This window comes from Sturnus vulgaris, chromosome 3 (assembly GCF_052056855.1).
Source record: "Sturnus vulgaris isolate bStuVul1 chromosome 3, bStuVul1.hap1, whole genome shotgun sequence".
Lineage (NCBI taxonomy): Eukaryota > Metazoa > Chordata > Aves > Passeriformes > Sturnidae > Sturnus > Sturnus vulgaris.
Window position 1 is genome coordinate 31,494,157 of NC_142245.1, and position 288,358 is coordinate 31,782,514.

General features: G+C 46.1%; 1 protein-coding gene and 2 long non-coding RNA genes across 4 annotated transcripts; 1 reads left to right on the forward strand and 2 right to left on the reverse strand.

Annotated features, from left to right (window-relative positions):
• Nucleotides 1–44,916: 44,916 nt before the first annotated feature.
• On the reverse strand, nt 44,917–51,153 carry LOC148224264 (uncharacterized). The gene is made up of 3 exons (XR_015802254.1): nt 50,651–51,153; nt 49,373–49,472; nt 44,917–47,403 (listed from the first exon to the last, which is right to left on the reverse strand). It is a non-coding gene; the product is annotated as an uncharacterized LOC148224264 (long non-coding RNA).
• Nucleotides 51,154–55,989: 4,836 nt separating this feature from the next.
• Nucleotides 55,990–59,560, reverse strand: LOC148224265 (uncharacterized). Its single transcript, XR_015802253.1, has 2 exons — nt 59,106–59,560; nt 55,990–56,671 (listed from the first exon to the last, which is right to left on the reverse strand). It is a non-coding gene; the product is annotated as an uncharacterized LOC148224265 (long non-coding RNA).
• Nucleotides 59,561–60,791: 1,231 nt separating this feature from the next.
• MDGA1 (MAM domain containing glycosylphosphatidylinositol anchor 1) lies at nt 60,792–208,435 on the forward strand. Of its 2 annotated transcripts, none has more exons than XM_014878053.2 (17): nt 60,792–60,968; nt 107,856–107,995; nt 110,721–110,895; nt 115,272–115,468; nt 118,280–118,412; nt 123,093–123,362; nt 123,755–124,084; nt 127,338–127,631; nt 153,178–153,447; nt 156,771–156,922; nt 173,706–173,883; nt 174,938–174,961; nt 182,316–182,468; nt 183,622–183,756; nt 197,120–197,250; nt 198,210–198,318; nt 199,455–208,435. In XM_014878053.2, exons 1-17 carry the CDS (start codon nt 60,842–60,844, stop codon nt 199,544–199,546), a joined length of 2,910 nt encoding a protein of 969 aa, XP_014733539.2. In that variant the 5' UTR covers nt 60,792–60,841; the 3' UTR covers nt 199,547–208,435. The 2 variants fall into 2 exon arrangements, with proteins under 2 accessions (XP_014733539.2, XP_088017416.1); XM_088161290.1 differs by having other exon boundaries at nt 110,721–110,835.
• Nucleotides 208,436–288,358: the final 79,923 nt, after the last annotated feature.

Below are 288,358 nucleotides of genomic sequence, written 5' to 3' on the forward strand. Positions count from 1 at the left end.
AATGTGGCAAGGAGTACAAGCAGGAGCCCCAACACTTTAGCCTGGGTACCAAAACCTGGCTGTTGGGCATAAGATGAAAGCCTGGGGTCCCTGGAAATACATCATGCATTACAGAGCACAGGACCTGTCATGTTAAATTACACAAATGGTTCGTCTATCTCAGAGCTAGACTGCCTGGCAGTGGTCAGTAGCACAAATTCTGCCTGCAGAAATGGCCAGAACAAAGTGCTAGGCCAGGATCCAGAGCTGGGCAGGGATTTGATTTTCAGTTTCTGAATATTTGGTTGATATTCTGACGTCATATATATAGTTTAAAAAGCTCTTCCTTATTCTCATCTCTATAGAGTCTACCATTCCTTCTCCTCCATTTTACTGAGACATCAGCAATTATAAGAAAATGACGACACCTGAAGGCTGCATCAGAAGAAAGAGTCAAGTGGCTGATAACCCTTTCTGCCTAGGGAGTGGTGTTTGGTCCCAGCTTTTACCTGATACGTGGCAGAACTGACTTCCCTTACTATCCAGATTAGGGAAATTTAGAGACTGGGTTTAATCTCTGATCTCTTTTTCCTATAACACACAAGATCAGAGGTAAAACATTTCCCTGGATATCTAAGCATCCTTCCTGCCCCACCCTGAATCTCTGGCTGGACAGTAATTCTTACAAGGAGCTGCTCTCAGCATTTCTTCAATGATGGGCTCCTCCCTTCCCTTTCAAAGTTTACAAAGTATTTGAGCCTGCACCTGTTAATTTTCCATCCAGAGCATAACCCTTCCCACTTTCCGGGATGGAACATAAACATTACAAATGAAATCTCCAATGGGTAAAGAAGGAACAATCTCTTTCTTAATTTTTTTTTAAAGGCACTTTAGGGCTTTTATCAGCAAAGCATTGTGTCCATTAAGAAACAAATTAAGTAATTCTACAGGCAAGCTAAGTACTGTTCCCATGCCAGAATTAATACTGCTTCTTTCCACCAGGAATGTTTAAGGGTCCCTCCCCCATGCCCTAGGATTAAAGCTGCTTTTAGTTCATAGATGGAGGATTAATCAGTGAAGCTCCTTTGCAGAACTCCTGAAATAGAAATCACAAATCAGGGAGACTGGGAAGAAGTCTGGGAAGTGACAAATTGAAATTATGTTGCACTTTGTCTGGCATCTGTGCAGGGAAGATGACTGTGGTGACTTAGAGGTGCTTACCTGATGTGGGATGCCTCTAGTTGCTTTGGAAGGAGACCTGGAGTTTGGGAGATGGAAAAGCAGGCTGGGGAGGCTGGGGGGATGGCTGCAAACTTCAGTATCCAAACAAGGAGTTGTGAGACTTGACAGAACCATGTGTAGGAGAAGATAATGAGAGGCAGTAATTGAAACCAACACGTTGTTGTCTGCCATCAGGAGTGGAGATTCGGATTCATGCTGGTGTGACACCGGAAGCTTTTCCCCATTATTTTGGGACTTTATTGCCAGAGCATCCCAAATCAGAGTTTTCTAGATTCCTTTTCCTCAAACCCACAGATGCTGACAGATGCTGACTCTCAGTCTGTCCCACTAAGTGCCAGACCAGAGTGTGAGGTGGTCTGCCTTGTTAGTATCACCTGCTATTCCTGAACACATTTAATTTGTCGAGAGGGTTTCAGTATTTCATCCCCAGTTCATCCCCTTGTGATGTTGCAGCTGCATGCGATACAGGTGTGCAGAGAAGGAAAAATTAATGCAGTTAATTTTCATGTAAACAGTACCATTATAAGTAAGTCCCTTTATACCAGTTAAAGTGTGACTGTGGAGGAGGAGGGAATACTACTTTAATTACATTGGCTTTGAAGCTAATATCTCTAAGTCAGAATGAAAAATTATGCACAGATTATTCCTAAGGGTCTAAATTGAAACAATTCCTATTGAAGAGAAATTCTAATGGAGAAAATCATTGACAGAATGGTGTAAAAGGATAAACCTTCTCTCAGCTTCACACTCAACTTCAAAATGGTGCATTTTGCCCAACTTAAACTGCTGTGTGTGGCTATGTTGTGGAGCTGAACTCTGATAGCTTAGCTGAAGGGAACACAACTTGACAGAGCCTATCTTGGACCTTTATTTTGATTCCCCTGGGGTATTACTTAGAGAAGGATGAGATGAAAGCTTGACCCCCTAATAAAAAAGATGCACTACTACAAAGATGCCTGAGGATGCTAATTGGGACTCATGATACTGTCAAAAAAGTCAAACAACTGCTGCTCTTGATCTCTACCTGACCCTGTGTTGGGCCCCAGCATTTGTCCTCTTGGAGCATCAGAGGAATTTTGCATTACCTGTTGGGTTTCCCCAACAAACTTCATAGCATCATAGTATGATTCTGGTTGGAAGGGACCTTAAAGATCATCTAGTTCCAACACCCCCTGCCATGAACAGGGACACCTCCCACAAGACCAGGTTGCTCAACCCCATCCAACCTGGCCTTGAACACTGCCAGAGATTAAACATCCACCACTTATTCCAGTGCCTCGCCAACTTAAAAACTTTTCTCAGAAAATCCAATAATGAAAATTTTCCAAAATTGTTCTCAGTCCTCAGGTTTTTTTCAGTGCAAAGAAGAATAAAGAAAATTGGTGGGAATTGCCCTCATTTTCTAAGAGTCTAAACTGCTTATGTCAATAGATGCATTAATATAACCCCTTGTCTGGGGCAAGAAGGTATGTTTGAAACATCTCCTTTCCCCCAGAAATGGTCTAGGCACAGAACCAAAACACCTCAGTGTGTGTGCTGATGGCCAAGCACAATTCCATCCTGGGTCTAAGTGCAGATGCCCTACCTAGCCTGGACCGCCCAGAAACTGGAGGTATCATGATGTGCTCTGTCACACATGGACACACATGTGTCCATGCTGGGTCAAGACAGGAGGCTGCAGCAGTCCCTATCACCCCCCTTTCCCTGCAAATGACAGTGGAATCCAGCTAGCAATGTCCAGTTTTGCATGGGGTATGATGGCCTGTCTCTTTCTTCTCCCCAGAACCTCCCCTTTTAAGAGCAGGTATGAGACAGGGGCACATGTGACCCCCTAATACAGACTTTCTAGCACAAAACTAAAAATGGCAAAAATGTGAAAGTTTTATTATTTTCCATGGGCTGACCCTCTTTAAGGCAGCTGAGAGGGTTTTTTTGAACCATGCACATTCAGGCCAGTAACTTCAGCACATCACTTCAGGGAGACCTGAGTGCACCATGCCCCAGAGCTGCCTTGCTTTCGACCATGTTTTCCTTGCTGTGAGAGATGTTCTTCTGCAAGAGGAGCTTCAAAAAACATTTTCTTCTCTCTCTGAAGCAGTCAAATATAGGGTCAGGAGGGGAGAGCTTACTTTCTAGCCTATATGTGAAGATATTAAGCAGTGGGCTGTTCTGCTGCCAGACCCACATGACTGTCCTCTTAGACTTTTTTAAAAATCTGTTAGACATCTGCCATCCAACTCAGACCCCAAATACTTACCTTACTTCCGAGATGTCATCCTCAAAACAATCTGTTGTACTGACATTAGCACTAGGGAAAACAGCCCCATACTGACATCAGACACCAAATTCTCCCACCCCAGCAAGCCAGCAACAGCGTTTGACCTTTGAAGATTTGTTTCTTTTCTTCTTTGCAGCTGAGGAGAAAGGCGTGAGAAGTGAAAGGGGGGCAGGGGAGTGGTGCTAGAGCTCAGCTCAGCTGGCTGCTCTGTGGAGCTGCTTTTATTTCGGAGCCCTGAATACAGTTTTTACTACTTCCTGCCCTCTCTGGTGTGGGAATGTCCACCTGCCTTTGTAAATAGCTGAAGGAACAGTAAATATTTTTATTTGTTTTCTGTGCTGTCTAAGAATAGGAAAAAAATCTAGATTGTTGTTCACTTCTTAAGAGGGTCTTGTGGAAGGACCCCTGTGGAAGTCAAACATAGAAAACATGAATTTCTATATGGGAAACTGAGGTCAAACATCAGATTGTACAGACAAGAGGTGGCTTATATGGTATGGAAGAGAGGTAAAGGGGTAAAGGAGGTGAAGTCTGTCTTACACAGATCACTAAGATCCCCATTATCTCCAGCTGAGCACCTGGCACTGTCTGCAGAGAAGGAAATGACCACACAGAGAGAAGAAAGGAGCACCTCTGAAACACAGCTGCTTTAAGAGCATGGGCAGTGGCTGGCACCCCAGTGGCTGGCATTGCCCAGAGGTAAATAGCCACAGAGCATATTACCTTCATACAGCACAGACACCAAGCTGGGCACTGCCCAGCTCTTTCCAGAACACTCCCCAAACTTTATCACAGAACTACAGCCTCCACGCCAGCCTGACCATGTTGAGTATTGAATTTCAGGTGAAGGCTTAGTAACGCTTCCCATGTCTGACTCTGCTTTCTGACAAGTTTGTATTACCTCCTCTTCTTCCCCCATTCCTTCCCCATGTCCCTCTTCGTAGTGTTGGGGGGGGAGCTACTGTGAGTGGAGAGCTCCTTGGTGCTGCTATTCCTGCCTACTGGAAAAGAGAGGAAAATCCCAGGAGAGAATTGTTTCTGAGGCCACAAGAAGCAGCCTGTCCTTGTTGGCTCCCCAGCTGCAGCAATGAAGCATACCTGGGAGCACAAGGCACGTTTATTACCCACTGTATGCACCACCTGGGAGGTTTGCTCATGCCAAAACAAAAAGTGGGGTCAGGCCCAAGAGAATGGGAGCTGTGATCTATGGATGCATGCCCAGCTTCTGGGATTAAAGGTGCCTTGTCCTAAGCAACTCTGAGCAAAGTCTTCAAAGGCAGAGACAGGTGAGGCACTAAAGCAACTGGCTTCAGTTTGGCTGACCCTGCAGAGAGTTTAAGAAGTCTCCTATCCATATGGGCCAGGACAAAGGACCTGGGTTGGCTTGACCCTTGATTGGAGTGAACTGGTTGTCGTAAAAAGACTATTTTAATTTTTATAATGCTATAAATGTACATGATGCAATGGTATTAAAAAATGTGGTTGAAAGTTCACAGAGTTTGAAGCAAAGGTTTCCAGGAACAGATCCCTGTTGTACAAATGCTGATCCTCAACGTCCAAAGTGAGTATGGCATAGGCTATGCTTGACAGCTTCCCAGGAGGGAAGGTTATGCTTTGTAAGTAATATCTGTGATTTTTAAAGGAGCATTTGTTTGAAGACCAGCTGTACTGTGAATTAAAGTTGGAAAGAAGCAACATAGCAGCTGCAGTCTTGTGAAAGCAGTGCAGGCAAATACAGTGTTAAGCGAGGTTTATAGACCCAAGTTCTGGCTTGGTGATTCAGTGGTGGCCCCCAGGAGCTTTAAGAAGCCCAGGCACCTAGCAACCTCCACAGTCTTACAAAGCCTTGGCTAGGTAAAGGGACCTCATCAGCTCATTGTGCTGCTGGTTTTTTTTGCATTGCAGGAGCACTGAAAGACTACGTTAAGTAGTACAATTCCCTGGTACTAAAACTTATGTGGCTCACTAATGGTGTTTTATTGTAATGAAAATTGGTCGTTAGTTCCTCTTGATTTTCTTTTGCTTTGCAGTTTTGTTCTAGTTTATGATGGTTTTTTGCCTTTGGCTACTTAATTTATGCAATTCTGTCTTAAAAACTACTTTGTCAAAAGTTCTGTAGGAATTCAGTAGCCTGTAGCAACCAATTCTCCATTGCCTTTTTATCCAAAGTCCAATCAAACAATGAAACATGATTTCACTGTGTCGAAAATTTGCTTGTTAGACCTTAACGTATCTCAATCAGTGGCACTGTAATTATGTTTTAAATTTTCATTGCAAAACTTGTTTATCAGAGTAAGATGTATTGATTTGCATGGGATGAATAACCCTAGTGTTTCTGAAAATGGTAGACTTGGTGTTTGCTGTCTTTCAGCTAACTAATTTTATTGAGAGATTATGTATTTTCCTCCAAAGTTTCTTTCTTAGACCTTCAGAATTTTTTAACCTGGGCCATCAGAGAGTGGTGATTTATAACTCTTAAATGTAGTGCATTTATTCTAACATTTTTTCTTTTGACACATCAGTTCCTGACAGTGTCTCATCTTTACGTGCAGGTTGTTAGACCCACATATAATTAAGCTTGTCCAGCACTTCCCATCATAAGATCTTACTTTTCTATATGTAAGAGAATTTCCGGGCAGAGATTTTTCATGGTTACTCAGTCTTCCTTTTTGGGATACATACATTTGTTACATCCAAAATGATGTAACAGTTTTCAAGAATGAAGCCTGAAAAAAATTATGCCTTTGTGCATATTAAAAAATAAAGGTGACCTTTTCCTTTAAATGTTCTGTGTCCAGCATGCTATGGAAATAAGACTTGAAATTGAGCACTTGGGTAGTCTCTGAGTTAGGAATGCTCCCTTTGTCTCTCTATGAACCTGCCCCAAATGGGGTCCCCAAAAACTGTGATTTGCACATGACTACTGGGAATTACTTGGATTTTAGAAGCATCATTCCCCCAAGAATCCGTCTGTCCTGGGCATGTTTGATGCCTCAGGCTATGCAGAATTTGCTGTTCAAGGTCTGTAGCCATGTGGAGCCGCTTTTAGTGGCTGCTGGGGCTGCAGATTTTCACAGGAGCCTGGTGAGGTTTGGAGCTTCACCTGGGAGCTGGGAAAAGCAAGAGGGAGAGAGGGAGACCAGGCTGGGATTTGGAGAAGGGTGAAAGACTGAAACACAACAAGCAAAGGGACTGGGCCTGGAAAATTATCTGGGTGAGGGAAGTGGGATCAGGGAGTCAGACTGAGATTACGGAGGCTGAGACCACGTCTAGGTGACTGTGTGATCTCCCCCTCCTGGCCACCCGTGTGGCATTGGATTTGCACAGCTTTGCAAGCTCTATTTCTGTTTACAGCCAGTGGCACTCCTAGGGAACATTTCGACTGACCTATATTAAGTGCCTGCTTAGGGATGAATCATGCCCCAGGACCGCTGTGTTTTCTCTGCCTTGACGACAAAAGACTCATCCGATGATGAGCTCAGACAAACACCTCTGTGTCTGATCAGATGGGGCTTGGGCTCACAGCCTGCAGGAGGGACATCAGCTGCTGAGACCTCCAGGTGATTTAAACCCTCCGAGGCTGATGAGAATTGGGGATCTGCCTGTATTGCAGATCCCTGGTACCAGGCTGGCACGAAAACCCTCTGCAGGATCTCTCCATGTGACAGTCCAACCCCTGCAGCCCCTGGAGGCAGTGCTGACTCCTTGGTCCTTCCCCTGGGGTTGATGGGGATGGGATGGGCAAGGGTCGTATGGGAGGCCAGTCCTCAGTGACCAAGGTTGTGTGGGTGGGGAGATAATGGTGGGACCCTGCAGAGACAGCAGCAACCCTTGGAAAGGAGTTGAAGAGGATGGAGGGGAGCAGAGACAAATGTGACAGGATGTGTTGGAGGCACTGATGGGAAAGGGCAGCAAGGCTTGGTGTTGTGCTTGTGGAGGGGCTCTGAACTGGAACACCAGCAAGGGAGGGGAATATGACTGGGAGCACAGGGACTGAGAAAGCAGAAAGGGGCACAGGAGATGAGGAACTCAACCGTGAAGGCAGTAGAGCAAACACCAAGGAGAAAGGAAATACTGAAATGCTATTTATTAAGTTTGTGCTACCTACCTTGTGCAGTGAATGAAACAGGGCCCTGCGGGGAAAACACTGTGTAGCCACATAGTTAATGCATAAGGGAGCAAACTAATGGTTGCCTGAAGATCCCTGCCTTTTCCTAATTTTTCAGTGTTTGACTTTGTACTGTCATTTTAATAAGTTTTGTTATGTGTCAGATGTACATACTCTGCTATAATGTTTCTGGAATGAGTGATGTGCGTCCTCATTTTCACCCTGTTGCATCTCACAGTGTTTCTCTGTTTAATGCTTGGTCCAAAAAGCAACTTACCCCTCCAGCCTTTTCCTGCTTTCCTACTAGCAGGTATGAGCTTGAAGGAAAATACAGACCTTCAGTGCTGCTGCCTAAAGGCAGGAACATTGCCCACTGAATTTCACTGTCATTTAATGCCTTATCCTGGATGCAAATGCTCACGTGCTTTACACTAGAGCAATAAAAAACAGGCAAGGAAATCAAAGACATAGATCTGTTCTGTTTTTGTATTACCAGTTGTGTTTAATGCAGTGCACTTAAAGTGCCTCTAGAGCACATTAGAGTGGTTTTGATGGTAAATTTAACTGCCAAACTATTGCCTGCCTCACTGGGATTCCTTCCCATCTTCAAATCCATATACTCCATGTCTCACTTCACCACTAATGGGAGAAGGGTGACATGTGCTGCCAGCCTAGCAAGAGCAAAGCCTGAGGAGTTTGGAATCGTTCCTGGGTTGTTCAATATCACCCAGGAGACAAGGCTCATGCCTGTGCAACGAACATCGCCAGGTTAACGCAGAAGGACTGACACTGACCTATTATTTTCTTCCTTGGCAGATCTCTCTGAATCACAAGGCACAGAGGTTCATCTGGTGATTTGAGAATTAGCTGCCATGATGATAAGCATGGCTGACCAAAAATGGAGATAAGAGGGTGTTGATATCTCTTCTTCCCTTCATGCACACAGAAAGCCTGTGATGGATCTTTCAGATTCAGTAACTGTGGCCCAGGGCCCACCATTTTGAGGGAAGCTTCAAGGCTAGGGCTAAACCCTCAGTCCAGCTTTTGCTTGCCCCATAAATACCACAGACCAACAAAAATATCACATAGCAATTCATTAAAAACTTTTCATGAAAGAAATGTTCTTAAAAACAAGGAAAAATCCGCTTTTGGAACTCGCAACACAAATGTTACTCTGTTAGCGCACAAAATTCAGAGTAAACCTGACTAGAAACTGAAGTGGAAGCCAGATGTCTGTTTCCATTGTCCATCAGAGAGAAATGCCAAGGAACAAGGAAACAACAGAATGTGAAAAACAAATTGGATTTTAGAAAGCCTTGCAAGGATAAGCTTTTGAGGGATCCTCTATAAATCTGAGTAGGCAATGTTTAGCATGCCAGCATCCATTCAGGTTAATTGGACTGGAGTCCTGTGCCACAACCTGTATGAATAACCTAAAATCACAACAAATGAGTGAGTGGCACCCACATGTCATAGGAGAAAAAAGTACAAATGTGCGTGCAATGGGGCTGGTAGGGTTTGCACCTTCACAGAAAATAAGGATGATAGCTACATGCAGTGGTCACTTGATTGTGGAGAAAATGTTTTCTCCATGCACAGAACTTCTAGGAGTCCCAGAGACCAACCGTTCAGCCTGTACTGGTCATTTTTTGTCTGTATTATTAACAGATGCATTAGGAGGATTGCATCTGTTTGCAATCTGTTTCCAGATTGTGGTAATGCAGAAAGGAGGGTGTAATGTAATGCCTCTCACAGTGCCAGAGAGAGCTGAGCAGTGTCAGAACTGGATACCTGGTCTTGAGGACTCTGCTGGGCTGCCCAGAGATCTGAGGTGGCAGACTGGGTCTACCACAGGAGAGGGGAAATCACATAACCCAAGGATCTTCAGAAACAATTGTATTTTGGCTAGAAATGAGGAAAGGAATAACATTTAAAGAAGATACTGCCTTCTTACAGTAAACAGAGTTTTAATCATCGTGGAAATAAGGTGGACAAAAGGACTGGATAGCTCAAGGAAATAGCCTGAATTGAGTCAAGCTCAGCCATGATTAAAAGCTGCTACCACTTACAGCAGTTCAGGGGATATTTGAGATGAGCCGATAGATGTCACACCACAGGCATTCACATCTTTGCAGCACCACCTAATTGGCTCCCATGTTGGCAGTCTCAGCAGTGATGCCGTAGTTTAAAGGGGTTGTGGGGAGTAAATCCACTGCTCTGGGTGGGGAACAACCTGGGGTGCTCTGGCAAAGCAGAGGATGGAGGCATAGGTAAGCTTGTCATGCCAGTGGCTTTATTTTTATTGCTTTGAGGAGAAATAAAAGCTCCCAGCAATTTCAGCCATCAGCCTAGCACTGCTCTGAGAACTGAGATCTTTCCAATAAAGCAAGCCAACAGCAAGGCAAGAATTTGTAGCCCTGCTCCTCTAATTGCAAGGCTCTTCCCCAGCCCCATTAATTTCCTGTGAAACTGAGAAGTTTAGTCAGCATTAAATCTGGGAATGTTGCCTTCCACTGGGGCTCTCTGTTACACAGCAGACAGGCTTACATTTTTGCTGTGACAAATATTTTATTGACATTGATACAATATATACATTGCAAAAGAACATTCAGGATAAAGTATTTCTCTATTTCAGTGGGGAGACACGTTTCGTATACAGATGGCTGGAGTAAATCTGGCCTCACAATTAAAATCTGTTTAGAGTTTGTAGCAAAGTGACTGATGGATTGGGCTTAGTGCTCCATCAATCCCCCCTCCCCATGCCTCTCTGTAGAACAACATTGATGGCAGGTCATAAATAGCCATTTGTACAAAGTGCAGGAACTCTTTAAGTATCATTTTATAGCTAGTATATATATTCCAAGTGGCTGGCAAAATGCAAAGTGCCTGGGGTCTTTAAGTAGCAAAGGCAACAGACCATGGGTGGACAGCAATACCTTTCTATTTGGACCAAGGGTGCCTATTTGAACCTTATATTTGTACCCAGTATAGGAATGGGGATGTTGTTAAGATTCTGGTAAATTCTTTATTTGTTGCATGCACAAAATTCAGGTCCTTTTTTAAAGAGAGAGAGGCACTAAACAGGCTTTTCCTGGCCACTTCGATGCCTGTCTCTCCCCAGCACTTCAGGTTAGTGCAGATTTTTACTTTGCTTTTTGTCCTGTATTGTTGCATAATTTTGGTGGACACCACCAAACAACCACTTTTTTTCTTCTCCACAAGTTTTTTGTCTCAAGGCTGGAGGAAACTCAGACTCTGTTGGAAGGTTCTACCAATTATGAATTATTTCAGTGGTGCTTAATACTGTGATGGAAGGGGCCAGTTGATCATCAAGCAGTGTTAAAACTAAAAATGTAAAATACTAAGGTAAAAGCTCTCTGCAGTAACAGTAGCCACATGCCGTGGACAGGGGGGTAGCAGAGGCATGGAGCAGAATTGTGATGCATCCCTTTGTCTCACCAAGCGTCTTGAGCAGCCCTGAGCAGGGAGAGACAGCCTGGGCACCTCCCTTGCTTCAGCAGGACTGCTGTGTGTCCTCACAGGTACCCCTGTAATTAACCTGTTCCTAAAGGCAATTTTGGCCAAGAGGACATCTTGGCAGTGCCCCCATAGTATAGCACTGCAAGCACATGACCCTGGGCTACTGCTGTGCTACAGATGGGTGTTAGCAGTGAGTGTGCCTCCCCTGGTGGGACACAAGCCAGGTTTCTGTGCTGCACATCTTCTGTCCTGCTGCACAGAGAGTGCATGGAGAGTGCCCTCGGCTGCCAGAAAGAAGCCTGCAACAGAGGAGGTCGAGTGCTGTGGAACCCTCTTTTCAGGGTTTGCTGTGCGGGAGCAATGCTCACATTGCTAGGAAATGTCCTTGCACTCATCTGAGATATAAAACAAAGAGTAAATTTCTGGTGGTCAGAGCCTGAACAGCAAGGTGAGGAGCTTTTCAATAGTACCTGTGAAGGAAGAGGGCTGTGGGTACCAGGAGGTCCTGTTGCCAGCACGATAGAGGAAAGGAGAGCTTCAGAAGGGGGTTAAGGTTTGGATCTCGTGGCTTTGGTGAGGCAATGATGTTCAATGATCAATGATGAACACCCCCTAACTCACTAATTGCCCCATACTTCCCCATGGAAACTTATAGGCTCAGCTCACAAGCTCAGTGCTTCCAGGCACATTGTCCCTGCATTTGCCCAGAAATCCAACTGCGACCTTAACAGCTCCCCCAGTTGAGTAACTAGTGTGGGGTCTGAGGTGGGAGAAAATTCCAAGTTTTAAAGTAGGAAGTTATAAAGATTTTCATGTTTTTGTGAAGTAGCAATGATAGTCCAACCACTTGTAGTTAAGAGACAGAAATTAAAAAATACTAAATTAAAAAGAGGGGGGCACATCATTTTCCTGGAGGAAAAGGAGTCCTGCCATTTATTAATTTTCTCTAACTGTGAGCAGTATTTTCTTCGAGGCAGAGAGAGCAATTTTCCTTCCTGACCTGTTATGGCCTGACAACAGCAGCAAACCTTAGCTGAGGAATAAACAAGGAATTATTTATTTGTTCTTGGCTCAATTAATTCCTGGCTTGGAATCTCAGCAAAGAAATCAGGCTATTTTCACATGTCCATTGTAGTAAAATGGTGTCAGGCTGAGCCATTCCTGGCAGTACCTCATGCCTGAGAATTAGGAGGGAACCACTATATTTGGAAATAGACAGAATCCTGTTATGGCACTGCAAAATATTCCCCTTACAACAGGATGCAGTAGACTCCAACAGTCAAAAGCCTAGGAAACCTGATGCCAGGAAAACCCATCTGCTTTCCTAGGATGCCAGTCCAAGGCATAATCATGGTTGATGTTAAAAACATATCTGCAGAAAAACATGGAAACTGAGTTTTAGGTCCTATCACTTAATAATCACTGCTCAGAAACACCCTGAAATCTGTCTCCTACAAATGTGTCTCTTTTTAATCTGAATATTTTTATTTTAAAATGATCATTCATTTTGTTGTTGGATGAACAATTCAAACACAGGCGTGGCTGACTTCCTCCTTACACACTTTGTGTCAGGGAAGGCTGTAGAGATGACACTCGTGTGTGCCAAAGTCTGCTGGCAAATAACAGGTAAGAGAAAAGGTAAAAGAAAGATATTTACCTTTCTTGCATGAAGGAGGAGGATGGGGAGCAGAGGGCTCCAATGTTCCAGTGATGGCTTTCAATCACTGGTGCTTTTGCACCCAGAATCTGGGTTTACTGCTTTTCCTTGATGTGAGAATGAAAATGAGATTGCTGTGTTGCCTTTTTGTTGTACTAGAGTCAGCTACATTCTAGTAAAAGGAAGAAGTAGGGAAAAAGAAGGCAGGTCATGAAGGGACCAGGTATGAGGAAGGACTTGTACAAGGACAGCTTGAGAAGCCTTCCATGTAAAAGTACAGATGTATAGGATGCACATTCACCTGCTGCTTTGGTTAACAGGCAGAAAACACTTAGTCAGATGTTGGTCACTTTAATGCTGCTCCCAAACCATATAGCAAAGGTTATGTGACACTGACCTGAGGATTCCCAGCTATTGTAGAGAACTGGTCTTAATGGGACCCCGTACACAAATGGTCTCAAACACAACTAAAGGTTTTGGAAGCTCACATAAAAAACAAGCATCCAAAAAAGCCTCCTAGGTTCATATTTGCTAAAAAGAAAAAAATATTAAAAATGTTGGCAACTCTCTGGATATGTGCATTTTGGATGGGTCACCTGTCCATTGCTGTCACTGAAGTAGCCAAACCAGTCTTAGAAACCAGTGGCAAGTTTGGGCCAAAAAGGCTTTGGACAGTATTTGCTACCAGGTATGTTGGTTCATTTTTTTCAGCTGATAGACACTGAAGGGGCCAGGGCAAGGCTCACAATGGCATGTTGCTGCTGCTGCTGTTCATTTCAGGCTATTAGCATGAACAGAAACAGCCATTTCATGCTGGTGCCACAAGATTTTCAGCCATCTGTAACATTTAAGCCTTTCTCAATCCACTATGAAAAATAGCTCAGGGAAGACAGGTAGGGGAACAAATCCTTCGGCTCATCATAACAGCTAGGAAAAGATGATAAGGCTTGGAAGGAAGGATTGCAAATGCTCTTCTCTCCTGTAATGCTTCACCTCCACCAACCCAGTGGGGCAGAAATCCAACTGAAAACCCCTCTAACATCCACAGTTGTTAGTGAAAAGGTAATCTTTCCAGCTTGCCAATTCCCAAGAGCCAGAGCTCCAAGGGATGAAGGACTCTTCATTCCGTCTGCTCAGGTAGAGGAGGAAATGACTCTGACTATTTCCATTTTTATGGATTCTCTACTCATAGTGCTCTTTGTGACAAAGCAATAAACCACTATTACCTGGGATTTCAGATTTGTAAGATAAAAAAGTATTGATTTTCAGTTGCAGAAAACGTTTGTGTTTGGGGGCAACAATTAACTGCCCACTCACCATGTCTCCCTGGATGCAGGTAACAGGATAGAACTGCTTCTAACTTAGAGCATTTTGTGTTTACTCATGTCTTGCTCCTCACCTGGGAGTACCAAACCTTTGATTTCATCGATCTCAGTCCTTGCTTGGCTAAGCACTTTTAGCTTTCATCCTCTAAGTTTTTGCTGCAGAAGATATAAATCAAGGAATTCAGAGAGCAAACAGAGATGGAAATCTTGACAATGACAGCTGTTACAGACTATAAGGTGAAAGTTGATGGTCAAGACATTCTTAAAGCAGAAATTACTCTGGGAAATCCTCTTTGTATGAATGCTAATTGAGGTGAATAATTAGCTGGATTAGCTTTCAGACAGCAAAGGCAGGATATTCTGTGGGAACCTGAGCTGGTATGCCTAGTCATGAGTGGAGTTTGGGAGATGAGTGTCCAGAAGCCCTGAGGACATGCTCATCAGTGTACAATAAAGTAATTGAGGAGTTGACTCTGTCATTAGGGATCCTGGAAAACTGGGGATTTAAGTCTCTGCTGGCACTAGTACTCTGGACTTTCATCAGATTGTGAATGTGTTCTTTCTCTAAGGAAGATTTTTGCCCTTGAAAAGCTAATGTCAAGAGTCAACACCTTTAGCTTTATGATCACCAGGATTGCAGTGAAAAACTGGCTTCTTTTGGAGGTGCAGATTCACCACCAGAAGGAGGAGGAGGGCCTGGTGCCAGGCAAGCACTGGCCGGCAGCAATGGTTTCCTCCTTTAGCAAAAGATTCCAGAAGGTGTGACATGAGGAGGTTTTGTCTGGCCTCCAGGGCTGAAATTCTGGCCAGTCTCTCAACACTTGATATTACGCATGGTCGGAAAATACCATTGAAAATGTAGGAAACCTTGCTTTTTATAACCCTGCTGCTTTTGGTAACAACTGTGCAGAAGCCCTGGACAGAGACATATGGTTTATAATAGAATATCCATCTACATAGATCTTTTTTCCATGGTTGTTTATCATATTTGTCCTTTTTTAGCAGCACAACAATCAGTTATAAGCAATGTAAAGGAGCAGGTAATAAAGTGCCAAGTGCTATGGTCTTGTCTTGCCAGCATCAGGACTGCTAATGGGACCATCTGGCTCCAGGGCCCTGTTTATTGCACTAGACACAAAGGGACACCTCAGGATGAAGGTTAAAATCCCCAGTAATGACAACTGTGAAACAGCAAGGCCAAGGCAGGATGGTGGCATTTCTGCCCCAAGCCCTCCAGGCTCAGGAGTGTGATATTACAGATGTTACTGATATGTTCTACCCTTCTGCCCTTCAAAAACTTCAACACAGCATCTCTAAAGGTTGATATCAACCACAATTCTGATAGTTTATCATTCAGACACTGCACACTGCCTTTAGAAATCTCAAGGCACGGTATCTCAAAACAAGCCTGGCTTTTCCATCTTCTGCTGCATATCTAGTAGTTCTTCTATCACAGTTTTAAAAGGCCACATGACCTTTCTGCTTCTTCTCCACCATTGTCCAATGCTTCACTGAGGAGGTCTCTTCCATTCATCCCACACTCTACTGGTCAGCAGACAAGCTTCATGGCTCTCAAGTCTTAATTCCATGACTCATCAGGTCACAGGCAAACATCTCTGCTATTCTCATAACTGTCTGTTTCCTCCTGGAAACTAACAGCATTTCTAGGAGTCTGATTTTCATGCATGAAGATAAAGAGAAAAGGAAAGAAAGAGCATCTCAGTCTTTGTGTGACAGAGAAAAGCTAGTGGTACTTTTCAGGGCTGTAATACCAAAAACAAAATAAAAAAGTTATATCCATATTTAGTTTGTTCTTTATTTTTTCCAGGTTTCTTGGGAGACTGCCTGTAGGTATACCATGATCCTGGTGACTTCTGGATTTTGGTACCATTAACATCTGTTGTTCTCAGAGCTCTTCTGGTGTCCTTTCTTGTGTGTCCCCACCTAGACTTTCCTACTCATCCTCCAGTCAGACTAGTCTCACTGCCACAGTTCTCTACACTGCAACCACTACACAGTTTTCCCTCCAGCATCACCAGGGCATGTCCTGTTATTCATCTTGTTATTCATGTCCTGTTATTCATGTCCTGAGGCAACTTCAGTCAGTGGTACAGAACTTTCTACCACTTCAGTCTGTGACTTCCAGGCTTTTCTGCAGATGCATCCTTGCATTTTGACTGTCATGATCCTCTGCTGTTCAGCCCTGAATCTTTCTAAAGCAGAGATTGCCATGATGGTTTATCTGGTATCCATCAGCAGTGGTCAAGGTGAGGTCTGGCTCTGGCCAGGACCCACGTATGCAGAGGCAAAAGTCATTAAACTCTCCTGGCCACGAGTTGATTCTCATTTCAGGCTTGGTTAAAGTTACTACAATGTCGGTAGGTGAGCTGCCAGTTTGCTTCCCAGCTTCCTCTTGATCTCCAGCTGCAATTTACTGTTTATTTGGAAGGACAGAAGGAACCAATAAACAGATGGATATGAGAAGAGGCAAGACCCCAAAACACTATACAGCCTGCCTGAAAATAAAATTGGGGGTAATTAAATTGGGCTCTGGGAGAAACACTGGGACACAAGATGAAAAAATAAAACCAACTGAAAAGGAAGGCAGAAGACGGCAGGAAACATTTAGGTAATAGGGGTAAAAAAACCCTACACAAACCAAAACGAACCCTGGAAGCTAGAAAGGAAGGGAGAGTGCAAACTCTTTGATTCTGAAAGTCTTCTGAAGACAAGGCTTGTATTTGCTGTGCTTGTAAGGTCACTTTCCAGCTTTCTTTCTAAGCATTCTGTTTTGTCCATTGATGTTTCTCTGAGGAACATCAGTTGCGAGAACAAGAGGAACATTTGATCATAGTTGTGGTGTTGGTTTTGCAAGCATAAGTGACAGAGTATCTCCAGGAAATTTGGGAGAATTGCACTGGCTTTACATCCTTACAAGTAAGGGTAAAATCTTGCAGATGGAGACTTCGTACAACAAATGGTTCCATCTGTGAGTCAGATGCTAGGCAGGAGGCAGGTGTGACATACATCTGAACAGTGGCAGACAGCCAGTCTTTAGGGGGAGAGGATTTATCTGCCAACAAGGCAAGAGAGAAGACCAGAGTTCATTTTAGAGAGCTAAGAAATTTCTGGGAATGGGGATGAGCTGGGGTAAGCTCCAAAACAGAGCCTGAGAGAGAGAAGGAAGAGAAAAAAGTCAGTCCTGGAAATCTGGATGGGAGAGTACTGAGAGAAATTGAGTCTAGGAAAACAATATTTTTATGATATTTTAGTTACCCTTAATCTGTATCCCAAAAATCTATTGGAAAGCACCATGTTGTGACATCCCTTGTGCAGTATCACAAGAATGCACTTTTGTTTCCTAATTGGGCTGAGTCATACGTAGGTCTAGACTTGCACCAAGCTGAAGGATATTTAGCTGACAGTGTCTGATTTAGCTTCAGATGGAGGTAAGGGAGGAAGACATTCACCACTGTACCTATTGCTCCTTGAGGAAGTGAATGAAGTCCTGGAAGTTTGGCTGCTAAAAGACCTGTGTACTTTTTTTCTGTAGAGAAAACCTTGTTGGACAGCACTGGTGGGAGGAAACCACTCTTGACTAGGCTTTCCTTCAGGGTAGTAAAGTGAGCTGTTTGTTAAGCTGGAACTTTGGTTTTCCTCCTCCTGAGAGTCTCCTCTCCTCCATGCAATACTGGTATGGGAGGAAGCTGTTTTGTCATTTGAAAGAAAGAAACAGATGGAATATGTGGCACTGTTAAAAAGCTCCAGCTTGTTGCCACGGTAACTGAGGGAGATTTATTTTATAATTATTATTTAAAATTCTTCATTGTCTTCATTAAAGGTAACAACGATAGCAGAGAATAAACAAAGTGATGCCCTGCTGTGCAAATCAGTCCCTCAATAAATAAAATTAAAGGAGTGCTTTGCATTGCAAATGCTGATACAGTCACCAGAAGGGTGGAAGGACTGCAGGTTATCGGAAGATGATGAATTATGCATGCCGGCACATTAAGGACACAGCAGGGTCATTTGGTACCTCTACCCTTTAACTTCTGTTGTGTGGGTTTGGACAAGTCTTCTGGAGAACTGGACAAAGACTCAGCCAGCTTTCATCATGGAATTGTCTGATCAGCGTGAGGAACCCCCCAGACATTTATCATATTGTCCCAGCAAACAGATGCAGTAGCTGTAAGGTCCTTGTGAGCCCTTCAGCTCTGGCACTGTGGGATGGAGGATGTCTGACATCCTGAATTGATTGTCTAAGGAGTTGTGTCTCGGTGAATGATGAGTGAGTATCTTCCACTCAAGATATCTAATGAACTTACCAACTTATTACCTGTATTGAGGTAGCACTCTGCCCTGCACTGCAGCCTAGTCACAGCCCTGCTGTGAGCTGCAGCAGATGCCTTTCAGTTACACATCAGTCAAGAGTGTGAAGGAAAGAGTTACTCTTGGCCATCTAAGACCATAGGATAAATCTAGGATGGACTGCAACTCTTCTGACTTGGTATTTGGTTTAGGCACAGAAGCAACAAGATAGTAATCAGACTCAACTGTGGTTTTTATGGGACATCTCAGGTTAAAAGACAACGTCTCATGTTGCTTTGACCTTACTTGTTGACTCAGAGAGAGTAAGGCTTCAACAGATTAAAGAGGTAGTTACAAGGGCAAAGTGTTTAGGTGGCTGATTAAAGGACACAGCTGTGACAGGCCACCTTTGGAAGAAAATATTTTTCTCTTGATGAGCCCAAGGTCAGTAAAGAGAATGTGTGAACACAGCTCTAATTTGAGAGATTACATTTCATGATAACAAGTTCATACACAGCAAAATCCCTGTTATTACTTCTTCTGACTGTGTTTGTTATTGCTGATGGAACAGATTAAAAATATATCCAAGCCTGCAGAGATTCTCCCTGGGAATGAGATTGCACAGGGGTCCTTCAGCTTTCCTGCCTTTGCCCCCAGTTCTTTTCCAGATTTTCTGTGTGCTCAAGCATCCAAGCGTGAGAGAGACAGCTCAGATGTGGAATTCGGGCCATAGGCAGCTGCTCACTCTTCCTTCAGACAGCAGGAATGAACGTCTAAATTTAACACTGCTTCTGCTCCCTGCATTTGCAGTGAAGTCTGAGTCTCCTGGGGCTGTGAAGTTGCCACCAGCAGGGACAGGACAGCAACCTTAGCTCTCCCCAGTCTGGGTTTGCCCGGCAGCTCCAGGCAGAAATTCCCTTAGTTAAATAAATGGACAAGGGAGGCCATGACCTTCTGTATTTGCATCCCCACTGGGATGAGAGTGAGTGAACATCAGTGAATTATCTTCTTTCCCCTCTGCAGATATCTGTATACTGGCAGGACCAGGTCAATTATTAAGGCATAAACACTCTTTGGGACATGATAGCTATTTCTGAAATACTAAAACCAAGAATGAATCTCATAGTTTTTATTGACTTTACTAGTAAGTGACCTGGCTCTTCCAAGTACAGGAATGAGAAAGATGTCCAAGTGTCCTCTCCAGTCACTGTCTGGATCCTACTGCATCCACCCCTATAAGTGGCCACTACCCATTAGGCAGACAAAAGCAGCTCTAAGCTGCTCTTCATCCTCCAGAGACAGAAATAAGGAGGGATCTGTCTGCTCTGTTTCTCATGAGTACAAATGCATCAGCCAACCAGACCATATCACTCTGGGAGTCTTCCTGTCGCAAGGGGAATAGTATTATCCATTTTGATAGCTGTTCACATGTCATTTAATCCTGACTCTTTTAGGAAGTCTAAGTATAGTATTAAGCATAAGAGAAAGTAGGAAATATTATACAATAATCATTAGGAATGGAATATGATAGGAGTATAGGTAGTAGTTTTGCACATATGAGTACCCATTACCAAGACAGCTTTTGTCAGCTCAGCATTAGGCAGGCTAAGTGGAAGTTAAATGTCCAGGAAATATTGGAGGTGCAAGACAAATGATTTGAGGCTTTCCACAAGCGAAAGGTCAGAAGGAATGGCCTCATTGCCAAGAAGCAATTTTTCACTAAAGTTATAACATAATTGAGGACAAAGCTTAGATAAAGGTAAGATGGTCTGATTGTAATTCTGTCGCACTCTTCCTGATTTACTTGTGGTATCACATTGTAAGATTGGTAAATATATTTCTTCACAAAAATTACAGGAAATCCTGGTTTCATAGAGGAGTCTCTTTCACCCCTTTGCTATGGATGTCTGTGGGGTCACACAATGTACCTGAGTCCAACTCTTTTGAATGATGCAGTGTCTGTCCTCACACACAATCTGCTGCTCTTCTTCTCTTCTCTTCTCTTCTCTTCTCTTCTCTTCTCTTCTCTTCTCTTCTCTTCTCTTCTCTTCTCTTCTCTTCTCTTCTCTTCTCTTCTTCTCTTCTCTTCTCTCTCCTTATAGCTTGTGGTTTTTTTGAGAACTGGCTCAAGGAGAGGATTCATCTTGTATCTGTGATGATCAAGTCACTGTTGCTGACAAGTCACTGTTGGGCTCTTCCCACAGCTACTGATGTGCCCATTGAAGATGTTACAGCTTCTGGAGGCAGGTGGTCCAGCTGTCAGGAAATAGGACCTCATCCTCCCAGCATCTTCAGGGTTTTGGAAATAGCCCTTCTTCATGGGAGAAAAAGAACAAAAAGGAAAAGTCCCATTCTACCAAGTTTTTTTGTGAGTGGTGACAGACTGGGAGTGGATACTCAAAATTGCTCATGTGCAAGACATGACCAGTGATGAGTAAAACACAGGTCCAGGTTTTCAAAGTCAATTGGAAAAGCCATGGTTTTGACAGCTGGGCCCTCCCCATTGAGCATTGTCTTGTGTTGAGCATTCTGAGCATTGCATATATTCACTTGTACTGTTCCTCTCACAGAAGTCTTCCTCTTGGAAATATTCAATTTAGAAATCACACCCAGGAGCCAAGAGACTGCTTCTGAGCCTGGGATGTTCTTCTGGAGAGATTCAGTTTTTCAGAATTAATAATCTCTTACAAAAAAATTTTGGAGTTGTACTATTCATGCCTCCAAAGGCATGATTTGAACTTCGATACTGCTTTAGGAATTGATCTAACTCCTGCAGGGTGGAAAAGATGACATCTTTTTCTTTCTCTGAAGTTAGTTTTATCGTTTATCTTATGCATGCATGGTTTTTATGTCTAAGACATATGAAACATACATTATACAAAAATAGAGTATCTATCTAAAAAAGAAAACCAAACAAACCTGTTTATATGCATGTACTGTAAATATGTATAAATACACAGAGTCCACACTGAGAATGCCCTTCCCTGAGATCAGCATATGGTCCTCTGCTTCAGCATTCCCCTGGAGCAGTGGAATAAGCTCTAGGGACAGAGATGGATTAGTCTTGGTATAAATGTTTTTCCTGGTCCTCATTTCCTGGAAGGCCCATCCTGTGCCTCCATCTGCCCTGTGAGCTTGAAATTTTCCATGTGGATTCATTCCCCAGGTTCTTCCAGAATGGTGCTTACAGGGAAGTGAAATGAATGAGCTGAGAGAAGAGAATGCATTTTTGATCTCTTTTTTCCCCGGCCAATTTCAATGAAAGAGCAGTTTTTGGAGGGTGGAGCATCTGACCTGTCTAATTTTATCTATAGGGATGCAGATCTATCTTTTCAAAGCTGTTTTCAAAGTGACTCTGATAACAGGACTGCCTACAGATAGGGCTGCAATGATTATTCAGAACATTAATCAGGGGAAAAAAATTATGCCAGTTACTGATTAACTAATTACTGCAATCAAATATTCTCTTCTCTCTTTGGAACGTTGGGCACGGCACTGGGAAAAGGTGACAACAACAACAAAATCTCTCAACACAGAAAATAGTTTCTTTATTCTTTTGTGAACTGGGGGAGAGTTCCAGCTGGAGGAGACAGTGATGTCCCAAAAGACCCCAGAAGGGCCCAGCTGGGGCCCCTCTTTCCCTGTTTTCATTCCAGTTCATCTTTGCCTGCTCCAGCTTGTGATTTAATGAAACACCAGGAAGGAACAGCCAGCGTTTCATTAAGGGAGAAGCAATTGAAAGTGACCTCTGATAATGGCCGTGAATTAAGATTCAGCAACACCACTCAGCTCCCTGCTTCTGCCCCTTGGAAACCACAGCAGAGGCTGCATCCTCCCCCTGCACTTGCAGGGAGGAAACTTTCCAGGAATCTTCTCCTGTCCAGATTTCCTGTTGTGCCTGCTGGAGAAAAGCAGGAATAGAGGGTAAAGGATAACTGACTGGAGTCTGTGTCACACTCTGAAGGCATTGCCAACACCCCAGCTTGCTTCAGAGGAGGTTTGGAAAGTACACTTGGAGAGGTAATATATGAAAGAGGGGCAGACTGTGGTTTCATCTAACAGGCTGTACCTGGTCTTGGTCAATTTGCACCACTTGTAAGATAATCCTTGGTAAGGTTAATGCATTTCAGGATCAAGTGGGCTGTTGTACTGCTTCCTCTTCAGGAGCAAAACTTCCATCAGTCCTCCAGCAATAGCACTTTTTATTAAACAGAGGTTAATAGTGAAGTGTTTTGTCTATTCCAAAGCTTTCATATCTTGCTGAATGCCAGTCCAACAGCTGCTCTGCAGGCGGTGTATCCGTTCCACATACATCACTGCAACAGTTTTCAGTCTGAGCTCTGCAGATTCCTGGAAGTCCACAGACTGCTCCCACAGGATGATAACAAAGAAACATGAATGCAGTCTCACATTTGTTCTACAGGAAATAAATAACACTTACACTGGAATTTTTTTAAAAGAAGCTCATAAGCTGAAAAGACTGGTTTAATTCATTGATGTGAATGTTTCATCTCATGTTCAAGCCTTTTTTTCTAATTGTAGATGTTAGACATAGTGACTGGAGACATTAAGGGAAGAAGATGGGTCAGAAAGGATTTTCTAGTGAAAGGAAAATACACCACCTGAGAATTAGAGCTCTTTTCTTTGATAACTACATTTTCATTAGTTTTCCATGTTATGTCTGCTACATCACTGTCACAGACCTGGAAGGGTGACCTGAAGCTCCAGCTCTCCATATTTCATCTCCACACTGCATTTTCACACTTTCCAGTGTTGGTGGGGACATCCCACATCCATTGCTTCAGGCACAATTTGGAGACTTAGCATATGCTCTTGTATCCCTGTCAGTGAACCACAGAAAGGAGAGTTGTTCAGATGCCACTGACAGTAGAACATGGTCTGCAAAACTTTTCCACGGGTCTAATTATACAAACAAGAGGGGAAAAAAGTCAAAACTTGACAGTGAGGCACTAGAATGAAAAGCTGAAATACAAATCAGCTTCAAAGTCAGTATGAAATTCGCAGGCATTTGACACTACAATAAATGACAACCCACAAGTGGTCAGTGCTTGTCAGTCCAGGAAGATAAAGCAAAATCTCAAAGTTGGATAATGTGCTTTGGATTCTTTTTTTTTTCATTAGTGGTGATGTAGTGATCTTGACATTCCCTTCAGAGGTATTTGAATTTCAGAATGGCTGAAGTTAGTCTGTTATCCAAAAGTTCAGGGGCAAAAAAAAAGAAATTAAAAGAAATAGAAAAGCCTTAGATGTTAATTGCTATTTATTCAAAATGTAATAGCTGCAGAGCCTGAAATTCATACCAGATTCAGAAATGAGAACATGCTTCATAATAATCACTATTTCATACTGCTTGATCCTTAATGTTTTTTATTTTAAAAAGTAGTCAGAATTCCTTTCTAGTGTTACTGAGACCCACTCAGCCACCTACTCACATCCCACAAGCATACACACAAAATTTTAAATTTTACTGGACATTTAAAAGCTCTTCCCTTTTTGTAGCTTTCAAATATTAATTATTTCAAGTTTTAAATTTTTTTTGTATTGAAGGAAATTTTGTCTGATGCTCAGCAGTAAGTTTTTCCTTTTCTACCATGTATGCAGTGCATAAAGCAGAGGTCACATCCATGGTGTGCATTTATTAGGGGCAGATCTGGAAAGCTGAGCTATAAAATTGGGATAAGGGATTAGCCCCTCTGTTTGGCACTCATGAGGACATACCTAGTGTGCAGTGTCCAGTATGAGATTGCTCTATAAAAGGAGGAGCTTGGCAAACTGGAGGGAGCCCAGTGCAGGGTTACCAGAGTGGTTGGAAGCTGCAGCACACAGTGCAGAGAGAGAGGCCGAGGGAAACTCCGTTTAGTCTTAAGCAGGGAAGGCAGACAGGACATCTAACTGCCTAAAAGCATTGATAGTGAAAATCCTCTTCCCAGAGGTCAAAAGGCACAAGGCAGTCATCACACATGAATTGCAGCACACAGAATTCCAGCTGAAAATAAATTTTTCCCAGGAGGGCGATCATGAGAGAGGTGCCCAGCGAGGTTGTGGGAACCCCATCCTTGAAGATGTTCAAAATTCACCTGCACAAGGCCTTGTATAACCCAACTCAGCTTTGAAGTTAGCAGGAGTTAGAAGGTCACTTCCCACCTAGATTATTCAGGAATTCTGGTTTTTGTTCCTTTCTCCACCCAAGGTTGCCACTACACAGTGCTGCACTCATGGTTACATGGGAACTACTGAAAAAATGCTTTTCTGAAATGCCATCCTGTCTTCATCTTGTATAAAACCAGATTAAGAACACCTTACAAAGCAGGTGCTTTCTCCATATGCATGGTTGATTTTGCAGAAAATTGAAAAGGGTTATGTAATCCAGAGAACTTGTGAAGGGAATGTGGTTCCTTTGTCCAAGTCTCTGGAAGCTAACACAATCCCCAGTAAGCCTATTAGATCCCAGAGTGAGCTTTATCTGGATCCATCCTTTGCAATTGGGATTTCTTTTTTCCCAAATACACTCAAGTATTCTCAGAAGCAGACATGCAGCATGTTGGTAACTTCTTCCCTCTCCCTCCAGTTGCTTGCAGCTAGCCTTGGACTACTAAGAAGGAAACTGGACCAAGTTTGCTTTTAGAGAGGGGAGAAGGCAGCAGATGCTCTGCAGGTGGCCCATTCCCTGATATATATATATATATATATATATATATATATCAGGGAATGTGTGTCACCTTTTGTTCACAGATATTACCTACCCAGTAGGAGCATGGCTTGTTAATTTTGTTAATTCTGATTATAATGACAACTGCTCATCATACAAATGGAGAAAGGTTTGAAAATCCAGGTTGACTGTTGAAATCCTCCCCTTTCTCAACACATAAATGAAAAATGTTCCCACTCCAAAATATCCAGCACATATCCCAGGTGCGGCTACAGCATCCTCCACAGCTCCTCTGCCTGTCCTTTCCTCTCTCTGGGAAGAGAGAATCCAATCCTCCAGCAATCTGTCTGTCCTTTCCCACTGTCCTCAATTCCCCTTGACCCAGCCTGGACATCAGTATTTGTCTTACCAGCACTGGTATGTGCTGGGAATTCCTGAGTGGAGCCTGGCACCTAAAAATGCCTGGGCAATAGGAGGACAAAGAAATTGTCTGTGTCATGCAGAAGTTTCTGGAAGGGAAGCTATGATCAGTGCTCCCTCTCCCCTCAAGAAGAGTAACTTGCTGAGCTGCCAGACAGACTGGAACACAGACTGTGTTGCAAAAAGTGTGAACTGGTTTTATTCAATTTTGAACAGAGCATTACTGCATTCTAAATCCATAATCTCAGCATGATCCTGCCTGTGCAGTCAAGGGGAGTAAGAATAGGAAATATAGCCCAAGCTATGGCTTAAGCAGAATATATCCTTCCAACAGAGCTCCTTGGAGTTACAGCTGTGGCTGCCACTGACAGGACTCCCTCGTGTCCTGGCTCTAGCACCACACTCCCCATCCCACTGGGGAAGAGGGAGGATCTGGGCCTGTCAGAGCCACTTTTTGCATCTGCCCTTTATGCACTGCTCCCTTTTGAAAGGCGCTGTAGGAACATTAGGGATCATTAGAGAGGATGAAACTGCATGAGGGAGTATTAAATATTTATTCCCTTGTATTCTTCATTTGGATTATTTGAAAATTCTTTCCTTAATTTTCTGATTCTGCTCCCAAATGTAGGGCTATGGTGCTGGCTGTGGCTCCCACTCTTTACTGTTATTCCTCCTGATCTCTCCTGTAGAGCAAGGCCTTGGTCACAGCTGGGGCAGATTGCACAGGAGACCATGTAGATATAAATAAGACACTGTCCTTTTGCTGCTAGAAATTCAGACTATAAAAACAAACAGATGGAGCATGGCAAAAGGGGTCACAACGTACAATCAAAGTGATCAGAGCTGTTGCTGGCAGCCACAGGGGTAGCATAATCATAGGCTCTTTTTGCCTTCTTTTCCCCCTAAAGATATATTTCGATTGCCCACCATTTGGAGTGTTTGCCTGTATTGGTCAGAGACGGAGAAGGATGTGCAGGGACACTTGGAAAGACAACAGCAGAGGGAGGAGATGGCAGGAGCAGGGAGCAATGGTCAGGATCAGGTAACCAGCCAAGGAGAAATAAGGGCATGTTCCAGCTGCCAAGATGAGTAAGGCTGCTGAGGGAGTGGCACTGCTGGGCCTGCAAAAGGCTGAGAGAAGCTGCCAGGTTCAGTACTGCTCATTCTACTGGACTTCAAAATCCTGGAGCCTCCATTTCATGGTCCAAAGCTGCTTTTGGGCAGAAAAAAGCACAAATGTGTAAGTGTTCTATAAGACAATTACCTGCAAACAGTTTCTTCCTTGACTCCTGACCCAAGGTTACAAAACATGGTGGTAAAAGCCCCTGAACATCCTCCAGTTGTGTTGGAATGTGCAAGAGCACCAGAGTCTTCAAGCACAGTGCTGTGCATGGGACAAACATGGACCCAGGGGGATGAAATAGAAGGGAGTAAGGAAGGAATAAAATGGAGATTAACTCAGGTGAAAGGGAGCATCTGAAGTAAGGAGGTAACAGGACATGGAGAAATATCACACTGAGGTGAATGGGAGGGCTCTGCACTCTCCACCCAGCTGGGAAAGGCTGGCAAAGTCCAGTGGCCAGGAACTGAAAGGGACAGTGAGTGGAAAGCATGGAAAGAGCTGGAGAGGCAAAAGCTTACTGTGGTAATAAAGAGGAAAATGACAGATGAAAAATAAAGCCCTAGAGAGGGATGAAACAAGTTCTTTAAACTAATCAGCTTGTCCAGATGAGCAGGAGGGTTAATCCAGCTATGACGGAGTGAAAAGGCTAAATACACGGGGCAGGGCCAGCCTGGCTGGAGAAGCACTGTCTAATTCCCCTCCAAGGGAGAAGACAGTGGGGAAGGCAGAGCCAGGGCAGGGCTGTGAATGCTCAAAGACCCAGAAGCTGAGGGTCTTCTCCTGCTCTCTGAGGAGCATGTGGCTGCACAGTCAGTATATGGTTATGCTCCCTCTGCCTGAGCAGCAGCCAGTGCAGAACTTTGCAGCTGGGAGAAGATGTTTCTCTTCAGGGCTCTCTTGAATCTGCCTCTCTGTGTTTGCTCTTGGGCAAAAGAGAAGTTACACCTTGTAAAATCCACCTCCTGCATTATAGGGTAAATGATGCATTTGCCCAGGGTATCTGGGCAGTGCAGCTGACAGAGTCCTTAATTCTCTGTGGTAGCTGGAGGTAGCTGCCCATGGGCTGGGCTACTGCCCCAGGTGCTCCTACAGACATGGCATGTGCTCAGGTAACTCCAGGACATCTCAGCTTGGGGTGGCTTCTCATTTCAAGCTATATTTGTGCCCTAAGACATGTAACCTGGCAGATGGGGGAAAGGAGGGATAGGTTAGAGTAGTTCACAGTGGATATGATAAGAATTGTTCTCATAAGTGATAATGGCTTTGGTTTGGTTATTCTCTTTTACATAGTTCCCCTTCATTTCCCCAGAGAAAAGTTCAAGGACATAGCCCCAAGCTGCACCAGGGGAGGTTCAGACTGGACGTCAGCAGGAATTTCTTCACAGAAAAGGTTGTTAAGCATTGGAAGGGACTGCCCTGGGACCTGGTGGAATCACCATCTCAGGGGTGTTTAAGGAAAGTCTGGATGTAGAATGCAGTGCTCTAGTTGACAAGGACATAGCTTGATCATAGGTTGGACTCAATGATTTCTGAGGTATTTTCCAACTGAAATGATTCTGTGATTCTGTGAAGCTATAAGAGTCTTATATCAATCACCCTGATGTCACTTTAGATTGACTTCAGATTGGCATGAAGACTTGTCTGCTTCTGCCAAGCAGGACAAAAACCAGAGGTGAGGTCACAGGAAGGAGCAGTCTCACAAGACAGAAAGAAGTAGGTAAAAGACTGCGTTTGGAAGCCAGTTGCCAAAGTAAAAAATCTGACAGTCAGTCTGCTATTTCTCTGGCTCTGCAACAACCAAAGGGAAGAAATCCTCCAGTAGGGAATAGGAGAAGGAACGATTATCACTTTGTTGCTCTTTTGTTTTTTTATTTTTTCTCTGATACTTATTATCAGCTGTGTTGAAAAGGCAAAATTTATAATCCTGACTCAGGATATGGGCAGCATCCAGGTCCATAACTATTCCTAATGCTGAAAGGTAAGACGTAGGAGATATAATTATTTTGTAATATAGTAGTATTTTGCGTTTGCTGCAGGAGATATGTCAGAGAACTGGAAGGCTGCATTCTGCTTTCCCCCTCCCCTGGAATATATCCATCAATTGCCAGCAAGACTGCTGCCCATCTGCACCATGGTTAGCAGGAGCAGCTCTTTGGTACACAGCATTATGGCTGCAATGAGATGGCAGAAGGACACAGTGAAGGAGAGGAAACGTGGTCTGCAGCACCTCGAAACAAAGTGCTGGATCTTAGTGACCAGAGGTTGCACCCCCTGTGTGCACAGGGGACAGGGCCCTCTGGGTGACTTTTACCATGCAAGTCACTCATCAGTAGGTAATGCACAATTTTCTAATAATGGAGGCAGAAGCCATCCACTGGAAATGTTTCTGAGCACAAAGGCATGCTTCTGTAGTTGCAGCCCAGGAGGCAAGAAGCAGTGAATGAGGATGAGAACCTCAGCAAGAAATTCTCTCTCTGGGAGGCAGGCTGCAAGAGAGGCAGCTCCTCTTATTGCTGTTATTATGGCCTCTGAAAGGTTAGCAGACCTTCTCCATCCTGTTGTCCTGCCAGAGGGGATGGGTACCTGACTGCTGAGGGGTTCCTCACACTCAGCTGGCACAGGTCTCGTGTGTTAAGTCATTATCCCCAGACAATCCATGGCACTGAGCACATGGGGAGTATGGGAAAAGTGGGAAATCATTGTGCTTTCACTGTCCCCTGCAGGTGGATAATCCCTAAGGGGTTACATAAATTTGCCATTGTTGGTGATCCCCAGAATTAATTTTCTCTGCTCCAGGACCTACAACTAGTGAAAAATTGGTTAGAGAATTGCTATGGTTTAGCCTCTTCCTTCACTGTCTGAGTTGTCAGAGCTCATCTGCAAACCTGGGACAATCTGTCCCTCCTTCAAAGTCTCTGCAGAGACAGTACAAGCGATGTAATCTTTTTCTTACAACAGGAAAAACAAAGGGCACGCACTGTGTTTTTGTCTGGTGTCAGCTGGGAAGTTGGTGACAGGGCAAAAAACAAATTTTGCAGTCTGGATACAACTTCACCATCCTCATGACATGGTCTTTGCACTTCAATTAGAAGTGGCAGACAGTAGGTAAGAGGAATGAAAGCCACAGGGATTTCAAAGGGAAAGCTCCCTGTCTTTATGCTTGGTCTTCAAGACTTTTGTGACAGTAAAGAGCAACACTGAGGCAAAAATGCCTGGACGAGCAGGGCCGTGCTGCACGTGGATCTCTGTCGGTTTTGTAGGCATGAAGAGGTTTAGAAGAGTACAAGTATGGGATGGCAGGAGATGGGTCACAGGTTGCCACTGGAAGCTGCATGGCTACAAACCACTCAGCAGCAGCCAGTTAAGAAATGCAGCTGGACAGCTGTTCTGGAGCTGTCCAAAACCAGTAATCTTGGGTAACTAAGAGAACAAGGAACAAGTAGCTATCCATAATAATACATTTGGATGTGATGTGGGGTGGCAGACCGATGAAAAAAAAGCAAGGTGTAGAAACAGATATATAAAATAGACCCCAACAGGACCCTAGGGTGAGGAAGAAGGAACCATCAACATTAACATCATATTTTTCTGGTGAAGGACTCCAGATGTTGAGGACACACTATGACAAACCCTATTGCCTTCCACCAGAGATAAACCACCACCATCAAGACCCAGAAGAACACTGGAAAGGGGAGCATAGGAGCAGGAAAAGGGGTGCCAACTGAGAAGTTTTAAAGTGCATTATTACTATTATAGAGGGATTTTTTCTGTACAGAAGTATGCTTCCTTTTTGTGTTACAGTCAGATCTAGAGTGTTATTCTTGGATTACACCGTTAAGACTTCGATTATACTAGCAATGGATTCTTGGGTTTAAATACATATATAAAAATATATGTACATGTGCTCGCATTTCCGTTGTGCCTATAAACAAGAACTTGCATGTAATATTTGATTTAAACTTCCTGCAGATGGAAGATTTTTCTGTAATTTAAATTTAGTCTGTTTGCTACGGTCTAACTAATGCATTCAACCCACAGAAAAATCCAAAGAGGTATTACATCACTAAGAGAAGAAAACTGGAAACTGGAAAAAATTTAAAAGGCAAACTTTATCTGCTCCTTTTTAAAAGAGAATTGAATAGAAAGTGTGTTTCAGAGTGACCCCTGACTTTTTCTGAAAAAACATGTCTAGATCTAGGTGAACAAGAGCAAAAATCATTTGCATAAGAGCTTAAATGTAACAGTCCTCAGCCTTGTGCAAATTGAAACATATGTCATTTAGCCAAAATAAATTCCCTAATACTCCTTAGTTATTTTGACATTTAAATCCTCTATCACATGCTTCTGAGAGTTCTTCTGTCTGGTGCTGGGACGCCTAAGTACATTTGAGCAAAATATACCAGAGTCTGCAGTGGATTTTTCAGTACAAAAATGACTTATATAAAGATTTTGCTCTGTTTCATTTCAGTGACTGAGAAGGGGTCTATTTTCGAATAAAGGAGGCATCCTTTACCAACACATCTGAACACCAGTGCTTCATTTAAGATTGTTCTTCCAGATTACCTCACGGGCACATCCTTATTGCCCTGCAGGAGGCTACTCCCTAACTCTAACAGCTCCCATCACAATCTCCATTGCTCATGAAGTCTGGGTGAGTTTCAGCGCTGTGTAAACTGACTACAGTGAAGGCAGGGACTCAGGGCTGGTGCACTTTTTCTAAGCACCCTCCCTCCTTCTTGAACTGACTGCCCAGGAGGCAAATGGCCGTGGGGGTAATGAGATCTGTCTGCTCTCCATCCTCTGCTCTGGTCCTCCTTGCTCTTTCCCTGGTTGTGCCGCTGATGCTGGGATGCTGCGTGGGGCAGGCTGCAGCGCTGTGCGTGTGAGGAGGTTCCTGGGGATTGCTGTGCGTGCTGGGTGCCTGCTCTGCTGCTCTGCTCTCCCTCCTGGAAGCAGCAAGGCAGATGGCCCAGCCTCTCCCGCCTCGTGAGCAGCCACCCGAGCATTCCAACTGTGCACCCTGGCACTGTAGCTGTGTGTGGGAGCGGGGGAGAGGCAGGAAACATAATGTTTGAGCTTATCAGAGAGGCTCGGTCTGATAGCAGTTGAAATGGACAACGTTTGTACACAGAACGAGCAGGCACATGTTACGCTGCATGCATTAACCATGAGGTGGGGAGCGGGGGGATCCCAGGGGCTGCAGATACTGGCTTGCTCGGCTGGAGAGCTGCTTCGGCTCTTCCTTTTGAAGTGTATGATGCGAGGCTGTGATGCTTGGTGGCCAACAGAGCCAGGCAGCAGCGGAGAGAGTCAGACTCTACCCTCTAGCCCTGCTGCTGACTTGCTGAGTGACTTCACACACACCTGGCCAAGACCTTCTATTAATCATCCAACTGCATCATTTTTGGGGGGCTGCCTATATAGAACCATGATGCTTGCTGGGTGTCCTTCCTTTCACACTGCAGCAGAAAACCAGGGCTTTTAAAACAAACCATTCTCTGTGTGCCACAAGGTACCACTTGTCAGCCAACTTGAGAGGGAATGAGCACTTGTCAGCACTCAGGGCCTTCCTGGCAGCTTGAGTGCATGTGTACACGTGCCCAGGAAGAGCTGCTAGGCAGTAGCTTACACTTCTCAAAAGAGAAGCCATGAGCTATCTCAGAAAGGTCTCCTTAAATCTCTAGGTAAATAAAGACTCTAATGTCTGTTATCTGACTTCACAGCCTTTCAGTTTCATTAAGTTAATAGCCTCCATCAAGGGGCCAGCCCGGATGCTTGCAGTTGATTTAAAATGTGTGAATTCATCAATCTTAAATTGCACTTCAAGCAAAGTCAGTATACTACACCCTGGGGACACATGGAAACCCTAATGCTCAGCGCAGGACTTTGATACCAGCACAAGAGGGACCAGATAACCACGGTCCTTTGTGCAATCCTTATCTGGGCTTTTTCAGCTGAGAACTTCCCTTGCTGTGCTGCTTGGCCACGTTTCCCTGGTAGACAGGGAATGGGGCATGTTTTGTCTTTGCAGGAAACCTGCTAAGCAGACACTCATGGCAGGGCTTGGAGACAACTACTTAGGGAAGCATGAGCAGAGATGGACAGGTCTGGAAGATGGGTCAGATAAGCATTTTCTGGCTCAGTTTTTTAGTTTAGGCCTGTCCAAATTAGCTTTGTCTCTGACAAAGAGAATGTTTTCTTCTCTCACCACATGAAGAAGGCTAAGGCATCTTTGTATTCTGTACTGGCTGTGAGAAATTATTCTCGTACAGATAGCAGTGTGACTCCCTGTCATAGCACTTCTGTGGAGATGCAGTTGCTGGGATCTTGGACAAGGGACAACAAGGATCCTAGAGAAACCTTGGAAAGACTATTATTCCTAATTTAGCCAGGCATACCAACAACACAATCTACATGCCCTTTGGATAGGCTTAGGCTAATGTACTTTTAGATCTGCACCAGTAGGTGAGGCCTCAGCTGGCTTGTGGTGACATAGAGACACTGACATCTTGTCAGTCAGGACATCACAGAAACAACTGGCATTACAAATGGACTTTTAGAAGAGAAGCCAAGTTTATGCATGGTTACATAGGGTAAAACATAAATTATAATTCACCCTATTTATTTCAGTTCAATGAAGAGGACAGGTTTCTGCTGACAAACCTTGTCCTAACTTGACTGAGACTTACCATTTTTCACCCTTTCACTTCCGTATGCATGCATGTCCTTCTGACCAACTGGATGATTGAGACCTAGAAGAGAAGTCACTGCAATCTTGCAGAGGTTCCCCCTGTTGGCACGGAGGTATTTTGGTACTTGTACATGAAGCTCGTACTGCCACTATCAATACTAGGACTATAAAAGTAATCATTTTCTTGTTCAGATCCTTTCGGGATCTATCTCTTTTGTAGAAATTCTCTGCCTTCAGTCCCACTTCACTGCATGGATTCAGAGGCTCAGTCTGGGTGCACTGCAGAAAAAAAGTCAAACTGCAGACAGAGAACAAGCTCTGGAGTGACTTCAGTCCTGGGTCTCTCGGGCTATTGGTATTGCATCTTTCAACAGGAACAGTGAAACAAAATCTGAATTGAAAGAAGAAAGAGAGGGAGAAAGGGAGGGAAGAGGTGAGAGGCAGCCAACTCCATATCAACCCATATGCAAAGCTCATTATGGAGCTCCAGACAGTTTCTGAAAATGTCCTGACAGGGGAGGAAGAAGGAGTGGTATGTGCCTATGTTTTTAGCCCAGCTTTTTCTAATTTGTTGTTTGTAATATCTTTTTTATTCTTGGATGCTTTTCCTCCTTCTGGAGTCCTTGGTATTGCCTGCATTTCATAGCAAGGTCCTCATCACATCAAGAATTCATAATCATCTAAAAATATTCAATAGGAATATAAAATATTTACATGTGAAAGACTGTAAGACAGAATGAATCACTTGTGTTACTCTTTTGGAAATTGTTCACTTAGAGAGGTCATGAATTTTGCCAGGCCACAAGGTAGTGTGATTCTGGGTGAGCACTGTGGCTAAGGAGTGGATGAGACCCCAGAGTGGTCCTCGTAGCTCCAGTCCTTGGCTGCTCTGTGGTGTGTGAGGGTGGCTGGGAGCCAGGCCCAGCATCTCTTCCAGGATCGGGCAGGCTCCAGGTGTCTCAGCACAGCGAGCCAGACCTTGTTCTGCTGAGCACAAAGTAACGATATTAGACAGAAGGAGGCCAGGTGGCCAGGCTTGATTCAGATATCTGACACAACCCCTATTTGCCACTTAGATTCTCACTTTCTTTAAAGTGCCTTGCTGATTCTTTTTCAGAATAGGTTCACTTCCAGTACCCTTTATTTCTTTGCTGACTCTGGCCCATGCATGTACATTTCTCCTGCAGAGTGAAATCCCAACAGAGGCTGTCCTGTTTTAGTCTCTTTTCTAAGCTCTACTCATGCTCTGACTCTCTTGAGCCAGCCCTTTTCTTGTACAGGCTCCTCAAGACTGCTGCATCCTCTTGTAATCACCCTCTTTTTTGATAACCACATCTGGGTGCTGCACTGTTGTCATGGCATGAGCTGGGAGGAATAAAATTACTTTGGCAAGTGACCTGAGGGCACGTCCACACTGCAGAGTGCACTGCTGTGCTGAAGCACTGAGTGAGCCCAGCAGCAGGGAGTGGCATGGAAACATTAAGTCAGGTCATGGAAGTGGCATAGCAATGCCAGCAGAATGCTCCCAGCAGGACCAGCTCCCTGGAGCCAGCACCACACAGTGAAGCTCCAGTGCCTTTGAAACCAAAGTGAAATCATGACGTGCAAACCTGGAAATTTCTGCATGAGATGCACTGCATGATGGACACATGCTCTGTAGTGGGAGAGCAGAAGATGCCCTCTGTTTTTGGGCACGCAGTCTAGGATCCATCCATGTGCACTATCACAGTAATAAATAAATCAGTTGTAATTCCCTGACACTTGGTTACTGCTTGACTCTGGCCAGCTAAGATCCTTTTATAAACCAAATGTATAAAATTAAATGGCAAGAACCCGAATGCTAATCAAACTGGATCATGTCTGGGACAGTAGTCTCGGCCATTTTATATACTGGTAATGCTCTTTTGAAGCTAAGAGTGTTCAGAGTGCCTCTCTGGAGGAAGTTATCTAGCACAGGACTGCTCCATTACAAGGACTGGTAGCATGAAAGAATCTGATAAGAAAGGGTGTATGGTAATTGCTGAAGACTATTGGAATTATTTGTAAATACATTACTTCAAAACAGAAAGAAAATGTATCTCTATAAACTGGTCATGTCTTGTGTAGTTCCTGCTCCCACTCCCATTCATGTACTAAATAGTGTGAGGGTGGTGAGACAGCAAAACAGGTTGCCCAGGGAAGCTGTGGATGCCCCAACCCTGGAAGTGTTCAAGGCCAGGTTGGATGGGGCTCTGAGCAATCTGTTCTAGTGGAAGGGTGCCCATGACACAGAGGTTGGAACTAGATTGTCTTTAAGGTCCCTTCCAACCCAAGCCATTCTGTGAGCCAATGACGTACAAACAAAAAAAGCTGTCACAGTTCTTCTTATGAGGCTGTGCAGGCTCCTGATTTCATCTGTTGGTTTGACTTTGACAGAGAGAAGGACATATTCTGGAAGAGATACCCTCATGTTACAATATGGAGGCAATAAATCCTGTCAATATGCAAGGGGAGAAGGGGCTAAGAGGAGATCAGAATTCCCAGAAATCCATGCTATGTGGGATTTGAAGGACTCCTCTGTTCCTCCTGCATTGGTATGGGACCAGCATCCTGTCATGGACAAAGATTTATCAGTAGTTGAATTTTACTCAACCAGTCCCAGGGAGGATTTAAGGGTTTGGTCTAGAAGGGAGGAGATTCATTTCATCCACTGTAAGCTTGGGCAAGTCACTTAATCTCCCTGTACCTCAATTCTCTCTGTTTCAACAAATGCAAAGTTGCTATGATAAGTTCTAAGAGTGCTCTGCTGGTAAAAAGGTGGTGATCATTCAGACAATATCTGTAGTGCATTAGCACCAGAGCAAGGAAAAGAACATTGTTTTTCAGGACGCTTCTAGGAAGAAAATCATTGTTCCACAGAAATTGCTATCTGATATTTTCTCAGCATCTTCCCTGCAGATCTCAAACTTTCTTGTTGCCCGTTCTCTAATGAAGTCTGGGAGCCTGGAAGATGCACATGCATATCTTCACTCTCACACAGACAGGATTTTTTCTACAATGTCAGTAAAGAGGAGACTGTGCAGCAAAATGGAAAAGACCTAGGGATTTATATTTAAGAGCAGGAGGAGAATAGGGGCAGTGGAAATCGCTCAAGAATGTATTATAACGAACAATCCTGTGTTGACAGAGGGATGAACTAGGTGACCTAATAAAAACTGTTGCTACAGATTTTTTCACTTCTGTCACATAATAGAGGACTTCAGCCTCCACAGCTGTCAATCCAACGGCTTTCACTGGCAGAAGTATTCACTCAAAAATAATCCTGGTGAAAGGAGAGAACCTCAGTTAACTGCTTGCCTGGGGCAGATAGAATGCAGCCAGCAGGCTTGTTCGGCAAGTAATTATAAATGCACTTTTGCTGCCCAGGTGCAGGAAGCACAGCTTAAGCTTTTACTCATTAACATCATTAAAATTTCCATTTCAGCTGTTGCTCTGGCATTGACAGTGTTTGCAAAATTGTGACCAGGTCAAGTCAAAATTGGCAGTGAGGCTGATGCTGGGCGCCATGAGTTCAATTGCTTAAAAGAGCCAAAAAACCACGGATAGAAATGTTAAATGATTCAACTGTACCTCCATGCACTTTAGATGACAGTAAGGTTGGCCTTGATGACAGAAAGAAATAGAGGAAAAGAAGGTTCAAGTACACAGGAAATGCCACGTCTGATCTGGGCAATTATTCATTTTTTTTGGTATTTTGTCTTTGATATTGATGGGTAACAGAAGTTTCAAAGGAAGGCTCACAGAATCTCATGCTGAACAGTTAAGGATAACCATTGCTTAGGGAAATAGCTTCCCTAGCACCCTCATTAGTGGTTGGTTGACATGCTGTAGTGTGAAGCTGTGAAGCTTTTATATTCATAATTTATATCTTAACTTCTTCTATTGTAAATCTGGAAAATTTCAATATCCACAAATATCTCTTTCCTATTTGAATCCTTCCACACCCTGCACCTCAGAGATATCTTGTAGAAGAGATTTCCACAGGTGAATAAGGACGCCTGAGGAAAAGTATTCCCTTTGATGGAATACTTTCCCTATCTCTCAGTTTAATGAGATGTGCCTTTGGTGCTAGAGTGTGAAAGACAAGGTAAATAGGAACACTGAATCTTATTTTCTACATAATTTATTCTAACTATTTTGAATGCCTATTTTATTCATATGATTTTTTAAATAAATACACCTGCCATTTAATTTGTTTCCTACATGGAAGTCATGCTATTCTTCGAAACAATTGTGTGGGCTATTTCTGGACCCTGTTGATTTCTGCTATAATTTTCTTTGAATACAGAACTGCACACAGCATTCTGGACATAATGCTCTTTCGTACTGATCTCACACCATTTTTGGTAAGAAATTCCACCTTATTCCCTATGCATGCACTGTTTGACCCTGGAGGAGCATGATGCTACAAGGATGTAGACTGCAGCCTCAGAGGACTTCAGATCCTTCTGATTTTGACCCTAGGAACAGATATGTATACTTCAAATGATTTCTTCCAATGTACATTTATTACCAGGGAACTTTGCACCATTATGTGGTTGATTACTCACATATTTCTCTAGGTTTGACAAAGAATATTTACCATTTGCAAATACCTCCACCTTACTGACTATTTGTCATTACAATATTGTCCATTAATCTACAAACCAACAGAGATATCTATCGGAGGTAGATGCACACTGCTACTAGTATTTTCTGCATTGGAAATGTCAGACTTGATGCTAAATTATATAGTTGTTTTTTGGATGCTTAGCCAGCTTGTCTGTTTCCACAGCATGATGTTCTCATTAATAGAGTACCTGATTGCCTACTCTCTTGTTTGGATCCTGTCGAGAATGCTTTGAAAATCCAAGTGAAAACAGGCAGACAATTTTCATTTGTCCCATGTTTGCTGACACACTCAAAGAGTGCTAATAGATTGAAGTGGTTTTTGCAAATGCCCTTCCAGAGTCCCTGTTATATCTGCAACTTTCAGATATTTTGTCATTCCACTCTTGTTTTCATCACAGACAACTAACACTTCCTGTTCTGCTTTCCCAAACACCTATTGCAGAGGGCTGCTGCAACATCTGCCACCCTCTGATTCTCCTTAAAGCTGATATCAGCCAGGCTGCATACTTTCTGCAGCAACTTAGCAACTTCCTTCTTAAATTCATTCAGACCATTGGATGTACTGCATGACTTTTGTCAAATTGCTTAACGACTCTGTCTTGCTCTTTTCCCCTCCTTCTCCTTTGTATAACAAGGCACAACAAGTTATCTCCCTCACAGTGGGTTGGGGAAAGTTGCTTCATTCATTTTTTAAAATTCTTTGAGTTCTTCAGAGGGAAGTTACCGCAATAGTGCAAAGTACTATTATCCAAAGACTTACACAGTATTCCTAAAAATATGTATTTATGTATATATACTGAAAAATTTCAGTCCACCTTTAAAAATGTGAGTGAGTTCTACATGAAATGATTCTGTGATCAGCTCTGTTTCCAATGCATTTGCATGATGCTATGCTTAGGAAAGAATTGCCTCTATTTGGATGGATGTTCTAGATTAATTGTTTTATCCAATCCTTTCCCTGCAAACATCCCTTACATATTAATATGTAATAACAAAGGGATTATGATCCCAGGCCAACAGCAACCTCTGGTTTCAATTTTTTTTTCATATAATCTTTTCCTGTTGTTTGGGGGGTTTTGTTTGTTTGTTTGGGTTTTTTTAATTCCATTTTTAATGCCTTTCCTTTCCCTTTTCTGTTATTTTCTGCTGCTGGGTAGATTATGCGTTTTCCCCCCTGAATTTCCAGTGAAGATGAAACAAGAATATGATTTTTGCATTTGCTTATGCCTATACTCTCCCAGCAGCATCCATGACAGTGTTCAGGGGACAGTGTTTACTCTGCCACAGTACATACCGGTTCCTGAAAGTTACTCTAGCCCTAATCAACATCCCTCATACAGAACCTCCTCACATTATTCTTCTGTTGCTAATGGCATGTTCCAATAATCCCTCCTTTGTATTTACACATTGCCAAACAAACACTTTTTAACTCTAGGAGAAATTTCTTTTCTGTAGTCATCTCTACCTCTCTGAAAATTGCTGTGGCAGTTTTTCCTGAGACACCTTCTCGCTGTGTAGTAGAGACACTGATGACCATGGGGTGAGATCCCTGAGGACATACAGCTCATTAATCAGATGAATCGGTCTGTTGCCATTCATCAGACAGATGTCAGTATTCATGATCCATCCAGGTACACCCATCTCTAGGGCTTCTTCCAGAAGTAATTTCTCAGTTGATGGCTCTTAAAACTGGAAAATAACTGCCTTGTTTGCCCTGAAATCCACCCACTCTGGGCTATTGCCCCCATCACCACAATCAACTGTGATTAACAAATCAATATTTCATTGCACAGCACTGCCCAAGACCAGAGTGCAGGTTAAGAAGTTTGTTCCACCCTCAAGGCTTGGCCTGGCTCTTCCTCCACAATAGCTTAGTGCCTTGAATTTCCTCCAGTGCTCTGCAGCATACCACATGCTTTTTCCTGTTGCTTGAGAGGGGAAGTTCTAGTTGTTGCATCGAGGGCTTATTGATGTGCTCAGATGCTCTGGGTTGGCTACAGGGAGACCCTCTGCTCCCAAGGTCCCTCTGCCACATGCTCTCCTTCTCACAAGCCACATAGTCCTCAGAGACTGGCCAGCATTAGCTCAGCAGTTGCCTTTTATAGCTTTTTTGTGGTAACTCAGTTAATGATATCCTGATCCAAGCTCCTTGAAGAAATGTTTTCTGATCTGTCCATGCCTCTCACAAGTGGGATAGATAGAAGCAGGAAAAGCCAGGTGCCTGTGCCACCACGAGGCAATTTGTGAACTGTATCTTATCTGTTTACTTGAAAGCACAAAATTTGTCACTTGTGTGAGTAATTTACTGCTAATCATGAGTTTACAATCTGCAGATAGAAAAATCAGAGCCAATGAGCATTTTCAGAGGAAAAGGAAAATTACCCCAAGTATTATGTAATTATGCACTAAGCTGGGACTTGCTCCTGAGCCTTTGTAGAACATTGGTTTTCAACCTGAGCAAAGTTTACATATAATTGCATTAACATGTGTGTGAGAAGGGAGGGTAGCATATGCCAGAGAGAAAAAACACAGAAGACTAATGGCAGAAAACCCAGAAAGATGGAACCCAAGGTGGTAAGCAGCTAAAATTTCCTTCTCAAAGCCCAGCAGAGTGGTAATTCTTGGCTGAGACTGAGCACCACTGTGCCCCACTGCTGTACATCCTCTAACCCATTCACCTTTTGCTATTCCAGCCCCTAACTCCTCATTGCACAAGTCTTCCCTCTCCTCTGGCTCATATCACAGCCTGCTTCTTCCCATCCCAAGCTCATGAATGCACTCTGCTAAACTCAGCCCCATATGTTGTACCTAGCCAGTGAACACAAACAATGGGAAGTAAAACCTCATTTTCATTCCTGCATTCATTTAATGCAGCACTGAACTGGGGTCATCAGAGCTGACAGACCAGTGGGCTAATCTCCTGCAGCACACAACTGCAGGCAGCAGCTGGGCTTGGGTAATGCCCTACACTACAGCTTCATTTTGTGTATCCTTTGCAAGAAAGAGAGAATGCAAAATATTTCTGTGGATTAAGTCACACACCTACTGAGTTAATAGTCTAAAGGGTGAAGAAGTGGGAGCCAGAGAGGTGAGAGATGTTGTCAGCTGAGATTTGAAATGGGATGAAGAGTCAGTGAGGCAGGGAGCTACAGGAAGGAAAATGTTAAATACTTAATAGAATTTGTGTGAGTGATTCCTTAATGATAAACTAGGGATAGGTAAAGCAGAGAAATTAGAGATGGAAAAGACTTACTAGGTCCTCCAACCCCATAAAAGAGTTCAGATAAAATAACAGTTTTTCCTGCTCACGCATACCCCCCACTCTCATTCATTTGCCTACATATATGGATACCTTAGATTTCCCTTGCATTTCAAACCTAATGGAAATATTTTCAGAAGTTTTTATTATTTATAGTTTTTCTTTAAATGAAGAGAATGTGGTGCAGAATTAATTAGCATCCTTGGAGACAGGTGTTTTTTGCTTATTCCTACTACCAGAGCAGAAACAGCATGTATTTGTGCCTCCTTGGCTGTCTGTCCCTTCCATTGAAAACAGCTTTCCCTGGATATGGAGTGGAGACCGAGCTGAGCAGGAGCCTTGAGGCTGCCTGTTGAGATCCCTGGCTTGGCAGGCATCTCGGTGCCAAGCAGGGCTTCTGTTTTTGCTACGCAGACATTTATCTACCTGGAAATGGGCAGACAACCCAGACAAAAATCATTAGGCACAGGCCTCTAAGAGCCATAAAGTAATCAGGATTAAGGCTTCCTGCTGAGTCAGTCACAGGAATGGTTTCTGGGCACCAGAGCTCTTTTGTTACGCAGGGATCATCATCCCTAGACCCACGCAGAGCTCTTGCCAACGCCTCCAGCCACTCGGAGAAATCTGGTTAACTTTTGCAGAGGTTTTATTTGGGAGCCTGTGAGAAGGTCTGTGCCAATTCTCCTGGGCATCTTTCATGAGCCAAAGTCTGTCTGGGAGGCTCTGGGTCTGCACAGCAGAGCACATATGTTTGGGCACTTAGCAGAATCTACAGGGATATCTTTGTTTTTCCCAAGACAATAATCAGCCTCTGGATAAAGCATCATCTGTCAGGTTTCACTGCAGAAATATGAATGGCTTAACCAATTCTCCTTCCCACTCATCAGTAGGATAGTTTGGAACAATGCCAGCTTCACTGGGGACAAGCTAACACAATAAACTAATTTTTCATTAAAAATGGTCTAAAATTTTTAATGAATCTGCTTCATTCATGTTCAGTTCAGTGTTGCCTTCTACTTTGTACCCATACAGGATAACTGGGGTGAGCTGCCAGGTCTACCTGGGCAAGAAGAAATTTTAAGCAATTATTGCAGGAGAATGATGAGATATTAAATTTAGATTCATAGAAAAAGTACTTGGGGAACTACTCTGGGATCAGAAGCCCACTGGGAGATGACCTCCCCATCCAAACCTGCTTCCATTTTGTGCAGTGTCTCCTTTCAAAAAATTGGCCATGCAAGGGGACCATGGATCAGATTTATTCCAGTAACTTCAGACTGGAAGTGCATTTGCGAAAAGAACAATCTGCCCATTAATGGCCTGAAAGAAAGGACAAATTAATTGAATGAATGATTGATTATGAATTATTCTCCCAGTCCTTCAAATCTCCAAATGCAGTGTAAGTCCTTTCTAACCCAATCTCCTCCTCAAATCTTCTCCCCTTTAAAAAGCTGTTGTATTATTTGCCTAAATTATTCATGTGTTGAAATAAACGTGTCGGTTATGGAGTTGTCCCATCTCCCTTTCCTCCTGCTGAAAATATTTTTTAACTTTAGGGTGACAGTTATATAATTTAACCCCTGCCTTTCATTATTAATGAATTTTAACATGAAATATGTAGGCTTTTTCCCTATTCTGCCATACAGAACACTGGCCATAATTATGTCAGACGGAATTTTTTTCTCGAGAAAGTACCTAGTAGAAACTGTCCTCCATGGTGCTGACAGAGGAAGTTTAAATGCAAGAGTTATTCTGCCTCCTTATTTTTAGCCTTCTTGTTGGCCGTTTTCAATAGCAGACCTTCCCAGTGCCTTATGGCCTGTTGGCTTGAATCCTACTGCTCTTTCTGGGGTGATGGATCTCTGCCCCTGCAAGCAATTCTGATAGAATCAACAGACACAATAGTGGAGGTGAGTTTGGCTGGACCCTTTCCTGAGTTGCCTCATGAATTTTCTAACTTGAGACAAGGCTATAGTCCACGTTTTACGTGTGTGAAACAGAGCATGGGAAAGTGACATGCCCACTCACAGTGCTGGCAACAGCACCTAAGATCTCTTGTGACCAGGCCCCCCTCTTCTCATGAGACCATTTTCCTTTTCACAGCTGTCAGTCCCCCCAAGACCTGGAACTTCCCCCACTGATTGTCCTTTCTACCCCTGGTGCCTGTGTGCTGCCACAGTCTTTTCCTCTGCTTTCTAATGTGATTATTCTCACTCCTGTTTGCACACACAGATGGAGCTCAATGGATCCCTAATAGCGTCATTTAGTTAATTAACATGCAATTAGCTTAATGAATATTTTAACCTCATTATGTAGTTACTCATTTTTATCTGTTGAGGGTAAGTCTGGTGCCCAGCTCTGGACTGTTTATAAAGACAAGCTAAATTAGTCCAGTTCTCCAATTATGTTCAAGGGGCCTCTTTATACAGTCCTTTATCCCTCCCTTTACATGTCACATCTATGATGGAAGGGCTGTTGTTTATGGAAGAAGAACATGTCTTTTTCTTCATCTTCCCCTGAAGACATTTCCTTAGAGATGAGACAGACAGAAGCAGAGGGTGGTGATATTGAATCCTTGTGGGTGGGTACACGGTGTTTCTGTGACTGGGTCAGGATGAAAGCTCTACCTATGGGGCAGGCTTTCCTGGCAGAGACATCTCTCAGTTGTGTGTCTTTCTTGTTTTCAGCCTGCTGTATGGTGTAGTGCTGTGGTGCTCACTTCACAGTTGAGAAATGCCCTTCTCCATCACGTTCCTCACACTCAGGATTTGTGCCTTGGCAGAAGCATTGCCTATGCCATGCAGCCATGGGATGGTTGCCTATCAAGCCACTGACCAGCATGTGGAAAAGTGTCTGAGGCTGGCAAGGAAGCCACAGTCCTTTGTGCTCAGATGAGAGAGGAGATAGACTCCTGCCCAGAAGTTCTGTAGCAGGAACGGAGCAAGGAAGGGTGTCTGCCTTACCTCAAGTGATTTTGTTGGCACATTTCACCCTCTTCTTCCAGGCAGGTATCTTGGCAAAGCTTGACAGGAGCCTGACTTAATGTGAAGTTCCCATCACTTCCTTCTCCAGACAATCAGTTTGTAACTGCAGCTAGGGGTGAGGGGCAACAGGTGTGGGTGGGGAAATAAAATTTGCTTGAGTTTAGAGTGACCTTTTGAGTTGACTACAAAGCAATACGAAAAATAAACTTTCTCAGTCTTACTAGATGGAGAGACAAATCCTAATATTTAAAAATATAAATTATAAAAATAAGAAAAATCCTAATAGATGATGTTGTCATTTTTTAACTGGGATGTGTGAGGGAAGATCTCACTCCCACCATCTTCTGGGAAGAAAACAAAACACATCTCTGTTTTCATTTGTTTAGTGCTGTCATCTCAGCAGCCCCCTCACTGACTCTTCCTTCTTGTTATCTTGTTATTCTTGTTATCACCTGGGGAAGGCAGCCATGCCTCCTACCCCATGGAGGCCTGGGGAAGCAGGCTGGGAAGTCATTTGGTCTCAGTGGGAATCCACGCAGAAAGAGAGGGATGGACTTCAAAGATCAAAAAGAAAATATCTCTGGGAAAATGCCATTGGAAAGTTAAGAAAGCACTGAGCACTATTTCCTTCAGGCTATGCTTTTTGTTGTTTTGAGTCAGCAAGGTTAACCAGAGAAATAGAGCAGAAAGTTGAGATTTTTGGGAACTGCTACAGTTGGGTTTTCAAAGCCTTCCCACATCCTTTAAAGAAAAACAACAAGCTTTATTTACACAATGCATATTCTTCCTTTCTTAACCCAAAACTGGCTGTGCAGAGAAGAAGTGAAATGCTAAGTGGATGATAGCAAAGAACAAGAACAGAAATAAGGAGGGATGTCTTAATGAGCTCCTCCACAACACCAAGGGTCCTGTCCATCAGGGCTGTCATGTGTTCTTCTCGAGGCTGCATCTTTTGACAGGATCCACCTTCCTGCCAGGGCAGGCCCTGAGCTCTCAGTCAGCTCTTTCCATGTCTGACTCGGCATGTCATGTTCGAATTCTGTCGAGGTGTCACCAGGCTCCTGTCCTCACAGAGCAGCAGCCGTGTTCAATGAGGTAATGAGCTGAGAAGATTTGTGGGTGTGCATATTGCAGCGGGTTCAGCCCATGCAATCCATGTAAAGAGCACTAAGTCTGCATTATTTGTCTTAATCTGGTGCTCTTACAGAAGCAGCTGCTACTGGGCCTGAATATTTTATCAGGACAGGACAAACAGAGCTAGAACAGGCATCCATCCCAAAGTCAAGTGGACAGACTCCTATTGCTCAGTGCTGTGATTGCTGAAGCCTAAGAATCAGGTTAACATCCATTTGTCCTCATCCTTTGGTTTGACTGAAGCAGCCTTATGTTGCAGGATTGATTCAGCCCCCACTTCATCCTGTAGCTACTGTGAATAGTTCCCTGTTCTTCCCCAGAATTAGGGAGGGGAAGGCACTCTGTGCCCTCACTCAAGGTGAAAGAAAAGTATCTTTCCAGAGACAGAAGAGGTAAATGGTAAGATCCATGTGTTGCAAAACTTGAAGGCCATGATCTCTGCTTGTCATTGATTCCTGCATGGGGCTCCCAAAAATGTTCCTGTTAATGTGGTATACCTGAGACAAATTCCCAGCCAGGGTAAACTGAAGTAGAGCAGTCAAGTCACTGACTCCAGTGGACTTGAAACACTTTAGTTCCAGGCAAATATTTTAAATTTAAGACACAAGGCAAGACACCCTGCTAACAGTCAGAAAAAGGACTAAGTGTATTTGTACATGTGCCAAAGGGAGCAAATACCTCCGCTCCTCCAAGTCAAGAGTGTAAAGGCCTGCATTTTGGGTGTGAAGATCCCACCATGCAAACTGTTTCATGATCCTTGGGTGTGACTCCAGCTAGGTGCTGGAACCCTTTGTGTGTGTAGCACATGTGAATCTGACCCAACAGACTTGCTGCCTTTTTAAGTGATTTTAGGCTGTCTTTGCAGAAAGTTCACAGGGATTCCATATTCATAGCTCTGCTATACATCCACTGGCTGGCTCAAAAGATGCTGAGAGCTGGCATCCTCACTGCTGGCCCTGGCTGGGGAATAATGGCAGAGCCCTGCGTGAGAAGCTGTTCTTCTCCTACCCTCTTGATAGAGAGATGATGAGATGATTTTATTCACCGGGGTTGTCAATCTAACACCTTTCAGCAGCAAGAATTCTGTTTAGAATAAAACAATAGACCCAAAGTTGATAATCAGATGCAAATTATGTATCAGTATGCAGAAGATAAAGATAAGATTTGCATAAAATGTTTGTGTGACAGCAGCTAAGTATCCCTAATTTTTTCCCAGAAGGTATCAAAGAACAGAAAACAATAATTCCTCACCCAGTTCATCTCCCCTCCTTTACTACAGCCCTCAGCCTGCAGTCCTGTATTGGAAGGCAGACACCTTTATCAGAGAAGTGCCTCCTTCCTTCCCACCTGCTGAAGGGAGCAGCCTGCTGCAAGGAAGCTCAGGTCAGGTCAGGCTTGGTGGCAGACACTGTTTGTATCTTTCCTCAGGAATCTCTTTTCCAGAAGGGAAGCCATTAGCTAAGAAGGTAAAATGAATTTGCTACTGCTCTTCTGTATTTACAGAGCTTGTTCAACAACTGCTCTCTGTGGAGCTTAAAATAGTCTCTTGAGGATAGGAAACATCTCAGCTTCAATCCAACATCTACTTCTTCTGTAAAAAAAGCAATCTAGGGTGCCAGTGCTGGCATGGTTTCTCTTTTGCAAGCAGGCAAGAGCTTCTCACGCTGTGGATGCTCTGGATGTGTACTTTGGCCAGTCTCCAGCTCAAAGCACTCTCCTTCTGCTTCCACTGTTTTGTTGGAGTTTCGGGCCAGTGTTGCTCAGGGGCTGTGGTGTCTCCCAGAGCAAAGGGGACTATTCACCAGTGCTAACAGGTAACCTGCAGGTTTAAGTGTGTTAGCCAAATCCTGATGCTCTGCAGTGTGGCTGCTGCACATCCTTGGGTGCAGGTCTTCCCAAGGAGTGCAAGCAAGATGGCTTCAACAACGTGAGTGTCCTCAATGACTCCTTCTCTGCATCTCAGCATCAGCTGAGGACTTTTGGTGCACCACTCAGAGGACGCCAGTATCACCCTTGCTTGGAGACTGTAGAGATCCCTCCTACACGATGCCAGCCAGCCACGCTGTGCTGGTCAGGGTTAGCCACATCTTGGACACTGGGAAAAATAAGTGCAAGAGGAAAGAGTGTTCTTAGGATGCAGGGGCTGTGTGACTCTTTTCAAACCCTGAAGCAGTGTCACACAAACTAAAGGGAAAGCCTGGGGTTCTCCAGAGATGCCTGTACACACAGGAGTCTGACTCATCTGTGGCTGCCCAGGGGCCCCTCTGTCAGATGGAGAAGAGCTGAGCCGTGGCAGTTGCAGCAGCGGCTGCAGCAGCAGCAGTGCCCTATTCTCATAATTCATCGCCATCTGCTTCTCCCAGTCAGACTCTATAGCTATTTTCCCCCCACCAGACTGTTAAAAACATGCTTTGATTTTTGTCTTCCATGCAGTATTTTATTTATGATAGTTCTGGACCAATCTTAATTACAGTGCACCAAGGGAACTGTAGAACAGTCCCACCTTCTCCAAGTCTAGTTCCACATATTAGCTATTTTCTTCCAACAGTTATAGATATGTGTAGATGTAGTCTCTCTCTTCCCCTCCCTTTCTTTTTTTTTCTTTCTCTCTTTCCCACTGGATGTATGTATATATGTGAACCAGAGAAAGAAACAAAAAAGTGAATGCTTGAAACAAATTAGTTTGCATTACACAGCTGACCGGCTTTCTTAGAGAAGGCTGGATACTGGGAATTCGGCATTTCCCCTTTGATTGATTGTCTCTGTGTCTTGGGAGATTAGAATTTGGCATTTTGAGTCACACATGACAAGTCTAAAAGTAACAAAAATGCACCTGTGACATAAAATCAGGCCTAAGATATCTTATCCTTTCCTTCCTTGGCTTCATAAATGTGCGTCTTTCATTTGCATTACTGTTTACTTATTTAGGACAGACAGGGATAGCAGCATTTTTCATCACAAAGCATTTGATAAAGTACTTTACAAGAGGTAATACAGCGGCTGCCCAGGATGGATAGTGTGCCCAAGACTACAAAACTTCCATTAACTGACACTGTCTTCCAACAACTCCACTGACAATGATTTTGTATTCTTTCTGCCATACAAAATATTTTTAGATTGGAATTAACCTCTCTCTGTGTTTGTGTGGGTGGATGCATGTGTGTGTGTATATTATTACCCTTGGTATTAACAACTGCAATATGTACCTGCTCGTTTTGCTTTATAAACAAGCAGAATGTACTGAATATCAGTGAGCTTTGTGCTGAAAGCAGGACAAGCTCTGTACCTATGAGGAATGAAGAATCCCAACCATGAGGAATGTGTAATCATGCATTCATGTTATTGCTTTTAAAATGTAAGAATGAGGTTACAATCTCTTTCTCTTTTAAAGGCCCCTTTCAGTTCCTCTACAATTTTATCTCATGAAATGTGTTTGGCTTGAAGAAGACCAGGCTGGCTCTGAAAGCAAGCGAGAATATTTGTGCAACATCTGAAGGAGAGCTTATCAAACAATAGTGTAGTTTATTAAAGATTTAACCCCTTTGACATTTTCATTTTTGTTTACTGTTTGTTCACATCCCGCTAGCTCAAGGATATACTGTTTATTGTCCTTCAGATTTTCTGTATCATTAATTCTGACTGGAGGCTCCAGCAACAGCTGTATTTGAAGAAACTAGAATATAATTGGAAGAAATTATCAATGATTTTGTTGATGCCCTCTTACTTTCTTATTGATTTCACTGGAAATCATCAGCTTGATTGTATTCCCACAGAGCTCAAATGGAAAGGGGTGATATGTGTGACTGTCACGATCTCCTGGAGTTTAGCTGTGTGTGCCAAGGGCACAAAAGTCCTCTCCTGCTTGGGGTGAGTAAGCCACCCCCATTCCCAAGACTCCCCTTTCCACCCTGGCAGCCTTTCCCCTCCAAGCTGGGTGCTATAAAGAGGATAGAAAAGAAAAAGCACATCCAGGGAGGGACTCACCCTGCTGCTGCCACAGAGTAGAGTTGCTTGCCCAAGGGTGAAGTGAAAATCTTTGGGCTGCAAAATTAAATTTTACCTACCCTGATGATAAGCCTTGAGGGAACTCTGATTAAAGAGGTATCTTCACCTTCTTCTATTTTGACTACAAAGAGAGGCTTATTGAAAGGTTGATTCTGATCCCTGCTAAGAAAAAAAGTAAAGGAGAAAGACAACAAAATTCTTCTCGCTTCAAGATTTTAGAGTTAGGTCTTACTGACAATACAATATTTTCTGAAAGTGTTACTTGAGGAGGAATATTTTGAATCTAAAATCATTTATATTACCTCCACTGCAATATGTTTGCCACTTTTTCATGAGCCTCTCTGAGTCCAACATAAACACATTATCCTGCAAAATCTTAAATAAAGGTAGGTTAGACATTGCTTCCGCAACAGGCAATTTGCTAAATCAGGGATGATAAATGTAGAACTGTGGATTGAAAATGAAATGAGATCCTCTAGCCAGACAAACAAGGGGGGAAATGTGCTCATATGAGAAATTTTTATTGGTAATTTCTTGATTAACCAATGCTCATTTTCCAGAGAGAAAGGCATCTCTTGGTTCCTGCAAAATATTTTTTCTCAGGCATCTTTTATATATCTGCTGTTTTATATCTGTTATTATATATCTGCTTTTATGTATCTGCTATTTTCAGAAACTGAGAGGTACACGGGGATTACAGAAAAGTATTTAACATGAGACATGTCACACAGGATGTTTGGAGCAGGGATGAGCTCATGCCCTGTCAGCTGCAATGACTCAGATCCATGTTACTCCCAAGACCAGGTGTGCCCAGGGCAGCTGGACTGGATCTTCAGGCACAAGGAAACACTTTTTGCCTTATTCTTCCCTGACTCCCTCTTCATATCAGCCCTTCCAACTCCACTGGCTTCATTGCAAGGGCGGGACTGTAAGGGAATTAAGGAAGGGTGTGAGGCAAGTGAGAGGGTGCACAGAGGTGGGATGGAGAAAAATAAGGGCTAGCTGGCCAGAAAGAAGGGACAGAGCTGCCAGAGCATGGGGACCCTGCCCAGCCTCCCCCCAACAAGCCTCCCCTTGCCACACCCACTTCCCAGGACCACATTTCAGCCCAATCAGGGCCACCAGACCCTGCTCCAGCAAGCAGTGCCTTCTTCATCCCGGTTTGCCCCAAGCTTCAGATGTCTACTTGCTCCCAGCACCTTTCCCATGCTTCAAGCTGCTCCAGTGTCCCTCTTTCGTCCCTCCCCCAGGCCATTTTCCAGCCTCTCCTTTCTCTGCCCACCCTATTAACTCCTGAGTCAGTGCTACCTGACTCCCCACTAGCTCCTTCCTCTCACCTGGATCTTGATGGTTCCCCCAGTCCTCTCTGAAGCTGGGTGGAGAGGTGGCACCTGTCTCCCTCATTCTTCATGCCAAAGACCAGGAGAAATCAGAGTGGGGAAAGCAGAGACATCTATTCCTCAGTGTCAGCATCACATGCCATGAAACCTTCCAGCAAGTCAGATATTGTGGTCTACCTGCAAATCTGAGGGCTGCTGAAGAGCTGTAAATCTGATTCCAAATGGTTTTTGTTCCTTCAGAATACTGGTTTGTGCATCCTGATGGAATATGGCACTGCTCTTTGTGAAATAGAAATGAATGGTTTATTATTGGCTTATCAGAAATCAGTACTGGAGGTTGTTCCTCACAATGCACTTTGATTAGAACAGGAGATCAGGCCAGCAGTGTTTCCTTCTGTCTCTGTAATCAGAATGATTTGGTCCATCTGAAAATTATGCTATTTCCCACTAATTTTACTGATTGACATAGCTAATAGGGAAGTCTGCTTCTGCTCAGAGCCCTTGACTGATCTGCCTGGGGAAGTTTGGGTGCAGGAGCTGGTTTAGCAAGGAGAAGCGCCTCGCCCTTCAGTGGAGGGCAGCCACCTGGGGAGCTGCATGGACAGACTTCTTTGGAAACCCACAGGGTGAGTGTGCAACACTTCAGACATGAATTGATATGCCTTGAAACACTGCAGTGACTGGTGAGCCCCTAGAGGGAGGTTGCAACAGAGGGGATTACGTTTTTAAGCTTTAGGAAAGGGCCACCTGAACAAGAGGTAAGTCAATCCCTACCTTGGCTCCTGTGGCCCTGTATTTGTCTTTACCTCAGGCTGACACTCCCTATCATAGTCCTCTCCACCTGTGAGGCACCAAACAGTGGTGTGTGGTAAAGCTGGTTGCTCCCAACATCTTCAAGGCTCAGTACAGACCACCCGTGTGCCCGGCACATCACTCTGGAAGCAGCAATAGCAACAGCCATCAAAGTCCCTGACTTTAGTATCAGGCTAGCATGATTAGCTCTTTTTCTCTTTCTTCTGAGGACTAGATGTGACTGAGAAATCAATCAAACTTCAACTTCTGCCAGCCTGTGAAGGGTGGAGAAGGTGGAGGCTCCTAGCAGGTTGTATGATCTGTCATTTCTCTGGTCTGAAAGGCAGAAGAGGAGAAATGTCTTTGTTCCACATTCTGGATAACTTTCTTGGCATAATGAGCTAGCTAGCTAATAAGCAAGTAATTATACATTGGAATACACAGTTCAGTGGCAATGCTGTCTGTCTGCAGCCATGCTGAGAAATGAGGCAAGAAAGTACTCTGTTCCAGCTCTGCTCATCTCCCTGCCTTGCTGTCTGAGTTTGGGTGAGTCACACCTCAGCTCTGTGTTTCAGCCCCCTCCTCACACAGGGGAGTGCTCCTTCCTGCTCGCTTTTGATCAGGAGTGCAGCTCCTGGCTGAGACAGCCCTGCCAGCAGAGCCCCTCTGTGTGAGTGCAGATTCACTTGTGTTGATTGGAAGCAGGGAGGAGATGGGTGATCCTGGCCAGAGCAGCTCTGCTGGTGAACTGTCCCCTCAGGAGCAGTGTTTCAATGCTACACAGAACTCACACACTTGTGTCCCCAGGTAGCTCCAGCCCCAGTTTCTCTAAAATGATCAGAGCAACTCCAATGAAAAATATGTTGGTAAATGGGGTTGGTTTTTCTACAGTTTCCTCCCAGTAGGGTTTTTTTGTTAATTTCTTGTATGTAGCACCTAGTGTTACTTAGTTTTACAGTAATGGTTCTTCTAACTCTAAATTGCTGTACAATTGTGTTATAAATAGTCACGTTGAGTTGAAACAGAGTATTTCACCATGGATTTTCCAAAATGGATCAATTTACAGAGAAAAACCAATGATACTGCTGTGCCTTAAGGATGTGAGAATATTTAAGCATAGAGGTGACATGGAATTGTGTTTCAGACTCACCCTAAAGGAAAAGAGGGAGCAGCAATCCTTGGTGCTTGTGTGTGTGTGTGTGCATGTTGTGTTTTCCATCCTTTCAGCAGGCACAGTTCTGAACATTTTCTCTTCTTTCAACATTTCTTTTGCAACTTCTGGATTTGTGCAGTGATTTTCTGAGATATTTTCACTTCAACAGGCGGTTTGTTAAAAATGTAGCTGCAGTGTATCACCAGTCAGAAAGAAAAAGGATGTGTTTGTGTGTGTGTGTCTGTGTCTGTGTACAGACACAGATTAACACAAAAATAAAATCACTGGATCCTTGAGTCAAGAACTGCAGCAGTGGCAAATAACACCTGAAAATGAAGAGGCAATAACAACTTTTAAGGGTAGCTCATAGACTGTATATAATACCCAACAAGGAAACTACTTCTGCACAAGTTAACTGAAAGGGCTTTATTCTCAAATTCACTTAAAGCAGCTGAGCCTTGTGTGCTACTTTTGCACCATGGGTGCAAAATAGATCTGGGTCATGAGAAGGGAGTGGCTTTTAGATTTAGTCGGAGGGGCCAACTACCCATGACTTTCTTTGCGTGCCATATTTCTCAAAGCACTTGGACTTCAGGCATCCACATTTTCTTAATGTAATACAGGATCAAAACAGTGAGATGAAATAATGTTTTTATACAAGTGGTGTGTGTGCAGAGACTGCTGAGGAACACAAATGAGAGCTGAGAGACCCAGTCCTTGCAGATGAGCTCAGAGCATCCTCCCTCATGGAAGTAAGATTTGCAGCACTCTATCCCTCCAGACCTCATCAGCTTACAGAGCCAAAGCAAGGAAGTTCAGTGGCACTGAGACATGCATTGCCCAATAAGGTAGCTCTTTGCATTTTCTCCTTGAGCCTAGAAACCCTCTGATGTATTCACCTGCCACCCTGAGCTATAGGTACGAGCAGAGGAAGGAATGACAGTGAAACAGGCCATATAAGTCATTTTGAATTAAAACATTAAGTGTCCACATCCATCTCTGAGTGCCTCTGGAAGAGATAAGTACACTGGGGCCACTATATTTCCAAGAAGAACTCTGGCCTCAGGATTTCCAAAACTCAGGTCAAAGCCACGTTTATTTATAACTCTCCTGGAAGGAGTCTGGGCAGAGGGAAGATGGGTCAGGCTTGGAGAGTGGATTTGTAGTAGTGAAGGAAAATAGCAATAGGCTGGGGAGCTGCCAAAAAGAGTTGGAGGAAGCCTCCACCAGGCACTGGGCTGACTCAGGTATCTCCAGTCAAAACAGCCAGTGATGGTCAGGTGAGCTGGGGACTGCACACCCACTCTCCTGGGTGGAACAAAGCCCATCCCTGTGAAGGTCCGACTGCCCAAGCTGTTCGGGCTGTGGCAGTGCACATTGGCTTTGACAGCTACCAATTTCAATTCTATTTTCATTGTTGTATTGCAGTGAGAGACTGGTTGAGAGCTGCACAGCAGGGTATGGTTCCCCAGGAAGCAGTGGGACTCCTTCAGGCATTGAATGGGATGTTCTTCTCAGCAGCCTGCCTGGCACAATGTTGGATCTTTCTGCAACAAGCTCTGCCAGCTCTTGTGGTCTGGGATGGATAGTGAAGAGAGATTCTGGCAGGAAAATAGTTTACTCTGCAGCTACCTTTTAATATACAAAACACAAATGCTCAACCTCTTGAAGTGAGGGTGGCTCTCTCTAAGGATAAAAAGGGACTGAGGAACTTCTTGTGTGTAATTTTAAGTCACTGTATGCTGATAGAATCAGCTTCCCAAAAACTAGTGTGGCCACTGTGCAACTGAAGTGAGAACACCAGCTGAAGTGTTTTCTCACCAACCAGAGGTGTCAGGATATGTAAGCCACAGCCTCACCTGAGTGCTTCCACAGAAATGACTCTGCAGGATGGCTTCCTCCTCTCCTCAGGGAGACACGATGTACTGTGGCCAAAGGCTGCCTCCACCAAGGCCTCAGGAAGGTCCCAACTAAGAGTTGGATGAGCCAATAAACCATCCCCATGCTGTGAGCCGCGTTTAAAACCCCTTAAGGGAAACTCAAGTAGCACTTTCTCCTGGGAGTGCTGACAATTGGTTCAAACACAGCCCTCCGGCTGAAGGCATCTACTTCAGGAGTAGCTCCTTTACTGTCACCTCCACCACCACCACCTCCACCTCGGGGCAGGGATCACATGTTTTAGATCAGCTGCCGGGCACTGACAAAAGCTGTAATCGATGCACCTTTTGCTTGCAGTGGCAGAGGGCATGAACGGGGGAAAATCATGCCCGAACCCTTTGTATCTGTTCTTTGTGAAAAAGTATCCCTCTCCTCTCCAGCGCAGTCTGGGAGACGTGGGCTAGGAGAGGGCACCGAGGCAATAAAAGGAAGTGGAAGAAAGGAAGAACAAGTTCCTTTGACCAGCACCAGCTTGACATTTTCTCAACTCACTTTTAACACATGAAAGGGAGGGTGGGAAAGAAGAAGAAAGCATGAATGTAGAAGGAGAAGCAGGCAGAAGAGAAAAAAGATCAAAGAAAAGGTGAAACAAAAAGAAGATGTTCCTAGTGATGCTGAGACGCTTGTCTGCACCCCTATACCAGCCCAAATCTGTCCTAAAGCATAAGAGCAAAAAAAAAAAAAAAAACCAAAAAAACCCAGCAGGATCTCAGTCAAACTAGATATATAGGCTAAGAAGCAGAGAGATTGATAGAAAATATTGTGTTAAAAGCCTGTGGGTTTAGTGCACAAGCAGGGAGGGGGAAGTGGGGAGGGCACGGGGTGAGCACTTGAGCTAGGGAAAGAAGAGTGGCCACACATTGAGATCACAGGGCAAGGGATTGCAGTGGCTTTCAAATAAGCCTTAACCAGGAAACAGAAGTTTGCCAAAGTATAGTTGAGTAAAGGCAGGAGGCAGGAATAGCAGAATCCGATACAATAGGAACCAGCTGTCAGAAATCCCAGCACAGCCCTGTGACAAACAGCATCTGGGAAGTGCAGGGAGGAAGGGTGGTAAAGCTCAGGTAGGATGAATACCTTGGATGAACAATAGAGATGGACTCCCTCTCCATCACTCCTTTCAGTACCAAACACTATCTGTGATGAGAAGAGGTAATCAAAAATGCAGAGAATACACAAGAGGCTCAGAGGTACCACTAGTGGTGTAAAATTCATCTGGGAAGAAAGTGAGCACAGCACAGGTCTATTCCCTGGAGTGGAGATGAGGAAAACTGAGGACAGCAAAGCAGAACCCTTGGGATTTATAGCCCTATCTTAGCACGCTTCATACTGAAAGCAGGAGATACCCAGGAGAATCTAGGACTGCAGCAGTACCAGCCTGGTGTTATGAATGATGGGAAACACTGCTCTAGGCCTGGGGATTTTTTTTGCACAGAAATTCTGATTCCAGCACTTCAAAATAGCAAACTAGGATTTTTTAATGTATTTTTTTTACAGTTTTCCTGGGAAGACAAATTAAACAGAAAGAAAACAGACAGCAGGCAGTTCAGCTGCATCCTGTCACTGTAGCTTTGGCCATCTTCTCATCTTCCAGGAGTTTGTAGGTTGCAGAGTACCTGGTGCTGTAGTGTCCAGTTTGTTTGTAGCAGTTCAAGGGAAGGGGCTCCCCTTCCTCACACACACTGGCTTTCCCTTGCCTTTACCAGTTCCCGTTCTGGCTCCTTTGCTGCCCAATTTCACTGTCTCAGGTCAGAGAGTTGCCACACTGCTGCAGAACCTGCTCCAGCTCAGAAGCAGCACAGGAACAACCCTGTATGCTCAGCTGCTTGATGCAGACCTATGATGCAGTTGGAATTCCCTTGTTTTCCCATCTCTGCTGCAGTGCTACAGAGTCTTCCAGCTTTCCCCTTCCCAACTCTCATTTCTCCTGCAGCATTTGGAGTCACTCTGGCTTTGCCCATTGCCTTCAAGATGCTCCATTATGTTTCTTTTCTATTCCTACTTTCTATTTCTACTCCCTTTCAGTAGGTATAGCAAGAAAAATGTTGCTGTAAAGCTTCCCTATATGTGTGGAAGGAGGGAGGGGAGGAAGAGATCGAACTTCATAGATCCTGGTGACATTCTTGGATGGGTTGCTGAGAAGAAAACGAACAGGAAAGAGGTGATAGAAATGTCAGGCCACAAGCTGAAGAGATCACCAGGGCCCAGAGATAGTTGCATCATCCCTGGAAAGAATGAAATGACTGACTGCACCAGAGTATAGCATGAAAACATTGACACGGGGATAATTAATGTTCCTGCAACTGGACCTTGGCCTCACACAGTCCTTCAATCGCTTCTTGCCTGGTGTCATGTTTTATATGATTTGCTCTCTTTGAACACAGCAGCTGTCCCAGAGACTGTCTACCTCTTAACAGAGCTGTGAAATATAGGTGATGGAGTATGTATAAATATTTCAGAGACAGGACTCATTTGACAAGTGGGGTCTTGAGAAGTGGCCAGAGACACTGACTCCCAGACGGAAAGGTGGGACAAATATGTTCTGTGGAAACAGTCGGGGGGGAGGAAAGGCATCCTTCATCTTTGCTTTCTGACAAGTAGAATCACTACAGGTTATGGTTTCCCTGTAACAAGTGGCTTGCTTAGCAAGTGTGCATGGGAGTGCTGCCTCGCTGTCACCCATTGGAAACTCCATAATTATGAATGCTATGATTTATTAGGCCTCAAGCAATAATTATTAATTACCTTATTTAGCAAATGCAGTTATGTTCTTGGGTTTCGGCAGTATTTTTTCCTACTCAGAATACACTTTGGCAGTTTACTTTGAAATTCATCTTTCATAAGGATTTGTGCCAGTGAAACATGAGCTTGTGCATTGAATACTAACACAAAAAAGGGGTGTGAAGCATGCATTTTTTGGAAATTCTTTTGGCTCATTAGCCAGATACGTAATTCATACTCATTCAAACACCGAGGCACTACTCCATAATTTAATGAGAAACCCTGAAAGAAAATAATGGAAAGGCTACAAAATGCCACATAAATATCCTTATTTCAAAATTATGCATAGAAAAGGAACAAGACTCATATCTCCACGGTTTTATTTTATCACCACAAAGCTTCCTGGATCTGCAAACATCTCTTCATCTCGTTTTCCTTGGGTTGCCTTCAGCCTGTTTGTGGAGGTGTAGACAATTTTACTTTGTCTCATTATCATCAGCTCCTGCTTCTCCTCATACCCTGGCAAAGGACTTGATCCACCTTTCGTCCTGGTGCTGGCTGCGTCCTTCTACCTATGCACCCTTTATTAACGTTGCAACCACCCACTGCGGGAAGGATTAAATCCTCGTCAGATAAGGGTTTATTGTATTAAAGAATAAATTTGCTCACATCAGGGGCTTTCACAGGTGCCCCGCTCTATGCCATCAGCTATGGAAAAGGCATTATAAGAGTGTGAAAACCACAGCTTCTCGGCAAATTTTACCTTAGTTATAGCAAAAAGAAATACAAAGGAAAAAAAATCCTAAACCACCACAAAAACAAACAAGGTAGTTTTATACTGGTGGTATCCTGATAAGTGATAGAATAGAGTCCAGTGGGAAATTTCCTGCCATGCCTCCCACATGCGTGGCACTGGGGTGATGCTGTCCTGTCTGTATCCCTGCTCTCTTCCTGGTGCATCCTACCGCTTTTCTCTTTCTGACTGAGCACCGTTTACAATAGGAATAACTACTTGCTAATTAGGGGCTATATCTATTAATTGCTTGTTTGTTAGAGCACGACTGAGCTGCCAGCCGCTCTTTGGGCCGTATCTTTTGATTATTATTCTTTTTTAAATTACATTTTTATCCAGGCAGTGACTTGTTCACATGACAGCTCAGTGCCTGCCGGGTCCCGCGGGGAGCGGGTGTGGATGCAGGGCCGGGAGCCCCGGGGGCTGCGCGCCAAGCCCACGCGTGGCCGAGTCGGGGGATGCGCAGGGGCCATCCCCGAGGAAGAGCCGGAGAGGAGCCGCTGTCGCTAAGGGACACCCCCATCCCGTCCCCGGGAGCCCCGGCTAGGCCAGCGTTGGGAAGAGGCGAGCCGGAGCCCGGCTCCCGGGAGCCGAGCGCGCCGCAAAGAGGGGTTTCCACGGCGCTGGCTCCGCTTTACGGTCTGCTCATTGCTATGGACCCGGGCCAGGCACGGGTGGGCTCGCCTGCTCGGGGGCGAGCAGCTCTAGGCTTCCCAGAAGCAGCGTTTTATCTCCCTAGCAAAGGGATGGCAAAGCAGGGCCCCTGTAGCCCCCGCTGCCGGTGGTGAAGCTCGGGGCTGGCGCAGCATCCTCTTCCTCCTCCCGGCCTCTCGCCCGGGCCCTACGCGGGGGTCACGGGGAATGCACAGTTTCCCCGCTCCGGGTTTCATGTAGGAGCATCACCACGGTCCGGGCGGGCAGTCCGGCGAGCACGGCGGCCCCCGCAGCCACGCACCGGGCTGGGGACCCGCACAGCACCCCCGCCCCGCAGGAGCGCCGCGCCTCGCCGCTCCCTAGCAGCATGCACAAGGCAGCCCCGCCAGCCTGCAACCTACCTGGGGGGCCCCAAAAAACTTTGCTGGCACCAGCGTGCGCCAGCACGGGAGACGGCCCGGAAACCTGAGCTGTCCCCCATCACTTGGCATCTCAGGTCCCAGCCGGGAGAAGCCGACCTTGTCGCGAGGGTCCTGAGGATGAGAGTACCCCAGACTGACAAACCGGTCTCCCGCCCGAAGCAAGTCCCTTTTTCTCCCACCCCTGCGGTCTTGTCTATAATTGGGCCGGGAAAGGCGTGGGGAGGTTCGCAGTATTGGGCAAGAGGCAGGGCTCTCCCCAGCACGCCCGCTTTAATTGGCTCGCTTTTTTTTCTTTTTTTTCTTTTTTTTTTTTTTTTTTTTTAAGCGAAGGGGAATGAAATGGTGAAGAGGGTACGGGGGAAACCTGGAAAGCCAATAGAGCAGAAAACAAGGCGCGGCTGGCAGAGCCGGCAGGCAGGGAGGTGCGAGGCGCCCTCGGGGCGGCCCCGCTGGCGGGCGCGGGGAGCCCCGGACGCCCCGTCGGGGAGCGGCGGAGCGGAGCGCCCCGGGGCCGGCTGGGGAGCGGTGACGTTCCTGGCAACTTTGGCAGGAGATTCTGGCGCTTCAGGAAAAAGCGGTGGGGTAGAGACCTCCCAAGCGGTTTCCAGCTGGCGTCTGGCAGGAGTAGCTCAACTTTGTCCATCTTCTTGTCCCTCATTGTCGGCTACCTTCCAGTTGCAGCCCGTTAGTTCCCACTAGGAGCTCCGGCAGCCGTCGAGAAAGAGAGACACGGGCCCCCGTACAGCTGCAAATCCTCTGCGAGGCAGGCGAAGCAGGCAAGCACGGAGGCGACGCACCCACACGAGACTGGCACACAACATCAGGAAAAGTTTTGAAGGGCGAAGGACCTGGCAGATTGGGGAGGAGGCGAGCAGAGCCGGGCTGAGCTGCAGGCGCAGCGAGGGTGCGTGGTCTGCCTGCTCCTCGGTTGTTTCTCCCTTCAGGCTGGTTGGGGCGGTGCAGTGCAGCTGGGGGAGCTCTTGGGAGCCGCTTTAAAAAAAAAAAAAAAATCCTTCCTGGATTTGATTAATTACAACAATCTCCACCTCAGAAGATCTGGAAAAAAGGAACGAGAATCACCTATCCCTTCCTCCGCCTTTCAGCAGCTGGCTCCTACCCCCCACCCTCTCTTCCCCCCTTTTTCTCCACCTCCTTCTCCTTCTCCCCGTCCGCTCCAGGGGCTGCGGCCAGAGCCTCGTCAGGAGGAGGGAGGGTGAGGACTCACTCAAGTTGGCCCCAGTTGGCAGCACTTAGGGCAGCGCGGGACTTGGGGCAGCGCTCGGCAGCTCCCGCTGAACAAAGGAGCCTGTTTCCCGCAGAGATCGGGGGATAGCGCCGGGCTGGCCCGGGCCCTGCCCCTGCCCTAGCCCGGTGCCGGCCCGGTGCCCCCGGGCTGGCCTTTCTCCGTACCCCGAGTGCGGGCGCGGCTGCCTGTTCGCCTGGAGATCCTCGAGCAACCTGGCGAGGGAAAGCGGGAAGCGGCACTCTGCGTTTCTGCCCTCCCTGCCTCCTTCTCACTCTCTTCCTCCTTTCTTTCTTTCTCTCTTTCTTTCTTTTATTCTTTTTTTTCCCCCTAAATTTTAAATTTTACCCCCGGGCGGCCCCTGTGCGGGGGGTCCCTTCCTCCGCCCGAGGGGCGCCGGTGCCCGGCGCGGAGCGGGGCGCATGGGGCGGCGTTTCAGGAGGCTTTCGGCTGCTCCTTGCTCCCCCGCCGGATGCTGCCTGAGCTGTTTTGGCTGTTTTTCTTCGCCGGCGATGAAGGCTCTGCCTTGAAGATGGACATGATCTGTTTTTTATTGCTGTCTCTGGTGCCGGTGTACAGCAGGGGACAAGGAGTGTACGGTAAGAGACGCTGTCGCTGTTTGCGAAGGAGGGATGAGGGGTGGGGGGCGAGGGTGAAGACGGCGGCGGTGGGATCAAAGTTAAAAAGCACCTGCAGGAGAAAGTAAATGATGCCGCCGAACCTCGTCTCAGCCTGAGCGGAGAGACTGACGCAGCAATAGGGCTTCCAGCGCCTGTAGCTACTTCATAATTCCTCGCCGTAACCTCTGGCCGCCTCCCATGTACGAGTCCGCCGAGATGGCACGCAGGGAGCGCCGGCGGGACTGCCGCCGGGGGAGCGACTGGAGCCCCGGCCCTGCCTCCCCGCTCCCCACCCGCCTGGCGTGGGGACGCCACGCTGATGCCGGCGGGGGCGGCTCCGGGAGCACCTCCGAGTTGCATTTTCTTTGGGGCAGGGGGAGGACGGAGGATCCCTTCCCGGCGATGCGCTTGCTGGTTTCCTTGGTCTCAGGACCACCGGCACCGGGAAGCAGGGAGAAGGGCGGCCAGGCTGCCCGGTCTCGCTCCGTGGGTGCCGGGGGCTGCCCGCTCCCGCCACCGGCACGGCTCCCCCCGGCTCGGCGGGGCCGGCTCCCCGCTGCTCCCCACGGTCAGCCCCGCCGGGCTCCCCGGGAGGGCGAGGCGAGGCTGGTTTTGCACCCTGTGGAACTTTGCTGCTGGTTTTCTTCTTAAGGTGATAGAGATGGGTGGGTGGTGGTCTGTGGCAGAGATGATGCCGAGCTGCTTGATTTTTTTTTCCTTTTTACTATTATTAATTTTTTTTTACATTTACGGAGCTTCCTCTCCTTGCTTGCAGGCAGGGTGGCAAATGGCGAGCTCGGGTGGTCTTCTCATGAGAGGTTTGGCTTCTGCAGCCCCTCAGTGCGAGGGTAGAGGAGGGGAATGACACCCCGTGCTGCCGAGCACAAGCCCCAGGCTGAGAGAACACCCGGGATTTACTTTAGCCAGACGTGCAGCCCCCCTCTCCCTCTCCCAGCTCTCTCTGAATTCTTGCTTTACAAGATCTGCATTTCCAATACACTGGGAAAAAATAAATAAAAGCAACCCACAAGACTTGTCTCTCATAACAAGCCGGCTTTATCTTAGCTTACAACTCAGTTGTGCGTTGCTGTTAAGTCCTTCTGGAAGGCATGCCACTGCCTCTAACAAGCCAAGCTCTCTGAGCTCACAAGAGAGACCCCAGTGAGAGAATCCAGCCCCCCCGCTCCCTCTTTTTTAACAGCACGCAGCCAGTCTCTTGTGTGAGCTCTGGCAAAGATCAGTTCAGTCTCACTGACTATGGGTAAGTCTTTGTAGGTCACTTTTTAATGATGTATTTCTTTAATGGAAACAATTCCTCCTTTCTCCTTGAGGACTGGGATGTTAATTTGAGTTTGGGTCTGTTTTGCAAAATAACCGTTTTAAACAGAGGGTGTTTAGCTTCCTTGATTTTTTTATTTCTTCTTCTCAGTATATGTGTTTTCTCCCAGTCTGTATATCCAGATGAAAATTGTATGACCCTTGAAAGGCTGGAAAAATGAGGAGTAGAATGACTTTGTGGTACAGAAACCTGGTCAGGGCATATAATTTAATCCTTTAAAACACGTAATCTGCTTCCAGCTGAACTTTTATTATTTCACTTCAGTGTGTTTGCTGCTGAATAGCTGTCAGTTGCTGTAGAATGGACTTACTGCTGCTTAGGATTGTAGCAAGAGGGACAGAGCTTAAAACCAGGTTTGCTTAAATGTGCTTTAGAGGGCTGCCCGTTGTATTTTTTCATACACTTCAGTGAACTTGCATTTGACAGAGCTGCTGCTATTAGATCTTCAGAATAACTTACTGATGTTTTTGTCTTTTTCTCTCAGAGAGAGATTGAAGAAGCTGTGTACAAAAGAAAGCACAGATGCAGACATACACTAAGATGAAGGCATCCTTTTAAGCCAGAATGGTCCACTACTCCTATCTGTTCTCTTACTTAGCTACACAAAGGGGAAACCTAGTGTCTTCCTTCTTCTTCCCACCCCTACCTCTTCAAACTATCGAACAACAAGAGCCTTAATACGCAGTTGCCACTGAGTGCAGCCCAGAGCAGTGTCTCGTGGAATCAGCACACTGCAAACTTGGACGGTGACTAATAGTTTTCATATTGTCCTTACCAATTCTGCCCTCAGTCCACTACCCTGGGCTGATTTTGTGCCTTCTGCAGCCAGCACTATTTCTTTGGATGTGAGATGGCTGTTACTGATGGCTCAAGCAGAGCTGGATTAATATTGTTATATGTGCAAGGATAAATAAAAAGCAGGATTAGAAATTAGTCCCACTGCCCCCCCTGCACTTGGGTTTTTCCTCTATATTGGTCTCCTGCCATAGCTTTAAGCTGTACTTCAGCATTCTGTGGTGTGAATGTCGATCTCATGTGGCACCTAATGTAAAAATTATGGGAACTCAAGTGTCACGGTTCAGATCTCTTTTCCTGCTTTTGCATATTGGCAGTGGAGACTAGGGGAGACAGCTATATGGGTCTATAAATATATTTTACTTTAGTAAATCTCCTGAGATTAAATCAGATTAAACAAGATAAAGTATCCATGTGTTGTACCCTTTAAATAATACACCCACATGGATGCACACAAAAGACCTCTGTCTGGGAGAGCAGAGTTGTTGGAGAGGTTTATTGAGATGAATGGTATAAATAAAATGTGTATAAGGGGGGCTCTGGGAAAGAAGCATTTGCAATCGAGGTGCAATTTAATTAGGAGTCAAGGTGCTTTTTGCCTGCTACCTGAAGAGGCTTGTTATATAAATTGGCATTTGTTGTAATGACTGAAGTGTGTCTGAAACCCTCTTCTCATTAGCTGATCCCATTCTTTCAGCCTTGTTTGTTGCAGTAAGACAAGGCTGGCCTGATGGGGAAGGCAATTCAGCAGGCTGCCAAGAGGCAACTTTTACCAGTCTTTTGTGGTAGCCTATTTCCCAGACTGCATGTGCTTTTCAGTCCTGGTGTGTTAATACAGCTGGTCAAGATGAGAAGCCAACTGTAATAGATCTCTAGAAAATATCATAATTGAGGAGGAGGAAGGAAGAGGTAAGGAGACAGGGGACTTGCCCTTCACAGCTTGGAGTTATCAACACTTAAAGACTGTAAGTCAGACTGAGGGGAGGATTAGGGTGTGGTGGTGGCATTCAAAGGGAAAAGTATGCCTCTAGCCTCCCACTCTGCCTTCTAGATTCCAGAACTTGGGTAGCTCTAGTTTGGTGTGCACAGTGCTGCTGCTGTGCTTGCTCCATGTGCAGTGTATAATTAACATTTCTGGGTTGTCTTGCAATTAGCACAGTCCCACTGATCAGCAGCAGCCTTTCAGGCAAAATAAGAAAGTGAGATGTTTTGTCCCCTGCCTCTCCTAATTCAGCTGCAGAAAAGGCATTGCAGGAATGGGCATCACGGTGTGTGGTGAGGGGCTACATACAGCAAGGTGATGGAAAGGGAATAAAAGGAAATGTTTAGGCTGGGCAGCAAGGAAAGCTGCCTGGCACCATAAGCAGAGGGACTGGATGGACTATGCTTGAAACTGGTGGGGTGAAGCACTTGGAGTGTCAAGTGCTGCCCTGGCCTCAGATGTGGGGAATAAATGACCTGTGAAGGCTTTGTTTTAAGAGACACCATCACATTGAATCGGCCCTGAGATGCCACTACAGACAGAAAAAAACCAACAAACAAACCCCCAAACTAGTGTCTGCGATGGAGGAGTGTCATAGTAAAACATATCCAGTGTTTAGGCCATAAACATCTACACTTTTAAAGTTCATGTACACATGAAGTGATTTGTTTCCTGCTCCTTTTAATGGTTTGTTTGGGTTTTTGTTTTAGTTTTTTAAAGTGAAAACACTTTTCCTAGAGCTTTTTTAATGTAAGCTGCCTCACACCCTCTTGCAACATGTCTTTTGCTGAGAGTTTCTGGGGCACAGGCACTCTAATGTCATCTGGAGCCTGCTGATCTGAATCCATCCCTCTCATGTGCCTCTGCCTAGGGCTGTTTTGCCAGGAGTAACAGGGGGCCAAGACATGGAGCTCTTCAGCTACCTTGCTGTCATCTCAGTGCACCCTGTGTCCTCAGAAATGGCTGAAGAGATGGAGCTGGCTAAAGGAATGATGGAGCTGGCCTCTGTGAGCCACTTCTTGGCTGATTGTGTTGGGAAAATGCAATGTTTGAGCACAGTGGCCCTCCAAACTAAATATATGTGTGTGTATACATACATACATGGATGTACACACATCCTTTGTGCTCAGTCATATTTCTCTGTTGTCCAGCTCTTAAATCTGTGTTGGCCTAGGCTCTATACAGTCTTTTGAGGAATGAGTTTTCTAACTGGAGTGCCATAGGACTAGTTTCACTAATGGACTGGGTTGGTCCAAGATTTGCATAGCTCTTGATCAGCTCTTTAAGGTCAAGGCATTAAATCTACCCAACTCAGTGCTCAGAATGCCTTGCTGTTCTTCAGTTGTAATATGTCAGATTCACTCTTCTGTGACACTAGAGCCTCTGGTTTTAGGTCAGGTCAGTAGCTTCACACACCAGATAAGTCCTCAATTGACTTGAATATGCAGTACTAGAAAACTGACATTATCCTCTTGACAGGTTGTTTGCAACTTGCTGGATGAAGTCAAAATATTTCACTATAGGTGTCATCAGAAACCACCATCCTATGCTAATTTTTGTGGGAACATGAAGACAGATGTTGAATAATTTGACATGAGCAGCACAGCTTTTAAAATTATCACCGTGTCAGGTTCATACTGAAGTTTCTGAAATATATATGTATGATTTCAGATGAGTTTGAAAGAGGGGAAGATAGGTGTAGTAAGTGACTCCCAATAAGTGGAAGATGCAGCAGAAGGTGGCTCTGGAGGTTCAAGACAGTAATTCAGTAGTGGCAGTAAGGGGTGCTGTGCTGCTGAGGCTGCTGTTCTTATTTTAAAGTAAAGATAAAAATGATTTCCATGCTGGTAACTCAGGGATCTTGTGACACTTCCCATCAACCAGAAGCCCTACTGTTTTGCCTGTGTTTTGATGAGTTACTGCTATTCTGCTTGCTTGAATAGAGCGGTTTCAGGCTTCCAGTCCCTCCCTCCATACACACTGTGCTCTCTTGGTTCATTAAGCATAGTCTATTAGCATTAAGCTAAGAACCATGCCTGCATGGCTATGGCTTGTTATCAGAAGGGCAGAGGTGGGGGAGGTGGAGGAAAATTGCCTTCTGCCCAGTGCCAGTGTGCTGATAAAAGCAATAGGGAGAGATGAATTCTACAAGTGAAAGACAGCTTGGGGTGGAAGGTGTTTCTTACTCTGTTCATGGAAATGTCCCAAACCCTACCTACAAAAGGCTTCTTCAGGTGGCATAAGCTAAGTTCACAGGCAACTAGTTTGCTTGTGCAGCTCTGGAGAGACAGTTCATTGGTGAAGTTCTCACCAGGTGAGATGTTGGTATCTTTTGTGCAGGAGGGTTGCTGTGTTGTCGTCAGAAGGGGCTGTGTTTTGCTGTGGGGAAGATGAGCTCTCTAGACAAGAGACAGTGGATAATGTTGGTTTGTTCTTGGAAAGGCTGTGAGTACCCACATCTGGTGATACAACATGTGTTTCTTTAGGCCATACCTGGTAGCCCAGATCTTAGGTACGCTGAAACTGTTAAGAAAATTTTGACACCATTTCTACTCTCAAGCAGTCAAGGTGAGCACACCCAGTGCTTGTGTCCCAGACACTTTCTGCTGATCATCATCCTCTGGTGTGGTACAGATTAAAATTCAAAAGGGTAAAATATGCCAGTGTCCCCTGGGCTTGTGGAGGAAAGGGGAGAGCTATGGCATTGACAACACACAGCAGAAGGTCTGATCTGGGAAGGTCTTCATGATCCACGAGAGAGAGTGATGTGTTGAGAAGTGGAAAAGGAAAATTTATGTGTTTTGTGTCTCTGTGCCCATGTTTAACTGGTGAGATTTTTACTCTGGTGGGATTCAAAGTACTTGGATTTGAAAAGAAAAAAAGAGCTTTCATCTGCCCCTCATTTGTGAAGGTGATTGAAGAAACAACAAAAGTTTGTTTCTTATAGCTAAGCACTTGCCTACTGTTTAAAAAGAAGAAATTAAATGTGTGACAATACATTTGAGCTGAGGCTCAAAAGTGGTGCTTTAAAGACCTAGGAAAGAGCTCGGGAAGTGGAACAGGAAAAGGAGATCTTGGGCTACAGCCGATCTTGTCTCAAGGAAATTCAAGCGGGAGAAGGGCTGTTACCACCAGGTTAGCGGGGACAGCGCACGATGGGAGGCAGAGCGCCTCGGTGCCAGCGTTAGGTGTTTCTCGGAACGAGGGGTTAGACTCCCGCTTCTGTTCCCTAACTTCTGCCTGGGCAGAAAGCGCGGCCGCAGGCGGCTCCTGCTTCCCCTGCCACCCGAGGAAAAGGCTGCCCGTCCTTCCCCGTCCTGCCGGCGGGCTCCTCTCCAGCTGTGGCAGCGGAGCACATCTGGCCGCGCCTCCGCCGCTGCCCGGCAGAGGGAGGCGTTGCGCGGCCCCGGCGGGGCTGCCCGCCGAGCGCCCCTTTCCCGGGATACAGACCCCGGGATTTCCTCGGGACACTCCCGCTGCGGCAGCCGCCTCCCGGCCGGACACGCGTGGGGCGGGTTTCCCGTGGAGCAGGGAACGCCTGCAGGAGGGTCGTTCTTCCCGCGGCCACCTTGGCGGACTTCGGGCGGGACCCCGCTGTCCATCTTGCTGGCATCTGCCGGGAGGCTGTGCGGGAGCGAGCGCCCGAGATGGAGCTGCCGCCTCCGGGTTTTGGCGCTGGCAGCCTGTGCGTGGCTTTGCACCTGTCCCGGGTTTGTTTTAGGATCTGGAGCTCTGTCAAATTGTACCCAAGCATCACATAACCAACCCTCCCTCCCCGTTGTTTTGTTTTGTTTTACCATTTCCCCTTTTCTATTTGTTTTCCTCTCTTTCCTTCCTCTCTCACTCTCTCCTGGATTATGAGCATGCTATTCTTCCACTCCTTCTTGTCCATTTCCGAACAAAGACTATATAAAAAAGTGAGTGCAGGCCTCTTAAATCCTTCTTTAGGTTTTCCCTCATTTTTTTCTCTTCTTTCTCCTTTTTTTTTCTTCTTAACATATCTGTATAGTTGTGATTTGGGGATTTTTGTTTTGTTTGTTTAGGCTTTTGTTTGGTCGGATTTGATTCTTGAAAAGGTCGGATTAAAGCAATCTGAATGGATATGAGGAAAGAGGGATGGCATGCATGGCCTTGCTCTGGGAGAGGAAGGAAAGACAGCAAGGTGATGTCTGACTATTGGGCTTTAAACTTCTCGGTTGAGGTCATTAATGTGATACATTTATAGTTTCGATTCTGTGATGCAGCAGAGCTGATTGGCCCACATCAGAGGTACAGGATTGATGCTGGTGCTTTGGCCCTTGGAAAACATGGCTTAGGGACCCTATCCTAGAGCAACAGCATCTTCTGAGCATTGTGGCTGCCTGCAGGGTGTTCTTTGCACCACTGTATTTGCCATGCTGTATCCAAGGTCAGCTTCTGACTACTAAAGCTTTCGTTTTAATGCCCAAATACCGTGGCCCGTGGCTGGCAGAAGACACCTAAAGTTAACCAGGGAAGTGGAGAGGCAGCTGAATATAAATGATTAGTTCTTTAAATTTTCCACTTGTTCCTCTAGAGTAGGCAATATGGTTACTCTAGTGTGTGCTTGTGACTGTATTCCCAAAATGAACAGAGAGCTTTATGGTTCTAGTAATGCTTGAACTCCTCTGAGAAGGATGCTCCTTTTGTGAAGCACTCGGTGTTCTCAGTATTGTGCTAGCAAGGAACAGCTGTGTGGACACAGTTTTATATTTCAGTGGTTGTGAATAGGGCAGGACAGCCCACTGGGGACAGCCATGGTGCTGGAGTGGCCTGGGGATGTGAAGTCACCAGCACTGCTCTGTGAGCAGGTCATGGCTCTGTGCTGGGCTGCAGACCTCCAGGGAAATGGTGCACCGAGGTGGCAAGCAAGGACCTCAAGCAGCTTTTATTGCTCTGGCCAGCCTCTTGCTTTCTTGTGGCTCCTTTTTCTCTCGTGCTGCAAATCACTCATGGCTGTTACCCTTTGCTTTAGCTTGCACAGGGGAGACACGCCAATGTAACTAAAAATCCTCCTGGCTGTGATCTGCTGGCTTGTGGTTTCCCTCCACTGTGAGCTGTAGTGTAGGACAAATGGCATCCAGATACTTTTTCTGGGTTCGTGTAAATGGAAATGGCAGGGTGAGGATGGCAATTGACAAAGGTGCAGTAAGAACAGCAGTTTCTGAAGACAAATTAGCAAATGTTGCCTAAAGAAGAACTGACAAAACATTGAAAGCTAAAGTCAAGCTGTGAGAAAAGCTTTAGGATGTCTGCAGGTGGACATTTAATACAAGAGTAACTGCTTGCTATTGCAGCTCCTGTTTCAGAAGGAAATGGTCCTTCACTAATTAGTGTAAATTGTTTTAAAATAAATGTGGATGGGAATCTTGTGCATCTCTTGTGTGCCTTTGTGATGAAATAAAAAGGAAAAACAAAGATGTGATTCAGACAGATGTTTGAGAAACGTGTCAAAATGGGTTTTGCTTACAAATACTGTTTCACCTTCTGGTGCTTGTTGCATGGCAGAAAAAGGCATTCATAGATTTAGAGTGAAGAATGAGTGTCTTTTCTTAAGTTTAATAAATGGATTATTCCGACTTGAAGCATTCCTCAAAACAGCAAAAAAGTGAGAAGTTGAGGCTCATAAAAGGAACCTGAGCAGCAAGAGCCAGCTGGGGATGGGAGACTGAATTCCCCTGTCAAGTGAATACAGCTGGGGTTTTAAGAATATTTAACTGGTAGGGGCATCTGCAGTTGATAGACCCTGAAAATTCCTCTCACAATGTACATGTAAGATTTCTTGTGGGCTTATGTGTCTCCCATCCCTTTAATATCTATGAACTTCCACCTTTACAATGCTTCTGTTGCCTGGTTATTCCACTCTGCGTGTGGTGAAATGAGATGGAGATTAAGTGATTTGCCCATGGCAGAATGGAGAATCGAACATCAACAAAGTTTTAACCATCCTTTTCTCTCTGGTAAAGTGCAGCTGGTATTAAGTGCAATCCCTGTGGCTGACAGATCCAAGTAAATACGTCCTCAATAAGAAGGCATAAGCCATTGAAAATAGGCTCTGATCCAGTTATAGCTGAATCAAGCTTTTTTAGTAAGAAAACAAAACCATGTTTTGTCATTCACTACTAATTTAGCTCATCTTTGACACAGGTTAGGATTTTTTTAGGACACCCTTTGGAGGTCTTCTAGAAATTGAGCCTTACTCTACAGCACCAGGAGAGACAGAAATCTTTCAGTTGTGGGTACACACATGACTTTGCTGTGCTTGGATCTGCAGAAAGATCAGTTTTGGAAACTGTTGACTTGCTGCAACAATTTAAATTATTTTGCAGTTGATTAAAGAAGCAGTATTTCTTCCTATGGAAAACTTCTGTAATGAATGGAGGAGGTTAAATGACTATTGATGGTATCCAGTGGAAAGACAGAAAGGCTGTGTTTGCCATGAAGGAGCAAAGATTTGGGATGGGAAGAAGAGCAGGTACAGGGTTAGGGACAGTGCCTAGAACAAAGGAGAAAATGTGATATCAAGTGCTATGAATCTAAAATATGGCTGAGTGCCAGAGCAGAGCACAGCTTTTGAAGAAGCAAAAGGGATACATGAATATTCCAACACATTTTGTCATTTCAAGTATGTGCTAAACCATATTCTTAGTTTTCTTACAAGTATGAAGACAGAGAGAAGTTTCTAGTGTTTGTTTCCCAAATGCTAATGAAGACCAAAAGGACTTGGTGTCAGTGGTATTTATTTGGCAATTTGACTTATGGTGCACACACACTACGCCTACGCAGAAGTAGGACTGACACTTGTGGGTGCACTCTTGAGCTCGCTTTAGATTAGCAGTTTTGGTTACTGATTGCAGTGCTGCAGCAACAGCGTGGAGCTCAGCCTGGCCTGTCCTCTGGTGCTCCAGCCACTTGTGCAACATCCTGAGTGAGCCCTGTGGTGTGTGCTGAGCCCTCTGTGCCTGGGATCACCCGGCAGCGACACACTGCGCTTGACCCCTTGATAAATAAACTGTGGGGCACCTACACCAGGTTCATGCTTCCTTTTGGGTTGCAGCACAAACAAGTACAGTCGACTCAACTCCTGCCTGTGCCACTGTGGGGATCCTGTAAATCCAACTAGCTGGCTTATTGTGGTGTGCAGTTTGAAGTTTGATGGCTGCAGCAGCTTAGCAAGACACCCTAGCAAGACAAATGCCAGGGTTCTTGCTTTGTCTTTCAAGCAAGCATAGATGCAGGAGTGTAAACTGGCTTAATGCCGTTTGCTGTGGTGAAAGAGAACCTCTGAACAACAGGTCTGGAATTAATCTTGAATTTTGAAAAGCTGTTTCTGAATAACTCCTTGCATAGACAAGCCCTGTGTTTAGCTGTGATTAAGTTTCTAAATTGTTTTTTCAAAATAGGATAGTCAAGCTCCTGTACCATGTAGCTACATATGAAGATGTTACTCATGGAAACTAAGCCCCGGCTTTGATTAAAATAGCACAATAATAGTTTGTGTTCTGGCTGGTCAAATGATAGGCAGCTCAGCACTTTCATCCTTATTTCAGCAGAAAAATGCAATTGACAGTAGAGAATGACTGTTTACTATGATGTGCATGATTAATACCATAAATCTTTCATGTTGGGATGTTGGGTGAGAGGCTTGAATATCACCACAACAAATTGAAAGAAGCAATTTGTTACATATTTGTGGTTGGTAATCAAGCTTGGAACTCCATGTAGAAGGAGAAATTAGCCAAAGTGAATGTTAGTTACTGAAACCAGAAACCACTCTGGCATTTGCTAAGCCTTGGCAAAGATGTCATGCTGATTTTTGCAGATCACAATGAGCATATGTACCTACTTGTGGCTGATGGTTATTCCAAGTGGCCAGCAGTAGTGCGTGTGCTATTTGACAAACAGTTCTGCTTCTTGGATTATTATGGAGGCATTTCAAAGTATGTTTGCAGCATATGGCTTGCTTTAGGAGATGGTTTTAGATTGGAGACGTTGGGCAAAAAGCAGTAGATCAGCTGCTTATCACTCTGCTTCAGTTGGGTCAGCAGGGCATTTTGTACAGACACTTAAAAGAGCAGTAGAGAAAAATGAGGAATCAGCATCATGGCATCACAAACTTTGTTTCCTTGCATAGAACAGTGCCATAAAGCTCCAGTAGAACCGATACTTTATAGACAGAGTTTAATTTAAGAATTACATTTGATTGTCTCAAAGCAAGTCTAGAGGAAGCAGTAAGTGAGGATGTTGGGGGAAGGAAGCCATGCTTATGAGCTTTTTGCTTGCTAGCCCTAAATCAAAACTTTGGAGAAGGAGGGAACAGGAGAAAATGCCAAAGAGTACTAGGATCTCTGATGTGCTTGGTGAGGCAAACAGGAAAATGAGAAGGAAATGTTTCTAGCTATTGCTGGATTAAGAAAAAAGAAAGGGGGAGAGAGAAAAAAACCAACCAAACAAAAAAAGGATGCTGTTGTCGGTGTGTAAGTTTGAGGAATGAGAATATTTCTTTCTTTCATTGATCTCACGGTAATACCCATGACATTGTTGCTGTTGAAAATGAAGGATTGGAAGAGCAAGTGAGAACTGCCATTCCCATCAGGCAGAAGCCTTCCCTGAGTAGGATTGCACATCTGCCAGAAAGCAATAGCAGTAAGTTCAGGGTCATGTAAAAAGGGTCTTGGGGTTTTGTCTTAGCACCACCATTGCAGGAAAGAGAGAGATAAATGTAGCATTTGTGTATGTATTTCTAGATGCTTTTTTTTTTTTTAGGGTCCCAGTTGTTTTGTGAACATTGCTGATGTCTGTGGGTGAACAAATGTTGGTGAGACCAACGCTGGAGCTCAAACCCCAGGGTGTCAAATGGGTGATAGTTTGTAATTAAGGGGATCAGTTGCTGAACTAACTGATTTTTCCTGCATTGTATTTCTCCCTCTTTGTCTGATCCAGTGAGTCATTGTAGTTAGCTTTGGAGGCATGTTTGGCTGATTGGATTTTTGTTGATACTTTAGCTCTCATATGTGCTTTGTCACACCTGCTCACCTTGATGACACGGATGACTTTTTATTCATTAGCCCAGAAGAAGTGATGCTGCTACGGGGGTGTGAGCAGGCAGCCCTTGTGCCTGTGATCTGTGAGCAAAAGCTGCTGGCCAAACTCTGACTCAAGCCTCTGCTACTGCCTGACCAGGAGAAATGCTTGAGTTTCCTCAGATCCTCAGGGAAAAAAGAAGTTAGAAGCAGGGTGGAGGAAATCTTAGAGGCTTCACTTTCCTGATACAATCTTTGGTTCTGCTGTGCTAACTCCTATAGATAGCATTTTAATTCTAAGACAAGGGAGTTAAATCCAACTGAGCTGTTGTTCTTATAAAAATGCTGGCCTAAAATGCTGAACATAATGACTTGGTTCCTGTTGCTGTCAGCCTTTCTTTATGATGTTTTTATTTTAAAGACTTCAGTGTAAGCCAAATAGAAAAAAACCCCAAAACATAAAAACCAGCAACAAATAAACTCACTTTAAATCACAAAAAAAGTTCAAATCTGGGTTTTTTCTGCCTTTCTGCTTGTGTGAATGGAAGGTAGTGCCATTTGTCTGCCTCAGACAGAGGCTTTGGAGATGAAGTTGGTGATTTCAGTGAGGTGATTTCATCAGGATGTGAAGGGAGGGAGCATAGACAGGGCAGCCACAGATTTTGTGTAGTGTCTTGCCGTAGCAGTTTACAGTTTTCATGGACATCTGATTTTTTTACCCCCACCCCATCATGGTTAAATTTTCCCTCAAGACATTTTTAGCTTTAAACTTCAGTTTAGTTTCCACTTGGCTGCATTGGTGAGCATCTTTTCATCACTGCCTGGTTGCCGTGGTCACTGCTCTGCTGCCACTCTCAGGCACTCCCTGAGCTGCCTTTGGTGAGCTGCTGCTGGAGAACGTGACAGCACATCTGTCATCAGAGCACAGAACATCCTGGAGTGTGAACCCTCCCCAGAAAGTGTGCTGGCTTAGTCTAACCAGAGTGCAGTGCCTCGAGACTTATCTTGCCAGGTAATGTGCTGCCAGAGAGGCCAAGAACTGCAGTCACTGGTTTTTGGATCTGCCTTCTGGGATGGTCATTTCTGTAGGGGAATTTCTTGTTTCTCTCAGCTTGAAAAGTGTATGGGCACTTGGATTTCAAATACCACTACTCTGGAGGACTTGGATTGTGCTTGTGATTATTCCAGAATGGGATAATTCTTGTACTTGAACTACAGACCTTAACTCTCTGCAAATCATGCCCCCACTACCATTGGTCAGTCTGGAATAACTGGAAAAGCAGTCTTTCCTACCCCAAAAGTTCTTTGGCTCTTCTATCTGATATGTGATACCACTGAAATATCCTTTTCTAGTGACTGGAGGCCTGTCTCTCCTTGCTCTCTTGAAGTAAATTGGAGATAGCTGGCAAGAATTATTTGTATTTCTTTTTTATTTTCTCCATCCTTTGCTTTCCCACAGGATTGTTATGCCAGAATAAGAGGGATTTTTCCTTTCTGTTTCTTAATTGCAGTACAGTTGTTGAAGTTTTTTCTCCTTGCCTTTGTCACCTGTGTTTGTCCCCTAACTTTTCTGGTGTCCTTAAAAAGTGCAGCTAGAAGGAAGGGACATAAATAGAGCTAGTGTTCAGGATCTCACTTGGTTTTGGAGATAAGGGCCTGCTGGGGAGGGGAGTCTTTATCCCATTGTCACCACCTTCTTCCCATGTACCTTCTCTCTTTCCTCAGTTCCTGTCGCTTCACCTTCAGAATTCTTCCTGAATTCACTGTGCTTAAAATAATACTTTTTTGAACAATAAAAGCTATATTAAAGGGGTGCATTATTTTAAATACACATATTGCTTCTGTGAGAGAGGGGCTTGCAAAGGAAGGGACTGTATGCTTTCACACATAAAGTGAGTATGTCAACAAAATCCTGTAAGAGGTCTGCAACTGAAGAAAGCCTTTCTCCCCTTCTTCCTGCATGCTAATTCCAGATACAATGGAAATTCCTACAGCTAAAGCAGCAGCAAAGAAAACCCAAGTGATGCCTTTATACTGAGTTGCAACACTGAAGGCAAACAGCAGCTGGAAGCTTGGTTTGATCTTTTTGTATGAATAAGATTAAATAGCAGGCACAGTGCTCATGAGGGGTATTTTCCTGACCCTCTTCCACAAAGCTTTTGAACACTTGTGAAGAAGCACAGAGTGTTTTCAGCACCTGCTGAAGGAATGGTGACTGGAGAGCTCAGCACAGCAGAGAAACAGCTGAGAAAGACCTGGGTATAATGTGGTTAGTTTGCCCTGCTGACCAGAGTGGATGGACATCTCCTCAGTGTCCACGTCTCTTTTTCCTTTCTGTTAATGTTTTTGTATTTATTTGTACAGTTTTGACTTTATTGTATCATCTCACTGGGGTGAGAACCTGGCCTGGTGGTGGTTGCTGGAGCTGGGGGTCTGGGCTTAAGGGCCAGCTCCTGGGTCTCTTGGGGACTGTGTTTGAGATCAGATGTGATCTGAGGCAGGGCTGAAGTTTTCCAGGGCTGCTTCTGCAGCCACAGCAGCAATCTCTACTGTAGTGTTTGCTGGTGTGAGCTTCCATCACTGCTTCCATTTTAGAGCAAGAGTGAGAGAGCAAACTTATTGTCAGCTGCTTTGCTTTCTTTTTTCTGTCAAATAGCTTTTCAGACTCCAGTGCTCCCTTTTCCTGCCTTTCTTCCTAGAGACTTCTTTCCAGCTTCACTGTCTTCCTTGTTCTACTGAATGTGTTGATTTACACACACAAACTCAGTTCATTATATTCCTAACACAGGTATTACTGCTGTTGTTGCCTTTATTTTATTTTTCAAACGTTTTTATTGCCTCTTTCTTGGGCAGATACATTCCCAGATCACTTGTCCATCATCTCATCACCCTCCAAGAAGTGTGGGCTCTAGGTCTGTGAGTGTTTCTGGAGCTGGTGTGTCTCCATAGCACTGCCCTGCCTGGTGGGGCTCAGCTGGGCCAGGCTACCTCTCAGCCCAGTGCTGATGCTGCAACAAAGCCAAAGCTCAACTTCCACATGTTCCAGGACAGAATAACCCCCAGACACTACATTTCCCTAGGTGGAGAAAGAAGATGTCTCCTCAAGATGCTTTTGTGCTTGTAATGTTTGTTGCTGCTGGATCAATGTATTGCTGTTTCTTGGGTAACCAATGAGTAATAGATCCAAATCTGCAGTTCTTCTGCATCAGCTGGGGATGGTTAGGTTGAGTTGAGGTAAGTGCAGACCTTTTCACTGAAGAAAAGAATTGCAGGAGGCTCTCACCTACTTAAATCATAGAATGACCTTCCTTTTTTATCTTTCAGGAGTCTCAGGAATGTGACTCTTCTCCTTTCATAGTTGGTCTGTTCTTCCTCCCCAGTATTTGGAGGCTCTCCCCCGGGAATGTGCAGCCCCTTGGATGGCAGCAGCCAGGTGCCTTAGAGGAGCAGTGCAGTTGTAGGCACTGCGGCAAAGGCATCACTCATCCATTTGGGAACAACTGCTTTTGTCTCTGATAATCTGCTGGATTTCTCCAGAATCCCTGCCTGGGGAAAGCTGTGACATTTTGTGTTGTGTTGGGAGCTCTGTGGCCACCTTCCCAGAAGCTCTTTCTGGGTTTTATGGTCCTCAAGGAGGGATGTGGTACAGTAACTTTCTACTGGGGAAAATCAGCACTGTAAACAAAGCAGAAAGGGAAGTGTGTGTTTGTTTTTAAAGGAAAAAAAAGTTCTGTTTCATCGGGACTCAGCTTGCAGCTAGTCTGTGGTAACTTTCCATTCCTCTACATTTTTCTGGGAGATAGCAAGGTCTAGAGATGTAAGTCTCCACCAAAGTAATGGTAATTGAGGGCTCAGTCTGAATCTCAGGGAAAGGAATGACAAAAATTCCTGGATTGCAGCCTGGTTTAGAGGCCCTAAATCATAAAAACCCTTGTTAATCTCTGATAGCATCTGCAATAATGGAACACATCTTAAAAATCAACCAAACCAAGTAAGTTGGAAGAAGAATATATGCTAACATGTCTGATGTCCATGATAATCCTCCTTTGTGGTTTTGGTGTTTACTTTTTTTATACACCTCCAAGTTTAAACCTGTTTAGTGTGTGGTTACTTCATGGAATGATTGAGGTTGGAAGGGACCTCTGAAAGTCACTTGGTCCAGCCCTCTGCTCAAAGCTGAGCTACTTTGATGTTAGAAGTTAAGGCAGGATGTTAATACCTCATCCACATGAACTTTGATCCTCCCTGAGGATGGAGGGTCCACAGCTTTCTGGGCCCCTCTGCTGGTGTCTGACCAACTTTATGGTGAAATAGATTCTGTCTTTAGAAATGCAAATTTCCTGGGTTGTGTCTGATGAGTTTTGCCCTTCTTTTACCGTGCACGACTGAGGAGAGTCTGACTCTGCGTCCATCTTCCCTTCATCCACCCCTTCCCAAGTAAGCAATGCCAGTAAGATCTGCCTTGTCTTGTTTTAAGACTTAGGAAAAAGCCCAAACCAACCAACCAAAGAAACCCACCCATATTTTTCTCAGCTTTTCTTCATATACCATATGCTCCACCTGCCTGGCCATTTTGGTTGTCCTTCACTGGACTGGATCCAGTATCACATACTGTAAGTACTGCTTTCTGAAAAAATGTCTCTTCTATTTTCTTTCGTTCAGGTTGTCTTTGCTACAAAGTATTCATCGCCTATCCTCCTCTTTAAAATTCCTTGATTAACATGCTATAATTAGCAAACTCCTGGTGTAGTCTGCCACAGACAAAGAGGGAAACTGAAGATGTGCTGGTAGACATTTGTACACATTCCAGCATACTCCATTATGTGCAGCATAATGTGTGCTGACAATTATACTTAGTAGCCTTCCATGAGTCTAACATAAAGATTAAACAAAGATGGGGTTAGAGACAGTGGGAAAGAGTATTAAAACTCCTTGACCACGTATCACAGGGAGTAAAATAGCTGTGTGTGTGTGTGTGTGTGTGTGTGTGTGTGTGTGTGTGTGTGTGTGTGTGTATATGTGCTCACATGTGTATTTGCATGTATATGTAATATATATATATTTATTGGACACACAAGTGATTTTGCAGGGCTGCCCTTGGGATACCCAGTCTGTTTCTTTGAATAGAAAGCAGGGAATGTCCAGCAGATGCCCTGTGCTGTGTGCCAAGGCAAAAGAAGAGGATCCTGTCCCCAGTGAGTAGCAGTAAGTGACTGGGCAGGAAGGAAGACATGCAGTTTCTCAGGGAAGCTTCATAAAGAGGATGGTGTGAGGTTCTGCTCAGGCTGTTTAGCTCAAAGCCACTTATGGTGTGGTAATGTGACAGGGGGACCTCATCTCACGTTAAATGCTCCAGGGCTTCTTTATGCTTCGAGTTCTCCATGGGCGCCCAGCTGGTGGCTTTGCTTCACAGCATGATGTGCAGGAGCAGGAAGCTGAAGATTGAGTCGAGCTTTCTCTCTTCATTTGACACAGTTGTAGGTGGCATGAAGAGTGAGATGCAGGGGTAGGAAGTGGCAGGAATTATTTTGCTCCCACTGAATTTTATCTGGGCAACATGCCCTATCTGAACAGTTGGTTTGGCAGCTTTTTTTCTTTAACGTGCTTAGTATCTGTGATCTATTTCTCTGTCTCTCCCCTTCTTGTAGGGCCATTCCCAGATTAAAATGAAATAGGCTCTAAACCAGAAGAAAGGATTAGGAAGTTGGGATGGTTCATGTGTTCAGCTGTCAGAAACACAGCACTCTGAATCTCTGTGAAGGGCAGCATTTTGCTTGTCCCTTTACTGGTGAAGTCTTTCAAAGAACAGGATGGCTTCTGGTGTCTGTGTAGCCCTCTGCATCTGAAATGTAGCCCAGGTGTGGTTACACATTCCCGTTGCTACCAACACCAAATGAAAGGACTGAGCTGTTGTTGCTATTGTTGTTGTTACTATTATTATATTAAATTCCTGATATTGAAACCTGGTTACTGACCTCTTGGGTTTTCTGAGAGGGAGTGTGCAGCTGAGTCTCCATCTTCCTGTGAATATTTTTTTTTTATTTGTTTGCATATGGCTTTTTTGAGGGGGATGTAAGGAAATCTTGCTGTTGCTCCTGAACTATCTCTTCTGAGGGAGTGGTAGCACTGCAGTGTCACTAGAAAATATTAATGCATGTAAACATTTTTCAAAAGGCATTACATCTTCCTGCACGTACTTTATTATATTCCCACAAATCTGACTAGATTTGATAGATAGGTAACCAGGGAGCAAGGATGGGGGAAGCATGCTAGAGAGGGAAGGAGGAAAAAAGGAGTGAAATAAACACAAACCTGCTGTAATTCAAAACAAGGTAAAATCAGATTGTGTGCTTTGGCTAATTTTCTTATTCAGGTATCGATCCAGTGGCTGCTCCAGAGTCTATTAGCAGTCAGCCAGTGAAAATATTTCCCATCGGGGGCTCTGACCTGAGACGGGGGTGAATCTATAGCAATTTGTTCAAACAGAAGAAAGCTTTTTCCTCTGATTTGTATTCCAATTTGCACAGCCTACAGAGGGGGGCCCCTTCGTGGGGGTTTGCAGGGTGGTGCTTCTCAAGTGGGAATCAAGCTTGAGCCAGGTAAGTGGCTGAAAAAAAAGCCTGATTAAACTCGGAGCTGGGCACCCTCCATGTGCCTCCCTGGGCTGTCTGGGCACTGCAGCAGGCTTGCCTGAGAGGGCAGTGGGAAAGCTGGCAGCATGGAGGACACAGGCCTGGCATGTCAAAGCTGCCCCAGAAAGGAGAAAGCTGCTCTTCCTGAAGCCTTTTAAAGAGATGGAGAAAGAGGGCAAAAGTGGTTTCTGCCTCAGGACCATTCTTTCCCTCCACATGTGGCCAGGAACAGGTTTCCTGCAAGGATGGCTCTCTCCATGGCTGGGTTTCAGCCTGGTTCAGCTGTGCTCCATAACTGGTTTGATCCCAGTTTGCTCCTGCTGGAGAGGTCCAGTGTGGCTGGTGCTTCTCAAGTTAAGAGCCTGCTACAGGGGTTTCTGGATCCCAGTGCTTTCTTGGAGTCTGACAGAAGCTGCCTGATAACAAGAAGCTTGAGGCCCCAGCTTTCACCCAAAGCTGTGCTGAAGGTGCTGCAGTCATGGAGCTCCCCTTCTCACTCCTCCCTGTTGGCTGCTTGTTCCATGATTGCTTTAGAAGTAATCCAGACAAAGAAACAGTCTCATTATTCCTTAAATCCAGATGCTGCAGCTGTCAAGAGCTTCCAGAAATCTTGGTGGTGAAAAATCTGATGAGGTTAGCAAAACTCATGGCTTCCAGTGCCTTTTGGGTCTGCAGCAGGTCTGATGCCAACTGCTTCCTGCTAACCCCATGCCAGCTTGGAGATCTCCAGGCTTTGAGTTTAGCCTTTCTGTTATGGCAATGAGAAAATCGTAAAGTTGCAGTTGGAGAGATGTGCAAGTGTTTTGGAAAGACCTTTTATGTGCATACAGGCATGCACTCTGCCTCTGAGAAGGCCAGAAACATCAGAGTTGTGTCTTGAAATATGTAAGAAGTGTTTTTCACTTCTAAACTTAGCTCTCTGACCAAGCTCCTGTTCCTTAAGTCTATATTGGGCTTCCACATTAATGAGTGACACTGCTTGTTTTCCATTAATTGCCCGAATGTGGGAGCATGAGTTGGAAAATCTGTTTAGTAAAGATGGGAAGAGGGGGAAACCATCCTTTGTATAAAATACAAGGATAAGAGTAGGAGGGAATAATAGGGTGGGAGAGATGCTGCTTTTAGCTTTCAAAATTAACTGGAATTCTCCTCAGCCTTGTTTATACTTGCTTTAATTTAGTGTTGGTTACAGAAACACTTAGAGGGAGGAAGGAGGCAGGAAGGCAGAAATAAATAATGACTTTAAATCTCAAATCTGTGCAATTTTTAAACCACAGGTTTATTTTTGACTTGGCCATAACTTTCAGGGAACCAGCCTGAGTACCAGGGAGAGAGTAACTCCAGCTTTGAGAGAGTGGGCAAGTTTATGGGATTTTAAAGCAGTCAGGTACAGGTCCCTGCAGCTGATGGCATGAGGGGAATGTGTATGGCTACAATGACAGCAGCATTTTGTAATATTTAGGAGAGTATTTAACAGTATTTGGGCTGTGGAATGAACTGATTCTGCTTAGCAGAAGGCTTGTTACAGTGCTGGAGGGGAGGGCTGGCAGAGAACAGCCTCCTCTGCCCAGCTGGCAAGGGTGCTGGCTGCTGCAGAAGGGCTGCTGGCCACATTCCCAAGGGAAGGAGAAGGAAGGAGAATTCCCATTCCTCCAGCTTGTATCATGGCTTTATGGACAACAGGCAGAGCAACTGCCGTGCCAGGCTTTCTGAGCAGGCTAGAGGGAGACAATTAAAATCCAAGGTACCACTTGCTTGACATGCACCAGTGATTGGCTCCCATTAGGTGCTGGATTTTAAGCCTTTCATGCCGGCTAATTGGTCCAGTGCCTGCCCTAAGCATGACCAGTACCCCGGGCTTCAGCAGAAAGGAGAATGACTCATGAAACAGAGCTGTCAAACTGCAGGTGCTTGGCCTTGCTTTGAACGTGTTGCCCTTTCATTCCACTGCCGCCTTCCTCCTGGGCTGTGGCACAAGCTGTAGGAGGGAACTGAACTGTCTCTGTTAACAGTTAATTTTGCAGTTTTGGTTCCTGTAGCAAAGCAAACAAGCTGTGCTTTGGTAGTGTGCTGAGGAGATGGAACTCAGCTGGTATCAGGTCATCTGCTTGCTCCCATGAGGGGATGTGGTGCACAGCACCAAGCAGCAACCTGACAGGAGAGGACTGTTGGATAGCACCAGGCAGGAAGGCAGCTGGGGTCTGCCTTGCCTTGATTGTAGGAAGAAAATGCTGGGAGTGGCCCTTGCTGAGGGAAGGGGGAGTAAGGAGGGATAGTGCTCACAAGTTATCATAAGGACTTAAGGAAACTGTTTTCTCCAATTGACATTTAAAGTTTTGTAGCATATATTGTGGAGTATGGCTTGGAAATGACTACTGGGAAAGTGAAACGGTGCATATAGAAGCCAAGCATGTCCCTGGGATGCACAGCACAGTTTGTGACAAGCCCTCAGAATAACACCCTCTTGTGTTCCTGCTGTTGTGCAAGACAGATTCATCATGTTTCTCCTGGAAAGGATATTGGGCTCTGTCTGGTTCAGGACTACAGCAAACAGCACCTGCTTTCTCCACCACCCCTGCAGATGCGTATTCATGTGTTCCTAATGTCTTGTATGGTATATTTCTTTTTTAGGAGGTGACACCACTGGCAGGGTTATTTCCCCAGCAGTATGGGAGGAAGTCTTCCTTGCAGGCTGCACTTGCAGTCTGCCTATTTACGTGCTTGCCTGCCCACGTTGCTGGGAGATTGGTGCGACTCAGGGGGAGGGCACTGCTCAGCTCAAAGTCTCTCTTCCAGTTCTGAGTCTCACGCTCCACAATGTGTGTATGCACATGTGGGGCTGCATCTCCTCCTTGCCTGGGTCTGATGCCATGATACCAGAGTGATCAGCTGCCTCCAATGGCCCTTGCTCCTGACCCTGTGCCATGGTTTAGCCCCAGCCAACAACTAAGCACCACAAAATCACTCACTCATTCCTGCCGTGTAGGGAGGTGGAGAGAACTGGAAGAACAAAGGAGAGGAAACTCATGGATTGAGTTAAAGGCAGTTTAATAAGGACAGTAAAAGTCGTGCATGCAAGCAAAGCAAAACAAGGAATTAATTCACTGCTTCCCATGGGCAGGCTGGTGCTCAGCCATCCCCAGGAAAGCAGGGCTCCATCATGGGTAATGGTGCCTTGGGAAGGTAAAACACAGCAACTCCAAATGTGCCCACTTCCTCCTTCTTCCCCCAGCTTTACATACTGATCAGGATGCTGTATGGTGTGGAATGTCCCTTTGGTCTGTTGGGGTCAGCTGTCCTGGTTGTGTCCCTGTCCAACTTCGTGTGCATCTCTAGACCCATTGTTGCTGAGAAGCAGGAAGGAGCTTGATGCAGTGTACTGATCAGCAATGAAGAAAACATCCCTGTATTATCAACACTGTTTCCAGCACAAACCCAAAACAGATCATACTAGCTGTTACGAAGATAATTAACTCTATCCCAGCCAAACCCAGCACATTCTTCATCCTTTAAAGACACTGTTTGTCGTGCTCAGGTCCATACTTTCCAGTGCACCTCCCCTTCCTACCCTTTGGTATAATTCACAATTACCATTCCCATAGCTGATGGTCCAGCCCTGTGAAAGGTCTGCATAATGTCCATAGATGTCTACAAAATGTCCATCGAGTTCATTCAGTCCATGACTTCTGGCTCCATCTGTTACATTGGGCACTTTGGACAGGAGATGTGCTGTGCTGGGCACCAAAACCAGCTCAGGTCATGATATTGTTTCATTTGCATTGCTCCTCGAAAGGCTTGTCTTCCTTTGGTTCAGGTGGTTCCTGCTATAGTAACTCCTTAGCATGCAGCTAGAATCATGCTTACCTTTAAATCACTGTAACCCATTGTATTTCCATTAGAATCTCCATCAGAGCTTTTGGCTCCCAGCTTGGATGCTTCCTGCTTCTTCACCAGCCTTGTATCTGCATAAGAGGCATGATTTTAGTTATGGAAGGGATTGTGGGCATGGAGGGAAGAAAAAGGTTGAGAAATGTAATCCAAAGAAACTTAAGGCAATTCTCATGCTACAGGATGAGACTTGCTCTTTATACCGTATCTATTCTTGTCTTAGATACAGAGCAGAGAACTGAGTTTTAACTATCCTGTCTTTCAACAAAATATCATCCCCCAGGTGAGCAGAGACTTGCCTTTCCCCAGGCAGGTCTGATGCTGCTCCCTATTGTTCTCTCTCTGAGAGTAACCTTAATTCTCTCCAAACAGCTGAAGCAGGCTATTCCTTTTTTTCCCCTACTCTCTGCCAGAACTACCCACTCATTTTCCAGCCTCATTTGGGCTTGGCAGCAGCAGCATTAGGCAGGAAGGTATTAGAAGGAAAGCAGCATGTATACCTTCAGCCAGATGAACCTGGAATTTCTACTTGTCATGGTGCCCTGGGAAATCCATTTGCAGACCTGGCTGGTTCCAGTGGCCTCCTGAGGCGAGTCCTTCCCAGAGCACTCACACACCCCAGGAGAATTAACAGCTTAGGATGGGGCTGTGTCTGGGCTAAAAGTCCTCGCTACTTCCCACTGTCCTCAACCCCTGACACTAGCCATCCCTTAAAGCTACTGAAAATGTGCCTTCCCTGGGTCTCTAACTGATGCTTTTTATGAAGGAACTACTGCCATGGGTGCATAGGTGAGGGCACTCTGAGCCTTTAGCCATTAGCTGCCAGGTTGGTTTTTCCACCCTTTGTTTTTTCAGCTGCATGAATTAGAACATGGGATATAGCAGAAAATCTCTATTTTGGGAGAAGATAGAAGCATCTCCCAGTGCTTTGGTAGCATCATTGAGCAGTGAATGGTGAAATGCTATCTTGCTGTCTGTGTTGGTGTGACTGTCCAGCATTGCACTAGTCTTTTGGCTTGCCTGATGATCTAGAGATTAAAAAAGTACAAAAATCCCCCAATGGATTTGTGTTCTGTTCTAGGCTTTATTTTTTATGACTACAGAAGGATTTTCATGTTTGATGTGAGATCATATTTAATGTTCCTCCTTCTTCTGCCCTATTCAAGTGGTGTGTGGTACTGCAACAGATCATTAAACTGTGTCTGCCCCAACATGGATGCATTTCTGTGGCAAGTGGGCTGATTTGGGTGAGACAGACCATGAAACAGTCTACAAGCGTCTAATTGTTCAAGGAAGAAGGGAGCTCGGAAAGGGAGAAGTGATTAAGGTGAACGGGTAAGGATCAGCCTCCAGTTTGAAGAACCTGGCTCAAGTGATGAATAGGAGACAATCACAGGTTACATGTTCTGCAGCCTGAAACCCACTGTTGAAGAAGTCGTATGGGAGACCTTGTGCTTTCCCTGATGAAGGATCTAGCCTACTGTAATGAGTATTATCAGGTTACTGGGAGGGCAGTGCTAGTGTTTGCTGTGGGGCATGGCAATCCCAGCAAGTTCTCGTGGCTGGGCTGACCATGTGTCTAGCCAAGGTAGGTAGCTCCTGCATCTCCAGCTGCCCTTTCCCCTTGCGTCCTTCCTCCCTGACCCTGGGTGTTTCAGACAGTGCAGCCCTTCCTAGCAGGCAGAGCTATAGGGATGTGAGACAGGGCTTAAGGAGACTGAGAGTCTCCATGTGTTTGGGCAGTTTGGAACTGAAAGACCTGCAGGCATGTGGACTGCTGGCAAGGCTTTGCTGGAAGCCTCCTGTGGGAAACAGGCATTTGCACCAAGAGTGCTGGTTTCTGCCTCAAGGCAATGTTTTACTGCTTAAATGCCACCACTGCCAAGGAGGTGACTAGCAGACGCTGTTTTAATAAACACCAAGAAGGCTTTCTGTCTCAGTCTCCTGCTGCCTGCTCATCACTTTTCTCCCTTGTGTTATTCCTCAGGGGCTGGATTACTGCAGCAGCAAATCAGGTTGCTTATGAGTGGAGTAACCTCCCCCTGCCCCATCTCGTAGAACCTCTTTTTCTGGGCTCTTGGGGGGTTGTGGGGTGTGAGCTATTGTAGTGAGAGTCACCATAGGGATGCACCAGGCAGTTTTGCTAACCTGTGTTGGATACCAAACAGAAAAGGGACCTTGAGGGCCCTGTTGTTTTATACTGTGATTCCCTTTGTGGAAGGGAGATAAACGTGTGACTGGGCTGTTGGACTGGAAATTGCAAGGATGAGCACCAAAGTGGCTGTTCCACACTGTTGCTGAAGACTGCCATAGCTATGGGAGCAAATAAATACAGTGAGCTCCTGGACTGAACAGCTGACTCCCTGAATATCCCCATCACAATCCTTAATCTCTCTGTGCCCAGTTCCCTTAGTCGTGCAGCAGCTGACCAGCCTGCCAGGGGGGCATGAGCATCTGTCCCTTTCCAAATGAGAGGCCTGCACAAGGCTGAGAGGAAAGGCAGTGGTCTGAATCCCTCCAGTCTAAGCACTTGCCCTCCAGAGAGGAGAGGTGATGTGTCTGTTTTGCTTTTCTCTCGCCTCCCTTTCTCCAGCTGTGATGCAGGCTCCCACGAGGTGCCACAGTACCTCTTTCAGCCGTCGGCCTTTGGAGAGGAGCAGTAGGTTGGGAGCGGGATTTTGTCCCTGGAAGTTACATCTACTCTTGTCCCAGTAGGCCACCATCACTATGGCCAAGAGCTGACAAAATAATGCAAAATGACACAGTTTGTGACCAGTGCGCTGCTAATCAGTGTCATTTCTGTGCAGCAGGAACAATGTTACACGAAGTCCGCAGGGTCCCCTGGGGTGGAGTTACCGTGAATGGATGCAGTTAACACTCCCTGAGTGCTCCTAAGGGAGGAGGAGGAGGAGCAGAGGCTGTGCTCTCCGAGGGGACAGGGATTGCAAGCCCAAGTCTTGCTTGAACACTCTAAATTCATCTTTAGGACTCTAGGACAGCCTTTAGGTCTGGAACAGGCATTGCCATGGGATTGCACTGCTAAGTGAGCCCCACTGAGCTCCCAGGCTGTTGGTCAGTGTGGCTCCAGTTTCAGCTCCCCACTGCTGCTGCGGGGATGCCTCATGCTCTTCCAGCACGTGGAGTCTTTCTGTGCCACAGAAAAGAGTATTGCAGGAGAAAATGTGTAGATGCTTGTCCTCATGCCTCAGGTTTTCTTCTGCTCTCTCTATCGAACTCCCTCAGCTGCCAGGCACCCGCTGGCTCCAGCAGCAGCCTCTTGCCTTTGACTCGTACTCAGCAGCTCAGCAAGGGGAGTGCGAAGAGAAAATAAAAGGGGAGCTAAGCCGAGGATTCTTCCCATTTCCCAAGAGTACTTTGATCCGGGTGCTAGGATCAACTAGTGAAGTGTATCTCTAGGACCTTTTATTGCCCCTGTCAGGCACTTCAGAGCTCTCAGTGTGACACAACTAAGCTGCCAAGCCTGGTTTGGGCAGGTGGCAGCTGCTCCTGCTGCCTTGCTCCTCTTCCTGTCTGCTAATGGGATCTCCTTAAACACATGGGCGCGTTTGCGCTGTGACGAGCAAAGCTTGCAGAGTAAAGTCAAACAGCTTGATGTGCAGCTTGGGCTCAGCTCTTAGATGGAAATTGTAGCTCCGTGTACACATAATGCCTTTTGCATTTTGCCCAGGAGCAATACAGTAGCGATAAAAATATCCCTTAGGTAGCAATTCTCATGGCATTAGTCCCTAACCTGCCTGGAAATATCCTGATCTGCAATGCTTCTGGCCCAAGGTAATTTAGCAAAAGCTTGTGATTGCATTGAGCTCCAAGCACATCCGAGCTTTGCTCGATGAAGCAGTGTTTGTGGAATCTCAGACTTCATTATCTTGGGGTTTGCTGGATTTTCATCTGAAGTTATGCGGGCTGGAAATCTTGCAGGCCTGGACACGTGGGATCACAAAATCAATTCGTCTGTCTATTAAATAGGTGTAATTCCCATCAACTGCAGTGAAAGGTAGCATTTTGCAGCAGAAGGTGGAATTGTATCTGTGTATATTTGACACAGAAAGCCCATCGCTGGCTTCCACTGAGCCTTTTTCCAAGGTCAGTGCACTTTCTAAGTGTCTGTGATCAGTGTTTCACTCAGTCTGCAGTGGACAGTGTCTCCCACCACCCTCCTTTACCATTAGGTGTGACAGGGTGGAGAGCAAAGGCTACTGCCGATTTATTTTGTTCCTTTGTTTGTACATGGGTTTTAAGTGTTTTAGTTTCTGGCAGTTTCCATTCTGTGAAGGCTTGGAGGTTTTCTTTTTTTTTTCTTTTTTTTTTCTGGATTATATTAAGCATTAAAACTCTTGAAATTAATTCCTCCTGGCAGACTTCCCTATTTCCCCCAAACTAGCTCCAATCCCACCACCTCTGTCTTTGACTTCAGAAAAGAACAGCGGTGTTATCAAAGCTGTGTGATTGCTGCTGAACAGCAGAGATGGTGGTGGTGGTGTTGGTATCCTACCTGTCCCCTTGTGATCCTTCTAGTAGATGAACTAATCTTCAAGCCCATGTTGGCATGGCACTTGCACTGGCTGTAGCTTATAATACATCCACTTATTTCCGTGGGCTTAAACACTGCTGCTGGGTTGTCTGGGTGTGGACATCTTGCTGTAGTCAAGCTTGGGCATGAATTTCATTGCAGATCAGTCAGCCTCAATGCTCAATCAGCCCAATATTAGGTCTCTCCTTGCCATTTTTGAGTGGGAGAAGGCTGACATCAAGGAGTGGATGAAACAGGCACTTGGCTAGGACAGAGAGAGCTGTGGCCTTCGTGCTCACTTCATGCTTGTCAAAGCTCTCAAAGTTAGGGATGGCAGTGGCTGCTGTGGGAAAATCCCTCTCTTCAGGGGAACAGGAGAAGTGGGCTTTGCTCTCCAGGGTCTTCTGTGCTCTCCAGCTTATTCCTGCCATGTTTGCAACAGGAATAGCCAAGGCATAGACCTTGTCAGAGCTGAAATTCTGGGTAGGCTCAAGCAGAAGAGGACCAGCCTTGTCTTTACCTGTTCACAGATACTTGTAAGGTTGGAGGTGGAAAAGGAGCAGTCTGGCTCTGCTGACAGCTTTTTCCAAGCACTGTTTTAGCTATGACCTGTCCCATATGTGGTCTTCATGTGAGCAGCAGGCAGCTGTGTAGTGTTTCCCACCTGTGTGGGAGTCTGGCTGTTCTTTAAAACAGAGCAGCTTTGGCTTGGCTGCTTCTCACAATTTGTAAAATACCAGGGAAGCTTCAAAGTAGCCATGTGCCAGAGCTATTGAGAGTGATTCCTGCCTTGATAATGCACGTTTTTCTGGTCTTATCTGACTGTACCTTAGGACAGCTCAGGTCTGTAGCTACATTGCTTTGGGGATTCGGGTTTTGAGTGAGCCTTTTGCTGCCAAGACCTTCAGCTGGGGCACAAGCCTGAGGCAGTGCCACTGTCCTGTGCCATGGACCCAGAGCTGTGCAGCTGACACCTGGCCATGGGAAACCTGCTGTTTTTCCATGGGTGCTTTGTGAAAAGTCTTGAGGTGACAGATACGGAATACTCTGAAAAATGTTTGTGTGCAGTTGGTTCTTAATGTGTATTTGCTTTATTGAAGATTGGCTGGAGGATTTTTAAAATAGTGAAGTTGAAGGATTGAAAATCTGCATATTCTCAAAGCTGAGGTCGCCTATGCAATTGTGTCCTCTCTAGCATAGTGTCGCAGTGTAATTGACAGATATATTGGTAAAAAGCCAGTACATTTTTCGTTACCTCAAAGCTGCTTCTTAAAGTAGATTGTTAGTGTGAACAAAATCTAATGCATGCCTGTACCACTCTGGAAAGGAATGGAACACCAAGTTGCAATTTATTTGTGTTTGTGGAAGACCAGAATCACTTTTTTTTTCCTATTTCCCATGAGTCATGGCCAAATTCCAACTTAGGTTATTATATTCTGTTCCCTAATTCCCTCTGAAGCTTCAAATCAGTTTAGATTGCTTTTCCCTTTCTAGCCTGAGCAATTAGATAATGTTCCTGAGCCCTGTTAACCAGCTGTGTTCCACCTCAGAGGAAACTGTGTTCTGTTTCTCGTGAAAGCAGCCCCTCTTCCCCAGCCTGTGTATGTATGAAGACTTTTTGATGGGACAAATGATAGCAAAATGTGAGGCAGAGCGACCACTTCTCACAGCTGGGGTGTCTGGCATCTCCACTCTGCTAAGGCCAAGCTGCAGAAGGTGCTGAATTCTCTCATGGTTCTGCAGCATGCACCAGCTGCCCAGGATGGTTTTGATCAGAGTATCAGGCTCTGCTGATGGGAAAGGAAGGCGGGGGGGGGTGTTGTGTTTCAGGGGTGGCAATGGCATTTGGGGTAACAGGCTGCAGAGGAGACGAGATAAAGGCAGGATTGAAGGGGAGTGCAGTGCTCATGACATGGGGAATTATGAGCTGCAATATGGGGAGGGGGAGGTGCTTGAGGCAGTTCTTCCTAATGGCTCCACACTGCATATATGCATCTAATTTTCCTTGTTGCACTTTCCAGCAGAGCAGCTGGTGATGCTAATCCTTTGCCCTTATTGCTCATGTATAGTAAGGATTAGCAGAGCTTCCTGCAATGAAGCACAGCCCCTCCAGCTTCTCCCCTGTAAAACTGAAGATGGTGAAGGGACGTTTGGCTTAATCCTTTGCACAGGGCAGGGAGAGGAGGTGTGTTACACTGCTCTGTAGCCCGACAGGTTTTGTATTCCTGTTGAGTCTCAAGTGAGTCAGTCTAAGTGGCTTCTCAGGATTTAAAAGTGAGTAATGAGTGAAGTCCCACAGGTGAAGAGGGGTGTTTGTTTAGTTTCTCACACTCTCACCCCATCCCATGGACTGTTGAGTGGCTGTTGTTTCTTGCTCTGTTGCAGTTTGCTTCCCATCATCACTTGAAGCCCTCTAAAGAGAAAGGATGTGTCTTGCTTGCTGTAGTGGTGTATCAGACACTACCAAGGTTATTGATAATCACACCTAATACTCTAAGGCTTGATGTGAGCTCAGATCCCCTTGCTGTGTGCCTTCAGCTAATTAATAGAAAAGATGTCATGCCTCCTATAAGACAGATGCTTTGGGTGCTGTTCCAGCCTGTCTTAACCCTCTCTCAGTAGGGACAACTGAGGCTGAATGCCAGAACGTTTCTGATGCAAACGTGAAAGCAGCTGTGGAGATGCTTCTCTGGGGACATTTTAAAGCTTGGTCAAGCTCATCACTGTGGAGCAGCCTGTATGGAAGGCTTGCAGAGGACCTGGCAGTACTGTGGGACTCTGTCTGAAATACATGTGGTTCCTTGAGCTCTATCTGTAGCTTCTCTGAGTTTTATTGTTGGCCTGTTTGCCTGTGGGGAAAGTGTTGGCATATCTGTATGCACACGTTCAGGGGAAAACCAGTATTGCTTTTATCCCTTTGGCATTAACCAAAGAGAATTGGCACCAGAAGAAGCCATGTGGGCAAATGCAGTAAATAAGAGTGAAGCCTGATGAACAGTTGCACAAAAAAAAATCTGCAGTGCTTGGACATCCTGTTGATTTTGGAGTCTGCCAGGGAACTACTGTTGCAAGCTGTGTGTGTAAAGTCAGGATAGCCCATATCACTTTATACAGTATATAAATAGTACCTATACTGTCCCAAATACGAGGATGTGAGATGTGAACTCAGTCATGTGAAGTATCTGGAGGGCTGTTTGCATGTATGGAGACTCTGGGAGGTGCTCTGGCTGCATCTGCTGTGCTGGGGAGAAAGTACTCAAGCAGTTAAATCAATTGCCTGCAGTTTTCCTTCTCTGGTGATAATTGTTCTTCAAGAGACTTTCCAAACGCTTCTCCATCTTTGTGCACTTGGAAGTAGCTGCAGAACACTTCAGCAGCCACATTTCTCATGCTGAAGAAATTTGAAGCTGCCATGTATTTTTTGCAGAGCCACTGAGCTGGTGGCTCTTGATGCACAGAATTGGTAGCTGCTGGTGCTGCAGGGGAATTGAATCCTGCACAGCCTCAGGAGTGAAATTTTTCTACACCTCCAAGCTAGTGACTGAACACCAGAACTTTGTGTGTATGGGCGTGAGACCCTGTGGGTTTACAGCTTTCTTTTAGCTCTCTTGCATGTCTCTGAGTATGTCTCACCTGCTTGCTGTCTATCCCAGGCAGCAGTTCCTGGGTAAAAGTTGCGGGGTCAGAGCTGTGCTGCTTTAGCTGTGTTTGGTATTTCTCACTGCATTGAAGGCGTTTCTGGGGTGCTCAAGAGTTCTGGTTACCCAAAATCAGCCTTAAATTGAATGCATGATTATCACCAGACACAAGAAAATACTTGGCAGTGTCTTGGGGACGGATGAGATTGGGCTTAATTAATGGAGAGCAGTCTGTCCCCACATGCATCTGTCTCTGCTTCCTCATCCTTCCTATTAGTATCAGCTTAGGTTTGTTTTTAATTATTTTTTTAAGTGTTGCACAGAACAGTAAAACCCACATCAGATTACTGAGGATATTAATCCTTCACACTTCTCTAGCACATTACATTTTATCCAATAACAGAGGTTTGCTTTCCCAACATTAATTACAAAGCTTCATAACCCCCCTGTGAGGAAGGTAATAAGACTTAGCGTTTATATGATTTTTGCATCTTCAAAAAGTGGTGTAAACACTAAGCCTTAAAGTACCCTGTATGACATGGTAGTGCAATTATCCAAATAACACCTGGTGAGACAAAGATACACCAAAAAAAGGAGAACCTGATTGCCCAAGGTCACACATCGAGGCAATTACTAAATGCTCATTATAGATTATTCTTGGTTTTGGGGTTTCTTTCTCACTCTCTGTCTTCCTTGGTGTCATGGCTGAGCAGGGATGTATGAGGCTGGTAAAGGGTGAAGACTATAATCTGAAGACCATTAGGTCCATGAAAGTGAGCAAAAATACAGGATGCCATGTCTCCTGGATGGAGTTAGGGTAGTTTGAGATTAATAAGGTCCTGAAGAGCTCACATCAGTGCTCGGTGGTGACTGCTGGTTTGGAACATTGCTGCTGTAAATGAAATCCTTTGAAGTGCATTGAGCAGCTCCCCAGCTACCTCAGATGAATTTCTGCCTCCTCTGTGGCAGGCATCGACACAGGAAGCACATAGCTAATAACAGCCTATTGTTCCCCACATATTGTAGGATATGAGCAAACAGGGAGAGAAGTCTGGAGGCGTGGTGGTTGTAAGATATGAGAGAGTGGCTCATTTTTGGGTGTTCAGCAGCATGCTTGCTTGTTGGCCTGTGGAAACAGCAGCAGTCCTGATTGTACTAGGAGCAAGGCATGACTTGTTTTTTTTCTGCCCTAGCCAGTTTTCTAAGTTTGCCCACGCTAACTTCTGTCCCTCCAGATGAGGATTAGCAAAAGTTGTTTGCAAGACTCAAAATGGTTCTTGGTCATTTCCCCAAAATTGATACCAGGAAAGCTTTCATCACGTGGGGCTTTGAAATGCCCCAAGACAGGTGTGCTGCTCATCTCAGTGAAACAGACTGGTGGTGCCTTGGTGGTTGGGGACATGTCTTGTGGGACAAACTCTGCAAAACAGTTTCACATTCTGTGTCAGCTGTCGATCTGGTGGACTGCAGAACAGGTATGCTCCTCTGGGGCATAACCAGATCCAGAGTCTTTACCCTCAGTGCAAAATTGGAGTGGACCGAAACTGGGTGCAAAACTAGATTTTAGAAAGTAAACCAATTCCTTGCCTGATGGGCAGCACAAAGGGTTTGCTCATCTAAGGGATCGAAATTCCAGTAAATTCACTTTTTCAGGAGCTGTACATCCTTCCCTCTGCAGACATTTGGTCTTTTAAATTGGAGGTCCACTCCCTAGTTTTGTGTTCATTTGTCCCAGAGTGCTCTGCAGCAGGCTGGGTTGGTTGAGGTCTTTTAAGAAAGGAGACTGGTTCTGAGACCTTGCTCTCTGTGGGGTTTGCTTTTCTCCTGTCCCCTTCAGAGACCAAGGGATCATTCCGTTCTCCAAGGGTCGGACTGCTCTGTGTCATTCCACACGCAGCTGAAGGACCAGGAGTGTTTTAAATAAAGTGAAATTTCTTACTAATATCAGGAAAACCTCAAATGGAGCTGAGGATAAGTGATTTCAAAATATACCGAGGTCTTAGCCTGCCCTTGGCCTCTCCTAAGTAGGCCAAAGCTTTTTCCCTTGCAGAAGAGAGCTTGAGAACAAAAGTCTTTAAAGAGCTTTGCTCTTCAGAGATGCCTAGGCTTTGAGGCTGGTGCCTGTCAGCATTTTAGTCTCTCATAGCTTTATTTCCTTCGTGTCAAAGATCATCTTACTTCCTTTGCAAAGCTGTCAGCCAGACCCCGGCTGCTTTGATAGGGCTGCATTAGTCCCCGAGTCCCCTGTTGAACAAGCTGCTCAACAATGTTTGCACAAATGCATGATCTTGGGTAGAGAATTAATCTCTGCTCTTACCCCCTGTGCAGTCAGCCAGCTGAGAAATTATTTTAAACACTATCCCATGTGGATTAGTGCTTTCCCAATTTCCTCTGCATGTCTCTGGTGTTTCAGATGATCTTTTGACTCTGCACAGATGCACAGTAATAAATTCATAACCTTGCTTTGTGGAACTTTTGCTCCTAAGTTCATTGCTGTTGGTCTCTCACTGGGGAATAGCCAAGCCAACATCAGCCTGCCTCACTTCTCCTTCCCTGTGTTTCAGTTGTAATCAGATTTTTCTTTTTTTTTTTTTGCAAAACTCTTTGCTAATCCATTTTAATTTTTCTTTTTTTTCCCTCTCTTCTTCCCCAGTCTGAGCGTCTGAGCTGCTCCAGCTGTTTTTCAGAATGAATTCCATCAATATAGCCAGGATGTGGCATTGCCAGAGTTACCCTTATTTTGCAGGGTTTGGGGGATGCTCCTGAGACCAATGTCTGGCCCTTGTGGTTGAGGAGAGCTCTTTATGGTAATGAGAGAGGTCTTTATAGTAACGACCCAAAGTTCATCCCATTTGCTGGAACAGCCTTCCAGTAGTGTGTTAATTAATCACAGTAGGTCCAGTTAATTAATCACATGTATATCCAGAGTGTGGTCCCATCTTACTGGGAATAGCTGCAAGTAGAAAGGAGACTGCTGTTATGATCCCACTTCTCACACAAAAATAATGTTATGACACAAAATTATGTTAGGATTTGATTATTAAAAGATGCCTCTGCCGAAATTAAGGTGCAAATGAGACCATATGCTAAAGTCAAGAGTATGGATTTTATTTAACAGTAAATGTGAAGTCGAGAGAGAGATAGAAAGGGGTGGGAGGGAGGGGAGGGTGTTAGAGAGAGACAGACACATTGTAGTCACCACCACATGGGTTCCTGCTGGTCTTTTTGGTGGTGGGAGTCCTCAGGTGTTCTTCTGGAGGTACCACTTTTATACAGTCCAGGAGATGTATGTGCCATTCCCACAGCTTGAGATGGCATGTCTGTAATCAGCTGCTTCCTTTTCTCACAGTTTGCCATTATGGGAATTTTTGTCCAGATAGGCTGCTCAGATCCACCTCACCAGGCCTGGCATCTTCCTGTTGTTGCCATCTGCTCTTTCCCCCCAGTATGCATGGTGGAATTTTGTCTATTGTGCCAATTCCAAACCTTTCACATCCCTGCAGGAAATTAACGCTCTCCTGTTTCCCATCTTAGGCAGTTGTGGTGGCTTCTCTTAAGGAAATTTCCTTCTTTGGCAGTGCTGTGACACAAGTTAACTGCATTCCTTAAGTCCTGACAACTACAGACGGCCAGAAGTGGTAGCTCAGAACTGAAGAGGCTGCAAGTGAACTTGTGTTTTATTGCCTCTGAAAACGCCTGGAGATGCCACTTGTCCACTTGGCATTTACTCCCTTATCAGTTCCTAAGCCTCCTGAGCAACAATAAATAGAAAATTGGAGCAAGGAGTGCTTGCCCAGGAGAGGCAGTGAGCCAGATGTGCTGCACAGCTGGAGAGGAGTAGATGGATATTCTATTAAAGGGAAACAATGCAAACTGTTGTTATGGTGTCAAGAGTATTTCAGTGCATGAGCTGCGTGTGGTGGATGTGGAGTGACAGAAAATGCTCCCTATGCAGATCCTCACAAGAGGCAAGGAGGAGTTCCCCGTGTTCTGCCAAAGCAATGGGGAGTCCAAGAGGGTTGTAAAAGACCTTCTTCTTGATTTTCTGTGCAAGGGGAGATGAAGTAGCAGTTCCTGCACCCGAATTTTACCACCTTAAAGTCGGTCATAAAAGTATGATGGGCTGAGTCTCAGATATGCACCACTGCCCTCTCCTGTGTGCATGGGGGGATGCTGGTTGTGAACAAGGCTGTGTGTGTTGCACATCCCTGTCACTTGTGGTCAGAAGGACCAGTGCTCTGTCCTCTCCCATCATCCTGAAGTCCTTGAGTGCCTTTTTATGTGAGGACATCCTTTGGCGTGATGTCCTGCCTGGCAGCTTCAGAACAGTGACTCAGTGTTTTGTGGAAATGCCCCCAGCAGATCTGGTGGTAAGGATGAACTCAACTTTGCACATAAACTGGGAAATTTATATTTTTGGTACGTGTGAAAAATGCAGCTTACCCTCTACAGATTTACAATGTGTAGTCCTCCCTCGAAGAATGAATTTGCACAGAATTTGCAAGTCAATATATTAATTGACTTGAATTAAGATTAATTTTTTTAAAGTATCCTCAGTAAGGAATTTAGTGTTTGTCAGTCTGTTTCTTTGTCTGGAATTAATAATGTAATAACACAGGCTCTTCAAACATGGCATGTAATTAGAATTCATTGAAATCTTATGTCTAGCCTAAATTTGAAGAAAATGGGTTGTAATTAAACTAAGTTATTAACAGTTTCTATATCTAATTATTGTGACTATGTGGTTCTCCTCTGGGTTAGGTGGGAAATCATTATCCCAAACTCAAACGAATTGAGGACTTCAAATGAGCACTAATTCAGAGAGGAGGTATGCACAGTTAAAACACCCCAAATTATACCAAGTCTTTTCAGTTATGGTGAGTCACACCAGCAACATTATGACTAAGATGTATTACTGCCATCAGCTCCAGCTGAGAGGGAACTGAGGTTTAAAGATACCATGTATTTTCCCTCTTATTCTGAACCCTTGACATAGCGAGCAGAAGAGAAATGAGTGCTCCCTTACCCTGCTATATATGGGATTTTTTTTTCCCAGTATAATATTCAATTAATTTTCTGAATAAGCTATTCTTGCCCTAGGGAATAATTGCAAGATTTCTGTGCTGTTTGTAACCCTTCAAATAGCTGTGTGCACTGCTACCTTTTAGCTCTGTTTTCACCTGGATGCAGGTCTTGCAATGATGTATCAGAAGACTTCTGCATCCACATCTGCAACATGTTACATGGCTTCTGGCACTTCTTATGGGGAAGGATTTTCATTCCACCCTCTGCCCCTCCTTCCACTCCTCCCTGTCTTTATTAGGAGGAGAGAAGGCAGAGAAAACAAAGAGTTGACAGAGATTAATATGCTCTATGAATCAAAGCTTCTGGAAATGGTTCTATGGGTTAGTTACTTTCCTGGTGAGAGTAGGAGACTTGTACAAAATTTCCATTGAACTATTCTTCTCCATCCCTAGAAAAATGCCAAGGAACTTGGACAAGAGTATTTTAAATGGCGTCTATCTAGCACTCCTTTGTTGCCTATTTTGTTACAGCTAATTAAAAGAGAAAAGCCTTTTAATATTTAAGCACCATTAACTCGGCTGAATTATTAAATGTCAATTTGCATTATGTGCATAAAAGGATCAATAAACAAAGAGAATAAAGCAATGGGGGTGGCTGGGGATAGGGACATGTCAGCTCCTCTTATCGGAACCGGAGGGAATTGCTCACTTGTTTGCCAGTTTGTGGTTGTTAATTATTGGTACTCAAGAGGGAAAGTACCAGGGACTTTCTAGGACTCTGCTCACCAAAGGCACTGTAGGGACGTAAAAGATGCTGTCAAGATAAAACATTACTTGGCTTGATTTCCAGTGGTGTCACTCAGCCTCTGTTGCCTCAGTTCTGTTGACAATTTGCTGGCATTTGCTTTTGATGCTCTCTCCCTTCCTTTTGGATGGAGCTTGGCCTTTGCATTGTAGACTGGGATTAGGTATGGATTGATCCCTGGCTGTGCTTTAGGCTTCCCACCCGACGATGGCAGAGCCAGAGTGCAATAGCAGCCCTTCCCTGCTTAACAGCACTGCCTGCGGGATAAAAGCTTCAGTGTTTTGTGAGGGGCTGCATTGGAACTCATTAAAGCACAAAGACTTCTTTCCATTGAGAGGCTGTGTCACAGGCAGCCTCCATGTATCATCAGCAGCACCCATTTCCATCCCTGGAACTTGGTGGGAGCAGATGGGTACCCGGCAGAGGGGTGCCAAGTCTCTGCAGCACCCTGGGGCTGGTGCCATGTTTGCCTGTCCTGTCCCACCAAGTGGCTTGGAGCTGAGAGCAGATCTTGTGCTTTGATCCCCTGAGAGGTGACTTTGCTGCAGGGGATGTGGGGTGGATGTGTGATGGGCACTGCTGTTCCTACAGCTTTGAACAGAGAGAAGTCCCTGCTGCCCATCATTTTTCAGTAGTAAAATTGGGCTTGAGATAGTTGAATTAAGGGTAGCGTTTGTACTTCCATCTCTTTCTATGCTTTGTTCTGAACAGGCTTTCAGTGAAATTTTATTTCACTGGCTTTTTCTTGTGGCTCTTACCACTCTCTCCTGCTCTCATTCCCCTGTCCCCCCCTCCTGCCCTCTGTTTCACAGTTGAAATAGCCTTTTGCTTTCCATGGAAGATGGGGATAGCAGTAGGTAAACATGGCCATTTGTTGAATCTTTCCTCTGCTTCGTGAAGAGAATGTTTGCACTGCCATCATGGCATGATTGCTCTCACATCCCCAGCTCACTCTGAGCCGTCTGGATGGGGCCCTGGAAGCAGTGGAGCTGTGACAGGTGAGGATTTAGCATTGATTTGAGTATTTACCCAGCTTCACAGAGGGGTTTTGTGGTCTGCAGAGAGCTCTGTACCTCTGCAGAAACTCTTCTGCCAGTGGTGGAGCTGCTTTGGACATGTACATAGGGATGTTTCCAGGAGAACTGAGGCACCAGGTAGTCAGTGCCTTGCTTTCCTGCCCCATATCTGCACACCCACCCTCTAGGGCTAGCAACCCTATGCATGCATCCTCCCCTTGGGCTCCCCATGTAGAGAGAGAAGTCCTCTCCTTTGACAACTCTTCTCTGTCAGTCCTTCTCCTGCCCACCAGCCTGCAGTTTCCACCTCAGAACTGAAGAATTTGCACTTCAGGGTTTAGCATTTTGAACAGCATCAGGTGGTGTTTCATGGAAATGTTCCTATCCCTATGCATTTTCTGATAGTGTACTTTGATTGAATACTGGTTTATTTTTTGTTCTATTTCTTCTCTTACTGTTTTTGGTATACCTGGAGCTTGAATTAGTTTCTCTTCCTGTGTTTCCAGAGTGGGTTTTAGCATATGGGTGTGACTCTGGTAGAGTTTTCACCAGCAAAGTTTGGAGCATTCCTCCTATGTCCCACTGGCTGGGGAATCCAGTTTGAAACTACCTCTGCTTTGCCTTATTTTTCATGATTCAGGAACAACAGCTGTCATCTGGTATTTTTTTCTGGTTTTGATATGAAAAGGAGACTGTAGTTATTCATTGATTGGAGTTCATGCACCTTTGCTGCTAATCTAGTTGACAGATTATTAGCAAATTGACTTTTTTTCCCCATTTTGAAGGTCTGAAGTGTCTGTGTTGTTCTCTCCTTTTATTTCCTATGTCTAATGATCCAGCCATGAAACAACAGATAAGTTTCAAAGTACTCTGGTTTAAAGATCTGTGCACATAGACCTCTTTGTTGAAGAGTCACTGTTGTACCAAAGGGATTTAAAGTATAAAAAAGGACAAAAAGCAGAAGAAGCAGCACCAGTGGTGTTTCGGAAATGCGCTGATCTTGAATTCAGGGGAGAGAGGGTAAAGCCCTTGGGACCATTCAAACAAAGCCCATTTGCCTGCACAAGTCATTAGCAGCAGATGGTGGGGACATCATCTATTGGACTTTGCTACCAGTGCTGGCAAGCTGCAGCATGTTTGTGAAAGGCATCTTTCCTGTCTGAGTGGGGATATGCAGCTTCAGTGGCTCCTGAGTGCTGTGACAGAGAGGCAAAACAGGGGGAGCAGAAGTGTGAGTTGCATCTCCATCTGAGCTAGCCTTGGCTCTCTGGTGATCTGGCTACTCAGATGCCCCTGGGGATGGGCACAGTGAAAGCTGAAACCAAGGGTCTGCAGTCTTTCTGAATGCCTGTAGCTGTTCATTGCCCTTCAGAGGGTGGTGGGTGCATGGAGCAGCTGGAGATTGGCTCAGGAGACTGGAGACCTGGTGGGAGTTTACATAAAGGATACAAATGATCGAACCTACCAAGGAGCCTGGTGCTCACCTGTCCTGCACTACTCATCTGTTCCTGCAGCACGGGGGTCAGAAAAACAAGTGTCTGTGCTGCCCATGTCCAATTGAGTTCCTCTCTTTGTCCTCTGCCCTTTTTTCTCTGGCTGTTTCATTTTTGGGTATTTTACCTGCTGACAAACAAGACATTCTGTTAGTGGTCTGTATCTTGTAGATTAGAGGATTTCTCCCCCAGACTGCTTGCCTGATTTATGTTTTCCTCTAAAATGCTCAGGAGGTTTAAGTGGCAACCAGAGAAGAAATGTACAATATTTTGAGCAATCAACTTGGCAGCATCTCCTCACCAGCTGTGGCTCTGTGGCTCATTGGATTTTGCACCAAGATTTAGAGATACAGGTCAGACTCTGTAGCTGGCACAGCAGGAGGTGGGTTGGGAGTGTTGGTAAAGTCTCTTTTAGGGCCATTATGAGACAGGGATTCTTTTTTCATTTCCCAACCAAAGCTGGAATCTTTCAGGATAGTGTTGCTGAGGCGCAGGCTCTGACTGCCGCTGTATCCCGAGCCCCTAAAGATCTGAAGAGAAGCTACTTCATGTTGCTGGCATTGAGTTGTCTGTAGAAATTCCACTCAGGCATAAGAAGCAGTAGTGTAGGCTTTATGCCACCATAATGTTCTGTGTGTGTAACATCTGTCACTTGATTCTTATCAAAGTTGCTGATCAATTTTGCTCTTCTACTTAGCATCCTTGCAGTTACGTGGATCTATGTAAGAATATTTTGGGAACATCTAGGAAAGCTAGCGAGCTGCTGCAGGCAGTGGAGTTGGGGATTGAGGTGATCAGTGATGATCTGGTAACTGACACTTTAGTAAAGCACATAATACTGCTTTGGTTTAAAGTTGAACAATGGTCTCAAGAGCAGGTGTTGCAGTTGCTGGGGAGTGTACCTGCTATTCATGACATCTCTCATGATTTTGTTGCTGGCATTTTTCTAAAATAAATAAAATTATAGAGATGCTTCAAGGAAATGACATTGATTAAGCAAAAAGTTATTTTAAGACTGTGGAAATCATCTGGCTGAGCTTTACAAAAAGAAACCCAGTTTCTGGAGATGCAATCAGAGAGAGATGTAAAGACATAATCTTGGTCTCTTCCAAGTGAAGAAAAATCCCATGCTATTTCAAATAGCTGAGTTTCATGCTCTGTGATTACTTTCCACACCTCTGTAATTTCCCTGTGCACTTCTCATTGAAAATTTTATTTTTTCTTCTTGCTCAAGAGCAGCTGTGAAGAGTTATGTGGGGTCAGACATTGTTCTTTGCATATCTTGGATGTGGTTTTTTTGTGGGTGAATTGATGTTTGTGTTTTAATCATGATCAGTGTACAAACACCAAAGGAGTCAGAGACATTTTGCCACTGAAATATGATGTGTTTCCTGATAAGCTTTTTTTTTTTTTTTTTTGAGCATATGTGATTTGGGCAGCAGTGAAAACACCAGGGTGTGAGAGCAAAAGAGCTTCAGTGGAGATCTGCCTTGTTTGGGGTTGTACCCCTAAGTGTCAGTAGGCAGGGAGGGCTTCCTGATGTCTTTTGGTTTAGGACAGTACTGTGGCAGCACAGAGCTGCCCAAACAGCACATGATGTTGGAAGAGTCAACAGGAGACAGAAGTCCAAGGAGCGGGAGGAGACGCAGGACTATGGATATGCTTTGATCCTCAGCTGTCTCTGGGCTTTCTGCAGTGCCTCTCTCTGTGCTGGGGGACCAGCCTGGCCTTGTGTTGAAAGATGAATTTTAATCAGACTGAACTGTACCAAGCACCTCCCATGGGGAAAGTTCCCTGCAGGGTCTGGGCTCCCTTTGCCATTTCACTGGGCAAAGAGGTTGTGAGGGGCTGAGGTGAGGAGAAGGAGGCCCCTGAGCAAGCAGCCAGGGGAATGTCTTTGGAAAATGGTGGTGGCACTTGGTTTGGAAAATGGGCTCCCCTGGGTAGGCTGCACAAAGACATGCAATGCCTGAGCTCGATTACACCCACCCACTGCCACCTCCTCTCCCTCTGCTCTTGTGCTGCTCTTAACTGCTGACTGATGGGTATGGCTGGTTTTTCTTCAGCCATTAATACAATATTGATCCTCAGCCCTGCTGACAGTGTTAATGGACACTGATTGTGTATTATTATTTCCATAATTGTCCTCAAGCTGGAGTGAATTCTCCTTTTCAAATAGCCCATCGATATCGTGCCCTGCATTATGGGCTGGATCTGGCCTGGTTAATTTGTCTAAAGTTTCAGCAAAGCCTGTGGTCTTCATAGCTAGTGTAGCAATCAGTGAGACCAGCTGAGCAGTGCTGGAGCACACATCAAGGCAGTGTCCATCCCCTCCCAGAGCAGGGTGCTCTGTTTGGCCATCAGGATGCTGCCCCTGCAGACCCTTCCCGTGGTACTAGAGCTTCCTTGCTGCTGCCGAGTGTTGCTAGCACGTCTCTTCCCTTCACCCATGTGCTGGCTTTCCTTTGTGCTCTGCTGAGGGGACATGACCCCTTCCTCATAGCTCTCCATGTGTGAGTGTCCCTGCTCTCCAAGCAGATAAGTGCATTGCATGAGCAGATGTGATAAAATGCTACCAGCAGCAACTTGGAGGCCTGAGCTGCCCCTGGGTGCTCTGCAGTGCGTGGTCTGTAACTAACAGTGCTGCAGGGCAGCTCCTGGAGAGGCTGTTCCTGACAGTGTCTCTTCAGCAAGAAATTCCACATGTGGATTTCCTTAGTGAAATGAAATGCTTATTCAACCCCACCGTGGTCCATGAATACCGTGTGCTTTCCCATTTCCAGGAACTCCCTTCAAGATGCACCTGCCACGTGCTCAGGATGGGACAGGTGAGGAAAGGAGACAGACAGGTTCTTAAGAGGTTTAAGCTGCAGATTAGCAGCTGATGCCCTCATTCTTTGGTGTAACTAAGCAATGTGAGTCTGGGGAGCCTGTGAACAGGACTGGGAAGGACCTTGGCTTCTTTGCCTAGGGTATGTGCAGAAGAGGCTGAATTATGCCTGCACCAGATGCATGGAAGATCATTGCTTGCCTTGCAAAGCAGGATGGTAGATTCAGGCTGAGGAAGAGGAAAGCTCCAGGTGCAACTTCCCTCTCTCCCCACCCTGGTGGAGGATGGTAGCAGGGGTGGGTGGATTCAGTGCCCCTGTGCATTCAGCTGCAGGTATTGGCCCAGCAGCTTTGGAGATAAATATTCTTCATTGTTGAGGCAGTCAGCAGGACGTGCAGATGGCAGAGGTAGTGGTGACAGAGTCAAACAGTGGTGGCTGCTGTTAGAGGGCTGGGAAGCAGCAGAGAAGTGCAGTAGGTGCTGCAAAACCCGGGAGCAGCTGCCCCTGTGCTGACAGCGACTGAGGGAGTGTCAGTGCAGTACCTGTCACTCACCACCCTCTCTGTGAAGGAGCTCTCATCGTTGTCATTTTACTGATGAGATCTGAGATCAAAAAGATGAATGGCTAGATCTGTGAACCAAATACAGATGGCTCAGTCCTCTGCAAAAGACCATTTCTCTCTCCTTTTCTACATTTTCATGGTATTAACAACCTCTAAGCACCAAGAGTCTCATAAACTTTCCAGGTTATGGTAATAATAACATTGTACAGTACACTGCACTGGGAATAAAGTTATTTTATCCACTTCAATTTCCTTTTGTTTTAATGTGTAAATATATCAAGTGAAAGCATAGTAGGAAATCTTGATGCAGAGGCCAAATGCATTACATGCCAGCCATTTTCTGAGCAAGGACCTAATGCTGCATGTTCATAGTCTGATATTTTTTTGCCTTCTAAGGCATCTGACACTCAATATGTGGCTGGCCTAGTTTCTCTGCAGGACTTTGTATTGAGAGCCTTTCCTAAGCTGATCTGTTACCCGAAAGTGAAATGAAAGTAATGATACCTCTATCCCTCTAAATTCCTGGGAACAATCTGTCCCTTCTTCCCCCATAGAGGCCATCAGAGGTCTTCCTTGGACCTCTGCTTCGGGGCTGGCTGGCCTGAGGTGAGGGATTCTGCCCCAGAAGGACTCAACAGAGGAGGTGGTCTCGTTCAAGAGTTGTTCTGTGTGGAACACTGCTGAGAATGGCTGTGGTTACTCCTTCATCTCCAGTCTTTCTTTGCCTTCCTAAGGGCCTTCTGTGGAACTGTTACTCTGACAGGCATGGCCCTGCCATCCTGTTGTGCTGGCAGTGTGCAAGCTGTCTGCATGCTGAAATCCTCCAGGAGACATGGGATGATGTCAAACAATAATGTATTCCTTCTGTTCAAGCACATTAAAAGTGCAATTAATCCTTGCAGTCTCTCTGCCCATCTGTAATACAGCACGAGGAGACTTTCCCAGCCTTTGTGTGCTGTGGCAGGCTGAGCTTGAAACAGAGACCTTCCTGAGTCTCATCTTGTGACTTAATGCAGTCTTCAAAGAGTTGAGTTCGTTCATTGCTCAACCTCCACCTACTAATGTCAAGTTATAACCAAACCAGAGAGTGTCTCATGCTCCTGTGCCATCTAGCTGAGTGCTTTTCTTTCCAAGACAACCCCAAGCTTTCTGAGTTACTTTTTGAGAGATCTGGGTTCACATGGGGTTTAAGACATGAAAAAATGGTGGTTGCTCTGCTGAGGACCTGCTGTTGTTATTGCCAGAGAAATGTTACAGCTTAAGCAGTGGAGGTTCCCTTAAAGTGACGTCCTTTTCCAGTGATTTAGCTGGAAGGTGTTAGTGATGGTGCACAAGGAAGTTCAGACATCTGTGAACAAAGCCAGATTTGTGTACCCTTGCTTGTAAGCTTTGTTACAGCTAAGTGTATCCAGGGAGAATGTGGGAGAAGAGGACAAAATGATGACCCAGGGCTTATCCCCAGGGCTGTTGTTTTGTTGTAGTCTAGTGCCTTATAAGGATTAGTTTAAATAATGTTTCTCTCAAACTCAGGGATATGCCAGCAAATTACACCAAGGTATTTTGGCACCAGAATAGTTGCACAAAAGCCTTCTAATCCTATGTCTAATCCTATACCACTCTACTTTAATGATTTTGCTGTGGAAGTTCCCCATGTGGAAGTGCCTCTGGACAAGTGGTAGAAAAGGGTTACACAGCACAGGTGAAATAATGGAAGTGGAATAGACAAAGGGAAGAGTGAAAGTTGCAATGCTTACTTTGTATACCATCTGGAGTATGGCAGAGCCACTTAAAAGCAACATTTAACTGGGAGCTAGAGCTGCAGATAAATATTCTGATTCTCCGTGGGGTGCCTGGAAATTAGTTTTTACAGCAAGGTCATGTTTGCAAAGGAAGAATAGAGCCACCAGCTGGCAAATGCAGCCCAGAGACTGTGAAGAGAGGTTACCAAAGCCTTGCTGCTTCGAGGTGCCAGGACCCTGCTGACATGTAGGCAGCACAGTTTAGGGGTTAGAGGAATGAGGCATAGGATGGGAAGGGATGGAGTCTCTCTTTTAATCAGGAGAGATCAATCAGCATCAGAGGCTGTGTTTCAGCCCTGTAAGAAGTGCATTGCAGTATAGTGGAGCTGAAGGTGTTATGGCAGATCTGCAGAAAACTGATCTGAGGGCAGAAATAGCACAAGAGGCTGTCATTTGGATCAAGGTGTATTAGCAAAGGTCATGGAGGCTTCTGAATTCCTCCCCTGTGACTGTTGGCTTGACAAGCATTCATGATGACTTTTCCTGATAAGTTACTATTTTAATTAATGTGTTTACATATCTGCATGTATGTCCACACATGTATGTGTGTACCAACACACAGATGTGTGTAAGCACAATATACAGGTTTGTGCTTTCTCCTGAGTTCAACAAGACTGTCTGCCATCCAGGCAGGGGAAGGTCACTCATCTGCTCAGTTGTATCAGTGAAGCCTTAACAGTCAGTTTTGGCATTCCATGGTGCCAGAGCAATGGCAGGCATCTTGGGAGGCCTGCAGAAGGGGAAGACAGTAGAGGCTGAGGGATTTGTTCATGTTTGTGCCATCATGTTATTCAAATGGACATGCTGCTTCTGTTTTTCAACAGTTTGGAGAGTAATAATGGTTGTAAAAAACTGCCACCACGGTGGAAAGATGGAAGAGATGGAAAATGGGAGATAGCTTGCTGTATGTGCAGTGCTGCTGCCTGGATGTTGGGTGGCCATGGCAGCTGTAAAGCCCCAGCAGCAAGGGCAGTTTCCCACTAACCCTGTGTCCACTCTCGTGTCCCTGCTGCTTGGTCAGTGCCTTGTGGTGACACCAGTTTATAAAGGCTGATCTCAAAGGCAGATCTTCTCTACTGCCTGAACCCAGCCTGTCCTGTTGTTTGTATTGCTGGTGGATTAAACCAGCAAAAACCTTAGCACTTCTCTTGCCCAGGCGATTTTGTCTAGAGCATTTTGGTCATGCCAAGGGAATGAAAATAATTTTTTAAAAGGCAGTCTTTGAAGCTCAACTAACCTTCAGGAAAAAGCGGGTTCTTGGTTCAGCTTTAACAGGTTGTGCAAAATTTATTCTTGTTTAGGAAGGCACTCTAAGGCTCATTGCTTTAAACCCTTTGATCATCTCCTCTGTGGTTTGTTCATTTTTGTTGTATTCCACTAATGGGAGTGGAGCTGTGACTCCAGAGTCACCTGAAAGCGTTCTAGCAAGCTGTGTATGTATCACAGGGGACTGTCAGTGAGACACCAACTCTTAGACATGTTTGTGGGTTTCTCTGTATCTTGAAGTGCAACTGGAGCTCCCCCATCAAACAAGTGCAGCTGTGTGGCTGGGCTGCACGATCACCTTCAATGCATCCCAGCCACTTCTCTGATCACACAAACGCTTTGGAGTAGGGAGCCAAAGGCTGTTTGCACAGAATTTCCGAGCTCAGGCTTCTTTCTTTATAAAATCCTGTTCTGCTAGAGCTGTCTCTTCCTGCTTCTTGTCAGGGCTGTTGTGGGCTATAGGTGCTTTTTGGGGTCGTGGCATTTTATGACTTTGTTTTGGGAACTTTCTATGTACTTTTCCACTGCGCTGGTCTTCACCCATTTTCCTAGCTGGACTGGCAGTAGTTGGTCTCCATTAGTAGCCTTACGTGGAGAAATCCCTACATCCCTAGATTATGATGTCCTCTGGTCCTGCAGAGGCTGTTTCCTCTGGTTCAGGACTGAGAGAGGCTGCTATTTAATATGGGAAAGACTTGTTTTTCCTGCAGTGTGTGTTATGCCTGTTCTAGTGCTAATAGCTGTACGGAGCTTCAGAGCCCTTTCTGACTCTGCTCAGTAGTTATCCCAGCCCCCCCTGCAAGGTAAATCATAGTAATCAGACTTATTTTAGACAGATATGGAGCAGTTGTGATTTGGCCAGGTCCTGCTATAGCTGCTTGCACATACGCCTTTCTGGGAGAGACAACAGCAGGAAATTTCTAGTCCTCAACCCATGCAGGAGAGTCCCGCCCAAAAAAGCTCCATATTCTGCTTTTCAGTGTCTAGACCTGCTCATCCCAACAGAACCAAAGGTTTTAAAATAGTACTTGATATCAGTCACTCAGAAAATGGGGAAAATTGCTTAATAATATATCTCCTAAGACCTCCATGACTCATTCCCAGAACTGCCTGGCTCTTCCCCTCTGTGGCTTAAGAGGCAGGAGAAGCCACCCTGGGCAGTGGGCATAAGGAGATGGGGTACTGCTCTCATTTCCATCTTTACCTCTTCTTTACTTTCTACAGCTCCTGCTCAGGCCCAAATCATCCATGCTGGGCAAGCATGTGTGGTGAAGGAAGACAACATCAGTGAACGTGTTTACACAATTCGGGAGGGGGACACACTGGTCCTGCAGTGTCTGGTCACAGGACACCCCCGGCCACAGGTAAGCCTCCAGTCTCACCTGTCACCCATTCTCCCTCATGGCATTTGTTTGTAGTCTCCACACAGAGAAGAACTGTCAGAAGTGGGGTGTCCAGCTTTCTCCTACATGTTGGACTTGGGTAGGGATGCCCCATTTTGCAAGCACTTAGCTTGTTAAGCTGTGAAGCATTTAAGCTCACTTTTGTGGAAAACACTCCACAAAGCTTTGCAGAAGCTTACAAAGACCTTCTACTTGTCTTCAGTATGGGAGTCCCTCCAAAAACTGAAATCTAAAATCTTTAAGCCTCTTACTACAGAGTAGGAACATCCTAGAAGATGCTTCACATATATGCTTGCCTTAGGAGTTGTCTTTCATGGTCCATCCATTTCTCAGCTTCTCTGGATGCACAGCCAAGGGAATGTTGCTTGGGGGAGTTTGGGAAGTTGTTGGTAGTGCACTTCACTGAGCTCAACACAGAGCCTGCTGTTCATTGCTTTGTGGCCACCAAGCAGAGGCAGAGTCAGACTTGCAGCACTGGACACATGATGCTGTGGTCAGAGACACAATCCAGTGGGGAGGTACAAGGCTGAGCTTGGCTAATGGTTGCAGTCCTTACTTAGGGTGCCCAGAGGTTTTTGCACAGCCTCAGGCCCATGCAGCCACCTCAGCACCCTTCAGATACTCAAGATTCAGTGTTAGTGTGGAAGTGTCTGTAGAGGCACTGGCCTAGAGCCTGAGTCTGCCAGCTCTGGGACAGAGCGTGGCTGGAGTGGCAGCTGGTGCACACTGCGAGGCTGGATGTGCCAGGATACACTCAGGGGAGCCACACGTGCTTGGCCCCATTCCTCAGTCCTGCCAAAGATATTTGTGGCAGGAAGCCATGCATTTTCTTATGCCAGCTACTGCCTCTGTGGGCTTGCTTGTGAGGAGCTACTTGGCGATGAGGTGATGACAAAGGCAAGGATTTGAAATGGTTTTTCCAACAAAAGAATATCCTGGAAACAAAAAGAAAATTACCTGAGCCAAGTCAGCAAAAACAATAAGCCTAGGCTTGTAATAGTGATGGACAAATGATACCCGTGTGCATCAGAAATGGGGAATTTGATAGCAGCAGCCCTGCCTAAGGTTGTTGAATGTGTGGCAAGGTCCTGGCAGGTTGTAGGAATTTGGGGCCTGAGTAGCTAGTGAGATTTCTGGAGCAGAGCCTGTTGCAGACAGCATGCTAGTGGGCAACACTCTGGTTTGTCATTGCCCAGACCTGCACAGGGACACCAGAGCCTGGAACCAGGTGTGACCAGGGAGACTGGAACCTGCACACATAAAATGTGGCATTCATCCTATTTTTGCCCTCCCTCCTAATGGATTGATTTCTTCCCCAGCAAAGCTCTTGTCCTAACCTTTGTTTAATCTTCTCTTTCCCTTTCTATCAGCCAGTCATTAAAGCATGAAAATGTGGCCAAAATACTAAAATGAGATTGTGATTGAAAAGATTAAAGAGCTGGCTGAAGTGTCCTTCAAAACAGGAGACTCCAAGAGTCTTGGGGCCCTCAGACAATTTCATAAGCTGACAAAGGCTGAATAAATCCATGGTCAATAGCTCCAAAAATCTGCTCAGCCTCGTGCTCTGGGGTGGGATATAGACTCCCCTGCTTCTTCTAGAGCATCAGCACCAATCAGGTGACATCAGTGAGCTTGAGGCAAAGCCTGGCAGAGTGGCCAAGATATTTGGTCCATCTTATTTATGGCCAATGCTAAATGAAAGTCTCTCTTCTTTCTGCTGGCTGATCTTGCTGGCTCTCAGTTCCAGAGTCTAAATTGTCCCAGAGTAGGAGGCCAGTGGTCAGCAGCCTTTCAAAGGGAGGTTACAGATATAGAAAACCAATGGGCTGAGAAAAGCCATCTCTCTCTTTCATTGTGTTGAGTGCACAAAATAAGGGGAAGCTTGTACTGCCCCTGTGAGGGCTGTACCTTATTCCAGACAAAAGAAGAACCCTTCAGTCTTTGGGATTGCTGTCTTCCTGCCACCATTCACCATGAAATATCATGCAGCTCTGTTGCCCCTGCAAGCCAGGATCTTAAGACATGTAACATAAGGACAAAGAAATAAAAAGCTTGAAATCTGAAGGGATTTTTTTTTCCTTTTCCTTTTCTCTGTATCTTTAAAAGCATAGCAAAAGCTTGTGTACTGCAAAAGGATGACTTACAAAAATAAAATACACAGGGATTCCCAGTGGGAAAGGGGCAAGAGTCAGACAGCAACTGCATTTTCTCACTCATGGAAAAGCAAAAAGCAGAAATAGCCTTGCTATCCAGAAAAAAATGAGTGTAGACTGCAGTAAAAGCTCTGTAGCTGTGAGCTGATGTCTGCTATAGTGTCGTGGCCTACCAGCCACGTGGGGTCTCAAGGCTGAGTGCTGAAAGTCTTGTGCTGTGCAGATAGTGGCATGAAACTGAGCAAGCTGCTGGGTTTGCAGGATCAGAGCAGGAGTGGCAAACATGCAGGGTGTGTCTGGGTGAATTGAGGAGTTATTCTGGATGTAGGGATTGGAATGGACCAGAATCAGCAGCTGAGCTACTGAGACATACTGAGACCAGTAGTTGAGCTTTGGTAAGTCTGGCAGTGCTGGGGCACCTCTTTATGGAAGTAGCTAGGGAGGAGGGGAAAAAGCAACAAAGGGAGCTCTGTTGAATCTTGGGATCTCTATTTCGTGTCCCTGATTTCATTTCTTTTGTTTTTCTCATGCAGGTGAGATGGACCAAAACTGCTGGCAGCGCGTCGGACAAATTCCAAGAGACGTCAGTGCTTAACGAGACCCTTCGGATTGAGAAGATCCAAAGGCTGCAGGGGGGCCGCTATTACTGTAAAGCAGAAAATGGGGTTGGGGTCCCTGCCATCAAGTCCATTCGAGTAGATGTGCAGTGTAAGTCGTTTAGCGGCAACCCAGACCTTCCCACAGTTCTACTGAGTGTCTCTGCCTCGCTGCAGGGCCAGCAGGGAGCTGCATTGCCCTAGCACCACGTGCACCTGGTTCAGGAGCAGAGGGACTGACGTGGTCTCCTCAGTGTCCTTTTTGCCTAGGAGGTTAGATCCATCCCTGCAAAATGTAGTTCTGCTGTCCTTGTGAGTCATTCTTGCCTAGGTGTTGTGGTGTCTGTCACTGACAGGGTTCCCCAGCACTTGTCTGGGATGTAGCTTTGGGAGTGGCTTCTGCTTTCTTTGTCTTTGTTTTGAAGCTGACAGAGCTTGAAACAGACAATGTTTCTTGAAGTTGGTAGTGCCTCGGATGTTGGGGGCATTCCTGAAACTAGTGTCCTGTTCCCAGCAGTGCTACTTCTGTAGCATGCTGGAAACAGCTGAAAACTCAGGAATGCAGCTGAGGAGGCTGAACTGTGATAGGGTGAATGTGAAGGTAGCTCAACATTGCCCTGGTTGGTCATAGTGCCCATAACGTGAAGGTGGCTCTACATTTCTCTGGCTAGTACCCATCCTTCTTGAGTCCTGGAGGTGCTGCTAGTGGTTTTCCACCTTGGGCTTCAAGTTTTGAGGGTTTCTCTTAATATTTTTTTCTTGGACTTTATTTTTGGGCTGCTGTGGTCAAAAGGGAGGGAAATAAAACTTACTCAGTAGGCCTAAATGGGAGAAATCCAAGATTTAATGTCTAGTCAACTTGTTTTGTTCTCTTGGAGAAGATTACCATTACATTGTCCTTGACTATCCAGTATTCCAATTTTTTCCAGCCCAACTAACACCAAATCCCTCTCCTCACTCGTATTACTGAGAAGGCAAGAGATTGGTGCTAAAAAGTTGTAGAGTGTGATAAAGCTGCTGAATCTGTCCCTGAACCTGTCACGAGCTGCTCTACATTCCTTCTAGGAAGAAGGTCCTTCCTTCTGAGCACTGTGGTTTTCTGTCAGTGGAACAGCCTCCATGCTTCAAAACCCCAGTACATGCCTGGAGTCTGGGCAGACCTTTTTGCTGACAGCAACTGCTGCTTGCCTACTTTCCTTTTAGTCCTGCTGTCCAGTCCCACTGTGATGGGACTCCCACAAAATGTGCCACGGACTTGGGCATCCTTAGCTTTTGGCAGGTTCATGATCCACTGTTGTACTATATGGCTGGGAGTAGCTCCCATCTGTTCCTTCCTTTCCCTGCCCTTTACTGGAGTAGTGTAGTGTGGGCACTATCTAGGCTGTGGAAATGGATTGCTTCAACAGCAGCCACTGTGGATAGGATGAGTGTTCTTTCATTGCCATTGCATCACTTTGTTTAGAGAAGTTCTGGCACCCACCCTAGATCTGCTTGGCTTCTCTGCCTGTTTCTTCTCCTACAGGTGATGGAGGATATGATAACTCTCCATTGCAAAAGACACTTGGCTTTCTCAAGGCTCAGTGTGACACCTTGCAAGGGCCCATGTCTTTAGGAACAGGATTGTGCCACGAATCTCTTCATGCCCTGAAGGTGCTCCCTTGGTGCAGGCTGGAGCTAGAGTGATGTAGTGTCCCGTGATCCCTCATGCAGCTCTGACCTGTAGAACTGTGGGGCTAATGGGGTGGCCAAGGGCTTTCTCATACTAACATCTACTCTGCAGATGGACTTGGTACTGCACCTCTGTTCTGCTCACTTGGTCTTTGGGGAGGAGAGACTATTTTCTGCTAGTATTTGCAGTAGGTACAAAGGGAGCACATGGGAAAAGCCACAGTTTTTGTTGAACGCTCACCCAGGCAACCTTCAGCTGAATGAACCAGAATTTGAAAACAAACCCCTTCTTTTCCTGCATCCCATTTTGTAGATAGAGGTAAGTAATCACCCTCATGTGTACCTTGGTGTCCTTGACAGTTGCTGCTACTCCTCAGTCATACTTTAGTGTTTGACAGTGAAGTTGCACAGAGAGCATCCTTGGTGCCAAGAGGATATTAAACTGGAAACACTAACCCGTGTAGCATGATATTCCTCTGCTCCAAGTGGGCGTCGGTGAGGCTTTAAAGTATAGGTTGGATACTGGCAGAGAGGCAGCTGCTGTTCTGAGTATTTCCATGTGGGAGAGAGAGAAAGTAAAGAAAAGAAAAGAATGAATGTTTATAAGTTTTTATTGTGCATGAAACATCCCATGTGATCATCTCCTTGAACAGCCTTGGGCCAAATTTATCATTTGAGCAGCTCACTGACATCAGTGGCATTACTTGTACATCCAAGGACATACACGTTGTTGTAGGTCTTATTTTAGCTTTTCTCAGGAGGGCTAGACCTAGAGCGGACTTGTACAAAAGAAGGCTGAAGGATTCAAAGGAGGAAAGTTTTAGCAACCAAAAAGAAGGTGTTGTTTTCTGTGTGGGGAGTAGCTGGGAGCCAGGAGACTGGAATGGTGAGCTGTTGCTTCGGTTAGTAAGGGAAGTGTTTTACCTGCTGAGAGTCTCGGATGGTAGCTGCAGAGTCACTCGTGTGAAGTTTAAAAAATAAAGGAGGGTTAAGGACAAAGAAGGAGGAGAAGAAGAGACATTGTGCTCAGGGTCCTGGTCCAAAAGAATTTGGTGTCACTCCATGGCCACATGAAGACAGCACTGCATGGAGAGGAGACTTTTTTTTCCATCTGCATATGTTTTTCTTCAGCCATGAGTGTTTTTTGGCTTGGCAGAGTTTTTTTCTGGGATATATTTTGTGTCTTGTCATTATTCTGTTAATGGCTCTACTCATATCTCTGAGCTATGGTCAAGAAGACAAATTTCAGGTCTCATAACAATTGCTGTCTGCCAAGCATACAGCTCACTAAAAGATGCAAACCCACAAGTTGACACTTGTGATTCAGCAGAGAGCATACGTTGTTTGGATGACTTGTTAGCAGAAACTCTTCCCTGCTTCCCTCTTCCTTTCTGGGAGTCAGGTCTCCAAATTTACAAATTTGTAAAATAAAATACTGTGAAATCTAGGTGGCATGGGAGGGGGCATGGAGGGTGTGATGAGCACATTAGGCATGTGCAGAGGATCTTGCTGGCAGCACAAGAAAATACTGGGTACATGTACCTCAGTTTCCTTGCAGCTGGACATGGGGTAATAACACTCCTGAAAATATAGAATTGCTTTAACTTGAGCTCAAAAGGTGCCTTATAAGATATACTTAAAGACACAGGGATTGATTTCCATTTTAGAGGGCCAGCTCTTGTCAGAAGGGATCTTTACATTTAACCTCAGTCTCAAAGTGGTTTTGTGAGGAGAAAGATCCACCGCTTCTGAGGTGTCTCCCATGCTACTTTGATGTTCAGACATTGATACCTGCTGCAAATTCCAAGAAAATTGTCCCTTTTTAGCAGGTGGGCAACTGTAGGGGAGCAGTATGCTCTGTGTGGATGGAGAAAATCCTCTTTCTGCAGGGCTATTGCTTCTGTCCTTGCAAGTATGGCCACTGATAACCATTGATTCAGTCATGGTGGCTGCATGTCTGGTGCAGGAATATTTCTTGCATTATCAAATATTGAAAGAGAATTCCCTTTCAATTAGGGAATTGAAAGGAGCATCTTCTGAAAAGAAAGAAAACAAAATAATCTGATCAGTTTAGGGAGGGGTAATGGAGTTGCAGTGACTAGAAGTTGCCAAAGGACACTTGATATAGACTGTGAAGAAAATACACAGAGGATATTTAATAGGAAGAGAGAGAAATTATACATACCTATTACAATGTTTTGCATCTCATATTACCATAGCTCCTCATGAGATTTGCTCTGCCTAGATGACTTTCCAACTCAGCTCCTTGATCCTTGTCCTGATTTTTTACTTTAATTCCTTGTCTTGAAGGTTTGTCATGACATTTGTATGGACATTTCACAGCCCTGAGCTGAGCCCCATGATTTCAGGAGAGATTTGGGAACTAGAAAATGGAGAAATTATGATGGAACAGAGCTTCCTGGGATCCTTTTGACCTCTCACTGAAGTAGAAAGTAGTGATTTTCTGTAGGGGGGTGCCACTGAGGGATGTGAGGCAGTCCACTGCTCTGGGACACATGTGGCAGGCAGGTGGTTTTTTTTGAGGACTGCATAGGGCTCTGCAAACTAGAGACTGCTTTCTATTCTCTGAAGGTTTGTGTGGTGAGCGGGAGAATTCTGGCTTGTCCTGTCTGTTCCCTTTACATATTGGTTGTACTACCTGCCCTCAGATCAGCTCTTAAATCACCACTTGTCATCAGCCAAATGTGTGCGACCTTCCCCTCTCCTCACTGGTACCTGGAGCATCATCTGCTCTGCAGGCTGTACAGGCAGACCGAGCCTTGCTAACAGCGGCTGCGACCCTCCTTACCTCCCTTCCAGATCTAGATGAGCCTGTTCTCACCGTGCACCAGACCATCAGTGATGTACGTGGCAGCTTCTACCAAGAGAAGACCGTCTTCCTCCGCTGCACTGTCAACTCCAACCCGCCAGCTCGCTTCATCTGGAAACGGGGAGCCGAGACACTTTCTCACAGTCAGGACAATGGTGTGGACATCTATGAGCCCCTTTACACACAGGTAAGCAAAATAAGCCAACCTCTGCCAGCTTTTGTTGAGTGTTTTGCTGATGCAGGGCACTGTAGGTGGTGTTTCCTTCCCTGCATGGATTATGATGCTGGGGAGAGGGTGCAGGCTGCTGCAAGGAGCACTGCCTCCAGAAGGGCTGATAGACCTTCCTTCTGCATGCAAATTCCCAGGGTGCAGGAGGAGCAGAGCAGTAGGAGGGAGGGTGACCTAGGAGGATCCTTCCCTTTTGATCTTTCCCTGAGAGCAGTGACACAGCTCGTCTGCTGAAGTTATGCAGCTGTTGGATGGCTGAGACTAAAATCCAAATGATCTCAAGATTGAATTTCTTCTGTGTCCCATTACTTATTTTTTTTCTTAATTGAGTGGCCAGGCTCCATATATCAGGGAAGGGCTTCCTGCTTAGCAGTGTGAGCAGATGGCAGGCATTGCTGTGGGATCCATGAGTTTTTTTCTAATGGCCACAAGTAATGGGGAGCCCAACTCCTTGGGCTCTTCCTGACTGTTGTCCTGTAACAAGTCTGTCCACATCTTTTCTCCTTCTCCTGGTTGCATATGTTGGACTTGCCCTACACAACCAGGTTTCCCCTGTAAACACCACTTTCTTGACAGTAATTAGCCTGGCAATGCAATGGGAGACAGAAGGGAACTTTTCTTTTGCCAGGGCACTCTGGGCATGTCAGCCTAAGCTGAGCTTGGGATTTGCATATCCTTTAGATGCTAATCAGCCCCAGTACTTCCAGCAAGGCTGCTAGGGAGCACATGGGAGGGAAGGGAGGGCTGAAAGGGCAGCTCCCCAGGGCACCTGTTTCATCCCAAGCACCTTCCTGCATTCCGAAAGCTGGGCCCAGAGCACATTCTGGTTGAGTCTGATTTCTGAGCAATGCCCCAGGCAGCCTTTAAGTTAATGTAGACATGTTCATATTTTATTGAAACACACCATCTCTGTAGGTCATGGAAATGGGCATCCAAATGGAAATATTCAGGGGCATGAGGAGGGAGGAGAGAGCTGCAGGTTAGTGGCAGATTTGCAGAAACACTGTAGGTCAGCACTGCTGTTTGGCCCTGAAGACAGCTGTGTCTGTGTGCTATGTGGCTCCCAACTAGGACATCCTTGGCCTTGGAGGAAGCCACCATGGGCTCTTCCAGTTTTCACTAGGCTCAGTGTAATTAACAGGAGATGTTGCCTAATGAGAGGATGTTTTAGGACTTGGGATATTTTCTCTAGCTAAATAAGGCATCTGGCAAAAATTCCCCATGTTGCAGCATTAATGTTTAAATGACCTAGCGTGCTGCAGCTCCTGTCAGGCAATGCTCCTGATATGATGGGTCATTCCCAGCTCTGAAAGAGGGTGTTGGGACTGCCGTGCTCAGACAGGCATGCCCTTGTGGTCCTCTCCTTAACACCAGCATAAGCCTGTAAGTTTGGGTTGGTAAGCGTTTAAGTTAACAAAAACACACCTCTGCAGCACTGTTGGAAGGGAAAAATCTTGCTGGAATGTTTAACAAAGTACCCTTCACTGGAGTTTGCAGTGTTGCCTTAGAGCTGAACCTCTGCCAGAGTCAGGTTTAAATAGGCTTTTACATTAAAAACAAGGTGAAGATTTCACTTTTTAAGCTTTTTAAAACTTACTTACACTGAGAGTTTATACAGATATACCTAAATTCACTAATCAATAAACAGGATACATATGAACCTGTAGGTATGTAGATGGCATGCATATTGTAAATGTCATAATTTGTGTAGCATAGCAGCAATTCTCAGGGGACAGGACTTTCCTAGGGTTATCGGTGTCCTAGGTTTTATAATTCTGATTTACTCACCTTACATCCTTGTTCTCTGCATATTAGCATTCCCGAGCTCATTGTCCAGTCCCTTGAGGTTGTCCCCAGGAGGATTTGTCATGCTGACACCTCTTGCAGGCAGTTACAGAATGGTTTCTCCAAAAGTGATTTAGACAAACTCAAGGAGAACAACAGCACCGAGCTGTCAGTGGAAGACATATGAGTTGCAGGGTGTGCAAACCATAGGATGACTCTCAGAGCTTTCTGCATTCCATAAATAAAAGTCTACAGAACACGTCTGCGGTTAATGTAACAACTTGATTCTGTTTCTATAACAAGCCAGTAACTAACGGAGTGCAGGGAGTGATTTTATTTGTTACCTTAGAATGAGAAAAGGCTATCAAAGTCTCTTCAGTCACTCTGGATTTACATCAGCAGAAATGAGATTAGAATCTAGAGAGGAGGGATCAGAAAGTTTTGGAAGTTCTTTGAGTATTTCTCTGATTCCCCCCCCCCGCCCCCCCCCCCATACTACAGCGTTCTAGAGCGTAACTGTTGAACTTGTTATATTTAGGCCGTATTAATGCTTCAATCTGCTCTGATTTACTTTGGTTTGGCAATTTTGAGTCCCCAGTGACTTCCTTTGGATTCTTACTGACATCTCAGAGTTAGATCTCAGTGTCTGTTCTGAGATGGCTAAAGTTTGTCATGTTCCACAAGACGTTTCTGGCAGTAGTTGACGAGAAATTACGCCCAGACCTGTTTGGCAGTGCTTTCAGGTCATGTCAGTCAGTTGCTGGCTGTTTTGTGAAACCCTCTAGGTGAAATGACCACTGCAAACATTTTATGTCTCCTCTATATAGAACTGGGGGGGGTGCTTGAAATCTGCACAGTTCTCTAAAGTTTTCATGGGAGCTGCTGGTAATCTGTAAATTTTGGGACAGGATACAGTCTTGGAATGTTGATCTGTGCTTTGGACACCCGTGTCTTTTTTTTCCCCCTATTTTTCCAAAATCCCAGGGTGAAACCAAAGTCCTGAAGCTGAAGAACCTTCGACCTCAGGATTATGCCAGCTACACATGCCAGGTGTCCGTCCGCAATGTCTGCAGCATCCCTGACAAAGCCATCACCTTCCAGCTCACAAACACCACAGGTAAGAGGGGACATGAAGGGTCCCTGCAGCCTTCTGACCCCTCACCTCCTCAACAGCCATTACTCCTCCAGGAGGATAACACAGCACTCTGTCCAGGGCCTGCAGCACCTCGACCTCACTGACATGGGTGCTGGTACTTCAGATCCTTCACATGGAAGTCTTGCGGCTGCTCTAGTTTCTCATAGCATTGCATACAGCCACTGCCTTGGACAGGCCTGCCATGAGATCATTAAAACAGACTATGTGTAGGTGTTGAGGCACTATGTAGCTTCTAATTCATACACTATTTTATTTATTTATACTTCTAAGTGACTTTAAAAATAGATTGGATACAGTCTAGAGTGGGGCAGTGCTGCAGGAGTTCTTACAAATAATTCATCCATGTGTGACTCCAGCCTGGTTTGCTAGGCTGTGCTCTAAGCACCTCCCAGGTAACAGGCTCTGCTGGTGCCGGTGTTTGTGGAAAGCATACATCTCCAGTGCCTTCCCAATAAATAAATTTACTCATGTTCATACTGCCAGTGCTTGAGGGCACCTCCAGTTGTGAGCAGATTCAGTTTGGTGCCTCTTGCTTGACGTGCAGTAAGTGAATGGTAACTCAGTGTCCTGTATCAAATACTGGCAAGGACTTGATTGCAACCTGTCCATTAAAAAAAACCAAACCAAAACCACACACACAATAAAAAATCTCCACCTGCAAAGCCCCCATGTGTGTTGAATATTTGCAAATAATAAGTAAATGTCAGGAAATTGCTTCCAGCCCTGGGGTATTCCATGATCAGAGAGAAAGGCATTGTAGTTGTTTGAATTATTCACCTCTGTAATGTAACACAAAGCATTTTGCATCCCTTGTGTCATCTTTGTGCAGTGGAAACAGAACTTTTTTTAATGTTGTTAACTGTTGACAGGATATTGTTGATACTGTTTAAATTATGTTTATTGATCTGAGTTCCAAGGTGCTGGAACAATAGTTGCCTCATTTTAGGTGGGAAGAATAAAAATAATGAGCTTAAGAAAGTGAATTATAGCTAATGTCAGAAAAAAGTATTCTCTTTGTAGTAAGATCTCTGAACATGTCTCAAACAACTCACCCTATTAGCTGAGTTTCTCTCAGGATGAGAGTGCAGCAAATGTTGAAATATTCCCTTTAAAAACGTATCTTCTGTGCATGATGAAGAAAGGGATATTATGCAGCTCTTCTTCCCTGTGTACCTTTACCTTTGAAGAGTTAGAAAATCAAATTTCTCTTCATGTCCACTCCCCCTGCCAGCCCAAGCACAGGGAAACTACTCTTCATTTCCATCCAGCCCCTACACTATGTGAATGGGGAAAATGTATTTTCAGGCTGTACTTGATGACAAGTCAGCAATATGGCTCAATTTACACCAGCTTCTTAAGCACATCTATCTAGGGTTGATTTCTTTTCCCCTGTTTTTTAATTATAGATGCATATTTATACATAGTTACAGTGGAGCCTGGCACTACAAGCTCAAAGGGGCCATGGAAAACGTGTTCTTAGCAAATTGTATTAAAAGTTGGCAGTGAAAATGAAGCTGGCATTGTGGTGTGAGCAGGGTTTGTGTTAAATAGCATGACTATATTTAACATGAAATATTATATGGGTTACTTGCCCTGTAGGTAGTACTGTGCATAGATGAGGAAATATTTAAATGAAATTCTTTAACTCTCTCCTTTTTAGCTTAGGTCTTTTCTGTTCCCCTTATGCTTATGCTTTCACAGCTTTTCTAAACGTGGCTGTGCCCAGAATCCTGAGCAGCTTCACTCAGGATGCCTTTGCCTTTAAAACTGAGAAGGGCCTATAGGGTGCTGAAATGCTTGGAAATTTCTCTCTCTTAAATATTCCTAGTCCAGGCACTACAAACCTTGAGGTGAATTGGTGGGTCAGGTCAGGTCAGGCCAAGGGAATCTCCTCAGCTCATTTAATGTTCCTCAGCTGGCTCCTCCATGTCCTTTGGGCAGATCATAGTCTCTGGTAAGGAGATGGACTTCTCCCAAGCTCTTTTCAGCAGCTTGGGCCTTGCAGCAGAGAATAGGTTTTTTTGTCTGCAACCTTAGTGGGAAGGAGATGTCCCTGCTCCCCCTCTGTTCTGTTCCTGGCTCCAGAGCAGCAGGTTGGGTCCACAGAGCCACAGGACCAGCTCAGCACCAGGCTGCCATCACCTGCTCCAGCAGGGTCAGCCTGACTTTTCCCCCTTCCTCAATTTCTGCAAAATGAAGCCGCCCCACTGGTTTATTCTCCTGCAGTTTTACTGCAGCAAATTGGACTTCAAAGGGAATTGAAAGTGATTCTTTGTTTTTAATGGTCCCCTCGCTGCTCGGCAGACTCTGCCAGCAGGTTTTCTGAGCCAAGAACAAAAGGAATTGCCACAGGTTACAAATAAATGAGAATCATCTCCTGCATAATAATGTCTGCAGTTTGTTAACCTCTGTCTGCTGATGGGAGTGGGAGTGGTACCCACGCAGGCTACCACAGCCAAGGCTCCATTTTGGGGCATGTTGTGGGAGCTTGCTCCCTGGAGCTGTGCAGGTGGCAGATTTGAAGTTTCCCTGCCTCCTTCATGCATGCATACACAGCCTGCTCTGATGCAGTGCTAGCACCAGCATGTCACCTTTTTAACATGTTGCCTTGCCCAGAGCTGGGCAAGATGAGTGTGGGTCAGTGTGCATATCCAACTCTAAATCTGCAAGAGCCCTAAATCTTAACCAGAGCCTGCAGGGTCTCTGGTTTGTGCTCCTCAACTCTGACACTTTCTCTCTGGACATGGCCTGGTCTCAGGTTTTCCATGTCTCTGACAGGGATGGATGGAGATTCCCAGGCAAGATGCTGCTCTGCCAGTTTGTCTGTGCACTGTGAACCTGAGACCAGTTCAATGTCCGAGGGCAGAAACAGCTATTTGGTGTCAGCTACGCTGAGTTAGTGACAGGAATGTGTCCTGCCCAGCCACGGTGAGTTGAGCTATTGCATTTCTGGGCTTCATACTATCTCATGAAACCATCTGGAGCTTGGTGAGGACATACAAATCCTTCCTTTGCTATTTAATAAGCAATAACCCTTGCACACTTTTTACAAGGTAGACTTGCCAAAGACTCTTTGAGTGCAGGCTGTGGCCTTCTGAAATTCAAAGGCTTCAGCCACTGGCCTCAAAATGGCGAGTGTAGGTAGCAGAAGAGCCACCTTCTTCCTTAGGCATAGCTGGCCACCTCTGACACAAATAGCATGTGCAGTGGCCAGAGAGGACATCATATTCAGTACACCAAAGCAATATCCCAGTATGGCAGTAGTTGTGCTACTAAATTATGGCACTGGTGCTGAGGAGAGAAGAGTCCTCCTTGCCTTGTTTGTATGGGCTGTAATTCAGAGACCCAACACAAATCCAGCGCAGCTCATTAACACAGGGTCCAGGGAGAGAAGAGGCAGAAATAATGATGCTGTTAAATCAGGCTTCATGAATATGGAACAATGTCTTATTTTGCATTATTATGGCTGTTACTTAAAACATACTCCCTGCTATTTTGCTGGGGACTGCTACTTTCTCAGCTCTCTCTGGATGGAGTCAGTGATAGTGCTCATAGAGGCTTTGACAGACTTTTCATGGAATGAAATAGAGAATACAAAGGGAAGGATTTTGGATCAGTTCCTGGAGAGGGCTGTAGTGAGAAGGATGAAGAAATAAAATAAAACCAAAAAACAGGTACCAGGGCATTCAAAGGAGAGGTTGTCTAGATACTTTGAATCAGTTTCAGCTCAACTGAATGTGAAGGAGAGTTGCTGTGATTGTGATAGCCCCCAGGTGTACAGAAAAGCATATTTGACACTTGAGGAGGTGAAGGAGATTAAGAACAGGTTCAGAGCTGCTGTTAACGGTCTGTTAAGGTGCAGACAGGTCCTGGTCCTCCATATCAGTCTCCAAGCTGCAAGGACTATCTGCTTGGCAAAGCCTTTGGCTGTCAAAGATGTCTAGTTGGATGTGAGAGGTAGAGAGGTGTATCATGGCACAGCTGAGGATAGATTTATTTAATGATTGACCTTCCCAAAAGCTCACTTCTTGGGATGGAAACTCTCAAGGAGAGGAGTGGTTTAATGCCAGCTGTCCTTGAGCACAAGCAGTGGTTGTGTTCAAGCAGGCTCCTTTGAGGCTGTCCTTTCTCCTTCACCTCTCCATCAAGGCAAAAAAGGCTTCCATTGCCCTTATGCCTGGCTGCAGTTGTTTGCATCAGGAGTCAAGAAACTTCAGCCCTTGGGTTTTTCACTGCCAAATGTTGCCTGTTTGCCACCCTTATATGTGCAGAGTGGGTTTATTGGGCTTTTCTTCTGATCTGCATCCTAAGCCATACAGAACGTGAGCACTGATAAAATGTCATTGCTGCTTTGTGCCCCAGGCCTAAGCACTACTGGTAGAGTGTTTTCTGGGGCAGTGTGAGGTCCTGCCTGTTCTATTTCCTAGCCATAAAAGAGCAGTGTTCTCACTCGAAGACATGGTAATGATCATGCTTTAGATTCACAAATATCTCATATTTGTAATCAATTCATAGATCTTTCCAGCTGTCCCTATTCAAACCAGCCATCAACAAGAACAAATCATAAAAAATTTGGAGCTGTGCACAGGCGAGTGGGTGGGTCTTTCCCAAGCTCTGAAGTGTTCCTCTGTGCTTTTCCAGCCCCACCTGCTCTGAAGCTATCTGTCAATGAGACTCTGGTGGTCAACCCTGGTGACAACATCACTATGCAGTGCTCTCTGACGGGCGGTGACCCACTGCCAGAAGTGGTTTGGTCCCACTCTCCTGGCCCAATGCCTCCCAATAGCCTCGTGCAAGGAGGCAACCTCACCATCTGGAGGATCCGTGTGGAGGACTCAGGCTACTACAACTGCACGGCCATCAACAATGTGGGGAACCCGGCAAAGAAGATTGTGAACCTGCTGGTGAGGTGTAAGTTGCTGTTTTTCTCTGAGCATGTGTTTTCAGGGAGCAGGGGAATTGCATTCCTCCTGGCTGTTCTTGTACAGCTGACGGCGAATATGATATTTAGCAGTAATTAATATTCTGGAGAAGTGCCTGTGCAAGTTTCTCTGCTCCCAGACCAACAGCTGTACAAGCTCTGCTTGCAGCTTCATCCTGGGCTGTAGCATTATCCTGAATTAGATGATCCCAGGCTGCCAGATGTGAGGCCCTTGGGACGTTTTGGGGGAACGTAAGTGGGAGAGGTCTGTGGGCAGATTTCATGGAAATGTTGCCTTCCTGAGGAGCAAAAAAACCAGTTTCCTGTCCCATGCAAGATACTTTGATACCCCTAACCAGTTTTGCACTTCTGTTCATCTCAGCCATGAAGAATGCCACATTCCAAATCACTCCAGATGTGATCAAAGAGAGTGAGACCATCCAGTTAGGCCAGGACTTGAAGCTCTCGTGCCATGTAGATGCTGTCCCCCAGGAGAAGGTTGTCTATTCGTGGTACAAGAACGGAAAACCAGCCAGGTTCTCAGACCGGTTGCTCATCACCCGCAATGACCCCGAGCTCCCACCTGTGACCTGCAGCTTGGAGATTATTGACCTGAGATTCAGTGACTATGGCACCTACCTGTGCGTGGCTACCTTCCAGGGAGCACCCATTCCTGACCTCAGTGTGGAGGTGAACATCTCCTCAGAGACAGGTGAGCCTCTCTCTGGCAGGCAGAGGAGTGTTTGGCATCACTGGCTGCCCCACAGCACCATGCCTCTGGGTTTTTTGAAGAACCTCACATGCATGTCTTGAAGGATATTGGAGAAAGGTCTTACATCCTCAGGCAAGCACTTGGCTCGGATGGGAGATGGGTAATAGTTACAACTTCTCTGTCAGATATATTATGTACCAAGCAAATCTTCCTTTATATTTTCTCCCTATGAAAAGTCCAAAGTGCGCTCCAGTCAAAGCTACAGAGACAGCTTTACAGTTCAAACAAAACTCCACACTGTGAAGAAAGGAAGGAAGAAGTGGTAGTATTTCAGCAAATTTCAAGTGTCCCTTTGCTTAGAAGAGAGTAAAAGAGAAAGAAAGCTGTTCTTTCTTTTCTTTGGCATTGTATCCAGGATACAAATTCTGTGAAGACTTATAATAATTGCTGGATTGCAAATGCAGCCAATCTTGGGCACTCTCTGAAGTGCCCAAGTGTTATAAATGCGTCTCCCCTAAAATCAGGGTCAGAGCTTCACCCCATGGCTCAGTGAGGACAGGACAAATATGTCAGTGTCAGTCGCTTTGGGGACTAAAATACAGAGTCTCAGGGCTGTCTTTGTGTTTCTGGGGAAGTGGTGGGTCCAGCTGTGCCCTCCATTACATCCATGCCATTGTGCTGCCTTTCCAGGACCATGAGGGTACAGCACAAAGAAGCACTGCCTTAGTAATCTGATGGAAGACTCCTCAGGGGAGTCAGCTGCCCACGGATTTTGACTTGCACCTTCACAGAATGGTACTTCTCTGTCCCTGGTTGTGCTGGATCCACAGGCCAGGCTAATCTCACTCTTGATTCTGGATGCTGCTCACTTCAGCTCCCCAGAAAAAAATGCAGCAACTACTGTTGATGCTTTGGAAAGCCCTTGTCTCCCATTAGAAACACTGAGGCCAGCCTGCTCCCAATAGTATTGCATCTAGTTCTTCTTGGCAGCCTGGAGACTGAGCCCTGACTGTGCCATGGATCCACTAAACACTGAAGAATGGTCCTTCCTTTCTGTGGACAGCCATGGAAGGTAGGAGCTCTCCATGCCAGCTGACACCAACCCTATTAAACCAACAGGGAACAAAATTGGGGGAACTTGCCAATCCTGGTGCAAAATTGGCTCTCCCAAACTTGTGTGGCTGATACCACCTGGAACAATTCTTTTTGCCCAAGATCACTAGATGGCAGAGTGCAATTGTGTTTAAGACTGCAAGGGTAGGAGGCTGTGAAGGGCTGGGAGACCCTGGATGATTCCACTAAGAGGCTTGTCAGTGTCTGTATGTGCAGATGTTGGTCCAAGCACCAGCCAGTTGCTGCCTTAAAGGAGATGTCTGTGGTGACAGGCTGCCCTGTGCCTGGCTGGAGGAGAGTAAGTCCCATATGCTTGTGTGGATGCTGCCAATGAGGAAGGAAAGGAGGGCAGCCTGGGGCATTTGAAGCCTCTCTTTGGCAGCCTGGGCCAGCAGGACTGCTTTATGTCCCAGGGAATGAAAACAGTAATCCCTGCTGGAGCAGCCCTCCATGCAGTAGCCAAAGCTGTCTAACATGCAGCATTCCCACAATCACCAATGAGCCACCTCCATCATGTGATTCCCATATAAAAATCAGGTTTTCCCCAGACTACAGGTTCTGAGGAAGAGGACAGCAGCAGTGGTTCCATGTTTCCCCACCGCAAACCTTGAGCTCATCAAAGTGGCTGCCTCCACCGAGCAGCTCCAAAGAGATAGCTTTAATTAAAAAAAAAAAAAAAAATCTTCAAATGTAATTTACAACTTTACCTGTGGAGAAAATTGCTGCTCGCCAGGTGAGCGGCTGCCGGCAGCGTCAGCACTGAAAGTGCTGCCGTCCTTTCACACCGTGCAGGACAGGGTGTGATGAGATTCCCCAGCCCACAGGAGACCTGCAAATTGAAAATGTGGCCTCCCTGTTGCATAGGGAGGTCACTGCAGAGGGAGATTAGACTGGATCCATCCTAAATTTGTTCATAAAGAGCTGCAGGCTGTAACATGTACAATTACCATAACACACTCTCCTTTGCTGGAGCTGAATTGAGCTAATGTTGGTCAGACCAGCTTGTTACAGCTTCTGCAGTCCTATATTTTGATTTAAATGGAAACGAAGTACATGGCCCTTGCAGTTATGGAAGTGTCAATCCAAGTGTTGCCACTGTCAGCAGGAAGGGCTGAAAAAGGAGCTTTCAGAAAAGATTGTGACCGTATTTACCTCAGCTGAACTGTTGACTTTAAAATCTAGCACAAATAAATTGTCAATATTACGTGTGGTTTAGCACAAAAATCCCCTTCCTGGGCTCTTGGTGGAATTGGGGATATGAACAGCAAACCTCTTTCCACTGACATCTCTGTACACTGTATTCACTGGATTTCTTTTAAGCTTTGTTTATCAGCAAAGTTTTGGTTTTCAGTTGATAGCTGGATATTTCTTTGAGTGTTACTGTGCCTCCAATGCTAGCCTCAGCTTGGCAGCAATCTGCTGTGTGAGCTCTTCCCTACCCTGAAGGAATACCAGGAGTGATGGTGGCTGGGACCAATCTCTCAGATAAGTCAGAGGCTTATTGGTGTGACAAATTCCCAGTGCATTCACCAATAAAATAAAAATAAATAATAAAAGTAAAATATGCAATAAAAGTAATGTAAGGAAAGACACTTAACAGAACTGACTCCTTGCTGTGGTTTAGGAACGAACAGGGATCTTGAACCTCTGAGAAGGCTGGAGATGGGATTTACAAGCACTTACCCTTCAAGTCTTGGTTTTGGTCTGACCTGGATAAGGGGTCTAGATACCTTGGCAGATATGACTTCTATTGTTGGCCAGAAGACTGCAGTTCCACTTGAGAAATTCACAGACCAGAAACTGAGAAATGGATCAAAGAGGCTTTTGCCTTTGTGTTCCTTGATGTTATCCCTGCAAACAGGGATGGGAGCCTGGAGTCTGCTCCAATACAACTGGCCCTTACCACTGATACTGGGACACATTGTTGGAAAGGCTGGAATCTTCCTTGGTACCCTGAAGCTCCAGACCCAGTAGGATAACTTGCATGGACAGTGTGTTTGTAGAGGGGTTGCAATGTGTCAAGTGGAAACCTTTGGAGTTCAAGACTGTTGGTGTGACTCAATCAGAAGTATCTGAAGAATACTCCTTACTTGCTGGAAACCCAGTGTAAAATTATTCCCTTCTTGTGTCTCTCTTTTAGTGCCACCAACAATCAGTGTCCCTAAGGGCCAGTCCTCCATCACTGTGCGGGAAGGCTCCAGGGCCGAGCTGCAGTGCGAGGTTCGAGGGAAGCCGAAGCCACCCATCATCTGGTCCCGGGTAGATAAGGAAACCCCCATGCCTTCAGGGACAATGACAATGGAGACTTACGATGGGAAGCTGCACCTGGAGAGTGTGAGCCGGGAAATGAGTGGAACCTATAAGTGTCAGACGGCCAGGTACAATGGATTCAACATCAGACCCCGGGAAGCACTGGTGCAGCTCAATGTGCAGTGTGAGTACAAGCTACAGTGCTGGAGTGCCTGCCTGAATGCCTGTGTACACAAAAGCCCGGGGGCTAGGCAGGGTTGACCTTTCTTACTGGGCTGAGCAGACGCATCTCTTTTGTCTGGGGACCTTTGAACAGTTTATAATTGGTCAGGCTACACAAGGCTAAGGGCAGGGCACCATATGGCAAGCATGTTGCGAGTGGAAGGGAGAGGTGTTGTGTATATTTGCGTGCAATGGTTTCTACTTCCTTACTTCCCTGTCAGGGGATGAGTGGAGCTTTCCCAGGTGTGTTTATGTGCATTACATGTGTGTAAAATACCCTCAGGATATGTTAGTAAGTTTGTAAAGTCAAAAAGGGACAAAATTAATGTTATTTAGACTATTTCCATGCCACAACACTTTCTTCAACTTAGTTACCCCTGGATATGCCTGAATCACTTTGTCTGGAAAGCAGTGATAGGTAGACCTAACAGGGAATGTATACTCCCAAATGGTTTTCATGCATTTCAACCAGGCTGTGAGTAACAGGAAACTGATTCTTAGCAGGTGTGTGGGGTGATTTCAGCTATGGGTGGCTCTCCCAGCTCTACTTGAAGGCAGTATCTGTACACAGAGGTGAACATAGAGGGTGAGATGCTGCATTGGGTGACATCTCCATCCTTTCCCTGCAGTGGTTTCTCCCTCCAGAGAAGTGAGTGCCTGCTCAGCTGTCACAGCTGTTGAGGTGTGTTTTGACATGCAGCAGTCTGTGCTCTCTCTCTTACAAGATTTCAAATCAGACTGGGGGAAGGCAGCCAGATAAAATGCCGTGGGTCTCCCTGCAGATCTCGTCCCATTAGTGCGGTGCGATTGTTGAGCACTGGCAGAGTACTCTGAGCAGTGCAGGTCTGACAGGTGTGGGGTGGGCAGGGAACAGGTTAATTTACACCTGGGTATGCTGCCTGTGGGCTGTGACTGACGAGCCTCCAGACACAGCACAGCAGCATTCATTAGACATGCTGCCACACTTCTCCCAGGCTTGCTCCCCAGGAATAAGAGAAGTGAGACCGGAGCAGACAACCTGGCTGAAACCAAGCAGACAAACTGCTCAGGGATGTGAGCTGTTGGGAGCACAGCAACAACAGAGGTGTGTGAAATCCTGTAAGCACTTTGAGTATTTGAAGAGCCCCTTTTAAATTATCTCTGTCTATTCAGAAACATGGCAGGCTTAGATTAAAGGATGAGATAGGGAAATGTGTGAAGATTTCAAGGCAGGTAAGTATGTGTGGAGAAGCTTCCCTTAAGCAGGGTAAAAATGTGGATCTTAGTTTGAGCTGTTCAGAAAGGCAGCCTGCTCCAATCATATGGAACTTGGAGGGACATGGCAGAGGAGGTAACTCTTGGTCACATCAAGAGATGATGAGAGATACAGGAAAATTTCACTTTGGAGCAAAGAACCATCAGACCTGCTGGTGTCCCCGGTTTGGTGTTGCTGTGTGAAAGCCGTATGGACCTCGCTTGACCCTCACTGTCCCTGCAGAGGGAGCAGCAGTGCTGAGCTTAGGATGAATTCAGTCTTGCTAGGCGGTCTGGAGGGGGATCACAGACCTGAACCTTGGTCTGAAGGGGAAGGACATGATTTCCCACACAAGAAGGATGGTAGGTGCAAGCCAGAAGCTGTCTGGGGTGGAGACTATGATGTGACCCTCAAGAAAGCAAAGAGGTAGTGAACTTCTGTGTAAAGGGTAGCTGAACATGCTCTTCCTATAGCTTTTCCCATGGCCATGCAATGCTTTTTTGTGATTTTGCCCAAGTAATGATCATATAGTCCATGTGCCAGCCCACCCAAACAGCCCTTCCCTTGTCAATCAGTTCTGTGTACCCTTAGTGGAAGCTGGGTCCATACTGAATGTTTGTACACCTGAGCTGTCTCCTTCCTGAAAAACATGGAAGGATATTATGGTGGCACTGCCTGGTCTGTGCCTCAGCAGGCAGCTTTGGTTTCAGTGCTGTCAATTGCTCCTTCCATTAGTACAAAAAACAAACTGCAAACCAAGAAAGTAGGGCAAGAATTGCCCTCGTCCCTTTTACAGCCTCCTCCCTTTCCCTTCATGCAGAAAATAGACCCAGAAACAAGTCACTGTTTATCCCTCTCCTCCTTGTGCATGCTGCTGGAAGGATGTGGGTGCGGCGGGGGCTGCTGTGGTTAATTGAAACACAGCTTTCCAGCGCGGGCAGCTCATTAGTTCGGTGGCTTGCTCTGGAATTCTCATCTTGTTGGAGATGGGGATCGTGTGGCTCCCGCAGCCTCCCTGATGAGCGCTTCTCTCACCTGGCGCGGCCCGCGCATCCCATCGGAGCGCGGCTCGGGAGGGATGCGCATCCTGGGGCCGGCGCGTGTGTGCGCATCCCGGCCGCCTGTTTGTGGGGCCGCGGGAGCTCCTCGGGAGCCGCCGCGCTCCAGGGAGCAGCGCTTTCCGGATGGTAATGTGGCTGTTTCTCTGATTTGCTCCAAAGCTAAAGTTGCAAAATCAATACAGCAGATCTGATTAGATGTCAGAACCTGTTTCTGTGTTTCCCTTTTCCCTTGGTTTTCTCCCTTCGTCCTCATGCATATAGTGCTGTATTGTAACAAACCGATCCAGAAATAGGCTTTTCCAACTGTACTGCAATAGTGGAAAGAGAAAAAGAAGACAAAAAGAACAAGTCAGCTGTCAAAAAAAAAAGGTGTTTGGACTTTTTAGTATTTTTTTTTGTATTTAGAAAGCAGAAAAAGTTGTTTTTCCTTTTGTATCTAGAAAGCGGAAGAAATTGCTTTTCTTTTAGCTTATGAGCTGAAATTGTCTATCATCAGCTCTCTGACAGGATGGATGATCTGTTCCCTGGACTTCTTGGTCTGTAGTATAGAGCTTTGAAAGATTAATATATTTATGAAAGTCTTTGCAGCCTTATATCTCTGTGCTTAAGATGAAGAAATGTTGTATAATGGTTAGAGCAAGAGACTGGACTTGTCAGAACTCCTGGGAATCTGCACTTGGATTGGCAATATCTTGTCATTTTTTCCTGTATCTTCAAAACAAGAATAAAACTGACCCATCTCATCAAAGATTTGTGGAGCATAATAAACATAGCACTTCGAAGTCTTGAAATAAAAATATTAATGGAATGGCAGAGTTCTGTTAATAATATCAGTGCTATCACTGATGCTGTTATCAAGGTTTTTCTCAGAACCAGGTACTTGAGAAAATCCCAGCAGAAAAATGAATCCTCTGCAGAGGTGTATTTAAAATCAGGGCTGGGCTACCCTGTGTAGGGGAACTAGTCTAAGGCTATGAAACAGACACTGGGCTTGAAAATGTGCAGCAGTCTGGGTTTTGGAACACAATAGTGTCATTTGAGCTGATATGTATGAGAAGAGGAAAGAAAGCATGCGTGGATCAGTGAAAAGGATGCTACTTAAATACTAATTTAGCAAGTACGTAACAACAAATTGAAAGACTTGTATTAGCCACGTAACCTAAAAGACTGGTCAAAACAGTATTTCCAGGAATTCCAAAGGTTAGTAGTGACTCTAAGCTCTCGCTGTTGCTAGAGGTAGCCCTGGAGATGGCTGTCTTACCATGGTGAATATGACATTTGCTCTGTTAGAGCCTCATAAAACAGTGTGGTGAAAATTGCAATCCTAGTATATTTTCCTGCTCGAATAATGTTATGTCAGCTCTGATGCTTTGCCAGTCCTGATCAACATCTCGTAAATTACTGCACAGCTACGTCCAAGTCCAGCTCAACCCTGCACTCCTCATCTCACCTGATCCTCGATACATCTACTCCCATATTTTCCTGCAGATGGGTTTATCCTCCTTCACAGCACTCACTACTTGCTGTCTGAGGCCCATGCTTGACCATCTGAATGGCCTCTCCCTCTTTGAATAACCATCAAAGCCTGGTAGAAGAGCACCTGTGTCTTCTGTTGAGTTGTTAATTACTTCACCAAGTTCTGAAGATGAAATAAGCAGATTTTTACTGCTGACGTTTTTGTCTTTGGCAGAGGTTTTGGTGTCTGAGTGCCCAATGAAAGAAGAGTAGGAGGAAAGTGGGATAGTTATATAGGGCTGACTTTGTTTTCGATAGTTAAGTCTGAAAGTTGGCCCTGTTTCCCATGTTGGGATCACACAGCAGGTGAAACTTTGCAAGAAGAAAGACTAGAAAAGGAATTCACTTGAGTATCTCGTTCTCTGCAATAACATGGCTTGTGAATTTTACCTCTTCTGGATCTAAAGTAATAGCCCACAATCATCTGTGATTGATTTCCAAAGGATTACACTTACTGTCCTTAGATAAAGTTCTGCCACATTAGGCAGCAGGTTGGTTATTGTGCTTTATCTTCAAAGCATAGTGGATGTTAGGTGTAATCAGGAAAGCAGACTGGCATCAGGAGCCATTTAGAGTCCTAGACACAGGCATTGCTTTAGGACTGGTGACTAGCAGGTCTGGCTCTGCCCTGACCTGGAAGACTGCCAGAACATGTCCTGCTGGGGCATCTGTTGCCATTGTCACTTTAACTAATGTTCAGGTGGGCACAGATATGTTTTCCTATTCAAGCTCATGCACTGGCAAATGTTATTCCTGGTCACACACTGTTGACTCATTCCTCTTTAAAATCCTGCTGAACCCATTGGCAGTGCTGTACATCAGGCAGGCAATAGTCAGCATCAATTTCCCCTGTTATCTATGTAGCAAACACAAGAGTGGGGAGCAGGGGAGGGGGTGATACTGTAAATAAGTAAGAAACATCACTGGATCCATGCAGCTGGAAATGGAAATGCATTAAACTGTTTCGATCAACTGTTGAAGCCATAGCTCAATGTCAGTGCTTCTTGCTGGTGCCCTGCCCCCTCCTGAAATATAAGCTTCGATATTAACTGCTCTCTTAAAAGAGCTCTTGAGACATGTTTTGGGCATGGAGATGTTTTTGCAGAGTGGCTAAGACAGAGCTTTTGGCTGCTAAGAGCTCCCTGCAGCTCTCCCTGCTATGAAGAGAGTCTAAGAGAAATGAGATTGTCAGGGGCCAGAGCTGACCCCTCTGTCTGTGGCTGAGCTGACTTATCTGTCTTGCTGCTTGGCCATGTGAACTGCACTGTGGAGCCATCTGCTAAGAATTTTAGACCTGGTGTCTCGGTTTGAAAGACAGGTATGGTCTAAGGAAAGGCAGGAGCCCCTTTTTCTGCGATGCAGAGTGCAATCCCCCTCCCTTTTAATTATTTTAGGTCCAATTCAGACACCTTCAGGCAGGAGATATGGGGATGAGAATAACAGTTCTTTACTGGTATTTAACAAAGCAGAAAAAACAACAACAGCTATAAAAATTGGCAACAGAAACAGTCTAGCTGCGCTCCAGTCCCTTCTGGCCGCAGGCCGTCTCCCTGTGCTGTTACCGGTGCTGTGGGGGCAGGGCAGGTCCCGCGCAGTTGAAGAGGGCTGGGTGATGGCGGCCGCGGCCCAGGGGAGAGAGAGGATGGGGAAAGTTACTCCCCCCTCACGGTGTCGGTCGTGGTGCTCAGCAGAGTGTCCGGAGGTAGTAGGGTGAGCTGGGAGAGCCGCGGAGCGATGTCCAAAGGCAGGGAGCGTGGATCTCAGCGCTGGGATGACAGGGGAAGATGCCAGAGCAGAGCCCAGGTTGTCTTCCCACTCCACGAGCCAAGCGAGAGAGAGAGCCCCGCTCCAGACCCCCCTATCCCACCTTTCCTTTTCCGGTTCCCCCCCCCCCCTCCCCCTCCAGCCACCCCCCTACGAGAGAACATTATCTGTCGTTTTAAGGTGTAGCCACAATTAATTAGCATAACAATGGGAGAAATTCCACAGAAAGAAAAGCGAAGAATTCAACCCCCAACACCTGGTTGATTTAATTTCTGAGTGTATTTATTTATTGTCACTGTTTTGTTTTTCTTTATTTTTTCCATTGGTGAAATTAATCCTGATACCCTCCTCCAAGTTGAGGAGCACAGCTCAGGAGCTGACTTGGGGGCATACGATTTTTTTTTGCTTTTGTAGTGGCTGTAGCTTTTCTACTCTTTCATTCATGTTTCAGTATTGCCATTCTCCATGGTACATATGTTGCTGCCAAGAGAGGGAAACCTCAGGCTCTCCTGCCAGCTAGAACTCTGGTGTGTTCTGGTTCATTTTACACCACCAGAGGCTTAAGAATGAACTGATGTTCTGGGGCAACTGTGTCTGTATTCAAAGCCAAAGGAAAATCGTGCCTTCTGCAAGTTCAGTGTTTGCAAACTTAGAGGCTTTAATTAGTAAAAAGAATAAAATAATTCATAGCCATGGGCAGGATATTGAACCACCAGTCCAAACAAAGCCTGACCTGGTAGTTAGGTTTCACTTTAACGGAAATTCTCCCTATTTATCCCCAAATAAATTTATTTGATTTATTATTTACCCCAAATATAGAGGTTTGTGTGGCTGAGCTGCAAGTATACATGTAATTCCTGCATTTCTCTCAATACAGAGCACCCCTCTGCTCCCCCCTATTAAGAGCAGAGGATTTCAGTCCTGATTGTCAACACACTTTTTTCTTGCAGTATTGTGTTTGGGATTAAGCTCCTTAGAGCTCATGTTTGTGCACGTATCCCTGTCCTGGGTGATAGAGCATTAGGATTGCTCACTCCACTTCCCAATGCCAGGGCTGCTAACAACTAATTAGGCTGAAGTTTTACTCTGTCATGGCTGTAAACCCAAATGGCCACAGCTCAGAGCAAAGTAACAACCACAGAGACTTACAGCTGGCCTCAGATTTGTCATAACAATTGCCATCTATTGATACATGGAGTCTGTGACAGCGCTTGCATCTGTTTAGGACTGGGTCCTCACATGGGGTTGTCCCAAAACTTACTGCATAGGACTCGTTGGCCCTACCCTCCTGCCAGCCTCATGGCATTAGGGGGCAGATAGTCTGGCAGGCTAAGGATGCTTAACTAAAGCTTTCTTCTTTGGAACACCTTTATGTTTGTACAGCAAAGCCCCAGGGCTCCCAGTGCTGGGGTTTTTTGGTAGCATTTGTTATATGCAGCTTAAAAAAAATACAAACAAACAACAAAAAAACCCCAACCAGTATTTCACAGGGTAAAGCAGTTGTATGAATTTTGGCTGGTCTGAATTTTTGTCATCAGTATTTAACAGTTAGGTCTTACTCTGCAGAACTGTGGTCTCTTCTCTGCTTGCTGCCTTGTGGGGAAGGTTCCCATGTGGTGCCACTCACTCAGATTTCATGGGAAGTCTCCCTTGTGCCCTGAGAGCTTTTCAGATTTACCTCTTTGATTGAAATTGGTCTGACAGAGCATGTCTGCACGCTGTGGTGGCCAGGAGATACAAGAGACTTGATACAGAAAGCAAAGGGCCCAGATGGCAGGGGGATTTCAGAGGCCAGGGAGCAGATTTTGCAAAGCTGGCATGTCCAGTCTGTGGCACCACACATTAGATGCAAAATGCAGTGAGGCCTCCTCGCTGTGCCCTGGGTAAAAAGACCGTGAAAGAAGAGAGGAAAATCCCCAGATCTGTGCGTCAGGAAGGTGGGAGGCTGCCTTAAAGCTGGAACCTGGGTCTGCTATGTGAGATTGCAGCCCACCTGCGCTGCCATTCAGCTTCTGTGCAGCTCATTGCTCATCTCTCAGCACCTCTGTGGTTGCAATAATAGGCTGAGTGAAAGCTTGTGTGAGAGCTCCTCGCCTAGAGAGATGAATTTGTTTGTTCAGAAGAGAACTGGTTTAAATTGGTTAATCCATTTCTCGGATGTTGTTGGGAGAAACAAATACACGTTCCATAATCTGCCATTATCCCATTTTTTGGCCAGACTCTGCAGAAGGGCAACTTAATTTTATTGAGAGAGACACATTCAAGCTGTACAGTTTTGTCAGGAAGGGAGAGACAAGAGCTGTATGGACACAGTGGATGGCAGACAATCTTGGTCATGTCTCTGTAAATATTTGCTTGCCTGTGGCCCTTTCAGGGCTGAGCACCAAATCTCTACTGTTCTAATGCAGACATTCCTTCTAAGATTTTCCTGCCACGGCAGCTATTTTCCCTGTAGGATCTAGGTATATATCAACTTGTTGGGATAAGAAACAACTCCAGAATCCCCTCAATTGCTTTGTGCTGAGCATCCTGCAAGGCTGTGCATGTTTGGGTCTCACCCACACATGTGCTTGTCTCTAAGTTACAGGAGCATACTGCTGCCAAAGGACTGTCAGACACTTTCCCAGTGCTTCCCATCTTGCCATTCTGAGGAAACTGCTTTGCTTTTGAGTCCTGTTGTTGTCTAGGCTTAGGCCATGGGTAAAACCACCTGTATCTAAGTTCTCCAAAGTGCAATACAGCTGGTGATACCCAGATTTCATCAAGACAGCCTAGCTGGAGGGAGAGATTATCCTGGCTCTGCTTCTGTTTGCACAGGGATGTAACATACACTGTGCTTATCTCCAGTCAGTAGGTCAGAGATAGTGAGTCTGGCACTGCAGCTGTTGCTTTCTCTTTGAGCTCATGCAGCACCAGTACAGGTCCAAGAGATGTGGGAACTTGGCCAAGGCAGAGAAAGCATTGTGGATCCTGGAATGTGGGGTTATGAGATATTCTCTGCTAAGGGTGATAAATAGCACTGGTATCTAATTTCATGGGGAATCTGTTAAGGATGGGAGGAAGATCCAAAAAAAGATAAAACTTTTGGATTGAGGTAGGAAAAATTTAGTGATTGAAATACACTATTATATTAGTAATAATGATAATAATTTAAAGGCGGGGGGAGAAAAAAGGAGAAAAGCTCAAAGAAAAAAAAGTGAAGCACAGTACAAATGCTCACAGCTCACTGACCAATGCCCAGCCCATCCCCAAGCAACAATTGGTGCCTCTCAGCCATCTCCCTCCAGTTTATGTACTGGGCATAACATTCTACGGTATGGAATGTTCCTTTGGTTTGTTCAGGTCAGCTGTCCTGCCCAAGCTCCCTCCCAGCTCCTTATGCACCTGCTCCCTGGCAGAGCATGGGACAATGAAAAGTCCTCGAGTTAAAGCACTGTTTATCATCAACTAAGACATCAGTTCTTTATCAACATTATTCTCATCCTAAGTCCTAAGTACAGCATTGTACCAAATCAAAACCTGAGCACCATACCAGCTACGAAGAAAATTAACTCTGTGCCAGCTGAAACAAGGACACACTGGCTTCAGCAGTCATGGGGCTAGGGAAGTGGAAAATGGAGCAAATTAGAAAACTGCTGTCAGCTCCCATGTTTTGAGCCTGGAGTCACAGGACAGGAAAAGAGGGAATGGCTTGTCCCTATCAAATTCTGCCTCTTGGTGGAGGAGAGAGAGTTGTCATGGACCAGAATTCACTAGGAAAACCAGGAAGTCACCAAGCAAACAAAAATTGTGATTCGTTTTTCATGTTAACTCTCAGTCTCTGCACAAGGGCCTGAGACACAGAGAAGTGAAAACAGCTGTCCACACCTGCAGGGTAGCACAGGCCATCAGACCTGACACAGGACCTGTGCCAGGGAACCAAAGATCCTTTTCCTCCAGCCTCTTTTCCAGAGAGAGCTATGTGGTGCCATGGCATCGTGCCTGTGCCTTTGCTTTTCTACCAGGATTTTTGGGCTGTAAATCATATCAGGCAGCACCTATGACAGTGCAGGAGCAGAATCCCGTGCCACTCTTCACCTGCTCCCTGGATTCTGGCATTGGAGCTGAGCTATTTCCTCAAGCCTAGGAGGACTGGAGGATTGTAGCAGGCATGTGGAAGCAATGAACAGAATAGTGGTGCCACTTTTTGGGGACTTATGCAGAGAAGGCCCTGAGACATTCCTGATATGAACAGAAGGCCCAGTAGAAAACTAAGCATCCTGTATGTTTTTTGAATTAGCTATGACCATCCTGACCCCGAGCTCTGGAATAGCACTAATTACATTCACTCCTATAGGGAAATGGTTTAAATGAGAATGAAATTTCAGAGGTGCTCAGGCTTCTCTACATCTCAGTGAGTCTCCCTGTTTCCATTTCTGTGCTGGGACACATTACAGGGAGGTTGAGGGCTCCATTTTTAGCAAGGTCCTAGTAACTTTTTGGAGCTTTCAGTGGAGCTGCTCAGTGACTAGTTTCGGGCTTTTCCACTTGGGCCAGTTTCTGAGCAAGAAATTGTTTTTTCTTTGAAGCCAGGAAATAGTGTTTCCTCAGTGAACAGAAATCATGCACCCCTTCCACCCTATTTTACTTCATATAGCTCCTGATTTCCATTCTTCTTTGCCTCTCCATTGCGAACACAAATAAGCACAGGTGTGCACACACTCCTTCCCTATCTCAGTTGTTGCTTCTGATTCACATCTAATTGGCCTCCATTATTCGAGGTAAAATGGTTTTCTTTCATGATCCTAGTAATAAACCTGCAAATCCATCATTAGTCTCAGGAATTGACAGACATGCCTAAATTTCCTATTTGCATGCCTACCTGTTGCATTATGTTTAATTTTGGAGTCCTTGTTTCTAGGGTCAGGTGTGGTCACAGGAAACCATGGAAATTTTTGTTACTGTTGACTGGGAGGAAACTGACTTCTGTCACTTTTCATTTAGAATTATAAGATTGGAAAAGACCTGCAAGATCACCTCTGGCCTAATACCACCATGGCCACTAAACCATATTGCGAAGTGCCACATCCACTCATTTTTGGAACACTTTCAGGGATGGTGACTCCACCACTTCTTTGGGTAGCCTATTCTAATCTTGACCACCCTTTAGGTGAACAAATTTTTCCTAGTATCCAACCCAAACCTCTCCTGACACAACTTGAGGTCGTTTCATCTTGTCCTATCACTACATGGCTGGAGAAGAGACTGGTCCTCTTCTTGCCAGTGCCTCCTTTCCAGATTGGACAACCCCAGCTCCATCAGTCAGTCCTTGTAGGACTTATGTCCTAGACCCTTCACCAGCTCTGTTGTCCTTTCTGGACATGTTCCAGCACCTCAGAGTCTTTCCTGTAGTGAGGAACCCAGAATTGAGCACTGGATTCAAGGTACAGCCTCACCTGTGCTGAGTACAGGGGGACAATCCCTGCCCTGGTCCTGCTGGCCACACAATTGCTGATACAGGCCAGGGTGCCATTGGCCTTCTTGGCCGCCTGACACAGTGGCTCATGTTCAGCTGCTGTCACCAGCACCCCCAGGTCCTTTTCTGCTGGGCAGCTTTCCAGCCACTCTGCCCCAGCCTGCAGTGCTGCAAGGGGCTGTTGTGACCCAAGGGCAGGACCCAGCACCTCACATTGTTGGCCCTCCTACAGCTGGCCTTGGCCCATTGATCTGCCTGTCCAGATCCTTCTGCAGGGCTTTCCTGTGCTCCAGCAGATTGATACTCCAACCCAAATTGATGTGTCTGCAGTCTGACTGAGGGTGCCCCAATCCCCTCATCCAGATCATCAATAAAGATTAAACAGAGCTGTCCTCAGCAATGAGCCCTGGGGGACAGCACTTGTGACTGGGTTTTTTTATTCCTGGAAATACAGGCTTTCCAGTCCCAGTATCCCTGGAGCTGTAGGCATTTTGCTTCTCTGAACCCTACCAATAATTGCAGCTTTGGCAGAGCCTGAGATCCCCAGTACCATGGGTGGCCCAGATTAAGGAAGATGTGGAGAGAGCAATGTTGGTGCAGTGTTGTGCTCTACCTGGCATGCCTTTTCCAGTCCCAGTACCCCTGCAGCTGTAGCCTTCATGGTTCTCTGAACCCTAAACCTACTGCTAGACCAAAATACACTTTGGGATTTAGACTGAGATCTCAAGTTCTGCAGGTGGCCCAGATTAGAAAGAGATGGAAGGAAAAATAAGGTTCATGATCTGTTGTGACATGCTCTCACAGGTGATGAAACAAGTACTGCAAATCTCATGCAAATATGCTACATCTCTGGGCCCAACTCGGCCAAGCATTTCACAGGAGGAATTGTTTGGAGTGCCAAAACTAACAGAGATTCCCAACAGTGGCTGTGATTGAGGTCAAGAGAACAATGAATGACAGTGGCATTTGCACGGAACAGGGATTTTCCTTACAAAGTGCTGATTGCAAGGAGATTCTCTACTGTCCTAATCACAAGCTAGAATACAGTAGCTAATAACTTAATGCAATATAGATGAGCTTAATAGCACTAAGTCTGCCGGGATTTTCTGAGCAGTTCATAGTTTATGCATAATACAGGCCCTTCAGCCAGCGTTCTGGTATGCTGTAAAACTGAGAAATGGGGCTTGAGGGAAAGTGAGCAGCCCTCCATCTAAGATGGGTTGCTGGTGAGACTACAGTGGATCTAAAGGGATAAGAAAATGGCAGCAGTTGGCTCGATCAGAGGAAAACAGAGCAACTCAAAATAGGGTTTTGTGATTTGGAAATCTTTCTCTTCCCCTTTGGCTGTTTGTAATGAGGCTCTGCAAAAGTCCAAACTTATGCATGGAAGTGGGTAAGTTTTTATACTGATTCACTTTCTAGGAACCAACTTACATGTATAAATGAAAAAATGCAAATGAAACTACCTACACATTTTTAAGAGAGGAGGAAAGAGTAGGGTTTTGTGTTGGGAATTTTTTTTTTAAACCCTTTGGAGAAGCTTATGCCTCCAATCTGCTTATCCAAAATACTGTGACTCCAGCTTCCCAATCACTATGAGAAAGCAAGAGCTCTTTGAATCTCTTTCTAGCTGTTTTGTGCTGTTTGTCTGGACAGGAGACTTATTCATATGCCAGGCGTAGTCTCTATCACTGATGGAACTGAGGAACAAGGAGAGTTTACCTTTGTGCATCTAAACTTGGATTATTTGTACATTTTCAGTGCAGCATCTCCTCACACCCTGAAGTGACAGAAAATTCAGTGTGTTGCTCAGTAAGTTGTTTCAGTCATTTTTTACTCTCATGGTTCAGTTGTCGTCACTTAATCTAAGCCTGTCTCATTTCAGTTTCCAACTACAAGCTCGTTTTATGCCTTTGTCTTCTCACATAACGAGCTATTTGTTACCAGCAGTCTCTTCCTCATGTAGTCTCAGACACCAGAACAAATAATCTCTTAGCCTTTTCAGTATGCAATCCAGAAAGGGTCTCTTTAGCCATTCACCACAAGGCATGTTTTCCAGCCCTATATTTATTTTTATAGCCTTCTCATTTTTTTCTCAACATCATTCTGTCAGCATGGCCACACATATTAAACAGGCTTTCAAAAATGATCTCACCAGTGCAGATGTGATGCCCATCTCACGATGTGTTTAGTAAGCTATGGCTTAATCATCCAAGGATTTGGGCATCTTTGGACTACAGAATTAAGCTGAAAGCTGATGTTAATGGGTTACATTAAGTCAGGCTCCTCTTGGAGTCATTATCTCTTTCCTTGCAAGAGTGACGCATTCTTTCCTCAACAGTTTTCTTTCAAGAACCTTTATGTTAAGACCTTTAAGGGTCCCTACCACCCCAAATTTTCTATGGTTCTGTGACTATCCTGGACATATTGAATGAAGTTACCAAAGGACTATTCCATCAGGCAGGCTGACTTGTCCTGTAAGAGGTACTTCTTTAGTATATTGTTTACTGCTACATATTTTGTATCTTCTAGAAGTGTTGGTTCTTATCCTGGCACAGGCACTAAGGAATGGTGATTGTCACTTATCACTGCCTTTGTGTGGGAGGGAAGGAAGCAAAGCCCAAGCCACGTGCCACAGATGTGCCAAAGTGTGCAACCAGTCACGCCAGCTGCAAACAGATTCATTCAGTGTCATTCAGACACTACAGGTGGTCATGTGTGATGTTGGCTACTCAGCCTGAACAGGACACTTTATAATTGACATACTTCAGCTTTGCCAACCTGCTTGCTGGATCTCTGACCTCGATGGAGATGTGAAATAGCATCAATTTAAGAGGTTCATGTGGGCTCTTTCTAGAGATGTATTCCAAGAAGAGATGTTCCCCCTCACTAGAGAGATCCCAATGGTGCATGCAGCCATTTAAAATTTCTTTTTGAACTCTTTCAGTTAATGTGTTTTTAATCTGCTTAATGTGGGCTGCGTTTGAGTAGTATTACATTTTCAATTAGTCTGTTGTGTGGAAGCAAGCCAGGTTCTTTCCAAAGCCTGAGGATGTTATGACAAGATAGTTACTTTTCTTGTTGCTTTCTCAAATACTACTCGGGTTTGTCTGCCAAGGACCCATAAAACTATATTAATCATCATTCATTTTTAACTTTGAATGTTGCATCCCACATTCATCTTCCGTGAGTTTTTTTATGGAATCAGTGAGGAATAAAAAGGTTTATTGCTGAAAGTTTCTGAGGTTTCATCTGCTTGGGTCGACCCAATTATTTGTGTTTGTACCTTCATAGGCAGTACATGCATGGAGGGTACAGAATAGTTTTATCTCCTCTGGTATTCACAAGGTGCTATCACAAACTTCCCCTCAAAGGCCTAGCTGGATGAAGTTTTCCCTCATCTTTTACTACTTTCTGTGTCATTCTTAAGATTTTTATGATCTGCTGTTAGCCTGCCATTCTTGCACTGATGAATTCAGGTCGGGGTATGTAGACCTAGCTAGAGTCTTACAAACAGACACAGCCTATATTTCCATCTTCTCTGGCTTGTATAACAGATACAGCCACAAATATTTCCAAATTTAAGTCCACAAATGTTCTTTCCAAAACTGTATGCAGAATTATATTTACTTCTTGCCCACTACGGTGGGACGTCTCAGTAAGCATTGCTGAAACTGGTTTAAAATATCCTTTTTACCTGGGAATAAGTGATTCTGGGGGGCATTATTATTTATTATGGAGAGGGTGAAAGGAGCAGGATACTGTGTTGCAGTGTGTGCTGGTGTAACTCCTCAGAATGATGATTGCTGATGGATTGACTCAGGCCAGGATCCACTTTCAGATCTTGATGCAGTGGGTCAGAATGAGGAAGGTAACAGCCTTAACTTTTGTGGAGAATTGAGAATGAGAATAATGAAAACTTATGGAACCAACTTCAGATGTTTATGTGTTGGACCAAAATCCAGGAATTGGGAGAAGAGATAGTGTGTCCTTCCCACTTGTCCTGCACATCACTTTGGTTGCAGCTGAAGCTCTCCTCAGCCAACACGAAGAGGTGTCTGTATGAGACAGGCAAGTGACTGCATTGCTGGGATGCTGCTCATCCAAAAATTCCTGCTGTACTGGCCCAGTTTGAGGTCAGTCATGGAAAAACGAATGTCAGATCAGATTTATCCAGTGAATGGGACTGTTAATAAACTTCCCTCTCCTGGTCCAAGTCCAGAGGAGATGGGACAGAGCCGATAGCCAGATGGGGAAGTTGAGGAGCAGTCTGCTGTCCTTGAATGGTTGCCAGTTCTCTCACTGGCTTCCTTTCTATGTCCTGTGCTGCAGAAGAACCCTGAAAAGTGATTTCTGGGAGCCCACAGCACCTGTGACTGTCAGAAGTGAAAGTGGTCTCCCTCATGCAGGGAAAGACGGGGGCTACAGGGCTGCACCTGCTTCAGCAGCAGGGCTGGTGTGCCTTGGAAAACATGGAGCCAGCATCGAGAGAAAACAGGGTTCCAATGCAGGAGTAAGTCTTCTGCAGCTTGAGTCCATATTGTTCTCTGAGGTGGGTGACATAATCCATTCCTGAAGAAATTGGACTCCAAAGACAGGCAGTATCTTTTGGAATAAAGTGCAGAGAGATGATTTTCTGTAACCAGCAATCTGTTGAAGATACATTTATGAAAAGCTATGACAGTATTAATAGGACAGAAAAGTATTTTTTTCATAATTAATTAATAGAGGGGGAGTTGGGCAAAGGTCCTGATGGATGTCACACATTTTAAATGCGTGCAGGTAATGGTGTGAAGGATGAAGGGGAAAGACAGGACGTACAGATGGCAGAGATGGTGGCTGTTTGGCAGCTGGCTTTTTGAAGCCAGTCACTGTTCAGAAAGCTCTCAGCCATTTCATCTGAAGACCTTCTGAACCCATCCTCATTTTTCCATCCTTTGCCCATGATTGATTTGATCTACCTTGATTCATCTGAAAATGATGATGACAATGATGAAGCGGTAACCATCCAGAGAATGACAGCAAAAATGCTTACAGTAAAAAATGTTCTTGCCTTTCCTTTCTCTATGCTATATATACTGATCCCGTGTTTTTAAATTGCATGCATTTCTTGAGTTCCTGTATGCACTGCCCCCCTTGTTACATTAATTCTTATGGGAAAAATTGCTTTGATATCTGTTGACCTCATCTGTTTCATCTATGAGACTGAACGTTTGCCATAAATCTTTTAGTTTGAGCATCCTTTCAGCCTCTTTCTGAACAGTTACGTTTTCATTGTCGTCATCTTCCTCAGATGAATCAAGACCAATCAAGGGTGAAGGATGGAAAAATGGGGTAATGATGGCAGTTAGTAGAGCGGGATATTAAACAACTGGCAGCAGAACTCTGAGGTAGAAGATAGAGAAGTGATGGAGAACTGAGAATTGCTCTATGCAGAATTCTTCATCCATGGTCCAAATTCCCTGCTAGGCCTGAAGGAGAAGCTGAGGAACAGCCTGTTTTGTGTGGGGAAACTTGTCTTCTTTCCACTCTGTAGATTAATGGTGAATCACTGTATTAACTCTTACTGGTCTAGCTTTGTCCCATGCATCCTTTTTGTTTACTACTGTGAATAAAGATTTCAAAGTAAACATATTAAGGAGTGCTGGTTAGTATTTGATGATATTAATTGCTTTGGATGGCCTTCCTTCCTCTACCAGGCTCTTTCTGCCTTGAATCTCTCCCCTTTCCAGCTCTGATCCCACCACACAAACATTACAGCAGGTCTGATTTTTTAATCAGTGTTTCTGATTCTGGCTGTGCTGCCTCCCACTTTGCCTGCCTGTTTGGAAAGCAGCTGTGGAGGGATTGTCTTGTGGTCCCAATTTAGTTTTCAAACTGAAAACAGAAGGTGAGGTAATGCTGTGGTCCAGCTGTGAGCAGAAGCCTCTGATCCCCTGCAGCCCTGACAATAACTGCATTTCTAAAGCAGGGGCTCTTCTCCATTTTGACAGGATTGCAGTCCTCAGAGGTCCTTTTCTCCTGCAGCCTCCTGGCTTTTAAATTTCAATTGTTTTGTTAAAGGGGTGTAAACATATGTAAGTAATTGAATTGTTATGGCAGCTGGCAGTGGAATAGGAGTTATTGGATTGATGCTTGGAATCAGCAGTCACCTCTGCCCAGCAGCTCCTCTGGTTGGGGATGAGAGCCTCCAGGAGACAAGGGGCAATTCAGACAATTCCTTGTAGGAGGCAGCTGCGTACTCTGGACATGAGCCCTGTGGTGGCACTAACTGAACATTTCCTGGAGTCCAAAGATTTCTCGCTGTGTTCACTATGGGAATGTGCAGTCTCCTGTCTGTTTTCCTGAGCTTGTTGTGGCACACAGCAGCTGGAGCAGAGAGGCGTCTCCTGTCCAAGAGCAGGATACACTGCCCAGGTTTGTGTGTTAGACTCAGCTTACTGATCAGCTCATCAAACAAGGTGCACTGGGAGTTCATGGCAGGTTCATATGGAAGGGGGGCACTGGCCACTTGTATGCATTTGCTTTGCTCTGCATCCATCCCACCTAGCAGAGCTGTGAGGGCTGGCATCGCCTTAAACTCCCTGTGCAGGTACAGGACAGAGGCTGGTATGCCAGCTAGGAATTCCTGCCATCTGAATCATCCTCTGGAGATGTCCCTCTCACTCAATAGCTTTGGAGGGAGGTGGCATTCCTAAGATGAGTGTTTCAGTGAAGAAAAATGTGATAAATTAGGGCTTTAAAGTCCTGCTTCAGCTAGCACCAGGTTTGCTGTCAATCGTAGATATGGGAGGTTATCAGTCCTTTCCCAATTGTTCCAAATCTTTCTCAGGAGTGTGGAGGGCCTGTCCTAGGATGTCGAAGTTCATAGATTGACTGTTTTCCCACTATTTTCCCTTCTTTAAACCCTGAGGCTAGTACAGAGTTGATTACTAGGACATGAAAACACCTATGGGGAGGACTTGCAGTAGGCTTAAACTGCAGCAAGGGAATTAGGTTAGATGGTAAGAAAAATTAATGATAAACTCTGAAGTAAGAGGAAATATGTGGATTCTTTGCTTTGGAAGAACCTCATTTATTCTTTCTTGCTGGGTTGATTTTGGGTTTTTTTTTCTTTTCCTTGGTTTGCACTGGCAACGAGTTGCTTTATTCCCAGAACTGCCCAGCTGAGTAGCTCCTCTATGAATTATTGAATAGTAAGATAACTGTTTCTCTGCCAAAAGTTAATGCATATAGGATGCTTTTGGGGAAAGAGTCTCATTGGTTGACTGTTAGTGAATGTTTGGATCTGAACTATTTATATGCTGTTGGGAGCAGCGTGTCACTGCCAGATCAATTTGTTAAACAGAGGCATGTAATAACAGATGCAAAGCTATGAGGTGACACCTTGTTGTCTTGCAGAAGACAGGCAGAACCTGAGTGAAGCGTTGGTGGTCTGACACTGCTACACATGGGAGGGCTCCCCTCTTGTGGGTATGTGGGTGGGCAGGAGAGTGAAGGGTGGGCAGATCCACCCTGGCCATCATGCTGCTTCACTGTGTTATAATTAGCAAGCTTGGTTATAAGCTAGAGAAAACAGTTTCATGTCAGTCTATGGAAAAAAAAAATCTAAGTTTGTGGTTATGCCATTGGCCTGGCAGTACTTGAAGGTATTAGTTCTGAAATGTCCACTCTCACCCTCTATATTTCTCCTGTGAAGAGCTTGGCTGATTGGGTGCTCTGTGGGTGGGGGAAGGCTTAGCAGCATTCATTTCACATAAAAATGTGTCTGTGTTTTCTGTACATGCACCATCTTTTTCTACTTATCTTTTTCAATTAGGAGAGTGTACTGTCTTAAAAGAAGGCGCTAAAAGGTAAGTGAGGCATGGGAATGAAGTGGCTTTACACTGCAGAAGAATACTTGTCTTTGTAGTGTCTTGTTAGCGTGAATTAATTGGGCAGTGAGTCTGAGTGGTGTTCCAGCATGTCTGGGACAGATCTTTTTTTGAGGAGGCATATCTGTCAGGCTAAAGGTCTGGAAATTCCCACCCAGGATGGACTTTCTTCAAAGCACTCTGTAAAGAGAGCAATGTATTTCATGTATTAATCAGCACAGTTCATCATGCAGAAGAGGAAGTCCTTTAGTAAATCCCTCTTTATTAATAGGTGATGACTGGTTGAGCTAATTGGCTTGGAAAGTTCAGGGAAGAGGAAAGCAGAAAAGCTGGTAGTGAATACATTTCATTTGCTTCTTCTTTTAAGCAGTCATCTAGCACAGATCTAAGCATTTTCTGAGCCTTGCCTCTCCAAACCCTGCACTTACTTGTCTAGCAGAAAATATACTCAAATAATTCTGTTTTCTTTGAAATAACAATATTTGCAACTTGGCTTTCAAGCACTATGCAAAAACCACACGTTTTATCTCTTCAAGGCTTCAATACAGGGAAAGACTGAAGTGCAAAGACAAAAGTCATATAAGATAAAAGAATGAGATTTGGCTTTTAGCTGAAACAGCTTGAGCAAGCCTTCCTGGATCTCCCTTTTTCTAACTACTCAAGTATATATTAAACAAGCATATGAGACTGGGCTTGTAAATACGGGTTGGATATTTGTCTCCACATGGAAAACTGTTGGTGCCTAATGTGTGTTCCTAGGGTGTGGGGTGTACCCAGCCTTGTGACAATAAAAGAACTTCCCTCTTGTTTGGGTAGAGAGTTCTGGTCTCTCCTGGAGAAGAAACCATGGAGTTTTCTACCTGCTGTGAGAAAAGGGTTGCAGTACCTTTGCTGTCTGTGATATCGTTATTACCCCAGATTATGGGAACTGGGTGTTGGAAAAGGGAGGCATCCTTTGCTAAGGTTACTTTGATTGTCTAGAGGAGATTAAGGAAGGCTGCATCCAGCATGACTGCAAAAGGATACATATAAGAAATTAAATGTATGCTCCTCGTTTAGGTCTCACAAGCTCCAAGTAGCTGCCTGTGCTGATTTGCTTTCTAGAGAGAGAAATTACTTCCTGTTGTCATTAGCTTCTTTGGATAACAAGACACAGCTAAGAATTGTAACTAACTACTATGTGCAGTCTTTCATGCCAGGTTATCTGTGTGTTGTTTGCAATGTTAATCCTACAAATGAGCAGTCACTTGGGTCTCACCAAGGGACATGGTGAAGACCAAAGTCAGGAGTCCCACTGGTGCTGTGATGCATGGCTAAGCTTTGAGGTAGTCAGTCAGTAGGGTGGGATGAGAGCTGCTGAAATGAAGCAGCTTTCTAATTTAGCACAGCTTGCTATTTTCCTCATTTGTGTTACATACAGCACTGTCTAGATTTAAATAAAAATTTAAAGACTGGTTCTGGAGGATAGAGGAGAGGGTGTTTCTCACAGACAAGGAAGTCTGGGCTAAGATTGGAAGGACCAGGATAAGGGTCCCAATATGGAAAGTATCCTGATTCAGGACACCACATAGTGGAGGTGAGGATACAGGACTCCTGTGCTGCTTTTGTCTCATCTCTGTGTGTGACACCTTGATTAGGGCATCTTTCTCTTTGTGCCTCTCCTTTCCCCCATGACATTGCTGTGCTCCGCTCCTCTTTGCAGCAGAGGAAGTGCTGTGGAAAGTAAATTCCTATAGCAAAATAAGAATGTAGCTGCACACAGAGGCAGTACAATGCTGGCAGCTCACCACCCACAGAGATGGCTGTTGTCAGCTGTACGTGGCTACAGAGGGGACAAGGCTGCTTGTGAGTCAGAAAGCGGATTATGAAGGAGCTCCCTAGCTCTGACAGCCTTTCCAAAACAAGCCAGCATTTGAGATTTGATCAGGTTATGCTATTCACAGTTACCAAACAGCAGTGAGGAAGCAGAGTTTGCATGTGTCTTGCATAGTAGTGTTGTCCTGTGATGTCCAAGATATTCAACCTTCTCAGTTATTGCCTGAACGATTTGTGTGATGTCTGCTCACTCAATGCACCCCTGTTCTGCAGATACTGGCTTGTTTTTAAGCTTGTCACTGATTTCTGTGCATTGATGCCTTAAGTTCTAGCTTTCATATTATCCAGATTCTGTGCTGCATTAGTATGTAACTCTGAACTTCATATAAAATGTTAGCAAGTTCTCTTCACAGTATAGTTAGACAAAACAGTCCTTTTCCAGCCTGGGAAGCAAGGACACCGTTGCAGCTTCAGGCTCAAAAAGTTTAAACAACAGCAAATTGAGAAGAACAATCTGGGAGGATGGAACTTCATAACCTGAACCTGTAATTAGACAATTAAATCCAATATGTAAATGGACCAAAACTTATAAAAGTGTGAAAACTCGTTACACACTGCCCATCTTGGGTCCATCTTGGGTGGAGCCACTGCCTGCCCAAGGTGTATCCTTTGAAGGCCTTTTAATAAATACATTCTTTATTCCTTAACACTGTCTAGGCTCTGTTCTAGGTAGCCTCTTTAGACATCAGCACGAGTCCACTCCAATAAGAGCCCTTCTTTGCCTTTCATCCATACTGGATTGAACAGCCTCATGACAACATTGCCAGTTTCTAATTTAGGGATTTTTTTTTTTCTCTATTTACCCCCACAAGTAAAAATCTTCCAGATGCATCTCTCCTGGGTTGATCTGGCTTCATCACTGATGAAAGAAACATCTCCGCCTCTGGAGGCATCTGAATTTGATGGGAGCCTGCAGCAATCTGACAGCAATGCAAGTATCCCTTGCTGAACAGGATAGCACAGTGACAGTGAAAGGAGAGACTGTGGTCTCTCCATTGAGCTCTTTGGCTCTTGTAAGGAAGAGCCCTAGTTTGGTTTTACCCTTTCTCAAGGCCAGAACTAAAACAGACTTAAACGAAGCAGACCAAAAGTCTAAACTGTGAGAAGGCTTCGCACTCTGACTCTCCTAGCCGGATAAGCATTTCTATTCCAGTTATTTCCACTAAAACTAATAAAAGAAGAGGTTACTGGGACACAAAGCAACACTCCTCGGTGCTTGACATTTCGCTGTTGAACTTCCCTCACTGCTGCCCTTCATGACTGTGAGCAACATTAGCTTAGCAGCCTTCGGTGCAGAGCATCTGCTCTGGCTCACGGTGAGGAGCTGCCTGCAGCCCAGCTTTGCTTTAGGGTGCCTGGCACGCTGGAGTAGGTTGCCTGTGTTTGGCTGATTGGAATTGCTCCTAACTAGCTAATCCTGCTGCAAAGGCAGACTGCCCTGCCTTGTGTTTCACAGCAGCCACGTCTTAACAAGGTTGGTGGACGACCTTTGCTTCAACATTTCCTCTTTACCCCTTTCATCACTGCTCTTGCCAGCAAGCTCTTCTAGAGTTAAGCTGTGTGCTGAGAGAGAAGAGTAATTGTCTGTATTTGCTGTGTTTTTTGCCAGGGGATCCTGAAGCTCTCTATGTGCACAGGGTTTTTTTTTACCTTCTGGAAGTGTAGTAATTTGCTGCCTGCAATGTGGAGGCTGCTTAAAAGAGCAGTTCTGATACAGTTGCTGGATTGCAAGGGAGATGTGAAAAGGTATTTGAGGAGCCTCTGGATGAGGACTCACCTTTGGAACTGGGCTAAAAAATTAAAGAGCACCATAGCAGCTTAGCAAGCCAGAATAACCAAATACAACTTCCTTACAGTCAGCAGGAATTCTGCTTCCCTGTGAGTATAAGAGGCACCTTGAAAATCATCCTTTCTGCAGCTCCCTAAAGGTGTCTGTGCAGGGCTTATATCACAGGCCTCTCGTTCAAGACAGCCCCCATTTCAGGTGTACTGGAGCTGTTCAGTTCCTAGTTCTGGGGAGCAGAAGCACCAGATCATTTAAACATTAAACATTTAAAGCTTTCTTTTGCCTTTAAGTCAGGGGAAAAGAACAGAAACAGAAAAGGCTGTGTTGTTAGTGGTGAGGTTTTTTGGACTGGATCCCTGCTTTTGTGGTGAGTCTGCCTTTTGTATATAATCTCCTTGAACAAGTGTGAATGTGTCAAAGCTAATGTCTGGCTCTGTAATTGCTGTTGGCCTTCCTTTGTTTTCATATCCATTGGGATCCTTGGGGAATAACTGACCCCTGGTGTAGTTCTCTATACTTTGTAGTGATGGGATGATCTGCTTCAGCTCTGTCTCCAGAAAACCCAGGAGCTCCAGGACTACATGCAGAGTTAATGCTCGTTGGGTGTTTCCTAGTGCCAGAGACAAGAGGAGAAAATATAATCAATTTTTAATTTATAGACACTTTCAGACATTCCCTTTGCAAGACAGTAACATAGTCCCAGAGCCTGGCCCAGTGCAAATCAAATAAATTCCGTTTTCCAGCTGAAGAAGATTAAGTATTTTCTGCATCCTTGGCTGCCCTGCTGTTCCAGTGACCTAAGGAAGCCTCTGGAGCATCCCAGCCCTGTTCCTCTGTGACCCTTTACCAGCCCCAGACACTCCCACAGTGAGGCCCAGGAGGGCACTTTCCTTGCAGCACATGTCCTTGCAGGTGGCATTTTGTCCATTTTCAGACCATTTCCTCAGTGCCAGCCCCATACCTGGCACAGCTAGATGCAGTGAGGGAAGCTGCTTTCCCACCTCTCTCTCTCCTCCTCAGGAGACAGACTGCTCTGAGTACATCCGAAGTGGCTGTGCCATTTTTTCAAGTCTTCTTTTTTCTCTCCTCTCCCCTTTTTCTCTTCCTTTTCCCTATATCACCAGCTGGCCTAGATTATAATGTGAGACCCCACTGGCTTCAATTAAGGATCAGATGTGACTGAAGAAATGGGATAGCAGCTAGGGATGGAGATGACACATGCATGGCACTAGGTCTAATCAAGCAACTTCTCACATTATTCTCACTGTGAGGTGGGAGACGTGTGAGCCAAAGGCAAGTCAGCACTTGAAGCACTCGCAGAAACACATCCCCAGGAAAGCCATCTGTAATGAGCTGACCATGACACTCAGCACAGCAGCCTCAGCTCAGGCAAGGGCTGCTTTTAATACACTTAAGGGCCCAGAGACCTGGAGTTGAGAACAAGGTACCTTGAAAGCAATCAGCCATGTCAAATAAAGGCTTCCAGGTGAAGGAAATGATGGGGATAACTGTACATGGGATAGCAACAGATGCATTTGTGTCCCCTGGAGATGGGACACTGCATGCCCACGTGTGGAACAGTGCATGCATCACCTTCATCTGTGGTGAAGATAGAGACGTCACTTGTGTCACAGAGCTGTTGGGTCTTGCTGGGGTCAGGCTATGGGAGGAGACTGGTGTGCTGGAGCCCTTCCCAGCATAGCTCTGTTCAGGGCATCAGGGATGCTGAGTGACCCATGGTTATTGGTGGACCTGTGTCTCTGGAGCTGCAGATGCTGGGTGTTGCAGATGTTGGGTTTTTGGGCTTGGCTGTTCTTGGTAGCTCGATGGACCTTTAGAGGAGGCAGATGCTCTGTCAATCTGTAGGGCATAGAAACTGTCTGTGGAAGAATACTTGCTCTGAACCTGGAGAAGGTCAGTTGTGATTGTACTGAAGTTGCTATAAATCAGTTCCCCCTGTTTTACATTCAGGCTAACAGCTGTTTCGTGTTTAGGATGCTTTTCTCATTTTAGATGGAGAGCTTCTGGTTATCCCAATGCTGTAATGTTTTAATTAAGAGTTTATTGCAAGTGAAACATGTCTGTCAGAGACAGTGGAGATTTAAATCCTTTCTCATTGCATTAAATAAGGAATAACCCAAACAGTAACAATCTGACTTTCTCCTTGCTGTGCCTCAACCATGCCTAAATCATGAGGTCCTCATAAATTTTTACAAGTGCTAAAGAAGTGCAAAAGACATAGTAGTCTCCCTTTGCTAAGGAGGTGAACACATATCACCATTCCCATTCTCACAGTACTACCAGAGAAGCTGACATGGATAGATGTGTCTCACCTCCCAACATCCCAAGGGAATTGTTGCCAGAGATAAAAATAGGACCCAGAGTCCCTGTAGCCCATCTGTGATGTGTTCTATTGATGTATTTGGGAGAGGCCCTCCAAAACCCCTTCAGGTCTGTGGGGAGAGACAGTGCAGATCCCTCCATCTAAATACAATGTCCTTGATAACCCTGCCAAACACTGACAAGAAGAAATGACTGCTTGGGAGCTTACCTGCCTGCTCAGGGAGTGGATTTTATGCTGTATAGGAGGACCAGTCATTCTGATTAGACCCGAGGATTGAATCCAAGACGTGATACAGCTGCTAGCATGGCACTTCTCACATGAGAGAGCAGAGCTTGGTAGCTCCTGCAAGCAGTGCTCGGTGTGGGATGAGTACCTGCCAAAGGTTACCTCTACTCATGAAGTGGGAGGGAGGTAGAATGTGGCCCCAGCCCAGTCAGAAGGGAATGTCAGACAACTGTTGCTTTTGGTGTGATGGATCCTGGCTTCAACCCCTTGGAAATCATAGGTACCTGTCTTGTCAGAGGCGATCGGGGTGACCATGCTGGATGAGGCAGCTGTTCCCTGATGGCATCCCTGTCTGTTGCTCTGTTGGGTCTCCAGTCCCCCCCGTGGTGGAGCCAGCCTTCCAGGACGTGCGGCAGGGCATGGGGCACAGCGTCACCCTGCGCTGCACCATGCTCAAGGGCAGCCCCATGAAGGTGGCCACCTCCGTCTGGCGCTTCAACGGGAGCCTCCTGGCGCAGCCCCTGACAGAGCAGCAGGACTACTCGGAGCTCAAGGTGGACAGTGTCAGCCGGGAGACCAGCGGGACCTACGAGTGCAGCATTTCCAACGACGTGGGGGTCTCTGCTTGCCTCTTCCAGGTGTCTGGTAAGTCACAGGATGCACATCAGAGCAGGCTGTTGGATGGGGTCATGGCAAGCTTGCTCCTCATACACTGGTGCCAGCACAGTGCACCCCTATTGCTTCCTCTGTGCCCAGCATTCTGTTCAGGGGGAATGATTTTCCATAAGCCAGCAGGGAGAGCTGTCTCCATCATCCAGGCAGATGGACCTGGAGCAGTTAAGTGCTAGCCACTGTTCTATTTTTTAGCAGTGTTTGGCTACTTACAGGACTTAAACTCAAGGCTACCATCAGCTTTCAAGCTTGGACAACATGTATCGTCGACAAGTATTGACCAAGGGGTAGTGAAAAGCTCTGTACATCCCTCCAGCAGGCTCCAAACCATCTGATTTCCTCTTTAAAAGCAAACAAACAAAGAAACAAAAACTGTATTATGTATTCCTGTGCCTTCCCTATGACTCCTGGCTATCTGCACCTCACAGTGTTTTCTAGCATGTGAGCTGGGAATGGACACTAGTACATAGTGGATTTGCTGCTCACAGTTTTCTTTGAATCCATCATCCACTGTAATGGGACTCCTCTCCAGCACCTGCAACTGCAAAGAGGGATGGCAGAGTTATAGCATCTAAAACTGCACATCTGACCTGGCCTCTCCAGCTGATCATTAAATCTGCTTTTCCCATGACCCCAGAACTGACTTGAGCACAATTTTCTAAGAAAGCTCTCCCATGAAGTTGCCTTAATAAGCAATAAATTCAGTCCAAATATTCAGGTTTGAGTCCAAGGCCAATTTATAATACTTTTCAAGCCTGGGTTGAAAAAATGAGAATGAATAACATCCAGAGGCCTGCTTTTGAAGCAGGTCTTTCTTAGGGTTTGGGAAAGCTCAGGTATGCTGTAACTCTGGGATGCTTGCAGAAATAGGGGAGCCCAAACTATTTCTACTATTTGGGTCCCTTTTCAGGAATTTGTTCTCACCCCTTGAGATTTCCTGGCATTTATCTGGCAGCAAATTTTGCTTGAGAGCTTTGGCCCTCTCTGTCCTCTTTGCCCTTTTCATATGCTTGTAACTCTCACATCACTAAGTGATAGCAACCCATATCCCTCCACGAGCCATCACAGAAAACTGCGTCCCTGTCAACCCTGGGAATGCTCCCAGGAATTTCTTGCTGGTGGCATCAACAAATACATATTGGTACCTGGTGTGCCATACTGTGCTGGAGATAAGATCCCCTCAGCAGAAAGGATTCGTGCCTAGAGAGCACTGATCGGGAAGGCAGCGAGGCTTTATTTTTCCTGCATCCCTTCTCCTTTTCCAAAACACTGGTATCTGATGGTAGCTGTTCAACTCCAGACATCTCTGCTTGTCTCTTGGGCAGTTATAAATTAATTATACCTTCTGAGCCTGTAGAACAACCTGAAAAATATTCCAGTGACTAGACTGCTCTACTTGGACTCAGGACTGCTGGAGTTTTAATTCCCATCAGCCACAGCCTTCCTATTTGAACAGAGAAAATGGCATGATCTCTTTGTTTCTGTTTCTTCTCTGTGGAAAAAAATACCCGTGCAACAGAAAGTGACTCATTTTTGACTGTGGGGTGTTCAGATTCACTGAAAATGCAGTACATGTATCTGACCAGGATGGGATTATTTTCTTCTATGGATGAGTGATTAGCTTTCCAAGATGTTTTGGAAGGATAGTGAAACATCCAACCCGTTCCTCTTGAGGAAGTTATGTGGGCAACCCATACTGTTCAACATCTGCTCCCTCACTAGCCACAAGCACAGAAGAGCCTGAAAGAAAGACATGGATAATCTTCAGCTCTTCCTATCACCTGTAAGCAAAAGACAAAACTTTCCAGCAGTAGTAAAAGCTTCCAGAAGGAAGTTCTGAAAGTATTTTGATATGCAGCATTTCTATCAAAAAATGCTTTTTTCCCCTAGCTTCTATTTCCATCTTGAGTCAATTAATAATGAATTAATATCACGCAAGATGATGATTATCATCAGTTCTGATTTTCTTTTGAAATCCATTATAAAGCTTGACTTCCATAGTCAATACAAGTTGAATAAGCAGCAATTAGTCTCTGAGGTGGTTCTGAACTTCTTGCTTGCACAAAAATTCAAGTCAATAAAAATAATAAGAGAAAAAGGACTTGGAAATAAATATCAATATTATACATCTGAGTTCATAAAAAATAAACATTGAATCCTGTCTAACCTAATTATAACCACACAGAATGGCAGGGCCTGTGATTCAAGTAGAAAGGTGCAGCAGACATCCTGGGGACATGGTGGTTATTCCTGTTCTGCTCTCCAGCATCCTTTGCTGCCCAGGCATTCTTTATGGTCTCTGCTGGTTCAGATTGGATCTGGACCCAGACACCTGAGCTTTCATTCAGGTCCATCTTCTTCCTAGCTCAGGACAGGACCCGCCAAAAATTGAAGTTCACTGAGTGAAATGATCATAATTTCAAATAGGGCAAAATCAGTTGTGGGTAAGACCTCGAGTTGCCTGTGCTCTCTGTGCATTAGTCCACCAGCTGCTAGGCTGCATGGCAGGAGCCTTCAAATTGTGTTTGGTAGTGATTCAGGACAGAAACTGCTGGGGAAGTAACAGGAAGTCCCTTCTTCTCTGAACTGCTCATTTGCTCTCTGGTACGTCTTTCCTTCTGTGTTTCCCTTCTCCTGGTGCACTTTGTTTTTAAGGAAAGACGTGGGTTTAAAAAAGACATCTCTGCCCCTGCCAAAGCTCCCACTGCTTTTACCCAGGCTGAGGTCAGTGTCCTCTTTGCTGCCGAGCTGACTGTTGTGTTACAAAGAGGCTGGAGCACTGTGTTGCCAAGGCAGGGGAGATGCAGAAGGAGCAAGGTCTCCTTTTTAATGCCATGGTCTCTGTGTGATAAATAACACTTTTCCTATGACCTACTGGCCAAATGATCTTTCCTCAGGGTTTGTTAGCAGGAGTCTCTGTAAAGCAGCAGATGAAACGGGAGAAATGCCAGTTTAAAGCTGTTACTTCAATCTAAACTACAAAGCAAGAGAGAAAAGATTAGAGCTGGTTCCAGCTGGAGAAGTGAAGTTGTTCCCACCTTCTCAAGTGCTGGTTATGTCCCACTGGTGTTGCAGGGCTGCTAATCCTCCCAATAGTTTAGGCTGGAAAGCAGTAATAATTCACAGAAAAGAGTGGCACATTTGTGCAATGGTAAAGGTGTCCATTGTGTTAGAGGCAGCTCGAGAGGCAGGGTGAGTGGGGCTCTTCCACTCTCACCACGTCTCTTTGTAATTTTTGTTCCCCTTGATCCCACTCTTTTACTTTCCTCCCTCTTTCTTCTTTTTTTCCCCTCCAGCAAAAGCTTATAGCCCAGAGTTTTACTATGACACTCCCAACCCCACCTTGAGCCAGAAGCAATCCAAGAATTACTCTTACGTCTTGCAGTGGACCCAGAAGGAGCCTGATGCTGTGGATCCCATCCTCAAGTACCGCCTGGAAGTCCGGCAGGTAAGGTCCGCTCTCCTGGAGCCCCAGCATAGGGGCTTTCAGGAGGCAATTGCATCAAGGTTTCCTTGCTGATTAAGAGCTGAAAGTGATGAAATTGGCAGACCTTGATGGTTTTGCACCTTTCCCATTGAATGGAAGAGACAGGCCAAGTGCACAGCTGGGTGTTCATTTTTACCTCTGGGGCTGGGTACAGTCGAGGTCTTCCAAAGCCCTGTGGCCCCCATTGGGCTGTTCATGCTCAGTGTTTTCAATGGGATTTTAGTGGGAACAATGCCTTATAGTCATTAGTTGGTGGTGTAGATTTTGTAGGCCAAAGATTCAAACGAGTGGAATTCCATCCTCCTCACTTGTATGGAAAAAAGGGAATAAGCTGAAGAGCTCTCCAGGCAGGAACTGCAGGAAAAAGTCAATGGCTGTTTGTGTTGCAGAAGGGCTTTCATCCTGTAACACTAACTAAGCTATTTGGACTGTATGAACTCTGCAGGGAAAGAGAAGTGGGTTTCAAGGTTTCTGAGTTTGAAGGGAAATCATACTGGGGGTTGGGGGCTGGGGGAGAGAACTGAGTGAAATCTGAAGACATCACTGGTTAGAGAAGGTTAGGGAAAAGAGTTTGATGTTTTTAAAGAGCACATTATCTTAGCAGGATTGCCAGGTACTTTCATCCACACCCAGCAAAGCACCTGCATTGAACATTTTTGAAAAACGGGGACGCATAAAATTGGTGGTTTGTGCCATTCAGTGGTAGCTGGGAAGAAAATGCATTTTGCAAGGAAAATTTTATTTACTGTAGATAGAAAACAAAATAATTAAAAAGATTCAAGTGTCTCTTTCCTCTAGTTCTGCACAGTAGGCTCCAGTTTTATGTCTCCGTTTGATTGTGAGCTCTCTGGGGTGGGACAGCCTTTGTTTGTTACTCACACTGCATGGAGCACGTTGTCAGTACTTAATAATAATACAGGACCCGGGGGAGCCTCTAATAATGAAGGCAGTTTGTCATAGTAGATCTTCCCTCTGAGCCAAGTTTCGCTATTATCAGCACTGCAACTCAATGAACAAATTTGTGGGTTTTATACTTCTCCAGTAAGTTGAGGTTTTTTTCCTTCTTGCACAGTGTCTAAAAGTCATCTTGGTTCTAGCCTTCACTGAGCTCCTACTAAAAGGGATCAAGAAAAAGTTTTCTGCTTTAAGTTAGGACATGAAGGAAGCTGAGTGCCATGCAAATTTAAACACACACACCCAGTTTGGTTCGTACCCCATTGGTTACTGCTGTTAATATTTTGTTTGTTTAGTCAGGACATAGTTGTGACTATCGAGTGTGTGTTTTAGAAGAGCATGATACAGAGACCCTGCTGTAGCCCAATCATATTTTAGAAATGGCTACAGGTGTCATCATGGTGGCCTGGAACTGAATAAGGAGAGACCACCAAAATAAAGAGACAGGAGGGGAGAGGGAAGTTTTGTTCCCACTTTTGTCAAACACAAGAAGGAAACACTTTTTTGTGATACTACTGTAAAAAATTAACCCTGTCCTGGCTGAAACTAAGATACTTTGGAAAAGGTTTTCATGGTATTGCCTCCTCCTTGCTTTTCTCCAATGAAAACACCGGTATTTCATGGTGAGGTCTCCACTTCTGTGAGCCACACTGAGGTCTTATGGAGCCTTTTTCATTTCCTTATCCCAGAGGATCACATCCACCCTGCTGCTGCCCTCTGTTCATGTGCTGCCTTCCCAGTGTTTTCTCTTGGGCTCCAAGCAGCCTTGTGACACCTGACCTTCCACACCTTCCCTTGTTCCATCATGTCCTGCAGATTCTTTTGCTTTATCACACTTTCTTCCCTGTGCTGGGGCACCTGGACTAAGCTATGCATCATCCTGTTCCATCGCTGGACTGCAAAACATAGGGACCTTAGTGAATATAACTGAAAAGCTCAAAAGCCTGAAAGTGTTACTGACTGGAGAGCTCTTAACAAAGGGGATTTGTCTGCCTGAGTGTGGAGCTGCTGTTTGCCTGCACACACTCCTCACTGGATTCGCTGGCTTTCCAGGCACTACCTGTGGTGGCACAAAAGCCCTCCTAGAGAGCTCGGATTGAAGTGGAATATTCTCCTTAGGTGAAATGGGCCTTTCGCAACTGATTTATTGCCAGCATCAAGATGGTGAAAGCTGACCCAGCCCACCCTCTCCCCAGTCCTGGGAGCTCTGCAGCCTCAGTGGTCATGGCAGGGGCTCTACAGCACCTTAAGGATGAATGAATGTGGCAGCCTGCAGTCTTGGGCTGGTGAGGGGCTATCAGGGGAAAGAGAGGATGGAAAGAGGAGATTTAACTCTTGCTGAGCTGGAATCTAAAAGGCAACCAGCTGGGATGCCCACTGGCTGCAATTTAGTTTGCTGGTTTTCATTTCACACTCCCTGGTTTGCTCAAGGAGCTCTTGGCATATGTAATGTGAAGATCCCCAAGTAGCAGGATGCTTTGCAAGGCACCTGGGAACACTTGAATTAAATTTGCTTGCTGCAGCTGCTGAAAATGGGGCTGGGTGAGAGTCAGAGTGCTGCTTATTAATTGGCTGGCGCTGTGCCTCCTCTAATTCTTTCTGTTCAGCATTACTGGGGGGATTGCAAGCAGTCTGGGGGAATTTGATTTTCTAAACAATGTATGGGGGCTCCCAGCAAGATGGGCAGAAGCACTTTCACCAGAGCTGATTGTTCCCAGCACTGCAGAGCAGGCTGAGCCACACAACAGACACACCAGTTCCAATAGAATAAGAATTAACTTTTGATTAAAACCATATAAGCAGCTTGACAGCTTGGAGCCACTGACCCAGGAAAGCACATATGATAGCAACCTGTAGCCAGCTTCTTGAGAAACCTCTACTCTCTATCTGGGCAAAGAGGCTGTAATTTCCTGGAGGGTATTGTTCAGGTGGGCTTAGGCAGATGCATTGCTGAGAGACAACTCAGTGGGGAAAACGTGCCCAGTGAAGAGCAGCAGGGGCCTCACAGCTGTCTGTCCTGACAGCCTGGGGGGTTTTTCCTTTCTTGCTGCAAGCCAAGTGATCCAAATGCCAACCACCTTACTTCACCTTAGTTGGTGACCTCAATGAGGTCACAGCCTGGGGTGGTTTGGTTGTGGGCAGATGCCACAAGGCTTTTGGGCTATTGGATCAACTTTTTTTTTCTTCCATGTATTCTTGCAGTGTAGAAAAGGCACTGTAGTACTGCATTCCAACTGAAAATTATTTTCATTGCTTGGGGATTCAAAGCAGCCTCCCCAAATCAGGTCTTTGCTTAAAAAATAAAAAGCCTTTTAAGTTGCTTGTTTCTCTCTGTGTATTTTATACCCATCCCAGGGCTCTGCTCTAACATTAAAGAGAAATGAAAAGCCATGTAATACTTCAAGCAGGTTGCATCATGGAAGAAAGATCTAAGTTGGGCTGGTGGTTATGGTTATGGGGAACAGTGGCAGAATAACTGCACTTAATGAGCTGGAACCCATCCGTGACCTGAGGCTGCAAGAGAAAGAGGAAGGGGAAGCTTTTGGTGCAGTAGGAAAGTTTAATCTTCATTGTTCCCCTCAAGGCAACCTGAGGCTGCTGTCTCTTCTGTACCTTCTCATACACAGGCTCTGTCCAGAACTGAGCCAGCTTTATATATTCCTGGCTTTCCCCTCCTCAGAGCAGGCTGAGTCTGCCTGCCAGACAGACCCCTGAAATTTGCACTGGGCCAGGCCCCAGACCCGTTTGCTAAATTAGCTCCCTGGGTTGTCACTTCAGATTAATTCCTGTCAGGGAGACTGTCTTTAATGAGACTGGCCCTGTGCAATGCCTGAGTAATTGTATGGTCTCTCTTTGTTTGTACTTTCATCCCCTCCATGTTGGATAAACATTCCCTGCTGTCTACAAAACTCATCTGGGCTTGGGAGCCGGCTGCCACTTGCCTCATCAGCCAGCCAGAGCAGCATTAATGAGAGCTGGGGCAGTGGGGAGCCTGCATACCATGTGGGGAGGTGACAGATAACAGAGCTGTTGGGATAGACATAGGACAGGGGTGTTAGCAGGAATTTAATGACTGTGATTAGAGTGGAAGGTTAACTCCTCTGATGGCCATCCCAACACAGCAGGAGAGGTTTTATGCCGAGGCCCACGACTATGGATCTGTATCACTTCATTTCTGCCTCTCAGTTGTTCTTTTTCTCTCCTCCGAGCCCACTTCGGCAGTGTCTGTCTATTGCTGCCTTTCTTTGGCTTCATCACTTCCCAGAGGCAGCCACCCCTCCAAGGGCAGGGAGGTCTCTCCCTCTGTGCACTGGGCAGGGGTCGTACTGCACCAAAGGGAGGATGAACGAGCAGTGCACTCGCCCACACTTTCCCCTAATGTTTGCTTGGCAGTGCCTTTGGGTCCCAGATTAGAAAAGGCTATGACTACAGAAAGGTGATGTACTTAAGCAGGTGGTGGCTCTTGCAGCAGCTCAGCCGTGTATCCTGGGAGGTGAACAAAGATTCCTTTTCTTCTGCACATGCAACCATGGCTTCAGGCAAAGATTCTCGGGAAAACGAGCAGCTGGTGCCTTGGGGCTGCCTGGGGTCTGCCCCTGGGAGCGGGCACAGGGGTGGGGAGGGAGGAATGGGACACCAAAGGCTCGGTGAGGAGGCAGCTCCACACAAGGCAGAGTTCAGGGTGGCTGAACTCACTTTACAAAGGCTCTGACATTTTGCTGGCTCCATAGCACACAACGCTGCCATTGCCAAGGCAACCACTGCAGACCGAGTTGGGTACATAGCTCTTATCTCAGGGCTCTCTGGTGCACTGTGACCCCACTGGCCCCATCCTGTGCATTCCCACAGTAGTATTGCAGCTGGGTTTTCAGCTGGGGGATGCTGCAAGAGCTGAGGAGGTGATTGATATCTGGTTTAGGACTTAACTAAGAAGCAGACAGGGTTATCCTAGTTTTCATACTAGAAAATGAAAACAAGAGTTGCAGCTTGTGAGCTAGGGAGGTACCCATCCTGCTCTGGATAAACTGTGCTCTGTGGTGCACTGGCCTGGTGTTACCTGGAAAAAGGGAATGTGGTTCCATATCCACTGAAAAATCCTCCAGCTGACTGTGTGCTTAATTGGACAGGCCAGTCTGATGTCCAGTGTAGGACACAGACAGGGCACATGGAACTGGGATGTGTGAGTCCCTTTACCAAGAGCACCACAGTCCCAGCTGGTTGTAACCAGGAAGGGAGCATGGCTTTTCCTGAAGCAGCACGTGGTGGCCTTGGCTGCATGTGAGATGCTGTGCAGACAGAAATACTCACGGGGTGTGACAAACCATACCCCTTTATTGTTCATCATTGCACTTGATATGGGCTCTGCTGGTCCTCTCTCACTGGTGTTAGGACTGGGGACTCCAGTGATTTGGCTTCACAGTTGTTTGCCCAGCACTGAATCTCAAAGCAAACCTTCTGTTGCAGGATGGTTTATAAGTCACATCTGTCAGAAAGCTTCTCTAGTCCTCTTTTCTTTTTTTGCCTACCTTGTCTTCCAGTTTGATGTTTGATCACAGGCTACTGTCATATGGGATGTTAAATCCACGCAATTCCATCTACCTGCAGAGCCATCCTCTGTAGTGGAAAAAGGTCTTTTTTTAGCTCTAACTGTCCTATCTCCCTACTGATGCTCTTTTTTTTAATTCCAACTTTTGGTCAGGCACTGAGAATAGGCAGATTATATCTGTGCTCTCAAGACAATTGCATTCAGCTGTGCTAGTGGACTATGTGATGCCGGGCAGGATTCGTTCTTTAGGAAGAGGTGGAAATAAGCCAGTGCCACTGGGAGCTGTGCTTGGTGGATGGTTTGAATGGCCATCATGATGCAAAGCCAGAGAAAGCAAGAGAGGGGAGAGGAGGCCTTTCTAGGTTGCAAGAGGAGGAGGGTTTTGGGACTGAGTGTCAGCTACATGCTGGTGGAAGGAGAGCTGGCTGGTCGATAACAAATGGTGGTGGACAAGCAGTCCTTGAAGCACAGTAAGATTGCTGTGTGGGACCTGGAGGTGAAGCAGTGACTTTGCCATGGGCGTGTAGGAGTGAAGACAGCAGGATCTTACCTCAGCTGTGCTCTCTGCTGCCTGGAAATGGGACACACCATCAGTCACTGCAACTGATAGAACATGGAGCCATCTCTCTTTTCATCCCTAGCAATCTGTCACAGAAGATGCTGCTAGAACAAGGACTTCTCCACCTCTGTTATAAGGGAAGGTCACAGGAAAGCTGAATGTTTGGTGGGAGTGGAAACAAGGAGCTTTTTCCGTGTTTCATGTTTGTACTCTCTGTTGGCTAAGTTGACAACAGCAGAGCCTCCCCCAGCACAAAGGAAGGGAGTTTTCCCCTGGCCATTACTCACTGCAGGTGGAGATGTCTGCCTGGCCATAGCTGTTGTTGGCTCTGTCAGCCAGAGGATCAGAGTTTTTTATACAAGGGTGGCCAGGGAAGCTTGGCACAGCCTGACCAGCACTGAGGGGTCAGGTGTGATTTCAGTGGAAGTGACTGGTAGCCATGGGAAAAGGTTTCCCCCTTCGGTGGTCTAACAGTTTCCAATGCCACTGTTGGGACCTCTCCCCTTTGCCCATGAGAGCTTAGCACATGATGCTTAACTACTGAATTAGTTTGATTAATTCTGTCTTTTTGCATTCACAAATTGCTCTTCAATATGATACATGGTTTTCCTGAGCTGGTTTTCCCTAGTCCACAGATCATTTGTAATCAGTTAGTCGGGAAAATTAGTAATATGAGCAGTAGCAGGTTAGTTGTGCTTCAGTCTTAAGGTATCATTTCTCTTCTGTGATTATCCAAAGGAAGTAAAGTGTAGTTGACTGACCTTGGCTGGATGCCAGTTGCCCACCAAAGTGCTCTATCATTCTCCCCTCCTCAGCAGGACGGGGGAGAGAAAATAAGATTGAAAAAACCACATGGATCATGATAAAGTCACTTTAATAACTGCTAAAGCATGTGCAGAAGCAAAGGAAAACACACAATTAATTCTGTACTTCCCATCAGCAAGCAATGTCCAGGCACTTAGTGGGAAGCAGGTCTTCAGTACATGTAGCAGTTGCTCTGGACAACAAATGTCACAGTCATAATTTCATATCCTTTTGGTCAATTTGAATCAGCAGTCCTGGATATGACATCCCCTCCCAAGATCTTTTCCTACCCCCAGCCACCTGGTGAGGGGAGAGTGCTGCAGAGGCAGCACTGGTGCTGTGGGAACTCTGCTTAGCAGCAGCCAAAACACTGGTGTGTTATCAAGTTCTTTCAAAGCACAGCATTATGAGGGCTCCTGTTGGGAAAATTACCTCTGTCTAAGGCAGATCCAAAGCGTAAGGTAACCTGCCCAAAACAGGGGAGCTGACAGTGTTACAAGGGGTCTTGCCATTCATAAGGTGCCTTGCAGAGAGATTTTGTCTTAACTTTTTGTAAGTACTGCTCCTAATACTGTTCAACTACTTGACTGGGCAAGAGAGAAAGCAGGGTATTGTTCAGGTTTCCTAGTACAAGGGAATATTTCAAGCACACATCCCAGTTTTAGCTGTGTTCAGAACAGTTACAGTGACTGAGAAGAGCAATTCAAATGATCTTGCTGGAAAGACTCATGTGATCCTAAAACACATCTAAAAGGAAAATCTCATGTCTTTCTAGCTCCTAACATCATTATTCAGTGTTCATTTTGGGTAAGAAAAGCATGAGAGAAGTGATAATCAGATTCCCCAAACCAATAAACCCCTCATAGCAGCTTTGCAGGATACAGATGTTGCTTTCACACCACTGTGCTTGTTCGTATCCAGCAGGCTTTTGGCTTGTGTTTTACAAAGCTGAGTACAAAATAGAAAATGCTTGCCAGATATCAAAGTCAGTCCTTTATGTGCATCTCTTATCCACACTCCTTCGATGTATATGCTAATATTGAGTCTTTCTGGATGTCCCTGTTGATTGGCTGTGATGTGACTTCCCCCGTTTACTCTGCTCATCTGTTATTCTCAGTAGTTGGTCCATGTTCCTCCTACTGCTTCACCGTCTTCTCTTTGTGGACCTTTGTGCCTTTTCCTGCTCCCCTTCCTATATTCCACCTCTTCTTTCTTTTGTTTCTGTTTCTTTTTCTTGGTTTTGTTTCTTTTTTTCCCCTGGCTCTCGCTTCCTAGAGCACATTGGAGATAAGAGTGTGTGAAGGGGAAAGGTTTGGAAGAGAGATGTAGTGTCTCCCATAGCTAGTCACGAATGAAAGGAGTAGGCACCAGATGGATGTTTTGGCTGTGTATCATAAAGAAATGAAGAGGCAGCATGGAGCAATGTGAAGGGCTTTATGGGTCTCCCTGCATATCCTGTGCTGCCTCTGCCTCTTCTATAAAGGCAGCCTAGAGGCTCTGGAATGATACTTACCTACATACCTTCATTACAGGTACCAGACTGGAAAGCCCAGAGTCACACAAAAAGGCTATTTCTGCTCCAGGAAGCATCAGTCCCATCCTTTATAGTTGTTTTCAAGGGTGAAGGTGCCCTAACAGAGGGCTCTGCCAGGGTCTGTAGAGAACTGAAGAAATGAAGCTCCTGTTGGTGCAGCATGTCCTGCTTGCAAGTTACACGCATGTCACAGGCAAAGTGTCTCAGAGCTCAACCTAACTGCAGCTGGGCAGACTTGAGCTGTGCAGAGACAAATTGCTGTTTTTTTCTTGGAGCTGGCAGCCCTGTGCATAGACATGTCCATGGGTCTGGCTGCAAGCAGATGTGTCCAGTGCTAGGAAATTGGTGGAAGGGGAGACTGTGCTTACTGATGTAGGGATGGGTATAAAGTTGGATCGAATAAGGCACCGAGCAGTGCTGATTTTCAGATGTGAGGCTCAAAAGAGTCTGGAACCATTGCTCTCTGCAAGAGGGGGATGTGGAGGAACATGAGAGGTATTGTCTCTTACCAGCTCCTGCCCATAAAATAGACAGAGAGGTGATCTCAGGCTCTGCAGTGCACAGTCAAGAGTCAGTACAGGTAGGAACTTGCAGTAAGAGTAGAGAGTTCCAGTCTGAAACAGAAGGACTGCATGTGCCCTCAGGGTTGAAAATAAGGCTGTGAGACAGTAGAAGAGAGCCTCAGTTAAGGCTTGTGCTTGACTGCCTCTCTGACAGAGTGAAGGCTAGGTCTGTTCTTCCTTAGACTAGGGAACATACACTAATAAAATACATATTGCTTTCTGATCAGATCCTAATGAAAGACATTATTGAAGAGTGTAGAACAAGCACTTACAGTAATTCATGACAGCACCAATTTGGCTTCTCTAGGAAGCCATAAACTGCTGCTCTTGGCACCTAATGAGGATGGGCAGCTGATTGCCTGTGCAAGAGGAAGAGAGAGAGACTGACTCCCAGCCTTGATGGCTCCAGCTGTCCTCAGAAGCCACTGAAAGTTGCAGTTGCTTCTCTCTCTGGAGTTGAGAATGTTTCAGCCAAGAAACTGGGCCTCCTGATAAAGGACAGTTTAGTACAAATATCTTCCAGGATCCTCTTTTGGACTGAATAATGGATTTGGTTTGGGCATCCATCCTTGCTCAATCTGAACCTGTGTGCTTGGCTGATGAAAAATATAGGCATGAATTTCAGTTCACCAATGTGCTTGTCTGGGAAATGTCAGCTTTGTGCTTGCAATGTGATTATTTGTTATGGAAACTCCTTAGGAATAATGGTTAACAAGCAAGGAAAATAAAAAAAATCCAACTTTAAACTTAGCTTAGCCCTTTAATTGATGAGGTTAATGCTTGACATCATTTCCATCCAAGATGGTGATTAAGTACTAATCAAAGAAAATATTTTAATTCAATATGACAGGCAGAAAAGTTTGATGAGAGATTACAAAGAAGCATCAAAATTACTATCTTCATATGCAAACCAAATTTGTTCACTACCCAAAACTTACCCAAATAGTTTTTCCAGAATAGGCAGGCATCTTCCCTGCAGCTGATATCAGGCAGAGTTCAGAATCCCCTATTAGGATTGTGCTCTTGAAATTTTGTGCATCTGACACCAGGCTGGAGAAAATGCCACCTTGGTGAAGGATTAGGAAGGATTGGAAGAAAGATCTGAAAGACAGAAAACTATTTGAGTGGTTTTGGTGGGATGAAATGCAGTAATACAAAGGCAGAGTCATAGATGCAGAAGGTGGTGCAGGCTGGGAGCTCATCTTTGGAAAATGAGTGCAGTGGGCAAGTGACTTGACTTCAAGAAGCAGCTGATAAGATGCAGGTGTGAGAAAGGGCAAGTGTATTCCTAGATGAAACTCCTAGAGGCACTTCTGGGCAAGGTGGAGAAGTGCCACTACATCCTATATGCAGGGCTGGGGCACTGAACTCCAGCAAGTGGGGTCATGCAGAAAAACACTGTAGAGTCACTCCTGGAAAGTGAGAGTTGGTGTTACAAGAGCAGTCACAGAGTGCTCAGCCTGCTTAGCCCAGCAAAGCAAAGGCTGAGAGGTGGTGAGATTGCTGGCTGTGAAACATCAGGGGGTCAAGCAGCAGCGAGGGAAAAGAGCCATTGAAGCTAAGGACAATACTCACACAAGATAACTGGGTGCAAGCTGCATGTGAATAAATTCAGCGTGGAAATGAGAACATTAGGGCAGTCAGGCTCCAGAACAGATGTCCAGAGGGAGGAGCTGGCCTAAAGAGAACAAACCACTTTTAAGATAAGATGTGATACATACATAAAATTAATAAGCAGAGGCAGGCCCTCTGGTGACAGGGGACTGGACCCTGTCAGCCAGGAGTGTACATCCCCTGCTATGTCCTAGATTGTAGCCATGCTTTGCCCTTCTCTGAACTCTGGGGACAGAGGGGTTTTATGCCTCTGCCAAAATACAGAGATCAAACATCCAATTCATGGTGTTCAAAAGGAATGTCAAAGACATCTTCCTCTGCTCTGCCCTGTGGTGCCAAGGTGACATCAAGGATCACAATCTCAATCCACTGCTGGGTGTCAGAGTGAATAGGAAGAAGGGGAAAGGAAGGGCCAGATTTATGGCATATTTTTCCAGCACTGTGGAACATATTGGAGCCTCATGTTCAAGAAAGTTCCCTAAAATTTCCAATCCCCACCTGACTCGGTTTCTGAGAATTTTTCATTCCTCTTTTCCCAAGAAATTACTTCTATCCATGGAATTCATCTGCTGAGCTCTCAAAAACTGGATAATTTGCTTTCAATCTCTGGTACTATAAACTCCAACACACATAAATTCTATAATTATATTTCCTTTTTTTTTTTTTGAAGTTTAAAAAATCAATGGTTCCTAAATTTTTTGAGGTTGCCTTTCTTTGCCACATATCATGTAGCTTTGGAGGCACAGTTGTGGCAGGAATAGAGGACAGGGAATGTCTGATGAAGTAGCAGGAGGTTTGGCATTGCAGAGCCCCATGTTCATCCCAGGAGCTGTTACCAGTGACATAAACAAGCTCAGCCCCTTCCAGTATCTTGGGAGTATCTTTCCTGGCTGTCATCAGTTCAAGGCCACAGATACTGCCAGTCCCATCATGGTGAGGGCAGTGATGTGATTGTTTCTGGTCTTTGTGAGCAACATTCCCTTAGGAAGGGAGCAGCTGTATCTTAGCTGGACTTTGTTGGGATGAGGTCATCATAGTCGCAGCCACTGGGGAAATCTGATAAGAGATGATGCCTGCAGCACTCTAGGACAAAGCTGTGCAATGAAGCCAAGACTCTGTGCAAACAGGCTGAAATGGTACAAGTAAGAGGCTCTGTCACACCCTGAGTGGTATTGCTTGTCAGAAGAGAAGTGCCCTTCTGCTACTCTCACCTTCTCTTGGCCCCTGGGCCTTGCTAAACAGGGATGTCTATGTGTGCTGAGAAACTGGGCAGCTTGGCACTGAGCTTTGAAGACTACCTTGATTGCTGGTTGCTTGCAGAGTGCAGCTCACTGGCTGCACAGGCAGTTAAGGATTACTTTGTCCATCTGGATTATTGCCCCATGCTTCTCTTCAGACCTTTTTGAGATACTTGTGCTTCCTGCACCACCAGGCACTCCACAGCTCCTAGTCCAGTGGATGTCTGCTCTCCAGAGTGTCCTGACACTCACAGATGAGAGAGGAGGGAGAAAGTGGAGGAGCTCAGGACACCTCACCTGCACACATGCCAGAGACAGCATTTGTCTGGTGTGATGAGCTGCACAGGAAGAACCTGCCAGAGGGATGGAGCACTGTGCCACAGCAGCCTGCCTTTATCTGCTGCCTCCTCTGCCTTCAGAGAGGCTGGAGAGGCTGCAGATGGAGCTGGGAGCTGTCCCCGCAGCCCATATCTGCAGTTAGTGAGGATGGAGTGAGAATTCAGGCAGCCACCCCTGTCTCTTTTGTGCCGCAGGAGGGAGTAGCCAGGGGAATTTGAATGAGGCTGAGAAAAAAGGGTGAAAGAGCAAGCATGTGTGGAAAGGACTTGAATGGAGATACTGGAAAGCAGAGCTTTTGCTTGTGCCCTGAGCTGAGAAGCTGCTGAAGAAGCGGGACAAGTAAAGAGAGAACATCACGAGTGAATTGCAATGCTGGGAAACTGGATGCCTGCAAAACAGTTCCTTTGCTCTGATCAGCTTGTTGGAGGATCTACATTATTTTAATGTTCATTTTTCTAGGTGTTGTTTGTTAGAAATACCTTGGGGCTTGGTGATGAAACAGATTTTCTTTCTAATTTCTCCCTCAAACAAGCATGAATATACAGCTGGTTGTGAGACCACGTGCATCGCTTCACAAGTCACACCAGTCTCAGCACAGGCGGGTTGTTGTGGTGGTGTAGAGCAGAACCACAACACTAACTCTTGACAGATGTGTTAATTAACATCCTTTAGCTTTATAAAGGCTGCTAGCTGGTAGATATCTGGCGTACACATTATTCAGTCTGAAAACATCATCCTGGTTTATTCCTTTAATAGCCTATATAAACAGAAAACGTAGGTGTGGCAGTGTCACACCTTGGGCCCTCTGCTGTGACAATGCCCCAGCTGGGAATGGAAGCACGGCAGAGGTACTGTGGCATCCTGCTTTTGTCTCTGAGGCACTTGGTGTTTGTTCCCAGTCCATGGGCCAGCTCGGCTGGCTGCAGTGGGACAAGCACTCTGCAAGCATCACAAGCGGGCTCAAATGATACAACAGGGGCAAGGGCAGACAGTGCCCACCAACAGCGTGGGTGATGGTGAGGAATGAGGAAGGCAGCCCCGGTTTGCAGCTCCCAGAGGTTTGGTGGCTGAGTGCATATGAGTGAGTTGTCCCCTGATCACTGGTACTGCTTACAGCGACAGGGAAGGGGACAGGTTGCATACACTGCACGAGAATACACACAAACCACGTGGGGCTGACTTTGCCCTTTGTGGGGTGTTTTTAGGGACATTCTCACCTCTGCAGCCTGTGTGATATTCACAGCCAGCCGGTAGAAATTGTGGATTTGCTTCAGTTTTTTCCTTTCCCATGCCCTTCCTCGGATTATTGGGAATGGAAGGAGGTAGAGGCAGAGGCGAGTGTGTGCTTTGCGCAGTGCTCTTGTTCTGGCCCCTGAGCCAGCTCCCTGAGCCTGGTGATGAATGAGCTTGTAGCATGAGCTCCTCCACTGGGGCTTCAGCCTCTCTAATAAGGTGGCCAGTGTTTCCCTGTCCTCTGTGCCGGCCTCTGCTTTATTAACTGCACTGCAGCAATATTCAACTGGAACATTGGGTCAACGTGAACCCGAGGAGAGATGCTGAGAAGGGGCTGGGAGGAAGAAGATACCAGGATAGCATGAGAACACATGGAGCAGGAGAAAAAGAAACAGCTGGCAATTGAAGTGGATTGAAAAATGAATTCCTGCTGGTGCCTGCTTCTGGCAATCAGGGACGCAAAGGATGTTTAAGGAGGGGGATGCAGAGGCAGACCTTGGCCTTTATGTCTCTGTCTGCTGGACCTGTGCTAGTGACTCCAAGCCAGCACCTGCTCCACATGCACACAGCAAGCAGCTGGCTGGAGCTGCCCCCTTTTCTCCCTTGCACTAATTTCATGCCCTTTAAACTGTGCTGGCAGCGCACCTGGCTCTTTCTTCTGACAGCTGCAGCTAGCTCAGGGCCCATGCTGCTTTCACAGAGAAGCCAACCTTTCCAAAGACATCCAGGGCCAGTTCTGTTGTGATGCCAGGAATGTAGAGACTGCAGTGAAGATGTGCAGAGGGCAGTCTTGCTGGCAGCCAGTTTCTGTGTCAGTCCAAGTTGCATATTGCATAGGGAAGATACAGCTACAAAGTATTTGGTGGAGGGAAAAGACCCTCTTAAAACTTTACCTCTATGCACGAAGAGGAGATACATGCTGAGCCTTGGCTGTGCCTTTCCCATCACCTAGTGATTCAGGTCTCTTCTAAAAAGCAGGGAGGTTGTAACTCATAGGAAACATAAATGCCTTTAATTATTTCTGTTTTGCAGCCAAACCTAAGTGGCAGCCGGTTATTTATTTGGTTACACAAATCCCTGAGGATAGACTCAACCAGGGGATCCAGAGCTTTGCATCCAGACTGGAGGCTGATTGCTCTGTTTGTCCTGAATTAGATGATGTGGGAGAGTACATGATTTGACCTTGCTCCCGGAGGCTTTAGATACCTAAATTCTAACTAACTCCCGGCTGAGGTGGAATTTGCACTGTCTGAATCTCACCCTCAAGCTTCTCTCTGATTCTCCATTTTGTTTCTCTTCTAAAGGTTATGTCTAGATGAGGGAAATGGCTCCTGACCTCCTCCTATTTGCTGGCTGCCTTCCCAACACCCCATCAAATGGCAGCCTGTGGGGAGGAGCTGCTGCCAGCCCTCCCAGTCACATTCTGCTCCCCAAAATGTCTCATGCCAGGAGCTGTACCACACTAGCCTTCTGCTTCTGGCTTCTGACTTCTCCTCTTCTCCCAGAAAATCGGGGGTCTGATGCTAATGATCCCAGCTTAAGTCCCTGCCTCTGGGAGCCAGCTCTGCCACTTCTTGGCCAGAGGGATGGTGTGGAGGGCTGGCAGATGGGAGGGCTGAGCAGTAGGAATGCCAGCTGGGTCAGAACCCAGCTGGCATGTGTGCAGATAGGGCGTTGTTGATATGGACAGATCCTGGCAGCATCCTGGTGCCTCTGGGTACCATTGCCCTGGTCCTGCCCACTAGGACTCCTCCCAGGTGCCTTACAGGGCGGCACCAAGCTGGGGGAAGGCACCAGAACAATTCCCAGCTCTCTGCTCCATCTTTCCAGAGGAGGAGGAGGAGGAGAGTGCAGGAAATAGTTCCTCAAGCAACTTACACCCTGATCTGTTCAGGTACAAAGGTCCCTTTTAGGTAAAATCTGTAAGGCAAGTGCAAAATTGTTTTTCTCTATGAGAACTACATGCGACCACAGGTTCCCAGGGACCAGTCCCTGCCCTTTCACTTGGGACCATCATCCAAACTGTGGGCAGATCAAGGAAGTAGGTCAATGGGTCCTGGCTGTGTTGGAAAAGAAGGGGACTTTGGCACAGAAAGCTCTACAGCGGCAGCCATTGCTTCTGAGTTTGAACTTAGAGTTACATACGTGAGAGCTGGAGACAGGCAGAGGAGGGATTGCATGCACTTGTTTTTACTAAGTGGCCCACTGGCATTGCCCCTGCCCTGCTTTGATAGTGGCCTTCACTTCTGCTGTGCCCTCACTCCATCTTCTTGCCCCACACTGTCTACACTGGCAGATTTGCTGTAAACCTTCCTCCATGCACCCTGGTTCCAGGAATCCTGCAACATCAGAGTTAATGACGAACACTGAGGTTGCCTGTCGGGAGAACTGCCTTTGTGATGAAAACTTCAGCCTAGAGGATATATCAGAGGCAAGGGAAAGCTCAGTGAATGCTGGACTATGGAAAGTCCTGCCAAAGGTCTTTTTACCAGCACCAGCATTCCTAGGAACATATTTTGCCACAAGGATCCAGGCACTGCACAGCAACAGGCAGGAAATTGTGTCTTCACAATGCAATCCTCGTTCTTGTTCTTTCCCAGCCAAGCAAGCATGACCATGGCAGGGAAGTTTCACTGACATGTAATTCATCATTTTTAGTGGTGGTGATTTTGATAACGATATTTTCCCTATTGTTTTCTTGAAACTTCCCTGCTGCCTTAGCAAACTGAACAATGTTCAGCTGGTATGGTTCAGCTAGCATTATTCAGCCCCTTCCAATGTGAATCAGAGGAAGCAGAGCCTTCACTGGGGTGAGTGACTGCAGAGAACCATCAATTTGAACTATACCCCTTGCTCTGGTTTGCAGAGGCAGTCCAAGGATGGACTCTATGGAAGGGTTCTGAGGAAGTATGGTAGTAGACTGCTCCCAGTGAGACACCAAATGAAGTGCCACATGGCCCAGGCAGCAAATGAAGGAATTCTGCAGCAGTGATTGTGAACTGAAGGGTATCTTGGTGAAATGCCATGCTGTGTTTGCACAGGACCTGGGTGCACTAATAGGGGTGAATTGGGCTCATTTTCTCCCTCCAGAAACCATTGCTTCTGACACAAAGTTGCTTCAGGACCTGTAGTTCAAATTGTCCCTGCAGCTCCTCCCTTGGAGGATACCAAGGCTTCCCTTCAGGGAGAGCTCAGGCTCCTGATGACTGTTCCGTACCAGGGATGGCAATTTTCAAACCAATACTGCATGAAGATCTCATGGACTGACCAGAAAAGGAATAGGGTGTTAGATGAGGATACGATTGCTCAGCTTTCCAGTTTCAGGATTTTCATAACACTATGGGTTCTTTTTCTATGCAGCTGTCTCAGAGAAACACCATCCAAACCTTCATTCCTGTGAAGAAAATGGAGAAAGGCCTGCTGCTGGAGCACATCTTGCCCAACCTGAAAGTGCCTCAGAGCTATGAAGTTCGCCTGACGCCCATCACCAGCTTTGGGGCTGGAGATATGGCTGCCCGCATCATCCGGTACATGGAACGTAGGTGTCTCCTCCTCGGTCCTGCCTGCCAGAGCAGGGCTGAGCCTCAGGCCTGGGGGTATGGGCATGCAGAGAGGTGGTCTTCTGTGACCCTTGGGTGGGTCTCCATGCTCTGAGGAGTTCTGATGGAACAGCACAGTCGAATTTGACTGTATTTTGGATGCTGCCATCAATGCAGAGCACTAGAGACCTCTGAAGGTCAATCTCCACTCATTCTTCACTCAGCAGCTCTGACTCGCACTCTGCACTCTGTGGGCAGGGGAACCTCAAAACCCAAGTTATACCATGCTGCAAATCCCAGTGGTACAGTGGCTTATTATACAAGATAGCCACTGGATGCTGTGTATTAGCCACACATCCATAAAAAGTAAGAGGATTTTGTGAGACTTCAGTTATTTCCAGAGCTGAATGCATGATTCCTTCCCTAACTAGTCACTCGTAAAGCTGTAGCTCTGTCCAGTACCTTGAATCTCAGATTGTCCCATTGGTGTACATTGACCATACTTCTCATCATCCCAACAGCTCCCAGCTCTCTCTATTCCCACAACTGTATGATTCCTTTACTCTCCAACAGGAGTTTGGACCATCTGTTTCAGCAAAAAATACAGATCCTTCTCCTGTTATATTTGCTTGATTTCACACAATCCTCTTGTCCCGTGGACTGACAGCGTGTGCCCAGCATGCCAACCTGTCATGCCAACCTTCCACAGTGCATCCAACTGCTTTGATGTCCTTTTTAGATACCAAGCTTTGGTGTCTAAGTGGATGCTATCCCACTGGGTGCTCCAGAAGGAAACTACTTGTGTTGCCAGAAGAATTTCCCTATGATCCCAGGATCACCCATTAGGTGGGGTTTTCTTAAGGTCTCTTGCTGCTTGGATCAGAGAGTCAGCATCTTTTTCCATCACTGAAACAGGCACCCTGTGCTTTCTCACAAGGATGCTGCCAGGAGACTCGTGCATTTGTGACCTTTCTTGATGTGCTTGTTTTATTTTCAGACTTTGATTATGATTTGTGCTTTTCTTTTGACTTGTTTTTCTATTTCTTTTTCCAGCAATCAACTATCCCAATCCAACAGGTAAGCAGCAAGACGTTTGTGTTAATGCTTTGAATGTAATGTACATTAGTTGAGTGCTCCAGCAGACCAGGCAAGACAAGCAGCTGGAATACACAGCTGACTTTGTCAAATCTTTTTTCTCCAAAAGAGTATGAAATTGAATACATGAAAGTAAATATTGCCATTTGTTGTACCTCAAGTTATTACCAGGAGATTCATGCCAGGGATATTCCTCTCACTCACACCTGATATATTTGTGACTGTGATCTTGAGCACCCACCCCCATGCCCCAGCACAAACAACCCACTTCCAATAAGCAGGTTACTACATGTTCCCCAAAACATCTGTGTTTAGGAATATTTCCCATCCTCTTCTGACTAGGAATGCTGCCACTTGGTATCTCTGCATGCTTGTGTGGAGCAGTCTCCAGCTCAGATCTGTGTCTTCTTGCAAACTCTCTGAGCACAGTCCCTTTCTTATTCCCCTTCAGTGTCATAACTGTTAATTTCCTTATTTACCTTCTGGTTATTCTTGGCAAGATGCAGTCTCGTCTGTATTGAGCATCCAGAGTTCCTATCGATTTTGAGAGCAGAATACACTATGTCTAAGAACAATGTTCTTTAACACCAACGTGATAGTGCCCATTGAGCATAAAAGAGGAATTCTAGATTGCTGTAAGTAGTGGGGGAATGATCTCCAGGAGATGCAACAAGGTCCCTTCACTTTGTAGGATGTAAGCCCAGGGAAAGCTCTTGGGCAGAGATGGGCAGAGTACTTGCTAGTGCTCTGTGGAGAGCATGGGGCTGTTTCTCCCTATTTCCATCTGCTGAGTTAGTATTCAGTATTTTTATGTATTACTTTATGTGTAGGTAAGTGCTACTGCTGCACTGCAGGGTAGCAGTGGGGAGGAGAAGCCAGGATTAGGTGATGGCAGAATCAGGATAGGGAGCTATCTTGTTAAGGCAGCTACAGGGCATTAATTCTTGTACATTCACACTCTGAAGATGGTTTGATGAACCATACTCTGCCTGAGAGTAGGAGCTTCTTACAGAGTCAGAGGGATTTTATGGCTTTAATTCCTGATTCCATTTGCTTTATTTTCCTTATTTCCTGATCCACTTTAAATATTCTCCATAGAGCTCTCACTTGGAAACACACTAGGACCATATGACATATTCTAGAATGTGTCTCTCAGTACTTGTTGGAGGAGGTAAGCGTCCCAGCCCACAGGTGGAAGTGACAAAATCTGGCCTTTTGCCACCTGCTTTTACACTGCATAAATCACTGGTGAACCCAGAGCAACTTCAGTCCTAATTGTGTCAATCTCTTGGGCTCTTTGTAAACTGAGCCTTCAGATTGCCTGCCTGGGGTAGCTTTGGCAGCTTGATTGAGTCCAGAACAACTGCAGGAAATTTGCCTATGGTGGAACATAACTCAGCCGCTCATGTTTTTCATGCAGTAAACCCAACACTTACGATTTCCCCTTGATATAAATTCCCAGCCTCTGGTGGATATTGGGACCTCTGGGCCAGTTGTGAGGGCCTTGCCCGTGAGTTCACACCTTGAGATTGATTGCCTAAAATCAGACCTACCACACTTGATTTCAGATACACCCTTTCCTTTCAGACCTGCTGCCAGTGAAACACGAGCCCAAAGGCTTTTAGCTCTTTCTTTGGACCACAGCTGAGCTCCCTGACTGTCATCCCAAAAACATGGAAATCCCTCCTGCTACCTCTTCATATTTCCCCTGCTACCACCACCCTCAGGGAAAAGTTCAGACTAGGCTGCTGAGACAGATTCTGGGAGCAAACATTGAAAGCTGTGGAGTGAAAGGCAAAGATTAGATGATTAATGCCTCTGGCAGCCTGATCCAAGGGCATGCACAATGGTGATTAATTTACAAACTCTGAGAGTCACTTAATACAATTACTTCTTCATGCATTTTCTCTCTGAGCCTAATAAGATGTTAATAACATTGGGGCAGGCATGTGTGTGGCATGGTTACAGAGCCAGCTATTGGGTTATAAAGGAAAAGCAAAGGAAAAGCAAAGGAAGTGAACAAAAGACATTGAGAATTTAAAATATTTAGAGGTTACTAAGAAGACTGGCACTTAAAAATCAGTTAATCTGGTTCTAAAAACCAGAACTTATATGTAAAAAACTGCCTAAGAATTATCTTAATTATAAGACTTTACCTTAGAGTTCTCTTAGAATAACTGATTGTTTTAATGTCATGACCAAATTCCAGTGCTGGGAAATCTGCTTTGTCCTTAGCTCCTCTGCAATTTTATTTGGATATAACTTTTGCTTTCTAAACTGAACTCTGGAGCACTGCCCCACCAGCCATTCCATCTCCTCCTCTGTGAGTGGTTTCCCTTGTTTTATCAGATGTAACCTTGTAACCTTGGTGATGATGTCATTAAGAAGTATATAGGATAGCTGGTTTATTTTTGGTTGGCCAAGATGTCTTGCCCTTTCAGAGCAGCAACACTGTTTCTCACAGCAGTCTGACTGTGTGTAGTGCTAAAACCATGATTTTGGGACCATGGGCAAGTGCAGTGGGTGGTGATCCATGGCAGATGTTGGTTGTTGTAGATCAGCCTGACTTGTTGCTTGCCATCTGTTGCTGGTGTGTCTGGTCTCTGATAATGCTCAGAGTCCAGAGGAATCCAAGCTTATTCAGGTAAGAACATGTGGGAATGAGATGTCAGCCTGTGTTTAGAGTTGGATTACTCAAGTTTGTGCCCGTTCTTCAAGAATGTTTTGTAATGCAAAGTTTAAAAAAGGTGACAGTTCCTTGTATCCTAATGGCAAATAGAATGACTTAACCAGTTACAGCACTGTGAAGCTTTCTTCCATTACTGGTTATAGAATCCCTAGAAAATGGCAATGGGAGAGACTGTTAAATATTCTTTCTTAGATCATGGTGTACTTTGAGGTCTCAGTACAGTTCTCATTGTCTTCATTCTCTAGATGGGGAAACTGATGTCCAGAAAATGATAGCCTGTGGGTCACACAGCAGGTCTGCAACAGAGCTGGGGCTCGGACCATGGTCCTTTATGCTCCAAGCCAGTGTCAGTTGTCATGCCACAGCTAAATGATGAAGGCAATTTTATTCAAGTGCACTCCATCTGCTATTCACCCATAGTCTGCAGCTAGAATAGGATTATTATTTTTTGCATGCATCTGGCAGCCAGAATTTCAGAACCAGGGATGGCTTTTCCCTAAGGACTTGAAAGGAAAGCCTTCATTATGTTTCTCAAAAAGGCAAAGCAACAAGAAATGCTAATAGCCACAGCAAAGGGTCTCTCCCCTGGGAATGCAGGGAGGAGTCTGTAACTGAGAGCAAACATCTCTGCACTCTGAGCTGCCACCACTGCAAAGCTTGCCAAGGAAATCAGTTTGGTGAAGACAGCACTAAATCCAGCTTTTGAAGAGCCAGCTCCCCTGTCACCTCCACCTTACCTGTAACAGTCCAGAGAACAACTTCTATGGTCAATGTTTAAATCCACTGCTTAAATTTTAAACAATAAGCTTCCTTTACACCTTGATGATGAGCCAGGATCCCTGGCAAATGATGAAAGTCTTCAAGAAGATTTGCATCACGCAGTCGAGGTCAAATGTCAGATCACCTCTGTGGTCTCTGAGGTACAACATGTGATTTTTAAAGGTTTTCATCTTGGCTGGGTCTGCCAGGTTTGTCCTGGTGAACCTTATTGATAACCATCCAGAGGTGACATGCTGGCAATGTCCCTAACCACACTGAACACTTCCTAGTTATTCATGGCACCTTCTTTGTAGCTCAGAGGAACCACAGAGCTTTCCTTTCCTACGGCTTGTTTTAAATCAAAGGACCAGGAATCGGAGCACTTGGGTTCTGTTTTCCGCTTAGACCCTGCCTGCTGTGACCTTAAATGTGTCTCTCTATACTTTGTGCATCTGTTCCCCACATGTAATGCAGAAGATACATAGAAAGAGGCATTGCTATGCTACAGTGAAGTTAAGCCTTGGTCATTAGCTGTTGCAAAGTGCCTTGAGCTCCCAGGCTAAGCAGAGGTGATATGCTGGAGGTTCCAACTCCTGCACAGCAAGTGGCGTTGCACAGAAGATGGATCTTGTTGTTGGTTAAGCAGCAGCACTGCTCAGTCTGTGATGCATGCCACCCTTCTCTGTTTTATGTGCTCTGCTAGAAGCATTGCCTTCTGGAAGGAGCTGCATTTGAGAGAGAAGAGAGGATGCACTCAGGGCCCTATTTGGATGTTAAAAGAGCTCTCTATAGGCTTTTGAGTCAAGTTCTCTGAGCAGTCTCATCCCATGTATGTGGCTTCTTACAAATGAGGCACAGTAGTCAACCAGGCTGTCACAACCAGGCCTTGGTGCTAAGTTGGGAATGCTGCCCTCAGGTCCTCTTGTCTTGCACAACTCTCTCTGATCTCTACCTGAGCTTGTGCTTTCTCCTTAATCTGCCTTTCCTTTGATTTCTGTCCCTCCTCATTTGTGGTTTGTTCCCTCTCAATCAGTTGCCTGGCTGACCTCTGTGTTACAGCTTCCAGCTCTGCTTTCCACCTGATATTCCCTGTTAAGGTAATTCTGTGTTGGAGAAAGATGTCATCTTTCTTTGAAAGTCCATGGGCTCAGCAGGGTCAGAGGTGCAAACCGCCCTGGTGCTTTTGCAAAAGGACAGTCATTGTGGATCCTGCTGTGTAAAATAATGTCGTTCTAAGAGAAAATGTGTCTCTTTTAACTGCAGCTGGCAACCCATGAGCTGGAATCATGCAGAAGTTTTTGGTCCAGTGGAGAGAAAACAGGGGTATAACACCACCCAGCAACATCAGCAAGCTTGTGGGCTCCAGCCTCTCCTTTGAGGATCACTGGGGATCTGGTACAGCCATGAACTCCCTTCTCTCAGTCAAAAGAGCTGAGGAAAGACCCTTAGGAGCTGCTTTCTGACTCTTTTCTCCTTCCATCTCTTTGTTCTGGGGATGAAAGAGGCCCCCCATCCCACACAGTTACCCTGTCTCAGACCCTGCAAGCATCTGCCTTGTCCTCTGCTCCCTTCTCCTTCAGCTCCAGATGCCATTCGAGGCCCTGTGTTAGGCACTGCAGAGCAGTGGCTAATTTGGATTTGGATGCTAATTAGAAATGAGCAGATTGAGTGGAAAGCACTTAGCCAGGGTTAATCAGCAGTTAAGTGGCCAGCCCAGACAAACTCCCGATGGCTGTGCTTAGCCCAAAGGAGTGGGCATGCGGCGTTTCCCACTGAGTTTACTGAAAACCCAACTGCCCTGCTCTGTGAACCGGGCCCTTGGCTTGCCATACATTGTCCAGCTTATGCTGGAAAAGACATTTTTGCAGGATACTGCAGGAGGCTGCATCCTCTTTTCTCACTGCTTTGATAGGATTCTGGAAACAGACGGGCAAGAAGGGGGAACCCATTCTCTACCACAGGGATGTGCAGACCTTTGATGTCCATTTGGATTACAGTCATTTTCGCTTCCAAATGGGAAGGGATGAGGAGGATGCTAGCTGTAGGATAGCCACCAGAAGGTGCAGCATCACCTCGAGATTCTGTTCATTTCATGGGTAATCTCTCTTCTCTTGTACAAGACAATTGATTTTGTTGTGTATGGTGTATAAAGCTCCTACCATCACATTGTACTGTGTCTGGACCTTTTGGCCCCAATATTGCAGAAAACTTCCCTTGTATGTCCCATCTTTGGCACCCAGCCCAACCCTTGGGCCCTGCTCTGTCCTACATGTCCTGCCCGAGTCACTCATGCCAGGAGAAAAAGCCTCCTGTCCAGGAACCAGAGCAAATCATCACTGAAGATACAAGAATGCAGGAGCCTCAGGAGGCATTTGGGCTTCTCTTCATCTGGACATGATTAATAGTAGTGGGAGGTAAACACCAAAAAGTTGAGTCTTGCACCAGCATGCCATAGATGAGGTTCCTAGCACATTCCAAGCCCTTGTCAAGAGCCTTGTTTTCCATTGTGACTGTATTCTTTCATGGCTTTATCGTTCAGTTTCATAGCACACCTCCTTGCTCTTACTTAAAAGCAGCAATTAAAGATATCTGTGCTTGCTGTATCTACATTACTCACAAGGTCCAAGATCCCACTTCCAGCACATTCTCCAGCTCTGGTTTCTGCCCAGGGACCTTTCAAAACACACAGCAGTTTGCACATCAGTTCTTGGACCTGTTTTTCTTTTTTGAGTGTTTTATCCATCCCTCTCCTATTGTGCCAGCAGTGTAAAAGCTGGTTCTTGACCTTCGTTTTTGTGACTCAAAATTACCTTTTTAACACAAAGGTTACAATCTTCAGCCTGGTCATGTCCAATTCATTCCAATCTCTGCAAGTCCATATTGGGTTATGTCTATGCACAAGATTTTTCATCTGTCTTACAATATTGCTGTAGGGTGTAGCTGTCTTGTGGTAGTAATAAAGTGAGCCCTATTGCACATGTGGTTGATCCTACATAAAAATCTTTTACCTATGTGTTTTATTTTGTTAGGGGAACCAGCATAAGCTGCAAAATCAAATGTGCCTTTTAGCTGGTGTAAATTAGATGTACTCTGGCTAAATGACACATTTGTCGTGCTGAGCTGACCTCCACAGCTGATTTTTTTTCATGTGTGTCATAGTTTAGTTAAATATATAGCCTGAAGGGGGGTCATCTGCTGCTACATTTTCCTCTCTCCTGGGGAAATTATTCTACCATCAAGTTGTTCTGATATAAAGGCCCTTGTAGCCAGTTTGCCTTCGGTGATCTTTTTACTCTCCTCTACATTTGCCCCTTCAGATCTCTCAGAGAATCTCTTTCTCTTTAGCCATAATAGCTTTATTCCATTTTGTCAGACCATCGCATCCATCAGCCTGAATTAACACTTCTGTAGTAATTCTAATCACTGATGTATTATGGGTAGTGATGAGAAAAGAGGAAACATTTTTAAATAAAAGAGGGGACATTTAGATTAGATTTTAAGAGTAAATTCCTTACTCAGGGAATGGTGAGGCACAGGAAGAGGGTGCCCAGAGATGTTAATGGGTGCCCTATCTGTGGAAGTGTTCAAGGTCAGGTTGGATGGGGCCCTGGGGAAACTGATCTAGTGGATGGCATCCCTGCCCATGGCAATGGGTTTGGAACTGAATGGACTTTGAGGCTGCTTCCAACTCAACCCATTCTGTGATTTCTGTGATTTCTGTGATGCTTTCCTTTTCAGCCTCCTCCTGAGGTCAGGGACTGCCCATCTGTCCCCAGCTTGACCCAGAGCCTCGGTGGTGACACAGCACTGCTGTGAGCACCCAGGCAGCTTGGGGAGGGTGTTTGAAGTGCAGCAGCTGAGCAGCCCCTTCCCTCCCCATGCCCACAGATAACACCTGCCGCTTTGAGGACGAGAAGATCTGCGGCTTCATGCAGGACAAGATGGACAACTTTGACTGGACCCGGCAGAACGCCCTGACCCAGAACCCCAAGCGCACCGTCAACACTGGGCCCCCCACGGACATCAGCGGAACGCCGGAGGGTAGGCACAACTCTGGGTTTCTTCTGGCTTGGCAGAGAGGGGAGGTGCAACCATCTCATCAGGAATCTTACAGCTCTGGGAGCTGATGGAGGGCTGATATGCTTCCTGCTTCACACAGGGTGCAGGGAGCAGGCAGTTAATTTGCATGCTACTGATTGGAATTAAACACACAATTAAAACACCCACAACTTTGTTGAAGGGAATAGTGTGAGCATTAGTTCTTGTTGTCAGCTAATTGCCTGATGCCTAATGCCCTTGCACTGTTTGATGCTTGTTTTGAAGAAAAAATACAGATAAACAAGTAGGAGAATAGCTCTAACACTTAGAAATGGCCCTGTAGGTTTTAGTGAGCTATTTCCTCAAAGAAATTCTCAGTGATGCAAACAGATCTCTTTAGTACCAAGCACAGAAGCATGAGAGACCAGACAGGAGCTGCCTGTGGGGCAGGAGGAAGCCTCACCTATAGCTGGAGGAGACTGATGTTATGTATTGCTCACCCTAGCTATGTGTGGAGTACATGCTCCCAGTTTAGCTGGATACTACATCCTTCATTCTGTAATAAGGAAAGTAAATTTGTATGCAAAAAGATATCTTTAAACTAAAAATAAAAAAGGGAAACATCCAATGGCCCACTAAAGGAAATGGTTTTTCCCATTAGTGTTCAGTACACCAACCTGATTGAGGATTAAAAATGATGTTAACAAATTAAATGGCTAATCTCTCCCTCCCTGGGCTGTTAACAACTGCTTTGGTATTGTTCTCTTTAGACAACAATATTGCTCAGGCTAGACGTACCGAGCCCTCTCTCCCTCTACTTGAGACAGAGAAATTAGTCTGAAATGGTTTCTCTTGCTGGTGTTCTCCTTGCACAGTGCAGTCAGCTCTGAGGCTCTTTGTGCACCCAGATGTGCATGTGCATGTGCATGTTCAGGGGTTCACTTGCTACGTGTGCTCACAGCAAGTCTGCAGATGCCTGCTCTTCCCTAAATACTGCCGAGGCAGGGGAGGCATTGTGGGTATCCTGCAAGTGTCTCTGGCCAGGATCACAGTGGGCAGATCAAGGCCATGTCTCCCAGAGGAGGGGTGGTCTGGCATCCCATCATTTGGCAGCAGGGCATGCTGCCTTTGCCCACCTTTCCCTCTCATTCTGCAGGTTATTACATGTTCATCGAGGCGTCCCGGCCCCGGGTGACAGGAGACAAAGCCCGGCTCATCAGCCCCCTCTACAATATCTCTGCCAAGTATTACTGTGTCTCCTTCTACTACCATATGTATGGGAAGCACATTGGTGAGTACCCCCAGGGGAAGGGTAAACTCAGCCTCAGGTGAGCTCTTGAGGAAGGTCTCCAGCCTCTTGCTCCAGCAGCTGTTCCTGCAACCAGCAATTCCAGAGAGTGGGAGTCCTACTCCAGTATTCCAAGTAGCAGGGTGGGCTGCTGCACTCAAGTATTTGTCCTGTAGCCCAGCAGTGTCAGAGTTGTGAGGCTGTCACAGCCCATCCTTGGGGCAGCACCTTATAGTCAGTCTGTCCATTGGACAGGAGAAGAGAGTGAGGGGCCTTTGTGAACCAGAGAGCTCTGGGGTGGCCACAGCCACATTGGGGGAGCACAGGATGTGTGTTCCCCCAGCTGTGCCAAGGGGCTGCCTGCTCTGCCTGGCTCCCTCCTCTCGTTGCTCTAAGCCTCGAGTGCAGCGAGCACCACAGAAGTGCCTGGCACACTAATGAGTTTCCATATCCAGTCAAGGAGCAACTGCTAATTCGTCACCTCTTGATTATAATTTCATTAATTTGAATAATAGATGCACTCTTTCCACAGCACACAGGGTTATTAATCACCTGCTGGACTAGAGCCTGACTGAAAAATCGGGGCCCAGGCAGGAATGTGTCCGCCCTTCAATAAGCGGGGTTAATTAACCACTCTCTGCTCAGTACTCCAGCTGTCACTGGGAGGGAACATGCTCCTGAGTCTGACCACATCTCTGTGCACATGTGGCACAGCTGAGAGGTTAAACTGCAAAATCTGGGCCAGGCTGAAACCCTGACACCCAGGGTGTCAGGGGCTAGGAGCTGGGCTGGAGTTCACTGAGCAGGTCTCCATCTGTGTCTCTGTTTTGAGAGTTCATATCTGCTCTCTGCACTTGGAATTGGGCTAGGTCAGAAGTGTTTTCACACACCTGGATTCCCCCCGGAGGCAGGCTGCTCCATGTTGTAGTCATACCAGCAGTGGCAGGTTGCTCAGGCAGAGCACTGTCAGTGTTGGCTCACACCAGATTTTTCTGGACCTGCTGGTCCTGCTTAGCTGACAGAGTCCAGCTGCTAATGCTGTCTGGCAAACTCGTGTGTTCCCTGCAGCTGGCCCTTATGGAAAGTCAGCTCTGCTGCCTAATTCCTGCTCGTTTTCTCCTGGAGGCTTGGAAAGGGGTCTCATTCTTTGATGAAGAGTGGCCCAGACTGGTGGGAGATTGGCAAAAAAAAAAATGTGGAAAGGGGAGGCCTCTCTTGCTTTTTTTCTTGTGTGATATTCCCAAGTTCATTTCACAGGTGAAGTAAAAACTCATTAACATTTCCTTGATTTTGGAAGAGAGCTTGATTTAACAGTTCTCTTGTGGTGGTCTGTCTGGAGCTGGGGTGGGCTGGACATGCCAGAGAATCAATTCTTTACAGGCTTTTTTGCTTTTGGCATTTTAACTCTTTACTGATTTGCTCTGCCCACAAATCACCCAAAAATGACAGCGACTCCTGAGACCTAAGAAGGCCATTTTCTGTTCCTCAGTTTCAGACACCTTTTATATCTGTTGATTTTTCCCTTCATACCCAATGTTATGGCCCCTGCCTGACCCCTGTTTTTCAAAGGGGCTGATAAATTTCTGTGAGGTGGATAGACTCTTTAATGCCACATAATTTCCACAGTGGGTGCTGCTGAGCCAAGACCAAATTTTAAAATTAGATTGATTAGACAGAAACTGAAAGAGAATGAAATGAGAAAAAAGTTATTTTTCTCTTGGCCTGTGGAATATATGATTTGGTCCACCATATATCTGCCTGCAAATTGAAACTCATTACCTTGATGCCCTTATTGGCTGAAGTCCTCTCAGAGTTCTTAGGGCAAAACAAGTTTATTCAGCTCTTCTTTTTTAGTCCTGGATTAGAGGAGGAGGTAGGATTCAATAGGACTTCTCCTGTGAGGAGACAGATCCTGTCCTCCCATCCATCTGACATATGCAACAATGTGAAGGTGAAAGTGGGGTTGCTGCAATCCTGCTCCATGCCTTGCTTTCCATGGACCTGGCTATCCCTGATGCCTGTGGTCACAGCCACAACCCCTGGCTCACCCTGGCAGCACAGTCCTGCCAAGCCAGGTGCCAGCAGGAGTGTATCAGATTGCTCCTGTCAGCAGACAGTGCCAGCAAGAGGGTGTCTCCCATCCCAAGCCTCTTGCCTAGCAACTCCAGCTCCTTGTCCAGCTCCAGTAAACTGAAGCTCTGTCACTACAAAAAGTAGCCGTATGAAATCCCGACACTTATTTATTTTTTTAATAACCCTTTTATTACCTTTTCTTTCCCCCCCCTACACAACTTGAAAGCTGGTTTACTCTCACAATTTGACTATAAAATATCCGTAGCCATCCAGGCAAATCTTCCCTGGGAGAGTTCCCAGACACTACTCGTTTATAATAGATATGACGAAAGAGAGAAACAGAATACAAATGCACTGGTTGTAGCCATGATATAAAATATTCAGTGACTAGCAGAGCAGGATGCTGTTAAATATCTCTCAGCTGATGAGAGAGCAGTATGAAGGGGAACTCCCTGGAGGCAATCCTCATTCTTCTGAAGTTATTTGGTCATCTTTTTTTCTTCCTCTGGCCCCCTCTGTAGCAAGCATTCATATTGCCCTATGATCCTGCCAGCCCCAACACAAAAATCGGGGGGAGGGGAAGAAAATCCCATTTCCACGATGCATTCAAGAACAAGGGTGTCTTACTTGCAGCTGGTGTAGAAATGTCAAATGAGGCTCAGTTGGTTGGAGCCTGGTGCTAACGATGCCATCATCGTGGCATCAATCCCTGTGTGGCTCATTGACGTAGGAGTTGGACTTGATGATCCCTGTGGGTCCCTTCCAGCTCAGAGTATTCTGTGATTTTGTGTTTCTGAGGAATTGCTTCCTTTCTTTGGGGGAGGAAACTAGCCATGGCAGCTAGCAACTATTTGCCAAGTTGAAAAAGCTTCTTTGCCAGGTTGGCTGGGAGCAAATCCTTAAGTCCTTGCTTCAGTCGTCAGACTCCTCTTCCTCCCTTCCCAGCGCCTGCCTGAGAGGGGGATGCTCTAAGAGGACAGTTTCCCTGACAGGTTGGTTCCACCACAGTCCCCTGCCACCTTTCTCTCATGCCTCCTAACTCAGTGGTAGCCAGGTTGTGATCTGTATGGCCTCCTGCTCACTGCTGGATGCTCCTGCAGGCCCTGCAGCAAGAGATGTCTTTCTTCATGGTCAGCTCACAGGATGAAGGTTGCTGACAGACATGGACATTTGAACCACTGAATGGAGAGTTAAGGGTGTGATTGTTCCAGTACTGACACAGACCTTATCTGACCACCTCGCCTAAATCTCCTCTATGTATAATCAGGATGGGAAGCTTCCAATAAAATTATAAAGTACTCATTGCTTTCTACAGCTCCTTGAGGAGGGAAAGGGGGTGAAAATTGTCAGTCCATAGTATCCAGTGACAGGATGCATGAGAATGGTTCAAAACTGCACCAGGGGAGGATCCAACTTCTTTATTGAAAGGGTGGTCAGACACTGGAATGGGCTTCCTAGAGAGGTGGTCAGGCAGTTGGTGGTCATACGTCTTTTCCAACATTTCTTTCCCTTCATTTCCCTTTTCTTTTTTTCCTCTTCTACTCTATTCTAAGATCCCATAAGGAACAGTGCTGGAAGATTAAGAAGAATTTTGGTTCTGAGACACTGGAAACAATGATATCAGATCACTTGCCACAGCATCTGAGTTCAAGAAAGCCATGGCTGTTTCACAGAGGGAATTGGGTTGTGGGCAGGCCACTTACACAGGCAGTGTCACCACTGAAGCCCTCCTGCTGAGGAGGAATCACAGGTCTGGAAGGCCTGACAAATTGAATTGCTTCTCTACTTCTTCAACTCAGATCAGACAATCAGTGCAAAGGTGTGTCTAAAAGGCCAGGGTGGATGATCACATGTAGGAGCCAGTGGGTGCTATGTGGCTTCAACTTGTTTATGACAAGTGACATTAGTCAGAGCTGTCAGGTCACACAGACTGAGAGGTACCAAAGGTGTCAATGCAAAAGCAGCTTGAACCACAAAGGCATCATTTTTGTAAGATTCAACATCATAGCTCCCCTTTTTCCTACCCAAACTTTGTTTCTGAACACAGCACCCTTCTACTGCAGAGTAGTACAGGTGGCACCCTGGAGGTAGCTGCATTCTTTTGGATACACAAAGTTTGCCTTATACAGAAATGTGTAGATCATTAAATCCATACCGTTATCTCCAGTGCAATAACTCCACACAGTAGAGATTACATCACTGGATTGATTGAGGGGAGGCTGATTTTCATAATGAGTATGATTCACTTCCCTCTAGGCTCTTGAAAACAGGTTGCAGTTAGAGTTAAGTGAACAGTTTGTAATGAAAAAATGTATTCAATTTTTTTAATACTCATTCTTTTTCCACTTACTCAGATATGTTCTTGGCCATCAATAAATAAGTATTTGACTAATGATTTGTTAAGAGATCTAGCACTTTCCTGTGAGCTATGGTATGGACCTTTTGGATAGATCGTGGTCTCATCTAGTAGTATCTGCATGGGTTTTTCTGGGAGGTTAGTCAAATACCATGATCATAAGCAAGGATTTTAAATACCCAGCAAGAAGACCGTGTATTTGTAAAGTGTCATTCAACCTCTGTAAGTTCAATACAGTGGTTCTGAACCAAAGACAAATGAAGCCATTGTTTTTCTAAAGAACTCAGTAAACTTTAGATTAGAGGCATAGATTTAAAGATTATTAAGACCCAATGGTACTGATACATCATCTAATCAAACTTCCTGCATAATCAAGGGCAGAGAATTCCCTTCAGTTACTTTTGCTGGAGCCCAGTAAATACTATATGTCTATACCTTCATTAGATGTTTACTTACAAAGAGCACCAACAGCATATTTGATATGTAGGATTGGATCATCCCTAAGCCAAAGAGCTTAACATCTAAAGAAGAAGACATGGAGACAAGGGAAAGATGTTCAGATGTAGATTGGCTACATGTCATTTTCATTCTACAAATATTGTGTCTTCATGTTGATGCAGGCATTCTGTTTAGTACCTTGAATGTGGGTTCACTGATCCCTGCCTTTCCTTGCCCCTCACTAAAAGGGCATCACTGAATAGGCACTGAAATGTTGCCTACTTCAAAAGTCCTTTTCTCTCTTACCAGTTGAATGTCTGACTACTTTGCTGCTGCAGGTTTTGTTGGGAAGGCTGTTGGAGCACAGATTGCTCGCACCCACTCATTTGCAGATGCCCTGAATTCCCACAGATTTTGATTTTCTTTGCTCCTGATCACCTGATTGCAGACACAGTTATTCCTCTGGTGGAGAGTTGCTGTGATCCTCCCTCCATTCAGCAGAACATATTTCCATTCAGATTTGAATCACAGCAGCAGCCTTGTGCAAAGTTGAGGAGCTGTAAGGATACACTGCAACCTGATCATCTCCTGAGACATCAGGTTGCATCAATTAGTCAGACTCTGAAATTGGTATATACAAAAACTTAACGGACTTAACAGGAAACAGGAGCTCTCAGAGTATATCCAGGTACTTCTTTAGCACTCCCTTGTCACTCTTCTATTCTCTCCATAGGCCATTAATTATTTCACTGTTGGTCATTCCAGGTGCACATCTGGACACCCCCCTGGGTGCTCTGACAAGATAAAGGCTACGAGGACAGAGTGCAAACTATGATACACTACTTGTGCATCCATCCCTATCTGTACTCAGGCTTCAACAGATGTGATTTTGTAATGCATGGAAATACGTCCCAGAAAATCAAAGAAATGCTCAACAAGTGTCAATCACCACCATCACTCTTAGGAGTGACTTCTTCTCCCAAAGAGAGCTCTGCAAGGATAACAGGCACCCCAACACTTGAAGGAGTTTGCAGTTGCAGGTTTGGAGTCTCACTGTCTCAGCTTTGAAGTTTTGTGGTGCAAGTAAGGCAGGCATGAAGTGGGAAAAGTCCCTTGCTATAATGCATCCTATAATGCACCTCAGTTATAATGAGCTCAAAGCTGGGAGCACAGCCTGCTCTAACAAGCAGACTTCTTGCAGCAAATGACTTTCAAGACCTGAACTGTTCATCCTCTCACATGTCCCTGGGTCAGGGAGAGGATGAGGCCAGAGAACAGCTTTTGAGTGGTGTCCTCAGTTCAGCAGGAAGAATATGTGATCTCAGCTGCTCCTTCCTGCTGTCTCTCTGGCTTCAGCATTGCAGTAAAACAGCCCATCTGCTCCAAGCCCTGCAGCCCTGCAGCTGCTGCTGTGCTTGGCTCCCGGGACTGAGACACCACAGACAGGGTGATGATGGGGAAATAGGGAAATTGTTAATAGGGATAGAGAAGAGACAGGCAACATTTTCCTCAGCATAGTACATCTGTGTCTGCAGGGTTTTTGTCAGGAACCCTTTCACACGCATCTTCTGTACTTTGGAGGCTCTGGGAGGCTCCCTCCCCTCTTGCTGAGGTCTTTGCAAAGCCTGCCCACGGAAGGGAGACAGAGGCAGAGTCCCCTGTCTGGCTGTTGCGCTCTTTTAAACCTGGCTGTGTTGATGAAGTACAGTTTGTTTCAGCTCGTCGGAGAGCGCTGAGCAGAGTGCGTGCTCTCAGTCTGAGAGCTGAGCACATGAGTCCCGCAGAGGACGCAGCTGTCTCTCGTGCCAAAGACCAAAGGGCACGTTATCAAAGCTGGGAGGAGAGAGAGCATTGCCTGAAGGCATCTGGGCATGTCATGAAACAGAGGATGAACAAGGAGCAAACACACCTCACAGATGAACTCTACTTCTTGAGTCTGCAAAATCGGTGGGAAAAGTTGCCTACAAATGATCTCCTTCTTGCTAGGTTTATCATGCTCTAATTTTTAATGGTTGGACTCGATATTAAAAGTCTTTTCCAATGTAAAAAATTATATGATTTTCACCCAGGCTGGCCTCTCCTCTCTAAGGTAGTACCCAGCAATTCTAGGGACCAGTAGCTATAGCAGGAAAGAGGGAAGGAGCTTCCCCCATCGGAATTTTCCCATCCTGCTTTCCAGCAGCTGCAGGAGAAATTAAGGAGAACATCAATTTCCCTGCCCAGCACCTGGAGCTCCCCCAGCCCTGCCTGGAGCTGTCACCAGCAGCACTGGACTTCTACACAACCATGGACCCAACAAGTGACCAGCTCTGAACTTACCCCTGAGTCACCCTCCCTGTGCCCTCCCTCTATTCTGTTCTAGCTGCATATCAGATGGGCCTTTGTTCTTCTGAGATAGCATAAATTTAACATTATGGAGCATGGAGATTTTTTTTCTCCCTCTTTTGAATTTCCTAAACCACATCCTGTTGTCCACACATAGAAAGCCTGTTACTGGTCACAAACAACCTCTGAGGGAATTTTCCATGAAAAAGGGTGCCAGGATTTTGTTCTATAAACACAGTATCAAAGATGGAAGTCTTGTATCATTCATCTTTCTATGCTAACAGTTTCTCTAATTAGAATGGTGGATCAAATGAGCAAAGGAGCTCAAGCATAGCTCCATTGTGAGTCTGCTCCTGCCATATCACCATCTGCTCTCTGTGTACACAGACAGGTGGGGATATGCTGGAGAGAAGGAGCTATAGCTGTAGCTTGCCTGCCTTCCTCCCGTTATTCCCCATCACGACACAGCCATCACAATACCACTGCACTTACCCCACTGTCTGCAGGGCCCAGGTCCCCCCTGCCCAGTGTGTCTCCCCAGGGCCCCAGCCATAAGTCCACTTTGCCTTTCTAGAATGCCGTTGCTTCTCTGCTGGTACATTCCCTCCATCCCGACATTCCTGTACGTGCCAGACTGGTCAGATGGATAGTGATGAGTCATAGATCAATCTGTGCAATTGGCTTTGCCATGTCAGGGAATACTGCTTCAAGATCAGCCTCATTTAATGATGGTTTAGGAGGTTAGAGGTGGAAATGTGTTTGTTTCTTTGGGTTTTTGAAATCCACAGTTAACTCCAAAGAAAATTCCCTGTAGCCATATATAAGTAATTTTCACAGGTTTGCTGTAGGGGAAACATTGCCAATCAAAACTTACCTTATTGCTGTTTATATCCCCAGAAAGTCTAGATACAGCAGGAAATGGGAGGCTTTGATCCCCCTGATTCCTTTCTCTGTAGCCTCCCTACTGTACCAGAGCATTGAGTGTCCCACAGCAATCAGCTGGCAGCACAGGCTGAACATTCTCCTTGCCCCAGTGCAGATGCCTTGTGAGTAGAGGTGGGATCATGGTGCTTTCCAAACTCTGACCAGGATGAGCTCTCTGAACCCTCCTGCTCTAAAGTTAGTGAAGCAGTGGCTGCAGAAACCTATGACTGGACAGAGGGATCCGGCACACCAAACTGAGAACAGTGAAAGACATGTAGAAATAAGGTTCACTGTAGTCAGGAGTGAAAAGAAGCCCAGAGGCTTTAATTGTCTTACTCCTCATATGTTAATGTGTGAAGCATCCTGAGAGACTGTGAATGAGTAAATACATCCTGCCATGGCACAAAGACAACTTACATTCCTAGAAATTATGAGTCAGTACCACTTGGTATTATTTCTGCATCTCTATCTGTGCTACAATTATTTTTCCATCCTCTGCTCTCTAGCTCTCAGAGCAATAACTTCTCCCCCAGCTCTCTAACCAGCCTGATGCTGGCTGCTATTCATTAACATCCATTTAAATGAGAGGGAGAGAGACCTGTGTTTGTTGTGGAGATTATAAACAGTAATAGATTCTTTCTGGAGACTGTCATTTGCTCCTGGTATTTCCCTGCACTAAGCTTTGGGCTTTTAGTTTCTGATCAGTGGCATTAACATTAAACACTCAAAGATGTCCTCAGAGCCCCTGTTAGAAACGTAAGAGCTCTTTTCTCCCTGGATTGGTTTTAGCCCTCTTTTTGGTTCTAAGAGTGACTCTGCTAAGCTGTGCAAGATCTTAAGTCCTCTCCACACCATGAATCTCCTTCTGTCTGCTGGATATCTCTTGCAATCAGTCAGCTTCTTATCTCAATCTGTCTTGCCTGCACTGGAAATGCCATGGGAATTTCCATGAGGACTTTCAGCCCTGAATTCCCAGTTGGGTGCCAAATCTAAACTGGAGCTGCAGCCAGGAATCCTCATCAATAGTTGATCTCCTGAGATTGCCCTGTACTGGAGCAAGGATCTTACAGTAGTTGCAGTTAGACCAGGCTGCATGCTAGCTCCTGGCTGTGGATCCCAACCCATCCCACAGAGCTCTGCTGCACTTGGCATGGCACCCTATCTCTCAGTGTGTGGTGTCAACCTTCCTTTGCTTCCTGACTACTCCAGCTACCTGTCTTCCATCTGAACCGTGTAAACTGAGCTGTTCCTTAGCCTTTTACCCACCCCATCACCCTGCATTAACTCCCCAAGAGAACTCTTGAGGAAACCTCTTCCTTCTCTGCCATCCCACACCAGCTGTGCTGATGACCCTGCCTGTACAGGCTCTGTGTCCCTCCACTGCTGCCTGCGCCAGCTCTTCTGAAGCTACTCTGCAATTCAATGTGACAGTGAAGTCCCTGTCCTGTGGAAACTGAGTGAAGACCTTTTTTTGTTGTGAGAAGGTAACATTTAAAGGCATCCCTTGGGTTACTCTATCTGGCAGCCCAGCTGGTCTTTGTGTGAGTGCCACTCTTTTGAAATGCCAGCTCTGGTCTTCAAGGCAGCCAGCAGAAGGTACAGCTGGCTCTGCCTGTAATTAATTCCTCATCACTCATCACTTGCCTTTATTCTCCCTTTTGATTGGGAAGAAGGAATAATACAGATAACAAGACAAATGCAAAGATTGCCTTGTATGGGAAGAGGTAACAACAGGATTGCTGGTGTCTTGAGACTTCCCTTTTGCGTGTCTATCTCTGGTCAGCTGGAGAGATACAGCAGCAGATAGATGGTCTGTCTTTTTGTGTGCCTCACTTGCAGGTGCCCTTAGAAAATGCCAGGCAGGAGAGATGGAGAAAGGGCAGCAAGAAAAGAAATAGGTAACAAAACTGTTCAGTTGGCTTTGGACTCTGATAGAGGAAACCAGGCATGATTGCAGTGTGAAACCAAGCAAAAATAGTGACTGCAGCAACTGGCACTGGACACCATCCCAGATGGGTCTTTCTTATCTCCACTGATGAGGAGTTGGAGGGCAGGTCACACTTCGATTCTTCTTCAGTTTGTAACCTCTGGAAAGGAGGATGACTTGGAGATTCCCATAGTCCAAGTCTGCAGTATTTTATGGCTCTGCCTAGAGCTCAGATCTGGAGCTTCATTTGCAGGTGCCTCCATCACAGGCTATGTGCCCTTAACTTGACTGGCAACTGGTGGCAGACTGACACGTGGTAGAAGGGAGTAAAGTAGAAGAGCTGCACAAACTTTAACATCCACAACACTGTGGACTCAGTTCAGATGGGTTAGAGGTTTCATCACTGTTTCAAGTCCAGGAGCCCCTTCCATGCCTCCCAGAAGCATATTCCCAGTGACAGTGTTACTGGGAAACAGAGGTATTGTAGTTCCTTCCCAGTCTCAGGGAGTCTCTATGACGTAGCAGGGATTGCAGGTAAGGCTGTGAGAGCTGGCTGCCCTTCACAACTCTGACTGATTTCTAAGATAGCCATGGGCATGCTGCTCCTCTGTTTTGACCTTCAGTTTTCCATGTGTAGACAGGAGTAGTGAAACACTGCATGCTGTGAGTAGATAAGGGAGCTTCCTTTCCAATTGTAAACAATTTGAAGAATGCCTGCACATATTCAGTATTGTTGTATTAGGGAACTTGGGGGCCAAAAGGTTGTTTTTCCTGATGCTGCAAGGACATGAAGCTGTCAGCCAGGATGTGCTCAGGCTTGGTTTGGGTTTAGGCCAAGCATTCACAGCCAGTGCTTTGGAGGCACTAATTTGCATTCCAGATGCTTCTCTGGGTTTCTTTCTATCTCGCCTTTGCTTTTTTTCCTAGGGCATCAAAGTTCGTTTGCTGCGTGATTTGTCCCAGTGCTGACTACTCAGCCAGGCTATTGTGCAGCAAATCCTAGCTACAAGTCCCCAAATGAGGATAGAATAGACAATGGTTGTTTTTAATCCTTGCTTGCTAGCTGCTTCATATTAATTCTTCATTTGCTCTCAATCCCTCACCTCACCGGCTCTGGTGTCTGTAATTAGCTGCTCTGAACACACTCCTGTTGACATTGATCTATGGGGTTATGTAGTTCCTGCGTGAGCTGTCAGTTTGGACAAGGTGCTCCATGAAGACTACGTATCCTTAGAGAGACTTTCCTTCATAGGAAGCTGCTGAGGGTAGGGAAGATGCCAAGTAATCGGCAGCTCAAAGCTGGTTTTGCCAGAGACTCCTGTTTCTCTTATCTGTGGCACTGTGTTTCCAGGAGGGAGGTCTCACTGGCTTGGATCCCCCAAGGTTGTGCAGTGCCAGCTGGTCTCAAGACAGAGAGAGAGAAACAAACTATTTTTCTCCATGTCCTGGGTTGTGGTGTGCATCCCAAACTTAGTACCACCAGGGAAGGGGATTGGATATGCTGTCTATGTCCTGGATAGGCCTTCATCTAGTTTTCTCAGCTGGCCTTACAACTAATGCTTCTGAATATTTCCAGACAGTAATGTGTTTTCTATCCTCATTTCACTAAATTGTATACATATTTCATTTTTTTAACCTTTCCTTGTAAGTAATTTACTAAGAATCTAAACATTTCATCATCTTTATTATGCTCTGAACTCCCTATGATGTATCTCAGTTTCTGACAGCCAGGCACTTGATGGGAGTATTTCCAGGTCCCTGTCCTTCACACAGTGCCCCTAAGGTGGATGTGCCAAGAATGAAGGCTTTGGGGGATCATGTAGGAGGAGAGTTATACAGGAAAGTCTGTTTCCCTGTCTCTTCCCTGACCTCTTTCTGCTGCTTTTCTGAAGGGCATACCCATGTGGGAATGCAGCATCCCAAGTGCAGACAGACTACAGGTGGATCAGTAAGGGTTACTATTTCCTCCATACCCTCAGGTGCAATATATCTGTGTATGGAGACCAGAAACACTGATGAGCAACAGCATGACTAGAGTTGTGATTGATTGATTGATTGATTGATTGATTGATTGATTGATTTCTTGAGGAAAAAAAGTGTTTCAGGTCAACCCTGGCTGAATGTTGGTTTTTTTTTTTCACTGAAGCAAAAAAGGAAAAGGAGTAATCTGAGGGCATACTAACAAAATGCTGCAGGAAGACAAACTGAGATGGTTTTGTGTGTGGGTGGAGGGTAGGAAGCTGTGACACTGTTTTCAAAGTGAGAACTGGAAATGCTTTGCGATTTGTTGGCTTTGGTTTGGGTTTAATGATAGACAAAACCTTTTGGGAATTGCTTTTTTTGAAAGAACTTGAAGTCGGCAGTGATTCACAGGATCTTTGTGAACCTCTGAAAACGTCAGGCTGGGATGGTACCAGGTGGTGTGGGACAGGCAATGCTGTCTGGTGCTTCAAAGAAGAGCTGCTCACTCCAGGGCTGCTCCCAGGGCAAGTGGTGAATGAGGACACTGGTCATGTTTCCAGAGCTGATGGCCAGGGCCAGAGCAGGGAGAGCCCTGCTACCTGCATTGCATATTTCAATTGCGGTGGGGGACAAATATATGTTCTGGGCTCCTCATTTCAAGTGGAATGTAGAGAAATTGGTGGGGTCCAGCAGAAGGGCATCAGGATGGTCAAGGGCCAGGAGTAGAAGTCCTTAGGAAGAGAAGTCAAGGGAACTGGACTTACTCTGTCAAAAAGGAGGTTGCTATTGGTGTTGGCCCCCATCTGTTTCAAGGGCAATTTCAAAGATAATGGAACCAAAATCTTTTCACGGTATTCAATTATATCATAAGAAACAGTCCACAACTGGTAGTGCTGGAGTTCATACTGGACAGTAGGAAAACTTGGTTTCCTCAGGGAAGTTCAAGACTTTGCCAGGCAAAACCATGCTGCTCTCATGTAGAGCAGGAGACAGCTTCAAGCAGGAGGTTGGATGGGATTGCCTCTGGAGGTCCCTGGCAGCTAGCATTTCTGCCTCCCCTTCTCATGCCACTCCAGCCATGCTGCACACTACTTCTTCCTCATCCTGCCCCTCTTTGTCTGGGTCTGTGCTCCCCTGGGAAAGGCCAGGTGGATGAAACATTGCCAGTGGCACTTATCCATGAACAGAGGAGAAAGCTGGCTCCCTTCAGAGATGACCACTGGGGCTCTGCAGGCTGTCCCTGGGCCAGCTGGGGCTTACAGCCATGGTGAGAGGCTGAGCCCAGAGCTGTGCCAGGAGCCAGCCCAGCAGGCAGGCTTGGCTCTGCCCCAGCATGCCAGAGGCCTCTTTCTCCCTTTCAGGCTCCTTGAACCTGCTAGTTCGTGTGCGGAACAAGCGAGCCATCGACACCCAGGTCTGGTCCCTCAGTGGGAATCGGGGCAACATGTGGCAGCAAGCACATGTGCCCATCAACCCTCCTGGGCCCTTCCAGGTAAGCCAAGCCCACAGGCAAGGAGTCACCTGCCCTATCCGTGTGTTAGGGATGTAGATTTCCTGGCAGAGCTCTTCCTCTGTAGCACAGGAGCTGGTGGGACACAAAGGAGGGCACTGGGAGCTCTCAACCCCCAGGGTCACTGGGGCAAGGCAAAGGCTTGGTGGATGCACAGAAGTCAAATCCACTTCTCCCTGAGGTATTTATGTGCAAGCATAAGTTTGGCACTATAAATTTTCTGATAATTGCTGGTCTGGAAACTGCTCCTTGGAGAGCTCCTTTTGGATATGTCTGTGTGACAGACAGGTGCCTCAGTGCTGAGCAGCTGGGGGAAGCTGGCCTGTTGGTGTAAAGTGACTGAGTGCTAGAGGTTTCTTCTAGCATGTGCTGCAGAGCCCACCTCCACTGTGCCCCTTGCTTAGGACTCTAGGAGCACTTGCGAATACAAACTGGGCACTCTGCCTGTGCTCATCGAGTTGTTCATGTGTACCCAGGGAGTGGGCTGCTTTTATGGCTGAGATTTTTACCCAACAGGCTACTTTGCTGCTGTAGGCTTGTTTGTGAGAGCTGCTCTGTACAGGCTGGTTAAGTTGTGGCAGTATGGCAAAATGCCCAGTGTGCTTTTGGATACTTCAAAATAGCAAATAAGAATGTAGTTACTCTTGCAAGTTCTCTTTGGTATTGGTTGGCTTGTTAGAGCAAGGCACATAATAAAGCAGAGCTCTAATGCTCATTTACTACTGCACAGACATTCAGCACAAAGAGGTTGGTCCCATAAACGTTGGGATCTGGCTTTCCAGATCCTATGAATATTGGAGAAACACAAAGAAAATACTTCTCCTAGGGGCGTGATAAGATCTGTTCTGTGTCCTGCTCACCTCTGCAAAGCCCTGCAGGGCAGGAATGGCTCTCCACACCTGCAGCCTCACACTGGGCTCTCTCCCATGCTCTGCTTGTAGATCATCTTTGAAGGTGTCCGGGGCACGAGCTACGAGGGGGACATTGCCATCGATGACGTCACTCTGAAAAAGGGAGACTGCCCAAGGAAGCCAATTGGACCCAATAAGGGTGAGACTGTGTCTGCCTCAGAGGCAAACAAGCTGGTGGGAGTGCATTCACAAATTCAGGTGCTGAATTCAGAGCACACTGACACATGTTGGTGGCACTCAGCAGGATGGTTGACCCCACCAGAAGGCACCAGAGGGGTGTCAGACTCTTAGGCTTGCTCCACACAATCAAGAGTTAGCAAGGGTTGAAGGAACAACCAGGAGGTGTCATCCCCAATAAGCTAAGGACAATATCTCATTTGCTGGAAACTCTAGTTATGAAAACTTTGAAAAAGAAAAGACTTACACAGGCTTTAATGGCCTCTGTAGTGTTAAGTCAGTCCTACTCTGAGAAAAATCTGCTCTTTGGGGCGTGGAACAAGGGAGGGTTGTGCTTCTTTCCACTGCCATCTGAGCAGAGAGGCACAGTCAGGATAAATCCCACCAGCCCCTTCCCAGTCTACCAACATAAACTAGTGCCAGCACTACAACTGGAGACAGAGGAGTAGGATGGAGCCAACTCCACTCTCAGTGGGTGCACCGTGGATTGAAGCCACAGCGAGGTGTGTGTAAGCAGCACGTAGACATTGGCTGGGAATCACTGGTGTGCTGTCTGCCTCAGTCCTGCCTGTGCCCTCGATGACATGCCTCAGGTGGGCCAGACAGCAGATGGTTGGAGTATGCAAACCAGAGTCACACAGGCACTAGAGAGCAAGGTTCAGTGTGGTTTATTTATTTTTGCAGCAAGAAAACCTTCAGAGTAAGAGTAATTTCTAGCAATTTTCTTAACTCCAGAGATGAAGAGGGAAAAAAAAGTCAGAATACTCTAAAATTTTCAAAATTTTAGGTGCAGTTAGAAGTTTCTTTTAGCCTAGGAATGTAACCATAACCCAATGAGAGTCTTTTGTTTGACTCAGGTTGAAAGTTCTGGGGAAGAAAGGAGGATTGGATTGCAAAAGTGTCTAAGATTCAATCTTTTTTGCAAACTTAGTTTTGGGGAATTTTGAGAACGTCCAGGAAAGGCTCAAATTATCTTCCAAAAGATCAGGGAACTCTCTGTACTTCAGGGTGGGAGGAGATATTGAAGTGTGCTAAGTTGTTTGATGAGGTCTGTATCTGTCCCATCACTAATTCTCTTTCTTCCTTCTTGGTTGGCAGCTGTTGCTCTTCCAGGAAGCAGTGTCCCAGCCCTGCACAGCCCTTGGCTTTGTGGCCCATTGACTTTCTTCCTTTACGTGCTGCTCAGATGATGGCAAGCGAGCGCTCCTGTCTTCGGACCAAGACATTCCTGCTCCTTTCCTACTCAGCCACCTCTGCTCCTCTTCCTCCCCTCCTCACTGGCACACCAAAGTGTCCATATGTTACCAAAGACTGACAGGCATGACCATGCAAAGGGATCTGGTTCAGAACTGGAGCACTCCTTGAGAAAGTCATAATGTCTAGAACAAAATATAAAAATAAAGACAAACTTTTTTTACAAAGCACGTGCACAAGAGAGCGAGAGTGAGAGAGAGAGAGAGAGGAAGGAAAGAAACACACACAGAGAAAAGAAGGAATGAAACACAAAAAAATAGGAATGAAGAAATGTGAAGAGCAAATGAAGGAAGAAGAAAAACACCCCCATATTTCCTTGGGAATGTCGGACAGGGCTTCCTCAGGGAAATGGGAACTTGTTTTAAACAAACAAACAGAAACATATTAAAGCACAAATTTCTACCAGAACAGTTACCTTCTTTGCTGCAGAGCCCACAGCTTAGTGGATGATATCCTGCAGTACTCCCCTTGTCTCCTCATGCTTTCCCGCTGGCTGGGGCTGCCCCGCTCCGGCTGCAGCTCCCTGCAGTGACAGCGGCCTCGCCCGTGGGGCGGCCGGAGCGCCTTGGCTCGCACTGCATGTGCTTCAGTGTCTCCATCCATCCACATCTTCCAGGCTCTCATGTACTTAACTGCCCCCCGTGTGGTTTGCTTTGGCCTTTCCCCACCGCTCTGTGCTTCTCATCCCCCGGCCTGAAGAAGAAGGAGCAAGGAAGGGAGCGATGACATGGACCACGCTGAGTGGTGAAGTCCTGGCTGGATCCAGCTGCAGCACTGGCCTCCACGAGCCTCTTTCTGTCTCTCAGCACTCTGCTGGATAGGGAGCAGGTGTGAGCTGCAGACAGAAAAGTCTGGTCTCCTTGGGGCTGAGGGATGGGATGTGATGGTATGGGACTGGAAGGGTGGAGCAGTTGCACATTGGCTTCCCCTTGTGAATATTGGGATGACGACCACCTCAGCCCTAAACACAGGATTTCTTCTCTGCCTTTATTTTGTTTTTATTTTGTATTTATTTTGGTTTTTATTCCATTACTTCCTCCACCTCAAGTTCTCTGGATTATGGGAAAAATCAGGCATTTAAATGTTCTTCAGCCAGACAGCAAGTCCTGTGCTCATGACCCAGCCCCTGGGCTGGCAGTTCAGGCAGCTCCAGTGCTGCCCTCTCACCTCCCAAGGCCTTTCTGCATGCACAGTGCATTCACTGCAGTGTGGGCAAAAGGTGGCAACAGCATCACTGCTCAGGGCTGAGGCTGCTGAATTTTTGGCAGCACATGCAGCCACACAAGTACTCAGTTTCCATTGCCATGGCAGTGGGCGGAGGAGCTGAAAGGTGGAACAGGCAGGAAACTGCTCCAAGAAGGATGCAGGCACGACGTTGGCCTGAAAGAGGGGCTTGTGCTGAATTATGGCCCTGTTTGCCACTGAGGAACAAGGGAACAGGGGTGGGGAAAATTCACCTTTTTCTTGATGGTATCCTGAGTGGGTAAAGCTGGAGTTTCTCTCTGCTGCAGACCTGTAGCAGGTCTGGCCTAACCTCCTCAAGGTGGAGGCACACACTGCTCCAGATTAACCCCCAGGAGAAGGATTTGCCCTGCACCAGCCAAACAGAAGCTGTGATAGCCTTGTTGCCCCTGGAAGCAGCTCTGGGCATGACCTAGCTCCCTGCACAGGGCAGAGTTAACCCCACAAGGCTGTGAATTGGGGTTTACTAGCCCACACTGGCAATTAATTAAGTGTGACTCTTCCTGCTAAGGGACACCCACCCAAAATCCCTGTCTGGAGTACCACAGATAAGATAGCTGTCTCACTGAAGACACAGTACCCATGGCTGCTTACCCATTTCTGATTAATATATCAGCTTCTGTAAGAAAGCTGTGTTTGTCTGAAATCATCTGAATGTATTAGCTGCCTCCTGCATTGCTCAGCTTCCAGCCACAGCTGGGACCTCATTGCCTTCACTGATGGAGGGGGAAAGCTCTTACTTAACTCCCAGGAGATGCAGCCACCATCAGAGAGAGAGAAAGGACATCAGCTCTGAGGGACAAGGGGACCTTTACAGGAGGCCTTGCACAACAGTGGGAGAGCATGATACTGGTCTCCCCAGCTCGTTCTGCTTTTCTCCATTTCCAAGAAGTGGGACTGTCTCTTTTCTGTCTCCACTCCTCCCTCCAGAGCCCAGACCTCAATCACAGTGCACATTTGACCAGGAAACCCATGACTGTTGCCCAGGGCCAGGCAGTGTCATGAGGTGCAGTGGGTGTCGACAGAAATTCTGTGTCTTGCTGTCTGTTGCCATTTTCATGCCCTTTTTTAGGCTGAGCTCTTTCAGCCCTGTGCTCTTCCTTTCCTCTGTGCTTGTTGGAGGTCAGAAGTCATCACCCCACTCCTGGTAAGAGTCCACTTTCACTCCTAGGAGAGAGACTGTGCTTTCCAGAGGTGCTTGGGAGCTTCACAATGGCTCCTGATCTGTCAGAAGCAAAACATTTGTGTTGCATTACTGGCTGCAGGAGGCTTCTGCTGGGCAGAAGGTGGAGACAGGAATGCTTTCCCATCGGTAAGAGACAGCCCAGGGCAACCATCTCACTTTCTCAGCTCTGAGGCAGAGGCCCTTGTGGGTTTGCTTCTACGGACTGCTCAGCCCAGGCTGCACAAGCACCCAGGTTTTGCTGGTGTTTAGTGAGCATCAGAGATGCTGTGGGGCTGGGGAGGTGCAGCCTGAAGGTTCAGGATGATGGGTAAAGCATTACCTGCGAGGCAAGTGTCAGCAAAAGGGCACCACACTTTTAGAAAGGGACAGGGAGGGAGTCCATGCCCTTTTGCCAGCCGCTGTGAGGATGTAAGAGCCTCACCACACCAATCCATGGCACAGGGGGCAAGAATCCCTTTGGTGACCTTAGGTCCAGGGCAGAGCAAGGAGATTGTCCCAGCCAGAGGTGAATCAGCTTCAGTAAAAGTCTCAGGAAGCCCCTTCCCACTACGACCTCTGCCCTTATCTCTGGCTAGAAAGCAGCTGGTGGTGAGTTTGGGGGAAAGTTGCTTCTACGCTTCTGCTTGTCAAAAGTACCAAGGACAAAAGGAAAAGACCTAATTTCCCTGGCAAATGTACTGAGAGACAGTATCAGAGCAAAGAGACACTTCAGCAACAAGGATGGAAAGCTGTGCAGTGATGGGGTGGAGGGGAGGCAGGGTCCCTCTTCTTTGAGGGTAATAATATTTGTGGTTTACTACCCCATGCTTGAGAGGCAAGTCTCCTTGTGGTGGTAATGCAACCCAGGTGAGATGTAAAGCCATGCTCCTTACCCCTTCCAATTAAAGATCCCGTCACATTTTTCACAGTGTTCTGGCTGAATTACAGTCCTTAAACTTAATTACTGTCTGTCTTCTTAAATATCTGTTGCAGTCCCAATGTTATGTTTCTCTTCCTGATGTTTTATGTTGCTCTGTGCCTATCGAGTAGCTGCTTTATTCCACTCCAAAAGTGGCTGCATTTCAGCAATGGTGGATATTATTCCTGTATATAGTATGAAAGTCCCTGCAGAAGAAAAGTGCAATATAAATTTAAGAGACTGCTTTTATTTACAAGGAGACCTCTGCTTGGTAGTTGTAGAAATACATTAGGAAGAATGCTGTGTGGGTGTTAGCCGATATATACTAGATTTCATTTTTTTTCAGGGTATAGAACAGAAAATATGTGAGTGTGCAGGCTCCTGGGTATAAGTTGTAGATATTAGAAGTAGTGAATGCTACTGTGTAGTTACAAGTGGGGCTTACAAGGAAACTTACATTTGAAACCTCTTTTTGTAGTTGTTCATCGTATTCTGAAAAATATACTTTTTAATTATAATTTTCTACAGTTCAGTGCAAGTCCAAATAGCAGGTCATCAACAGAACTTTAATCCATGGCTTTTAACAATATGAACATCAATTCCGAGTGCTTGCCCTGAAATGCAGTTCCTGGCTGGTAATAATAATAGACTATTTTTCTTCCACTGAGATCAGCCACTGGAAAGCGATGGACCTAATATGTTTTGTTTGATCTGGAGTTAAGTAATTAGGAACACCTGAGTGCAACTCTTCCCAGCTGTATGGGAATGAAAAAATGTTTCATGTATATGAAAATCTTTGCATAGTGCACAAATGGTTTGGGAACTGCTGGTGAGTCCCTTTCAACTGAGCATATTCTGGGATTCCGTGATTGGCAGGCATGCAGAGCTGCTCCAGCAGAGCTGCACAGCGTGCTGCCTGGAGAACAGCTGCAGCAACAGTGATAGGGAGCCCTTCTTCTTGGATCTAGTTTTCTTCTGGAAAAAAATATAGTAGCAATCAGGGACAAATTGGGGGGAGTGGGGGGGCCCTTCAGATATTTAGGCTGACAATTTTTTTACAAAAATAATTTAAACATGTGAGAATGAGTGTAGTAAACATGATACAAATCGGTTTTTATTCCCTATTGCTTTTCAAAGTATTGAAATTTAATTTCTTTCCACACAAAATCCTGTGGGTGCACTACTCCAGAACTACAAAAAAAAATACTTTACTACCAAAGGGAGAGCAGAGTCTGGATTCCTCCTCCTCAGCCTGTCTATATCACTCTGTGCCAAGAAGCACCCAGCTTTTGGGTTGGTGCTGGCTGCTTCTCAGCCTGGGGGGACAGGTGATGGGAGAAGCATCCCTCCACCACTGCCCTGAGCCTTGTCTCCAGCATGAAGTGGTCCCCATGCAAGGCGCTGTCAAGAGTAAGCCCTGCTTGCTATCAGTTCTCAGTGAGGCTGAGGCAGGGAATTTTACCTATGGGAATTTCTAGGAAGTCCTTCATGCTGCCCACGGCAAGGACAGGAAGAGGAACCAGAGCATTTTCCCTCCTCCATGTAGTAAATGGTGTCACCTCACCCCACTTGAAGAGACAAACCTTTTCTTTAAAGCAGAGAGCTCAGGAAGCTGCTGCTTCAGGATGTTGCTGTTTTAGTCACCTTTGTCTATCAGCACCACGCAGATACCCATTTTCCTCTGGAAATTCTGCAGCACCCCTTTGCCTCCTGGATGCCTTTGGGTGTCCTGTCAACAGCATGGAGGAACATATCACCATGGGCTCTGGGACAGCACCTACTGAAGCCCACCTCTTGCACCCAGGGAGAAGGAGCTTGCTTTTCAGTGATGACAAACAGTTGTATTGTATTTCCTGTGCAAAGGATAAGCCTCCTGGCACTCCTGGCTTTGGGAAAGACCACTTTTAGCCCTTTAAACTGCCCCAACATGTTGTCTTGTCCAGGCTGCTCTCAATGTGGGTGCATGCCTGTTCATAAGGATGAGTGTGCAGCAGCAGGACCCTGTGCAGGCTGTTGCCATAATTTGTATTTGCTTTGGCCCAACTGATAGCTGCTCATCCTGAGACAAAAGGCTTTTACAGAAGAAAAATGCTAGAGATCTCTGCATATTACATTTTAACCTGACCAGATTTGCACTCCATGGTAATAACTGGCAGCTGCTGGTTTCCAGCAGGGATCTGAAAAGCCTTGGTACACCCAGCATTCCAAATGATAGCTGTGGTGTATGTATGTTTTCAGTACTTCCCTTGGGATTAAGGCACAAGTTGGTTCTGCCACACCCAGCACACCACAGAGGATTTTGGGGTCTTCTGATGGCTACTTATAGTTTGGTATGGTCATATCAGACCACTTGTGCCCTGGAGGCTTTAAACATCCCTAGGAGCACTATGGGACATCCCAGGGCCACTTTTGACCAACCTGCCATTCCAGACAGGGGGAGGATGCAGCTTGCAGGGAACTGAAGTCTGCAGGACAACCTCTTCGCCATGGAAAAGCAGTGTCATCCCACTCTGTGTTGTCTGAGATGTGTGCCTGACATCCAGACCCTGGGCTGTGATTCCAGGTGCCTGCTCAGTGGCTTTGCCATCAAACAACCTTTCTGAAAAGGAGAGACGGTTCCAGAGACAGATAGCAAGTCAGCAGGGCTTACTGTGTCCCTGTGCTGTGTGGCTGCAGGGAATGGGAGCCTGGTCCAGATCACCTAGATCTGCTCTGGCACCTTCTCCATCTTGCTCCCTGCAGCCCAGGCAAAGCCTGGGGGGTGGTGGGGCTGCCTGGTGATGGTGGTGGAGCAGGAGCACTTCAGGGACCTACTGTGAGTCACGTCCTGGTTTCATCAGAGGCAAAGGAAGGCTCACAACAGCCCTATGTGTGGCTGGAAGGATGGAAGAGAACTTGTTTGTGTTCTCTGGAAAAGGAGGGAGGAAAGATGAGGTCTACAGTGCATTGTTCTTTGTTTCACTGGTGGCAGGCTGCTGGGTAAGGAGACTAAAGAAAATCCTGGGACCAGATTTCCCAGTAAAATACACTAGTCCAGCTCCAGATCCTCAACACATCTGTACATGAGGAAACCAGGCAAGCCACTGTCCTGCCATGGGTGATCCCTGAGGAAGGCTGCAAAAAGTTGGTCCTTCTGAGCACTATCCTTCTCTCTGCTGCCTTTTATGATGAGGGTTTTCCAGCATGGGGCAGAGAGCAAGGGAAAGGGAGAGATGCTTTCTTTACTAGTGCAAAGGTAGAGCTGGGTGATTAGAGGTTTTTGTAGAGACCTGTGCAGGTCTGTGGTAAATCCAGGTTTTACTTGCATTTGCTATGGCCTATAAACAGTTTGCTCCTGTGGAATGATACAAAATTTTGTGCTTCCATTAACTATTGTTCTAAAAGGAAATTGGGTTATGAATGTCTGACTTAGAGTAGGATTTTTACCCCTAGGATGGCCTAAACTCAGTATAAGACCGGGCCAGCTGGACAGCTGTCATACAGTGCCAGTCCCCAGGCAGTGCCAGTGCCCAAAGCTCATAGTGATGGATTTGCCTTATGCTGTAATGGCTGGGCCCTTGCCTGAAGCTTGGAGCCAAGTGAAGGGTACCCGTCTGCTGCCCCTGTGCATCTGTCCTGTCTGCCAGCCAAGTCTGTAGGATGATAAAAACCTCCCTGCTACTGCTGCTGTGAGCCAGTGGGGATCTGCTTTGGCTGGGGGAGATGGGCTCTGATCCTGCCGTTTAGGCAGTGAAGTGGCTTCCAGTTGTGTAAAGCTCAGCTGGAAGAGATACTCAATCCAATGGAGAGATACTCCAAGATCTTCAGAAGTTGCATAACTGTGGCAAGCCTCAGCACAGGCCCTGGGTAGGAGATGGAACGTGCCAGATGTCAGCAGTCCTGCTCTGCCACTCTGAATGAGCTGCACCTCCTTTGTTCTCATCATTACAGCAGCTCAAGGCTTGTACATCATGTCTCACTGGGCCTTGTTATCACAAACCCACTGTGGGTATCAGTAAACAGAGCAACAGCCAGGCTGTAGCAGCATGGTCAGCTCAGGCAGCACCTAGCTTGTGCTGAGAGGAGAATAAAGATACCACTGTGTCTGTAAAATGCCACAGGCTTTGACAGGAGTGGTATTTGGGTCTTTTGTATGGGTGGCAGCACGTACCACTCAGAGACTGAGCAAGGGACTGGTGAGCACTAGACATTTCCCTGGGAAAATTCAGATGCTGATGAGGGAAGGTATTTACAGACCTGGAGCAAAGAAGTTTTCCTATGCATGCAGCATCCTGAGACAAGAATACTCTCTCAGAATTTGCTGGAGGTGACCTTTTCGTCTCATCAAACCTTGTTTGTTCTTCTCTGCTGCTCATCCCCGGCTTCTCAGCACTTTAATGTGATTGTTGGTGTTAAAGCTGGGTAAAGTGGCCTAGTGTCAGTGCTTTCAAATAGATGAGTTTGGCCTGTTCTCCAGTTTTTGGGATATTCTAGATGTACCATCTCATTCCAGGGGCTCCACAGCATGCATTCTTCTCAAGATATTCCCTAAAAGCTGTGAATGCACAGATACATGGTTCTTCTTTGTGGTTTTAGTCACAGCCCTCGCCTGACAGCATGGAGAGAATCTCTAATCTCTATATGGAATGGGAAATTTGGTGCCAGCATGGTTTTGCATCCTTTTCCCCAGTCAGAACCATCCTGCTTGTGTCACAATACACACAGCAGAGGAAAGAGGCCATCATCTAAGACACAGCTGTCTCGTGGGGAAACAACTCTGACATCTGCCTTTGGCCAGAAGTGAGCATCAGACAGTGATTTCCACACTCAGTCTCACTCCATCCCTCTGCTCTTTACTTACCCTCACTAAGTGTTATCATTTCCAGCCTGGAGAGACAGCAGCAGACTTCATCCCTGGATCCCATAGAAGGGGATCACACCAAAGTCCCATCCTCAACTTCCGAGGTGCAGGGAGAACCAGCTCAGGCCCAACAGTGAGCCACTTCAGTGGGATCCAGTTCCAGTGGGACTGCATTGCCTCACACTTCCAGGTCACCAAGGCCAGTAAGAAAGTGTTGGTTGGCCTGACAGAAGTGTTTGGAAGCAGCCCCCAAATGGAGTGACAGACAAAGTCTGTGTGTTTGGGGATACTGTGGAGGAGGGAGGGGGGTCCTCTGGTGTCTCTTGGGTTTTTTACTATCAGTATCCTAGGTGGGGATCCTGGGACAAAGCCTCATCTCCGCCCACTTCCCTCATTGCCACCGTGTCTTGTCCCATCCCCACTCCACATGTCACAGAGTGCCATCACCACCACTGAGTGCAGCTGGGACCCTCTTGCCACCATGATACCAAGCCGTCCACAACGTTAAAAGCACAAAACACAAAGGGACTGAACTGAACCTTTTAAACAGGGTGAGATGTTTTATAAGCATTGCCTCATCCACCACCTCCCCCAGCCCCAGTGCACCCGCCGTGTAACCAACGTGGATTGTTTCATTCAAATAAAGCTGCAGTACTCGAGTGGGTGAGCCTGTGTGTCCCTCTCTGTGGGATCGGGGTGACAAGGTGCAGCCTGCCATCGATGCTCTCAGTGGCTGGGGCAGGGAGGAGCTTGTATTGCTGCCCAGCACTGAGGCATGTGCCAGTCTCCCCAAAGCATCTGGTTAAGTTGCTGGGGAAGGTTTCTCAGATTTGCTCAAACCCCAGCACAGGGGCTGGGCATAGGACATGGCACAGGCAGGTTTGGGGCAGTTAAGGCTGGGGAACCTTTGTGAAGGGAGTGCCTCAGAATCCTCCCCTGATGTTCCCTTACCCAGCACTCCCCCTGCCTTTTCTAAACCTCTCCTTCCCATCCCAGACCTGCAGCTGTTGAGGCTGCTGGCTTCTGATGACACTACTCAAAACTGATTCTTTTGTCCTGTGCTTTGACTTCTCCCACGAGGAGATGAACCAAAGCAGCAGCTCCAAAACTAGTAGGTGTGAAACAACCCAACAGCCCTGGGCTGTCAGTGTGGTGCCAGGGCCCCTTGTCCTGGTCCTCCTGTCCACCCCAGGGTCTCCAGCATGGGTCCAGCTACTCCGTGGACCCATCAGAGAATGGGCAATGCCAACCATGACCCATGCGATGCCTAAGATGTTCTTGGGTGAACATGTCTTCTCTGCCATGACATCTGCAGGGCTACTCAGCTTAACTTAACTTTGCCTCATCCCAGCCCTTAAGCTCTTAAGAGCAACATTTAAGAGAGCTGAGTATGAAAGCCAAACACAGTTTTACATGCAACAAGCTGCTGTTGGCTGAACGTCACCAGATTCTAAAATAAAAACAGCACCCAGGTGCCTAGCCTGTCTCTGGGGCAGTGGATTGCATTGGCTACAGCCATACCCTCCACTTCAGCTGGTGTTAATGATGATGACTCCGTGGTATCTTGAGCTGCCTGCAGAAAGTTGGAGATAAGGCACAGAACAATGCAGAAGGGTATTCCAAAGTAACCCAGTATTTCTGCCTCCTATGCGTCCCTCACAACATGCAGTTGTGAAACCCACTGGCAAAGAAGATGTTTGGTTTTATGATTCTATAAAAGTAATCGTGCCTAGTAAATGCTTCCTTTTTCCATCTCATAATGAAAAATAACTGTTCCAGATGGGAGTCTGAAGGGACCTAGATACTGGAATTACTGTGGTGATTCAGGTCAAAGTACTGGAAATCACTATTAAACAAATACATGTGTTTGTGTGTATATATATATATAACATACATATATATTTGCATATATATGCATGCACATAGCACTCATCTCTGTCTTTCGTGCCCAAGTTCAGCTCACCCTTGTCATGGACACGTTGAGACACAGAATCCCACTCTGCCATGTCTCCTCCTCAGAGTAGCTCTCCCTTTGCACACAGGCCAAAACAGCTGTGAGGCTGGACAGGGACTGGGCAGGAAAGCAGGCTGTATTTTGAAGGAACAAGCACAGGCTGGGAGGTAAATGAGGTAGAGGGGGGCAGCCAAAGAAGGAAAATGTAAGATTGTTAGGAATCACCCAGAGACCTGGAATCTACTCCAGCCATTTACCTTTTGTCCTAGAACTTTGCATTTTTATCATTAATTGTTAACTCTTGCTGTTCTAGTTGTCCCCATACTAGGTCTGCTTTGCAGAAGCACTCAAATTTTTTAGTGTGTTGTCAGCTGTAAAATGACACATACTGTAAAAGCCCGGGGTCTGGCTCTCTCAGACAGGGCACCACTATCTGGGATTATCTCTGATAACCCAGAATTTACTGTTTCGTTTGTGTTTGCCTGATCCCCCATCTGCAGTCACTCTCACTACCTACAGACTAATACATTCCCAAGCTTTATGTTGCAATTCTTCCCTAAGGGAGAAGAGGATGTGCTGGCAGATTAGAAACCAGGCTGAGGTTCAGGCTGTTCCTGCAAGGTGCTCTGTACTATTGATTGTACAGCTGCTACAGCTCAGTCCCTCCTGTGTGCTCTGCAGACAGCAATATCACCTCCTAAGGCAGAAGCAATGCTAATTTTGTTAAAGCCAGATCACTGGGAATGCCCACCAAAAGGGCCACAAGGGAACAAGCCATTTTTGTCTTTGGCTTGGTGATTTGATGCTGTGCAATAAATAAAGCCTGGAGCCAGACAGTGAGTGATGAAGATCGAAAGGAGTATTGACTTCAAGCTCAAGTGTGTAGAGCTCTTCTCGTGAAACCTGCAGAAACACGAGTTGTACAGTCATTAAGAAGAGAACTGTAATGCAGACACACGGATGCTTCACTGCGTATCTGCGGGCTCCAGGCTAGCTGAGCACGGAGTGCTGGCCTTGCACCATCACACACAACTTTTTGCAGGCTCCTGATGTCAAGCAGGGCTGTCCTGGTGCTTGGCACAGGTTATTTACCGCTGTGGCAACGCATGAACCCAACCCTCACAGGGTCTCTCCCCCTCCTCGGGCAAGCAATAGAGGAGAGGTTTCTGCCAGGAGGGACCCACCAGCGTCTTGCAGGAAGGGGTGAGGAGCACAGCTGTGTATGGAGGTTGCTGAGAAGTAGCTCCTGTCACTGGAGAGGGTGTAAAGGCTCAGAGCACCAAGCTGGGATGGCAGAGACCATGGCTGTGTGAACACTCACGCTTGGCAAGGAGGAGGATGGAAACCACTCATTCCCTGCCACACGCCTGGGAATGGGTATGAGGGTATGAGGCTTAGAGGTGGAGGGACAAGATATAGCTCGGATCTGTGCAAGGCTGTGTCTCAGTGAAGAGAGGTGGTGGGTGCCAGTGAGGTGGTAAGTGTGTGAAAACAAGGAAGGTAAGGCTGCGTGCACGTAAGTGCATGACGTGTGCCACACACGTGCATGTAATTGTACATACATGCAAGGGCTGTGCGAGTGGCAGATTATTTTAGCATATCTTTTGGAACCCCCTTTCCCTACTCCTCTCTTCCTACAAATTCCTAAGCAAGGCTGTCTGGCCACAGGTATGCAACATTGTCCCAGAATGGAAGAGAATATTGGTTATGAGCCAAAACCACAGAAAATGCAACAATCTCGATTTTAAATATTCTGACCTTGTTATTTTAACAAGACCAGAGGAAAAAATAAATGGTGCTGACTGTAGAGGAAGATTTATGGTTTGTAAGACAAGACCAGGATTTATAAGCAGAACAATGTGACCTAAAAAGCAGAGAAGATTTAGAGATACAGACTGCAGCTGCAGCCCACCACAGTAGCATCCTGCCAGCCCACGTGAGCCCCAGAGCAAAGCTGGGTCCTGAGTCTGGCTGGAAAAGCTTTATCCATCAGCTCAGTGAGGACAGCAATGGGGAGACCTGTTGGATTAGCTTGTGCTTGGATATCTGGCGATAGAGGGGGCACCTCCCTCCAGCAGCATTTCTCCACAATATCACACTCTCCCATCACGTAGCCCTCTATACATGCCACACATTCATCCCCATGAGGACTCTGAGTGAACCTGACTCCCTACCCCAGCCCTTTTCTGTCAGCAATAGCCCTGTGCTGATGCCAGCTACAGATTGTTCCTGGATTTTCGCTACCACTGGATTTCCGATCTCTGGGAACCCTGCTCCCTCTATGGCCTAGCAGCAGCACTGTCCCACCTTGTGTGAGGACAGCCACCTTGACTCCCTTCAGCCTCTTTTAGCTGCACCTTGACCCTCTTTACTTCACTCAGGACTCAGTGGAAGGAGGCAGATGGTGCAGTCTGGTCCCCTGAGCTCACTGCTCTGTAACCTGCTGTGCCGAGGGCTTGGGGTGCTTCATCCCTCCCACTCACTCCACTCATGTAGCCTAAGGCAAGATCACTGCTTGCTCATGTGCCTCTGGTCTGGCACCAAGCCAGTACTCCTCCCTGCTGTGGAGAGGGAATGGGGATTAATTGGCTAATTACTTCACATTGCCTTGAGAAGAGACAGGCTAGCCCAGAGCCTGGTACCTTACAGGTGGTGGGTGTGATGGATGATGCCAGGGCATGCCAAAGGTTTTGGCAGCTGGAGCTCAGAGATGACCCATCCATCCCTGCAGGGCTTTTCCACATCCTATATGAACCCCTAGGCACGAGGGACAGCAGATGCATCACAGATCACCCCATGCAAAACCAGACTGACATGCCTCTGAAGGTTTTTCTTGAGAGTGGACGAGGAAGAAGGGTCAGGGCTGCTCCTGCAAGGTGCAAGGCTGCAAGTGAAGCCTATCAGCAGACCACAAAGCAGACCAAAGGTGTCATCTCCTGCTTGTGCAAGCATCAGAAAATGCTCCACACCATTGAGGAGGAAGGGGGTCCCATCCCATGCCTGAACACTGAGCTGCAGCCTCTGGACTGGCTCCAGTCTGGTTGGCACCTCACCTGTTCAAAACGCTAGGACCATTTTTTATGTCCTCATGGCCTGCCCTGGATGATTTCAACTTCATCTGCCTCTGAAAAGAGCTACACTGTGGAGGAATATCTCTGAGATATCTTTCATCCAATAGATTTACACTCACAAGACTCAGCCTCTTCTAACCCAGTGTCCTGAATGGGCTTTGCAGCAAGCCAGAGGCTGCTGTCAGTACATGGGTAGTGCCTAAAGCTCTCTATTTGTCTCTGTGCAGCTCCAGCTGTGCTCTGTGCACCGAGAGCCAAAAACAAAGCCAGACCTAAGCCAGAGCCAGGCAGTTGCCTTCAGCCCAATTGCAAAGTGCTGTCACAGGCACACTGGCTGTGCAGCTGTAGGTGACTGCCTCTCCTTGCCTCAGATATTTCTGAGAGATCTCAGCATTTAACCAGAAAGATCTGAAGGTTCCTAAGGAGATATGGGAGGCTTGGACAGCTGCAAGTGGACAAGGATCTGCCTGCTGTACCCTTCAGGTAGTTAGGCATCACACCTACAGCACAGCACAGAGCTATCAGAGCTGACTACAAGTGGCAGGGCTTGGGCAGCAGAGAAGCCATCAATGCCACATGGGCTGCCCAAGGGAAGGTGCTGCAGTAAACCTGGCTTTGCAGAACCTCCCTCTCAGCTACCTCAAACAGCTCCACCTTGTACTGCAGACAGTGCTGTGGATTGACCTCCCCACCTCACCAAAACCTGCCTTCTGCTTTTGACAGTGAAAATGCTGCAATCCCAAATCTTGGCTGGGCCCTGCCTCAAACGTGGGTGGCTCCTGGTACTTCAGTGCCTCATTCCAGCCCTGTCCTTGCCTTTCACTTTTGCCCTGCAGCCCTTGCCAATGCTGTTTCACCTCCCACTCCCCAGCCCTTGCTCTTATCAGGAGCAACCTGGAATTCATGCCTGGGTCTTCAGGAAATGGGAGCCTTTGGTCCTTTCTTCTGAGAAAACTGACAGCACTGCCATAAAAAAAGAAAAATTCTTAAAATAACACAATGTATAGAAGCCCTATGCCTCTGATGCCCACTGTCTCTCCCTCCTGGCATTCCTGGCTGCACATACTCTTCTCATCAGCCTTTCCCATGACTGTCTCCATGATTTATGGTCTTAATAACTGAGCCTGAATCCTGCTGCCCTCCCCACTGGGGCTCATAACCAGCCGCCATTCAAACTCATTGCGTAGTGTATTCTGGTGCAGTACAGAGCATCTTTTCAGAACAACCTCATCCCTTTCTCCTCTCCCCAGGAAGAAACACCTTTCCTGCAGGAGAGCTCTGGGCAATGTTTTCCCTTCTCTTTTCATAGGACACGTCTGTTACTGTTTCGTGTAAGCCACCCTCAGTCGCCTGCAGCAGGAGGGAGAAAGAGGGCTTCTCCATGTGGATGTGCATGTTCCTCCTCTGCAGCACATTGGCAAAACAGCAGCTTCCCTCACGTGCATGAAGGTCTCCCCACACATGTTTCCATGGAGTTGAAGGTACAGAATAAGGCAGGTAGTCCCTTACAGGTGGGATGAGCATCTCTCTGGGCACAGAGAAGGACACGAGCAAGGAGTCTCATGCAGGGTCTGAAAGCTGGGGATGGGGAGCCCCCATGCTGGCTGCCATTGCAGGCACCACCCTGCCATGCAAGGGTCTGTCTCCAGCCACAAAGCACCTCACTGAAACATAGAATCATTTAGGTTGTGAAAGACCTTTAAGATCACGGAGTCCAACTATTAACCCAACATTGCCAAGTCTAATGTTAAACCATGTCCCTCAGTGCCACATTTACATGTCTTTTAAGCACCTCCAGGAATGGAGACTTCATTACTTCTCTGGACAGCCTGTTTGTCCAATGCTCCAATACCCATTCAGTAAAATATTTCCCATTACCCAATCTAAAGCTCCAATGGCAGAACTTATTGCCATTTCCTCTTGTCCTGTCACTTGTTATTTGGGAGAAGGGGCCAACCCCTACTTCACTACAACCTTCTCTCAGGCAATTGTAGAGAGTAATAAGGTGCCCTCTGAGGCTCCTTTTCTACAGGCTAAACACCATAGGTTCTTTTCTACCGGGCAGCTTTCCAGACACTCTTTCCCCAGCCTGTAGCACTGCATGGGATTGTTGTCAGCCACATGCAGGACCTGGCACTTGGTCTTGTTGAACCTCATGCAACTGGCCTTGGCCCATTGATCCAGCCTGTCCAGATCCCTCTGCAGTGCTTTGCAATGCTCCAGCAGATCGACACTTCCATCCGTCTTGGTGTCACCTGCAAACTGACTGAGGGTGCCCCAATCCCCTCATCCAGATCATCTATGAAGATTAAACAGAGTTGTCCTCAGCAATGAGCCCTGGGGGACAGCACTTGTGATCAGCCACCAGCTGGTGTGACTCCATTCACCACCACTCTCTGGGCTTGGCCATCCAGACAGCTTTTTGCCCAGTGAAGAGTGCACCTGTCCAAACTATGAGCAGCCAGTTTATCCTGGAGGAAATGGTGTCAAAGGCTTTACTACAGCCCAGGTAGATACATCCACAGCCTTTCCATCCTCCACCAAGTGGGTCACCTTGTCACAGAAGGAGATCAGGTTTGTTAAGCAGCACCTACCTTTAATAAACCTGTGGTAGTTGGGTCCAATCCTCCGATTGTCCCCTATATGCCACATGGTGGCATTCAAGATGACATGCTCTAATGACCGTCCCTGGTGTTCAGATCAGGATGGCAGTCCTGTATATTCCTAGATCATCCCTCTGACCTTTATAGATGGGCATCACATTTGCTAACCTTCAGTCATCTGGGATCTCCCTGATTCACCAGGACTACAGAAAAATGGTTGAAAGTGGCTTGCTGACTTCAGGGCCGTGTCTCCCAGGTCTGTCTCTATTACCCTTTGGGCTCCAGGGAATTAGTAAAGCCCTCCTGACTCCCTGGCAAACTAAGCATCTGTTCTCCCACTTGCACTCCGGACTGCATTGCTGAGAAGCAACTAAAAGGAAGTGAAAGACCCCAATTAGTCTCCAAAGAGTCTGCTTGCAGCTTTGAGAGCTGCCCCTGAGGTCTCTGGCTACTCAGAGATAAGGCCAACCTCTTGTACTAATTGACAGCAAGGGAGACACACAAGACAGTTCCCTCATCTCTGATCCAAGCTGCACTCCCACCTGCCCCTGGAAAACCACACTTCAGCTGTGCAACAGCAGTTCAGCAGCTGGTGCTTCTCCTGCCCTCCCTTCTCGCAGATTAATGACTGTCTAATTGTTCTTTATTTTGCCCTGGCACAGGTGAAGTCCTTTGCTCCTCACAGGGGAGAGAGAGCAGAGGAAAGGCACAGGGGCGTCCCCAGAGAAGCAGGAGCTAATGAGCCATCTGACTACAAGAATTTGCTTTGCTTGTAATACCTGCTAATAGGTATTGCCTTGGAGGCTGGCTCAGGAGAATGAGGCATGAAGAGGGGTTGAGGATATGATCATCTTCTGATTTTGAGCAAGTGCTGTTTTCACAAAAGCCAAATCACCACCCAGATGAGCATGATGCTTTGCTGAACAAAATAAACAGAAAATCCCCAGCCACAGCTTGGAGGATGATGAGTTCAGCCAGAAATCGACCCCTGAGATAAGAGGTGGGTGCACGTGATGCAAACCATGAGCTTCTGCACAGGCAGGAAACATATTGGGGGGGAGTCTGCCTGTCCTCTGCAAAGAGAACAGCAGGTACAAAAGGGAAAAGAAATCTCCCCAGAGCTGGGGAAATAGAAGCAATTCCTCTGCAAATGGATGCTCTCTCTTCCCTAAACAGTGAATCATGGTGGGGGTTTCCTGTCCTCCTTACTGTCCCCCTGCTCAGGTGGGAGTTCTCCCCAGACTGCATACACTGCTTCCCCAGGGATGCTGCAGATCCTGAGCTCCCTGTGGGAGCACCCCAGCTGCAGCAGCACAGGAGGGAGGCAGCCAGCTCGAAACAGTTAACAGCTCTCCTCAGCCACCACATCATGATGGATGAGCCCTGCCCCACGGAAATGTCACTGTCTGAACAGAGCGTGAGCTCATTGCTTTCCGCCTCCCATCTCAGCATGGAGCCGGATGGACCAACAGCCCGTGTCCTCCCAGACTGGACTGTCTGGCCTGGCCTCCCACCTTTTGATGACAGTGTTCAGGCATAAGAGACAAAAGGAGCCACTAGTTTTCAGAGTGTAGTCCCTCTCACCCCAAGGCCTGCTGATTAATAGGAGAGGGGCTCGCCTCCACTGCAAAGGAGAGAAGGAAATGCAAATGGATGAAGAATGATCTGGTCAAGCACTGAACCTTGTTATCTAATTTGAAAAACGGGCAAATGAGGTAATTATGGTGAGATATCGATTCATAGCAACATGCTCCATAAATGCCACAGCAATAACTCTCAGTGCTGCCACACTGCTCCCCCAGTCCCTCCTCAGCTGCAGAAGGCAAGTTCAGGCTTTTCACTTTAGCCTGTACTAGTTTGAGAGACAGAGCCAGCCAGTGTAAGCAAGGTTAGGCCACCTTCCACCTCCAGGATGAGCTGGTCTGCTGACCCCCACTGGAAAATCCTTTTGACTCTGATGGTCTGCATTTCTTGTGTGTGTTTTCAGTCAGATCCAGTAAAGGCAGTAAGTGAAGAAAAAGGGAGTCATGTTGATGGAAAGGGTCAGGATGTAAGACAGAAGCAAGACAGAGGCTTCACCAACACAGAGGACGCACTAGCCTCCTGCCAGGATTTGGTAGTGTTTTAGTTGTGCCCAAGCAGCTTTCCTGTATCCTATTCAGTTAGGGTCTGAGCTTTTTCCCACTGAAACAGGAACGTTTTAAAATTCTGCAATGTATCCGAAGACAACTTCCTCCACAACTGCGGAAAGCTGCCACTGGAAATTTGTCCATTACATTGGCAGAACCCAGATAAGTTCCTAGTAGGCTTCTTAAAGATATAGGCACAGATGGTTTCTCTATGAAATTTCCTGAACCCGACCTAAACCTATGTGTAACCTTAACCATAGGCATAACCCTAAACCCAACAAAAAATTTAAAGCCGCATGGGGGTAGCAGTGGTGTAAAGCAAAAAGTTGTTTAGGGACACAAGTTCAGGCACTCCTGTGGTCCCCTTTGCATTCCTTTTTTTTTGCTGCAGAGTCATCGAATCTCTGGGCTTTCTCATTTTCTGAATCCCACTTAATCCTACACGGAACCCTAACACTTGGCAGAGCATCTAAGGCCGCATGGGGCTCAAGAAGATGCCAAGAAGAAAAGTGTGGAGGGAGCCACGTAGTGGCAATCCTGGTTTCAACTTGGCATTCCCTTTTTTGCTGCAGAGTCATTTGATCTCTGGGCTTTGTGGTTTTCTGAATCCTAACTAACCCTTGGCGTAAGGGTAACCCTAGGCAGAGATGTGAAAGCCACATGTGGAGGGCAGTGGTGCAAACCAAAATGTTGTGGAGTGAGCCATGATGTGGGACTCCCGTGCTCCCATTGGTGTTCATTTTTTGGCTGCAGAGTCAATGAATCTCTGGGCTTTCTGGTTTCCTGAAACCACACTGTGGGCATGACCTTAACCCTATACAAAACCCTAACCCTAGCCCTAGCATGAAATGTCACAAGGGAGTAGCTGTGGTGCAGGGAAAAATGTTGTGGAGGGAGTCATGCTGCCACACTCCTGTGCTCCCTTTGGCATTCCTTTTTTTGCTGCAGAGTCATTGGTTTTCTGAACCCTACCTAACTCTAGGCATAACCCTAGTCTTAGGCAGAGCATCTAAGTCTCACGGGGTTGAAGCAGTTGCCAAGAAGAAAGGTGTTGTGGGAGCCATGTTGTTGCAGTCCTGGTCTACCCTTGGCAAGCATTTTATAGCTGCAGAGTCATTGGATCTCTGGGCTTTGTGGTTTTCTGAACCCTATCTAACCTTAGGCGTAAGCGTAACCCTAGGCAGTGATGCGATAGCCACATGTGGGTAGCGGTGGTGCCAAGCAAAAAGCTGTGGAGTGAGCCATGACGTGAGACTCCTGTGCTCCCTTTGGTGTTCCTTCTTTGTCTGCAGAGTCAATGGATCTCTGGGCTTTGTGGTCCCAGCAGGGAGGAAGGGTGGCCATAGGCAGTGGGTGCTGCAGCTGGGCCCCAGGGAGGTTGATTGAGATCTTAGCTGTCCCCCACCCTCACAGCATGGCCTGAGTCTCCTGAGATCCTGGCACAGCTCCAGCATTGGCAGCAGCCCTGCCTTCCCCGTGTGAGATCTTAACTCTTTCAATGCTCAGATAAGATTTGCAGACCTTCAATCCTCCCCTGAGTGAGAGGGAAAAAGAATAAAAGACACCAAGGTCAGTGAAGCCAGAGCTAAGTTTCTTTTGATGGAAGCAGAATGAGAGATGCTATGAAGGTTGGCTGAAAATCCTTTTGTAAGCTTCAAGGATGAACTGCATTGCACTGAAAATTCCTATAGACCATAGAAAAAGACATGGGGGGCGGTTGGGAGTGTTCCATTTGATAGTTCATTGACCAAAAGCACCTGTGTTGAGAATCCTTCACCCCGAGGAGAAAAAGGGCATCTCTGTTTCTGGAAATGAAGTATGAAGAGATAGAAAAAGAGATGAAGAGAATTTTTGGTTTGAAACAGTTCATTCTTAAAAGTAAATACCCCATGAATTTAACATGGCCCATAAGCGCAGCTTTGGGAAAGCTGTGAAGATGGGAGGAATTTCACAATTTGCAGATTTTTCCCGGGCAGATGCAAATTGTAAAAGTGAAGCCACAAGAGAACTGTTTTTTTTTCCTTCCTTATCAAGAAGTCCCTATGGTCTGACAAGAAGAAAATTCTCTCTCTGAAGTGAACTGAAAAGAATTATTTAAGTTGAGAACTGACTGAAGTGGTTTTTTTGTATGTTTTTTTGTTAAGAAAGTTGGGAGAGAGGAAGAAGTGGTCTGAAGATTTTATTCTGAATTTGTTTTTTTTTCCTTTCTTTGTGTTGTTAATAAAGATTTTCTTTCATACCCTTTCAAATTTTAGGCCTGCCTTGCTTTTACTCCTAATTCTATCTCACAGCAGAAAATTAGTATATTGAAGTTGACAAACCTAAACTATAACATTTATTAGTGCATTAGCTGGGAAATCAAACTAAACCAAAACATTCACCTAACCCTTGGTGTAACCCTATCACAGGGGTAACTTAAACCCTAGATAGAGCAGTTTAGTTGCATGGGGTTGAAGCAGATGCCAAGAAGAAAGATGTATAAATCTGTATACTTTGTATGTATTGCACACAGTACGGCATATAGAGCACCCACACTGTGTCTACCGTAGCCATGTGGACCTGTGGCCCTTTTCTTTGGTCTGGCAGCTTAAAAGCCATCCTGAACATCAGTCATAACCAGAGAGAGGTAGCAGACCCCAAATATTCTTCACACTTTCAGATCACAGCAAACACCCTTGTTGACTTGTGAGTTGCCCACTTTGAGTGGGTGAGAAACCAGCCCAGTACCTGGGAGTGAGGGAAGAGAGAGTTGGGCTTCACCCATGTAAATCTGTTTCTCAAAAACAGGTCTGCAGCTTGAGCTCCTCCAAATGATGCTGGGATCCAGGCCACAGGCACCAGAGCACCAAGAGCCTGCCTGGCACAAGACTGAGCCTGCTCAGCTCTGCCTCCCTGATGTCTGAATATCTGTCTTCACATCACAGTCATATCAGGAAGGTTCAACAGGTACCCCCTGGACATGCTCCTTGGGATGCCAGAGGCTTTTCCTGACACCTGCTGCAACTTTTCCCTTCTCAGCCACTGGCTTGGGAACTTGATGCTGGGAGATAACAGTCATGGCTCTATTCACAGCTCAGTTACCCTCTGTTTCACCACCTGCAAAGTGGGTGATCATTATAATCCCTTCCTTCCCTGAGAACACAAAGAGTCAACAAATAAATCACAAAAAGGAGTGCTTTGGGATCTTTGAGTATAAAATATTCCAGGGCTGTTATTGTTACTGGTAATGGTACATACTTATTCCACTTCTCAGTATTTCAAACTGCGTTAAAGTAATTCCCTAGATGCAGGAGACTTAAAAAGTAGAATGTATGACCTTCTGTTCCACAAGTACTGGCACATGTCAGTTGTACTGAAGCAAATATTACCTTCATGGGCACTGTCTTGTGTGCCCATTTTCCAGCAGCTCCAGGGTTTCATCCTGCCCCTCCAAAGTGTCCTAACCCCATTTCCATGACCAAATCTAAAAGTCTTTACCCCTTCCACATCCTGCCAGTTTTCTTCACTGTATCAAATCGTCCATAGCACTCTCTTTCTCAAGAACATACTCTCAGTGTTTACCCTGTCCATGTGCCTCCTTACTTCTCTGTTTGCTTCCTCAGTAGATCCTTTAACATATATTCCTATACTCTACTCTCCTGTCCCTTCTTCTTCTGCAGAGAATGTGGAAATTTCTGAGCTATTTCATCATGGGAAGATAGCATGACTGGTTGCTGGAGGCAGTTTAGGATGCTGCAGAGACACAACATGCTGATTATGCTCTAGAATCATGCCCCACCTTCCAAAGGAAAACATGAAGGATTTGTGTTTTATGAGTCCAAAGAGTTGTCCTGTTGCACAGGAAACTTCCTGAGAGGACAAGTCCTTAAAGGTCTTGTGTGATCCCACTGAAACAACTATGGAAAAGCAGATGTGTGGACATAGTTTTAGAAAGCTAAGAAAATTACAGCCTGGAAAATCACTCTCAGGTCGGAGCTTCTCAGCTCTGTTCCCAGGCTGATAAGATGGTTCAGCTTCAGTTAAGGAGAAATTCTCCCAGGATGATAATCTGGTCAAAACAGAATAGAATTTAGTCAAAACAGAATGGAATTCATAATAAAAATTAACACCTAGTGTTGACTGTGAAACCCATTTTGAAGTACTGTCCCCACGGACGTTTTTCCCAATTATCCAATGAATTACTGCCTTGTCATAACTCTGCAGAACACACTTTAAATACAAGTTGTCTGCTCAATAAAGTTGGCCTTTTTTCCCTGAAGAGACCCATGTGTGTTAGTCCTTGCTTTCTCTTTCTCTCTCTCTCTAGGGCAGTAACCACACAGATGGATGCACTCCTCCACTGCAGACTCTTCTCCTCTGCCAGGGAAGTCTGCCCTCATGATCTCAGGTGACCTCCCTCCCTGGTCTCAGACCTGTCAACCACAGACAGTTCTGTGTACTTTTACTGTGGCCACTGCAATGTCTTTTCTATCCTACTGCCATGTGAACCTCAACACAGCCAAGGCAAGCTGCTTAGGATGGACTGCCAGCCTTCCTACTCACAGCCTCTTGTCACCAAGAGCCATGTCCATTTCCCTACCCTATACAGGCACAGCATGTGGGTATAGCTCTGCCCCCAGTCCCTCTGTCCTCCTCAACATCCAGGTCCCAGTTCCCCCAGCCTTGTCCCTCTCTCCTGAGGAAAGGGACACACTTCTTTATATGACTAGCACAAGCTCTCCCCACTGGATTCCTGCAACCCCCTTGCCACCAGGAGATGTCTTCTCCCCAACAGCTCCCCTGTGGGCCATGCTCTGATTTCTGTGCGAGGTCATGTCAGCAAACTCAGAACTCCATCTCATACTAACAGGACTTTCTTGGGGTTCAGGGAAGGGACACGCTTCTTACCTCCCTTTGGATGTCTATAATTCAGATATTTGCTCTGAGATGGCCACCAAGGTGCTCTGTCTTGGTGCAGAAAGAGAGGAATCTTTGGCAGGGGGATGGCCTCACCTCTCCTAAACACTGTTTGGGAAGGAATGAGCCTACTTTTCCTCCACTGTCTACAGCAGAAGTGCTGCTCTAGCCTCTGGACAGCTGTTGAAAGGGGGAAGGAACCCACACTTGGCACCCAGCAGATACGCACATCCACTTCACAGCCTAGAAAACCTCGTGCAAATACAGTTTCTAGAGTAATTCTCCCCACAAAAATTAAACTACCAAAGGGAAAAGGCTGGAACTGGTTCCCTCAACACTACAGGGGTAAGCACAACAGTTACTCAAATGGTTATGCTCAAATGCGTCTTCAAGCTCTTTACACACTGGCTGATGTCTGCTATCTGAAATTTTAAACCTCTAAACACTGATTAAAAACTACCCACTGGCAGAGAAAATATTTGTTAGTTTACTCCAAGTTTATTAGATGTTAGACCTAATTAAAAGTTCCAATGCATGGTAAATGCTTCTTTAATTACAGCGAGACAGGAACATTAGAATTGTGGTTTTGTAGAGAAAGTACATCTAATTAGCCTGGTTATTTAGGGCATTATTTCTATCTATTTGAAATACATTGCACTACAAGCTGCTTATTCCAGCCAGAGCTTTACAGAAATGTGTTCCAATGAAAAAAATGCTTTTAAAAATTTTTGTTCTGTAATATTTTTTGTTGTTGTTGTTATTAATACTTCATTTATTCTTAATGAAAGAAACTAGACTGAGAGTCCTCGGAGGATGAATTCTTTTGTTTATGCACAGAATAAATAACAAGAACTGCATAGATCACTACTGGGATCTTTGTTATCAGCAATTTGGGAGCTACAAATCCATCATTCAGTCCTCCACCTCAGTGTGTGCGTTAGCAACATTGGAGACAAGTTTTTGGACGTGGACACATATTCTGTGACACTGAAGTGATCTTGCTCTGTTCAGCTAAATACATTTCTACATTGTTGTATTGCCAGAGGCACAATTCTGCCCTTCTCCCATCTCTACCTTTTCTGACTTCCTAAGTATCCAAGCTCAAAATCCAAGGTTTTGTTTCAAAGTCCTTTGATAGGAAGAACCTTTTCTCCCCTAGCACCCCTGCCCTGCTGCAAACCTTGGAGAGCAGCAGTGGAGAGCTGGCTGGTGCAGCCCCTGAGCTGTGGAACAACATTGTGTGGACTGTGGGGTTACCCTAGCTCTAAGCTGCACTTTTACTTTGGGGAGGGGAAAGGGAGGAAGAAAGGAGAGAGGGGTAGTTATAATTTATATGAAGGGTAGGATATGTTGAGGGAACTCCTTTAACCATGTAATGAATAATTCATGAATTTGTGCTCTGTATTAATGGCAGACATTGCTCTTGTAAGGAGGGGTGGTGAAGTCCAGTATGCTTCAGTATCCTCTGTCAGCACATGGCTGTCTTTGCATTATTCTTGGGTTTTCCCAGCCTGATTAAAGGCTTTTTTTTAAATTTGGGAAGCAGCTTAGAAATAACCATTGCTACCTCTAAAAAGCAAACGAAACCAACACAGAAACAAACCAAAAACACCCCACAAACTCTAAACCAACCAACCAACAAACCAACAGTGAGTATTGAAGAAAAAATTACACTGAAGTGGGAAAAAAGTCTCAAATCTCCGTGGACTGGAAAGCTCGACATTGACACTGTGTAAGTGTTAATTTAAAGGGAAAGAAAGTGCAAGAATTCGTGTGGTCTCCGAGTAGGCTTTGCTTCCTGCTCTTTGTTAGGCATTATAAGCCACACTACAAACCAAGTACCAGAAACCACAAAGCCCACATGAACCAAACCAGGAGCCATTAGTAGTTTAAGAAATATTACCTATTGCCATTAACTTGAACCTAAAAGAGCAGTGAGCAGAGTTGTGACTGTTCCCAAGGAAAGGCAGTGTTAACCCATGGAAAGCAGGCTCTTTCCGAGGCAGTGCTCTGCGTGCTGTCTCTTGCATGAACACTGTTGCTCTAAAGCAGTTGTGAAAGTACAAGTGTGGTGCCCCAGCAGTAAATAATTCTGAGCCTTAAGAAACCAGGCAGCATAGGCCTAAAAGTGTGAATCATAGCTTTCAAGTGTCCTTACTTACCTCCCTATGAGCCTGAGAGTTCACCACAAAGGCCAGGAGAAAGAGAGGGAAAGGGCTAGTACATGGAGAGAGCATCCCTGGAGAGCCATTGATTTATCTGCCAATGGATTTTAATGCAGCTGGAGAACCCAGCCAAGTGCCATGTGCTAAAACTCCTGTGAATGACCCGCTGTCCCCTGCTGGTCTCACATGCCAGGCAGTGACAATGCACAGTCAGCACAGTCATGACCTAGTGATGCACTCAGGCAGGGAGCAAAAGCTGCCTCCTCTGGGGGTGCAGCAGGGCATGGAGGGCAGATGGGAAATGTGGACAGGCATCCAGAGAGCTGGCAGCAGGGAGCAGCCAGGCACTCACCTTCTGGGGCTCCTCCAGGAGCTGGCACAGTGAGATGCAGCCCCTGCCTGGGGCTGTAGTGGTGTGAACCCAAACACACTTAACAGGCCAGAGGGGCTGGCATCCATGGTCAAGGATGTTACAACAGGGACATCAATGAGTAGCAAAGAACTGGTGCAGTGTGTTCCCCAAAATCTGTTATTTGAGGGAGGGCATGGGGAATAGAACAAAACCACTTCTGCTGGCTGGACATGTAATCCTGAAGCTGGGGGAAATCACAGATCCAAGTGCCTGGAAACCACTGGCACTTGTGCACATGTATGTACATGTGTGCATGCAAAAGACATGGACAGGAGGGCAAAAAACAAAACCTCACACCTCCCAGTGCTATCAGCAGTCTATCAGAGGAACTGAGCTAGCTGAGAGCCAGGCGGTCCCCTGTGGTTTATGTTGCAACTTCCCACACAGTGCTGAGGAGAGGGAAGGTCTTTCTGAAGGCAGTCCCAGGCTCACATCTAATCAATCCATGAGGAAGATTTAGCCTAGAAAATCTATTAGGTCAGAGTTTCACCACCTGTGATTTTGTGATCACTCAAGTTGCTGAGAAATTCTCCAGAAGAGCATCTTGTGATGCAAGGAGCAACTCTCATTTACAGCCAAACAAAACTTTTAAAGCTCTTTTATACCTTTTTTTTTCCTTTCTCTTGTTGTTTGGTCTCCTTGTGCTTTGAGTATGAACATAGAGTGTCAGTTTTCACTTAGGAGATCTATGTACACTAGGTCTGTACATTACACTCTGGTATCTTATGGAATGTCATCCTAGGGCCTGTCAAAGATCTCTTGCTACAATGCTGCACTCCATCAACTTGTTCAGCAATTGCCAATAAATCCCAGATCAGCAATTGTCAGTAAATCCCAGATCAGCAATTGTCAGTAAATCCCAGATGCTTTCCCTATGGTCCTGGGATCCTTCCTCAAGTGTATTTCTTCTATTCGTCAGTCCTGCCATGTGCAGAATGAAAGTGGCAGACTTAATGCCTTGAGCACTTAGAAATGTTGGTATACACCCTCCAGTTGGGCCATGGAGCATTGTTGGACCCTGGATTACTTCCATGGCAGTGGTATGTGGATCACCTGGTCTGTTCTTCACACTCCTGTTAACCCATCCTTCAGGAATGGCCTCCCACAGAGGGGAAGAGTGGCATGTTGCTACAAAGTGTTTAAAACAGCAGGATGAAGAATGGGTGAGTCTCCAACCCATGGCAATTAGATGGAGCTAGAAAGGCTATAGTCCACTTTGGGCTGTGCTTGCCTGCAGGAACACAGGGATTAGGGACACAGCTCATGGGTCTGCACTTGCCACAAGGACTGAGGACCCCTGCCACACACAGAACAGAGCAAGGAAAGGAAACCAGCTGGGCTCGCAGGCTAGATTAGAGAAAGTCCTTCTGGCTGCAACATCAGCCAGAGCAAAACTGACAAAAGCTCTCAGTTTTCTGATTTCCATGTGTAGGCTGATCGGCAAATGGGGTCTGGCAGGAAGAGCCCCTGTGGGGATGCTATCACACAGATGCCCAGATGTGTTTTGAAGATAGTTTTTGCAGCTTTCGCTGGAGCATCTGATATCAGCCACTGTCAGGATAGAGATAAGGGCCTAAAGGGACATTCATCTTGTCCAGTGCAGCATCTCCTGTGCTCACAATGGCCCCTTGTCCTCCCTTCCCTCACCCCTTTCGTTTACTGCTTGGATTTGTGGCTCGTGTGTTTTTCTGTGCAGCAGTTGTCTCTGTGTGTCTGAGCAAGGCTGGGCACACACACACAGTGAGCTTTAGTGTTGTGTGGACACTGTCACCTGCTCTGTACACCTCCTGCAGAAGGAAGCTCCTGCCCTCTCCCACCGCTGTCTCCCTTCCTCCCCAGGGCTCACAAGTCCTGCTGCTCCTGCAAATCCTGCAATTCTCTGCAAATCCTCCTCTACCACATTACCTGTTCCCCACACCTACAGCTTCTTTTTACCCACAACATCTTCACCCCAGCATTAATTCCCCAACAGCACAGCTCCTTCCTCAGCTTCCTCAGGCACATGTTGCCTTCCCTTGCAAACCAGTGCCCATGGTATACATTCCCAATCCAGCACAGTGCTTTTTATTTCCCCTTTCCTTCCCAAGGCATTTGCACTAACTCGGGCTTTACTGACCTCTCTAGTTAAGAAACAAACAAATAAATAAACAAACAAAACAAAACAAAACAAAAAACCCCAGAAGCTAAGCTAACCCTCTCTTCTGGGGAGTGTTGGGTTCAAAATTCTCCAATACAAAAATATTGCTTGCTGGGAAACTTGCTTTAGATGATGTCACAATCTGGAGGGATGCCTGGGCTCTGTGAGCTCATTTTCCATCTCTTCTGCCCTTCAGGTGAGAGTGCTCAGCCTTCTTGGTGTAGTTTCTCTCCCCATATCAGACATACGACCTCTCTTCTTGGCTTGTCAACAGCTCATCCAGAAAGGGTTATCATTTATTTTGAAGACAAGGATCTAAATGGATAATGTCCAGCTTTGATAGTGGTCTCAGTACTTGAACGCACTATAAAACATTCAGCACTCACTAGCTGCCTTTCTGCTCAGCTGCATCATGGCCTGTGGGCTTCCCAGAGCTCAGTTGTGCTCTGCTTTAATCCATCTCTCCCAGGACTCCAGGGGCCTGAATGGTTCAGCAGAGACAACATCAACCCAGAGCAGAGAGTTCTCTGCAGGAACACTGGGACAGGGATGGTCAGTGTAACCTCATCACCTCTATCTGAAGGCCAGGGGCTCAGAGATATCAGTAAAGCCCCTCTCCTCCTGCTTCAGTTGCTTCTGCCTGAGACACCACTTGGCCATTCCAACACAGGAGTGAAGGGATTTTGTATCCAGCTTCTTGATACTGAACAGTACCAGAACTCCTAGGCCTCACCCTTTGCACAAGACACTGAGGACTATGGATCTCACATTCACAGTCTGCTCTGGCCATCCAGCTCCTGCTCCTGTCCTGCTCCTGTCCCAATGCCTCCATCTACTGAACTGACTGCAAGATGCAGAAAGCAGAAAGAGGAGAAGAGCTGACCAGGAGAAAAATCCAGCTGTCAGAGAAGTGTCATGTGAAAGCAATGGGATCAGAAGGCAGAGAGTCAGGAGACAGTGGGACGATTCAGAAGCTCTCCCGGAGTTTGCCAATTGGCTGAGCATCCTCAGATTCTCATCAGCCAGCCTATAAAGTCTAAAGAGGTGGGAAGCTGTAGCCTAGCTGGAGATGTCCAGGTTCACAGAACAGCCACATGAGCCAGCCAGCACCCAGCCTTCAGAAAGAAACCTACACCTGGGGAAGGAGGAAGTTCATGTAATGCCTCACCTGCTCAGTTTGCAACCACCCACTGCTTCAAACATAGTCCAGCTAAGGCAAAAACCTGCACACAGCCCACCTGGGTTTTTTTCCCATCATTTTTCCAACACTGAAGTGTCAGCAACCTTCTAGCCACTTGCCTGCAGATTGGCAGTGTTTGAGCCATGGCAACTGGGGTCCCAGCCAAGATGAGGGTGCTGGCCTGTGCTGGTGTCAGCTAGAGTAGAGTTCATTTTCTTTCCAGTGGTTGGTATGGGGCTATGCTTTGGGTTTGTGCTGAACACAGGGCTGAATGCATAAGAGATGTTTTTGTTATTGTGGAGCAGGGCTTGCATAGAGCTGAGGCCTTTCCTTCTTTCCGTACTGCCATGGCTGGCAAGGAATTTGGGTGTGCATAGGATATTGTGAGGAGACATGGCTGGGACTGGTGACCCCAACTGAGCAAAGGGATATTCCAGCCCATATGACATCATCCTCAGGATATAAAGTAGGGGGAAGGAGGAGGAAGGAGGGTGGATGTTTGCAGTGATGCCATTTGTCTTCCCAAGTCATCATCACTCATGATGGGACCCTGCTGTCCTGGGGATGGCTGAACACCTGCCTGCCCATGGGAAGTGGTGAATTTATTCCCTATTTTGCTTTGCTTTGCCTGTGTTTGTCTTATGCTTTCCCTATTAAACTCTCTTTATCTCAGTCCATGAGTTCTCCAACTTTTACCTTTCCCATTCTCTCCCTGGCCCTGCTGGTGGTGGGGTGAGTGAGTGGCTGTGTGGGGCCTGGCTCCTGGCTGGGGTTAAACCATAACATGGTCCATGCCATGCAAACCCATTGCAGGATCTGGCAGAGATTCTGCTGTAACTGAAAAGATAGAGGGAGACCTGGGTAGCAGCACAAAAGCACAGTTCTTCCACCCATATGGGTGCACAAAATCATCTTTTTGCAAAGACTTAGGGCCGTTTTCTCCCCATTCTTTATTGCAATTCAGCTCAGTCGTGTTTCTGAGCTACCAGTGAATGAAGAGAGACACAAAATCCAGTCATACAGCACAGGGAGCTGCACAGGGCAGGTACAGTGATGTGAGGAACCCACTCATGCAGAGGGCAAAGGAGAAAGGATTAAACATGTTCAGCTCTGGGCAAAACAGGATTTTCCAGTGTCTATGCTATGAGAGAAAACAATGCATAACATCTAAAAAATTCTGGCAGTTTACTCACCATAATAGTGACTAAAATTTATAATCTGCTGCATAGTTTAACAGTGTCTATTAAATCTGCAGACAAAGCATTTGCTGAGACTGTGGAAAATTTATAAAATCACCTATCCTCAGAGTCATTGGAGATGATGGAACAGCTCTGTTTTTATAAAGAGAATCTGAAAGAAAATGAACATTCTGAAAACGTGGCTGGAATAGAGAAATGGCCAGAGCTTTGCCAGGGTGCAGGGAATATAAATGATGCATGAAGGAACTGGGTACTCTGTGTTCAGGGAAATAAAACAACCCCTGACCAGTGATTATAGAGTGAGGCTGATTTGACCCCAAACCTGCTCAAGAAATTGGAATATCCCCAGAAACAAGCACTACACCTACCAGGGATTTGTGACAGTATTGTATGATCTGTGCAAGGCATTAAGCAAGAGTCTTGCAAAAAGCATAGCGTGGACAACTGTCAAGAGCAAAGTGCTCTCATTGCAAGAAATGATGCTAGTAGGAATGGCTGGGGACTGTGTCCAGGTGAGTGCTGAAAGCATCCAGTGATAGAAGCAATTGGCTTTGATTGCAGATCGCCAAGCTCTGCTCTTAAGTTTCAACCAGTCAAATGAAGTGTTCCAATGGCAACAGCCTCACTGTATAGAAGCGAAATATCTCTGGCTTCTCCCTGCTTTAATCCCAAACCTTAAAGTATTGTGGGGAGAAAACTGATTTTTGTGGTGCTGGCTGCAGGGAGCAGCAGTTAAGTGCAATGAAGAGGAATCAGACAGATGAGCCATCCTCTTGTCACTGTGGAAAGGCTGCCATGAGGAATGCTGAGGAAGCCGGAGTGGGTACTGCTAGGATGGATGAGATAATGTCTGTGCACTAATGACTGCCTTTGTCTTTGTTTGAAAACAACAGTTAAGTGTATGTCAAGGTTGCCTAATGCACAGTGCCAGAGCACATCACTCTGTAATGCTCCAGTGCTGGGTGTCTGTGGGAAGAGCACACCCAGGAGTTTTGTGTGGTGGCCATACACTGACATGGGAATGGAGAAAATGCCCTGCTGGAATCTGGTTACCCCTCAAAGTGTCCATACAGGGGTGCCAGCCCATATGGCCACCACCAGGACATGTGTCCCTTGCAGCTGGTGGGTGCAGCTGCCCATGCTTCAGCTAGTTCAGCACAGTGCATGTACTGTGGGGATTAGGACCTCTGGGAAGAGAGACTCCTTAGTGGGCTGTAGCAAAGTGTAGCAAAGGGACAGGTACCCTCTCATAGCAGCTGACACTGTTAGGAGGAAGGAGAGGACAGATTCAGCAGGATGTTTTGTCACTATGGTAAAGAAGCTCAAAGGAATACTAGAGATGCACAAGTAAGACTCATGGTCTTCCTGCAAGTGATCGTAACAATACAGAGTAGAAATTTTTTCCTGTAGCAATACTCAGAGAAAGGGAGTCTATTCCACACACTGGTGCCATGCCTTTAAGATGTGAGTGCTTTCATCTTCTTAAATAATTGCTCTATCCATGCTCTTCCTAGGATGGTGGCTTTGGAGGTGAAGTATCTCCCACCATAGACAGCCCAGCTTCAATGTTCTGAGGCAGCAGCAGGAAACATCAGGAGACCAGACGTGCGCGGACAAAACATCCTTTCTCCTGGTCTCAGAGAGTTCTCTGATGAGGAAAGCAAACAGCATGGTGTGATGCTGACATCCATGCAGCTAAACTAACTCCTCCTAAAGCAGGATGGCCTCACACATGCATCCTGCTGGCAGCAGGGCTGAGGTCAGGGTGTTACTTGAACTGAGCACAGAAATATTTTAAACCTGTGAGCCCTGCCAATTGAAAATGCAGAAGAGGTAATACCTGAGAGATGTTTGGACTTAAGGGGGTAAAAGTCAAAGAGAAAAGGAAAGCAATGCCTGGAGCTAACATTGCTTTTGGAGTCCTACCAGCTTTGGAAGCTTCATTGGATTAAAGACGTTTTTATTTAATAAAATGTATTTGCACTCAGGCTGCAAACAGAAACAGACATATGGCAGAGAGGAAGAGCAGCTGGTCCCCAGCAACAGCCCTTCTTGTGCCACCATCAACACACTGCTATGGCATCTCCCCTCTCAAGGGACTCCCAAAAGTAACAGGGTCTCTTTGTGCTGCAATGCAGCTGCCCTGGGGTGGACTGTGAGCCAGCACTTGCAGAAATCAGGCAAGCAACAATGAATACGCCAATAGGAACTATGGTGCACAAAGCAGTTTCACAAACTTTGTGGTGTGGTCATAAAATCAGGGATAAAAATTGTCAAGGCATCACTGCAGTCGGCATTTCAATATTTAACTACAAGACTGCTCATCCTGCATCTAAGCCTCCTTTCATGTCACACCATGTCAGTGATGCTGAAAGCTGTTTGTTTTAGCAGGAAGCCTGCAGGAAACTTTGCATGTGCCCTGCAGGCTTCCCACAGGGACACTAACCAGGCAAAATCCTACTTATTTTAGGAAATCTGGTGAAATCCTGACTATGGTAAGACCTTCTGGTGAATTCAGAGGGCTAGAAAGACCTTGTTAGCCCCACAAAGATAGAGAAGGGAGCAAGCATAAGAAGATTTCACATCCATTGCCTTAGCCTGAGATATGCAGTCTCTGCAAAGTGGCAGGAAAAGAAGCACTCACTGCACAGTAAGGAGATGCCTTGGTGAGTGAGGTAGGACTGGCAACAGGCACCCACATGAATTCAGAGCTGGGACTCAGCTGGTTTCCTCAGAGGCAAGGGTAGCAGGGACGGGAGAGCCTGTGCTCCACACCCTCTGCACCCGTGGCAGGAAGATGAGCTGTGGATCAGATGTTCCTTGACTTTCTTGCCTGCACCAAGCAGGCACACACAAGCCACTTCACAGTGGGATCCCTCAAATTAACTGAACCACTGAGAAGCTCCTGGAAGACATTTTAAAAATGCCTTTGCTTCCAGCAGAAACTGGAAGCTCCCAAGTCTGAATGGGGACTCACTGGTCAGGTCTGTTCTGAAAAGCACCACTTCGGTTCCTGCTTTACAAGACAGCAAGTAGAAGAGTTGGGTGACAGCTCTCATCTCTGTGATCTGCTTCTGTAACCAGGGGCAAAATCTGCCCCCTCCTGCTCGCCCTCTGCATGTCTGCTGTGCAAATGCCTCCCTGTGAAATATTCACCCCAGGATCCTCTTACTGGAAAAGAGGAACTTTAAGACAAGAGAAATCTTATCTATTCCAGATGAAGAGAACAGATGAAACACCCACTGAAATGCTCTTTAGCTCAATGAATGGCACATTGTCCTATTGAGACCTTGTTTCTTGGTTTTGTTGCAACATATTTCTTTTCCCCCTTTTTTCTTGATGCTAAGTGGGGTCTCAGACAATCCTGATAAACCCAAGAAATACTGCTCCTTCAGATGGAAGGAACCCAAACAGGATATATATGGAGGGGGAAAAAAAAAAAAAAAGGAAGTTTTAGAACCAGATACGAGTTTTGAAGGACACTGAAGGAGTTTGAGGCTCCCACCAGGGAATATCCTGATAATATCCTGATGCTCCTTCTGGACCCCAAACTTTTGTTCTAAGTGGCTTTTGTTCTAGCTGTCTTACCTACAGGGAACTCAGCTGAGGAAAAGGTCTGCTGGAAACTAACACCACTGGGAACATGGCACAGGTGGCTCTGATATTGTGGAATAATACAATGAATAATGAAGTTTTCTCTTTTTTGTTGCTACTTGGGTTTTGTGATCAAGACCCTTAGTTAGCAAATGTAACTCAGGTGATTAATAAGCCAGCACACATGTATCCAGAGGGACACAGCTAACAGTCAGTACATGTGAATAAAGAGGCACAGTCTAAGAGTTTTCAACTCATTTGACCCACAGAAAGAAGGGAAGCAGACAAAAAGATATCTGTGGTCTCCAGTGACCCAAAGATAGCTCTGCCACCTGACGATATGTTAATAGGAACAGGAATCATTTGGAAAACTGTAGTGTTGAGAATCTAAATCCTACATGAAACTGCTAGTTAAATATCTGAATTTCCAGGTCCTGAGCTGGTGTCTTCAATCTATACAGCGTTTAGCAGCTGAGCTGTTATGTAAGACTCACACTCTGGTAAGAGCTAGGTACTTGGGGTTGTCATAGATCCACTCCAGCAGGAGAAATGGCCTCCAGTTTCAGCCACAGACGACAAAGAAGTCAGTGCACACCAGGCATTTATTAACTTGTTCTAACATCAGGCTCTAGTTTCTGAGCCCCACCAACACTATTTTCCGTGTTTTTTCCACATGATGTAAAATTTTCTGGTGCTGCTTATGCACCCTTCATTCCCTAGACTATCTCAAGGCAATCTCTCCTGTTTGTTCCTGGTCTTAAGGCTTTTAAAACCTTAATGTAAAATCAGAAGAAGATTTCTTTCCTATTCCCCCCTCTGCTGTGGTATTCACTCCCCGTTGTTCCCTGTTGACCTTGAAAAATGATTCAGGCCCACTGTGGACTCCCAGTCCCTGAGCAGACTTTCTGAGCTCCCTTTCAGCATACCTATTTAGAACTAAAAGTAAAACAAACACACAAAAGTCCACAAAAGCTCTGTGCGTACCTTGCTACCTAGAAAGCAATTAAATTCATTATATTTTCTGCATTAGTTTTAACATGCTATGTCTCAAGGGTTAGTGCAATGAGCATTAGTCATAAGCTAATCAGAAATAGAGGTGCTTAAATAATTCATAGGCTGCCTTTCTTCACGAAGAACCTCAATACACAGCCCTGTCATACCCTGAGTGCAGTGCTACCAAAAGGCAGCTCACTTCACAGAGGGTGTTAGTCAGCTCAAAGACGACAGAGGCAGTTTCTGTGAAAAGTCATGCTCAAAGAGATGTAGAATGACCCGGGAATGCCTGCTTAGGGAAGCACATCTTTCTCCCAGAGGAACTAGGTGAGATCTCTGCTGCACTCTGCTCTCCCCAGCACTTAAATGCCTCTCTGAAACACAAAAACAGAGTAAAAACCTTTGGGTAAGGACCAAGATTAGAGTAATCTACAGGTGGGTCTGCAGGGAGCACCTACCCCTTGGGAAGTGGGGAGAAAGAGAGGGAGCTGCTCCCAGAGGCAGCACTTAGATGACATTAGTCCAGGTCTGTGCATGTGTGGAATTTCTTGGGAGGCACAGTCATAGAAAAGTGCCAGGCAGGAAAGTGAGACCCCTCTGCTGCCCAGTGCTGGGCAGGAGAAGGACCCCCATGTGTTGTGTCTGTGAGCTTTTCTATGCCAGCCTAGCCTAATAATCCTAAACCACAGCATACCTAATGCCTGATAAAGGTTGCTTGTTTCTGAGAAGCTTGGCTTTTATGATGGCAAAATATCTGCTTGCTGCCAAGAGAATAAGGTCTCTGACAGGGCAGGGACTCTTCTGACCTTATGGGAAGAGTAGCTGTGAGAAAAAGTAATGCTAAAACTAGATACTAAGCCCAAAAGGAGTGGGTCTGCCTATGACTTGCAAGGAGGGGAAGTCTGATGCTAATGGGTGCTCCTTGGGCTGTATCAAGGGAAGGAGACCAACACGACAGCTGGAAGTGGCGTCTAATGAGGAGAGGCCAGGGAGAAGGCAAGGCGAGAAGGGATTGTGGCATCAGACAGGTGACAAAGACACAAATAATGTGCAGTGGAGGGGAAGGAAAAGACAAGAGCCCAGCTCACACCCGGGAACACTGCCTTGAATCTGGTGTGCAACCACAGTGACAAGGATATGAAGGAGGCAGCTGAGTGGGCAGCAAACAGCGTCTGTCTGTTCCAAGCTGATGGACAGTGTCTGACAAGTTCAAAGTTTGGGATAAGGGAGCTGGGGTGTAGACAAAAAAGGACAAGGAGATTCTCCCAGCAGAAGAGTAGAGCATGCTTTTGACTGTCAGAACTGAAGGTCACAAATTCTCCCAAACAACAGCCAGGTTAAGGGGCTTGACCTCTAGGATGGTGTTGTTGGATTTAGTGACAGCTCTGGGAAGGAAAAAAATCTCATAGACTCCTGTGAGCTGCATTTCTGACTCAGGGTACATCAGCCAAGCAGCGTCCTTCAGATTAAAAACATTTGTTTCCTCTCTAATCCCCTGCTAAAAAAATTAGTGCAAACAGAAGCATGCATATAGCATGCATATAGCAAAGATGTATGTGTTCAGCAGGCTGAACAAACAGCTGGGAAAACCCCCTAGACCTAATAGCTAGAAAAGAAACTCCATCTTATGCCATGGATGAAAAGATTGTATTATTATACATTCTGGTTTGCCTATCTATGTGTGTCATCAAGCTTGGTTAAGTTATTCTCACCATTAATTTCTTGTGTCAAGGACTTCCACAGCTTAGCATGTGCTGTGTGCATCAGCACAGCTTGATTTGCAGTTGTGCTTCACCTAAAGGAGCTGAACTCGCTCTTATCTATACAGTGAATTGTCCTTATTCTACACATGCCAAGAATAAAGGTGAATGTGAGACATGCATTAGCCCATGAACCCTATTGGGCATCACAGTATAATGCCCTCAGAACTGCTTGCTTCCTAGCATTTGCAGAACAAGGCCAGCAAGGAGTTTCTGCAGATCCTGCTCTCATTACACGAAGATGTTACGTGCAGCTGGATAAAAGCCTCCATATGGCATTCTCACCTAATCATACCAGACAGCCAGCACTTTTCCCTAAGAAGCACCTTTCAGGCTGTAGGTTCCAGTGGACTCCTCCATAAATACTGCTATTTTATCAAGCACCAGCGTCATCCAGAACTCAGGGACAGGCTGAATGCAGTCCCCGAGCTTCTCCAGTGAAGGAGCCGTGTTAAGCAGCACACGGGCAGAGCACTAGCACAGCGTCAGCACATGGGCAGAGGGTGCCTGGGGAGCCAGGCAATCCCATCCCTGTGTGCTCATAGTGGGGTCTGAGGCTTCACACACCCCATGGCTACACCATCCGTGGTTCTCCATGTAGAAAAGGATGGGCTGGGAGGCTGCTTGTGAGCACTACATGACTACCTGCAGCATCTGAACACAGCCTCAGTTTTGGCACCTGGGGACGCTGTTTGACCCCCTCTTGCTGAGCCCACCAAAAAACCCAAGCCTGTGCCTTCCCATTACAGCATCCTCTCAGGAGTCCAGCTTCCTCTCTGTCTAATGTCAAAGTCAGATTGATATTTCAATCCACACAACCTATAATGGACCTTGGTAAAATCAATCAATACACATTCCCTCATTTCCCCACGTCTGCTTGCTAAATGGAGGAAATAGCTGCTGCCTGAGACCTTGAAATTCAATGGGTCTTTTGTCCCCCCACAAATGTACTTGACTGTGAGTTTAGAAAAAAGTAAAAGCAGATCATCATAATGATGTCTTTTTCTTTCTGTTTTTCAAAGGGAGAATGGAGCGGGCAAAGTAATTGGTAGAGCATGACTACAGATCTTCATTGGGGTAAACCCAGCAAGACTGCTCAAGGATTTTCCCTGAAGCCATCAGGTCATCAATCTGAAATTCCTCAGAACTGAGGAACTAGAAAGGTACCAGAAGCCCAACAGTTCAGAGGGATTTGCAGTTTGCCTTATCAGCTGTCACCTATTTCAGAAGGGTGAGTGGCGAGAGGTTCTTTGCCTTCTTTTTCTGTAGTGTGGGAGAAATGTGCTTACAGGGATGGACACAAAGATAGGTTCACAGCCCTGTGGCTTTGGTGTTTCTTATCCTCTGCAACTTAATTGCTAGGACCACGACAGAGATCCCTTTCCTCCTTTGTAGAAACACAGCTTGATGACAAATCAATGGCAGGAGTGAATATACAAGAACAAACCACAGGCCATAGACATTAGTCTGTGCTTTGCTGGGAAAGTCTTACACTGAACAGTGTAAGGGATATGCAGAAGGATAGGATAGGATAGGATAGGATAGGATAGGATAGGATAGGATAGGATAGGATAGGATAGGATAGGATAGGATAGGATAGGATAGGATAGGATAGGATAGGATAGGATAGGATAGGATAGGATAGGATAGGATAGGAGCAAAGCTGTCAGATCAGGTAAAGCAATAGAGTTAAGTTCTGAAATGTTTAGAAAATTCAAAGGAAATCCATGGAAGGCAAATGCTTAGCCAAAATGCTGGTTCACGCTGGACCTCATAGCAGGCAATACAGCAGATAATACAAAATCAGCATCTACGAATTAATAAAACAGCAGAAGAAAAAGAAAAGAAATGTTGTATAAAGACTTGGTGAGCAGCTGGCACTAAGAGAAAGGAACCACATCAGAAGAATGTGGTGTGCCCCTGCAGGCGTAAGAGGATGATGGGACCACCAATTTCATCTCAGCCAGTTACCTACTGAGGCTATGTGTGCAGCCACTGCAGCAGGATTGTGCAGATGCTGTACACTGAAGGCAGTGGCCCTAGAGTTCTTTATTTGCACAGCTCCCACTTTTCCCATGCCTTTTCATCTCCACCCACAGGGTGACCTCTCTTACCATCCCCTTTCTAGGCCAAGAAATGCTTTGTTTATCCAAGACCATTTGATGCCTCTATCCACATAAATTCAGCTTCCCTTTATTCTCTTGCACTTACTCATATTCCCATTAGCACAGGTTTGAAGCAGAACATCAGCTCTTATAGCTCTTTACCAGATTGTTTACTGCAGAATCTCTCTGAAGTCAGAGAAATGGCAGCCCTGTGCCAAATTCCATTTTAACTACACAATCAGTTATCAGCCCATTACCATAATAAGGAGATTAAAAGCGCTGAGAAATGCACAGTTTACTCATGGCTGGGGACTTTGCTGCTGTCTTCCCCAGTCCCACAGGTTCCATTTTGTTCTGCTTGTCACTTTCCTCCAGGATCCCTGGGGAAGGAAGCAGGGGCTGGAGATAATGAGAACATCATGTCCCAGCCAAGGCTGGGGCAGGGGATTCCTCACACCCAGAGCCACTCAGGTGAACTAAATCAGGCCAGGTCACCTTTCTTGGCCCCTTGAACATTTCCTTTCTTCTTTGAGTGTCTAACTTGAAACATTTCTCCACTGGCAAGGTTTCAGACATCTGTTCCCTCTGCATTCATTTTTCTGCTTGTCATTCTTCTGGGACCAGACTGGAGATCATTTCAACCATCCAGAGTAATCCTGTCTGGATTGAACCCCATTTCTGCCTCCTATCTGCAGAGGGCAGAAGATAGGATTTCAACAACATATACTAATACTCATGTATTTCTATTTCTAAGAGGCTCAAAGGATATTTCTGAAGTAACAGATGTGCTCCATCAGAACAGGAGGAAGGCAGGCAGAAACCAGGATGCTGATGGATGCCTCCTGTGAGCACTTCTCAGGAGTCTGCAAGTCAGACCTGTCTCCAGACTGCAGCTGCTGAGTGCAAGCACAGAACGGAGCATTAGTTGCAATTGTGAGTCACCTGCCACCAAAAGCAACATCTCATCGAGATGAAAGCAGTGCACTCTTGCATTTACTCCAAATTTATTCATGTGGCATCACCAGGAAACCTTCAACCATTACACTGAAACCGAAGCATTTTACAAAAGCAATTATCTAACTACAAGGTTGCTGCTATTTCATGTAAGATCAGTAAAAGCCAGATTTAGTTCCTCTCCCCAGAGTCCCTGGTTTTATTTTCTGATCAGCCGTTGTCTTTCTTTCCCACTGCCCAGACCAATCGCTATTGACTTCAGCTTCTCACTCTAGGAGGCAGGGAGCTCTCTCTTCAGGGATGGGAGACTGAATCAGGGCAGGAAGGATGGACACTTTTCCTTGTTTGCAGGCTAGTAAAGCTGCTCAGCTCCCTGCACAGGTTATTGACACAAGCAAACCAGGTGAGCTGGCAGCAAAGGCTCCGTGTGTTTCTGCCCCTGAGGTGTCTGGGCTTGGGAATAGAGGCTGAGGGTAGCAGGGATTAGGGGAGGAACAGGCATTTATGAAGCAAGCACTGTAACTACATGCTGTCACTATAGCAATAGGAACAGAACTGGGAGCACAGGAGGACATAGCCTCTCAATATTGACCTTGTGTGTCGAATTTTTTGTGGCCTGCAGACTCAGAATATATTTGTTGCTCCAGCATGAGAAAGAACAGCATCGTCTCAGGATCCAGATCCCGATCCAGGATGGGAATTTACATTGTACTGCATGGACAAAAGGAAGATGCAACCCTGCTATACTGCAGAGAAGGCACAAAACTCCAGCTGTTGGTGAACACTAACTACCCCTCCCCAGTTTTACAGTATTTTGCTTCACTTCCTGCCCTGCTACCTCTTGTCCTGTCCTTCCAATCAGCTGCTGTGCTTCAGGCTGAGGTCAGCTGCATTTCAAGAGTTAGAATAACAACCCATAAACACACACACACACGATTGTTGTGCTGACCCAGAAACTTCTAGCTTTTCTTGCTAGCAGAGTTTGAACCTGTCAGCACTAGTTATACAGTGTATTTCTATGACTCCCAGAGGTGATGGTAGTAGGAGACTCTTACACTAATGAGGCATCCAGGAACCAGATATGATCCAGGAGAGGTTACACTGGAAAGTAAAGCTGCAGCCAGCAAGGTAGTTGAGATGCAAGCAGGTTGCAGGACCTGAACCAGGGACTTCATGAGCCTCCACTGCATTATACACACCCTTCATACACACCCTCCCCAAGCTTTGACTCTAAACTCACCCCCAGCAATGTTTGTCTTTCACTACTGCTGTGAATGCAGTTTCATTTCCCAAATGTCCTGCAATGGCTTGGGGCTTGGAGTATTCCTATGAGACTGTAAATACCCTCTGAAAGCAATGTAATAAAGTTTCACCCCAGTGAGAAGAGTCTCTGGGTGAAAGACACTTGCAGGAAAAAGTACTGGGTATGGATCAGCTGTTTATGGCCGTGCATGTAATTGATATGAGACAGCAACAAGTCAGAGGGAGGAGAAAACATTTCCAGGGTCCCTGAAGAACATGGCATCTGCTGCATGTCTCCTTCTGCCTGGATTAACCACTGCCTGGTCCCACTAAAGGCTCAGAGCTGGGGGTGGGGTGTTGGTGTTCCCTGGAGATGTTTTCCTCCTGCACCTCTCTAGTTAAGATATCAGAAGTGAGATTTGTCACTTAACCATCTGGAATAGGAGATCACAGGAGGCTGCTGCTCCTCAGTCTGTCACACTCTTTAACTGTGCTAATGTCATTCAGATGTTTCACAAAGCAGCCCTGACAAGCAGGCATGAAATTAAGATGTTTGTGGAGCCGGCCAACTGGGAAATGACAATACCAGACTGGGGAAAGGCAGAGGAGGGGGGCACCTTCAGAAGGAAGAAGCTATTCTGGAAACTATTTGCTTCCTCTTTCTCACATGGATCTGCTGCTTGGACCAGCTCAGACAGGAGGGCTGATGCAGTGGCATCTCCATGCCAGGGAAAGCCTCGGAGCAACTCCCCTGCTTGCCCCTTGATGCTCTCTTGTTGTCCAGCCTCAAGACTGAACCCAAGACAATCACTCATGTCCTCACTGAACTGGGATTTCTAGTAGGAGAATTTCTATCACAGGGAAGTACACATATCCTGTGGGATATTTCTGTTTGGAAGCAGACTGAGGGAAGATAAGTTAGGCCACCCTTGAACCCCACAACACCACAGCCCTGTGGGCATCCTGTGTTCCTTCCTCTGTCTTAGCAGTGCTGCAAGGTGCTGGAGCAGCTGGATCTCATTTCATACTGCAAAGCAGTTTTATCAGCAGGGAGTTGACATGGGGCTTTAAAACACTTTCTAATTAAGGAGCAGGCCAGCCTGGAGAGCAATTAGGTTTGACGCATCCCGTATTTGAAGAAATCTGTGTTGCAAGCTCTGGAAAACATACTGAGCTTCAGCAATTAAATCTTCTTCCCATTCCTCCCTGGCCTCCTCATTTGCAGAAACGTCCTTGTTGGACAGCTCTCAACCAGTGTGCCCACTGGCCTGAGGGCAAGGGTGCAGCTGGCACTGGGGTGGGATGCAGCTGGAGCAGGTGAGGTCAGATGTACTGTGTGTGGTGGGGGAAAAGCACGATTAAATTTAGCCTGGAAGGAGGTAACTGTTCGTAAGGCAACTCGGCACAGCTGCCTAATTTAATCCAGCCCCTCTCCCATTCCCCCATCCTCAGGGCAAGCAAAACTGTGGTTCCCTCTGCCTCCTGGGTTTCACAGAGATGTTGAACTGCTGAGATGGACGGGATTCATGGCCAGCAGGGAAGTAATTTCAAGTGTGGCACTGCCTGCAAGCCAGGAATGATGCTTTGCTTTCCTACAGACTCACTTGCCTTTGAGTCAGCCCATGAAGCTGGGCATGTCTGAGTTTCCCCTGCTAAAAGACAGAAGTGAAATTGCTACAGTGAGGTTATTTTACTTTGTCTATTCAGAATGCCAGCAAAATTCGTTAAAACTAAAAAAGATTACTTCAAACTAATCCATTTAAATCCCTCACTTTTTCAGGCATGCAATTTTTCCTGTGTGGAAACAGAGGAAGACAAGAGAGTAGATACTTGTTATACAAATATGTGATCTTCGTCCATCTACAAAGCGTAATATCTGATAGAATAGGAAAGAGTGTCCTGGGTTACAATGTAAAGATGTGCCCAAAAGTATGTATTCTATCACCATCTGTTGAAACCACGTGGGGCAGTGATCCTTATCTCTGTGGGAGATATCTTCTGTTAATGGGCCATCTGATAAAACCAGGTGGGGCAGTGTTCTTTATCTTTTCCACAACCCATCCTTCCTCCAGGAAGATATCGTCTGTTAATGGGCCATTGAGTCCCACTGCATGACTGATAAAATTACATCATCCCATTGGGAGATGCTCCACCCAGGGGGAGGAGCCAAACATTTCCTGCCTGGATAAAAACTGAGATTTGGAACACCAAAGCAGCCCTTACCCACTGGTTTCCAGAGGACAAGAGCTACCAGACCTTTCTACAGGATCACTACTTCAACAAGACCATTTCATCTGGACTGCTACCACCACCCTCACTAGCAGGGTGTCAGGTTGCATTCTGACTCTGTCAGTGGTTTTCTTTTGGACTATAGCATGCATTTTATTTTTTTTTCTTTTTTTTTTTTCCTATTAAATTGTATTTCTGACTTGGAGTCTTTCACTGGTTTTGCTTTCAAACCAGCACAAAGAGTTATTTCTTTCATGAGAAAATATTTCCAAAGAAAACAAGCTAATTATTTCCAATCAGAAGTTCATGAGAGTACAGCCTGTGATGCTAAGCTCATTCTACTGCTGGTCAGCTCCTTTCTTTGCTCTGGAAGCAGCTTCCTGCTTCCCACCTTTGAGGGTAGGGAAGCAGGGGACGGAAAATACCTTATGAGTTCAAAAGCAGGGAAAAACATAGAGAAGTGGAGTGGGAGAAAAGGAAAGAAAACAGGAAGGAAGGAAGAAAAATGAAAATGAAATAAAAGAAAAAGAGGATAAAAGGGAGTAAAAATGAAATAAAGAGAGAAGGAAAATAAAGAGTGATTGAATGAGACCATGCTGCTCTCACTGCTGTCAGAAATTAAAATAAAAACCTACAAGGTTAAAAATATACCTGATGCTGCCCAATTCAGGGGAGGGAGATGGCTGCAGAGTACTAACCGAGGAGAGAAATGCTGAGAAGGTGACACAAAGAGCAGAGTAAAAGAGAGGGAAGAGAGGTGCAATAAGCAGGTGGCCACAGGACCTGAGCACACACCAGGGAAAAAACTTGCAGTGCTCCTGCTCCTTGCTTTGGTAAATACCAGGGGTTTTTTTCTCATCCTCTGACATGGGGATGTTCTTCCTCCATCACACCCCCCCACCTCCCTTGCCCACTCTTCTTTCTCTCTACTCTTCCTTCTTCTTTTTCTGCTTTCCAGATACTTCACCATATTTCCATCCTGTTTTGCCCACACCTTTCTTCATTCTTTCCTTTTCTTCTCTTCTTCAGACTCTCCCTCTCTCCCCCTTCCCCACCATTCCTCTCACTTTGTCTTCCCTCCAGCTCCCTGAGGAATTCTCTAATGACTTAAATGAAACACCAGTCTTCTCTATCTTCAATAACCCTCCTTGCTGGATCCCCAAGAGAACCCTGCCATGCACAGCAATTAGGCAATCAGTGCCTGGGGCTGCTGCATTTGCAGTGTCAGCATAGAGATCCTCTCTGCCCACTTCAGGAAGAGAAGGAGGTCTCCAAAAAGTTGGGAGTACTGCCAGCATGGGGACAGAGGCTACTGCAGAGTCTCAGGAAGGCCTTCCTAAGCCATCCAGGTCCCTTTCCCTCTGTTCCTGCCCTCCCTCAGGCTACCTGAGCATGTCTCAGCCCAACAGCAGTAAGGCACTTTTTGTGTTCCTCACACCCAAAGTGTCCCACCAGCCAGTGACCCGTGAGGGGATCCAAAGTCTCTGGTCCCACTTGGGACGGAGGCAGTGAGTAACACAATGCTGTTCTTCTACCCTTTGAGATGTTTAGGTTCTCCCTAAAGCCTCTGGTGCCCTCACACCCCCTCCTTTCAACCAAGCTACCAAAACCACCAGCAATGGATGATCTGCATTTCCAGAGAACTCAGCTCCAGTGTGACCCTTTCAGTCGTGGTCCTCTCAAAAATCTCATCTCTTCGTGCCCTCATTCCTCTTGGTAAAGGCATCCCAGACAAAGGCAGACAAAGCCAATGCCTCTCTTTGTGCGCTGATGAAAAGCGTCTTTCAAAAAGCCTCTTGGGAAATGCTTCCCATTAGAGTTAATTCTGTTGTTCTTTAATACTATCTGCCCCTCTCCTCTGCTTTGTCTTGGTTAGCCTCTATTTGTGGGAAAATAAGATCTCAGAACAGGATTCGTTTCACCGCTATTTTTCTTATCTCAGCAAGTGACCCTGTGGTCTCTGCTTGGTCAGGTGAGGAAAACAGACTCTTCCACGACATAATTTGTCTCATACTAAGGTCAGTGTTTAAACTAAGTCAGACAAAGCAGGTCCTAAAAGCACCATGTCCTCTGCCCTAGGGAGAAGGGGAGCAAGGGGCTCAGAGACAAGCAGACTGAGGCCAGCAGTCTCCTGAGGACCTTAAGGACTGTCCCCCACCCACCTGCTCCTGGCAGGTGCATAGATGCTTGTGGGGGGAGAATGGATCTGCAAGGAACGGGCCAGTGTGCATATGGAGGCATTACTGGGAGTAAAAAATCTCAGGAGGAGAAAATGAGCTACACACACTCCCAAACCTCTGGTCCCCAGGAACCGGCAGCCCCTCTCCACAGGCTCAACCTGTGCAGGGCTGGGGAAGGCAGACTTGCTTTTACTGCACCCACAAGGCTGTCTTTCACAAGGCACCATCTGGTACTTTTTTTTTATTTTCCCTGCCGCTAATGGGTTATTTCTGAGGGATTTAAGACTTGCAAGCCCTCTCTAAAAGTGGTTTTTATCTCATGCATGCTTTGGTGAACGGAGGCAGCAGGCTCACCGCATGCAGGCACTCCCTGAGCAGCCCTGGGATAAGCAATTAAGCAGCCACATGCCAGATCGGGATTAACGCTTTGCTGTTGGTCCTGAGATCTTTCTAATTGCTCTTCCCCGTGCCTCTCTTCAGTCTCCCTTCATCCAAGCCCTCCCACTCCATCACTTTTCTCACCTCAGGCAAGCCCCGGGTGCCTGGACAAGGAGTTGAGCAGCGCAGGTGAACCCCAGTGCCTGCCTTGCAAAAACTGCCCCACATGGCAGGGGTGCCTCTGCTGACAGCTGTCACTCACTTGTCCCCAGCTCAGCAAAGCGAGGGATTTCAAGGCTGGCTCTGCCACGTAGGCACTCAGGTATTCACCAACAGAAAGATGCTGGTTTCGTCTGAAGGCGGGCAGAGAGGAGGAATGAAATCCTTATTTCAGAAGCTCATTGTAGGGTAATTATCAAACAGCAGCAGTAGGCTGGGATGCTTGCTAATTAGGCCACATTCTTTATGACTACTTTATTCTAAGCTGTAATTTGACAGACTTGGTGGGGGGAGGGACGTGCACATAAATTTGTTTTTAATTACATTTGGTATGCTAATTTCTGATATAAAATAAATATTTACCAGAAGCAATATTTCTTCATTTCACGGCTGCTGCACTCTGGCATTTATCGAGGGTTACAAACAGACGGCTATCACCCAGCCCTTCTTGCTGGCAGATCTTCCCCTCTCTCCTTCCCTCCTCACCCTGAGAGGCAGAGGGATGGATCCAGTGTAGCTTCAGAGGGGAAAGCAGCAGGGAGAGGGAACGTCTTTCCCTTTGTCCAGTGGCAGCATGTCTTTTTACTGCCAAATGGCCCATTGGACAAGGTGCTCTTAGCCAGCTGTTGGCTACCACACTAGGGCTGAGAGGCTGCCTGGGCACTCCTCTGAGGAGATGGGATATATTGTTCTCCTGATAGACAGCCTGGGTCTTGTATGGCAAGAGTTCCTCTCCAACAGCTCCAAGGCTACAGACCTCTATTCGTGCAGCCTCTTCAACCTTTACAGCGTTCAAGGCTTTTTTTTTTCTTCTCTTTCTATGTATGAATTAACTAACATTTCAAGAATGGAAAGCTGCTGCGAACTGAAAGCCACGAATATTTCTTCATGGTTTTGACAGTCTAGGAACTTTTCCTTCCCTACAAATGTATGTTCTTGCACAATCTTTTTTCCCATCACTGAAGTCAGTTCTTATTGCTACACATTCTGGGTTTCAATAAACTGGAGCTTTCCAGTGGAAAACACCATTGCTGTGGCAATTCTTGATCAAATATGAGCTCAAACTGCTCAGGTTATTGCAAAGTGTACTTTTATCCCAAGCAGGTAATTTCTGACCTGGTCCAAAGTAGTATCTCACTGCTTGACTTGACCTAGGCTGTCCACCTGGAGCCAAGACAGTCAAGAGGCATTTGCAGATCCATGTCCTGATGTTCTGGTAATATACCATGGCAGAAGTTGGAGTGACCAGGGTTGCAGACATTTGGATCACCTGGGGATGTGTATTACCTCCACTAATCCTCCAGATGGATTTTTCCCATCACTTAGATCACTTTTATTTTTTTTATAAGGCATGGACTTCCTGTGGCATAAAGGGAGTTCATACTACCATTTTGACATGAGAAACATGTCAAATGCTTTGAATTGCCCAGCAACTGGAGAACCACCCCATTATAGCGAAAGAACCCTTTTTTTTCTTTTTGTATATGTGAGCCACCTCTCAGAAAACTCTATTTGAAATTAAACCCTTCAATAACTTAGCATCTTGAGGCACTAAGAGAAAAGACATAGAGTTTGGGGGTTGAGAAAACTGTCTATGTGGGGTCAGAAACAGCAGGAAGAAGCCTATCTGAGGAGCAGAGCTCTGGGGATGGTTTTGCCTTGCACTGTGTGCATAAGCATTTAATCCCTCTGTTGGCACAAACTACCACTTGGGAGATCATCCACTGATTAGCAGTTATGTGAGTTTGTATACCCAAGCTGAAATTTTTCCGAAGTGCTTAATGGTTATGCACTATTTAATATTTAACACATGTTCTTCCTTCCCTTGCAAGTTAGTTGCATTTGGGCTGATGGCACAAGCTGCTTGCTCCCAGTCTAATGCCTGGCTGCAGGGTGGGCTGGGAGCAGGAGTCATGAAGGCCAGCAGCATGGAGACAGGTAAGATGTTGTCCTGTCTTGTAGCTGGGCACACAGAGTAGAGCCAGGGCTTGGTGGAGTTCCTCTTTTAATACCACATTCCCACAAGGACAGCCATTTGTCTCTTCAGCTTGGTGCTTCTTTATAGGTAGAAATTGCATGATGGAATGATGTAATGGAGATGGCCCACTTATCCTATCTGGGGATCCCATTCCCGAGTATGAGGGTATGGTTGTTCCTCAGCACTTCCAGTCTTATCACCAAGCACCCCCAGACAGGTATCCCCATGTCTTCTCCCCTCAGAGGAACCAGGGAAAAGGTTTCCAGACTGAGGGACCACAATGACAGATAGTCATTTTTCTTTTCTCACTGTGACTCCCACTGTTCCAATCCCCCCAGTTTTGCCTCTGCCTTTCCAGCTCCAGCTCATCTACAGCCTTTAGCAGAGTCAAGCCTCTTTCCTCAAAGCCTTTCCCAAGTTCTGCTCATGACAGCATTTGAGTGCCACAGATATTAATGAATTATTCATCAGCGCTTCCTCTGTTGAATCCAGTGACTTTATTATCTTCACACCTAATGAACTGAGGGGCAGAAAAAAGCCAAATTCATTCAAAATTATCATTAATTTGAGATGATAGATTTGTGAAGATCTTGAAGTCTGATTTTTCAGGGTTTACATGGGATTTTATGTGTTTGAAGCATGAATCCATCTGGTTATAATAAGGTACAGCACAAATCAGGCTCATTATTCAGGAAAGGAGAAATGAGTTGCTCTCAATGAACGTCTTACCTTATGCCACCTTTCCCTGACAGCAAGGAGCAGAGTGACAGAGGAAGAAAGCAAGCCAGTCTCTTGGGGTGGGCAGCATGAGATAATTCTGCTGCATTTTGCATTTCCCTCATTTAGTCCTTCCTAATATTCACCATGAGCAGTAGCTAGGATAGCACTTGGAAGGGGAGCCTCCTCCAACTTTATCCTCACCTGCATACCAGGGAATACTCCTCTAGAAAATGGGGGAGTGGGAAAACAGCTCTCAGCGTAAGTGCTGTGGGATGATTTGTAGACTGAAAACTTTACTGTGAAACAACAGAGTAACAGTTGCACCAGAAAATTTAACCTTTAGAAGTGCTGTCAAATTGGGCTGCAGGAGCTACAGCAAGGCAGAAGCTCAGCAAACACAGGTGCTTCTGAGGACAGAGCAGTCCAGATGCAGTCTCTACAGAAAATAGATGGCCATGGAGTTTGCAAAGATGCATGGCGTTTCACTGGGCAGTTCTAGTTAGGCTGAGTGGAATTTTACAAGCATTGATTCCCATCTCCAACATACAGGCTTGCGCTTCCCAACCACCCATCTGTCAGAATTTTGCTCAGTGTGGTCAGAGCAGTGGTGTTTGTTTTTTCCCCTAATCTTCTCTTCAGAAATGAATGACCCAATTTAGATGAAACATTAAAACAGCCCAAGGCATATTTTCAGCTTTGAAAACCCCAGCTTGCACAGTTAACATATGGATCAACTTTGGAGCAGGCACAGAGGAATCAAGGTTTTGAAACTAGTGGTTCTAGTGTAGGAATGAGTCTGGATGTAAGGAAAAGATACCAAAGCCAGGCTAGTGATCCAGCCACGGGATTTTTAACTTCTCTTTTTGTTTTGAGTGCCATCATGCTGCTTTTGGAAATCACAGCAATGACACAAGACTTGTATTGCACCAGAAGGCTTCACTGGCAGACTGTGGAGATCCCTAACCACTATTCCCTTCCTCCCACCCTCTCCCAAGGCCAAAGAAAGCTACAGCTCTCTTGTGCTTCAGCCATGAACTAATTTTTATCTCTTTTCTCTCAAGAAAACTTCAATATGTTAGGAGAGACCTTACCACACAGATTCTCACACTCATCCCTGTCTTCGAATATCATCCCTAACTCCTTACAGAAACCCTTTAATCTGAGTCAGAAAGCAAGCCTTTATCAGAAAGCACCTGCTTTCACCAGGCTCACAGCAGAACTGTGAGGCCTCAGAAAGCCTCTAACACATCAGCCCTGGCTCTACCAATCTTAACACTTTAAACACATTCTGAGGGTCCACACCAAGCTGTTTGTTGTTGTAAGGTGGTGAATGTGTGACCAAACTGTGACTCAGTGATAAATTGGACAATTGTGTGTCAACTTCAGGGAGGGAAATCTGAGTCTTGTCACCTGCTTCATTGTTTGGGAGGAGGAAAGAGATCTAATCCTCATGACAAGCTTTCTCCATGCTCCCAGAATTATTTCCCTTAGCTTGGAGATTCTCCATCCCCCACATTTTTCTTCCACTTCGAACTCTGCCAAGTCGCATTCCATTTGAATTAATTTTAAAGGCACTTTTTAAAGCCTCTCACAAAGGATTTCATAATGTGTTCCAACAGGAGCCATTGGATAAAAAGAATCCCCTCCTTTATTATCCCAGCTGGAAAATGCTGTTTCAGTGCTCTATAAAATGGTTGTGTATCATGCCCAGAGGGTCTTTGCTGCAATTTAAAGCCCAGAGTGGGTGAAATGTCAGCTACAGTTCAGCCAAGATGGGATTCCTTAGGCTTTGAAATGCAGTCTGCGGCTCCCTTAATGTCACCCTGCCCTCCTAATGGGTACGAAAAGGACACAGGGGGCACCAAATGATGAGAAATTAACATCAGAAACTGTGTTCACTTTCTCAGTCTGGAATGTCATCACTCCTAACATTACAAACTGGCAGACAAGGGAGATATGGAGGCCAGCTCTGTTGATAGAAGCATGAAAGGACATGGAGAGGACACATATGATTGCCCCATGTATGCTGGGGGCAAATTTCTTAGCAAATCTCATGGAATTTTACAGGTACCAGGTGGTTAAACCAAAAGGATGATGACTGGGATCAATCCCCCTCTAACTCTTCTATTCATAGACCTCAGCCACTCTTCTCTCCGAATAGGATTGTTCCAGAAAAACAATGTGGAGAACACGAAGCACATTGAGGAGAGGTAACTTGCCTGTAGCAGCCAAGAGGCAGGCAAGAAAAGCCAGGAGTGATGAGAGCTAAGCTCCTGTCCTCAGGAGCTGTGGCCAAATGAGAGCCCAGGCACTCACTCCCTTGAGTCCAGCTATGACATTTCCCTGTGTGACACCTTGCCCAGTGCATTGCCTTGGATGTGTGCCTGGCTAATGAGATGACAGGAGACAGGCATGAGGAATGAACCTCACATGGCTAATCCTCTGTCTTTCAAGTGAACAAAAAGCTCTGTCAACAGTCCTCAAACAAAAAGAAAACATAAAAGGATAGTTTATATTTAGCTGATGCTCTGGAACCTGCAGGCTGCATGTTAATTAGCTGGGGAAAGTAATGAGCTCAACCTGAGGCATGGGGAAGAAGAGAAGGTCTAAATAGAGACATTTTATCCTAACTGTTGGGATGGTAGAAAATTATTCCTTCTGGGTTGTTTGCTTGTTTCCTTGTTTTTATGAGAAAAAGTCATAAGGGACTTCAGTGGATAGTGACAGCCTGGTAAATACCTGGTCTCCAAGGAGCTGTTCCATTTGACAATTACTGTTCCTGACTGGCATTGCTGTTGGATACCTTGTTGAGTGGACAGCAGCAAGGCCATGAGTTGGTGCTGCTGACTGTGATCCTGTGGCACAGGCACAAAGAGACAGGCACATCCCTTCATTTAGATCACTGTGTCATCTGCTGTGTGTCACCTCCAGACAGGAGGAAATCCAGGTTAGTGTCAACCACAGCAGAAAAGTCATTGCTGGTGCTATGACAACAATGGATACCATTCCCCATGTTCTTTCCAGAGATTCCTAAGGAAGTATATACTGAGTAAGGATGATGCTCTGCTTTCATTTGGCTTTTACTATAGATAGAAAAGTCATCCCGCTGAAATGCTGTGGCATTGTGGCAAGTTCTTCAAGCAACTCTCTCACCTTAGGGAGCTCTACAGCTGAGCAGAAGGGCCACTTCTCAGGAAAAAGCAGAGCAGAGCTTTTCCTGGAGTCAATAGAAGCAGCAAAGAAAATGCCTTTCTGCCCAAGAGCCTTTCTATTCCCCCTAACTCAAACACTATTTCAATTAGGTTTGCTCAAGTTAAGGTAGGTCTCTGGTTTGCTCTGGTTGAGGTTGGTCTGATGGGTCTTTTTGAATCTGGTCTGGTTTGGCCATAGCTTAGCATTTTTGGATTTCACATGGCTTGGTTTAGTTTGATTTGCTTCCACAGCTCTCAGCAACTCATGATCAAAGTTTTTTTGCCAGACTGGTAGGTTCTGCCACATGAAATCCCAATGAACACAAAACGAAAAAGAAGTTATTTTCCAAGTAGACTCAAAATTGTTAGAAGAAAAAAACAAAAACCCTTAGGATAAATTCAGATCATTGCAACCAGCCAAAGTAACAGTGGGCTCAACTGCAGCCTTGGAAAACTCAGGCTGATCTGCTAGGAATGACAATAAGATCAGCTACTGCTTTAATCAACAGATTGAACACAGTAGGGGGGCTGTTCCAATTTACTTTAAACAGCTTACAGAGATTTTTCCTCAGGCTGCAATGAAGCCTAACCCCTCTGTTGCCTGGCAGAGGATGACGGGCACACCATGAGGGTGCCAGGGTGGGATTGTCCACAGCTTAGGGGGAGAAACCCCTGTTGTAAAGGCTGGGGTGAGACCATGGAGAGCAACACAAAGTGCTGAAAAACACAGTCTGGTTTGGCCATACAATGGGCCACATCACAGTGCAGCAGGGAAGAAGATCATATACCTGTGACATATCACATACCCAAGTCTTGTATCACCAGTCACCCTTACACGGGTTCCTGCCTTATCCCAGGTCTCTACCATTTGGGATTTTCTCCTGCACTTTTTTCTCACCTTCCATGGAAGCAGGAAGGAGTCTCTCCTCTGGATATTACGGAGGAAATAAATGATACAATAATAATGATAATAAAACCAAATCTGCCAAAGAAATGATGCAGTGTGGGGGTGCTTGAATGCACCCATTTAAGGACACGGGCGGCTCTAAAGTTTGCAGAGCTGCCTTTTGTACTGTGTGAATGTGGGATGCCTCATATACACACAGGCTTAGGGACTCCTTGGATTGCAGTGACCTTGCTGTCTGTGAGGCAACAGTCCCAGTTCAATTTGAGATGTTCTGGCACTTTGTACACTGGACCAAGGCAAAGGGAATTGCAGTCTAATGAGATGCCGGTCCCAACTGGCATGCTGCTCAAGGAGGGAGCGGGCAAAGGAAGCTCTGACAGTAAAAAGCAGAGAAATTAATAGGAAGAACAGTAAGGCAAAGTGACAGACCTGTTGCCTCCCCAGATAACAAGGGGGCAAAGAATGGAAATGAGGAATGGAAGGGATGATGCAATCAAGGTTAATGTAGATGGGAAGCTGCACTGAACAGATAGCACAGTTAAAAACAGGTGAGCAGCTGGTGCTCTCTAAAAATCTCCATGGCTGCTGAAACAAGAGACATTGTGGTGCTGGAGAGGCCACCAGGAACCTCAGGTCATGGGCTAGGAAACAAGAGCCACTGCAGGTGGGAAACTGTAGCCCTGTCACTGGGCACTCTGGGTTACACCCCTGTGGGGCTGATCATTTGCCCAGACACACAATCTCAGCTGGATGCTCTGCCACAGCTCAGCAGATCTCCACAGGAGACAGTGGTGGGTAAAGGGGCCAGAGGAGAGTGGCCAGTGAGTCCAGCATGCAAGTTCCTTGATTACGTCTAGATGGATGCAGCAGAGCAGGGGATAGGAGCAGGGGCATTGCTCAGGACCTGGGGTGGCTGTCAGGACAGAGTGTGGCCAATGCAGAGATCAAACCACCTGTATAAAGAACAGAGGTTTGCACAGAGACACCTGAATGAAGCAAGGGAAAACCATGACTGGGATGAGGGTCACACTCACTGAGCACAGGATCCACTCCCAGCTCTGGCTCCCACAGTCCCAAAGTCTTCTTCCTCCAGGATCCTGGGCCAGCAGGGTCCAGAAGAGCATTTTACATCTTGCAGACCTTGTCTGCAACAGTGACTGACTGTGCAGAGCAGTATCCAAGCCATGACTCCCCCTGCAACCTTTCTCCTTCCCTCCACACCATCCCTTGCACTTTCACATTTGCTGCCTGGCTCCTTTCCTGCACAAATAATTTTCTTGAGCAAATACAATTTACAGGGATGGCAAGCAGGGGCTACAGAAAGGAAGGCTATTATTGTTCTCTCTGGGTAAAGTGGGCTCATTATGAGCTCTCTCCACAGCTGGTCAATATTGCTTCCCTAGAGGCTGAGGGATATTTCATTATTCTTCACATTATTTTGTTCATCCCCTCCACTTTTTGGGGGTGTTTACTGAACACTTTGCATAAGCAGCTTTGGAACAGAACAGTAGCCATGAAGCATGGATGGAAAATACTCTTGACTAACACGGGGTACACAAGTGGGGTCCCCCAGCATTGGCTCCCCTGGCCAGCAGCTGCCACAGTCTGCTGTGGGTGGTATCACCATCCTTTTCCCACTGCTGGAGAAATCAGGTTCTTCCTCCTGCTCTGCCCCAATGATGAATATGGAGACAGAGGTGGCAGTGAGGATGAGAGAGCAGAGTCTGTTTCTGGCTTCAGTTCCAAGCCACAAGAAAAATCTTTTGTCTGCATCATAGACACACCACAAGCCCCAAGATGGGGCTGAATACAAACTCATAAAGCACCTTCTGTTGAGATTACAATAAAATGTGTTAAACTGCTGCTCACCATGATTATTTTCCAATTACATTTCAGTTTAGCTCAATTACTTTCCCATTACTGTTCAGTGAATCTTCTTCATTTTTTCTTTTAACTGGCGGCTCCATGCTTTTTCCCCCCTGAGGCCAGTTCTGCTGTCTGACCCTCTGACAGAGCAGCAGAGACCAGATCTCAAGCATCCCATTCGTCTTCAGCTTGATCCAGGGAAGCTGTGATACCACACGAGGTACCTCTGTGGGGCAGGAGCTTCCTTTATTCACCCTTACTTAGGCTCTGGGAGTTCTCTCTTTTCCCCACTCCTAATCCCACATCTCTCCTTTCTCTGGCATTGGATCCAAGGCCCTTGGTGCAGAACTGCCACCTGTCTGGGAGGCATACAAGACCCGAGGGCTCAGAGCAGCCCTTCCCTTTGCAAGGCAACAACAGAGCTCAGTGGGCATTTTAATCCCTCTTTCCTTTTGTTCAGTAATCCTCCTCTCTCCCTCTCCCTGCCTATTCACAGGCCTGGGAGACATAGGGATCTCTCTCTGTTTTGGATACTTCCCTGTTTAGGAGGTCAATTACAAAAACTGTAATTCTATGGCCCTCCTAATGCTCAATGGAACAAAGGTTAATTGATGTGATTACAGCTCATAAGCTGAATTGCAGTCCTTAGTGGGATGGAGGATTTCAGGCATATGGGCTGCAATTATTTCTCCCTCTTGGCTCATAGGGGTTCTGCTAAACCCATAGTAGGGACCTAATGATACTTAATGGCATGAAGATAAAGCAGTTAATAGTCACATAACTTTCTGAACTTGAGTGGTCTTAGAGCTGAACTGACTACCACAGGGCGTTTTTTGAGCAATGGGCATAGAAGTGCAATAATGATCATATTGGATAATACCAAAGAGCCCTCTCACGTTACAGCCTGCCTCCAAACAGCAGCAGGTGAGGGCAGGGCAAGCATGCCACAGGATTTACCCAGACTACTTTCCCAGGCACCTTTGACTTCCAGACGTACTAATTCACGTGTGTCATTCCTGTCTTTTATATTTCCTGGATCTTTTGCCACAGAGTTGTCCACTCACATTTGGGACATTTCACATGCCTGCTGCCAGGCGTTTCACAGCTCATCAACGCCCCTGTCATGGAGTCACATCCTCTGGTCTCTTCTAAAACTCCTCCTTCCTGTTCTTTCCTACCCCCCAGCCCAGTCCTATTGCTGGGACAGAAAAATTGCTCTGTGTTTTCTTCCTCCGTGGTACTCACAATTCCACACCTCCTCACCAGGCTCTCATAGACAGGGGAGTCCTAGCCCAGTTAATAATTTTTCACACCCAGGCACTTCCCACCTTTGGTCATTCTTTGCTGCTCTGAGCTGGTTTTAGCTCTATTATATAAAAGGCATTTGAGCTGGAGAAGCCAGAGCTGTATACCCTACTCAGCACACGGGCAGTGGCACAACGACATTCTCTGCTTTGCTTTATATTCCTTCCTTGGCTGGGCTATCAGAAGCTTCCTCCACCTCTGCACCATCCTATTGAACTGCCACACATCAGTCAAAAGTGTGATACTGCGTTTGCAGCAGATACCTGACCTTCTGCAATGCAAGATTTGGATGAAGAGCTTAAAGAAATCTAACAGACCCTCTTCGCACTCAGATTCAAAAAGAAACTCCTACACTCAGTGTCCTCACAAACAGCTCTTTCATCGCAGTCAGTTCTCCAAAACAGTTAGAAAGCAGGAGAATGAGAGCAAAAGATACCTGACTGATGCCGAGTAACACCCAGATATAATTCCTACAATGTGTGCAAAGCTCACAAAACCGATAGCTTTTCCTTGTCCCTTTCCTCTCTGCTTTAAAATCCTCTCTGGGCAGAGACTGAGCATAGGAGGGACTCTAAGCCTAAAGGGAATCAATATGCAAGGAGTAAGAAAAGCTGATAAACTGTACTTTCTGTCACAGTGAGCACATTTCAGCATTACAACTGCCATCATTCTGGATATACAAATATTGAAATCCCACACAGTATTTCCATGGGTTGTTGGAAAGACCATCTCCTCCAAGCATGCAGTAGGATTCCAAATGTGTTCTCTGAATTTCAATGATGACCGTGCAGATGAACAAAATAATGCACATTTTTGATGGCACATTTGGCGAGGATGACATATTAAATTTACAAGAATAAATTCAATTAGTAGAACCATTCATTCCCCAGCATTTAACTTATTTACACTGAATAAACACATCAGACAAGCCACTCTCTAGAGATTGTGCACAAATGCCTGGCAATGGGAATGTAATCCTTGGTGCGTTTGAGTATAATGGAAGGAAATTAATAATTTTTAAAAATAATAAGTATTTTGCATTTATATCAAACGTTGCATTCAGTGATCTCAAAGCACTGAACAGATGGAGAGTGATGCAATGCTGCCTTTTTGGAATCTTGAGCATTTACTTACATGAAATTATATCTATAGCATCCCAGTATTTTACTGGCTGCAGTACACCAGCCCTGAACACAGAACTCCAGCCCTCCTGCAGGCACCCTCTCTCTGCCCAAGCAAAGGCACTCCGTGATCACAGATACCACAGAAAGAGCAAGCAGTCCTGCAGGCATGCACTGGCTGTTCAGCAGGACAGAGCTTTGTGCAGGGAAATTGCTCAGATGGTGCTGGGGAAACAGCCAGGCTTCACTGTTATAGAAAGAACAGTAATACTCAGAAGATCTACAAGCAGTCCCAACAGAAATTGTCCCTAAATCCAGACACCATTTTACCCTCAAAGAGCTTTAGCGCAGGGAGGTAGAATGTCCAATCTGATCTTATTTTCCATTCTAATACACAGACTTTCTTTTTGTCACTGCCAGCAGTGACCAAGAGGCAAGGGAGCTTCACATCCAGCCCCTGATAGGCAACAAGGCAATGTGTTGTTGTTGGGATCATACAGTCATTCTCACCTGTTTCCAAACAGCCTAAATGAGCTAGGAGCTTCCCAGCCTCTGGTGTCACCTCTAGATTTCTCTTAGGTCCCTTCTCACGTTACACACCTTCCTCTCACCTCCTGTCGAGAGCTAACCTCCTCCACAGGATCAGAAACTCCAGCAGATACTCATGCTTCACATATTGGGGCTGAAGTGAGGGGATTGTGATGCAGTTGGGGCTCTGTGAGTCTCGGTCTTCATTAGGGAATGCAGATGGGAATGCTTGAAGTCTTCACAAATGGCTGTGACAGCGTGGCTGAGTGATGCCTGGCGAGGGGAGGTCACTAAGTCGGCGGTGGAGAAGAGCTGTGTTATACAGACCAGCTCTTCCCTCCCCGCCCTCCACCACAGGCCTCTGCTTTTCTTCCAACTAATGGCTTCTTCAGCAAGTCCCTTCAATAGGCTGCTTAAAAGGCACAGCTCCACTGCAAAGGGAGGATGAGATCAAACAGGAGGGAGAGACAGGAAGGAGAATAAGAAAGGCAGGTAGAGATCAGGAAGGAAAGATGGGAGTATGAGAAAGCAGGATGCAGAAGGCAGTGAGGGGGAGACAGAAGGAATGATGGAAGGTTTATTTTCAAGTTGTTAATAGCATGGCCCCTAGCATACCTTCCTAAGTATGCTTCAGCCATAAGCAGAGAAGTGGGGCAGATGAGCAAATTGTACTCCCAGCGGCTGGACAAAGGATACCTCCCAAAGAAATTCTCATCTTGATCTTGTAAGCTAGATGCTGATCACTCAGTGCTCTGGTTTCCCAAATGAGGACTTCCTTCACTCCCCACCCCGGAAAGCTGTTCCTGCCTTCCTAGCCCTCCAGCAGGAAAAGTGCCATGGAGACTCCACTCCTTTGGGTGCCAGCAGTGTTTGGCGGGGAGGACAGCCAAGACAGAGCAAATTCATGCCATTTTCTGTTCTCTGTCTGCAGGTTCATTTGCTCTATAGAGCCTTGGCCATGGTTTAGCAGAGATGCCCAGGGTCACTTTATCTTGCCTGTTTGTTTGGGCAGCCAGTCAAGCAGCTAGCAGCAGAAACAACAGGAATTTCTCTTTTGTGCGTGTGGGCAAAATTAAATGAGATTTGAACTCGCTGCTGGATGTGCACCAAATGAACCCCTCGGGGCATAAGCTGTCAGGCAGCGAGGAGGGGCCGCCAGCGCAGTGAGAACTTTCCCTGCCAGAGCAGCACAAGCAGCACAGCCCGGAGATCGCCCCCGCTCCTTCACATCAGCAGCTGCCAGAACGCTGCTCGCACTGCCTGCCACAGAACAGACTGATGGCCTCTGTCCTGCTGCCACCTCCACAAGTGCTGAGAGCGAGAGGCATGGGACGTGCACCTCTGCATGGCTAGGGACACATCTCCAGCCCACACTCTTCCTGGACTTCCAAGGGAACTTGGGTGTCCTCCAGAAAACTCACTGGACTCAGGCCCCTCTCATGACTTCTGTGTTGAGCAAGTTTCAGGACTATGAGGGTCTCGTTGCTCAGCTTCAGGAAGAATGTTCAGCATTGTTCAGACACAAAGTTTGTCTTGCAAAGATGCTGGTAGTGGCTTCCAGGAGTCCAAGGCTCCCTCCTCTTGGCTGACTGCCCTGGGAAATCCAGTTCCTGGCTGTCTCAGCAAACAACTGATCCCTTTCTATGCTGTGCCTTGAAATCTGCATGAATGAGAGGTACTAAAAATGGATCTGCTCTGCAGATGTGACTGATGCTCCAGCAAGGTCATCCTGCTCTCTGTGTGTTCCCAGGAGTCACTTTTCTTAGCCCACTGTTTTCCCCTACTACTGCCCTTTCTATCCACTCACCCTTCTGCCAGGCCTGCCTCATATGAGCATGAAGATAATGAAAGCTACTCTAATTCTTAAAAGCATTACTTGTGCACAGATTTCCTGTTTGAACCATCTCCAGCAGGTGCCATATCTTGCAGCTCCTGCCCTTTCCCAGCCAGACTTGGTCTAGCAGGCAGCTGAGCCTTACCTTTCCTTCTGCCTGCTCTTCTGGCTCCAGCTGAGATGCAGAATGCCAAGACCAACACCCACAGTGCCAGGATACCCATGTGCAGGTGAGGAGGAAAGGCAGAAGAAGGAGAGGAAACTCTACAAGTAGGACTGTTCCCCTAATGTTGTGGTGGAGCACTTATGGACATGGGTTTAGCAGTGGACTTGGCAGTGCTGTGTTAATGGTTGGACTTGGTGATCTTAAAGGTCTTTTCCAAACTAAATAATTTTCTGATTCTAACAGTCTGGACAGGTTGTATCAGCTTCTGCTGAAGATGCTTGCTCCTTAATCCCAGCCCCGTCACAGTCTCACAGCTGCGAGGTTGTTCTGTGAAGCAGCTGGCTGGGAACAGTCTCCTCCTCCAGTGCTGGCTGCTGGCAGCAGGGCCTGAGATCTCCAGATCTGGGAGTGTTCACACAGGAATCAAAGACTGACCAAGCTGCCAGGCTTGGCTGGAAAAGGAGCATGGTTTGCCAGCATCATTGCCTGGAGAAGCAGTCCCTCGTTCCCCAGGCCCAGAGAAGGAAGGGGTGAGCACACCTGGCTGAGCCCTCTCTTGCCCACCTCCCCACCTCACAGCACAATGCCATGACGGTGAGGCAAGCTAAATAGACCAGGGCTTTTCTTTCACATTTCCAGGGCAGGAAGGCTGCAAGCCTCTTAGAAAAGGCTACAAAAACATGCAAAGCCGCCTAGGTCACCCTCCCTGGGCTCTGAGGATCTACCCTGTTTCCAGGAGCATCTGTGGAAGAAGTTTTTTTGGAGAGCAGCACTTAGGAGAAGGAGAGAGGCAGAGAGAGAACTCGTTAGGGGGAAAAAAAATCAAAGCGGTGTATATGCTAATGGAAGGATGAGGTGAGGAAAGACAGCATTCCAGAGTGGCAGGAAGGTCTCCTCCCTCCTCCTCCTCCCTCGGGGGTTCATTACAGGCTGGTATTTCCGAAAAGGCACAGCCATCCGATCCGATGTCACCCCGCATATCAACAAATCCCCTCCCACGGGATCCTAGTTAATTTGCTTCCCATCTATTGATCCCTGTGGCAAGTCACCATTAGCGGCAGCTCCGCCTGCCTCTTCCTCCTCGCTCCGCTCCGCGCTGGGGAGGAAAGGGAGCCCGGGCTCATTACTGGAGTGAGACATTTAGAGGCGATGGAGATGAAAGGTGCCAAACTGCTCCCCGGGCCCACTCCCCATCAGAGACACCCCCCTTATTTATAAGGCCGGCAGCATCCCCCTGATTAGCGAATGCTTTCAGGCTCCCTCTCCCCTGCATTCAGCATATTGATTAGCCTTTGTTCGCTGCTTTATGAACCCATTCGGTAATGGGCTGAGAGCTTGTAAACGGCATTGGATTTCCTTTTACATCTGCCTGAACGAAGGAACCGCTGTTTACACGGAGGAGAGTTACAGCCCTGCTGCCACTGGCAGCACACTTCACTGATGGCTCAGAGTGGGGTCACTCCTTCCCTACATCACATCCCTATCCCGCTCCACCTTAGCTCCTCTTGGACAGGGAATGGTCCGCTGAGGGAGAAGACATGACGGACCACGGAGATTTGGGAGGCTCCTGCCCTTGGTGCCTTACCCCACAGCATGGTCTCTCCCAGGCTGCACCAGCCAGGGCTGTGGAGGGGACCAGGGAACACCACAACTTCCTCCCCAGGCACAGGTGACATCTTTCTGCTCTCCCTGTCTTGCTCTGATGACTCTGCCCATCAGTGTCAGCTCTGTGATGCCTCCTGTGGGATGTTCCTCCACCTCTTGCTGACTTCATCTCCGGTGAAGTACCAGCAGCATCCCCATCCTCTGCTCCATCCCTGAATACTGGAAGAAAGAAGAAGGCACCAGTCTCCAGGGGGACAGATGGACAAGTTATCTAAGGCAGGAAATTTTCTAAGTAGCCAACAGAAGCAAAGCAGATACTACATGTATATAAGGGAGGGTCCCTCCTGTGCCACACACGACACTCCCATAGGCACGGCAGGAAAAGTTTACAGAGCCTTGCCACAAGCCATGGCAGATCAGACCCTGGCAGCTGATCCTTTTGCTGTCACTTACAAAAAAATGCCATTATTTCCCCACTCTTTAAGCCACTCCCATTATTTTGTATTCTAACAGGATTTAGTGAAATGGCAGATGGCTGACATTCTCCCCAGGAGGAAAAGAGGCTGAGTTGCCCGATATGTATTGCATGTTCAGTTCTATTTGCTTAGCTGTAGATCTGCCTGTCCTGTACCAGGCTGTCCATCGTCTATCAGACACAGCCAGGACACTACTGCTTGCTCCTAAAAATTTGATAAAACTGACTCTGAGCATTATGGTTCAAGGTGCTCCTTCCATTATTTATACCCTCCAGATTCAGACTGCAGAACTTCCACTTTCTTTCCTAACCACAGTTTGACTTAGGAAGTTGTAAGCTTTCTTTTCAATATCAGCGAAGTGGGTATTTTAAGGCCATTTTGATTGCAGATTTTCTGGTCTGGAAGTGTTGGAGTGTCCCTCACAGAGCTCACAGCAGCCTCTGGTACAAGGGAACCTCCCTTGGCCACAGATACATCTCTGTTGTTCGAGCCAAGAGTCATTCTTTCAGCAGAAAGTCAGTGGAAAGCCATTAGCTCTGCTTGAGCTGGCTATTGCAGCAAAACTGTTGTTTGTACAGAGCTAATGCATTGCTTTTTCTTGCAATGCTCTGATGCATTGCTATTGCTTGCAGTTCACTAGGACATTCCAGGGAGCCACAAGCCTAAACTAACATTGCAGATGTGTTTTCCAGGTACACTCTACTGCTACCTGAATCCCTTTTTCAGAAGGCAGGAATGTAAAATTAATAGGTTTAATGCAGAGTTCTTGGGACAGTGAAGCAATAATGCAACCAGGACTCTCTAGTCTCCACATTGCTAGGAAAGTGGAAATCAGATTTGTACCATTTAAAGTGCAAAAGGTTCAGAATTTATAGCACTTTGGGATATGTCTTGGGTCTCTTGTCTGTGAGACCAAGGAAACATTCCAGGGTTTGAAAGACATGGGAACAGCATCCTTGTTAGTCAGCATAGTCCCACCTCATAACCTGGAGTCTTTTCTAGTGCAGCAGGCCCCAGTTTGGCTGAATTCTCTTTGGTCCAAGTATTCACTGGAAATCTTCTGCCTTCTAGGCATCAGCGACCTTCACCCTCATACATTTTGCTCAAATGCTGCAGGTCGCAGCACATGGCAAAGAGCAGAAATCCCATCTGAAGGGACAGGAATATCCACAGTCATGTCATTCTTTTCCCCACCAGTTGCCATATACCCAGCACACACCAAAACCAGAGCCATTTTATCCAAGCATTTCTTCCCAGCTTGCTCCCACCTTCATTACTGTGGCAAGACACAATTCCAAAGGAGTTTCACAGAGCAGAGACCATTCTCTGGCTCTTCTGTCTTAAAAATCCTGCTGTGGAGGTAAATGGAATTGATATCTTCTCCAGTGTTGTAGCTGCTTGCTGTTCTCACTGAAGAAGGAAGCTTGCACTATCCTCTGGACCATGTGTACACACTCAATGCTCACACCCTCAGCTAACTCCTTGGTTGGCTCTGGGACAGGAAACCTTCCAGGAAAATGCAGAAGGCACAGGTAGCTCTGGGGATCCAGTAACAGGTATTTCTAGTCTACCATGAGGTTACCCTTTGGATCAGTACTGATTTGTGCATCCCAGATAAGCTTTAGAGAGAGAAAACGTTTTCCTCAAGTTATAGCTATAGGTTGCCCTGGTGTTTTCTGGAAAAAGGGCCTCAGTGTCCTCATCAAGGTACAAGTGAGGTGTTTACCTCATAGAATCCTGAGGATTGTCCCAAAAGCTGCAGTGTTTCCAGGAAGCCCCCTCAAATCAATGTCTGATTATTCATCCATGGGAAATAGGGTATAACTCACATCACCACTAGAGCAAACACAAGCCAGTGCAGAAATCATTCTGTAGCTAAGACAGAAGACTAACAAGAAGTGTTTTATCAGATGACATAGCTGTTCTTGGCTTACAGATGATGTTCAATTGCTATTAAGATTCCCAGCTCACCCTGAAACCCAAAGAGAAAATCTGATGAAGAAGAAGCTTTGATGACCAGCAGAAAACAAAATCTTGTGGGGGGCTTTCTACTAGATCAGCAATGCCCAAGGGGACGTCATGAAGATTGATTCTCCAGAGACAGAAATACAGAGCTGGAAACCTCATTTGGGAATTTTTCATTTTCCCATCTGTAAACATAATGGAGTAGAGAGCTGCAATGCCAATTAATTTAAGGTTGGGATAGAAATTGCCATTCATGTAGCAGAACTAGAGAAAACTCATCCAAGGACTTGTACCAGGAAGTCAGAGAATGGACTTGTAGCTCTATTCAATGAAGTTGCCTAGGTTTTTCTATGTTTCAAAATTTCCAAAAGTCATAAAACCAGCTGACACCTAAATTTTGCTTTTCAGGGTATATGACACAAAGAATGGGTATATTTGTGTATAAAATCCACGGATAACCAAAGCCCAAAAGGAACTGGGACACTCCTTAGAGGGGTTTTGGCTGGAAGCCAATATAGCATTTTTATGGAAGGTTTTATCTCCTGAGACTTTAAAAAAATTGCTATGTTCCCTCAAGAGTAACTCCTTCCCTGGAAGCTGCAGCAAGGTCTCTGGAATAAACCACACCAAAGAAACACTGCAATTTGTCAGTGCCTTCATTTCCATCTGTAGCCTGTCCTGCTGCAGCACCTCAATCCATCTATTCACATATCTAGTCACATTCAGGCAGCAAAAAGATTACACAAGTTCAGGGGACCTTCATAGCTGACTTTCTGAGGAAACAAGTTTGTTCTTTATATCCCTATATTTTTCTTTGCAAACATGAGGCACAGAGGCACTTCTGACCACTGCCCTTTCTGGAGCAGCAGCTGACAGCAGCACGTTTCGCCTCAAGCCTGTGACTTTGTCCTTCCTAAGTGTGCTTCAGAGTTGTCACCATGGGCAAGGCAAAGATCAAAAACATGTAGGGTGGGGAGGGAGTAAGTAGCTCAGCTGCTGTAAACAGTGAAATGGGGAGAGGAGAGAAATATCTTTTCTCCACTGGAAGTGATCCTGTTCCCAGCAGTCCCATCTCAGAGGACTCTGCAGCCTGCTCTGAGCCTGGCTGGCACTCTGTCCACATCATCACCTTCAAGGGGAAGAGGCTGAGCTCAGGACTCTGCTGTAGTGTCTGGGGGGGGCAAATCACATGTCCCTGGTCAGCCTGGAGCCAAAATTAGGAGTTGCTGGTCCTGAAGTGAAAAGCAGGCAGTACAGAGACTGCCCTTGCACTGTCTTGGAAATGTCACACAAACACTGCCAGCCTCTCGTGGGAGTGCTTCCCATCTGGCACGACCCATGAGTGATGGAAACACAGCAGGACATAGATCCAGGAAAATCTGAGAAGATGAGGGATAGCAAAGGAATAGATGAATAGGATAAAATTGGGGCATATATTAGACTGGGGTAACACAGAGGTATCCTGAGTGCTACAAAATGCCACAGAAGGGGAGGCAGCCACATAAAATGTAGTGGCAGTGTAAAAATCAAAGTCTGGCACTAATGGTTGTGATCTTTTTTAATCTATTGATTAAACTAAGGATCCTTTGTAGTTCTAAATGCTACTAATCTGTTGTCCTGGGAATAAACTCGGAGATAGGAAGGAGAAAGTTGTACTCCTAGGAACATTTTTCAAGGTTTTAGTGTTTTTATCACGTTGAAATAGGCTTTTGAGCTTTCTCTTAAAGGAGAAAAAAAAAGACAAATTCACAGGAAAGGTGACACTCCTCTAATAGTTGGGGAATCTGAGACATGGAGGAACAGTGAACAGTGCACCCCAAGTTTAGTTAGTACCCAGCTGCCAGGTTTGGGCACATTGACTGAGCCCTCACTGTCTCTCCCTGTGGAGCTGTCCCACATGGTAACAAGTAATTAGGAGAGACCCAAGTCACATAACACACATACAGAGACAGAGAGACAGCCTGGTGAGACAGATTTAAATTATTGCTGCAACTTCAAGGTGTCACATCTTATTGTTGGTAGAGCTGCCATTTGTAGGTGGCAGCTGGGAGGATTTGTTATTTCTCATGTTACAGCAGCACTTCAGAGTCACATTGAGCCTGTATTGGAGAGATGCCTCCCCTTGCTGTGGCACCTTGCTCTTTCTACAGGCTGTACATGGAGCAAGGCTCGGGCAGCAGAGCACCAGAGCCAGGCTGAATTGCTAATCTCACCCAGACAAGATGTAACATCTGCAACAGCAGAGATATCCAGAGAATGATGAGAAGGAAGGACACTGGAGTCCTCCAGGAGTGGAACCAGAATTCTTTTCCTCAGAACTGAGTCTCCATCCAGCATTGGGATTATCCGTGTGGATGTCATTGTTGCTAAACCCCTTCCAATGGCAAACACGCATGTGCGTATGTTGTCCAGCATGAGCAGTCTATATTTATCTCCTCCTTATTCCCTCTGAATCATCCCCCATATTAAAAAAAAAGAGTTCTCTCTCTCTCCCTCCTCTTGTTGTAGTCTAGAATAACCCCAGCTCCCTCCTTCATGTTTGGGCCAATTTAGAGTGTTAATTAGTGATTAATTAGCAGCACAAATCCCATTTGAAGCCCCAGACCCTCTATGATGAATTCCTATGAGAGACCTGACAAATCTTATGTTAATATCTTCCTTTTCTTCATCAAGCAATTACTTCTCACTTCATTTGTCTGCAAAGATTGAGCCCACACCCTCAGCGCAGGTGCTGGCATGTGCAGTTCAACTTTATCAATTAATTATTGAATGGCTTAGTTCATGCTGTTAGACTATTTAAAAAAAAGAAAGAAAAAGAAAAATTGAAAATATCTCCTTAATTATTAAATTTCAACATGTTGGGCATTAAAGCTCTTAGAGAGAATGCTGACACCAATCTTTCCTCTTCTAACTCTTCCTACCATCACCCCTGCAGCTGGATGTTTTAATCACAGTGGCCATGAAGAGACCACAATGCTTCCAGTCCTGATCCAAAGACTGATGAAGCCAAGGCAAATATTTACATGATTTTTAGAAGGACTTGAGTCCTTACAATGTGCTTTTACACGTCAGTGCTTTGGGGATCTACAACCTTTCTGATAAGGAACATTAGGAACACTAATGAGGTTAGTGTTCTCCACTAATAAGGAGATTTTTGAGACCAAAGATCTTCCTCCATTCAGAGCTTCACAGAGGTTCAGGGCACAAGAAACTCCATGTTATCTTTGCCTTTCCTAATCGCATGATTTGTTGAACTGCAGACATTCTGTCTAGGGTTTTTTTTATTCATCAAAGTGCTAAATTCCTGCCTCAGTCTTAACTGTCCATACCCAAAGGGAAACTAAGTCTTTCTTCCCTACCAAGTTGCAAAAGGGAAGGATTCAGTGCCAAATAGACCCCTGTTCCCAAACCAGAGACCCCAGGTCCTGGTACCTCTCCCTTGGACACTTCTGTTCCACGAGGTGAGCTCTTGGTTTGAGAATTCCTGAGCTTAAAAAGAACAAGAGTTTGTAGCAGATGTTTCGCTTTTGCCTGTCAGCTCTGCTCAGCATCCCACTGGGGAGCTGTGGGCAGGGGACTGACTCACTCTGCATGAGCATCAAACAGCTGACCCATCTCTTCATGCTCTCCAGCTGGCTGCCAGCATGGCTGGTAGCTTCAAGTGTGGGGTGCCCCAGGAGACCCAGCAATAGTACCCTATCCTATATTCTCTTTTCCTGGCTTCCCCCCAGGTCAGCAAAGGAGAAAGCTCTCCTGACAACAAGAGCAGCCTATGTGCCTACTGCTGAGCTCACTCTCTGGAGTGCTCACCCCTTCTCTCTGGAGCCCTCACCAGGAGAAGGCATCTCAGGACCCACGGTCACCATGGTCTTGCATGCCCACCTCCCTTTAGCAACAGTGATGCCCACAGCACAACCTCAAGAGTGGGGCAGCTGCTCACACCTCCTGTTGGCATTTGCTCAGTCTCAGCCCAGCTGGTGGGATTACCATGCTGCATCCATTTTTTGTGCGGATTCAGACCATACAAGCTGTTAGGAGACCTGCCTGGCCCTGCTAAACTCCAGTGAAGGCAGCACTTAAGTTCAGAAAAAGGTACTAATATTAGGAAAGGCCTGTGGGATATCTGCAGCCTGGTCCTGGCTGGAGGTATCTCCACAGCCATGCAAGCCCCTGCAGTGCAGCCAGCAGCAGAGCCCGGGGCATCCAGCACCACAGAGCTGCAGCCAGCCCCGCACTGCACTTCAGGGTGCCAAAAACAGCTACATCGTTTGAGAACAGAGAGTGAGAAAAGCAGCAGGACTGTGTCTGGGAGGAAAGGGGTAAAAAGGAGCAAAGGCAGCCTGAGCTTCAGAAAAGCCTCCTTCTCTCTCCCTGGTAATGGATTAAAGACTCCAGAGCTGTCTGCCTGCCTGCCTGGAAGCAAGGAGCATCTGGTGCATAGGCGCCAGAGACTGCAGGGTCTACAGCAGCTTCGGCTGCGATAGCTGGGGCTTGCCGAGCCTTTCCTTTCACTGGCATCCAGTCTGGAGCAATAAAAATGCCCCTCTGTTCCCTCCAGCTGACTTGCAAACCACAGCCCAGCACATCAGAGAGAAGTGGGCAATTAAAGAGACAAAGTGCTGAAAAATACATAACAAAAGCCCTACAAATGGGTACTAGGAGCCTGGAGAACAAAGGCAGCGCATGTTAATGACGAACAAGATTCGGTTAATTTTTAATAGTCCATAACAGAAGCGATGGATCGGAGAAACAAGCGGGTGTCAGACAGGAAACTCTTTCTTTCTTCACAACGCCCTGCCCATCGAAGATGACAGCTTGCCCCCTCTGTTCCCCCCATGGACTGTCTTTACATCTCTGACCCAAGAGGCTTTCAAGAGATGCACTGCAGGCGAGTTTTTAAGTTTTACATATGAGCTGCCTGCACCCAGAAATGCAGTCCAAGAGCTTTGAGAAAATCTCAGAGAAATCTCGTGATGCTTTCAGGAGGTTTAAACTCAAAGACTGCTTGCCAGGGATGAAGGCGTGTGTGCCACAAAGCTTGCACGGGCCCCCTGCTCCGCTGTCTCATGGCAGGAGAGGTACCATGGCTGTGCATATGCTGAGGTACAGGAGCTGGGGATGTGATGTTGGCTCCTGGCTGGGCAAGTACATGCCCATCCCTGAGTTTGCACTAGCATATCCCCGAATTTGCATCAGCTTTTCCTTGTTATCCACCAGCACATTACCTGGCATGCCTATGCTAAAGCAGCACAGCCCCTTGCTCACAATTCCTACATTTCACAGACATGAACAGAACCCCTGCAGCATGCTGGGCTGTGAGTGACAGAGGACAGAGTGACCCTGAAGACATCCAGTGCTTTGCACAAGTCCACAGTTTCTCGCTGAACTTTTCTTCATTCCTTTACGCTTCCCTACTCTGTCACTGCTGTCTTCTCTGTAACAGCTAATGAGGCTCCTACCCTGATTCTTAACTTGCAAAGTCATTTTTTTTGCAATCTAAATCCCCTACATGAAAATTCCCGACAAACTGAAGCAAACTGAACTCAGGAATCCTGGACTGAATCCCTCCCCCCTCTGCTGGAGAGAGGGTGGTAGGGGGGTGTTCAGTAGTGCTGAGCAACATGAACAAGGCTGCCTCTCTACACATACTTTACTTACAGCACTGCTTAGAGTCCTGTATTCTCCCTAGCAATACCCTATCCATCATCCCAGCCTCTGCTGCCATGCAGGAGAGCAGGGACATGGCAAAATGTGGCTGGGGCAAGGGATGGGCAGCTGGGTGTGGGCTGGACTGTAAGCATGGACCAAGAGTTGCTTTTGGCAGTGGGAGTGTCTCATACTGAGGAGCCATGAAACTTGGGATCATCATCGAGTCACTTAGTCAGGTCATGCTGGAGCCTGGCTTGGTCATCACAGCCAGTTCCTGGGAGAGAGAGTCCCAGAGAGAGCCCATCACCCTGGCATGAGATCCATGATGGTGTGAAGCAGTCACAGACCACTTGCACAGCTGCTTGTGCACCCACATGAGCTGGGGAAGCCCAGAGCAGCTCCAACACATGGTGATGCCCCCACCACACTTGTCCCAGCTCTCACCAGGTACCTAAGACCCCAGGAGCACAGGGTCCATAAGGCAATGTGGTCATCTCACCTCCACAAAAGGAGAACATGGTAGTGCAAGTCCCAACCGAGGGGACTGCTTTGGGGACAGGAGAGGGACTGGACACCTCTTCCCAGAAGCTGCAGCCTGGTGAGATGCTGGGGAAAATACTGTCAAAAACTAATTTAAAAATGTAGCGCTCTGCTTGATTTGGTGTCTGAACATGTCACTTAACAGCAATTTAGTCATTCCCTCCTGCCTTTCGCTGAGGCACTGACACTTTTTTAATAAAAATACGTAGAGGAGCTTCAGGCACTTTATTAAGTGCACAGCAAGGGTGCTGGTACCCGTGTCTCTGCCCACGATGTTCTCTGTTAGTGTAATGAGAGCTTGCAGGAGCATAGAAGCCAGCAGAGCCCCTTCCCTGGCTTCAGCTGAATACTCACAACCTGATTTCCCAGAGCGCACACTTGGCTTCCTGTAGATATCACATCTTCAGCTGTGCCCAGGAGTGGGCCCTGCCTAGGTGGAAGGCATTCAGCAAACCTGATCTGCCACCAAGCTTACATAATTATTAGACTTTCTAATTTCTTTTCTGTTTATTTTCTGGTTTTGTTCCTTTTTTTTTTTTTTTTTTGGGTCCCCAAGCCGTGTTGAGATGCAGAAGCTGCTGCTGCCATGGTTACAGTCCCAGCCAGCCAATATCCAGTTCCCAGCTACATTCTCTGGAGTGGGCTGAGCCTTCGGAGTCTGTGTGCCATGCTGACCTCTTCCCAGGGGACAGGGCAGCCTGGCACCACCTTCCATTGACAACTTCTCTTGCCACCTCTGCATCAGCTCTCTGTATCTGCAGATTTCTGGCTTTGAAACACATCTCTGTTGCACTGAAGCACCGAGCACATCCCACTCCAAGTGAGCCCTGCACCCAAGGGAAGTAGCAGTGAGTGGGACTGCTGGCAGCCAGAATAAGCAGGTCTGGCCAATGCTGGGGCTGTCCATCAGGAGACAAGCTGACATGCTGTGGATGGCCATTGGTAGGCTGGAACTGAAAAGGCACCTTCCAGGGCCCTGTGGTTCATTTTGCAGGCTGCTTATCTCTTGCATGTGCATCTCTCTCTTTACTCTTTCTCAGGGGAAAAGCCAGCTAGCGGCTAATGAGGTGTCACTGCACATCAGCTGAGGTGAATAAAAGGCTTTTTCTTGAGGGGGAAAAGTTACTACTCTTTCTCTGTAGTCACCTAGTAGCATGACTCAAGTTTCTATCTGGCTTTTCTGGGGTTCAGGCTCATACTGAATACAAGTAAAGTGTGCTCCATGTCATATCATTCCAGTGACTGCCCAAAGCATAACTTGAGTTGGGGTTCCATAATCATCTCCATGCATCTCAGTCATTAATCTGCATAATCATCCTGCATGCACTTCTTCCAATGGTCCTAAAGAGATCTAAACTCAATCCCCAACTAGACTGGGAGATGTCAATTATCCTGCAAACCCTGACCTGATCCTAAATCAGGAATCTCTAGGGAAGCCCTTTGCCCCTCAGTTTCTCAGGCCCATATCTACACAAGCACCCCACTAAGTCTGCAAGCAACCTCTGGATGTTCTTTGCAGTCTTGCAGTTTTGCCCATCCTTTAGCAAATGGTTCTGCGTGCTCAGCTGTGCTCCACCCCCCTCCAAGGCTGCTAGCTGTAGGTAGGGTGTTTGGGACATTTCACTTGCCCAGGTCAACACAGGTAAGGGGTTAAGCTCAGGACAAGCAGACTGGTGTCCCCCTCAGCTGACTCCCACCGCCAGCAGCACCCCTGGGCTCTGGGAGACACCTCTGCTCTGTGTGCCAAAGCAGTGGGCAGCTGTCTGAGCCTCCCTCCTTGCAGGGATGGGGAGTAACTATGGTAACTGGCTCCGGCTGCATCCCAGCTCCATGCTTGCCTCTCCTCAATAGTGCTTGTGTTTATCTTCGATGCTCCATTTGCAGCTTACTCCTTCTTTCTCATGACCAGAGGCAAAAAGTGAGGTCTTGTAACAGCTCCCAGCCTCCTTTCCCAGAGACAGTGTTAACCACAGACAAGCAGATCCTCACAGGTAAAGCACTACCTCACTCAACACCTTCCCTGCTCGTCACCTGAGAGTCCCTATGGGTCCACAGCAGAGATGGTTAATCACCAAAACACAGAATTAGTGTTTGAAGCCTAGTAAGAATCTGGAGGTGCCAGTGGGCATCAGTGAGTGCCACACAAGAGGAGAGCTGCAAGGGCAGGTGGGGTGGCACTGCTGGCTTGTGCACACACACCAGCCTGGGTGGTTTCCAGGACTAGCCAGTAAAGCAATATAGATGCCACCCTTAATCCCTGCATAACTTAATCCCTCAGATGTAGAACAGGGTGACTGAGTTTCCTCCCCCACGTTCATCAAAACCTGTGGGGCACAGCCACTGCTCTGTGCTGCAGTGCCTGGCACCAGAATTTATGCTCCAGTGTCAGCTGTGACTGCTAAGGTGAAAATTTTCAACAACATTTTAATGACTCAGATGTGGAAATCAGATTTGGGTGACACTTCTGAGAATGGATCTTGGGTTCTTGACACTTTTGAAATGTTCCCCACAATAATTTTAGAATGTCTAAACTACCAATTAGTGCTTGATTAACAATGGTAAATAGAAGCCTTGTGTTCTGCTATCTCCCTTGCTGTTTCAACTGTTAATGACAACTACACCAGGAGCTGCCAGGAGAAACATTTAATATGTGAAACCATGATTTATTTTCCTTCTGTGTTTTTAAAAAAAGATGATGACATTTCTTTTCCCTTCTTTCTCTCTGCTTTTTCCCCCCTTTGCTTTGTCATGCCAAGCAGCACATCTGACACCAGCTGAAAACATCTGGAATGGTTCTGATAGGAGCAGAGCCAGCTGCCTTTTCATATTTCTCTGGGACTGGGAAATATAGATCAGATGTGAGTGTCTCTCCTCACTAATAATATGTTATCTGAATAAATAACTGGTGGTGGCTTAGACGTGGCTGAAGTGTTTGGTCTCTGCCTCCTTTTGCAGAATTTGATTTACTATGTCTTCTCTCGCTTCACACTGATTCTTATTTTACTTTAGGGTTTTTTTATTCCATCATTTCTTTTCTTGTCCTCCTCTCCCTCCCTCCCCTCCCCTCCTTAGGCATTCAATCACAGCTGCCTGCAAGGCGAGGTTGCAACCCAGCTTTTCACCTGCTTGCACTGCAAACAGAGGAAATTTAAGAAGAAATCATATAAATATTTTCTACCTAGTCTCTGCCCAGATCCATCCTGAGGATCAGGGCTTCTCTGGGAGGCATTGTTTGGACCTGGCCTACCAGCACAGAGAATGTAGGTTGAGGTCTGGCCATGCCCAGGCACAAGGAGATGACATGGAGATGCTGTGTGGTTATCCATGGGCATCAGGGAATTAGCACTGCAGTCCTTCTGGGACTTCCTTTCCTCTGCCCCCACATCAAGGGTGCTCCTGCCTATGACAGGAACCCTCTTTGGGGCCAGAGGGGACCCCAGACACCCAGTGTTGATCCCCAGAGGAGTCACTGTCATGCCCACTGCTCCTGAAGCACACCTCCCTGTGGGCAGAGCAGAGGTACCCAGCACACAGCTCGCAGGAGGCTGGGCTGCACAAGCACAGAGAGTGCCAAAGCCATTCCCACATGTCTCTGGACCACCAAGGTTTCCCATCCCATATCCCCTCCCTCTCTAGTCAGAGCTATTCAGTCACTTCTGCCTGGACATCCCTGCCAGCCTCAAATCATCCCTTCTTCCCATGATCAAAGTAATGCTGTTGTGTCCAGCTGTCAGAAGCCGAGATCTGGGATGAATCCTTCCTCTCAAGGCATCCAGAGGCTCTGCAAGACTACAGAGGCACCTGATTCCAGCAGGCCATCCCAGCAGGCCATCCCTGCAGGACACTGGCAAGGGAAAACACCTTGGGATGCCAAGGGCATTTCTGGCAGCAGGAGTGATTTCAGGCAAAGAGGAAAGCAAGTTATGTGACAGTGATGAAATGTGAAACCAGCTGCTTTTAAGGCCTTTCATCCATCATCCTTGTGAGCCTCTGACAGTGACAAGAGGAAGGGTGGGATGAGAGGAGAACTGAGAAAGAAGCATAATGAAGGGAGTTGGCTCTGAAGACTTGGCACAGTTTAAAAATAAACAGCTCTTCCCACATGTCTCTGCACTCCTGTCTGTACAAACAACCCCCTGAGAGTGACACTTGCAGTGTCAGATGTCTGCATGGGTCAGTGACAGCAGGGAATGGAGTCTAACACTGTCCCATCCACCCCACAGGTCTGCTCCCCTCCTGATCACTGCCTTCCCTCACACAGATGTTCCAAGATCTCCACAGAGAGAGTCTCTTCTACTGCAGATACCTCTCCAGACCTTAGCCCCATGGGAGTGACCCACACCACATCAAAACAAATCCCACTACAACATATGTTAGGAAGCAGAGCCTCTTGAGAGCATCTGCTGGGAACTCTGAGTACCATGGCAGCTCAGGCTGCTCCTCATTGCCGTCAGAATCTCTGGAGGGTGTGGCTAGATGTGCTAGCAGTGCCATAATGGAAGAGGAGCTCGTTCCTCTTGCAATGTATGTCTTCACAGAGGTGGGCATTCGCCTCCAGGACCACTACATTTTCTGTTTGTTGATGGAAAATGTGGAAAAATCAGGTTCTGCTTTTTACTGCAGAGGAGAAAGTGTCTCCCAGCCTGGAAATGCAGCTACTCCCAGCTTCTCCCAGTTCAGATTGGGAGTCCACTGTGGACAAAAACATCTTCTCCTGAGGATCTGAGCACCAAGGACACCTCAGCTGCCTAGAGAAAACCACTCTGGGAAGGACCCTGCAGCAGGCAAGGGTGGTGGGGCAGCCAGCAGTGGGCATGGATCACTGGCTGAGATCCTATTTGTTGCCCCTTAAAAAGGTTTTGCTGGATTAACTGGAGACTTGAGTGTGGAAATGTATTGCATCACCTGCCAGAGGACAGTGAAAAGCAAAGCAAGAGGCATGTTTTACCTCAGTGAAAGGCTTCAGATGAAAAGCACCATAGAGTTGTCATGAGACTGCTTGTTTGTGTTATTTCGGGTTCAGATATTTGCAAATACAACCTGTTCTAAACTGATCATTCTCTGTTTTTTCAGACAGTATGTGATAAATGTGTTAATTTTGCATTCCTCTCCGGGAAGTGAGAGGGGGCTGAGAAGGAAGAGCAGCTGAGAGAAGGGACTCTGCTTTCCTAGAATGGGATCTAGCAAATGCCTGGATCCCTGTGACCATGGGGGCATTTACAAGTGACTAATCAGTACCCTGCCCTCCCCAGAGCCTTCCCCACAGCCACCTCTGAACTCCTCGTGGATGTTGATGAATTCAGCCTCACAGCCCCCTGGAAACAGGTTACCCTCCTTTTGCCACTCAAGGGGACGGAGACAATAAGAAAATCTCTTTCCTGAGGACATGCAATCCATCTGCAGCAGAGTGTGCAAAATCTCCCTCTGCTCCAGATCACCTCCCCATGCCTGCCAAGCATCACCTTCACCACCTCATGGGCTCCAGCTGGCTGTGTCCATGCTGACCAGGACGTGGCTTCAAGGATAAGGCACAACCAGGGAGTCTGGGCTGGCATGCAGAGTAAAGCCCAAAGCACGGTTGCCATCAGCCATCATGGTGGCCACCCAGAAGTCCTGCCTGTGCTTGAAATATTCCTCTGTTGAGGGAACCTCCAAATCCACAGCTCCATGCACGCCACTGCTCCGTATCCACCTAGCACTGTAAGATTAAAAACAAACGCTTAGCATCCACTTTGTCCTCTCTTAATGCAGCCAAACCCATCTATGGGGATCTGCTCTGAAGGTCTGCATGAGCATCATGGCATCCTAGGACCTTCAGCCTGATGATGTACCCACCATCACCCTTCCTAAACAACACAGGTCTCCACAAAAGTTTTACAACCTTTTCTGCTTTTGCCTTTTTTGCACTTTCCATGTCAGGCAGAAAAGCAGGGACCATGGTAAATGCTATGTACTGTCCGGCTGAAAGCACAACTAAAGCCACCCAGTCACTTCAGAAAAAAAAAAAAAAAAAAACCAACAAAAAACAAAAAACCAAAACCTTGAGGAGGATAAGGCTGAAATGAGGCAGACAACACTGTAACAGCTTATTTTTTAGAGGACCTTCACCAGGGAAGCAGTGTCTCAGGGATGTGCCAGAGAGCTGATTAGTGACAAGGACAGCAGTGAAGCTGCAGCAATTGAAAATGAGTGTGGCAGGAGCAGGAGGACATTTTAGGGGTGGTCCTGAGGAGGAGAAGGAGACAACTTTCAGGGTCACTGCTCCTCACTGGAAGATTCTGCTTTGCATTGAACAAACCAAAGCATGCACGGCTGCAAAAATCAGTAAATTATTTCAGCTTAGGGGAAAAAAATGAGAAGTTCAAAGGCTCCAATTCAACATTTTCTGAATTAGATGGTTTAGCTTCTTGAAATAGCAATTTATTTTTACAGATTTCTAATTGCCCATTAGACCTTTTATATATATATCCCTAAGCAGAACATTTGCTTTCAAACTGAGTAATTTACTCAATACAAGATGATTTTTCTGCTTTTCATTTCAGCAGGAAACAGAAAAAATAATGAATTTCCCAATGACCCCCAGTTGTGGACTTGTTTTGTTGGGTTTTTTTAATGCTCCTGTTCCTGTAGCAAGCAAAAGCAGTGCTTATTTGCACAGCTATGTTGCAAATGTTACATCCCTGAAAAATCTTGATAGACCAGGTTAAGAGCCAGAGACTGCACAGCTGCTGGTGGAAGTGGCTCACTCTCCCAAGAAATACAGAAGCCCAGGCTGCTCGTTGTCTTAGTTTAGCTTAGCTTAGCTTTTATGTGGCAAAAGACAGCAGGCTTTTATTTGCCATTTTGCAAAAGAGTGAGTTTTGCAGTGAGAAAAATGCCATCTCCCCTACAAGAACATCTGTATGGTCTCCCACAGGATTCCAGGATCCAGTCAGGGACCAGGGCAGAGCAGGAAAAGCATATACTAAAACTTGCTCCTAATCTCTTTCCTTTCCATGCAGTTTCAACACGGAGACTTGCTGAAACAGAGGCAGTTTTGTCTTGCTTAGTAATTAGCTGTGGGCTTTCCTCTTTTGGATTTAATGGAAACTTTATCATCACCTCCTTCAGCAGAGTCAGGCAGAGTAATTATCTCTTTCGGGAAGAGATGCTTCTTTTTACTTCTTTTAAGCCCAGCTCCCACCAGCTTTATTTGATGATGTTTGCTCTTGAATTGGAGGATAGAGGGAACAAGCCAAAATCCAGTACCACTGCTGTTACTCCAGAGATTTTAGGGAACATTGTGACCTGATTCCTAGACCTGCAAAGCTCCTTCTGGGACACCTGGCTGAGGTGAGGGTAATCTTACCTGCAAGAGAGCAAAGTGAAGTCTGGGTAACCAAAACTTAGGTAGGGAAGTCTGTCAGCAAGTCTGGGCACTGGGAAGGAAGAAATGTCTTCCTTGACTGTGTTTTGTGTAAGGGTGACAGGAGGCAAAAAAAAGTATAGCCTAAGAAACAGGCTCTGTCAGGAAATCAGGAGAGGATTGTTATGAGAAGAGTTGGTTATAAAATGTTGCCACCAATAAGTCAAAATGTAAAAATTAAGGGTGGAGACCTCTGAAGTCATCTAGTCCAGCCTTCTGTGAGTATCTTCAGGACAGAGATCCCACAGACTCTCCAGGTACCTCTTTAAGTGCTGGGACCACTCTCAAAGGGAAGATTTTTTTTCCTTTATATCTGATCAAAATTTTCCTGGGAGCTATTTTTGTCCCTCATCCTTTGCTATATATCTCTGAAAACAACTTGGCATCCTATTTGCAATGGTTCTTTACATAGCAGAAGACAGCAAAGAGCCCCAAATCTCCAGACTCTCCTCACATGCCAGGTGATCCAGCCCCAAACATGTCCCTCTTCTTGGCTCGTTCCACTTTGTTGGCATCTCTTCCCAGGGAGTCCCAGACTGGACCTGGTACTCCAGATGCTCTCTCCAAGTGCCAGACAGAGGGGACAGATGACTGAAGACAGCATGCTTTCCCTGGGCTTGCAAATATCATCTTTGCACTTCCAGGAGCTTTCCATCATGATTATTGCAGGTACCAGTGCATACTCTGCCAGCCAACTTTGTCTGCCTGGCACCAGCCAGCTCGAGTCCAGAAGTCATGTAGATGGTTTATCAAGGCATGACACTTGAATTCCTAAGCCATGCTGAAGAGACAGGCAGGGCAGGTGCAGCTCAGCATCTTGCTAGCAGGGGTTAACAGGAGGGGAGGGCTGACTCACTGTAGCTTAGAGGGGAAACTGAAAGACTGTGCTCACCTCCATCTGCAAGAAACTGCACAGACACGTCTGTCCTGTGGATGTGCAGTGGGATAAAGATTTTATTCCATCTGACATGAGCCTTTCACTCACTCAGTGGTGGAGATCAAAACATAATGCAAGAGTGGAGTTTCTGACAGGGAAAGTGGGTGTTTTAATGAATCATTTGAGATGCAGAGCCATGAATGTCCAGACATTCTTGAAGATGTTTTAATAAATAACAATGAAGATAACCATTTAAACATTTTAAGTAGGAAATGCATTATTGAACATGCATAGCACAGTACAAACTTAGAGCCCTTTCAGGGCCTTCAAAAAACAGCCAGGCAAAATTCAAATGAATGCAAGGAGACAGGCACATTTTTGCTTTAACATCTGTCTGTGGCTTCCAGAAAGCAAGTGCTGTAACTTTGACCTTCACCAACTTTATATATTCCTGCACCCGCCTGCCCATCTCGTCCTTCTGCAGGAACGTACTTGCCCCTCAGATGGGCAGAGACACAGGAGATGGGTACATGCAGCAGTTTTGTGCCTGAAAGATGGGCAACAGCCCAGCCCATCCTTCAGCCAGAAGGAAGGGGTGTCAGGACCAAGGAGGACCACAGGTACTGTTGGGAGCTGCCTCTGGTCCAGTCTCTTTCAGAGCCATATATATTTTGGCAGCTTAACATCCTCTGGTGAGAAATTTCTCATCTTCAAAGCCCCACAGATCTTCACTGCATTGGGCCCACTTAGGGAAAAATAGACTGTTTTCACATTTCTTTTGACTCTACCATTCTCTGGGCCTCAGATGGATGATAAAGATCACAGGAACTCATTCTTGAGGTGTTTTCAAAGGGAAGGAAGGGTTGATACCAAAAATGCAGGTGTGTAGGGAGGTTACTAATTGCATATGTACATTTGCAGGGCAGGCTGACTTTGAAGAATGTCTCTTTGATTGCATGGTCTCCTAGGGCAGGGGTGGGTGCAGTGAATGATATTCAAAAGAGCCACGGCCAAAGCAGAGAGCTCTGCTGTCCCAACAGCCAGTGCAGCATTTAGAAGAAGAATTCAAAGTTTGCAAAAAGTGCCAAGGGAGCTGTAATACTATGCAACAGTGATGCCAAATTAGAGCATGATCCTTAGCTTAAGGTCTCAGTCTTAACATCCAAAGATCAGTGCAAAGTGCAGAGTGAGAGAATTAAAATTTTGCAGTAACACCAAGGAAGAGGAAATCCTGAAAATGGCCTACAGTATCTCACTTTTTATCTTTGGGGTGTTTTTTTAATGACTATAAAATATGACCAAAGTGATTTAACTAAACACCTGTCACCAGCCGAAAGCTCAAAACCTTAAAGAAACTGAGCCAGCCACACCATCTCTGTAGGTTTTCTTGTTTGTATGTGCTATTACAGAAAAGCCACCTTTCCTTACAGCCTTCTGCTTTTAATCACATCATGCTGTTCCCTCCCTAGAGGAGGTGGAGGCAGGAGGGGACTGTGTTGCCAAGAAGAAGGAAGGGCAATGAACACTGAAGTTTGGAGGTAAGACAAGTGAGCTTGGGAACCATCTGTTTTCAGGGCCAGGGGAAAGAAGTGAGGTGGAAAGCCTGTACACTGCTGGGCAGAACCACAGAGGTGGTGTTAAACACCTCACTGCTGAGATCAGTGTGACAATTTCCTGATGGATAAACACCTCTGATGTCACAGCTTTGTATTAGCACAGCTCTGGTCTTACTACATCTGCCAGCATGAGTGTCCAAGGGCGGGATCACTAGATGGACAAGAATTTAGGATCAATTTCTAAATGTTCACTGCCCTGTTTAATAATGGCAGAAGTGCTGGGGGTTGTAGCCCAGGGAAGCTGGTGACCATTAGGCTTCTCCAGCAAAAGGCACAGTGTGCACAAGGTATAGTAGCTGCTTCCCTCACAAGTGCTACCTGAGGTCTCAGTGTCACCAGTCCATCTTTCATAACGCATCCAGGGGGTTTGTGGAACATTTCCTGTGACCCACATGGATGCCTTCTCCTTCCTTTGCTACAGATAAAGCCTTGTATTCCAGTGGCTAGAGCTAGATGGCTTCAAATCACTTCTCTTCCCAGCAGGCAATGAGGCCAGGCTTCCAAAAATAGAGGTACAAGGTGAAATATCAGGAGCATTCCTTTACCCTAAGTTGGATTCTAGCAGGTAATGAGAGAACCACAAACTGACTTTGCTCTGAACAAACTTTTCCCAGTCTTCTGGACCTCAACTTCCAGGCAAGACTGCTGCATTTCTCTGTACTTCTGAGGGCTCACAGCTAAAGTCTCTGCTGTGGACACATCAAGCATGAAACAACTCCCAACAGATTTCAGGTGCTGAGATGCCACAAGACACTCCGATTCAAAGCACCATGTCTGAGTCACTTGTGACACTGATTCTTTTGAAATAATTTCTCCTTTGCTGGAAGGTTCAGAGTGCCTGTTTTCAAATTCTACTTGGTGTTTAAACCAGCCTCAGGTTTCTCATCAGAGCTGCTTGGTCACACCGAGTCCTCCCCTCAGAAGAAAGTGGATTCCCACAGGGGCTGCCCTTGTATTTTGAGCCTAACCCTGCCCTAACCTGGCTGCTCACTGAATAGCTGAGGAAGTTTTTATTTAAACTTGGTTCTACTGCCAACGGCCCCGCTGTCTGGGTTGACAGAGAATATTCCTCAAGTACCTACTGAAGCAGCAATCTCCAACATGCTCCCAAAGACTTTAACTTTGCCAATTCTTTTTAGAAGGGGCATGATTTTCCTCTCACTTACACCTGCTTCACAGCAGGGTAACTCCATTAAAAAGACTCCTCTTTTACACCTGCAGAACGAAGAGAAGAATCAAGGCCATTCCCCGCAGGAAAAATGCACATAAAATACTTGCTGCATGGTATACTGGAAAAAAAACAATCCCCAGCTGCTTCCACCATCTCAGTACAGAAACTCTACTCTCCGATGTTGTTTTTAATAAAAACCTTATGAAAAGGAAACTGCCTTCCCGAGCCATCCTGCACTGACTCAGGAGAACCGTTGGGTTGGATCATGACAGTATAAACTGGTTTATTGCCAGAACAAGCAACAGATGCCAGCAGTGTGACACAGAGAGAGGATTTGGCAGTTTGTTCAAACACTCTGACAGCAGCAGGCATTTTAGACTCTGAAAGATAAGAAATTGGCCAGCAAAATGCATTGATGGAGTATGTGGACTGTGCAGTCTGCCCTGCCACCTCCCTGAAATAATGCTGGACTCAGTCCCATGGAAGCGTGCATCTTTTCAGGCTAGCAAGACAGCTGTATCCCATACAGCAAATAACTGTTTCTGCAAGGAACCTTTGCTTAAAAAGGCAGCATCTATTGTGTGTTTGTGTCTGGAGGTTTTCAGAGCTAGAAAATGGTTCATCATCATATTTCACAGGTGCAGAGCCTTCCAAGACTTGTCTTTTGTAGGTAGGTGATGGCATGATACTGTAATGATTGTCCCTACAGAAACACTACTCAGGGAGAGAGATGCCACTATCCAACAGTGCAATATGGCATTTCTATATTAGAGAGAGATGGATGAATGAATTGGTGTACCTATAGAAAAAGGAAGGTTGGAATGAAAAATAGGTAGGTCAGTAGGTCAGGGGAGACAGAGAGAGAGAGAGGGAGAGAGAGGCATTCATTCTACCATTTTTCATCTGTGTATTTGCCTTTGGCTGGCCAGCAACATCTTGGCAGGATCTGTCTTCTTCTCACAGCCAGGAACCTACTGACAGGGCCAGGGACAGTGCCAGGGGTTCATTAGGTCTTTCTGGTTTGAACCCATGCTCCCTTGCAAGCAGAGACCCTGGCAGGGTTCATAGCTCATGCTTCAGATTCTCCTTGAGAAGGTGAATCCTCTCTGCTTGGGTTAGCCTGTATATCCTGCAATGCACCCAGGAGAGCTTCCACAGGTTTACAGGCTCTCATAGGAGGCAGAAGGGCTGGGGTGCATCCAGCTGGGGAGCTGGATCACTAGAGGGGAACAAAGACAGTAGGTTCTTAAACTACTGCTCAAAGGGACAATGAAGCTGGCTGGAAAAATGCAGTGTCCTACTGAACAAAACTGTACAACATTGTCCAGGTGACTGTCTCTTAACAAAAAATTGGAATTGTAGTTCAAAAGCTTTTCTGCTCCCCTCAAACCTCCCCAGTTTCTACACTCACCTCCACCTAGTGATGTAAGCAACCACTGAAATATTAGAGGTCCCTGCAGATACTGCATTCAGGTTTTGCTCAGTGCTGTGTTCTGCTACTGTTGGCAGAGGCTGTTCAGCCCTGTAGCACATCTGCACAATGTTCCCAAGAGAAACCAGCCTCTTCCTGTGGCTGGGAGCAGTACCTGAAGCTAGACTACTCTGAATCCAAGCCCACAACCCTCCCTTTGGTACCAGACTATCACTTTCCAAGCCTTTCTGCCCTTCCTACAAAAATCTTCCAGCAGCTCTCTGCAGCAAGCCTCTCACAAGGCCCCTTTCACGTTGCCTCAAACAGCTCGTCTTCATAGCAGGGACTGTATTTTTCCCCAATGTTGCAAGGAGCAGAGCAGGAGCAGCCAGGACAACCCTGCCCAGAGTATGCAGGCACTGCCCCATCTCTACCATGGCCACCCTTGGCACACATGAGAAATCTTCATCCTCTTGCAAGCAGGTTCCTCATCTGTTTCCCAGGCTTTGCTGCAGGGTGAATGGCATAGCCTGGCACAACAGCAATGACAGGCAATTACTGGCTTAAAAAATTACCCCTCAGGTGTGTGGGCTGCCCAGCTGCTGTCAGACTGATTTCAGGTTAGGCTGGAAATTGTCAGCCAGCTGACAGAGCCCCTGGTTAGTCTCTGCTGCCTGGGAAAGATGTGCCAGCGCTCCCCACGCTGTGCTCCACTCAACTTTATTCCCAAACCTGGCATTTGGAGAAGGTTTTGGAGGAAATCAGAGGGGAAATGCATGACACCTTGTCAGCTACTGGGGAGAGTTACTGGGCAGGGAGAAAAACCTCCCTTCTGCCAGCAGCCAGGACCAGATGGTGATGGGAGAGTGCTGGGGAGCCTGAAAGAATAATCAAGGGCTGGAAGAAGGGGAGAAGGGAGCTACTGCTGTAAGGGGCAAGGGCAGAAATGACACAGTGGGCTGTAGCCATGGGCAAGGAGAGGGAAGGGGAGCCAAGCAGCATGGGCAAGGCTGCAGCAGCCACACAGCCAGAGCCCCCTGGCAGCCAGACCCAAGGAAAAGGAGACAGAGATGTTGGCACAAAGCCCCACGGCAGCTCTAAAATGCAGGTGGCAGTGGTGTTGTCAAACACCATGTCAAAGAAAGCACCAGAAATGCTTTATGAGGCACAAGAGACATTGTGGGACTGAAACTACAGATGTGGACAAATGACCCTTGCAGATCAGAGCTTCCCAGGAGGGAGGTTTGGGGTGCCATGGTGGATTCTGGGGTACCAAGGAATTTTGGGATGGAGATGCTGAGGCCTAGAGCAGGATACATGCCCCACAACACACAGAGAAGCACCAAGCCTGCTTATCCCCAGTGTTTAGGAGCCCATACAAGGACAGAACCATTCTGGCAGCATCACCCACTGAATCTGGCTGCTGCCCCAGCCCCGAAGCAGCCACAAGCTGCATTTGCTGTGCAGGGGTTTCCATTTCAGACACTGTGATTCAACTTTTCTCTCCAGATAAAGTTATTAAGGTAAATTTGATCAAAATGACACATGGATTACAGTGTGTGTTGCAGACTCTAATTCTGTTTACTGTTCTGGGGGAATGGGCAATTATTACAAAAGCCAGGACAGAGTGTTTTTAATAACATTTCTTGTTAAGATTTAATTACAGGAAATTGTATTTTCTTAATCACTGAAAACTCAACTGCCTGGGAAATCTTTTTATATAATTTTGTTTGCAGTATATTAAATCCTTAGGTTATTCCTTTTCTGAGGCTTTTAGTCACTTACTAAGTGCTTCTTAACATGCAGGAGCAGATTGCTCAGGAGCAGAAAGAAACTGAAGGAAGCAGCAGACTCTAGGAGGCAGGGCTGGCCTTTGACAAAGCAGATTTTCATTTAGGATTTAGAGGTTCTATGGTATTCTTTAAAAAATATAAAAAATACGTATATATATATATATATATATATATGTATTCTACCACTTTTGGCTGCCAAGATCTGCCTTCCCTGCAGCCTGAAGGATGCTGGCACCAGTTGCTCCCCACATCCCTCACTCACTGGTACACCTCTCTGAAGCAAGGGTATTCTGGCGGACTATCTAAACTGAGGGCAAACTTCTAAAACACATCAAAGCAGGGAAATTAATGACTGAATAGAGTGAATGGAGAATCTGAGACATAGGGAAGAGGAAAGAAGGGGTGAATGATCAGTTGTCCTGAGCACCAAGGCTTCCTGAGCCAAGCTGTCACATTACAGACTGGACAGGGAGAGGGGTTGGAACACTATTCCCTATCCCTGAAGAGTGGAATGGTACAACAGAGCACCATTCCCAAAGAGGGGGTGCCAGATCTGGGTAGCCAGGTCAAAGCACCAGGCTTGGCAGGGCTGCTGAGCACCTGTTGCCCTTCTGGGTGCCAGCACAGGGAGGTGCAGGTGACAACAGGCAATGACCCCAGCTGCTCGGGTAGCTGTGTCACTGTTTCAGTGCTGCAGCTCTTGGTAGAAAGAACTGCCTATCTGAAAGGGGCCAAGCAGCTGCTTCAAATAACAAGGGCAGCAGTTCTCCAGGCCAAGGGCTCCCCATCCCCGGGCTCCCGGTGTCCCAGGGTCTGCTTCCAGCCCTTCAGGGAGTTTAGAGAGGAGCAAGGCAGCTGAAATCAGTGAAAGGGCCGATTGTGCTGATCAAAGGTTAGGCTGCTCCTGCTGGCATGCAAAGCAGCCTCCCTTTGTGTGCAGGGCTAGCACTGAAAGGACAGGAGACCCCGGGAGAGATGAGCTGCTGCTACTGCTGCTACTGCTACTGTTACTACTGCTACTACTACTGCTGCTACTACTACTCGGTGAACAGGCAAGGATGCTTTCCACCCAGCTGCAGCCCTTCAGAAAGTGGCTCGGTTCCATCAGCTCACTGCCTTATCTCTCCCCTGATGCCAATGAGAACAGGATATTCTCTGCATCATACTTCGTCTGGGGAAAGGTATTCAAGCCCCATGAGTGGCATAGCCAGACTGGGATCCTATCTGCTCACCAGGTGCCAGTCACACAGAGCCTACAGGAGCAGGGGGGCTGCAATACCAGGAGCTCAGAACAGCTTTGGTCTCACTCTGTTCTTCACGTTCTGTCTGCGGAGCAAGGGCCTCTTCAGCAGCCTGTGCCTTGGCCCTGGCATTTCATGGCAGCAGATATATCTGAGGTCTCCCTTTCCTTGCTAATGTGGAAGCCGTAGGGTGACATCTGAGTCCTGAAAATTGAAAATCCTAGAAGTGATGGGCAATCTACAGCTTGTAAGCTGAATGTAGTCTAAGCTGGATCTAGGGTAAGCCAAGCAGATTTCAGTGCATCTGCCAGAGGCAGAGATATTTGCTGTCCCTTCTGCTACCAGAACTAGAGGGAGCATCACAGAGAAGGGTTTGGTCTGAAGCCAAAAAGAAATGGTGGTTCTTCATGCAGTGATTTCTGAGGCTGTGGGACTCCTTGCTACAGGATGCTGGGGATGCTCAACATGGATACAAATGGCAGTGGACCAAAGTGAAGGAAGGAAAACCTATCAGTGGCTTAACCAAGCAGCACTGATCAGAGAATCTCTGAATTCAGATCTCTGGTATATGAGGCAGCATTTTGGAGAGGCTGCACTGCACGCTTGTCTCTTTCTCACACTTATCCCAAGCACACATGACCAGCTGGTGAGATGCCAAACTGGACAGCCATTTATCTGAGTCCTGCACACCTGCATGGCATGTGAACCCATACATATGTGGGGCATCAACATCCTGCTGTGTCTCCTTCACAGCAGCCCTCGGTTCTGCTCTGTTGGTTGCTCCTGCATTCAGCCTCCACAGGAGTCACGCATCCTTGCAAGCCTGGGGCAGGCAGGACACACAAATGCTCCAGGATCTGAGTTGACCCAGAAGTGTGTTCTGGTTTTGGCTGGGATAGAAATAGTTTTCTTCCTAGTAGCTGGTACTCGGGATGAGTACTTTAGATTTGGGATGAGAATAATGTTGATAACAACACGCTGATTTTTTAGATGTTGCTAAGCAGTGTTTACACAGAATAAAGGGCTTTTCAGCTTCTCACCTCACCCCATCTGTAAGGAGATTGAGGGGCACAAGAAGCTGGGAGAGGATACAGCCAGGATAGCTGACCCCCCACTGTCCAAAGTATGTTCCATTCTTTATGACATCATGTTCAGGATATAAACTAGGAGGAGAGCTGGCCAGGGGCCACTGCACAGGTACTGGCTGGATATGAGTCAAGGGGCGGTAAGCAATTGCATTGTGCATCACTTGTTTTGTATATTCTAATTCTTTATGCCTTCTTTTTCTGTCCTATTAAACAGTCTGTACTTCAATGCATGAACTTGTCCAACTCTCTCCCCATTCCACTGAGGGTCTGGGAGTGAGCAAGCAACTAAACTGTGTGGTACTTAGTTGCAAGCTAAGGTCAAACCACAAAGAGTGGCAAGTTGATCAAACCAGCCAGGTTGTGCTCTGGGCAGCCCAGTCTGACAGCCCCATGGTCACTGCTGTACTCTTCACAACATCCATCACTTATGCCACAGGCAGGGAGCAGGGACTGAGAGAAGGGGAGGCAGAGGGGTGCATTTCTTCCGTGCCTTGACTGCTGCAGGTGGCACTGCCCACTCTTTGGGCCTTGTAACTATTTGCACTCCCTTCAACATATTGACACTTTCTCTCCAACAGCCAGGGCTGGCTGTTCTGACATAGAGGTAAGGATGAGGAGGGCTAACCCCTGCATCCCAACCTTTGCCAGATTTGTCATTTACTGCTAAGACCTTTGGCTACCACCATTTTAGGACAGAGCCATAGCTTTGTAACAGCATCCCCATTGCAATTGCCTGATTATTCTGAGTACTACTGGCCTCTGTTCTGGGCTCACAGCTCTGTCCCTACTCCAGGACAGTGACAAGTGACTTGTCAGCTTCCCCCAAACATCATACCTTTCATTTCAGGACATAAGCATTGAAAATAAACAATACCTACCAACAAACATGCCAAAATCTCATGCCAAGCCTACCATGTACTGCAGGTCCTGACATGAATATCTCAGTTCTCTGTTCCAGCTCTATGTGTTTTTCAGTCAGGACTGTTTCTTTAAACCCATTACCATGTTTCTGTGTCTGCTTTTTTTAAACCAAAGTAATTTCTCCCATGAGAAATTTCTCCTGTGTTTGCAAATTAGAGACTTGCATTAATAAAACAAGGGTGGACTTACTTGAGAGTGGCATAGAAAAAGGAGGAAGAGCTCCACCGCTTCCATTACCATGTGATAGGAAGGAAGAAGGGCTGTGCAGTAGCCTATCTCCTTCCCTAGCTGCAAGCCTGCTGTCCCACTCCCTCCCCTCTTCCACCAACCCACTGTGTCCATCCCATGGGGCTGGGGAGCCCCATGACATGTGGCACTGAGGGTAGTGAGTATTTCCAGCCACTCCGTGTGTGCCTGGCACAGATCACGTCTCAGGGTAATCATCTTTGAAGGCTCCTTGCTTCTAAGGTCTTGCATCTGTCACAAAGGAGTATTTCCCATCTGCTGGGATTTATTCCAGGTTCCTGGGACCCAGCTGATTCCTGCCTACCCGTCCTCAATCAAAAGTAGTCACATCAATCTAGTGTGGCTTCAGCTAATATCCCCAGGGCAGCGGGGAGCACATGGGCTTGCACATCAAGAGTTTCAGCTGGTAACTCTGCCCATGACTTTGCAGAGGCTATGGCAGTCTAAGTTTACACCAGGGATTCCTCCTGCTCCAAGACCTGGTAACCCACGAGGGTGGGTACATGCAGTGCAGAGCAAGGCCAGGCTGAGAACTGTGGGATGCTCTGGGACACGAACTGGGAAACGTGGTACCTGCAAACCTTTTGACTCCCCAGGATGGAAGGATGACATTAGGAACAGCCATGTTTCCAGCCCAGGCCCTACCCACCACTGTGTGGCCAGTGCTGAGGAGCCCAGCTGCACAGGCAATGCAGCACAGATCAGCAATGATTTTCACTAAACCTTTAACTCCACCAGGCTTGCCACAGTGACCTTTCACCCACCCCAATCCATCCTAGCTAGCTGGTCCCTCAAGGCTCACTGTAAGCCACCTGAGAACAGCTTCCACACCCTTAATCTTCACTTTCTGGAGCCCAGGGAGGAAAGAGAAAGCCCCTCTGAAAGTGCAGCTCTCTCCAGACACTCTGGTCTTGTGGGCTTCCCTCTGTGGAAAGCTTTGCTGGGAGACTGTAGGCATGCAGCAACATCTACAGAAATTCAGGGTGTACTGCAGGCTCTTGGAGAAGCAGAGCCAGCAGCAACAGGGAGCCAAACCGGAGCTCTTTAAATATACATCAGCTTTCCACATCACCACCTTCCCATGGCAGACAGAAATGTGAGAGACACATCTCAAGCACTGAGCAGTAATTAGAAAAGGCGAAGCTTGGATTGGTTTCCATATTTTGCGTATCAAAGCTCTGAAGCAAGGGAAGCTTTGGTGCAATGAGTCTTGAAATATTCTCTACAGTCTCCTGAATCCTAAGAAGCAGTAGCTCAGCCCGCTTCCCCAAGGAAAGAGAAGCTGATGGGCTCAGCATGACCAGTTCTTGGCACTTGTTGGTGCTGCACTCTTCCAAGGGAAACAAAAAGAAACCTGAAGGTATCACGTATCCCTGAGGAGGTTTCTCACACTCCAATCAGCCTATATTACATGCTATGAGAAAAGCAGTTAAGAGATTTGTAAGGGTGATGAGCCCTTAAGGCTCTGTGATCCACGTGTTTTTGCTCATGGTGCTGCTGGTTCAGGCTTAAAACACCTGCAGTGCCTGTGGGACTGCAGGCTTGGGACATGCCTCGTACCA

What these genes read in the sequence shown, in the direction of transcription:
- MDGA1 (XM_014878053.2), top strand. Translation starts at nt 60,842, where the DNA reads ATGCTGCCTGAGCTGTTTTGGCTGTTTTTCTTCGCCGGCGATGAAGGC. An exon ending in TTGCCTCTTCCAGGTGTCTG is followed by an intron (nt 153,448 to 156,770) that starts GTAAGTCACAGG and finishes TTTCCCCTCCAG; the next exon opens with CAAAAGCTTATAGCCCAGAG. An exon ending in CATCATCCGGTACATGGAAC is followed by an intron (nt 173,884 to 174,937) that starts GTAGGTGTCTCC and finishes TTCTTTTTCCAG; the next exon opens with CAATCAACTATCCCAATCCA.